At 40.4% G+C, this 288,358-nt stretch overlaps 8 protein-coding genes and 2 long non-coding RNA genes across 24 annotated transcripts in view; 6 read left to right on the top strand and 4 right to left on the bottom strand.

Moving 5' to 3' along the window:
• EIF4EBP1 (eukaryotic translation initiation factor 4E binding protein 1) overlaps window positions 1-12,357 on the top strand; it is a 19,356-nt gene extending 6,999 nt beyond the window's left edge. Inside the window, exons 2-3 of the mRNA XM_082715442.1 lie at window positions 9,600-9,779; window positions 11,883-12,357. Coding sequence (XP_082571568.1) covers window positions 9,600-9,779; window positions 11,883-11,914 — 212 coding nt within the window. The 3' untranslated portion in view covers window positions 11,915-12,357. The remainder of the gene's footprint in view (window positions 1-9,599; window positions 9,780-11,882) is intronic.
• Window positions 12,358-27,974: 15,617 nt separating this feature from the next.
• On the top strand, window positions 27,975-55,699 carry ASH2L (ASH2 like, histone lysine methyltransferase complex subunit). 10 transcript variants are annotated; one of them, XM_082715421.1, is made up of 18 exons: window positions 29,109-29,329; window positions 29,992-30,058; window positions 30,162-30,313; window positions 34,284-34,372; window positions 34,642-34,736; window positions 35,959-36,054; window positions 36,687-36,782; window positions 38,159-38,234; window positions 38,963-38,980; window positions 40,443-40,536; window positions 41,291-41,508; window positions 48,291-48,458; window positions 48,695-48,888; window positions 52,596-52,688; window positions 53,932-54,030; window positions 54,787-54,846; window positions 54,941-55,052; window positions 55,167-55,699. In XM_082715421.1, exons 1-17 carry the CDS (start codon window positions 29,142-29,144, stop codon window positions 55,046-55,048), a joined length of 1,911 nt encoding a protein of 636 aa, XP_082571547.1. In that variant the 5' UTR covers window positions 29,109-29,141; the 3' UTR covers window positions 55,049-55,052; window positions 55,167-55,699. The 10 variants fall into 10 exon arrangements, with proteins under 10 accessions (XP_082571552.1, XP_082571555.1, XP_082571547.1 ...); XM_082715429.1 differs by having other exon boundaries at window positions 29,103-29,329; window positions 54,941-55,699; XM_082715425.1 differs by lacking the exon at window positions 38,963-38,980.
• A 2,065-nt stretch (window positions 55,700-57,764) lies between these two features.
• On the bottom strand, window positions 57,765-64,943 carry STAR (steroidogenic acute regulatory protein). The gene is made up of 7 exons (XM_082715324.1): window positions 64,759-64,943; window positions 63,558-63,671; window positions 63,138-63,265; window positions 61,721-61,879; window positions 61,376-61,560; window positions 60,696-60,789; window positions 57,765-60,212 (listed from the first exon to the last, which is right to left on the bottom strand). The coding sequence occupies exons 1-7, from the start codon at window positions 64,820-64,822 to the stop codon at window positions 60,099-60,101; spliced, it is 858 nt and encodes a 285-aa protein (XP_082571450.1). The 5' UTR covers window positions 64,823-64,943; the 3' UTR covers window positions 57,765-60,098.
• A 5,222-nt stretch (window positions 64,944-70,165) lies between these two features.
• On the top strand, window positions 70,166-76,548 carry LOC309855282. Its single transcript, XR_014306712.1, has 2 exons — window positions 70,166-70,205; window positions 74,679-76,548. It is a non-coding gene; the product is annotated as an uncharacterized lncRNA (long non-coding RNA).
• Window positions 76,039-87,220, bottom strand: LSM1 (LSM1 homolog, mRNA degradation associated). Its single transcript, XM_082715441.1, has 4 exons — window positions 86,752-87,220; window positions 81,741-81,809; window positions 80,298-80,413; window positions 76,039-76,547 (listed from the first exon to the last, which is right to left on the bottom strand). The coding sequence occupies exons 1-4, from the start codon at window positions 86,795-86,797 to the stop codon at window positions 76,377-76,379; spliced, it is 402 nt and encodes a 133-aa protein (XP_082571567.1). The 5' UTR covers window positions 86,798-87,220; the 3' UTR covers window positions 76,039-76,376.
• A 71-nt stretch (window positions 87,221-87,291) lies between these two features.
• Window positions 87,292-114,138, top strand: BAG4 (BAG cochaperone 4). Its single transcript, XM_082715436.1, has 5 exons — window positions 87,292-87,608; window positions 105,208-105,315; window positions 110,886-111,140; window positions 111,690-111,944; window positions 112,679-114,138. Exons 1-5 carry the CDS (start codon window positions 87,342-87,344, stop codon window positions 113,162-113,164), a joined length of 1,371 nt encoding a protein of 456 aa, XP_082571562.1. The 5' UTR covers window positions 87,292-87,341; the 3' UTR covers window positions 113,165-114,138.
• An 11,748-nt stretch (window positions 114,139-125,886) lies between these two features.
• DDHD2 (DDHD domain containing 2) lies at window positions 125,887-151,637 on the top strand. The gene is made up of 18 exons (XM_082715420.1): window positions 125,887-127,362; window positions 128,830-129,057; window positions 129,783-129,973; window positions 130,575-130,664; window positions 131,208-131,328; window positions 132,983-133,072; window positions 134,207-134,342; window positions 137,222-137,430; window positions 137,704-137,771; window positions 138,843-138,965; window positions 140,543-140,638; window positions 141,666-141,794; window positions 141,900-142,055; window positions 142,325-142,427; window positions 142,566-142,736; window positions 143,600-143,762; window positions 148,894-149,001; window positions 149,456-151,637. Exons 2-17 carry the CDS (start codon window positions 128,838-128,840, stop codon window positions 148,973-148,975), a joined length of 2,148 nt encoding a protein of 715 aa, XP_082571546.1. The 5' UTR covers window positions 125,887-127,362; window positions 128,830-128,837; the 3' UTR covers window positions 148,976-149,001; window positions 149,456-151,637.
• Window positions 151,638-151,984: 347 nt separating this feature from the next.
• PLPP5 (phospholipid phosphatase 5) lies at window positions 151,985-158,619 on the bottom strand. 2 transcript variants are annotated; one of them, XM_082715439.1, is made up of 7 exons: window positions 157,959-158,619; window positions 157,640-157,748; window positions 157,057-157,147; window positions 156,166-156,229; window positions 155,554-155,678; window positions 154,734-154,904; window positions 151,985-153,076 (listed from the first exon to the last, which is right to left on the bottom strand). In XM_082715439.1, exons 1-7 carry the CDS (start codon window positions 158,291-158,293, stop codon window positions 152,916-152,918), a joined length of 1,056 nt encoding a protein of 351 aa, XP_082571565.1. In that variant the 5' UTR covers window positions 158,294-158,619; the 3' UTR covers window positions 151,985-152,915. The 2 variants fall into 2 exon arrangements, with proteins under 2 accessions (XP_082571565.1, XP_082571566.1); XM_082715440.1 differs by lacking the exon at window positions 154,734-154,904.
• A 15-nt stretch (window positions 158,620-158,634) lies between these two features.
• NSD3 (nuclear receptor binding SET domain protein 3) lies at window positions 158,635-284,547 on the bottom strand. 4 transcript variants are annotated; one of them, XM_082715404.1, is made up of 24 exons: window positions 283,980-284,521; window positions 233,530-234,248; window positions 225,877-225,948; window positions 224,894-225,056; window positions 216,430-216,584; window positions 214,156-214,671; window positions 211,178-211,304; window positions 207,430-207,530; window positions 205,265-205,310; window positions 202,224-202,354; window positions 201,717-201,845; window positions 200,684-200,810; window positions 192,050-192,247; window positions 191,407-191,580; window positions 187,037-187,183; window positions 183,470-183,653; window positions 177,636-177,838; window positions 176,808-176,920; window positions 175,960-176,229; window positions 168,422-168,538; window positions 166,812-166,953; window positions 165,677-165,783; window positions 165,058-165,262; window positions 158,635-164,629 (listed from the first exon to the last, which is right to left on the bottom strand). In XM_082715404.1, exons 2-24 carry the CDS (start codon window positions 234,202-234,204, stop codon window positions 164,388-164,390), a joined length of 4,344 nt encoding a protein of 1,447 aa, XP_082571530.1. In that variant the 5' UTR covers window positions 234,205-234,248; window positions 283,980-284,521; the 3' UTR covers window positions 158,635-164,387. The 4 variants fall into 4 exon arrangements, with proteins under 4 accessions (XP_082571530.1, XP_082571531.1, XP_082571532.1 ...); XM_082715405.1 differs by having other exon boundaries at window positions 183,470-183,626; XM_082715406.1 differs by lacking the exon at window positions 187,037-187,183 and having other exon boundaries at window positions 183,470-183,626.
• LOC309855281 lies at window positions 187,195-192,294 on the top strand. Of its 2 annotated transcripts, none has more exons than XR_014306710.1 (3): window positions 187,195-188,215; window positions 191,740-191,846; window positions 192,067-192,294. It is a non-coding gene; the product is annotated as an uncharacterized lncRNA (long non-coding RNA). The 2 variants fall into 2 exon arrangements; XR_014306711.1 differs by having other exon boundaries at window positions 191,740-191,858.
• Window positions 284,548-288,358: the final 3,811 nt, after the last annotated feature.

The following is a 288,358-nucleotide window of genomic DNA, read 5'->3' as shown; positions in this document are numbered from 1 at the left end:
GGGAAGCTCAATCCCACAGTCTTGACATCATGACCTGAGCCTACACTAAGAGTTGGGCGCCTAACCGAGCCACCTAGCCACCCCCTCCACACACTTCAGGCATCTGTGTATTGGATCAGGGCCCCACCCTAACAGCCTTGTTTGAACTTAATGACCTCTTTAAAGACCTTATCTCCAAAGACAGTTTGATGGAGGTCCTGGAGGTTGGGACTGAAGCCAACAGGTTTGGATGTGGTGTGGAGGCAGTTCACACAGCAAACGGCCCCTCCCTTTTCCAGCCACAGCTTTTGCTGTGGAACGGGAGGCATTTTAGATGGGCACTCCCTTTTGGTAATGAATTCCAGGGGTAGCTTTCCCTGTTCTGCACTGGTGCATTTTGAAGCGTTTGGGGGCAGGTGAGGGAAGGGGAAGGAGCTTGGCCAGCCCTTAGAATAATTACTCCGGCTGTTTTGTTCTGCAGATTTCTGCAAAAGCTCCGTCCCTGCTGCTTTATTTTCAAATAAAGTGGACTATTCCCTCACACATCAGGGCGTCAAAAGCAAGAAGGCCTTTTGTCACTCACCGATTGCCCTCATTTGGTATTTAAGGAGCTTTGTAACATTTTTGGCCCCCGAGAAACATCCAGATCTTGGTTGCCTTTGCAGAGCTAATAGGGCCAGAAGTGAAGAAAAATCTTGGACCAAGCAAGCTCTGATTCTCTACCCAAGATTTTCTCCCTGACAAGGTGGCTCAGCTTGCTAAACAGACTGCCTGGTGTGTGGTGGGCGAGGAGGGAGACCCCTAGTAGACCCTGTGAGTTTGCCTCCACGATGACACAGAGCTGCTGGCGAGAGCTGAGTGTAGAAGGATCTGGAGTATTTAGTTCACGGGCTGCTGGCATCTGAGCATAGGCATCTGAGCCTCCCCCGAGCATGTTTGAAACACTCTCCCTTTCCCTGGAATGGGAACAGCAGTTCTAGGAATTCTGTGCTTGTACTCTTGCTAGGCCTCATGTCACCCGCTCAGGGGAAGAATGTTTCCACCAGGGGAGGCGCAGGGGGAAAGCAAGGGACAGGCTGGGTTCAATTTACAGAAGTGGTGGCCAGCCCCCTTTGAACCCAGTGTGGGTACTGTGGGAAGGTGGAGAAGAGATCAGGGCAGGCCTCTCTCAGGGAACATCCTGTTCTGGCCAGATCCTGAGAAGAACAGGTAAAAGTCAGAAGATCCCCGAGGCCTGGCCGCCTGGGTCTGCTTGGCTAGTTTTAAACAGATTGGAGGCAGGACAGGCTAGGTCTGCTCCTGGGGACAGACTTTCTGAGCCTCAGTTTCCTGTCTGTGAGGAATTCAACTGCCCTTCAGGGTTGAGGGGCTGGTACTACACACCCAGGTTTGAGCCCAGAACTTGGGCCTCCCAGCACTGTGGCTGTTTGCACCACTACATTGGCCACCTGCCAACAAGAAGATCCCCAAAATAGACGGTAGTGTGTCAGAGCTGGAACAGACCCTAAAGATTACCTATAAGGCCTGGCACATGGTTGGGGCTTTAAAAATCGTTTGAATGAGCCTGGTACACTGCCCTTATTTACAGGTAAGGAAAACAGACCCAAGAGGATGTCTGCATTCTTTTTTTTTTTTTAAGATTTTATTTATTTGAGAACAGAGAGAGAGCACAAGCGGGGAGAGCCAGAGGAAGAGGGACGAGCAGGGAGCCTGACTCAGGGCTCAATCCCAGGACCCCAGAATCATGACTAGAGCTGAATGCAGACACTTAACCAAGTGAGCCACCCAGGCGCCCCAGAACATCTGCATTCTTTGTACATTCAAGCAAACTGTCGTCACCACAAGCATGCCTCGAGAAAAAATACCATTCTTGTATTTGGTGCACATCTGAAATTTTTAAAGTCCTAAATGACACTGGTTTCCCAAACATGCCAAAGCTCATGTTGATTCTTGAAGCACGTTTCTGTGGACTGAAAAAGGGATAGAGGCTGTCCTTACCCACTCTCCTCCACCCCTAGTTTCTTTTCAAGGTTGCTTACCTCCCATCTGATTTGTCCTAGCTCTAACCATATAATTGGTCCCTAAAAATCTGTCACCTGAAGGCATGCTAGTCGTAAAAGCTAGGCTTTGTTCGGAACGGTCTTATCTTGTGTCAGCCGCTGTTCTAATCCACGCCATAACCCTATGAAGTTGGGAGTTAAAGTCTAGCACACAGCAGCCCTGAGAGGTGCTAGAGGGAAAGCTCTGTGCTCCACTTACCCAGTCCAGCAGGGAGCCCCGAGGCTTTCTAGGAAGAGCAGGGAGAGTCTACCTAGCTCCAGCCAGGGCCATTTTAACTTGACTTACTGGAAAAGGAGATTCTTACCCTATCTCCATATTTATTTGTTTGCTTAATGCCCTGTGTATTAGAGTTTTGTATTAAAAAACAAAATCTGCTCAGTGTAAAAGAGGTTCACTTTGCCTGGATTATCTTACTCCCCCAGAGGTCACCAGACACAAAATATGTACAGTCCTGTGACTGTTTCACACAATATGTCATGGACAATGTATGCGTTTTCCAAATAGTAACCGTACAGCACTGAATTGTAGGTCTGATCCATAATTTAACCTGTCATTTAATATAAAAAAAAATCAAAGTTTTCCATACATATATGTGTTTGTATAAATATATTATTCTCTTTTGTATGAGCCTGATTTTTTTCCATAAAAAAAGTCTGTCCAAGTTAGACGTAAGTTGTTTATATACATAAATACTTAAATCTCAAGTTTGCTAAAAGGCTCCTAAGAAAGCAATAACTTCTTGCCTCTCAACCTCCCCTCACTCTTTAGAAGCAACCAGTGTTTTCCAGCTCTTTCTCTGGGGATTTACCCCCATATTTCTAACTTTTTCTGGATTTACCTATTGATAGAGGGGAACTTATTATCACTTATACACCCTCCTCTTTCCATTCCCCAATAGAATTATACCATGATTTTTTTAAAAATATGCATTATTTTTATTACCATGACCCTTGACGAGCCAGGTAGTTAATTATTGTACAGCTTTTTTTAAAAAGATTTTATTTATTTGAGAGAGAGCACACACAAGCTGGGGAGAGGGGCAAAGGGAGAGGGAGAAGCTGGTTCCCCACTAAGCAGGGAGCCTGACCAGGGGCTCAATCCCAGGACCTTGAGCTGAAATCATGACCTGACCCAAAACTAAGAGTTGGATGCTTAACTGACTGAGCCACCCAGGCACCCCATTGTACAACTTTAAAAAAATATATAGTTAATTATTGCTTCGTTGTAAAATATGGTTAGTTTTGGGTTTCCGCTCTTGGTTTCGGCTCAGGTCATGATCTCATGGGTCCTGAGACTGAGCCAACCTCAGGCTCTGCACTCAGCAGGGAATCTGCTTAAAGATTCCCTCCCTCTGCCCCTGCCCCCCCACTTTCGTGAATGTGTGTGTGTGTGTGCGTGCGCACGCACACACACACATCCTCCCTCTCTCTTCCCTTCTCTTTAAGATAAGTAAATCTTTCAAATGTAGTTAGTTTGAGGGTGCCTGACTGACTCAGTCCATAGACCATGCAACTCTTGATCTCGGTTGTGAGTTTGAGCCCCACATTGGGGATAGAGATTACTTTTAAAAATGTGCTTAGTTTTCATTCAAGTAAGTCTTCCACACCCTCCAGCACCTCTAAAATACTCAACAAAATACAGTCTTTTTTTTTTTTTTTTTTTTTTTTTTTATTTGTCATAGAGAGAGAAACGAGAGCAAGCACAGGCAGACAGAGAGGCAGGCAGAGGCAGAGGGAGAAGCAGGCTCCCTGCCAAGCAAGGAGCCCGATGTGGGACTCGATCCCAGGACGCTGGGATCATGACCTGAGCTGAAGGCAGCTGCTTAACCAACTGAGCCACCCAGGCGTCCCCAAAATACAGTCTTACACACAAAATCCGAATTCTGGATTTATCGGTCCGTTCTTTTCCCTCTGTTGGGAACTGACAGGGTTTGGCTGCTCTGGATCTGCTATGTAACCACTGATATGAGATCCCCTAAAGTTCTTACTCTTGGTCTGATTTTGGTAGAATATTCCTCCTGTCGTGTTCTGAAGAAAAGTCTCTGTTCTACTTTTACTTGATTGGTATTTGGCTGGGCATCAAGCCAGGCCGAAATGGATTCCCTCTCAGGACTGTGAAAGCATTGGCCCACCGTCTTCAGGCGTCCAGCATTGCCATTGAAAATGTCTGTGCCATTCTTATTCCCAATCCTTGTGAGCACCTGATGTATTTTTCCCTTTCTGGAAGATTTTAGGATCTTTTTACTCAAACAATTGAGAAATTTCCCAATGAATTTTAAGTTGGTACTTTTAATTCATTACACGAGATACTGAAAGGACATTTTTCAAAGACTGATCTCTTACAATTCAGGAAATTTTTCTTTTTCTTTCTTTTTTTTTTTTTTTTTACTTTTTTAGTAAATTCCTTCTAGCAGTTTCTCTCTTCTCTCTTTCTTCACTTTCTGTTATCTGATACTAGATTTCTAATTTGTTCTTTTTTTGTCTGTTACCTTTTTTGCCCCTTCTGTTTTTTAAAGTCTTCAAAAAGTTTAAAAAACAGAGAAGTCTCTTTGCTGTTTCCCTCTTGGTTTGTTTGGGTCTCTCCATTGATGTAAGCTTTTCTCAGAAATGCGTGGAGGCATCTGGCTGGTTATATTTAAGAGTGAGCACTGCAGAGCTGACTGGAGGCCCTTTGCAAGGTGTGGAGGCAGGTGGGTGCACTCAATCTGGGGGCTAGCTGCTGTTTTTCATCCAGAACCCCCTTCCCAAAATCAACATCAGTCAGTCTTTATCTTTGATCTGTATTCTGAAGCGGGGCAGGGCTGGGCGTTTGAGGCTCACCATTCAGGAAGTCAACTTGAACTTAACTGCCCTGTCTTCCCTCCCTCCTGGAGTGAGGGGCATAGGAGATCTCTGCCTGTTGTTAGCCTCCTTCCCATTTTCCATGATGCCTCTAATTCCTGAACCTTCCTGGGGTTCTGCAGAACCCCACTTCCTATTGCAACATCCACCCCCACGTCCCCACATTTAGATGCCCCCCCATCCTCTCTGTTAGAACTGTTCCTCCATTCGCTTTCTGTATTCACAGATTGTGATTTGGAGTCCCATTTTGAGCCCCCCTTGCTTCCAACTTGAGTATGTGCTTGTGTTTCTTGTCTTATTTCTTGGTGTTTGCATGATTTTTGAGACAAGCAGCAGGGGGGAAAAATGTCTTGGCTTTGCCATCTTGAAGCCTCCTAGAGCCCCGAAGCTCTTCATGCTCTTGTTTGTAGAAGCCTAACGGAGTTGGGTCATTTTCCCTAATATAGAAAGAGAAAGTAGACCCTCAGCTCTACTTTGTGGAGATCACCAGGTGTGATACCCACACATCCCAGAGGCCCACACCTGATCAATAGCCTCCAGCTGTTGCCACTTAGCCTCTTGCAGGGACCTTGGCATTCCCCCCAACCCCTCCACCCTGCCGTGGTTTCCATTTCCTGCTCCTGTATGCAGGCCAAGTCCCCATCTCGGGAGACTGTATTTTAGCCAAGGGTGCCTATTTTTGACAATATGAGAATGTGTGTTTTGTTGTTTGTCTCATCTGTGGGAGACAGAGGGAGTTTCCAGAAGATCACTGTTTGCTGAAGCTGTGTGGTAGTATAGCCCACAAAGGGATGGAAGAAGAAAGGGTTGAAAAGCTAAAGCTGCTTCCATGGGAAACATTTCCACTACCTTGCTCTCCATCTCATATTCCTCACTGACCCCAAATGAGTGGGAGGGGGTTTAGAGTCCCCTGCAAGGCTTGGCGCCTTTGACAGCTGACTCGTGAACATCACCCTCCCACCCTCCTTGCAGGCTCCCTCCCCAGCACCCTCCCTCTGATGGCAGGTGTCCTGGGTGCCTCCTCTGCTGGCATTTAGTTCCTGGGTTTTATTAGCTCAAATGAGGATTCTTATTTTTAAATTGCCCTAGGTGTAGGACAATAGGCACAGAGGCTCTTTTTCTCTTCTAAGAGTAATCAATGATTTAAAAATCACCTGGTGCCACTTCCCAGTATACACCCCCCAAAATTTGAAAGCAGGGTCTTTGCAGAGCTCTTTGCACATGTGTGTTCACAGCAGTAGTATTCACAATAGCCGAAAGGTGGAAGCAACCTAGATGTCTGTGGATAAACAAAATGTGGTATATCCATGCGATGGAGTATTACTCAGCCTTAAAAAGTAAGGAAATTCTGGGGCACCTGCGTGGCTCAGTGGGTTAAAGCCTCTGCCTTCCGCTCAGGTCATGATCCCAGGATCCTGGGATCGAGCCCCACATCGGGCTCTCTGCTCAGCAGGGAGCCTGCTTCCTCCTCTCTCTCTCTCTCTCTCTCTCTCTGCCTGCTGCTCTGCCTATTTGTGATCTCTGTCTGTCAAATAAATAAATAAAATCTTAAAAAAAAAAAGTAAGGAAATTCTGACACCTGGTCCACATGTGGACATTATGCCAAGTGAAATAAACCCGTCACAGAAAGACAAATACCGTACGATTCCACTTGTATGAAGTACCTAGAGCAGTCTGATTCGTAGAGACTGAAAATAGAATGGTGGTTTCCAAGGGCTAGGGGGAAAGGAGATAGGAGTTGCTATTTCCTGGGTATAGAGTTTCAGTTTTACAAGATGAAAGCGTTTTGGAGATTGGCTGCACAACACTGTGAATGTAGTGCACTGTACACTTAGGAATGGCTATGATGGCAAATTTTATGTTATTTGTATTTTACCACAATGTAAAGAAAAAAAAAAAATCTCACGAGGCTCATGACTTTAAAGAGCTTCTCCAGAAACTACTGACCTCCAGTCTTTTGGGTTCGGGGTCTTTTAAATTTTTTTTAAGGGAGGAAAAGAGGTGGGGGAGGGGCAGAAGGAGAGTGAGAGAGAGCCCAATGGGGGGCTTGAGCTTACAGCCCTGAGATCATGACCTGAACTGAAATCAAGAATTGGATGCTTAGCGGTGCCTGGGTAGCTCCATTAGTCGAGCATCTGACTCTTGGTGTTGGCTCAGGTCATGATCTCAGGTCAAGAGAACAAGTCCTAAGTCAGGTTCTGCGCTCAGAGCAAAGTCTGCTTGAGGATTCTTTCCCTCTGCCCCTCCCTCACACGCACCTGTGTGCCTGTGCGCAAACGCTCTCTCAAATGCATAAATAAATAACATCTTTTTTGAAAAAGTCAGACTTTTAATCAACTGAGCCACCCTGGTGCCCCCCGCCCCAGTTCTTTTTGAAGACTATTGAATCTCTAACTCTTAGGTGCCACTTTGATGGGGTCAGTTCCCGATTCTTTGGTGAACAAAGCAACAAAAAAGTGAAGCTGGAGGGAGGCAAGGACAAGGGAGATTCTTGCTGAGTCTTGAGGATTAAGAAACAGAAGAGTGGCCATCTCTGAATCCAGGGCATTTACCCTCAAGGAGAAGCCACTGTACTTCTCCGTTTGTAGCCTCTGGGTTCACAGGCACTTAGGCCTTCATGTTACCAATGAAGAAACTGAGGGCCAGAGAGGGAGGAGCAGAGCCTCCAATGCAGGCTGGGTTTTGTGTGCTTTACTTTACACCTTCCCACTAAGAAATGTGAGCTATGAGCTATGGCCCACGGGGTGATGAGAGCAGGGCTTCATTCAGCATTACTGCCCCTCAGGCAAGGAGAGTGGGACAGGGTAACTGCCTAGGTCAGGCTGCAGTCAGATGAGGACAGGCAGGGAGGCCAAGTGCACCTGTTGGTATCTTACCATTTCTCTGCTGCTCACATTCCAGCCCTCGGTAGAAGGACCCTAACCTCATGCATTCAGACTCAAGAGCTCAAGGGTGCAAATGGGTTCCTCTCCTGGGGCTGCTCCTGGAGAGCCTGGTGCTCAGCATTGAGATGTGGATCCCCACTGTTGGAATGTCACTGTCGCCCTTAAGTGGGGAAAATCCTTCGGGTTTATTGACAAGGACATTCCTGAAGTCTTTAAATCATCACTTCTAAACTCCGGCACCCATATTCTGTCTGCAGTTTGTACTATACCTTGTCTTCTTTTTGTATATATCTTTAATATTCGTCTTTATATCATTTACCTTTTTGACTTAGTTTCTGTTATTTTATTATATATATTATCTATAACATACATGCTATTATCATATCCACTGATATCCTATCCTATATTAAAAGGAAACTTGATATCACTACTATATATGGAAAACCAGATCCACTTACCATAAATAGAAGGTAACTATAAAAAGAAATATAATGACACCAAGACAGTTTTAAATTCTAGCTGGATTCCACTGCCTGCTGAAGGCTTTGAGGCGGAGACCTGCTGTTTGTTGAAAAGGGAGAATCAGGAGTTTGAGGGAGGCATTGAAGAGACGTTACTAGTGCCATCCTGGTGCTTAGAGGTCATGCTGAGTAAACAGGGACCGAACATGAATCACTTCTCACTAGTCACTGTTCTTTGATGAAATCAGCTGGGGCACAAGAATCCTGGGTCTTAGACTATAGAAAATGTTCCTTTTTAAAGTATCAGGAAACCGTCCTCACAGGGTGGGTCCTGGTGTGGTTTAAGGGTAGTGAATAACTCCATGAGACTTGGTCCCCACCCAAGGGTGATGCTCGGGAAAGGAGAGTGAAGAGGGAGTGGACAGAACACAGGCCAGGTGCAAGCCTTGTTTTCAGTGACACATCAGAGCAGATATCACACGGAAGACGGGCTTAGCAGGAGAGCCTTTGGTGAGAAGACCCCATGGGCCACTCCTGTCCACAAACCCCAGGTGGGAGAGTTCTCATTTTTACTAGTTTGGGGGATTCACTCAACTTTCTCTTTGCTCATCTATAAAATAAAGTTACAGATTCTGGAAATCCCATGCGGGTACTCGAAGTACTGAATTGAAAAACGAATTAAAATGTACCCTTTAGGGGAGCTTGGGTGGCTTAGTCAGTCAAGCATCTGCCTTTGGCTTAGGTCATGATCCCTAGGTCCTGGGATGGAGCCCCCCATCACCAGGCTCCCTGCCCACCGGGGAGTCTGCCTCTCCCTCTCCCTCTGGACCTCCTCCTGTGTGTGCTGTCTGTTAAATAAATAAAAAACATGTATCTTCTGTAATATTGGCTGTGATTGTCCTGAGTAATAGCACTGAGCACTGATGAGGTAAGGGAGCTGATGGGTTTTAAGGAGAGAGCCCAGGGGAGAAGGTGCAGTGTGGCGGGCTGCCAGGCCTCTTCTTCCATCGGAGCGTCCACATGATGGGGTTGGTGGTTCTGAGGCAGCAGAGGAGGGCTGCAGCGGGATGCCTGAATTTGCCTTGCTCCTCCCTTTATTTGTGTGTGTGTGTGCGCGCGCGCGTGCGCTTTTTTTTTTTCTTTTTTTTTTTTAAAGTTAACTCTACCCACAAGGTGGGCCTCAGACTCACAACCCTAAGATCAAGAGTCATATGCTCTGCTGACTGAGCCCGCCAGGCACCCCAGCCTCACTCCTCCTTGATCTGGCTTTTGCAGAAAAACATGCCACCTCTGCTAGAGCCATGCCTCAGAACTGGAAAATAAGCAGGTAGGAGGTTGGAGATGGCTTTTTCAATGTCCCTGCCCCGCTGCAGGTACCAGGATCATCTATGACCGGAAGTTCTTGATGGAGTGTCGGAACTCACCTGTGACCAAAACACCTCCGAGGGACCTGCCCACCATTCCTGGGGTCACCAGCCCTGCCAGTGAGGAGCCCCCCACAGAGCCCAGCCAGAACCACCTGCGCAACAGCCCGGAAGATAAGCCAGCCGGCGGTGAGTGTCAGGGCTCGACCAGGCTCTTCCTCAGGAAGGGACGTATGTGGCCGGTGGAGTCCCTTCAGAGAGGATATTTCAGGGAAGGGAATGATGGTCACTTCCCCGCCTTCTGTGGAGCAGCTCAAAGACCAGACAAGGGGTGTTGGGAGGGTGGGTAGAAGTCTCAGTGGCACCAACCTTCCCCATGGAAGGGGTCCAAGAACTCCAGGAGAGGTGGTTTGGCCCCATCAGGTAATCTAATTTGTGGGGAGCTTGTTTGAAATGATGCTCAGGAAAGGAGAGTGAAGAGGGAGTGGCTAGAACACAGACCAGGTGCAAGCCCCGATTTCGGTGACACATCAGAGCAGGTGTCACAGGGGAGACTATTCAAACAACTGACATCAGCGTGACCCTGGGTATAATTGTCCCTGAAGCATTTCCTTGTGTCTGCCACATTTGGGACACACCCATGGTGTGCATGTTGAGGACATGACTTATCAAAGATACAGTAAACTTGCCTTCTGGGAGATTATAGGCCTATAGGATCAGGAAGGCATCCGGGGTGCCTCCTGTCAGGGTAATGATCACTAGTGGGCTCTTGATGAAGACCAATCAAAACAATGCAACCCGTTGTTTCTGCAGGTTTGACATGGGGCGGCTAGGTCCTTCCTGATATCTTACCCCACCTTCCCCCCACCCTGATGAGGGTGACCACCCCAGCGGAGGTGTGTGTGAATGCACTCTGTGTGGCGTCGTGACTAGCTCACCAGAGTGGCTCAGCTCTTCTGCTGTGGGAGGATGAAGTGTAAGCACTTGCAGACAGCCTGAGTCCCATCGGAACCCGCTGACCCTTCACCCGGAAGGCAGTGGACCAAGGCCAGACAGGAAGCAACTGGGACTTCGGGCTGGGCTGGCCCTGCTGACAGCTGCAGAGTCCATCTACCTAGGGCCTGCAGGACGTGATTCATAATTACCCTGGGGACCCCACAGTCCATGCCCGACAGCCCTTGCTTTGCCTTGCCTTGTAGACTTGGAGAGCACTGGGAAGGAGGGAGGAAGGGAGGTGAAGCTGGGCACACACAGAGCAGTGTGAAGGACCGCTCCAGGCAGTGTGGTCACTGCCTTTCGTTGAAGGATGCAGAGAAGGATGGACAGATTCATGGGGTCAGCTCCATGGTACTTCCCACCCACCCCCTTTTGCCTCAAAAGTTGAGGATGGAGATAGTCACACCTGACATTGTGGAACCATCACTACCTGCTGGCGGTGGCAAGTCCCTCTCAGTTTCTGGAGCTTTGCTCACCCACCGCAAATGCAGGGTTGGCCCAGAGGTGCCCCAGGCTGACCAACCCTGAACCACAATAATGGCTTAAGAGTTCCGTTGTGCTGGTGAGGGATGGACATAATTTTTCGTTTTGCTTAACGGGATATTAACCAAAGCCTCTGGCCTTGGACCATATATTTGGATAAATATAACCAGAAGAAGTGGCCAGTTTCCTTCTGGGGGCCGGGGTGGGCATCTCGGTACATAGAACCTCAAAGCAGTCTTACTTGAGGGATCATGAATGAGGCAGCTCCATTTAAGAAAACAACCTCCTGCAGCGTGAGTTGCTTGGAGATCTTTGTGGAAAGAGTTAGGGTGAGGGCAGTGAGTAGCTGAATTACCAAAATAACCCCTTTACTGCAGAGTCAGGCTAGTCCATGGGTATTTGGACATATGCCTCGTGGGTTGTGTTACGAACTTCAAAACCACAGTTGGGACACATGCTTGAAAAAGGTTTTTGTTTAAGGAATATTCTTCTGTGAGGTTATATTTATATCAAAGTCAAGTAGACATTCATTCTTATTAAGAGAAATAAAAACTGTACAAAAATTAGGACAGTCCCTTCTCTTGTGGGGAGACCCAGGCTCTACTCTTCCTTTAGGATTGGGGAAGAGAGTACAGCTGGACCTTCAGGCCTGTTTCCAGGAAATCCTACTGGAGTCCTGCCCTCCCTCTATTCTCCTTCGCCCCCACTCTTAGGAACAACAAAATGAAAAATAACGCCTCTCCCTGGCCTCTAAAATATGGGCCCTACCATTCACCTGTTGCTTACTTGGCTGTCTGCCCCTTCTCTCCCTAGGTGAAGAGTCACAGTTTGAAATGGACATTTAAAGGACCAGCCATGAATCGAGCAATGCCTCAGGGCACCCCTGGCCCTTCTCGGGAGAAAAGTCACACCAGCCAGGCCTTTTGCAAGTCATAATCCTGGGCAGGCATTAAGTATATGGTCGGCCATCCGGGCCCTCGGGCATGGGATGGTCGGCCATCCCATGCCCTTCCTCATTCAGGGCACCTGCTCCCCCTTCCTCTTCGAGAACACCAGCGGATACCTCCATGTGCCTCCCCTCAGGGGGGAGCTGCCACCCTAAGGGAAGTGACTCTCGTGGGCACAGCCTGCAGCCCAGGGCCAGGATTGGATGTGGAGGAGCCCTTCTGAGTGATTATCCAGCTCTTCCGGCCCCAGCCTCTGGGGGCGCACCCACCCCTTCCTTAGGTTGGTGTCCCCTCCTTCCCCAAGAGAGGAAATAAAAGCCACCTTCGCCCTAGGGCCAAGAGTTGGCCCCTGTCTGAGCTCTTTTCAACTCCATCTGGATAACTAACACCAACTACTGTTTGTACTTCTAAGCACTTTCCTATATGTTATCTCGCTTGATTCTCACACTGAACCTAGGAGGTAAGTAGACGAAGTGTTATCCTCATTGTATAGCTCAGGAGACTGGCTCAGAGAAGTAAAACGCACACCAGTACACAACAGATGGGACTGGCTTTGAGCTGCCTGCTGCTCTCCAGCTCCTGGTCAGTGGTAGGTAAAATTTCTTCTCTGGGCTTTGTCCCCTAAACCTGTCCAGTCTTGCTGTCACCTTCGCTCTGTGGCCCATTCCCTGCAAGAGTCCAGGGGAAGAACCTGAGCCTTGCATGATATAGCGTGTCTTTGACCCATGCTCCCCCTTCTGTTTGTCCAGTGATCCCTTTGTGTGCACCGTCTGGGGGACACAAACAGGAGATGAGTGCTCTGTCTTGAGGATTTCACTGAAGCGTAAGATTTGCCCAAAAGGAAAGGGAGTATAAAAGAGATCGTATTAGGATTGGTTACCAGAGAGTGGCCCATGCAAGTAGAGGCTCCGTGGAGGGGATGCTGTAGCTGGGATCCTGAGGAGGAGTGGGCGGAGGAGAGCTGGGGGTTCACTATGGCCCAGGTCGAGTGGTCTTGGGGAACCAGGGTGTACAAGGACAAGACCTCAACCTGCCCACTTTAGCCAGAGCCAGCAATTTGTGTGGTTGGGGTAGCTTTTATAAATGGCCAGAAAAGAGCCAGATTTCTAAGGGCCTTGAATGCTGGGCAGAGGACTTGCTGAAAAGCAGCGGGTGTTTCTCATTACAGGGTATGCTAGGGGTGGATGGCCTTTGGCCAAGAGGCAATGGCTGAGCTGGACCTTACAGTTCTGGACTCCTAGCACTTGTCAGTCTGCCATTTGGGGAGTAGCAGGGCTTAGTGGTCACAGTCTTTGTCTGGTCTTTCCTACAGCTGAGTTGGAGTCCCCTCCCCTCACAAGGACTGAAGGCAGCTGGAATCCATGTGCCTGGTGAGGGCATGCGGAAAGGCCCAGCTCTGGCTGCCTGCTGGCTTCAGGCCGGCAGCATACTCTTTTCCTATAGATAGAAAGGGACATAGTGGAGAGGCCTCCACCAGAGCAAAGACAGCAACTGAAGCTCCACCTAGAATTGGGATAAAGACCAGCCAGCCTTCCCCGTCCTTCAGTTTTCCAGTAAAAGCATCCAACCTGAGGTCTTGCTCACAAGTCTGCACGATACAACCATTCTCCTTGGTCCTATATCTTCTAGTCCAAGAGAGGGTAAAAATAGGCTTCTCTGACAATAAGAAAATCATTTACAAGTTGCACGCCTTTCCCACTGAACACAAGTATCCTCCAGAAAACCCAGGTGTTTTTCTTTTTACAAAGATTTATTTTAGAGCAAGCATAAGTGGTGGTTGGGGGGCAAAGGGAGGGAGAATTCTCAAGCAGACTCCCCACTAAGCATAGAGCCTGATGGGAAGGGGTGGGTGGGGCCCGATTCCAGGACCCTGAGATCAGGACCAGAGCTGAAATCCAGAGCCTGCTGCTTCATGGACTGAGACACCCAGGCACCTCTCTTGAGCATCATTTTAGCTGGGTACTATGAAGTGGCAAAGATCTATGACAGGAGGCTCCCCGTGGTCCATTCTACCATCCCAGTGTACTGAGTCTTACAGCTTTTGTAGGGACACCCTATGAAACCATCCGAGTTTGGCTTGGGAACCCAGGGACAACTCAGGAACAGCCGCCACATGCTGTGAGCCAAGGAATAGAAAGAGAGGTATTACCACTTGGTCTGGAGATGCAAGGTACCGTGGGTAGTCGGACACCTAGAAAGGTCGTAAAGCAATACTTTCGTGGTTGTCCAATGTGTGGCAGCTGTGCAGATGCCATAGGATAAGGGAATCTGAGAAACCTTCAGACAGGAGGAGGGACTATATAGGACCCTATGTAGTATAGGACTTGAATTTAGGAAGGGCCTTCCTGGGTCAGGAATGGCCAAGGGACTGGGGCCAAGAGCAGTTTAGCTGGAGGAATGTCAAAGCTGGTGAGTCTGCATGTGGATGAAGCGGCTGCAATGGAGTGGAGTCTGCCATACTCTCTCCTGGGAAAGGAGGCTTGACGGCACTTGGTGGAAGGAGGAGAGACGTGACCTGGAGGTTTCCGGTCCAGGTGGCCCAGAAGAGAGGTCAGAAGGGAATGCCAGGTTAGCAGTTGGCACCAAGTAAACAAGAAGGCCAAAACCAGAACCTTGGGGAATGTTCCAGGGAGCACGAGTGCAGCAGGGATCTGAACCACCAATCATTTTCCAACTTCCTTGCTGCTGTTGGTACAGCTGTGGGCATCCCTCTGACTCCCAGGAAGCCAGACAAGGTCATCTTTCTACCAGTATCCCTTCATGAGACATTCACCATGGAAATGACTCAAGAAAGGGCCCAAGGACACAGCCAAATCAAGGAATCCCTTGGACTGAAAGCCCGTACCTCAGGAGAGGCAGGGTTCATTCAGAGACCTGCAAGTGGTCCTTTCCCACCTCAGTCTGATTTAACAAGCCTTTGCTAAGCCTCTAATCCATACCCAGCAAGGTGCTAGTTCTTGAGGCAATACAGAGGAATGTCAAGACCACCACCTGAGGATAAAACTGAGGCATGATGAAGTGCTTGTAAGCAGAGTGGGAGCAGGGCAGGAGCAGATGAAGGCTGTGGGCTGGGCGGGCTGCCAGGGAGACTGCAGGAGCAATGGCTGGGTGTCTGGAACGGATACAGTGTGCATAGGAATATCATGTGAATATCATGGGAGGCTCCTATGTGTTCCATAGCACAAGGTAAATTTAGGTAGCATTAAGATTTGGTTATTTTGGGGGGGCGGGAATCATTGGTTGAATGCCTTTTGTATGCCTGTAGCTTTACTACAATCTTATTCATAACCCTGAGAATGTAAGGTAGATTTTCTTCTTTTTTTTAAGGTAGATGTTTTTAATCTCATTTTACTTATGTCCATGGTGGCTATGTGTCAGAATTAGGATTCCAGCTTCTGTCTGTCCAGCTCCAAAGCCCATGCATGCTCTTTAGATCGTACTGGTTGGAACTGAGGTTGGGTTCTGTAGATTCTGAGCCCTAGACAACTAGGATGTTGGTTGGAGGTATTAGAATGAGGCAGTGCCACACCGGTGCTCAGGTGAATCAGGTGAAGGTAACTAAAGCCCAGCAGACCTTCGAGTGTTCAGTGGATTGGATGAGGGTGAAAGCCAAGGAGTGAAATAAGATAGATTTCATGCTTTCATTTATGCAAGGACTATTTATTGAGTGCCGACTGTATGCATTCAAGCACTGGAGACAGAGCAGTGGGCATAACAGAGCTTTCTCCTTTTCTGGTGCTGACCTCACAGACGTAACCTATGTTTAGAGATTGAGGCTACGTGTGATTCTTGTCTTGTATATTCAGCTTTCCTTGCTAAAATCACAAACCTGGCCTTCTCAAAATAAGGTTCAGAACTTAGTCAACCCTCCCTGCCCTCCTAAGCAGAGGACACGTGCCCCTTGCTGTGGGACGATGAATCCTGCAAGGAAGAGTCAGCCCCCCAGTGACAGGCAGTAGATACCTCAGTTTCTGAAAATAACTAGGACAAAGCCTCCCTCCTCAACTGCAGCAGGTTAAATCAACACGAGAAGGGGAGAAAACGGCAGATGAAAGTATAATCCCTGAAGATTAGGTTTTCTTGAATGTAGACATTCCAAAGAATACAACTTGCAGGTATCCTGAGAGAGGAGACCCCATGGCCAGAGTGGAAATGAACCCCTCCCTCCCCCAGCTGTTCAGAAGCCATAACCCAGGGCGCTGGTTTTTAAAGGAAGACCTTTGAGATGATCCTTATTCTCAGGTTCTCTAGGAAATGTTTTTGAGTTTTCCAGCTGCAATATTCCAGTTTGTGCTGCCCCCTGCTGGAAGAGTTCATTAAAACAAGGAAGGAAGCCTACATCTCCATTGCTCTGTTCCATTCAGTTAGGTGAGGGAAAGTGAGGGTGCTACAGGTATTGTAGACCTAAGCACACTTCTTCACGTTATCTCAAGATTATGCGACTGGCCCCTCGTTCTCTGAGAAGAATACTGAGGGGCAAGTATTCCAGATAGTGACCAGAGGTGTATCCCCTGGTAACGGAGAACACTTCTACACTGCTCAGACCTCATTTGGGACAAGCTAGTGACAACCTGTCTCTCCCCCTCCAACCAAATACAGCCATGCATGCCATGGTACTGCCTTCAGTCCTCAACTCACCACTCACCAACAAGTAGCCAGGTGGCTCCATCCACTTAGGAGCCAAATTTACTCCTGCTTGGCTTCTGAACTTGGACCTTCACTATTAGGTTGCATTTAAACCTTTTCTGCATCACTCCACCCTAACATAGGAGAAACAAGACTGCCTTCCAAAAGGACAGGACTCTGAACTGTTAAAAAACACTTTCCTTAGGCTGTATCAGGATAGGTTCAGATTTGCACTGGAATCATGGATATAAATGTAGTTGTCACTCAGGCCATCTCCCAACTCCTGGGACAGTTTCAGCTCCTGAGCCCTTCAAGAACCACCAAGAAGCCCATCCAGAGCTCTGTTTCCTGGCACCCGAGCTGACCCTCTTAGCTCAGGCAAGGGGCATGTACAACCTACTAGAAAGCTCTAATGTCCTGCATAGTGGCATTGAATTCAAACACTGTAAGCCTGGTGAACCTTCTCTCCCTTTTACTCAATTCACTGAGAAATTATGCTAGTGGTACTGATTTGTGGGGAAAGTAGCATGACTTCCTCTCTCCTATCCTTCCTAGACGGCATTTAAACCAGATCAGCTTTTGGCAGTACAAGGGGCCCAGAGGCAAAAGAGAATTTTTATGTAGGTGCCTTGTAGCCTTGTGTGCTTTGGTTCATTACCTCTACCTAGTTAGCCCTGGATTTGGGAGCTCTCAAACCACAAAAGAAGAAGATGGCCCCTCCAGTTTTTGTTTTTGTTTTTGTTTTTTTCTGTAGTCAAGCTACGTTTGGAAATGCCACTCAGTTACCAGTGGATTATCCCTCCATTGACAGGATTTGGCACCTCCAAGCAGAACGAACTTTCAACCAGACTCTTCTTTCCCTTCTGGAGATTCCAATTCTTTCTTCTTTATCTCAGACATGACGGCTCCCTTCATGTTCCTCCAGGGTTGAAGACAAGCCATCACCAACAGGAAGACATGCTCAGCCCAAGGGATAGTTGATCCTGACCCATCAAAACAGCTGGGCTGCTCTGTGTAGCATTTGCACAGATGCAACACAGAGTATATGTGACTGATGGGTATTTGGATCCAGTGAGGGGTGGTTAGCAGAGGGCCCTGGCTCTTGGGTCTGCATCATGAAAGCTTCAGTCCCTGCATGAGTAACTGCATGAAAGTTTACAGTTCAGTCAGAAGCTCTCTTTTGTCAAGGAAGGGAGAGAAAGGAGGTCATAACATTGTCTCTCCCCAGGAGTCTTCATGGACTCCTGAATGAGGCAAACTCTCTCTCTTTGCTCCTACTTCAATTCTTCTTTATAACTGCTGTCCTCTTGAGCTTTCCAGATATTCCAGTTTCTTGTACTAAACAGCTTCCTTTATGTTCTGAGGACCTGACTATGCCTCTTCTCCTGAAATTCCAATAGAACAACCATCTACTACGTCCGGTCAGAACCTACTATATCTAGAACAAGGGAGAATTTTAACTTCACTCTTTCCCTCCCCACCTTTTCGGCCTCAGTATCCCACAGGGACTCTCCCCAGAAAAACTCCTATCCAACCCATGAGCTCTAAACAGCCTTCATCACCAGCTCCCCAAGGAACTGCAGGAGGGCAGGAAGCATCTTTTTGCTTGGATGCACACCCCACCTGCCTAGCACTCAAAATGGGCCCTGAACTTTAAGATTTTTATTTTATTTATTTGACGGACAGAGATCACAAGTAGGCAGAGAGGCAGGCAGAGAGAGGGGGAAGCAGGCTGCCTGCCGAGCAGAGAGCCCAATGCGGGGCTCGATCCCAGGACTCTGAGACCATGACCTGAGCCAAAGGCAGAGGCTTTAACCCACTGAGCCACCCAGGGCCCTGAACTTTAAACACTAGTTCCTCCTCTAGCTCAACCTCTTGCCCGTTATTCTGCTCCATCAGCGATATTCAAACGTTAGAGGGCATTCGAGAATGACCTGGAGACCTTGTTAAGACCCATTGCTAGGCTGGACCCCCAGAGTTTCTGATTCAGTAGGTCTAGAGTGGAGCCCAAGATTCTGATGCTGCTAATCCCGGGACCACACTTTGAGAACCACGGAGCTACATAATCTGAGGATGTCAGCTCTGTTAGTCCAAACCATCACAGCAAGCTTGCATCTGCTACAAGGGCCAGAGGGGAGAAGCAGCCAATAGGTGCCCTTATATCTTTGGGTAGGCAAAGGCAACTTGTTTCTAAACTCCTCAGACTCTTGAGGACCCCCTTGTTGAACTCTTTGGGCCACTTTTGCCCAGTAGGGTTGGTGGCACGTTTGGACTTATAGTGGGACAGTCCTTCACAGGAGATGCATTTTCACTTATTCAACAAATATTTCCCAAGTGCCTTCTGTGTGCAGGGCACTGTTCTAGGTGTGAGGGATACATCAGTGAGCAAAACACAAAAATCCCCACCCATGTGGAGCTTACATTTTTTCCTAATGAAATGAAGAATAAAACCCTTTTTACTGTTTTTAGGACTCAAGTGTCTGGTTACTGGAAGTAATCAGGAGTGTTTAGTTAACTCTGTTTATATACATATGAGATTAAGGACCAAGAGCTCAGGCAGAGACTAAATAAATGCTTCATTGAGATGAACCACCACAGTAATTATCTTCATCTTTTTTTTTTTTAAGATTTTATTTATTTGACGGGGAGATCGAGACAGTGCGAGAGGGAACACAAGCAGGGGGAGTGGGAGAGAAAGAAGCAGGCTTCCCACTGAACAGAGAGTCCAATGCGGGGCTAGATCCCAGGACCCTGGGATCATGACAGAGGCGAAGGCAGAGGCTTAACCCACTAGCCACCCAGGGGCCCCTATCTTCATCTTTTGATAGTTACAACAAATACAACATTTTTTGCTTTGGTTTTGGGTTTTGTTTTTTGGTGGTTTTTTTTTTTTGTTGTTGGATTTTGTTTTTTTTGTTTTGTTTTGTTTTGTTTTGTTTTGCTTTATAGTTGATAAAAAAATAAAATATGGAGGTAGAGGGAGAGTGGGGAGCAGGGAGCAGAGTCCTGGACATCCGGCCCATTGCTCTTTTTTCAGAAAGGGCCCAGAAACCTTTGGCAAAGGCTGGGGATGGGACATGCTTCCCCCACCCCATGAGTTCTCTCCCCGGGGGACAGGAGGCCCTCTGGTAGTCAAGAACCGTCTATATAAAGTACACATACAGTGTTTCTGAAGGCCCAACACTGGAATCCTTGCCAGTGTTACAAATGTGAATCTTGGTCCACAACTCAAGTTAGCAAGGACTGGGACTATATAATCCAAAATAATTTCTCTTTATATTCTCTTTCCATTTCTTTTCGTAATCCAACAATAGAACTTTACGTTCTATTGGGGGTGGTACACGTAAGGCTCCCCCCGAAAGGCATCCACTGAGCCTTCCCTTGCCCCATCTGGTGTTCAGTGATGGACCCTGGCCCCTTCAGCTCCAGCAGCACCCTCTGCAACTTCTAGGCCAAGTCAGAGTGTGTAGGAGTCATCCTGTCCCCCCTGTGCCACACAAGGGCACTGAAATCACCACCAGGCTCAGTCCCATCTATCTAGACTTACCCCACAGTCATGGCGCATCCGTTCTCATCTGGGTAATGTACATGGGGGGTAGAAGTATTATCCTGAGTATCTTAGTTATGAGACCTTTCTGGACCTCTAAGGAATGCAGATGACTGTGTCACCTTGCGCTATTGCTCCTTCAGTCAGTGAAGCATAGGGCAACCCTGGTCGCACGTTAGAACCAGACAGGAAGCTTTTTTTTTTTTTTTAATCTTATTTTATTTATTTATCAGACAGATCGCAAGTAGGCAGAGAGGCAGGCAGAGAGATAGGAGGAAGCAGGCTCCCCGCTGAGCAGAGAGCCCGATGCGGGGCTCGATTCCACGACTCTGGGATCATGATCTGAGCTGAAGGCAGAGGTTTAACCCACTAAGCCACCCAGGTGCCCCCACAGGAAGCTTTTTTAAATCTACCAATGTCTGGATCCCTGCTTTACAAGGTTGAATTGTATTGGCCAAAGGGCATTGCCTGTTCTTCCTAAAGCTCCTCAGGTGATTTTTAACGTATAGCCAGGGTTAAGCACTATGTGGGAAGCAAGAGTGTTGTGGCTAAAAGACTAAAGAGGGAAAAGAAAAGACGGGAAACCCATTACTGTTCCGGGAATCATTCTGCTATGTTAGCTACTAGCTAAGCATGGTCAGTTATTACCCGCTGTACACAACGCCCTGTTGCAAGGGATTGCAGGAGAAAAGCTAATGGGGAGGTGAAATAGGGTTAGAAATACTCTACTCCCTGCCACTCAGAGCGTGATCCTCAGAAGAGCGTCCTTGCCCCCACCAGGGAGATTGATAGAAATGCAAATGAAAGAATTTCAGGCCACACCCCCAGACTTTCAGCCTCTGCAAAGTACTGCCCGATGCCAATGCCCCTATTTTGTTAAAGCAGACTCTTGGGAGGAGGAAGGTCTAGAACTAGGTTTTTAAGCTGCAAGGCTTTCTGGAAGGTTTCATTCTTGGAGACAACAGCAAAAAAAAAAACAGTCATGCAAGAAGTTACTGTGGGGGCGCCTGGGTGGCTCAGTCGTTAAGCCTCTGCCTTCAGCTCAGGTCATGATCTCAGAGTCCTGGGATCCAGCCCTGCATCTGGCTCCTTGCTCAGCGGGAAGCCTGCTTTCACTCTCCCACTCCCCTTGCTTGTGTTCCCTTTCTCGCTGTGTCTCTCTGTCAAATAAATAAATAAAATCTTAAAAAAAAAAAAGTTACTGCAGCTGTTTGATGAAGAGACAAAATGGACACAGCTTGAGTGTGTTTCTGGAGTGAGAAATAATCCAGCAACAGTTAGAAACTGGCTCAGATAGGTCTTGGTTTTGTTTTTATTTTTTTTAAGATTTTATTTATTTATTTGACAGGGAGACACAGCGGGAGAGGGAACAGAAGCAGGGGGAGTGGAAGAGGAGGAAGCAGGCTCCCCGCTGAGCAAGGAGCCAGATGCAGTCCTTTGGGCTTGATCCCAGGACCCTGGGATCGTGACCCGAGCCAAAGCCAGACGCTTAACCACTGTACCACCCAGGTGCACCCCGGTTTTGTTTTTAAATGAGAAAAAAAATCTTCAGTTCCTTAAGGGTCTGGAACATCTTTTTTCAGCTTAAAAAATGATTAGGTTAGTTCACTTCAACACTTACCTTGGGGGAATTATTTAGTTCATATATGTGTAAAGTTCTTAAAAATGTGTTCACATTTTCTTTTTTCAGGATTTTATTTATTTGAGAGAAAGTGCACAGAGGGAGAGTGAAAGGGGGAAGCAGACTTCCTGCTGAGCAGAGCTTGATGTGGGAGGACTCAATCCCAGGACCCTGGGATCATGACCTGAGTGGAAGGCAGACCCTTAACCCACTTAGCCACCCAGGAGCCCCATGAGTTCACCTTTTCTTTCTTTTTTTTTTTTTTTTTAAAGATTTATTTATTTATTTATTTATTTGACAGAGAGAAATCACAAGTAGGCAGAGAGGCAGGCAGAGAGAGAGGAGGAAGCAGGCTCCCTGCTGAGCAGAGAGCCTGATGCGGGACTCGATCCCAGGACCCTGAGATCATGACCTGAGCCGAAGGCAGCGGCTTAACCCACTGAGCCACCCAGGAGCCCCATGAGTTCACCTTTTCTGATAACAAATCCAATTCACAGAAAAATCTAAGATACTATGGGAAGTATATTACTATGGAAGTATATTACAGATACTACGGAAGTATATATTGTAATCACCTCCCCTCCCTCAGAGATAACCACTGAGAAAAGCCATAACCCAGATTTTTTTGTGTATAGTAACAAACATACAAAAGTAGGATCACAGCATAATAGTTCTCTTTTCTTTTTTTAAGTTTATTTAAGTAATCTCTACACCCAGTGTGGTGTGGGAACCCACAACCCCAAGATCAAGAGACTCCTGACTGAGCCAGCCAGGAGCCCCAATACTGTTTTTTCCTGTACATTCTTTTTATTCTTAAATCCAGAAGGTCCATCAGACAAAATAATTGCTTCTTATTTAAACTGATTTAGGATTTTTAAAGTAATCTCTACACCCAGCATGGGACTCAAATTTACAACCCTGAGGGGCATCTGGGTGGCTCAGTGGGTTGAGCCTCTGCCTTCGTCTCAGGTCATTATCTCAGGGTCCTGAGATCAAGCCCCGAATTGGGCTCCCTGCTCAGCGGGGAGCCTGCTTCTCTCTCTCTCTGCCTGCCTCTCTGCCTACTTGTGATCTCTCTCTCTGTGTCAAGTAAATAAATAAAATCTTTAAAAAAAATTTTTTTAGGGCGCCTGGGTGGCTCAGTGGGTTAAGCCGCTGCCTTCAGCTCAGGTCATGATCTCAGGGTCGTGGGATTGAGTCCCACATCGGGCTCTTTGCTCAGCAGGGAGCCTGCTTCCCTCTCTCTCTCTCTCTCTCTCTCTGCCTGCCTCTCTGCCTACTTGTGATCTCTGTCAAATAAATAAATAAATAAATCTAAAAAAAAAATTTTTTTTTACAACCCTGAGATGAAGAAGCATGTTCTATTGACTGAGCCAGCCAGGTGCCCTACTAACTTTATCCAAAATAATTAAATCCCACAGCGTCAAACAATACCAATCTGAAACCTGGTTTTTCACATTTGCTCTTCAAGCCAGAGGGAGCAGCTCAATGTGAACTGCGTGCAGAGTGGGGTGCTGATTGCTTTTGAACATTTTAAAGAAGTCAATTATTCATAAGACATCATGGTTTGTTAGAAATGAACCAACCTGGTGAACCAACCAGGATTATGGACACTGGGTCTGCAATAAAATTTTCTAATTTGCAGCTGAGGACTATTGAGTCACATGTACTCACGTAAAGACCGCATGAAGCAAGGTTTCCAGGAGGAAATAACTTGGATGTGGGTCTTTTTTTTTTTCTCTCGAAGATTTTATTTATTTGAGGGAGTGCGCACCAGGGAGCATGAGTGAGGGGAGGGGCATGGGAGAGGGAGCAGCAGGCTTCCTGCTAAGCCATGGCTAGGGCCCATGGCTTAACTGACTGGGCCACCCAGGCGTCCTAGATGTAATGCACATGGATGTAAGAATGGGGTGTGGGGCAATCCAGATGGCGGGAAACAGGACCCTAGAGATCTGAAACAGGACCCAGAGATCTATCCTGAGAATGGTGGGTTCCAACAAGTCTGGGGCTCAGCTGCTGGGCACTCTTGAACACGGGGCTGAGTCGGCGTTTTCCCTGAAAGGTGGTAGGTAGCTTGCTAAGGAAAGATGCAGTGGTGCAGGGGTGTCGAATGGCTGACTGGGCTGGAGTAGGAAACCCTGAAGCAGGAAGGTTCAGGTGTGATCATCCTAGTGAGGTGAACAATTACAAGAGGCCAGAGGGAGGCACAACTGAGACAGGATCAATCTCCAGACAAATCTGGAGAAAAATGAGGAAGGAGACAGTCTTTTTTTTTTTTTTTTTTTTAAAGCTTTTACTTACTTCTGATTTGAACAACACTTGCACATTGTCAAGCACTTGGAAAACAGAGAGGAGAGAGTAAGAGGCAGTCTTTATCAACCCACTGCTCAAGAATAACAATTGTGAGCATTCTGAATACTGTGTTTGAGGACGAGGGAACAGGCTCCGTATTTTCACCAGGGCTGGGCGAATAATGGACTCTCCAGTGGGCAGAGGGAGACAGCTTTCTGGCAAGCCAGGGGAGTTCCCTGCGGCTGACAGGGAGAGCTTCTAAAAATGTGGAGTTTCTCCCATTTATCCATCTTAAACTTCTAACCCGGTGCTATTAGTGATTTTCGGTAACCTTTATCTTGAACAGCTGCCCAGTGTGGAGGATGCCTTGCTTTCCAGTTCTTGAAATTAGGTCTGGTTCCACCTGAGCCTTACGCATTTTTACCCACAGGTGAGCTGGCTGTGGAATTCTCCTAAAATATTTTTTTAAGATCACTTATTTGCAGGAGAGGGAGAGCGAGCGAGCAAGCAAGAGAGAGAAAGCACAAGCCAGGGGGAGGGCAGACGGAGAGGGAGAAGCACACACCCCACTGAGCAGGGAGCCGGCCTGGAGCTCAGTCCCAGGACCCTGAGATCATGACCTGAGGGAAAGGCAGACACTTAACTGAGCCACCCAGGCGCTCTGAATTCTTCTAAAATCTGGAAACTCAAATATTCTCTGACTTCAAACTCTCCCCATTCCAGTTCCTACCTTCTCATCTGGACTTCTGGACGCTTGGGTTCCCCATTTTCCCTGTCCTTCTGCTTTCTCCCAGGCCATGGTTAATCATCTGAACTGCTTTCTTGCTATCCTCTCTGATCGCCGTTTCTCCTGGCCCTTCCTTTGATGTGCCTGGCAAAACAGAACACTCAAACTGTTTCACCTTCACTGTCCTATAGCCTAGTGTTGCTGCAGGAACTGGAAGATAGAAAGTGGAACCACCAGGGACGCCTGGGTGGCTCAGTTGGTTGGACGACTGCCTTCGGCTCAGGTCATAATCCCAGAGTTCTGGGATCGAATCCCGTATCGGGCTCCCAGCTCTGCGGGGAGTCTGCTTCTCTCTCTGACCTTCTCCTTGCTCATGTTCTGTCTCACTGTCTCTCTCTCTCAAATAAATAAATAAAATCTTTAAAAAAAAAAAAGAAAGAAAGTGGAACCACCATAGCTGTGCAGGCTCAGAGCTCAGGGAGGCCGTCACTATCAGCCACCTGTACTGTCTCGTGGTGTCCTGTTCCTAATTACAAGCCACATCCTTATTCCATCCCCCCAATTTCTTCCTGTCTCAGAGAAATGGATTCTCTCCTTGCCATCAAACCGAACTTCTCCATCAGACAGCTGACTCAGCTCCCTGACCCAGTTTCTTTAGAAAGCTGTTCCATCAACCACTTCTCCTGTATTTTCAACCTTTGGCTCCCTACTGATGAGTAGAAGTGTGTCATTAGCTCTGTCCCCTCACCCTGCATTCCCTTCCAGCTGTCATTCAATTGTTCTGTCACCTTCAGAGTCAAACATTTGTTTAGGGACTATTTCAAACCTGTTACATGATTCCCTGAGGTTATCAAATCAATCTAATGGGTCACTACTGGCATTTAAAAAGAAGCTCTAGGGCGCCTGGGTGGCTCAGTGGGTTAAGCCACTGCCTTCGGCTCAGGTCATGATCTCAGGGTCCTGGGATCGAGTCCCGCATTGGGCTCTCTGCTCAGCGGGGAGCCTGCTTCCCTCTCTCTCTCTGCCTGCCTCTCTGCCTACTTGTGATCTCTGTCTGTCAAATAAATAAATAAAATCTTTAAAAAAAAAAAAAAAAGAAGCTCTAACACAGAGTGCAGATTGTTTCAGGAATCTTTTAGTTGTAAATAATGTAATGTATATACTGGATCACATTGCAAAATGTATCATGGGAGTTGTGGTCAAACACTTGAAAGACCTTGTTCTAAACTGGTGGTCTGCAAAATTTTATTTGCATGAATTTATTATTGTAAGTTTAATTATCTGCAGAGGGTTTCACGTGGATTGCAAACATTAGCATTGTAAAATAAAACTAAAAAGAAATTTCCACTGTAGTGATTTGACATCTTCCATAATCCATTCAAAAAATACACAATCAAAGGGCACCTGGCTGGCTCAGTAGGTTACGAGTCTGCCTTTGGCTCAGGTCATGATCTCAGGGTCCTGGAATTTGGCCCCACTTTGGGCTCCCTGCTCAGCAGGGAGTCTGCTTCTCCCTCTGCCCCTCACCCTGGCTCATGCTCTGTCTCTCGTGCTGTCTCTCAAGGTGAATACATAAAATCTTAAAAAAACAAAACAAAAAAAAAGAATGAAGATGAAAATAAAAATAAACTTCAAACAAATACATGAACAAGTTTTGGGGTGCCAGGAAAAGCCTCTGCCTTTGGCTCAGGTCTTGATCCCAGAGTCCTAGGATGGAGCCCCACAGTGGACTCTGCTCAGCAGGGAGCCTGCTTCCCGCCCTCCCCCCCGCCCCCCGCCGTGCCTACTTGTGATCTGTCAAATAAATAAATAAAATCTTTAAAAAAAAATACGTGAACAAGTTTTAATTGTTGGAAATTTTACATCATCTCATTTTCTCTTTATTTTTTTAAGGTTTATTTATTTGAGTGAGCCCAAGTGATGGAGATATATATATGTATAATAAGATAAATAAATAAATATTTAAAAATCTTTTTAAATATTTATTTATTTATTTTTTAAAGATGCCAAGTGGACTGAGCCACCCAAGAATTTATTTAATTCACATCCATGGATGAATACTACCATTGCTAGAATGAGACAGTATTAGCATCAATATTATTCCTATTTTTCTTTTTTTATACATGTAAGAGCTGACAATCTTTGTTTACACAAATAAGCAGATTCCCATCTAGGATTTATTGAATCTACCGAATTCAATTCTTTGAACTCCTTCAAAGTTCTATGCCAGAGCATACTGTGATCTATCATCAATTCTTTTAATTTAAATTTTCAGTTACTTTTACATTTAGAGAAGAATCAAAGATAGTTCAGAGTTCCCACATACAGTCTTGTTCCAGCTTCCCCTAATGCTGACATCTTAAAGCATAGTATATTGATCAGAAATAAGAAATTAACATTGCTGTAATTCTACTAACTACAGACATTGTTGATTTCACCAGTTTTCCCACTATTATACCTTTTCTGTTCCAGGATCTAATCCAGGACCCCACACTGCTTTTAGTGGTCATCTCCTTGTCTCCCCCAGAGTTTCTCAGTCTTTTCTTCTCTTTCATGATGTTGACAGTTTTGAAGTGTACTGATCAGTTAGAATGTCTCAATTTGGATTTGACTGTTTCCTCTTTATTAGACTAGGATTATAGATTTTGGGGAAAGAATTCCAGAGATGAAGTCCTCACTGCATCATATCAGGGGGCACATGATTTGATTTACTAATGGGATGTTAACTTTGAGCAATTAGCTAAGGTGGTGTCTGCCAGTTTCTCCATTGTAAAAATTACTATCTTCCTTTAAAATATTCTGTTCTTGGGGCGCCTGGGTGGCTCAGTGCGTTAAAACCTCTGCCTTCGGCTCAGGTCAAGCCCCACATCTTGCTCTCTGCTTCCTCCTCTCTCTCTGCCTGCCTCTCTGTCTACTTGTGATCTTTGCCTGTCAAATAAATAAATAAAATCTTTTAAAAAATAATAAAATAAAATATTATATTGTTTAGAAGCAAGTTAGACCAGCCCACACACTCAAGAGTTGGGATTCAAGCTCTACCTCCTGGAGGAAGCAGTACCACAGATTTTTAGCTGTATGTTAAAACCACCACTATAACTATTAAATATTTTGGGGGAAAATACTTCAAGTCTGTGAAAATATTCTGTTTCTTCTTAAAGTTTCACCCACTACTTTTAGCATTTATCACCAACAGTTTTTAAAATAATCTTATCAGCTGGTAATGCAATTAGGTCCTCCTTCAGCTTTGTTGACAGCAAATACTTGGGAACCAATGGCAAAATCCAAATATCTACATATTTCCAAGTGTTCTTGTGTCTGGAGTCCCATAGGTTTGTACACCTTGGGGCAGTGCATCATAGATATGATTCAGGATTGGAGACAGGTATGCCTTCTTCTGCCAAGTGGGAGGAAAGAGTGTCCTTAGGCAACTTTGTAAAAATCAGTATGTACACACTGATTTCCTGAAAACTGTCCTAGCCTGAATACTTCATGAGGTTAGTATTCTCGAGTTGGACGACCACGGCGCTGAATGACTCTTCTCCAGTAATTTCACCCACCAATACTCCCGTGGATTCCTCACGTTCTTACCTTTTGGTCGATACCTGTTCCTTTCTCCAAGGCCAATCTTTCAACCAGTACGTCCTTAAGCACCTGACTGCCTAATTTGGGCTTCATTTCCCTTCTCTTACACTATTAAGCGGCTGGCAGCTTCCAGAACACACACTGCTGCTTACCTCTACCGCCTGGATATTCCAACCACATCCCCTCTCCGCTCCTCGCCTGTACAGCGGGGGCTCTGCATTCACAGTCTAGGCTGGACGGCCACTTGAAAACGTGCTCGAAGTGGCCGATCTCAAGGGCAGTTCAGCGAACTGCGTCTGGGGCGGGGCACTGAGCGCTAGCTAGCGTTTGCAGAAGACGGTTCCCACATTTCATGGTGAGGAATGTTTGCATACCACAACCTTCAGAGTCCGTAGGTACCCAGCGCTCTCAAAGCGCCTAGTCTGCGCGGTGATTTCCAGTGCTGGCTACGAAAACGCAGCGTCCAGTCCTGAAATGAAGTGAGTCCTAGAGGTAACCCACTCCTACGCCTTCCCGCCGACCAGCCCAGAGCCGCCCCAAGCGATCCCAACCCCGAGACCCCGCCCGCCTCCCCCTGCCCGCCCCACCTTAAAGTGGGCCCGCAGTGCCCGTTCTTCAGACAAGCGGTGGACCCATCAAGAGCCGTTACTGTTTGAAGATTAGAAAGCCTGGCAGCAACTCACGCGAGACAGAGATAGTATTCTCGCGAGAACTCTGGGAGGCGGCAGTGATGGCGGCGGCGGGAACTGGACCCGGACCGGGAGTGGATGCAGGACCCGGCCCAGCAGCGGCCGCAAATGCAACAGCGGCGGAAGAAGGGGAGACAAAACCGGTGGTAGCGGTGGCAACTGCCCCGGCTGGAGAGGGGACATCTGTTGCTCCAGTAGCGGAACCCGGTTCTGGAGAGGCAGAAAGCGGGTAGGACATCCTGTGGCCCGAGGCAGACACAGGGCGGGAGGCCCTCCCCTCTTGGAATCCGGCTGCTCCCAGGAGCCCTCCTGCCCGCCCCCTCCGAACCTAGGCCCAGCCGCCAACGGCTCGCCCTGCCCCCTCCAGGACTGTAGTCCCGCCCGCTGCTTGGCTCGTCCCCTTGGCCCTCCCCTCTGAACTGTGTCTGAAACTACGCCCCTTTCAGCACCTTTCGCGGTTTGTGAGAGTCAAGGTTCTTGTTCTCTATCCTGCTTTTGCATCCTAACAGGGGGCTCGTAGCTCTGTCTTCTAGCAGGAACCCCTCAAATATCCTAGGGAAAAAACCACTTTGCATTGCCGAACTGGAAGAAGTAACGGTTCCTCTGAAAACAGTGGGAGACCTGCACCCCTGCGAACTTTCCCCAGGACCAGTTCCATCCCATGTAGTTGTGCCTGTAAGGGCGGACCAGGCTTCCCTGTGCCCCATGGGCCTGCGTCTGTCTAGGCCGTGTTCTTCCTAACCCGGGGCAGCCAGGCTGAGAACAGGCTTAGTTGAAAAAGCTGTAGAAGTGTGAAGTTCAGCTAGACTTGGATCATTACCTTTGGGAATACGCGTTTTGAGGTTTGTTTCTCCTGAAAATTCTTACTTGAATGCTTCCATTATTTCGTAGGGATGCAAATTCAGTCGATGTAGGTGGTGGTTTGGAGACAGAATCTTCTAATGGAAAAGATACACTAGTAAGTATTTTTGGATGTCTGCAAGGCAAAATAGGTTTTACATTTTTAAGTGAGTCAGAAATACAATTGGATCAACTAACTTGATTTTCTGATTGCTCTGTGGACACAGGAAGGTGCTGGGGATACTTCAGAGGTGATGGATACCCAGGCGGGCTCGGTGGATGAAGAGAATGGCCGACAGCTGGGGGAGGTAGAGCTGCAGTGTGGGATATGTACAAAATGGTTCACAGCGGACACCTTTGGCATAGATACTTCGTGAGTATTTTTTGGTAATCTGTAAGAATCGCCCTGTAAAATAAATCTCAGCATGTTCAACACCTGAATCATAGTTTGTGAGCAAATATAAAAGCACATTATTTTCTGTGTCTTCTAACCCCTGTTCAGTGAGTAGTAGGATTTGAATCAGAAATTGTTTTAGTAACCTGAGCGTGTTTTCTACCTGTTGAGGGCCCAGACCTAGTAGATGCAGTGATAGATATTGTCCTTGTTTGGAGCTTACAATCTGCTTAGGAGACAAAGCTGTGCAATTATGAAGCACTATATAAATATGGGACAGTATCATTTAAATGTTGTGTTGGGTGTTATGGATTTTGGGGAAAGGGTTGGTGTCTATGGTAGACAAAGTCTGTTGTCAAAAATTTAAGATGACCAGTGCCTCTTCATGCTTGAGCCATTCTTTTTATCCTTTTGGCTTCTAACTCACTCTCTTTAAGTATCCGATGTTCACTCCTCACCATATTTCCAATTTCCTCTTCTAATGAATCAAAATCATTTTATGATTGATTGGGAATAAAAGGCTTTGTGCTTTATTCTCAACAGCAAGTCAACAGCAAGTGCTCAATATTGACTTTGTCTATGGAAATAATTGTATTGCTGGCTCTCTGTTGTTCCTTATGGTTCAGGTTATGCAAGTAAATTTAGATTGTTTCAAGGCTACATTATTAAGTCTGAAATTCTTCCTCAGTGGGTGGGTTTGCAAAGAAATATCATCCTTTAATAATTTATTTTATGTTTTCTAGTTAAAAACTTATAGTGGGTTTTGGAAATGCTAATGTTTAATTAACATGTGACTGGTGATCTAAAATAGAATGTTTAAAAAAGAGAAAATACTGGGGCGCCTGGGTGGCTCAGTGGGTTAAAGCCTCTGCCTTCGGCTCATGTCATGATCCCAGGGTCCTGGGATCGAGCCCCGCATCGGGCTCTCTGCTCAGCGGGGAGCCTGCTTCCTCCTCTCTCTCTGCCTGCCTCTCAGCCTACTTGTGGTCTCTGTCTGTCAAATAAATAAAAAAAAAATTTTTTTTAAATACTAAAGGATCTGGAGGAAAGAATTGATCTTGGTAGAAGGATCTGTAGGGAAAATATACAACATAAGCTAAGCTTGTCATTTAGACAAGACCTAAAATTGGGCCCCTTTGGCGAAGAAGAGTTTACTTGGATAGACAAAGCCTAGGAAATTTGGGCGCCTGGGTGGCTTAGTGGGTTATGCCTCTGCCTTCAGCTCAGGTCATGATCTCAGGATCCTGGGATCGTGTCCTGTATCTGGCTCTCTGCTCGGCAAGGAGCCTGTCCCCACCACCACCCCACCGCCGCCTGCCTCTCTGCCTACTTGTGATCTCTCTTTGTGTGTCAAATAAATAAATAAATAATCTTTTTTTAAAAAGCCTAGGAAATTTACCAGAGAGAGAACTTGGGGTGCTCTAGGGAAGAATCAAAGCACAGTTTGGAGTTTTGGTAGGAACCAGTTTGTACCTGAAATTGAGAAGTTACACCTGAAGCCCAATTAGGTGGGACAGATTATCTTTCACAGCTGAGATGGAGGAAGTGAGCTAGCAGGATTGGAAAAAGGCAGCTATAAACACCAGATTATATTTGAATTAAATAATGACTGCCTACATATCTCTAGTTTGAGGCTTTGCTCTCTGTAGGTGATTTTATCACAGGGGGCTGTTGAACAGAAAGGTTTCGAGAGCAAGGTAAAGGCAAGGGAACTCAATTTTACATTCACAATAATGTCTCTTAATTTCTTGAATGGTGGCAATGGACACACATTTGGGAAGCTTCTCTTTGAGCATAACTTAAGCAAGTTTCAGCTGAGTCCAAGATAAACCCTTTTTCTTTCTTTTTTTTTTATAAGCCTGCTTTTGATTTCTTCTCTTACAACTTGAACTAGTCTTGTATTTTTATGTTACATTCTCCTTTTTAAGACTAATGTCTCCCTGTACTCTACTTCCAGTCATTGGATACAGTCACCACCACTCCTCCTTCTCCAATGCATTGATTCCTCAGTTATATCCTCAGCATCCACCATTTTTTTTTAAATGTTATTTATTTGACAGACAGATCACCAAGTAGGCAGAGAGGCAGGCAGAGGGCAGGGTGGGGGGTGAGGTGCGGAAGCAGGCTCCCTGGGATCATGACCTGAGCCGAAGGCAAAGGCTTTAACCCACTGAGCCACTCAGGTGCCCCAGCACCACCATTTTTTAACTCTTTCCCTCCACTGGCATCTTTCTCTCTGCCTCTAAACAGACGGTCTTCTCTTGTCCCCAAACTCTCCTTTAAGAAGATTTCATCCTTGTGATAAAAGCACCCTTAGTAATAAGAACTCCTTTCACTCCACAACCCACACCACCCCCGCTCTGTTAGTCACCAAGCTTTACCAGTTTTTTCTCTTACAAGCTTGTCCTTTCTGTTTTTATTTATTTCACCCTAGGTGAGGCCGAGGCCTTCTTTACCTTCTGCTGGAACAGACAAAAAAGCATCTTACATACATTTGCTTTTTCTAATCTCTTCCTTTGGACCCATCCTGTTATGAAACTTGGATTTTTAACCACGTCATTTCCCCCTCAAGGAATTCCCATTACCCACAGAAAAAAATCCAACTCTACCTGACTCCTTGGACTCCTTACCTTTTAAGGCTTACCTTTTTTTTTTTTTTTTTTTTTAATTAAAAAAAAAAACCATATCCCTGACAGATCCCCTCTCTAGGACAAATTTGTTTATAGCAGTTTGCCTCTCTGCCCACTGGTTGGCCCTTTGTCATCTCTATACATAGTTCACGTAGAGAAAAGAAAACTGACTCATCTTCCCAAATCCAGTTCGTAACTTATATCCTCCAAAAATGTTTTCTAACTCTTAAATGTGAAGTTCCTACCTGTATCCTTAAAACTCTTATAAGATTAATTATCATCTGTGGGATTCTTTTGGTGATGAGACAAGTAATGTTTTGTGACCTATGTGTTTTCCTGAATAATGATGTACATTTTAAAAAAGATTTTATGTATTTATTGTAGGGAGAGAGCAGTGGGGAGGGGCTGAGAGAGAGGATGGCGGGGGAAAGAATCTCAAGAAGATTGTGCAGTCGCGTGAAGCCCAATGCAGAGCTCAAGCTCCTGACCCCCATGAGATCAGGACTTGAGCCAAAATTGAGAGTTGGACACCCAACCAGCTGAGCCACCCAGACACCACCATTATTTACATTTTTAATTAATCTTGTCATAATTTCTGTTTGCCTTTTCCAATGGTGTCATTGGCAGTTTAAGTAAATATTTAAGTGTTTAAACATAGTTTGTGTATAGACATTTATAAAGCTGTTTATATTTAAATATAATTTACATACAAATATTTAGATATAAATATATTTAAAGAGACTGCTTTGTCTTCTTCCACAACTGGCCTGACAGACTCTTTTTAGGTACTCAAATTCTATAATAAAACTAGCTTGGACAAGGTCCCAGAGAGAAACTTCCTGGTGCTGAATTATCTGCTATGGTACATAATGTCTTATTAAATTTCTGTAACAGAAAAATCCAGGTAGGGACACCTGGAGTGGCTCAGTTGGTTAAGCATCTGCCTTCAGCTCAGGTCATGATCCCAGGGTCCTGGGTCCAAGCCCATGTTGGGCTCCCTGCTCAGCGGGAAGCCTGCTTCTCCCTGGGCCTTCAGCTCCCCCTGCTGGTGCTTATGCATGTGCACACTCTCCATCATTCTGACAAATAAAACCTTTCTATAGAAAAAGAAAAATCCAGGTATTTGTAAAAATACAAGCCCTCTTTTGGCTTTGATGACCTTTTTAAGTTTTACTAGTTTTACTAAGTTTTAATATATTGTTATTACCTTACTTTCACGGTGGGGAGAGGAGAATCCTTGTTGATTCTGTTGATTTACTCCTCAAAAGGAAATATGTGTTGAGAAGTTCACTAATGTGTTTAATTTGGCTGTTCTGCAGATCCTGTCTACCTTTCATGACCAACTATAGTTTTCACTGCAATGTGTGCCATCATAGTGGGAATACCTATTTCCTCCGGAAACAAGCAAGTAAGAACAAACTATGGAGTGCGGCAAAATTGCCCTCTGATGAGCTGCAAAAGAAAAGGGATTTGGATGTAGCAGAATCAGGAAGCCTCTGCCTGGTAGCTAGTAGAAGTTCGGGTTTAGCTCCAAATAATGGCTATTGTCCATTTCAGATCAATGATGACTCTACTTTTTGCTGCTATAATTGTTAGTTTGTGGACCTCCTAGTTGAATATTCTTTTGGTAATAGGGATATAATACTGTAGATAACTTTTTTTTGTTGTTTTTGCTAGACTTGAAGGAAATGTGCCTTAGTGCTTTGGCCAACCTAACATGGCAGTCCCGAACACAGGATGAGCATCCGAAAACCATGTTCTCCAAAGATAAGGTAGAGAAGAAATTAATGTAATTGCAATTATGCCCAAGAATCCGGTGGAACTTCTAAATATACTTCTCAACAATAAGTACTTTCCCCACAATTATGGTGGACTCTGGGAGAATGATGAGAATAGGGGAAGGTTGATGTCAGAAGAGCAAGCTCTGATATTTTTTCAGTCACACCAGCAAGAACTGGTGAGGATGATAATCAAAGCAGCAGGGATAGAACGGAGGCCAGATTGGTGAGAAATTTCTGAAATCTGAACAGGCATTTGGTGTTGGTTTAGATGTGAAAGGCGTACACAAGAGAAGAATCCAAGATGGCTCCATGGGTTCTAGATTGTGATTCTAGGTGATAGGTGATTCTGAGCATTAAGAGCAAGAACAGAAATCAGCATGGGGCACCTGGGTGGCTCAGTGGGTTAAGCCTCTGCCTTCAGCTCAGGTCATGATCTCAGGGCCCTAGGATTGAGTACGGCATAGGGCTCTCTGCTCGGCAGGGAGCCTGCTTCCCCCTCTCTCTCTCTGCCTGCCTCTCTGCCTACTTGTGATTTCTGTCAAATAAACAAAAAAATCTTTAAAAAAAAAAAAAGAAAGAAAAGGAATAGAAATCAAAGCAGATTTGTGAGGTAGGATACAAAGTTTAGTATTTTTGTTTTGTTTTGTTTTGTTTTAGAGGGTGGGAGTGAAGTGTAGAGGAAGAGAGAGAGAATCTTAAACAGCCTCCACACCCTGGAGCCAGATGCAAGGCTTGATCTCATGACCCTGAGATCATGACCTGAGCTGAAACCATGAGTCAGATGCTTAACCAACTGAGCCACCGAGGCGCGCCCTGCTCCCGCCAAAGTTTAGTTTTCTTTACAAGAAGTTTTAAGTACCTGTGGGGTGGCCACATAGGGATGTCAGAAACAGGTAGGAATAGGAACTCGGGGGAGAGAATGATTTGGGAATCATTGTCCAGATGGCACCCAAGAGAATGGAGTAGATCTTTCCTTCCAACTGGATTGTAAGCCCTATGTAGTTAAGGTTTGTATATACTTACTGGAAATTCCTCACAATCTATGTGTTTGCATGCAATTATGTATTTATTTAATCATGAGAAGACTAAACATTGGATTTTTCTCTCAATTCTGACAAGGTCTTTGAAAAAGCTGCAGTTTTCTTTCCTTTTTTGTGAGTATAACTTTGAAAGCAACTATAGAAATCTTAATATATTCTGTTTTAAAAATTAGGATATCATACCATTTATTGATAAATACTGGGAGTGCATGACGACCAGACAGAGACCTGGGAAAATGACTTGGCCAAATAACATTGTTAAGACAATGGTGAGTAGACTAAAATGATTAGACTCGATATTTTGAAAGTCAGTGTTCTTTGTAAGAATTAAATTTGTTTTAGTCTCACTGAAATGTGATGACTAAGAAAATGAGAACAACTTAGTTTTAAATCTTGGAGAGTAAGGTATCACTAATTGTAAATTTTAACAGGTTTCACACGTCACAAATTGTGTCTAAAGTGAATATCACCCTGGTTGCTTTATACATGACACTGAAACCTTTGTCCATTGTACTTTTGCAAGTATAATTTTATATTGACATTGCAGACTATTTTTTCCTTTGCTTTAAAAACAAAAACAAATAACACTGTTCTAAACATTATTGTCCTTAGAATTAAAGAGAGCACCTGGGGAGAAGCCAACAGCAAGCTGTTAACAGTGCTTATCTCTGTGAGGTGGAGGGATAGGTGAGGATTCTGAAGGACTTTGGCTCTCATTTTTTCAAGTTTCTCTGTTTGAATTTTTGGATGGTCATGTATTAATTTTCTAATCAGAGGGAAAAGCAATACTGTTATTTTGGGAGATTACACTTAGGAATTGGAGTTGCTGGTTGATCATCCATTCAGTACTACTTTGAAGAATAAAATTTTCCAGTAATGCTAAAATACTGCTTCCTTTCAGAGTAAAGAAAGAGATGTATTTTTAGTAAAGGAACATCCTGATCCCGGGAGTAAGGACCCAGAAGAAGATTACCCCAAATTTGGACTTTTGGATCAGGTACTTTGTACTCCCCTTGTGATCTGGAGACAGAGAATTAGGTTCTGTTAACATTTGTCTGTTTGCCACTGCCATTAAAGACTTCTAACATGGTGGGCTCCGAATGAAGGGTCATTGCTGTGTGCAAAAAGAAAGAGCCCTCACCTTAAACCAGGAGTGTGGCGTTTTAGTTCTGGCTCTTCCCCTCCACGTTACAACTTTATGCATATTCTTTTTATCTTTTTTAATGTTAATTTCCTCCCTTATAAATGGGCTGTGCCAAGTTGTTTCTAATTTTCTTTCCATCTCAAAGTTTACTCTTAAAAACATTTGTTATTATAAAGAAAAAATTTGTTGTGAATTAGAATTTGTGTTGTGTATCTAGCATAACATGAGGAAAAAGAAAATTTCCACTCTGTTCAATGGCAAGTAGGTCAGGAGGCCAAATCTTCCAGCTGTCCCTTAAAATGTTTGACCTGCACCATTGAAAATTCAAGGTTTCACATAGAAATGTTACTGTACAAGGGTCCACTGCCCAATGATGCACAGAAAGGCAAACACTGACGCCAGTTTTGTAAAGAAAAAGGGTTTTATTGCAGGGTTCCAAGCAAGGAGACGGGAGAAAATTTCTCAGATCTGCCTTCTCGAAGGATGGGGCTTGGGTATATTTAACCATAAGGAGACAGGATGTCATGAGGTGGCATGTATGCTGCATAGAATATGCTGATTGGATATAGGGACAAAAGGAGATGTCTTCCTTTCTGAGTGTGAGCATTCAGGAATCAAGCCTCTTTATGGGACACATGCTCAAAAAATGGCAGCATAAGGTTGGGGGGCTTGGACGGGTGTCCTTATCGAGGTTACTGTTGTTTACTCTTGGTCCCTTCTGCGAAGTTGCAGCAATTACTTATTTGTTCCATTCTTAGCTAGTCTTGACCTTGGTCAGTCACCTTCTGTAATATCGGTCCATCAATCAATCAGGTTAGCCAGAGTTTTCTTAAGGTAGGTGAGTAAAGCATTTGCTAACTTACTGTGCTGGTTTTAGAAATTCAGATATCTGTCTTTTTTTCTAAAATGAGAAGATCTGATTACAGTGGGCCTGAATTCCCACAGCAGCTGAGAAAATGGGGCTTAGGCACTCCTGTGTGCCTTTGCCTCCTCCACCATTCCACCCCCAATTCGTTCTTAACCACTTTGATCCTTATGCTTGGCCCACCACACACACGTTACTTGTTGATCTCTGAAGCATCCAAGTTTGGGACCGTGTAAATTTCAGACTTCTTACGGTTGTCAGTTTTGATTCACATTCTTTAAGAATTTCTTGGTGTTTTTGAGCATTGCCAGTGTACGTTGATTATCTAGCCTTCCTTTATAATTGAATATATTTTTCCCTCTAGGATCTTAGTAACATTGGTCCTGCTTACGACAACCAAAAACAAAGCAGTGCTGTGTCTACAAGTGGGAATCTAAATGGTAAGTGTTTAAATGTCTTCTTGATGAAATAGTTGTAAGCTGTTGAATCCAAATGTGCCTAGAATTGGGCAACCTTTGGGTTGGTTCTCAATTAGATATTTACAGAAGCTTTAAAGTCCAGTACCCAGTTTTTGGAAGCTAGCCAAAGATTCGACAAATGGTAGTGAAGAACATTTTGTCCCTTTACACCACAGTTTGGTCTTGAGTGAAATAGATTTAGCATAAAACAAGGTACAGGTTTAAGGTCAGATTTACTGTGTTCACCTTAGACTCCATGTCTGTATCCTCATCACTAACACCTACTATAGATTGAGTCGCTCTCTCCCCCTACTCTTAATTCAGCTGCAATTTAACAGACTTCCTATTCTGGTCTTCTAATTTTTCTTGCCCTGAAGTATTAGCTTAGTCCCGTGACAGCAGTCTGTACTTATCACCTGCTATACGTGTTTTTCTATGAGTAACCCACCTAATGACACTAATGGTCTTCAGTACTAATGGTAATCCAATGAAAGTAGGGGTAGCTGGAGGTAGTGAGCTATTCATCTAACATGTGATGTCATTAACTTGTCCTTTGGAGTGATAGTATCTTAAATATGTAATCGTGTCTCCTGTTACTAATATTAGATGGGTTGGAAATAGCTAAGTGTATTGTTTATATTTTACACCATTATTTCCCGTTTTAATTGTTAAACTTTGACAAATACATGGTGCCACTTCTGTTCTTACAGGTGGAGCCTCTTTTGGAGGTGAATTCCTCCTCTGTCTTCTTTCAGCCTCTCAGACTTAAGTATTATGTGGTTTGGAAAATGCTTTTTGCTGAGTTGTGGTAGAAGCTAAAACTAAATTAAAATTTTAAAGCATTGTGAAAATGGTGGCAATAGCACTTGATATGAAACTGTAGTTCCAGTTGAATGTTAGCAATTAAAAGCTTATATGTTGTCATATTCTGCCTAACATGGCCAGCAGTCCCCTTAGTATTGCTTGTTTTATTCCAGGTAGATCTAAAGCTTCTCTCTTAAATTAATTAAAATACAAATAACAATTAAAAATTAATAATTTTTTTAGGTAACTCAAACATGAGATAATGGATGTTGCAAGTTTTAACATTAAACCTTTTTATGGGAAATAAGACTAATACCTGGTATGTTCATAAAAGGTAGTTCTGCATAAATCTGGTCCTGTATGTGCAGAATATGACCTGCTCTCAATGTCTTGATCCCTTTCATTGCAGCAGAACTGCTGATAATTTCCAAGCTTGCCCCAAATTAAGATATGGTACTCTATGTAGTTGTTTCCATAAAGGTGTTTTCCTGCAGTTCAGGGACATATTCTGGTGGACAGAAAAACAAATTGAGAGGAAAGATGGAACTGGACAGAAATTTCCAAGTACCTATTTCAGAGATTACTAGGTAGCATTTCTTTGGCTTAGTATGTAGCTAAATTATTTTTTGTATAACATAAGTAAATTGTCGATTGATATTTGCTCTTAATTCCACAAGCTAGGGCAGTCTAACTGAATGTTATACATTGGCACAATCTTAAGAATTGTAAAAGCTGCCTACTAAATTTAAAGCCTTTCTACTTGTGTCATGCACAACCCAGAGTGGATACCAAGTAGCACTGGAGAGAAACACCTTTTTAATATTTCCATTTCTGTTTTCTATGTTTTCTGTACCTTTGTCTTGTTGGATCTTCAAGTTAAGTGCTTTAGCAGATATTGTGCCTTTATTATGTTTACGGACTGTATCATGCATAGTTCCAGCTAGTGAACATCTACTTAGAGTGAGGATAGTCTTCGTGGATGTTCATATTGATTTAGATGGAAAAAATCTTTATCCTTGCGGTTGTTTTTAGATGTGGGTATTCGGAATCTGAATGAGTGAAAATGCATTTGTGTCACATCCTCAGAAAGTGTAGTTCAGTAAGTCGTTGCCGTTCAATAAGAAAGGAAGGTTGAAAACGGTCCACAGTCGTCATTAGTGCTAGGTTTGTTTAAGCTTACTGCCAGAGCTCAGTGTTCTGAGCCATGAGATGCTCAGCAGACTCCTTCGGAAGCAGGGTGAAATCCATTATGCTCTCAGGAAGGAGGTCCTCCTGGGTGCGGTGTTACACAAATGCACGTCGGGAGTGTTAGTCGCCGTGGAATTTCCATATCCACGTGAAGCTTCTGTCACAGCTCACTGAAAGTGATCTACCTTGTCTTTGAAGGGGGAATTGCAGCAGGAAGCAGTGGCAAAGGAAGAGGAGCCAAGCGCAAGCAGCAGGACGGCGGGACCACAGGGACCACCAAGAAGGCCCGGAGGTGGGCAGAACACCCACTCCCACTCATCACTGCTAGACGGTTCTTTGGGGCTGGCACAGTCCATCAGTGGGCAAAGAGCTGTCCTCTTCACTAGCTCAGGTGTCTGAGATGCAAAAGCCTATCCATTTTTCTCAAATCTTGAGCAGTTTGAGGGGTAAAATAATCCCACGTGAGGGGCCCTGTTTTTCAGATTTGTGAAAACAGCCCCTGGGGCGGCAACCCTGTGGGAGTAAAGTTCTGTCAAGACATCTTGAGAAGAGTTAGGTGGAGGAGAGGGAGAGTGGACCCAGTATTGAACTTACGCACTTTTATGTCATCTTTGTGCCTCTCCCCTCATGCCTCTTCCCTGTGCTTTGTTCAGTAAATCCTGGTTTTTTCTTTTTTGGATTGGCAAGATAGTGCTCCCATCTCTGAATTTTGTTTCATTAGTTTATGGTAATTAATGTACTAAAGGAAATTGCCCTTATTCTGCTTTTCCCTTTTTCTCCCCGGGTAATACTGGCTCTGTTTCAAAGACGGTCCTATAGGCTAGAGAGTAATTTGAAACCACTTTACTAAATTTAAAAACAAACCTGTTTCATTTCCCTATTTTGCCTCCAGAGGGCAGGATCATCTACTTTAGCAATGAAAACCATTTGTGAAGTTGCATGTACTCCTGCTGAAATCTAGTAAATCAGGTGTCTTCTTACAGATTTGAAGGCATTTGAGCTAGAGGGGGTTTTAGTTTCTTGATTTTATTTTTTCCTTTCTGCAGTGACCCTTTGTTTTCTGCTCAGCGCCTTCCCCCTCATGGCTACCCCTTGGAACACCCGTTTAACAAAGATGGCTATCGGTATATTCTAGCTGAGCCCGATCCCCATGCTCCTGACCCTGAGAAGCTTGAACTTGACTGCTGGGCAGGAAAGCCTATTCCTGGAGACCTTTACAGAGCCTGCTTGTATGAACGAGTTTTGTTAGCCCTACATGATCGAGGTATGTAAGGTGTTAATGTTCATGTTGGACCCAGGTGTTACTTTGAATACTGTCTTCAGCTTTGTCCAGTCCAGACAAGATATACTTGTCAACATCATTACCACACCCCCACCATCTGGTTTTAACTAGACACAGTGGGAACACTTTCAAAGAATCTCTTTGTCTCTTCCAATAAGCTCTAGACATTTATATATAAATAGGTGTATGTGTGTGTTTAAAACTTTTTATTTTGAACTTATTTTTTATTTTTTAAGTAAGCTCTAACACCCATCGTGAGACTCAAATTACAACTCCAAGATCAGAAGTTGCGTGCTCCACCAACTAAACCAGGCAGATGCCCCTATTTTGAACTAATTTTAAACTTAGAGTAAAAACAATAGTTTTAGTTTATTCTCTCCCCAGGCTTCTAATGGTAACATCTTACACGATTGATCATATAGTTACCAGACCAGGAAGTTAACATTGGATGATGCTATTAATGAAACAAAAGGCTTGATGTACATTTCTCCAGTTTCCCCAGTAAGGCCTCTTCTCTAAGGTCGCTCGTACGTTGCATTTCATTATTTCTCCTCAGTTTCTTGCAGCCTTTAACAGTTCCTCAGTCCTTGTGTGTCTTTAATGACCAGACACTATTTACATATTAATCCGGGGTTCTGTTGAATATTCCTCAGTGAATGGGTGACTTTTTCTCATGATTAGACTGATGCTATGCATATTTTGTCAGAATACCAGAGAAATGAGTCCTCATTGCATCATCTCATGGCAGTCATGATGTGGATGTCTTATGATTGATCATGTTGACCATGGTCATCTGGTTAAGGTGGTTTCTGTGTCTTTCTCTGTCTTATCCTTTGTAGTTAATAAATAGCTTGAGGAAAGATGCTTTGAGCTTTGGAGATAACCTTGTTTATAAAGTTTTGCTCTAATATCCTTCGATATCCTTCGGTGGATCTTTTCTTCAATTTTTTTTTTTTTTTAAAGATTCTGTTTATTTGAGAGATTGAGAGAGAGAGCACAAACGATGGGGAGGGGGAGCAGAGGGAGAGGGAGAAGCAGACTCTGAGTTGAACAGGGAGCCTGCCACAGGACTCGATCCCAGGACCCCAAGATCGTGACCTGAACCAAAGGCAGATGCCCAGCTGACTGAGCCCCCCAGATACTCCTGCAACAATTATTAGTGTGTTGTGCTTGCCTGACGATTTTATATTTCTTTCTTCCTGTCTCCACTTATTATTTAATCAATTTTTACTTTTATCAGTGTGAACTCAGATATTTATTTTATTCCATCGGGATATACTTTATCTAGTAGCTCAAATTATTCCTGCTTTGGCCATTGGGAGCTTCTTTAGGTTAGTTCCTGTGGTTTTTTTGTTTGTTTTTTGTTTTTTTTTTAAGATTTTATTTATTTATTTGACAGGCAGAGATTACAAGTAGGCAGAGAGGCAGGCAGAGAGAGAGAGGAGGAAGCAGGCTCCCCACTGAGCAGAGAGCCCGATGCGGGGCTCGACCCCAGGACCCTGGGATCATGACCTGAGCCGAAGGCAGAGGCTTTAACCCACTGAGCCACCCAGGTGCCCCAGTTCCTGTGTTTTTTTGATAAGCCTCCTTTTTTTTTTGAATAGTACTTCCTTTACTTTCCAACATCACAAAATGTTCCTGGCTTACCTTGTCTTTTCCCTGCCCTAGGCCAAATATATCAGCCACTTGCTCCAAAGAGCCCTGGTTCCTTTGATTGGAGAATGAGATTTAGAAATGAAGACCTGAGTGTTCAGTATGCTCAGTTTTAGACCCCACCCAGTGGACAGGAGGAGACCGTATGTGTACCAGCTGACACATAAATATACAGGGCTCTACTGTGTTTGCACTGACAGCTTGATTCTAGTCAAACACTCCCAGTTTGTGCCAGCCCTCCGTCTATCCTTATTGGTCACTTCTTTCTCCAACAGTGAGAAACCTGACTCTGACTGTCTACGGTGTACTCCCATATTTGTTCATTTCTAGTGTGCACATAAGTAGATTCAGAATTGGTAACCTCTATGAGAAACATTCACTAGCTAGCTTACAGCAGTTACGTCCGGCTCTTCAGCTTTTAGCGTTGCAGCATCCTTTTGGGTTACTGTTAGATTAGTTCTCTTCTGCCCCACCTCCTTCAGGGTGATTGTGTGTCTCTTTTACAATAGTTAGGTTCATTTGTTAGTATTTTTCTGCTATTTTTAGGGTCTCCCACCTCTCGGAGATAGAGTTTGTGTATGTGTTTCAGGGGAGTGAGTGCATGAAGGGTCTGTGAAACATGACTATGGTTCCAGGAGTTGTACAAAAAGGTTAACCCAGGGCGCCTGGGTGGCTCAGTTGGTTAAGCGTCTGCCTTCAGCTCATGTCATGATCCTGGGGTTCTAGGATCGAGCCCTGTGTTGGACTCCCTGCTCAGTGGGGAGTCTGCTTGTCCCTCTCCTCTGCCACTGCTCGTGTTCTCTGACTCACTCTCTCAGATAAATGAAATTTTTAAAATATGTATATATAACCATTATACCATTATTATTCCTAACTAAGATGAATAATAATTCCTTAATGATCTAATACCCGGTCCATACTCATATTTCCATGGTTTAAAATATTCCTTTCAGTGGTCTCCTTGAATTAGATCTAAACAGGGCATATATTTACTGTATTTGAAATCCCATTATTTCTTGGTTTAATACTAAAAACGTTAACACTTGTAGGGGTACCTGCCTGGCTCAGTCGGTAGAGCTTGTGACTTTTGATCTTGAGGTTGCAATTTCAAGTCCCATGTTGGGTGTAGAGATTACTTTAAAAAAATCAAATCAAATTAGTTTTTTGCTAACACTTATATTGATGGTGGTCATTTCAAAGTGAAGTAATGTAATCCCATGTTGTAATGTCCATTATATGTGGATTGTTTGACTTCTGATAGTGACAAGCATACTTTGAAAATAAGGAAGGCCAGCCAAGTAAGTGACTTCAGGGTTTAAAAAGTGAGGCTTGTCTTGTTTATATAACTATATAAATATAGTTATATATTTATATGTATGTGTGTGTGTATATATATATATATATATATAACTATATCTTGTTTATAACTATTATATGTAATAGTTATAATTCCAGAAGGAGAAAAAAAGTGAGAACACTGACCTGTAATAGTTAATTATTTGTTAGAACTTAATATATAAAATAGCAATGACTGCTTGCTCTTTATGCCTTACAAAAATTAAATCTATAAATAAATAAATCTATAATAAATATAGATTTATAATAAATTATAATAATAATTATATATTTATATATTTATAATTATATATTATAAATCTATATATAAATTTATAAATAAATAAATCTATATTGTATCTATTAAGGTTTTTATTTTGAAATACCTTCAGATGTATAAAAAAATTGTGAGAATAGTACTGAACTTTTTTTTTTTCTCCGAACCGTTTGAGAGTAAGTTGCCATGATGCCCTTTCATTTTGAGAACTTCATGGTGTATTTCTTATAAGCAAGGACATTCCAGTTATGTGTTAGTCATTTAGTGCTGCTTAGCAAATCACCATAAAACTTAGCAGTCTAAAACTTCAAATGTTCATTATCTCCCACAGATTCTGAGGTTTGGGAATCTGGGAGCACCTTAGCTATGTGACTTGGCTCAGGAGAATTCAGGCATCTGCAGTCAAGTTCTTAGCTGGGCCTATTAACAGTGAGGACTTGACAGAGGCTGGAGGACTTACTTCCAAGATGACTTACTTGTGTTACTTTGACAGGATGCCCTCAGATCCTCACCATGTGGGCCTCTCCATAGACTACTTATTTATCCTCATCCGTAGAAGCTAACTTCTCCCAATGCAAGTGATCCAAGAGAGCAGTAGAGTTCGAGTATCTTCTGTGACCCAACTTTCAAGCCGGATAGTTGCTTCAGCTTTGTTCTGTTAGGAATGAGTCACTACGTTCAGCCCACACTCAGGTGGAGGGAAATTAGCCTCCACCTCTTCAAAGGAAGAATATCAAAGAGTTAGTAGATATTTTATAAACTTTCATATTCTTGCAGAACCAGTATATAAACGTCAAAGAGAGGAAATTAACACTAATTGCTACCATCTGATGAATTTAAGATCTTATTCAGGTTTCTCCAGTTGGTGCAATAATGCCGTCGTAGCAAAGAATCCCGTTGAGAATCATTTGCTGCATTTAGCTGTCATATCTCCTAAGTCTTCAATCTGTAACAGTTTTTCTGTCTTTCTTAGACTTTGATGACCTGGAAGCTTTTGCAAATGAGAGGCCACTTGTTTTATAGAATGTCCCGCAATTTGAGTTTGTCTGGTTGAAATCTGAAGATTTGATTCAGTTCTGCATCTTTGACAGAAATATTAAAATTATGCTATGTTCTGCATGTTGCATCCTGTCAGGTGGTGCCTGATTTTAATTTGCCTCATTTCCAATGATGTCGCTTTGATCATTTGGCTAACATGGTATCTGCCAGATTTATCCACTGAAAAGTTGCTTCCCCCCACCCCACATGTACTTAGTAAGTGTTTTAGGAGGGAGGTACATTATTTACTGTCCTATCCTGGACACTTGCCTTGCTCAGTCCCCACCTAATGGCTTTAGGGCTGAATTGCCCAGAAAGGGGTAAGGGAAGAAGTATTTGAGAAGGTAGAATTTGCCGAATACCTAAGAAAGTCCCATTAAACAGGATGTATTTAATTTAAGGAAGTTATCATTGCTTGGGACAGGAGCCATTGTGGTCCATGTAACAGAAAGAGTGTGGGGCCAAGAATTTTCAGTCAGCCGTGCCACACTGCGCTGTGGTGTGGTCACGAACAGTCACAGGATCGGCTGCTCCATCTCAGAGTCTTGTCTACCTACCTACCTACCTGGAAGGTACTTTGTAAATCGTAAAGACCTTTATAAAAGCTATAGCTAATCTAAATTTTGTGCTTCCTCCAATAGAACTCGGGCTTTTAGTGTCATAAACAGTTTCAAATGCTTTTTCCTCATTGAAGTCTTAATTGGATCTGTGATGTTTCTACATTGATAAAATCAAACCTACATCACTTGAAAATACTCTTCTATCTTCTGTCATTTTTTTTTCTTCATTTCCAAGTCACAATATCCCCTCCTATTGATTTAGATTGTCCCCTTATCTTACATAAGCCTCATAGTAAAGTTTCAAACCATACACAAAGGTGGAAAGATGAATATAATGAATCTTTGTATACTTTTCACCCAGATTTAACAGTTATCAAGTTTTTGCCATATTTGTTGTATCTGTTTATTTTTGTGACTCTCTTTTTCTGAATTTTTAAGAAGTAAATCTCACCCTATATACTCTAAAAAAAATACGCATTTCTAAAAGATAGGGGTGTTTTCTTTCTCTCACAACCACAATGTTCTTATCATACTTAACAAAATAGATCATTTCTTGCCATCATCCGAATTCAGTCCATAATCAGATTTCCTTGATTGTGTCAGATACCTTTTTTCCTCTCCCCCACAAAATGCTTATTAATTAAAAGAAAATAGTGACTTCATAGTGGAGAAGCCAGTGAGGCACCCCACTAGTTAGGTGATCAAAGTGTAACATAGGCATTTTGACATCATGTGTTCCCTGATACTGTCCACTGAGAGATACAGCATTATTGACCTCACTGATATTCCTGACGAGAAAGCCAAACCTGTGCTTCAGCAGGAGAAAACATCAGACAGACCTAACCGAGGGGCATTCTACAAAGGAAAGTGACCAGTACTCTTCAAAATGTCATGGTCATAAAAGACTTGAACTGTCCCAGATTGGAGGAAACTAAGGACACACAACAACCAAATGAAATGTGGGATGTTGGATTAGAGCCTGGAACAGAAAAAGGATATTATTTGGATAATTGGCTTAATTTGAAGATGATCTATAGATTACTTAATAGCATTCTATCAAGGCTAATTTTCTGGTTTTGATAATTGTGTTATAGCCATAGATGGTGTTAACATTCGGGGAAGCTGAATGGAGGACATAGGAGGAATGTATACTATTCTTTAAAATCTAAAATTCTTTCAAAATCAAATATCAAGTTTATTAAAGGATGGCTTATTTAGGGGCACCTGGCAGGCTCAGTAGGTAGAGCATGCAACTTGATTCCAGAGTTGTGAGTTCAAGCCCCACATTGGGTGGAAAACTTCATTTAAAAAGAAAAAAAAAAAAAAAAAAGATGGTTTGGGGCGCCTGGGTGGCTCAGTGGGTTAAGTCTCCACCTTCAGCTCAGGTCATGATCCCAGGTCCTGGGATCGAGCCCCACATCCCCCGCATTGGGTTCTCTACTCCGCAGGGAGCCTGTTTCCCACCCCCATGCCTGCTCTCTGCCTATCTTTCTGCCTACTTGTGATCTATTTCTCTCTGTCAAAAAAAAAAATCTTTTTTCAAAAGTTAAAAAAAAAAAAAAAAAAAGATGGTTTCTACAAATCAGGCTCCAGGCACATTATAATTGGTTTGTTATATTTTAGGGAATAGACAGCATTATTAATTTTAACCTGTTAACTTAAATATCATTTGGTAGAAACTAAATTACCTGACCACTTCCTTCCCATTTTTTCCTCTTGCCTTCAGCCATAACTTACATTGAGATTTTGAAATTCCTGAACTAATACTTCAGATTCCTGACCTGTTATTTCCAATTTTTTACTTTGTTCTACTAGAGTGTAGGAGACTCTGGTTTTGGGGGCAGTTGTCTCCAAGTGCCTCCAGTAAGTTACAGACCTTTGTTTTCATCTTCGTACTGCAGCTCCCCAGCTGAAGATCTCCGATGACCGACTCACTGTGATTGGAGAGAAGGGTTACTCCATGGTCCGGGCTTCTCACGGGGTTCGGAAAGGTGCCTGGTACTTTGAAATCACAGTGGATGAGATGCCTCCAGACACTGCTGCCAGACTGGGCTGGTCTCAGCCCTTAGGTAAGTGAGAGCTGCTGTGTGGGCATCGCAGCAGGCAGAGACAGACCATCTGCATGAGCTTTGTGACTTTTCACCTTATTGGATAAGAGGCATAAAATTCGTTTCCTGAACGATTGGGTGGTTTGCAATTTTGTAACAAAACAAAAACTAAAATGAGAAGGAGTACAATTTTTTCTTCCAGCAAACCGGGGTTGATTCGCCATCTTTTGACTTCCCGTTTGTCTTTATTGGGACAGGTAACCTTCAAGCTCCCTTAGGTTATGATAAATTTAGCTATTCATGGCGGAGCAAAAAAGGAACCAAGTTCCACCAGTCAATTGGCAAACACTATTCTTCTGGCTATGGACAGGGAGACGTCCTAGGATTCTATATCAATCTTCCGGAAGACACAGAAACAGCCAAGTCACTTCCTGATACTTATAAAGATAAGGTGAGTTTGTCCTCTTGAGAGATTCCCGGGTTTGAAGACCTGTGGCTGCCAATGAATGCTGCAGCAGTGGCCTGAGTGGTTTTTGTAATACCGACATATCATTCCCATGTTTTTCTCACTTTTTGTTACAAAAATGTTTAGACAGAGTTGAAAGAGTTTTAAAGTCCGTGTCCAAATACCCATCACCTAGATTCTGCCATTGACCTGTTATTTGTTCATTCCTCTACCCACCCATCTGTCCGTCCATCTTGTTTCAATGCACTTCAGAGAATGCCAGCCATCAATATACCGCACCCCTGCCCATGTATTTCAGGATTCGTGTTGTTAGCTAGAGTTCAGCCTTTATTTAGTTTTTACTTTTGATAGAAGACTTACATAAAATGAAATGTACAAAAATAAGTGTATATTCACTGAGTTTTGAGTTTGGCCTAAAGGAGACGTTAGAATCTTACCACCCCAGAAGTTCCCTCATGCTCTTTCCCAATCAGTCCCAACTCCCATCCCTATAGAGCCAACCACTGTCTTGAAATACTTATTCCCTGTCGTAATTTTATTCCATTAGGTTTTTGTTTTGTTTTGTTTTGTTTGTTTTTTAATTTTTTTTTAATTTATTTTCAGCGTAACAGTATTCATTGTTTTTGTACCACACCCAGTGCTCCATGCAATCTGTGCCCTCTATAATACCCACCACCTGGTACCCCGACCTCCCACCCATTAGGTTTTTTTTTTTAAAGATTTTATTTATTTATTTGACAGACAGAGATCACAAATAGGCAGAGAGGCAGGCAGAGAGAGAGGAGGAAGCAGGCTCCCTGCCAAGCAGAGAGCCCGATGCGGGACCCAATCCCAATCTGAGGACCCTGAGATCATGACCTGAGCCGAAGGCAGAGGCTTAACCCACTGAGCCACCCAGGCGCCCATATTCCATTAGTTTTGTTTGTTCTTAAACTTAAGTAAATGGAACCATGCGCTATGTCATCTTTTGAATCTGGCTTTTATTGTTTGGCATAATGCTTTTGAGATTCTTTTATGTTTTTGCATGTATCCATAGCTTGTTTCCTTTAATCGTAGAGTAGTATTCCATTGTATGAATACACCACAGTGTGTTTATCCATTTTCCTGTTTTTTTAAAAAAAATATTTTTAAATTCCAGTATAAATAACATACAGTGTTACATTTGTTTCAAGTGTATGATAGGATTATTCAGCAATTCCATCTATTACTCAGTGCTCATCATGATAAGTGTACTTATAATCCCCTTCACATATTTTACACTCCCCTCACCCACCTCCCCTAAGGTAACTACCAGTTTGTTCTCTACCATTGAGTCTGGTTTTTTGTCTTTTCTTTGTTGTGTTTCTTAAATTCCATATATGAGGAAAATCGTATGATATTTGTCTTTTTCTGACTTATTTCACTTAGAATTATGCTCTCTAGCTCCATCCATGTAAATGGCAATGGCTGAGTAATGTCCCACTGTGTATACACCATATCTTTATCCATTCATTCATCTGTAGATGGAGACTTGGGGTTACTTCCATAATTTGGCTATTGTAAATAATGTTAATAAACATAGGGATGCATATATCTTTTTGAATTGGTGTTTTTTATTCTTTGAGTAAATACCCAGTAATGGAATTACTAGATCAGATTATTCCATTTTCCTATGGATGGAGACTTGGGCTATTTCAAGTTTGGGGCTATTATGAATAAAGGTGATGTGAACTTTCTTGTACAAATGTTTTTTTGTTTTTGTTTTTTTAAAGATTTTATTTATTTATTTGACAGAGACAGAGCGAGAGAGGAACACAAGCAGGGGGAGTGGGAGAGGGAGAAGTAGGCTTCCTACTGAGCAGGGAAGCAATTGCTGGACTCTTTCCACCAATGTATGATAATTGTAGTTGCTTCACATCCTTGTCAGCATTTTTTTTTTTTTAAGATTATTTATTTATTTATTTGACAGAGAGAGATCACAAGTAGGCAGAGAGGCAGGCAGAGAGAGGAGAGGAGGAAGCAGGCTCCCTGCTGAGCAGAGAGCCCGATGCGGGACTCGATCCCAGGACCCTGAGATCATGACCTGAGCCGAAGGCAGCGGCTTAACCCACTGAGCCACCCAGGCGCCCCCCTTGTCAGCATTTTTGTTGTCTGTCAGCTTAATTTTAGCCTTTTTGGTGTCCCCGTGTGGTTTAAATTAGCATTTCTTTGATGACTAATGATATTCTGTAGGTTTTCATGTGCCGATTAGCCATCTATTTTCTTTTGTAACGTTTCTCTTCAAATATTTCACCTTTAAAAAAAAAAAAAATATATATATATATAAGGTTATCGTTTTATTGAGTTATAGAGGGTTTTTTAATATATATATATTGGATTACACTTCTTGGTTAGAAGTGGCTTTTTTTTTTTTTTTAAGGTTTTATTTGAGAAAGAAGATAGAGAGTACGAGCTAGGGAAGAAAGGAAGAAGCAGGCTCCCTGCTCAGGTCTCAATCCCAGGACCCTGACTTGAGCCAGAAGTAGATGTTTAACCAGCTGAGCCACCCAGGCACCCCTAGAAGTGGCTTTTTAAAAAATATTTTTGGGGGCACTTGGGTGGCCCAGTTGCATCGACTCTTGATCTCAGCTCGGGTCTTGATCTCAGGATCGTGAGTTGAAGCCATATGCAGGGCGGGAAGCCTACTTAAAAAGTAACATTTTTTTTTCCTCCTAGTCTGTGACTAATTTATTTCTTAAAGGAGTCTTCTGATGAAATGAAGTTTCTAATTTTTATGAAATCTATCAAATTTTTCTTTTACAGTTATATTTGTTTTGGGGCTCTCTGTTCCATTGATCTCTTTGTTGACTTTTATGCCATACCACACTGTCTTGATTATTGCAGCTTTAGAGTAAATTTTTAAATTGGGTATTATCAGTCCTCTTGCTTCTTTGTGTTTTTTGTCTGGTGTGTGTGTGTGTGTGTGTGTGTGTGTGTGTGTTTAATTTTGAAGATACTAGCATATGCCTAGACTTTCTAGAAGGATATACAAGGACACTGGAACAGAGATTGCTTTTGGCAAAGGGAAACTTGAGTGTTGAGGGACATGGTGAGAGAGAGTGAGAGATACTCTTCATTTTACGTTCTGGTAGATCTCTTGAAATTTTTTTTCTTACTGTGTTTAATGTATGTATGTGCTAAGAGATTCAAATTTTAAAAAAATTAATATCATCTATTTCCCTGGGAGTGAATAGTTGGGCTCTTGGGAACTGCAAAGAATGGATGACCCAGAGACCACTTATGGGAGAAGCAGGTAGGGAACTCGGATGAAAGGAAGTAGCCCTTGAAAAATGTTTTTATAGAATAAGAGATTTTAAGCTCAGTAAACTTACTTCTTTCACTGAGATTATTGAGGGGAAGAAACCTTGAATTAGTTTTAGTTTAATGGGTATTTTTATTGTGGTGAAAGGGTGTATATGTATGTTTCCTCATAAATTTTAGTAAAGACCTTTTTTGAAATGTTTAACAACTATATGCTATCTGGTACTTTTAAGAACCACGTAGTTGTTTAAAATCTAGCAAAGCTAACCCTACATAGATTTTTAATATCTGTTGCAGAACATAAGGACTCCGTGCTATTTGTGTGATTCTGGCTTTTTTTTTTTTTTAATTTCATGATGATGTAGCTGATGCTTCAATGTTCCTTTTTTCCCCTTTCTTTCTTGGTTTTCAAGGCTTTGATAAAGTTCAAGAGTTATTTGTATTTTGAGGAAAAAGACTTTGTGGATAAAGCAGAGAAGAGCTTAAAGCAGACTCCCCATAGTGAGGTGAGTCATGGTCATAAAAATGTCAGAACTAGAAGACTTTGAAGATTGGGACCAACTTCCTAATTATTAAAGTAAGGAAAATGAGGCCCAAAGGGGCAGCAGAGCGAGCTCCCTCTCCTGCCTGCTGTGCTTGTGCTCTTCCTGTGGTACCGTGCTGCTGCTCTCAGGGTTCTTTTAGGGACAGTCTACAGAGAAAGGGGTAGAAACAGCCACCTACTGAGGAAATCTACAAGCGATTGAGGAAGCGAGTCAAAGATATTTATTCTTCTCAGAGGAAGGATCAAGCACAGAGGGAGGAACACCAGAACAGGAGAGGATGTTGCTGTGTGACCCAGAGGCGGAGGAGCTGTCATGGTTCATTCAGGGTCCTCTAGAACTTTCTCTACTTCCTGTTCCAAGGTTGATGGAAACACGTCTGCCCAAAGTCCTAGTGTAAATAAAGGCTGGCATGACTGGACCAGCCACAGGGGACGAAAATAGGAAAAGGGTGGAAGAAATTTTTGAGTGGGAGACATTTCTCCATAAAAATGCTGCAAAACATCCTGGGACAATAATAGAGGCGAATGTAGGAGAAAATAAAGTAGGGCTCCAGTTGTCTTTAGGGAGAAAATGTAAAGGGAAACAGTTAATAGGTCTAAGGATAATACAACCAGATAATCCAGCCTGGGAGAATATCGCTCTTGCTGGGAAGAACAGGCAGAGAAAGTTACTTCAGAAAAAGCCTTTTCTGAAGTCCATAGATAGTGGTTGAGAGAGAATATTTAGAATAATTTCAAAAGCAAAAGGACAAAGAAAATGAGGATTCTGAAACTCAGAAGATCTGAAGAGATTTTCAAAGGAGAAATACAGAAGCGAGAGGGAAGGGGGCAAATGAATAAGCTCACGAGGGTGTGGTTCCAAGGAATTGGTGGAAAACAAAATTCATTTTTATGAATACAGTGTAACGAATAATACAGAGTCGAATAGTTTGGTATAAGTAATAGTTTGGTATAAGTATAGGAATCCAGAAAGCAAATAAACCTGAAGACCAACTAGATTAGTGCATGTGAATATGCTCTGAAAAACCTGGAAGTCCTCTATAAATGTAAGACACTGTTGTTGCTGCGCAAGCTACATGCTATTCATGGAAGACATTATTAGCAGCACGGTGACAGCACTGCTAAAGGGTTCTCCAAGTGAGTTCCTTTTCAGTTTGTTTGTTCCGTTGTTAAATTCTGAAGTAAAACCATGGTTTTTGTTTCAGATAATATTTTATAAAAACGGTGTCAATCAAGGTGTGGCCTACAAAGATATTTTTGAGGGGGTTTATTTTCCGGCCATCTCACTGTATAAGAGTTGCACGGTATGTATCCTCTGTTCATCCTGTGAACACGACTTGAAGGAAATAGGTGAATCATAGTATTGGAAGAGCCATTGATGGGAGTTCCAGAAAGAAGTCTAAGTAGCCTGAATGAGATGGAAATACGTTCCTGCTGTGACAGTTCCAAAAACAGTTGGGTGTCTTAGGAAGTATTTGCTTGGATAGATACAAGATTGTGCAGTTAGTGGGCCCCATACTTTTCTTTTGAATGTACTGTGTGGCGAATGTTATTGTTCAGTGTAAGGCATATGCAGTATATACATACATCAGTCAGCTTGGTGTTATAGGTCATGGTGACCCACCACCATTGACTATTAACTGTTGGTTACTTCATACACTGTGCTGTTTGTGTTTGTTTTGTTTTGTTTTGTTTTGTTTTTAATATGATCCAGTGTGAAGGGGACTCTCATCAGATCCTTTTAGGTTTTTGTGGTTGTTTTAAGTGGTTTGAAAAGGTAATCTGGAAGTTTCCTTGTATTTTTAGTCTCTCAGTAACCACCATTTAAGTAGAATAAGGAAATCTTTAGGTTATAAACAGAACTCAACAAAAGTCTGTTTTAGTTATCTAATTTTCGATGGACATTAGGGTGTTGACCACTTTTAGCGATGGTAATCTGTTTCATTTGTTCCACTGCACCCTGAATGTCATAGCTACATTTAAAAAGTTTCTGTGTCACGTTAAATTTTTTCACTCTTTTCTTCTGTGTTTTCATGTCTGTCTGAATCAAACTGTCACAGGTTTCCATTAACTTTGGACCATGCTTCAAGTATCCTCCAAAGGATCTCACTTACCGCCCTGTGAGTAACAGTCACGACGCAAACTCAGTATCTCTGTTACTTCTCGTTGTTACTGTTCTCATCACCTCATTTCTGTTTCTTGTCCTTCCCACAGATGAGTGACATGGGCTGGGGCGCTGTGGTAGAACATACTCTGGCTGATGTCTTATATCATGTGGAAACAGAGGTGGATGGGAGGCGCAGTCCGCCATGGGAACCCTGACCAGGTCCCTCTTTCTTTGCAGCTGTGGACTTTCTGGGGAATAAATTGGAGAGGGGGATCTGTTGTTTTTTTTTTTTTTTTTTTTTTTTTTTTAACTATTGCAAACATTCTTCCAAAGATACTGCAGCACAGAGCCTCTCCTGTTAGCAAGCGAAAAGTGGGGGTGAGACCGGCAGAGACTGCCTGCCCTACAACATTTCGCCCACTTCTGGTGACTGCTTCTATTTTGTGTGCCATATGCCAGCAGCTGCTGACCCTCGGATCCCATGCGCTCCCTGTGAAACTGGTGCTGTACAATGTATCCCACCAACTGGGACTTGATACCTTGCTGTATTTTCTACCGAATGAATAATCTTGTCCAAGTAGCTAACTTATTTAAAGACATTTCTTTTTGTGATGTTGAGTTCATCCTATCTGATTTGCAAGGAAGTAATTGGCTTGAATCTGAGAACACCTGAAATCTGTGGCTGTACATTCCAGATCTAAAAGGTCTTTCCTTTTGATGTGGGTTTTTATTCATTTTGAAATATTTTTGAACACTGGGGTCTCTGGAACTACTAGGTCTGTAGAACTGTAATTGTGGGGGGAAAAAAAAAACTTGCTTGCAGCTTTTTAGAAGTTCTTCCCAAATAAAACTGGTCTTCAAGTGTGTGTGGCACTTTGCTTCCCTTTCACATTGGATTTCTCTTGGGACTGGGGTAGCAAGGTAGGCAGTCTGAGGAACGGTGGTCAGAACTGGGAAGACAGGCACGTTTCTGACTCGATTCCAAGCCCTATTCTCCTGCTTCCAGTCTTTCCAGCCAACCCAGCTATGGTCTTTATCCTGTGAAATCGGAATATCAAGGAGGTGAACAAGAATTTAAAAGGGTTCATGGGGGAATGCCTGGGTGGCTCAGTGACTTAAGTGGCTGGCTCTTGATTTTAGCTCATGATTTTAGCTCATGATCTCAGGATTGCGCCCCGCATCGGGCTCTGCGCTCAGTGGGGAGTCCGCTTGGGATATTCTCTCTCTCTCTCTCCATCAAATAAATAAATAAAATCTTAAAAGGAAGGAAGGAAAGAAAGAAAAGAAGAAAGAAGTGAAGGGGGAAGAAAGAAATTTCCCAAATCTCAAGTGACTATTGGTGTCTTAACACAGTAGCTTTGAGCAATGTCCACAATAGCCAAACTGTGGCAACGGGATGCCCTTCAGCAGATGAAAGGATAAAAATTTGGTCCATATATACAATGGAATAGTACTCAGCCATCAGAAAGGATAAATACCCAACTTTTCCATTAACATGGTTGGGGCTGGAGGAGATTATACTAAGAGAATGTCAATTATCATATGGTTTCCCTTATTTGTGGAACATAAGGAATAGCAAGGAGGACATTAGAAGAAGGAAGGGGGAAATGAAGGGGGGGGGGATCGGGGTGGGAGGCAAACCATGAGAGACTACGGACTCCAAGAAATAGGATTTTCAAGGGGAGGGGTGGGGGATGGGTTAGCCCGGTGATGGGTATTAAGGAAGGCATGGATTGCATGAGCACTGGGTGTTCAGCACAAACAACAAATCGTAGAACACTACATCAAAAATTAATATATGGTACTGTATGGTGACATAACAATTAGAAACCAAAAAAAGAACACGGTAGCTTTGGCTAATATATTTGTCTCCTAACAAACCATCCAGGCTGTTTTGGCCATTTTGCATCTTTTCACAGAAGACCTAACAGTCAGTATGATTGTAGGCTAAAGACTCAGTCTATCACCGCTGAACACCTACCTATTCATTCCTGGCTGGTCTTAAAGGGCAGACTTGGTTATAAAGCTGGATGATCAGAGATGGAAGAACTCAGAGAATGAGGGTAGTGTTCTTTTTTTTTTCCTTGCTCACTTTTTATTAACATAAAATGTATTAGTTGCCCCTGGAGTACAAGTCTGAATCATTAGGCTTACATATTTCACAGCACTCACCATAGCACATACCCTCCCCAATGGCCATCACCCAGCCACCCTATTCCTACCCCCCCATACCTCCCAGCAGCCCTCAGTTTGTTTTGTGAGATTGAGAGTCTCTTATGGTCTGTCTCCCTCCCAATCCCATCTTGTTTCGTTTTTCCCTCCCTACCCTCCACAGCCCCCAACCCTGCCTCTTAAATTCCTCATATCAGAAAGATCCTATGAAAAATGTCTTTATCTAATTGACTTATTTCACTCAGCATAATACCCTCTAGTTCCATCCATATCGTTGCAAATGGCAAGATTTCATTTCTTTTGATGGCTGCATAGTATTCCATTGTGTATAAACACCACCTCTTCTTTATCCATTCATCTGTTGATGGACATCTAGATTCTTTCCATAGTTTGGCTATTGTGGACATTGTTGCTATAAACATTCAGGTGCATGTGCCCCTTCAGAGCACTACATTTGGATATTTAGGGTAGTTACCCAGTAATGTGATTCCTGGGTTGTATTATAGCTCTAGTTTTCAACTGAGGGTAGTATTCATTAGGGAAGCTGGAGGTAAATTCTTTGTAATATAAATTACCACGTTACTTGTACACCCACTTTCCATTTAAATGATAAAATTTTTGTACATCGGATTTTCATAGATCAGAGGTTGCAGAAGTAATGATTTTGCCCATTTATATTTAAAAGCATGTGTGTTTCGAGGTTCATTTGGAGAGCTCATAGAATCCCCTCTCTTCATGGAGACCTCTAAGCAGATCATCACTGACAACTTAATTTTATTCCAATGTAAAATTAAACAAATGGGAAAATATCTCCCAGTCCCCTCAAAGACACAGTTGCTTGGTTTGAAGAAGGCAAATTACAATCAAGCTCAAAACTTCACTGGTATGTGGTAAAATGCCATTGTTTTGCTTTCAGCCTGTTCTTTTTTGAAACCAGAGTGTATATTGCTTCACACATCTTTAAACATCTTTAAACAATCATTTTCGCTTAGCTGGGAGTGGATGATAATTCTGTTCTAGAAATACTTCTACAACTATGCCCTCTCATTCTGAAGCTCCCAGATAGATAAACAATAATTGTGTGTGTGAGTTTTATTTTTATTTATTTGACAGAGAGAGAGTGAGAACAGGAACACAAGCAGAGGGAGAAGCAGGCTTCCCGCAGAGCAGAGAGCCTGATGTGGGACTCGATCCCAGGACCCTGGGATCACGACCTGAGCCGAAGGCAGACGCTTAACGGACTGAGCCACCCAGGCGCCCCAACAGTAATGTGATCTATGCTAAAAATAGACCACTCTAGGAAATGATCAGAATAAATAATAAAAAATGCTTTTCTGAGCTGTAAAATTTTAATAGCTCAATAAATATCAGCACTCCCACTCCTGCTAAACTCTTTAATAAATAAGCTAGGGCTCTATTTCCAAATGCTTTAAATCAGCAATGCTATTAGAACCAGAATCGAAAAGCTTCAGGTGGTAAGGGTTGGATTTGCACCTTCCCTACACACATTAGCAACGTGATCTCATCCCAGTTTATATCTTTAAAGCAAAAGTTCTCTGAATCTTGGAAGGGGAGTTGGCTATCACCATAGCACCTCTTTTTAGCCATCTCCCCTGGAGATTGTAAAACACTGACCTGTTAATGGCAGAAAGTGGCAGCCCTGAACCAGGCTGGAAGCTGATATAATTAGCTCTGAACTAAAGATTCAGTTCCCTTTTCAGATCTCAACATTCTCTTCAGGGAAAATAATAAGATTTGTTTCTGTTCAACTTTGTCATTCATTCTCTCATATTTGGTCCTGCCCTGTCTGTTTGTTTTTAAGATTTTATTTATTTATGAACAGAGAGATGGAGAGCACAGGTAGGCAGAGCAGCAGGCAGAGGAGCTGAGCAGGGAGCCCAATGCGGGACTCCATCCCAGGACCCTGGGATTATGACCTGAGCCGAAGACAGATGCTTAACCAGGCGTTAAGCATGGTTAACTGAGCCACCCAGGCGTCCCTCTGTTCTATCTTTTAAGTCAGTAAATAAAAATCCTCAGTCAGAATCCTCTTCCAGTACTCATCCATCAGCCACCAGTTCTAGAGTTCTTTCAAGAATTGATTTAGGCTTGTCCTTATCATAGAAATTAAACCCTTATGAAAGATCCTGATAACAGATTTTAAATAATTGAGTGACCTAAGTGCCCAGTAGTTTTTCCTTCTAGTGAGCTATGGGATCTAGTTTCATTAAAATCTTTGTCCAGCTTCTGCTCAGGTCATGAACTGGGGGTCTGCTTATCCTTCTTCCTATGGCCCTCTCCCCCGCTTGTGCTCTCTCTGTCTCTCTTTCAAATAACATCTTTAAAAAAACAAAAAACAAAAAAACCTTTGTCCAGGACTCCTTTATCAAAAATTTGCAGTTTACTAGAATGATTTTTTTTAAAAAGAATTTTTAAACAAAGAGGTAGAGACTGAAGTTTTTGTGTCGGTTTTATGAGTCTTTATTCTGACTGGTGCTCATGGGAAAAATAGGAGAATGGAATTAATTAGTTTTCTGCATTTTTTCAATCAAGAAAACTTAGACTACATTTCTTGAGGGCACCTGCTGTGGGGAGTTGCTGATCTTTGGTGCTGCTTGCTACTTATTTGATAGAGGAGCAGAGGGTTGCTGGAGTCCCTTTTGTCAAACCCCGCTGCATCCACACACATGGCCTATGAGGAATGGAGCTCATGAGCCCATAAAACACAAGGCCCCAGTCGTTGTGTTTAGCACCCTCGCACCCTGTATCAGTACCATTTTAAAGATGTTTTTAATAGAAATGTAAGGGCCCAAAAAGAAGTCTTACATATATTTGGGGTCCCTTATCCTTCATTTCGCAGCTAATCCCCGAATAAAGTTAGAAAGCTCTTTCTCTTAAAAGCCTTGTCCCCATTTTCTTAGTTGTAAAATTTGACCAATCAGAGTCCCAGTATCCTACTGGAAATACACTCCCACCCCATCCCACAGTCCCAGATGAAGATCTTAGACAGACTTGTAGGCTTCTAGCAGAGATCTTCCCGATGAGCGTGCAAGCCAGTGCAGCTAGGGACAGTTGGAAGAAGCAGGCTGGTCCTTAACACCTGGCTTCAGGAGCAGGGCTGGACTCCAGGTGCTTGCGCAGGTGGTTGGCAAAATCCACCTGAGTCTGTGATAAGACCTGGTTGATGATGGTCTTTGGCAGCCATCCCTAGAGAAGAAGAAGAATTAGGCCATCTCATGGGTAATGTTCCACTGTAGAAACCTCTGTATCCTATCACAAACATGAGTTGCTTAGGGCTTGGTCTTCCAGCTCTGTTTATGGGGGTGACCTTGGGGTCGACCAGGAAGACTGCATTACTGCCCTGCTGTCCCGACAGTGTAAGAAGCACAGAACGGCTCTCATCCCAGCTGTGTGACGCTGAGCTAGCGACCATATCTTGTGGGGCCTACGTTTCTTCTTTCCAAATTGATAACTGCAGAGTTGAAATGCGACACAAGAGGTAAAAGGGAGAGAAGCTATTACAGGCTTTTGAGATGATGGAATAACAGGCCATTACTCAAGCCTCTTCCCTCCAACAGCCTGTCTAAAAACGGAAGAGGGTTTTTCCCGTTCCTTTTGGGGTAATGTGGGAGGGTGAGAGCCAGTTTTCCTCCCCACCACCTGCACACTGAGCTGTCTTGTACCCCTCACCTTGAGGTCAATGCTGAGCAGCCAGGTGAGTTTGGTCTTGGAGGGACTTTCAGCCAGGGGATGGAGCACCATGCACGTGGGACCATGCTCACCTCTGGCAAATGAAGAGAGAAGTCAAGCCAGGAGGACCGTGCAGAATTCTTTATGCTGACCGGTTATACTAGCCACACTTCCCTATTACCTTGCCTTTTCCCAATCTCAGAAATATTGTTTGCCAAGGGTGATATGTAAAGGTTGGCATGGTTGCCAGATCATCAGAACACATGTTGGGTGGACCTGGAGCCTGGCAGCCTCCCGTGGTGCCTTTAAGTTGCTGATGCCAGAGAAAGTGTCCAGGGCAGTGGCTGGGGCCCCTGGAAAATGGGGGTAGCAGCTGTGTTCTGAGTAGTATGGATTACATTTTGATCACCAGTAGGGTTGTACCTGAACACACCAGCTAAATCTCAACCCTAAGTGTTCTAGAAAATTATTAAGGTGCTTAAATTTCCTGGGAAGTTCGAGACAAAGTGGCTATGTGGGGCCAAACTTGTCTTCCTCCCCTGCTGTGGAAAAATAATATTTCCATGTAACAGGAAGCTGAAGGTAGAGATCAAGGCCTGGTTTCTTGGAGCTGAGGATTCATCACACACTTGGCGGTGCATCCCACAAGCCTATGTTCCAAGCGGGATTGCAAGTATTACCTGATGACACCTTTCTGCTCGGGCATCTCCCCAAAATGTGTGGCCATGCCAGCCAGCACACAGGTGGACCCGCGGCGCTTGGCACAACGCACGCTCACGAAATCACGGGGCCCCACCAGGTTTCCTGCTGCTTCTGCAGCCAACTCGTGGGTGATGACTGTGTCCTTTCCAATCCTCTGCAGGACCTAGTAGGCCACAGGGAGTCAGAGTTACCACTCACCCAGTGCTGGGGCAAAGGCACCACTCACAGCTTGTAGCTTCTTTGCGTAGCTTTCTGACTGAGCTCCCAGGGTTCCGGCCCTACCCCCCCACCTCCCCCCACCCCCAAATCTGGACTCTCCTCACCTTGATCTCCTTGACATTCGGGTTCCATTCTCCCATTGCCTCCATGTGTTCCACGAGCTCTTCATAGAGCCTCTCCATGGGCTGGTCCACCACCACCTCCAGCCGGAACACCTTGCCCACATCTGGGACCACTTTACTCAGCACTTTGTCCCCGTTCGTCTGTCAGGGACAAAAGAGGAGATTTAAGAAAAAGGTCAGAGAAAAATATCTCTCGCTTAAGGCCCACAGACCGTCAAGGCAGGCAAGGCAGGAAAGAAGTCTGAGCTAAGCATGAAGAAGCCTAACAGCACTTCTGATTAAGACGGTAATCTTTCTTGCTGTGAGCCTCGAACATCTGCTAAAGCCTTGAGAGGTAACCTGCCTGCTCCTGGACCCTCTTTTCTTGGTGGTAAGTTTTGATGGGTGTGGGTAGGTCCAACAGAAAAGGCTCTGCTTGACTCAGAAGCACAAAGCTGCTGAGCGAGACAAACCTGGGAGAGCCTGGTCCACAACCAGCTAATCACATGCACCCAATGTCGGGTGGGAGCTTAAAAGAGGTTTCCAGGGGCACCTGGGTGTCTCCGTGGGTTAAAGCCTCTGCCTTTGTCTCAGGTTATGATCCCGGGATCCTGGGATCGAGCCCCGCATCGGGCTCTCTGCTTGGCGAGGAGCTTGCCTCCCCCTTTCTTTCTCTGCCTGCTTCTCTGCCTGCTTGTGGTATCTGTCAAATAAATAAAAATTAAAAAAAAAAAAAGAGATGTTCAGTCCAATACCTTATTTTACAACGGAAGGCTGTAGGCCCAGAGACTCTTAGCCTTAGGCCATTGCGGGGCCTGCATCTCAGATTTCCTGACTCCCAAACCAGGAGTCTGCTAACTCAGAACTTGAAGAAGGAGTGGGTTTACCTGAACTTAGGGCAACAGGCAGCATAGAAGTTTCTGGAAGACGGCAGAGCCACCAGAGTCTCAGTAGAGGCCCTGGCCTTGAACACATGCCTATTACCGGTTCCCTGTCAGGATGCAGTGCTCAGGAGCCCAGAAACCCAGAAGGCCTCGGGCCATCTGTATTCTCGTGCAGTTCCTTTGTGGCTGAACCCAGATGAGCCCTGCAGGTTGATCAGCCCCAACATCACGCCCTGGCCCCGGCACTTCTGACCCAGGCTGGTGCAGGCCTCTAACGCATGCAGAACTCCCACTGCATGGTCTCTGCCAGATGCAGCGTACGATGTGTTTGGAAGGTAACAAAGGATCCCAGAACAGTGTTTCCCAAACTCGAGTCTCCAGGAGGTCTCTGAGGGGCCGGGGGAGTATCTGAGGATGTATTCTTGGGAAAGGAGAATTTTCAGATTAAAACCACCTGCTGCATGAGAAAGGAATCCTAAGGCCTTCAGGATGGCAGTGGAACGGAGGAGCGTGGGTTCCTCCAGGCCCACACTTACCTGCTGGTTCTCTTTCTTCCAGCCCTCCTGGTTGCTGAGGATGCCCAAGGCCTTCTGCATGGCCTCCTCGCCCTGCCGGATATAGGCCAGCTCCTGGTCGCTGTAGAGGGTGTCTTCCAGCCGTGAACCTGTACACAGCCAAGGAGAGACCTAGCTTGCTCGGCTTCCCTGGCCTCCCCCACCCACCGCTTCCATCCCTTCCATCTGGACCTGCTCATTCCTCTGAAGAGCCAAGGCCAAAGCCAGAGGGTCCCCTCTGCAGGTGAAGTTAAACACAAAGCTGCAGCCAACAGGGGGTCTGGCCTTGAGGAACTCCAGGAACTCTCAAAGTGAGTGAGAAAGGCCAGCTTAGGGTTAGGGGAAGGTGAGGGTGCTGGAGGGAATTTGCCGCTGGCAGGAGCCTGAAGCCTCAGCACTTACCAAGCAGAGAGCTCCGGCGCCGAACCTGGCTGATCCACGCACCCGGGGTCGGGCCCCCCAGTGCCCTCCGGTTCAGCTCCTGGCCAATGGCCAGCACAGCTTGCTGCCTCAGCCCTGCAGAGAGGGGAGCAAATTGTTGCCTAGGATCGAGAAACGCCCTTAGGGAGGGACCACTGGGTTCCTTGCCACAGATGAGGAAACACTGGGAGAGGGAGGTGACTTGCTCAGGAACACAGATCCCTAGTGGGGACCTAAATTAGTGCCAGGTTGACTCCCTGTCCAGGGCCCTTACTCTGGCAGCCAGGCTGCGTCCGGGGGCCAGAGTCAACCTTCCCTCTGGGCTGGGCTGGCCAGGCCTCATCCTGCCTGGACCGGGGGAGGGGGGGGGGTTGGGTTGGTTACCGGAGCCGAAAAGAAGCTTCCTCTAACTAGAAAAAATCTGCTGCAGGAGGAGAATCAAAGACCCCCCCATCCCCTGTAGTCTGTGTCGCTGTGAGCAGCTGGGGTCCTTTGCAGGAGTAACTGCTCAATATGTCCTTGGGGTTGAGCACGGTGAGCTGAGCAGTGAGGCTTGTTGGTCTAGGGCTGGCGCAGGGATTCCAAGCACAGCTTCCATGGAAACAGAAGCCCGCTCCACCCGGTGTAATTGGGAAGCACTTTAAGTTGGTCTGTGCACCCTTCAACAAATGCAGGGGATTGACTCAGATAACCCTAGGTCTTGATTAGCTCTATAAAATCAGACTTGGGTAACCAGTTCTGCCTCCTCTTTGTACAATCTAATCAGACTTCCAGCTTTCCACTTTCTCTCTTCACTTTGCTCTTCTCTGCATGGGCTTCCCAGCACTGCTCGATGGACTCAAGGCTCACTCTCACCCCTGCACTGTGGCTCAGTCCTTCCTGGTATCCTTGGGGCCAATCCAGGCAAAGTCAGAAGAGCTCAGGAAAGATTGGAGCCCTGGAGAGAAGGGCAGAAGTGACAGAATCTGGGAGGGACACAGGCGTCTTAGAATCCAGCCCAGCTGTTCCTGGGAAACAGGGCGGTCCAGAAGGAAAGAGACCTGTGCAGGTTCCCCCAACAGGAGGCCCCAGTGGGATCAGCGCCTGAGCAGCCGGCTCCCTCCCCCACTCCCAGTCGCACACAACCACACTGCCCGAGTGCTCTGGGTCAGCACGGGGCCACCCCAGAGGCCAGGGAGCTCACCCTTCATGTTGTGCAAGTGTCTGTAGGAGCTCCCAGCACATAGCTTGAATGTGGCCAGAAGCATGGTGTCCAGGCAGTGGGGAGAGGCAGGGGCGCGGTGCTGTGGCCCCTGCTGCTGTTGCCTCGGCTTCTCCTGCCTCCACTGAGGCTGTCAAGGTCTGCCTCTAGGTCCTGCAGCTGTGGCTGGGGACCAGCCAAGGGTTCTGCGTCTTAAATGCCCCCCAGCTGAAGGCTGTACTTCATCATCCGGAGATAAAAAAAAAGCCACCGCTCGCTGTGCGAAGGAAGGGGTCAAGGGTAGAGGGATTGCCTCACACTGTGGTTTTGGCCACTTGTGGGGAGCCTGAAGGAGGGTGCAGAGACAGGAGCCCAGAGGCGGTGCCCAAGGAGCAGCGGATGGAGCAGGAGAAAAAGCAGCCGCTGAGGTCAAGGCCCTTTGGAAGAAAGCACACACTCTCCGACTGGTTTTCAAAGAGCATGTGGGTGTACTGTTTAAAATGCAGGTTTCTGGGGGCACCTGGGGGGCTCAGTTAAGCATCTGCCCGCGGCTTAGGTCAGGATTCTGGGGTCCTGTGCTCAGTGTGGAGTCTGCTTCTCCCTCTCCTCCCGCTCTTACTCACGCTTTCTCCATCTTTGTCAAATAAATAAACAAAATATATTTTTTAAAGATCTATTTATTTATGACAAAGAGCACAAACGGGAAGCAGCAGGCAGAGGGAGAGGGAGAAGCGGGCTCCCTGCTGAGCAGGGAGCTTGATGTGGGGCTTGATTCCAGGACCCTGAGAGCCAAAGGCAGATGCTTAACTGACTGAGCCACATAGCTACCCCAATAAACAAAATATTTTTAAAAAATAAAAAAATAAAATGCAGATTTTTGGCCCTCAGCCTCAGAAACTCTTAAGTTTAACAGGTCTAGAATTGAGGCCCTAAAACTTGTATTTAATAAAAATTCCCAGGTGGTTGCTACACAGGTATCCTGTGAACTGCATGGTACTCATTGAGAAGCATTGCCCTGGTCTCTAACAAACTCTTTTCTCTTTAATATTGAACTTAAGGGGGCACCTGGGTGGCTCTGTCGGTTGAATCTTGAGTGTCTGCCTTTGGCTCGGGTCATGGTCTTGGGGTCCTGAAATGGAGCCCCACATCGGGCTCCCTGCTCCGCGGAGAGCCTGCTTCTCCCTCTCCTGTCTGCTCATGCTCTCTGTAGCTATTTCTGTCTCTCTCATTCAAATTAATAAATAAGTAAAATCTTTAAAAAAGAAAAAAAGATTGAACTTGAGGTTGCTTTTTAAGCGAGATTCACCCAGCAAGAATATTGGGGGTCAAGAGAATCACACTATGTGGCCCCTGGCCCAGGGCCTGCCTTCTTTGTGAGAAAGTTCTGGTGGACGGGAGGTGGCAGGGAGGGGAGGCCTCCGAGGTGGGGAGCAGTCGCAGACCCCCACTGGCTCTTGCTGTCTCTTTCTCTACAGGGAGGATGAAAGGGATGGGAGCTCAGAGCCGCCGGTGCCCAGCACCCAGCGCCCAGCAGAACAGAGTGAGTCCCCCCACCGCCCTCCATCAGCCCCTCATGAGCAGTGGAAAGGGTCCAGCAATCCAGGGGTCCTTGTCCCGGGCTCCTCTCTGAGCAGTGGCTGCCCAGAGATCCCTCGGCCCATTTCTCAAGGCCCACTGTGGGCCCTCTTCCTCCGGGAAGCCTTCCTCGACCACCCGAGCCCTCTGGAACGGCTTGTTCCCCTGTCTCCCATTCTTACTATCACTGCCACTGGCGGGGTACATCGTGTGGGGTCCCGATTTGTATAATGGTTTGTGTGTGTTTTCTTGTCTCTTCCATGGGACTGTTCCTCCCTGAGGCAGGCGCCGTGTCCACTCCCCTCTCTCCCCCACATCAGCCACAGGCAGGACCCAGAGCAGACTCATGCTCCTTCTCTATGGGGTGACCAGCTGCGGAAGGTGGGGGGTGTAACTCTTTCTTTGGCTGAGGAAACTAGCCTGCAGGCTTTGTTTCCAGCCTCGGCAGAGTCCCAGAGGAGACAGCACCAAAGGGAGAGGCCCCAGCGGAGGCATGGGAGGCCTGAACCTTTCACAGCTGCAAGAGAAGGTGCAGAGGGCAAGCTGGGAAGGCTGGGTGGCAGCTACCCCTGGCTTCTCCTCACAGGGACACGTGCGCCCTCAAGCACATGTGCCCCTCAGTGGAGGTGGTGGGGAGCGGGAGGGGGTTATTATGGGACAGTCCACGCAGATAATGTTCAAGGCCCCGCTGTTGCCATCCTGGGGAGAGTTCTGGCCACCGTAAGCAGGGAGGAGTTGGGGCGGGAGATGGCGGACTCGAGCATCAGCTGCTGCTGATGTCAGCGCTGCCACTGACTCAGGGAGGGGTGCTGGTGACCTCCCCCAAGGCCAAGGCCTTCGTCGTCCCTTCTTCATCCTTTCCAGGACCAATGAGCAGTTAACTCTCACCGTCCCTCTGAGCAGTAAGGTGGGGAGACACAGGTTTGGAACTTCCTCTGGCTCTGGATGTCATTTGTGTCTGGCTTTGCTTTTTGAGGAGGACAGAGGCCCCAAGGGAGGAGACTGGGTGGCCAAGCCAGGCCAGGGAGAAAGGCGACCAGAGTGGTGGGTGGGGGTGGGCGGGGGCGAGAGGCCAGGTTTGGGAGCCCTCATTCCTTCAACACCCCCTTGTTGAGTGTCCTCTGTGTGGACGCTCTGCCCTCGCGAGGGAAAATGAACCATGTGGCCGTGGAGGAGAGCAGGGGAGCCCAGGAGGGAGTTTGGAAGTACAGAGGGCCTCACCATGCAGGGGCAGCGCAGAGTGGGAAGGAAGACTTCTGGGAGGAAGGGACGTTTGAGCCAGAGCATGGAAAGTGCAGTTAGGAGCTGCTGGGTTTGAGATCGAGGATGGGGTGTGTGTTCCAGGAAGAGCGTCTGGCCAGCAGCCCAGAGAAAGGATCCGAGGGTTGCTCCATAGCAGGGTAAGGACTGGTGGGAGGTGGAGTACGGGGGTGGGGGGCACGGAAAGATTCCCCTGAAGTGCTGGGCTGAGCTGTCTGGGTCCCTGGCTCAGAGGAGGTGTGCGGCAGGGGTGGGGGGTACGTGGCGACCTGAGAGGCTGGGCTGGCCATGTGGGGAGGCTGGGGAGTGGAGGACTCGGGGGTTACACTGCAGTGGGTTCCCAGGTCCCCCATCTGTCTCTTGCTTCGAGATTCCCAGCCACTCGCTGCTTCCATTTGAACTTCCTGATCCATGAAATGGGGTATATTGTCCTTTTCTTTTCCTTTGTGTGACCCTCTCAGGGTGCTGGGAAGGCTGCCATCAGGTGACAATACACCAGGAGCTCAAAAGAGAAAGTCCAGACCTCTTAGCCCAATCTCTGGGTCCTCCAGCGTCTCCCACCCTGGCTGTCTTCCCTGGGGCCTGCGGGCTGTCTGCCCCGTACACACCCTCTTCTAGTCCAGGTAACTCACAGGTAACTCACAGCATCACCTGCCGTCAAGCCCTCCCCTGGGCCCCCACCTTGCTCTGCTCTTTAACTAGAATCCAGTACTTTTTCCCGTGGGCCCCCTTGATAAAAGTGTATCACAGTATCAGTAAGACCACTGTCCCTCCCGCCCCTCACTCCCACACACCCCTTTTTAAGAATACTACTATTTTAGGGCAGCTTTAGGTTCTCAGCAAGATTGGAAGAAAGACACAGAGGTTTTGTGTTTAAGATTTTCTTAAATTTAATGATTTGAGAGAGAGGGCACAAGCAGGGGCAGAAGCAGAGGGAGAGGGAGAAGCAGGCTCCCTGCAGAGTGGGAAGCCTGACTTGGAGCTTGAGCCCAGGACCTTGGGATCACCATCTGAGGTGAAGGCAGATGTCTAACCTACTGAGCCACCCAAGTGCCCTGGGATAGAGGTTTTTTATATACTCCGTGTCCCCACACATGCAGGTCCCCCTTTTTTGCATGTCCATAGCTCCGTAAGGACCTGTAAACTCCATGAGAACTTGGATCCTTTGCAAGTTTTTAAACCCCTCGTGCTCAGCACAGTGCTAGATAATTCATAACCACATCAATGTTTAATAAATGTTCGGAAAGCGTAAGAGGCTGGTACTGCACACATTCTCAATAAATACTGATTTTCTTCCATCTCTGAAAGGTGGTCAGCCTGGAGGGGAGGGCAAATCCTGGAATGCTTTCCATCCATTTAGGATGGAAAGAACGCAGTGTTTTCCTCCCAGGGTGGCATTGTGAGGAGGCAGCAGAAAGTGAAGGCAAGTTTGAGTCATCAGACTTGAGGTGATTATGGATTACCTCGCTTTAGAGTACATTTTTTTTAAGATTTTATTTATTTATTTGACAGAGAGAGAAATCACAAGCAGGCAGAGAGGCAGGCAGAGAGAGAGAGGGGGAAGCAGGCTCCCCGCTGAGCAGAGAACCTGATGCGGGACTCGATCCCAGGACCCTGGGATCATGACCTGAGCCGAAAGCAGCGGCTTAACCCACTGAGCCACCCAGGCACCCCAACTTTAGAGTACATTTTATGTTGTCAGTATCTTCATTCCATAACCCAAGTTGGTCACCATTATCTCACAAGGCATCCTTATTTGTACAGTTCCTTGAGGGTATGGAGTCACTCCCAGGAGTCCGGCGCACACTGGGGATTCAGCAGATGATAGTAGCTGACACTGAGCATGCCGCCTGGGCCAGGCACTATTTATTGTAAGCTCTTCGCGTGTATTAACTCACTTTATCCTTACAACCATCACCCAAGGAGCTGGGACTATTCTTAGGCCAATTTTACAGATGAGGAAATTGAGGCAGTGAGGTAAGCAGCTTGACCAACCTCAGACAGCTAGGAAGAAACCAGGCAATCGGGTCTGTGCTCTTGGTTACACAGCTAAACCTTTAAAAATCTCATGTTTCTGGGGGCACCTGGGTGACTCAGTTGGTCGAGTGTCTGACTCCTGGTTTTGGCTCAGGTCATCATCTCAGGTCACAATCTCAAGGTTGTGAGATCGAGCCCCAATTGGGCTCCACGCTCAGTGGGGGGTCTGCTTGAGAGTCTCTCTCCCTCTGCCCCTCCTGCTCATGCTCCCTCTCTCTCTCAAATGGATGAGCAAATCTTTTTAAGAAGCATTTATTATTATTATTTATTTGTTTTACTTTCACACATACTTTAAAAAAAAAATTCAGTTAGTTGGGGCATCTGGGTGGCTCAGTGGGTTAAGCCTCTGCCTTCGGCTGGGGTTGTGGACTCAGGGTCCTGGAATTGAGCCTCATGTCAGTCTCTCTGCTCAGCGGGAGCCTGCTTCCCTTCCTGCCTCTCTGTCTCTCTGCCTACTTGTGATCCCTGTCTGTCAAATAAATAAATAAAATCTTTAAAAAGATTTTGTTTATTTATTTGACAGAGAGAGATCACAAGCAGGCAGAGAGGCAGGCAGAGAGAGAGAGAGGAGGAAGCAGGCTCCCTGCCAAGCAGAGAGCCTGATGCGGGACTCGATCCCAGGACCCTGAGATCATGACCCGAGCCGAAGGCAGCGGCTTAACCCACTGAGCCACCCAGGCGCCCCATAAATAAACAAAATCTTAAAGAAAAAATATAGACTGCTATACACTTTCTTTAAAAAATTTAAAAAAAATAAAAATTCAATTAGCCAACTTCTAGTACATCATTAGTTTTGATGTAATGTGCAATAATTCATTAATTGTGTATAACTGGATATATAAATCTTAAAAAACAAAACAAAAACAAAAACCAACCCTCGTGTTTCTCTCTGGAAACTGGTACCAAGTGTTGCCTCTCCTAGCCTGTCAATCCTGGCATATAGTGGTCATCAACAAACTTAGGGCGATGAATGACTTTCTCAGATTATATTTTGTTTCGTGTTCCCCTTCACTCTCCATCTCTGCAGGTAAGCCGGGCTTTAGGTCTCCTTGCCTGGAGATCTCCTGTACCTGGGCATGGTACACAAAGTTTTCTGCCTTTTGGAATAGCCTAAACCAGAAGAATAAATGGAACACGGGTGGGCTGAATTTAACCTTCTAGAATTTTTTTTTGACCTGTACAGTATTTTAAGAAAATTTTGTATTAGTTGCCAACATACACTATAGCAACAGGAAACAGGTCAGTGGTTGCCAGGGGCCAGGAAGGAGAGAGAAGTTAAATTCAAAGGGGCAGGTGTGGTGGGCACATAACTGTAGGCAGTTGTGAACTCATAGAGCTGTGCATTGAAAGAGGAGGTTTTACTGTGTATAAATTGTACATCAACAAAATCTGGTCTTACAGATAAATTCCCAGGCCATCTGGATACCTGACCTTGAGATACATTGAGTCCTTGCTCTTCCTTTTTGTCCTTGCTATGGGCTAGTTGGCTGCCCAGAGCAGCAGCATCTGTGGCCATTCCCAGCCAAGTTGTAGCAACTACTGAATGGCTAGAGTTAGGAAAAACACTTTTTAAAAAAAAGATTTTATTTGTTGATTTGAGAGAGAGAAAGAGAGCAAGCACGAGAAGGGGGAGGGTCAGAGGGAAAAGCAGACTCCCTGCTGAGCAGAGATTTTTTTTTCCCCATCCCCAATGTGGGACTCCGTCCTGGGACCATTACGTGAGCTGAAGGCAGACACTTAATGCGGACTGAGCCACCCATGCACCCCGAAAAACATCTTTTTAAAAAAGGAGAATGGGTACAGTATAGGCTGAGTATGGGAAAGAGGCAGAGCAGTGAAATGAGGTAAGAGGAAAGAAAAGAACTTGATTTCATCCTCTGCTTCGAGGGAGCCCAGGCAGAATCCAGGAGGAGGCCGGTAGGGGAGTCCTGCCGAGGTGCACCCAGCCAGATGAACAACGGATACATTCCATTTCCTGGAGCCGGGTTTCTAATTCTTTCAGGCTAGAAGATGTTGGGAAGGGGATAGTAAAAGTTACTTTCGATCTTGGTTCACTTAACTGGATACAAGAGCTGCTTAGTTCTCAGAAGCCGGCTCTTGCTCTCCTTATTGGGGGGTGGTAGTGCCGGAGGGCGATCTGTAAGGTGGGGGGCACTGCAGTTGGGAGAAAACAGGCTAAAGACTATGTTCTTTCCTTCCAGCACCCCTGACAAGTCCTCCCCCACCCCCAACCCCATATTTCCCTGGGATGCTTTTCCAGACGTTTTTATACCAAGTATCTCCACTCTACACACCTGGACATGTCTGCAGCGAAGGACATCTCCACATTCAACCCAATGATCTCTACTAATTAATCCTGTTGGTTGCTTGGCGGGTCCAGTTATTTTCATGTTCAGTCTTACCAGCAAAGACCTGACCTCTCTTGGATTTAAGGTACAGTTGGTCCTTGAACAGCATGTGTTTGAACTGCGCAAGTACACTTACAGGGGCGTATTTTGATAAATACAGTATTGTACTGTAAATGTATTTTCTCTTATGACTTTTTAAAAGATGATTTCAGAGAAGGGCAGAAAGGAGGGGCAGAGGGAGAGGGAGAGAGAATCCTCAAGCTGATTCCTTGCTGAGCATAGAGAGCCCCACGATGCAGGGATCAATCCCAGTGCAGGGCTGGATCGCAGGACCCTGAGATCATGACTGGAGCAGAAACCAAGAGCCGGCTGCCCAACTGACTGAGCCACACAGGTGCCCCCATGTTAATCAGTTATTTATGTTATGGGCAAGACTTTCAGTCAACAGTAGGCTCTTAGTTAAGATTTTGGGGAGTCAGGAGTTACATAGGAATTTCTGACTGTGTAGGGGGGCCGGCATCCCTAAACCCTGTGTTGTCAAGGGTCACCTTTAGGAACCAATTGCTTTGGTAGAGTGTGTGTGCACATGAGCTTTTTTTTTTTTTTTTAAAGATTTATTTATTTATTTGACACACAGAGATCACATAGGCAGAGAGGCAGGTAGAGAGAGAGAGAGAGAGAGAGAGAGAGGAGGGAGCAGGCTCCCTGCTGAGCAGAGATCCCGATGTGGGGCTCGATCCCAGGACTCTGGAATCATGACCCAAGCCAAAGTCAGAGGCTTTAACCTACTGAGCCACCCAGGCACCCCTGCACATGAGCTTTTATCATGGATGACATTCCTGCTCAGCTCACGTTACCTCCAAGGCGACCGCTCAGACTACTCTCTGTTGCTCCTCTTCCCTTGATTACGAGCAGGCTTGGCCTTCCCTTAAAGCTGGAGGACTGTTTAGGCACTGGGGCTCTGGCCTGCAGCATCTGCGGCCAGGATGCCTTCTGTATACCTCAGTGGGAATCCTGGCTCCTAATGGGAAAGGAAGTTGTATGGAGCCGCTCTTGTAGCAGGCCTTTTGAAAGGTGAAAGATGCTCCACAGATACGGAGATATGCCTAACTTGTTTTGGGAGAGAATGGAGGTGTGGAACTGTTCCTTAACTGCCTCTCCTCTAGTTTTTTCTCCCCGCTGCAATTCCCGGGATTGGCTCTTGAGCTGGTCAGTGTCGTCATGAGGTTCATGCATGGCTGAGACTAGAGGTGGCCCGGTGTGTCTACTATCTGTACTGTCTCTGCCTGAGCCCGCCAGCCCCTCCTCACGTGAGCAAAACAAGACCACTTTCAGCCATCTTCCCCTCTGTGTAATACGCCTGGGATTCACGTGGACGTGGCTTCCCTGAAAAGCCCTGCACAATGGACATTGTGAGACTATCTGGCCCTACTGAGTATCCAGGGCCTGTTAGGAGCTTATCACAGCTGGGGAAGGCTGTGATTTGTTTATTTAAAGACACTTTATTTATTTGAGAGTGAGTGAGAGAGGAGGGGGGAAAGGAGAAGCAGACTCCCCACTGAGCAGGGAGCTCAGATGTGGGATCATGACCTGAGCCAAAGGCAGATGCTCAACTGAGCCCACCAGGTGCTGCAAAGCTGTGGTTTAAATTAGCTAAGAGCATGTAATATAAGGTCAAGAGCCAAGGAAAAGGAAAAAGAACAGCTAGAGGAGAAAAAGATACCCTTTTGTATACAATTTTATTAGAATAAAGATGGACAGGAAAAGGGCTTTGGTAGATCATCCTTATTTGTCTCCCTAGAAAGCAGTCGTATGGGAACCACTAGTGGAAGAAACTATTAAAGATAATAGAAAAGTGTGAACTGAGGAGTCTAAAATCTAATAATGGAAGAAGAGTGCCAGCAATGGTCCAGGAGAAGCAGCACCAGATATCAGTACCGGTAAAAAGACTGGGCCGGGCAGAGCTGAGGGCAAGCCATTGTGCCAAGCAGCCTGGAGATGGAAGGAAGCTAGCAGTCCGGTTTCACCGTTTGTGTCTAATTCTTAGCTGCTGCCTGGGTGACAAAGGTGAGAAAGCAAGGATCAAAACTTACTAAGGCTGGGATTCTTTTTTGTTTTTTTTCCTGAAGATCATATATGTCTTTTTTCTTTTACTGTGTTATGTTAGTCACCTTACAGTACATCATTAGTTTTTGATGTAGTGTTCCATGATGCATTGTTTGCATAGAACACCCCGTGCTCCATGCAATCCTTAATCCCCATCACCGGGCTCACCCATCCCCCCACCTCTCTCCCTTCTAACACCCTGTTTGTTTCCCAGAGTCCATAGTCTGTCATGGTTTGTCTCCCACTCTGATATTCTCTGCTTCATTTTCCCCTTCCTTCTCCTAATGTCCTCCACGCTATTCCTTATGTTCCACAAATAAGTGAAACCATATGATAATTGACCTTCTCTGTTTGACTTATTTCACTCAGCATAATCTCCTCCAGTCCCATCCATGTTGATGGAAAAGTTGGGGATTCATCCTTTCCGATGGCTGAGTACTATTCCATTGCATATATGGACCACATCTTCTTTATCTAGTTGTCTGTTGAAGGCCATCTCAGCTCTTTTTATTTATTTATTTATTTATTTATTTATTTATTTGAGACAGAGATCACAAGTAGGCAGAGAGGCAGGCAGAGAGAGAGAGGAGGAAGCAGGCTCCCTGCTGAGCAGAGAGCCCATGCGGAGCTCCATCCCAGGATCCTGGGATCACGACCTGAGCTGAAGGCAGAGGCTTTAACCCACTGAGCCACCCAGGCGCCCCCATCTCAGCTCTTTTCACACTTTGGTTATCGTTGCCATTGGTGCTATCAACATTGGGTTACAGATGACCCTTCTTTTTACTACATCTGTACCTTTGGGGTAAATACCTAGTAGTGCAATTGCTGCGTCATAGGGTAGCTCTATTTTTAATTTTTTGAGGAAACTCCACACTGTTTTCCAAAGTGGCTGCACCAACTTGCATTCCCACCAACAGTGTACGAGGGTCCCCTTTCTCCACAGCTTCTCCAACATGAATTGTTTCTTGCCTTGCCGATTTTTGCCATCCCAATGATGTAAGGTTTCTCAATGTGATTTTGATTTGAATCTCCCTGATAGCTACGGATGATGAACATCTTTTCATGTGTCTGTTAGCCATTAGTATGTCTTCTTTGGAGAAGTGTCTGCTATGTCTCCTGCCCATTTTTTGACTTATGTATTTGGGCGTTGAGTTTGAGTTCTTTATAGATCTTGGATATCAGCCCTTTGTCTGTAGTGTCGTTTGTGAATACCTTCTCCCATTCTGTGGGTTGCCTCTTTGTTTTGTTGACTGTTTGCTTTGCTGTGCAGCTCTTTATCTTGATGAAGTCCCCAAAGTTCATTTTTGCTTTTGTTTCCCGTGTGAGGGTAAGAAATTCTATTGTGAAAATGAGGTCCCTTTTCCTCACAAACCGTAACTCTTGCTAATGCATTTGGAGTTGTTTGAAGGAGGTTGGAAAAAAACAAGATCCTACAGTGAACCAAATTCCTTGGAGGTGTCAGATGTTCTGAAAGAGTGGTGCTCAGGAAAACGAATGTAATTCTGATGGCCTACAGTACCTTCTTGTGATTAAAGTCACACATGCTTTTCAAAGGTAGGTGATGAGTCTTGTCCATCTCTGTGTTAACTTAAGTGCTGGATCTCATGCAGAGTTTGGAGCACCTGCTGCCGAAGCAGGACCAGCCAATATAGCTGTGATGCGATGCGGTTTCTCAAAACAGAGGCTTCTGGTACCACTGGTAACTGCAAAACTTGACTGAAAGCTCCTTCCTCAAGCCTGAAAATGTGTTTTTCTTACCAGACCAAAACATGAAAAGGGGAGAGGGGGAGGGCCTGCAAGATATTTAGGATGAAAATATTCCTTCGTAAGTAACTAGCAACTTGGAATTGTCACAGAAGGGAGAGATCCCGGTGTGTGGACAGCTTATACCTTTGGGAGCAGAAACTTAATTTTATCTATTCACTGGAGGCAACTCAAACTTAGGAAATAACACAAGTTTTGAGACTTTTATTTTATTTACAAGTAAATGAAGAATGTCTTCTGTGAACGCTAATTTGGGGACATGAAGAGCAATATAAAGAAGTAGTTGCCTGCTCCACAGTGGTATGTGAAAGGAGTCCTTGCCACTGATTTTTTTTTTTAACAATGATTTTTGTCATTAAAAAGGAAAAAAAAAGCCACGTGTTTTCTTCATGTTGCACATGTGAAAGAATTCAAAATAAAAAGGACTTTCCAAAACTCTAGTCTCTAGTCAAATGTGTAAGGTGACCAGATGTCACTTTCATTGGGTGACAGCCCCTGCTCCCCAAGAGCAATAGCCTCCGAGCAGGTGACTTAATACTCATCAAGAGTATCTGCCCGAGGAATGGAGAGACCCCGATCCTTCAGAGCTTGAACTTTCAGCTTCTCGGCTTCCAGCTTGGTCTGCTGTTCTACCCTTTGTTCTTCTAGGATTTCTTCAATAGACACTTGCTGGAGGGGTGTGTCACTCTCCTTTTCCAAGTCCTACAAAAGAAGCAGGGTTGAAAAGCCTCAACTGACCATCGAGAATAGAAAACATTACAGACCTTTATGCAAATGGATTCCTGGGTCGGGCTTGGGTTATTTTTTATAATTGTGACAGGGCTGAAATAGCCTTCTCCTGGGGACAGAGTGGCTGCCAGGAGTGGCTGGCAACACCACCCAGAACATATACTTATGTGAATTTGGTAACAGGGAGAAGTATCAGTGTGTCTCATAAACTTTAAGTTACCTGAAGTCCTACATTACTCAAGGATTGTTTTTCTTAAACAATAATTATACATATATATGTATATACATATGAACAGCTCTTTTCCCAACCCCAAAGGAACCAAGAAAGAAGTTACTGAGACCAAGATGGCTTTATATAAGTTTTATATTTTTATATTATCAAAGTCAGCTTAAAAAGGACAGTTGTGGCTGACTAAGGAGGTAGAGAACACTGATTCAAAGAAGCACCCCCCACCCAAAGATAAAAAACTGCCCCTCTGTTCCATTAACTAGGAGTCTTTAAATTGTAATGCAAGATTCTTTGCCCCTCTAATGGTAACAAATTTACTAGAGAAAACCTCAGTAAACCAATTAGGTTACTAAACCAGTTTGGCTCCAATATATATCTCTAGATTTTGGTTTGAAAAAAAATGTTTTTTCTCTTATTTTAAAAATACATGCTCACTGTATGAAATTTAGAAAATGGACAAACAGAAAAAAAAATTTTTAATTACCCATAATTCCAGTATGGAACAATATTTTGGTGAATAGCCTTCTAATTTTTCCATGTATATATTGACTTAAAAAAATCCTACAATGCAAATATTAACTGTAATTTTTTCACTCACTCGGGCATATGCTTTTTAATGTAGGCTCCACACCCAGTGTAGAGCCCAATGTGGGGCTCAAACTCACAATGCTGACATCAACACCTGAGCTGAGATCAAGAGTTGGATGCTCAACCAACTAAGCCACCCAGGTGCCCCCATTCTTAATATTTTTAGATCTGAACACCTGATAAATATCTGATAACTAATCTTATAATGCAGAACCTTGCTATAAAAGTATCTCACTATCCAGATTCAACTTATTCTCCTTAAAATGAACATATAGGTACTATTCTTGTTTCTGTAAAATGGAAAGATTATATATACAGGGTATTCTTATTTATCTTCCTCTATGGTTTTCGATTATAAAATTCTGGGAAGAATGTGTAACATATACACAAACCTTCCAGACGCTGCACCCTCCACTGGGTACTAACATGCCATGTGCTGCCAAGGCCTCAGAACCCACAGACGGGGACATCAGGGAGAAGATTTTCACCAGAGAGGTTGGAATGAAAGCCACACAAATTACATAAGCAAGTCCTGCCTTGGCTGAAATGTTAGCTGAACCAGGCGAAATATATCTAATCAAGAATAATCCACCCTCACAATCCATGGGTAGCAGCTGAAGGGAAGATAATGTTCTTAGCGTGGTGTACTGCCTAGTTTTCAATATGTTACTCATCAGGCTAGTCATGTGGTTCTAATGATGCCGATTCCCAACAATCAGTCTTATTACTTAAGGCTGTGTGCATCACCATCCTTGAGGCGGAATCCAGGGACTTCCTAAACAAAAGATGTTTACAGCCCTGAATTGGTTTCTGGGTATGAGTTTCTCTGGGGCTGATACTTAATTTCATCACACTGACCATTAATCATAGAGCTGTATAAGCACTCCCAAACCACCAGGCTTTAGTGGTACCACTGTAAAAATTCTGCAGTATCCAAACCATTAACAGATACGAGTATTTTCTCCACAAACTTTATCTTTCTCAAGACCAAGTGCAAGTTCCCTCCTCCTCATCTATATGTGTACCACGTAGATGAGGGCCCACGTGTGCCGATGCAATGGCACACACAGCATTTTTGTGGTGTCCACGACTATAAAAGTGAAGCAGAGTATGTGTAAATATTTTAATTTAAATCTTTTCTCCTGAGAGCAAAGTCATGTTTCCTCTTTGAAAATTAAGAAAAGCATAAACAAAGGAAAAAATAATCACTCCTACTTCTACTATCCAGAGATGGGTCAGCCCCTCTTCATATACCGGCAGGGCACTTTAGTCATTTGCTCACGCCACTCCCCACACCTCATGGTACCACAGTGCTGTGTTTCAGCCTCTGTGTATTACAACGAGATTAACTTCTACCGCTGAAACATGCAAAAAACGATCTACTGAACCAAAAATATCCATCGCAAAAACACTTTAAAAATTAGAAAAAAAAGGGTACCTGGGTGGCTCAGTGGGATAAAAATTAGAAAAAAATATTTCCTCCATTTCATAGCAGCACGTAGCAATGCTGTTACTGACAGTATTGATTTGTCATTGCTAGTGTTTCAGCTAGAGGTCTCCAGGCCAACCCGACCCTGGCAGATTATCTCCTTACTTTCTCAAACAACTTCATGTTAAAAGTCACTATAGACCAAACCACTCCACTCCAAAGACTTCTGTAAACCTGATTTAAGATGCAGTTAGCTATTGAGAAACTATACTGAAATCTTTACAAACAAGACAGAAAAGGATAAAAGCAAACACCAAAATTTTTTAGTTTGATACTCCTGGCAAACCCAATAATCAGAAGCAAAGCCAAAGGTTTTAATAAGGTATTTTTCTTTTTAAGTAAATATTTTATGTAAAACATGAAATCAAGTTTTATCTTCTTTTAAAAATGTCTGAGAATCATTATACTGTACACCTGAAACTAACATAACACTGTATGCTGGGGCGCCTGGCTGATTCAGCTGGAGGAGCATGCGATTCTTGATCTTGGGGTTGAGTCCGAGCCCCATGTTGGGTGTAGAAATTACTTGAAAATAAAATCTTAAACAACGACAAAAAAAAACTATTGTATATTAACTAACTGTAACTAAAATAAAAACCTAAAAAGCCCCCCGCCCCCAAAAAGTCAGAGCACTTCTATTAGCTATCTAGTTTTCTAATAGTGTGTGTGTGTGTTTGTGTGTATGCCTAAATAAATGTATATTGTGTATATGCATGGTTATGTATGTACACACACACACACACACACAAACACCCCTAAACACTTTAGAAGACTTAACTTTTCACCTGCCAACTGGTCTCCCTGGCATACTGAGGTATCCTCTTTGGCTGTGAGCTAAGGATCCAAGTGAGGCTGAGCTCTGTTCTCAGGAGGTAACAGAAAGGCTTCTCCTACAGCCCCCTTCGTTCCTTCCCCTTCCCCCTTTAAAAAACAGGACATCACGATGTATATCCAATGTGTTTTTTCCTCCCAGCCTTGCTCATTAGCTCTGTCATGAAAACCTACTTATAACCAATTGTTTAAATGACTGCAAAATATTCAAGTGTGTATAAATCATACTTTATTGAATTATTCATCTCTTGTTATTAAGTTTTTCAACTTTCTACTATTAAAGATAGAAGAAATAATATATTGATGAACATGTTTGTACAGTATGCTACTTCTACATCAGGTAAAATCAATGATGCTTTGCTGCTAATGGGATCAAAATGTTTAAAATGCCAAGAGGCACTGAAACAAAGTTAATTATTCTCTGTAGTTTTCCTTTTATACCTGTAGCTTTCCTAAACTGATGTGGTGGTTTCTGTGAGAAGCTGGGTGCCATGTGGAAAATATATTTTTTCCTCTTGAAAAGGCAAAAAGAAACCTGACTAGTATGATTATCAAGACCCACAGCAGCTTAACGGTTTTCACTTACTATTTCTCCTAGTAGGACAACATTTTCTCCTCTGACCACAAAAATCCCTCGAGGAATATCACCGTATTTTTTGCCCACATGAATACGCTCCACAGTCTGATGTAGCACTAAATTAGCTATAAGTGCACAGGGAAGAAACAAAGATATTTAGTTCAAATTATTGGGTAAAGGTCCATAACTCAAATAATCAGTTATTTTGAGTAGAAAAGATTTCACTGAACATGATTTCCAAACTTTCTAATTCTGGGAAAAGCTAAAATTTTAAACAGTCTTCCCCTGTTTTATTAAGACACACCACTTGTGAGACTTCTAAACAACTGTAAAAAGAGAATATTGGGGATTATGTTGCACTAATGCATGAATGATGGTGGGAATCAGTTACAAAAATTAAATTCCTTTACATCAGTGAGATTGTGAATACTGACATGACTAGAAGAAAATATAAAAGGGCAGGGCACTTGGAAGACTCTAGAACCTTAAAAACTGCAGAGTTGCAAACTTTTTTTTTTTTTAAACAAAAAGCAGTTTTTCTATGTTGCGTGAGTATGTATATATGATGATTTACCAAAGATTTAACTTTGTTTCAGTACTTAAGATTCACATAACCCAGTGCAGGTATCCAGCGATTATGATACACAAAAACCTCTTTTTTTACTTTGTCAGATAACAATACCTGGTAATCTGACAATAAAGTCAGGATTTGCTACTTTTCCCCCAAAGGACAAACCTGACTTAAGATTCAGAACCCCAGTCTTTTAAGAATAATTATTTTTATTTTATAAATTGGTACTATTTGTCTTGGTTTGTATCTATGCTATCTTCTGTAATTCCTCTAGGCATTTCAATTATGTTGAAATCCACTAGCAGATGTCCAACAAATGTTGTTATGAACTGAGAAATTCCTTGAAACAGAAGCAAATATAGATCTCTATATAGAAAAATGCAAGATGCAAAACAAAGACTGAGATTCTCTGAGTCTGATGTATCCCTAAAGTGTAAAATCTTGAACCGAAAGTTGGGACCCCCAAAATGCTTCAGGAAATGCCTTCTACTAACCAACTTTCATTGGACAGGGAGGGATTACCTTCAGTGCAGGAACTGCTTTGAAGAGTAGTCGCACCCAAGCCAATGTATAAATGAGCAGCTTTTTCAGTGGACTGAGTTTATGCCTATCATTTGGCTCCCTCTACTGGGGAAAATAAAAAAAGTCCAAAACACTAATCAAATGTTCTAGGGAAAACCAGTTTTAGAAATACAAGCTTGTAAATATTAGCTTTTGAATCACTTAATCATAAAACAGAAAACAATGATGTAATGACTCCAAACAGTATTCCATTATGCCAGACACTTGAAAAATTTGCAGATAAATAAATTTCAACATGACATAACACAAACATACAACAGCAGCTCTTCACTACAGAGAAGTCTGTAACTAGTACATACCAAATTGATCAATGCTTCTTAAAAAACCTATGAGCGTCCTTCCATCTCGAAGCAGGACCAAATGCTTTTCTGGGGAGAGGAAAAAATATTTAAAAAGTGAGAACTGTTAGCTTCATTGAGTTTACAGGATTAACAATAAAACAAAGTTAACAGCAGGTTAAGCTCTACCACTTCTTCCAAAGTATTTAAGGCACAGTTTACTAGGAAATTAGAGGGAGGACCAAGGCATCCTGTAGTTTAGATGATAAGGTTCCCGTGGTGGCAGAGTGGGCAAAAGACTGGGTGAGCAGCCTGGAAGTCTGACTCCCAGCTCTAGATGTTGATGTTAGCAGTTAAACCCTCCCAGTATCATGTCACTTACTATATACACAAATTGAGAAATTTAGTCTAGATGACCTATATGATCTTAATATTAGAATTATTTTCCTCTCAACTTATAGAAGAGCTTCTATTTCACACTTTGGGAGCAGGGAAGGTTTTAAATAAAAACAATGCCTCCAACAGATGAATGAGGATGCTGATAGTAAGCTAGAGCAAAAATTCAATTAATATTTATTGAGAGCAATGGTCTGGGGCTTAGATATACAGTAGGGAAGAAAGCTCACAAAGTCACCAACCATATCAACTTACATTCCTGGTGGAGAAAGGCAAACAAGTAAACACACACACACAAACACACACACACAAGAACGACCTACTGTGATTAGTACAATGGAATAATAAACAAAATAGCAGGATAACATGATGAAGAGAGAGGGAAGGTAGCTACAGAAGAGAGGGTGACTAGGGGAAAACTCTCCGAAGAGGTGTCTTTGAGCTGACACTGAAGAATGACAATAAGCCAGTTACCAGAATAGCTAGCAAAATTCACTCATTAATTTCTTTAATGCTATGCATAAAGTACATTTTAGAAACATAACAGAGAAATAAGACAGTGATTCTTCCCTGAAGGAATTTATAACCTTCTTTGCACTATAATTAAATACAACAAGAAAGCATATCTTAATTATATGTAAGGGAAATTATCTAGCTGGTGGAGGTATCTGAGCTGAGCCTTAAAAGATAATTTTTGGCCTCTGGGATGAATGACGGGGAAAGGGAAAGGGGAATCTGTAATTTAGGAAGCAGAGGGGGAAAAGGCAGGTATGTATCCATATGTTTGGCTAAAAGGTGGGATGTAAAGGGAAGTCACAGGCTATGAAGCCCCAAAGTACCAGAAGCAGGTTCAATTTGGATTATACTTTACAAGAAAACACTGAAGACTGAACGGGCAGAAAAGGGAGAGCAGAATGTGAGACATGAAGAGGAAACCTACACTAAGGCCAATGAGAAGGGAGAGTTGTGAGAACTAAGACGGTGTTGTTCTACTGTTTTTTAAAAAATATATTTATCTGGGGCACCTGGGTGGCTCAGTGGATTAAAGCCTCTGCCTTCGGCTCAGGTCATGATCCCAATGTCCTGGGATCGAGCCCCACATCGGGCTCTCTGCTCAGCAGGGAGCCTGCTTCCTCCTCTCTCTCTGCCTGCCTCTTCGTCTACTTGTGATCTCTGTCTGCCAAATAAGTAAATAAAATATTAAAATATATATATATATATATATTTATCTTAGAGAGAAAAAGAGAGGACATGCACACTCACAGGGGGAGGGGCAGAGGGAGAGGGAGAGAGAGAATCCTCAAGCAGACCACACCAAATGCAGACAACGGGATTTTTCTTTTTTTTTTTTTTTTTTTAAGATTTTATTTATTTATTTGACAGACAGAGATCACAAGTAGGCAGAGAGGCAGGCAGAGAGAGAGGAGGAAGCAGGCTCCCCGCTGAGCAGAGAGCCCGATGCGGGGCTCGATCCCAGCACCCTGGGATCATGACCTGAGCCGAAGGCAGAGGCTTAACCCACCGAGCCACCCAGGCGTGCCAGACAACGGGATTTCATCCTAGGACCCTGAGATCATGACCTGAGCTGAGACCAAGAGTTGGACTTTAAAAGACTGTCACCCAGATGACCTAAGACCGTGTAGTTCTAAGTGATGGGAATCTGCAAAGGTGGGGTGTGACTGTGTGTGTGTGGGGGGGGTGCTGAAGAAATGAGTAAAGGACATGCAGGAATTTTTTAAAGATTTCTTATTTATTGGAGAGAGAGCAAGACCTTGTGCCAGAGCTCAAATGTGGGGGCGTGTACTGTAGCGGGAGAGAGAAATTCTAAGCAGACTCTGCATTGAGCCCAATGTGGCTCTATCTCGTGACCCTGAGATCATGATCTGAGCTGAAACCAAGAGTCAGATGCTTAACTGCCTGTACGACCTAGGCGCCCCCACATGTAGGAATTTTGACTCATCATGTCAGGGTGGATGATGTACCAGAAGCTGGCAATAAAAGAAGCTTAAGGTGGAAGATTATTAGCTATTTGTGATTCTGAAGTGCTGATCAGGTCACTGCCAACAAGCAGTTGGAAATGTAAGACTGGAATGTCAAAGAGGTCAGAATGAGAGCAATTTTGGATAAGTCCACGAAGAGGTGATATAATCATTAAAGTCCATGAAGCTCTCCTAGAGATTTAAAGAAAGAAGCATGGAGTACCTGGGTGGCTCAGTTGGTTGAGTGGCTGGCTCTTGATTTTATCTCACATCATGATCTCAGGGTCCTGGGATTGAGCTTCATGCTCAGACAGAAGTCTGCTTGGGATTCTCGCTCTCCCTCTACCCCCACCTCCCTACACCCACCTCATACATGCTCTCTTAAATAAATATATCTTAAAAAAAGAGGAAGACCAAAGTTAGGACCCAAGGAGCCACCTATTTTAGGGAACATTGAGCTGGATAGGTGAGAAAATCAGCAAGTCCAGTGCTGCAGAAATCAAGAGAGCAGAATTACGAATCCAGTGTTAATAGTATCGCAATATTGCAGAGGACAGGGAAGAACCCAGAAGAATGCATCAAACTGCTGCGTTTTAAGAATGCAGCTTCAGCAGTGTGATGACAACAAAACTCAGACTGCGGGAGTAACAGAGGAGGTCTACTGTAGATGGCCAGGAAGTAGAGTCAAAATGGAGAGGATGCAAAAGGTTTGGTGGTAAAGATATGAAAACGGGATAGGAGTTCGATGAGGAGACATAACTGAAAAAAGTACGAGATGGATGGACAAGAATGAAGGGAAGGATCCAGGGAGAGAGAGATGATATGAGAGAAAAAGGGCATTAATGGAAGAAATAGTGGGAAGAAAGAGTAATAAAGGACACAGACTGAAAGGGAGGAATACTTCCTACTCAGATGAGAGGATGGGTGAATATGCAGAAAGACTGAGAAGATAAGAGGAAATAGTTTGTGTGGTTGGGGGGACAGCGAAGGGTGCGTAAGAAATGGTTTCAAACTTCTCAGTAAAGGAGGCTTGGAGTCCACAAAGAAGTGGTTAGAAGTTTGAGAATAAAAATTATTTTTAGTAGACTGGCAGAATGTATTAGGGGCCTCACATAGTTCAGATACATAAAATGAGAGGTGGGAGCATCCCACCATAGATGACTAAAAGTGAAGATTTCATAACATACTACAGATGGGGCACCTGGGTGGTTCAGTGGGTTAAAGCCTCTGCCTTTGGCTCAAGTCATGATCTCAGGGTCCTGGAATCGAGCCCCGCACTGGGCTCTCTGCTCAGCGGGGAGCCTGCTTCCTCCTCTTTCTCTGCCTGCCTCTCTGCCTACTTGTGATCTCTCTCTGTCAAATAAATAAATAAATAAAATCTTAAAAAAAAAAACAACAACACCACCATATTACAGATGGGCTTGTGCAATTGTTATTCATATACAAACATAGTCCAGTTCACACTACATTTTCTTTCAATAGCAAAATCATTAATTTGGATTTAAAGAATGATTTCAGACCATGAGAAAAAGAGAATATGATCACAGCCTCACTTTTTATTATTACTATTATTTTTAAAGATTTTATGTATTTGACACAGAGAAAGACTGTACAAGCAGGGGGGAGCAGCAGGGAGAGGGGAAAGCAGACTTCCTGCATAGCAGGGCACCAGATGTGGGACTTGATCCCAAGACCCTGAGATCATAACTGGAGCCAAAGGCAGCCGCTTAACCAATTGGGCCACCCAGGTGCCCACTTTTTATTATTTTTTGGAGGATTTTATTTTTAAGTAATCCCTACACCCAGAGATCCAAGAGTCCTGCATGCTCTACTGTGTGATCCAGCCAGGTGCCCCACCGGACTCACTTTTAAAATTTGTATACTTAGTAACTGTGATTGTTGTAACTTGTTTGGAACTGTATAAACCATTCTGCAGCAATTAGAAATTAATGAGACAGACCACAGGATTAAAAGGATTAGAAAATGTTGCTTGAGGAATAATTCACAGATGAGAGTTTAGAAAAAGGGAGGTCTTCTTAGTACAAGTAAAAGAAAACTGTCGAACAGAAAAATAGGTTTGAAGTGATTCAGGCTTTCCAGAAAAGTCAGTATCATTGTCTGGCAGTGATCTCTATCATCATAACCTAAAAGTGCTAAAGACTGCAATGCAAACGGCTACATGGCATAAAACCTACGTTTACTGACAATTAAGCCCAACAGCTGTTATCTGAAAATTTTCGTTCCTTAATGAACCATTTCTTTAACTATTCTCATTCACCCACGAGTAACAACCAGGTACGTCGATATATTGCAGGTGGGACATAGTGGACGTAGGGAGGGGCAACTCTCAAGTTTGAGTATTAGCAGCCGCGTCCCTCCAAAGCAGGAATGAATTCTACAGCTTGTGGCTTATCGGCCCGGGGACCAGTGGAGGCGGCGAGACGCAGGATAGAGGTAGTCGGACAGAAGGCAGGCAAACCGAGTGTCTTGTGGCTCTTCACTCACGTGGAGGATGTCAAAGCCGAACACCCTGAAGTGTGCTAAAAACAGCCCTCCGCCCGCCCCAGACTCAATTCTACAAGCTCCCCATGAACAGGTACCCGCCCAGGAGGAAGGATCACACCCCAGACTTCATCCAGAGGACATGAGCTACTCACTGTCGATGTCCTCTATGAGGCTGGCGGTGCCAGGCATATAGTTCATTTTGAGCTGAGATAAGGCTGCAGTGTACAGCGGCGGTGGGCCAGCGCGTCCGACACCTCCTTTCTCAAACCTCAGTCGCCGCCTGGGCGGGACCGGGACAAGAACCCGGACCGGGAGCAGCACGTCTGCCCCGGCTTTCAGCAGCCGGGGCCTGCCGGAAACGCCTCCATATTATTCCCACCCACTTCCGGTATCACGTGCCCATCCTCAGGAAGAGGCGGGGCTGCCGTGCGGTCCCGGGACACCCATTCCCCATCCCTGATAAAAGGGGAAGAGGAATCTAGATTGACTAGATGGTAAGGAAAATGTATTCTCCCTTTTAAGAAACACGGTGCTGCCGCGTGTCTTCTTGCTTCCCAGACCTCCGAGTCACGGAACTCCGTCCTTCAACTCTCAGACGCGGCAGCCCAAGGGGCGGGACCGGGCTTGGGATTGGCTGTTGTCGGCCGACCCCTTTCCCTGCTGTCCAGTTCCTTTCCTCGGCTGGCGCCTGCGCTGTGGGCTGGCCGTGGGGGGCGGGAAGCGCTACGGGGCAGTAGAGCCCATGTCGGCCTTGAGGCGCTCGGGCTACGGCCCCAGTGACGGTCCTTCGTATGGCCGCTTCTACGGGCCGGGGGGTGATGTGCCCATGCACCCACCTCCGCCCTTGTATCCTCCTCGTCCCGAGCCTCCCCAGCCTCCCATGTCCTGGCGGGTGCGCGGGGGCGGCCCTGCTGAGACCACCTGGCCGGGAGAAGGCGCAGGAGGCGATGGCTACTATGCCTCTGCGGGCGCCTGGTCAGAAACCGGTCGAGCTGGAGGAAACCACCAGGTAAGCTTTGCGCCATCTATCCCGGGGGGGTTCCGATAAGGGGAGTCTTTGGAGGGTGAGGGCCATGGGGATTGATAAACCTCCAGAGTTCGTAATGGATCGGGTTTCGTATTTGTTTTCCTTATGCGGGGTTGGAGAGACGGGCTGGATTTGTGGCTGGAGGGGATATGTTTGTGTTCTCTTCGCGTCTCCTTTTCTGCTTCGACCCTAATAAATGGGTCTATGACCATTAAAAAAGGAAGAAAGATCCTGCGCTGACTTGCTAAGCTAAGTAGCGAGCTGCGGAATCTCTCGCCTTGGATTGAGGTTGGGCTGGAGTGACCCGGCCAAGCTTTTTGAGCTCTAACAATTTATCCTGCGTGGCTCATATGGCCGGCTCTCCCCGGGAAGGGAGGTGGCTGCAGCCCCCGCTGTCACTCAGCAACCCCTCCCTACGGGAAGGAACCGAGAAGGAAGAGGAGGGATCGGGCATTTAGCCCTTTGCCCCTAATGCTCTGCCCGGGATTGAATCACCAATGCTCACCTTTACTTGGATTGTGAAATTACGTTGCGGCTGCAACGTAATTGTCATTACAGCCTCCCTATTTTATGATTTAATAGTTGGCTCTGAGAGGTTAACTCACTTGGTCAGCAGAGATATCCCTGGCTTTTTGAAGGTCCACCTTTATTGCCGCTTCGTTTTTTAGGAAAGACCTACATTAGTATCTGTTTTTGCTAACTGAAAGAAATCTGAAGAGGAGTTTTTCTTTTAGTAAAAGGGTGAAAAGCGAAAATAGCTTCAGCGTTTGCTTTGCAGCAAGCAGTTGTAGAGGCGGTGCGCAACTGGGCAGTGAGAGTGGCGCCGCCGCGCTCCTTCCCTGGGTACTACACTCAGCATCTCGGCATCACAGTGCTTTGAACTGAGTCTGTGAGCCTCGGCGCTTTATCTCTATTTATTTTGTGCATCCGTTGGCAAGATATGTCCTAAGGTAGCAGAAAAGTCTAAGGAAGATTATTTTGGAGGCCTGGAAATGCTAAAACATTTAGCATGAAAATTAATGGTAATTGCTTTTTTCCTTTTATGCCATTTTGGCTTACAAAAGATTTCATAGGGGAATGTTTTGCTTTCAGATAGCAGGGGAAACCTGTACACTTGGACTTATAATATTTTATTTCTTGTCTTCCTGCCAGAACTGTACTTTTCTTTTGTTAATTCAGTATTCTGAGTAGTGAATTATTATACAATCAAAGTTGGGGGGGGCATACCTCTCTCTCTTTTCGGCAATTTTAATATCCTAATGGGTTGAAAATGTAGTAGGGAGATACCCATATACCTTGCTGGTGGGGATGTAAAATGGTTCAGTGCTTTGGAAGATAGTTTGGCAGTTCCTTAGAACGTTACACACACACAAGCACACACACAAATATAACCCTTTTTCATAATTAATCTCTAACTACATGTAATATATTAGCTCTGTGTTGAGTCAGTATATTACTCAGCAAGTTTGCTTTTAGATATGTACCCAAGAGAACCAAAAAATGTCTACATAAAAACTTGCATGTTTTTATGAACAAGCGTGTTCATGGCAACATTGTTCAAAGTAGCCAAAAAGTGGAAATAACCCAAATGGCCATCAGTTGATGAATAGATAAAATATGGTACATTGATGCAATGAAATTATTTAGCTGTAGGAAGGAAATGAAGTATTGAAACATTCTACAAAATAGATAAACCTTGCAAACATCATGCTACATGAACAAAGATAGGAAGATCCCATACTGTATTAGTCCTCTTATGTGGAATGTCCAGAATAGTGGTTGCCAGGGGCTGGGGGCTGGGGACTTTGAGATGATGGTCAAGTGTATGGGGTTTGTTTTTGGGGTGATGAGAATATTCTGGAATTAGATAGTGATGATGATTGCACAACTTTGAATATACTGAAAACCTTTCAATTGTACACTTATAATGGGGTGGGCACCTGGCTTGCTCAGTCAGTTAGGTGTCTGACTCTTGATTTCAGCTCAGGTTCTGTTCTCAGGATCCTGAGACTCTGCTCACCTGAGACCCACCTCAGACTCTGCTCTCAGTGTGGAGTCTGCATGTCCCTCTCCCTCTGCTCCTCCCCCTGCTCACACTCTCGTCTCTCTCTTTCAAATGAATAAATAAAAATAAAATCTAAAAAAAAAAAGGGGGCATGGGTTTTATGCTATGATAGTCTTTTAAACTATCTATAAACATATCTTTTAAATAATTATATGAGAAACAACATGTATTGAGAGATTAATTGTAAGAAGGGTTATATTTGTATGTGTAAATCTGGAATACTAGGCTGTGGAACTTTTATTCCATGGTAGATTAGAGTGACAAAATGCTTGGCCTATAAGTAGGCAAACTATACCAAAGATCAATGGGAGGGATAGAGGAAAGGAATGATAAACTGATGACTTCTACTTGGACTTGCAGTATTCTTAAAACAAGAGTGTGTTTTCTGGGCAAGATTAGAGAAGTTAAGATTTTAGACTTGTGTAGCGTGTTATAAGATATGTTAGAGTATAGGTGTGCACATTGCGTGGGTGGGTGCTGGTGCTGGAGTAGGAGTGATTGGAGATAAAGCTGGAATGTGTTACGAGCATTTGTAAACCATTTCAAGATTTTATCTTTCAGGTTAGTGTTTCTGAAACTTGAAAAGTATAGGATGGCAATTTCTTATGCAGCAATAGAAAATTAATACAAAAGTTATGCATGTCGCAAATGTGTTTTCCAAATTCGTTGTCTTCTATCTTCATATGGTTTTGACATAAAATAGATTTGACTTTTTTAAATAATCAAATGTGTCAAACTAAAATAAATAAATAAATAAATAAGCATAGGAGATTTTTAGAACCTTACTACTTAAAAAGTGTGGTCCTTGGACCAGAAACTTCAGTGTGCCCTGGAAGTTGTTTGAAATGCAGAATCTCTCCTGCTCAGAATTCATGCTTCAGTTTAGTAAGATCCCAGGTGATTCATATACATGTTCATGTTTGAGAAACATTGCTCTGTAGAACTGAATAGACTAAGGTGAAATTGCTCAGAGCCACTACAAAGACTTAACTCTATGTTAACATATTTAAACATGGCAGGGGAAGAAAATGGAAATCTAACTCTCCCTGTTTTCTTTCTTTTCTTACTCTGTTAGCTGTACTTACAGTGCCGTACTTTGGTCCCTCAATTAGCAGCATCTGCATTACTTAGGAGCTTGTTGGAAATCATGTATAAGGCCCTGCCCCTGCCCTGCAAAATCAGAATGTATATTTTAACAAGATTTAACAGTGTTTGTTTAACAAGATCCCTAAGTGATCTACATGTTACCACAAAGGTGCAAGTAATAGCCAGCAGCGATTATTGGGGGCCATCTTGGCTGATTACAGTGGGAAGGACTGGGGAAAAAGAGAGCTCAGTTATGCTCTCAGAATAGTCCAGAAGAGAGGTAAAGGCAAGCATTTGAACAATGTCTGAATATATACAGGTTTTTTTCAACATTTTACTATAAAATTTTCAAGCATATAGAATAGTTGAAAGAACTACACAGTGAATACCTGTATAGCTACCACCTAAATTGTGTAATTAGCATTTATTATATTTGCTTCATCACATCTATCTTACTTTCTTTTTTTACATCTATCTTTTTTAAGTTTCTTTGTTTTTTTACATTAATCTGTTTACCCAACGTAGGGCTGAAACTCACAACTCCAAGATCAAGAAGTCACATGCTCTTCCAACTGAACCAGCCATACGCCCCTATTTGTCTTACTTTCTGAATGCATTTCAAAACAAGCTGCTTAGATTTGAAAGACATTTTTAAAGGTATATATCTGTTGGAAGTGAGGGAAGCCAGAGAAACATAAGGTGATTCTGAGGTTTTAGTATTTCCTAGGAATAAATGTTTCATAATAATAAAAAGGAAGAATAACAGGTTTTTATGGGAAGAAATAGTTTAGCTTTGTACCAGAAGAACTAGTGATTGGTTAATAGAGGAACTTAAAAAGATAGAAATGCTTGGTAAGGGTTTATATACTACCTTTATTTCATTTCTGTTAGAAGGCAGTGACTCACTGTGGTCACTATGTGCCAAGCTCTGGATGGAATGTTTGTGATTGATTAGAGAGAAGGTTGTGATTTTTTTGTTTTTGTTTTTTGATGCCAAATTTTAGTCTGTGGCATCTGGGAGTTGTTCTCTATAGGAACAAAACAAGAGATTGGGGTCAGATGGGTGATGGGGGATGGAGATAGTGATTTGAGAGTCATCAAATATAAATGTATGTGAATTACCAACCTGGGTAATGTTCCCATAGGAGATCTTTGAGAGTCTATCAGAGGTGACAAAGAAAGAGGATTCAGAAGGAGACAATAAGAATACTTGGAAAGATAGTAGGACAATCAGGAAAGTCATACAATACAAACCAACCAAGGACACAGTTATTTTGAACATAAGTGATACGAGAACTGAAAAGACGCTTTTGGATTTGGCAGTTGCAAGGGTCTTGTTGATTTTCATTTTGGGAGTTTAAAATAGTGGGAGGTTTGGATGCCAAGACAACCAGTATAAACCATACTTCCAGAAGTTAGTAAATGAGAAATTGGTTACTTGACTGTGAACCAGGATTGGGGGAAGAATTTTTTGGATTAGATGATTTGAATATGTTTGTAAGCAGAAGAGAGTAAGAAGAAAGATGGGAACAAAATGATGGAATGTCGCTTGTGGAGAGAGGGACGAAGTGAGGAAGAGCTGGCAAACCTTTTTCACAGAGCAGGGGGAATCATTTTGGAGGTGGAGGGGGAGGGACATTGAAGGAGTTTATAACTCTTGGTGTCCTTGGCAAAGTAGGAGGCTTAGGTCATCTGAGAGGAGAGGAAGTGGAATAGCGTAAACTGGGAACTTGATATGATAAATGTTGGAAACTAGTGCTGGGGGAAGTGGGAAATTGTAGAGAAGCATGGGAAAGACCTAAATGAGACTGAAAATAAAAACTTGGGCTGGGGGCACTTGGGTGACTCAGTGGGTTAAGCGTCTGCCTTCAGATCAGGTCATTATCTCAGGGTCCTGGGATCAATCCCCGAATCGGGTTCTCTGCCCAGCAGGGAGCCTGCTTTCCCCTCTCTCTGTCTGCCTGCCTCTCTGCCTACTTGTGATCTCTGTCTGTCAAATAAATAAGATCTTTAAAAAAACAAAACAAAACAAAAAACTTGGGCTGATGGTCAACCTAGAACATAAAGTGCTTTTGTAGTGATTTGGGCATGTATAGCTAAAAATAATTTTTAATGTATTTTTCTAATAATTTTTGTCTAATTCTTATGAACAAGATAAACAAATTTGTAAATGAAATTTAGCAGCAACACTAGTCAGATTCCTCTGTTAGATTTATTTGGGTTAGGGTTATTCTTTGGAGGTATGTTCGTGAGTTACTTTGTAAATTTAATCACGTATGTGCTTCTACAAAACTAGTTCTAAGGTATATATGAGAGAAGTTGATTCCAGCCTTCATTTGAGATTAGGTATTTCTTCTCAAAAAGGAAGTAAATGAATTTGTTATCTTCTTGCATAATTTTGATCAAATTTCCAGTGCAACAAGAATTTAAATTCACATTAATTACTGCTTCTTGTGAAAATCTTTCTCATCTTTGTCTGCTTTACATCACCTTTTAGCACCTTTGTCTAGTTTCAGACAACAGATAAAAAGTTTGGAAAGAGTTCAGCACGTGATGACATTGGCAACTTGGTTTATAAAACAGAGTCGACTTCAGCTAGCTTCCTGTGAAACCAAATGCTGTTTCATAGAATTTTTGATTCATGTTAGGTGAGCCTTGAGCTGCAGACTTTCATTGTACTGGCGATATTTTTAGATTTGTTCCATTTTGTCCAAAGGAGAGGAAAAAAAGAAGCAAAGACAATCTTATTAAGACTTAATAAAATTAATAATTACTGCCACTTCATTGAAGACATTCTCCCACCCAAGTACCAAGCAGTCTCCAGCCCTGCTTACCTTCTGAGATCAGATGAGATCTGGCATGTTCAGGGTGGTGTGGCTGTTGACAACAATCTGTTTTTATTTTGAAAAATTATGGTATGTTTATATTCTGTAAATTGTATCTTTTTAAAGGTATAGTTCTCTGAGTTTTGACAAATGCATATAGTCATTAACCACTACCATAATCAAGGTATAGATAATGACCCATCTTTTTAAAAAAAGATTCCTAGGTTAAGATGGAAGATATCATTTTCATTCATTTCTAAACCCTATTAAAATTACAGAAAAGTAACTGTCATTTGTTGTTTAAAGTATCTCATTTGCATAATGTGTATATATACATGTATACACATATAAATTGTACTCTGTATTTTGAGTGAGTTTCAATCAGTAACAGTCATTTTTATTGCTTAAATGATTTCATATAATGTGAATGGGCGTTCCTTCTTCTTGGCTTCTGAGTCCTTTTGACATAACCCATTGATTTTTGACAGCTTCCTGGATTTCTGGTACAAGATGTGCCTGGCTTATTTTGTGTATATTCTGTCCCAGACATATAATCACCCATTCCTTTAAGAAAACCTTTTTTTCTTTAAATGGAAGATTATATTTAGAAGCATATGTCAGGATCCAGACAGGAAAACAGAGCCTATTCTAGTTCTTTTAAAAGAGAGATTTGGGGTTACCTGGGAGGCTCAGTCAGTTAAGCATCTGACACTTGATTTCAGCTCAGGGTCCTGGGATCGAACTGCACATCAAGCTCTGTGCTCAATGGGGAGCCTGCTTCTCCCCCCCACCCCCAAAATAAAGAAATAAATCCTTTTAAAAATAAATAAAAGAGAATTTGTATTAGGAAATTAGTGACATGAACACTGGAGATCTCAAAAGGCAAAAAGAGAAAATGGAAGTACCACAGAAGATGATACCCAGGAAACATCTGTAGTTCCTTGGGCTGGGAAGTAAAGAATAGAGGTTGGGCTATTAAAGCCTGCATACTTGGGAGCATGGCCTGGAGGAGCTTGAGCCAAGGAGAAAGTGCTTCCTAGCTGGCACTGGTCTCTCTGAGGGAATTCCAGAAAACCAAAAGAATCTGGTGATTGCCACTAACTGCCACCCACAGGTTGAAGGGTGTTGTTAGGCTGACAATGACAGAAACAGCAAATAAGCAAACTGGCAGGAGTCTGGAAGTCCCTTCTCTCCTCTAACCTAGTGCCTCCAATTGGCAGAACCGAAGAGTAAGCAGGCCTCAGAGGAGAAATGTTTAGACTGCCAATCCTGCATGACAGAGCCAGTTATGAAATGCTGTGTTTAGAGTTGAGAGAGAGTAGTTTCATAACTCAGAGAAGTTAAATTTGAGTGCTAGATATACTGATTGAGGTTGTGTTACCACTGCTTCTAGACCTTTCAATGGACAGTTAATGAAATAGTTTTTTTTTAATTAAAAATATTTTCTTAAGATTTTATTTTTTTTAAAAGATTTTATTTTTTTATTTGACAGATCACAAGTAGGCAGAGAAGCAGGCAGAGAGAGAGGGAGAAGCAGGCGCCCCGCTGAGCAGAGAGCCCGATGTGGGGCTTGATCCCAGGCCCCTGTGATCATGACCCGAGCCGAAGGCAGAGGCTCTAACCCACTGAGCCACCCAGGCGCCCCACGATTTTATTTTTAAGTAATTTCTACTCAGCTTGGGGCTTGAGCTTACAACCCCGAGATCAAGAGTTGCATGCTCGGGGCACTTGGGTGGCTCAGTCATTAGACATCTGCCTTTGGCTCAGTTCATGATCCCAGGGTCCTGGGATGGAGCCCCACATCGGTCTCCCTGCTCTGCAGGAAGCCTGCTTCTCCCTTTCCCCCACCCCCTGCTTGTGTTCCATTTCTCACTGTCTCTCTCTCTGTCAAATAAATAAATAAATAAAATCTTTAAAAAAAAAAAAAAAAGAGTTGCATGCTCTGTTGACTGAGCCAGTCAGGTGCCCTGAAATAGGTTTTTGTTTGTTTGATTGTTTTCAGATAGAAAAATTAATGAGTTCATATTTATATTAATTCAAATTTAACATTACAGATTATTTTTACTTCTTTGATGGTATTTATTACTTTTCTCTTGTATGGAATATCTTGGTTACTAACAGTGTTAGGATAATTACAAATACTTGCACAATCTTACAATAATAAATATAACAAGGCCAAAATACTTTTTTTTTTAAGATTTTATTTATTTATTTGACAGACAGAGATCACAAGTAGTCAGAGAGGCAGGCAGAGAGAAAGGAGGAAGCAGACTCCCTGCTGAGCAGAGAGCCTGATGCGGGGCTCCATCCCAGGACCCTGGGATAATGACCTGAGCCAAAGGCAGAGGCTTTAACCCACTGAGCCACCCAGGTGCCCCAACAAGGCCAAAATAATGCCAGGTTCTAGTTCTGGCATGACAGCATAAGGAGCTCTGTGGACCCAGTCCCCAGTGAAACTGGTAAAAATTATTTTTAAAAAACAACCAGTTGAAGTCCCTGTAAATGGTTTTAGGATATATAGCAAATTAATAAACATGTATTCTATAAAGTTACTCAAACTCAGTGAGAACAGTGAGAGTCTGTGCCAAGACCTGCTCCATTTCTCCCCTCTCTCAGAGCAGTGAGACAAACTCCATTCCAGACTGGTGTAGCCAAGAAAACAGGGCTCCCTCTTCTCCCAGCTCCCAGTTAGAGGGTTATCATCCTGGGAGAGGCAGCACATCAATATTTCTCATCTTGCCCCCAGCTATTGTTGATGAGATCAAATTCCAGGCAAGAGTGGTTAAGTAATGCTGGTTCCCTCCTCTGCCCAGTACCTACTTGGGAATGGAGGCTTTACTTTGGGCAGGGCACTGTGAAGAATACTAGAGTTCTGATCATCCTTACTCTGGCTTATAAAGCAAGCTGAGAAGCCCTGAGGCTACTGCCCTTTCCTCCACAGGTGCTCAGCTCTTAGAGCAGGCTGTATCTTAGAGAAGCATACTATTGTCCCCAACCCAGCTGCAAAGGGTGGCTCAGACATTTTATCTGGAGGCAGAAGCAGGTGGTAAAACATGTAGCTCCTGATCTTTTCCCAAAGGAGCTGTCTTTATTTGCAACAGAGTGTGGTGTGGAGAAGTTGAAGCCTAAGGATGTTCTCAAACTGTGGCGATTGTTGTGAAAGGCAACTGGGAGGAGATTAGTAGATTCATTAGACATCTGGTCTAAACTGTAGACCACCTAGTTTGCTAGAGAGAACAAGGGAAAGAGATAGCTGGGAGAAACCCTTTGGGGCTAGAACAATTCTTAAACACTGCCTTTGAGACCTGTCTCTTTCCAAATTTTGGTTGGATCAGTTTGTGGAACAATTTTTATCCCAGGGTGTGGAGCTTTAACAGCTAGGTGTGGTGAAGGAAAGAAATACACACACGTACATACACTCATTAAAGAAATTAAAATGTTACAGTAGAAAATGTCCACTTAAGGCAAAAGAAAGCGGTAAAAGAAGAATAGAGGAACAAAAACAGATAAGAGATAAAGAAAACAAAAAGGATCCAAATATATGCTGTTGTGAAATAATAGAAAAAAATATACGTATTGGTCTCTGTCCTGGGCTCCAGGCACAGAGCTCCTGAAACCCTTGTAAATTCTAAATGAAGAGAGCACTAGGAGTATTTTTGTTCTAATATTTGCTCTGTGACCCCAGTTCCTGACATGGGGCTTCTAAATCCATTGGAATTTCCTGGGTGATACAACTATTTTTTGTTCTAATGAGGTATCTCTGGGTGTTCTCTTGGATGGCTCCTGGATGGGGCTGGTCACCAGAAAGGCCAGTCCATGTTTAGATGTTTGGAGTTTTCAGTCTTTGTCCTCATTTTCCAGAGAGGGATTTTCCATAAAAATCCAAACACAATGTGGTGCAGAGAGCTTCCAGTTTGGTGAACCTATCCACGTTCTGGAAGGGTGGTGCACCGTGACTCAATGGGAACAGAAGCTTCTGCACTTGGGGTTCTCCCAGACTTTGCCTGCCCTATGTATCTCTTTCATCTGGCTGTTCATCTGTATCTTTTATCATATCCTTTAATAAACTGGTAATTGTAAATATTTCCCTGAGCTGTGTGAGATGTACTATTAAATAATCAAGGGGAAAGAGGCATGGAACCCTACGCTTTGTAGCCTAGTGAGACGTAAATTGTGGGTAACCTGGAGATCACGGGAACTGTTCCTTGCAGTTGGCGTCTGAAGTGGTGGGGGGCACTCTCATGGGACTGAGCCACTAACTTGTTGGATCTGATGCTATTTACAGGTAGATAGTTTAATTGTAGGACAGCCAGCTGGTGTTGCTGAATTGCTTGGCATGGGGAAAAAAATCTCACATCTGGTATCAGAAGTGTTGTGAATGTGGTAATAGCAGGGGAGCAAAGGAAAAACATGGGAGCAGTAGGTTTTTCTTTCTCAGCTGTCTGTGGGAGATACACTTCAGATTTAAAGATACAAATGGCTTAAAAGTAAAAAGAGGAAAAAGAAATAGGCAAACAGTAACTAGAAAAAAACTGTAGTGGCTATACAGTATCCAACAAGTAAACTTTTTTTTTTTTTTTTAAGATTTTATTTATTTATTTGGCAGAGAGAGAAAGCACAAGCAGACAGACAGGCAGGCAGAGAGAGGGAGAAGCAGGCTCCCCACTGAGCAGAGAGCCCGATGCGGGGCTCGATCCCAGGACCCTGAGATCATGACCTGAGCTGAAGGCAGAGGCTTAACCCACTGAGCCACCCAGGTGTCCCTCCAACAAGTAAACTTTAAAACAAAAGGTGTTACTTGGGATAAAGTGGGACATGATAAAAAGGGTGATCTAGGGACACCTGGGTGGCTCAGTGGGTTAAGCCACTGCCTTCGACTCAGGTCATGATCTCAGGGTCCTGGGATCGAGCCCCGCATCGGGCTCTCTGCTCAATGGGGAGCCTGCTTCTCTCTCTGCCTTTGCCTGCCGCTCTGCCAGCTTGTGTTCTTGTTCTCTCTCTCTCTCTCTCTGACAAATAAATAAAATCTTTAAAAAAAAAAAAAAGGGTGATCTATTAGGAAGATGTAATAACTATAAAAATATCTACCTAATAACAAAATACCAAAATAAATTAAGGAAAAGCTTAAAGAAATAAAAGGAGAAAATAGACAATTCAATAATAATAAAGACTTCAATACTTCATTTTCAATAGTGGGTAGAACAACTAGGTATAAGATCAACAAGGAAAGAGAATATGTGAATAACCCTGTGAACCAATTAGACCTAACAGACATCTACAGAACATTCTACCTAACAATAGACTCTACGTTTTTCTCAAGTACCCATGGAACAATCTCAAGATAAACCATATGCTAGCTATAAAACAAATATTAGTATACAAAGACAAATAATACAAAGTATGTTCTCCAACCATAATGTAAAGACATTGGATTTTAAAGATCTTGGGAAACTCACGTCTATTTGGAATTAAATAAAACACTGTTTAATATTTTATAAAGATTTTATTTTTAAGTAATCTCTGTATGCAACATGGGGCTCAAACTTACAACCCCAAGATCAAGAGTTGCACGCTCTGCCAACTAAGCCAGTCAGGTGTGCCTTTAATAAAACACTCCTAAATAACCAGCAGGTCAAAGAAGAAATCAAGGGGTGCCTGGTTGGCTCGTGGGTTAAAACCTCTGCCTTTGGCTCGGGTCATGATCCCAGTGTCCTGGGATTGAGTCCCACATCAGGCTTTCTGCTCAGCAGGGAGCCTGCTTCCTCCTCTCTGCCTGTCTCTCTGCCTACTTGTGATCTCTGTCTGTCAAATAAATAAATAAAATATTTTTTTAAAAAAGAAGAAATCAAAAGGGAAACTAAAAAATACTTTGAGATAAAGGAAAATGAAGATACAGTATGCCCGAACTCTTAAGATATAGCTAGTACTGCTTGGAAGGAAACTTATAGCTATAAATGCCTATATTACGAAAGAATAATGATTTCAGGGCCCCCGGGTAGCTCAGTTGGTTAAGTATCTGACTCTTAGTTTTGACTCATGATCTCAAGGTGGTGAGATTGAACCCCACTCATGTGGGGTCTGCTAGTCCTTCTACCTCTGCTCCCCCCACCCTAATAAAGAAATAAAATCTTAAAAAAAAAAAAAAGAAAGAAAAAGAATAATGATTTCAAATCCATAGCCTAAGCTTCCATCTTGACACTGAAAAAAGAAGAGCAAAGGAAACCTCAAGCAAGCAGAAAGGAGGAAATAGTAAAAATAAGAGTGGTGGGGCACCTGGCTGGCATCTGGAAGGGTAGAAATTAATGTAGGAGAGAACAGAGAAACAGTAGAGGAAATCAATGCAAGGAAAGGCTGGTTCTTTGAAAAGATCAACACAATTGAAGACTCTAGCTAGATGGACCTTGGAGAAAAGAGGGAGTGATTACTAGAATCAGAAATGAAAGAGGGAACATTACTATGGATCTTACATAATGGAATACTGTGGATGATTATATGCTAATAAATTAGATAACTTAGGAGAAGTTGGACAGATTTCTAGAAAGATACAAAATACCAAAACTAACTCAAGAAAGAAATAGGAGATCTGAATAGACCTATAACAAATAAAGAAATTGAAATTGGTAATAAACAAAACAAAACAAAAACTACCCACAAAAAAAAGTCTAAGCGCAGGTGGGCTACTGAATTCTACCAAACATTTAAAGAACTGATACACCAATTCTTCACAAATACTTCTTTAAAAAAAAAAAAGGTTTTATTTATTCATTTGACAGCACAAAGAAGGGGAGCAGTGGAGGGAGAAGGAGAGACAGGTGCTCTGCTCAGAGCCTAATGTGGGGCTTGATCCCAGGACTCTGGGATCATTACCTGAGCAGAAGGCAGACACCCAACTGACTGAGCCACCCAGGCATCGCTTTTTTTCTTTTCTTTTTCTTTCTTTCTTTCTTTTTTTTTTTTTTTTAGATTTTTGTTTATTTATTTGTCAGAGAGAGGCCAGAAGCATAGAGAGCTGCAGGCAGAACAGGCAGGGCAGGCGGAGGGAGAAGCAGGCTCCCTGCTGATCAAGGAGCCTGATATGGGATTCAATCCCAGGACCCTGGGATCATGACCTGGGCCAAAGGCAGATGCTTAACCAACTGAGCCAGCCACCCAGGTCCTCCCCCCCCCCCCACCATGTTTTTTTTTTAAATAGGATTTTATTTTTATTTGTTTGAGAGAGATAGAAAGAAAGTGAGAGACCATGAGCAGGGAGGAGAGGGAGAAGCAGACTCTCTGCTGAGCAGGAAACTGATGCCAGACTTGATCCCAGAAATCTGGGATCATGATCTGAGCTATAGGCAGATGCTTAACTGACTGAGCCACCCAGGTGCCCCTAGAGTGGCCTTTTTTTTTTTTTTTAAAGATTTTATTTATTTATTTGAGAGAGAGCACAGAGGGAGCATGAGAGGGAGAGGCATACTCCACGCTGAGCGGAGAGACTGATGTGGGGCTTGATCTCAGGGCTTTGACACCAATACCTGGGCTGAAAGCAGACACTTAACCTACTGAGCCATCCAGGTGCCCCACAAGTACTTCCAAGAAATAGAGAACAGTTCTAAACTCATTCTGTGAAGTCATTTATTACCCTGATACCAAAACCAGACAAAGACCTCACAAAGAAAATGGGCCAATATCTCTCATGAATATGGATGCACATGTCCTCAAAACAAAAACAAAAACAAAAAAAAGTAAACTAAATCCGGCAACATATAAAAAGAATTGTATACCATGACCAAGTGGGATTGATCCCAAGAATGCAAAGTTGGTTTAACATCTAAAAATCAATGTAATATACCATATAAGTCAAAAAATAAAGCCTCTACGATTATTTCAGTAGATGTAGAAAAAGATTTGACAAAATCCAACACTCTTTCTTGATAAAAATCACTCTAGGAATGCAAGGAAATTTCTCCAATCTGATAAAGGGCATCTATAAAACACCACAGCCAGTCACATATTTATGTGATGTAAGACCGGATGCTTTTCCCTAAGATCAGGAAAAAGACGAGGATATCTTCCCTTGCCACTACTAGTCAACATTGTCTGGAAGTTCTTGCTACGGCAATTGGGCAAGAAAAAGACATATGTAACCTATGTCTGTATGGAATAGAATTGAGAGTCCAGAAATAAATTCATGTGTCTGTGGTCAAGTGATTTTTGGCAAAGATGGCAAGACCATATAATAAAGGGACAGAATAGTCTACAGCACAAAATACAATACCATGACAACTAGATAGCTGTATACGATTGATAAAGTTGAACTCTCACACCATATGGAAGAGTTAGCTCAAAACAGCTCATAGACATAAATTGAAGAACTAAAACTATGAAACTCTTAGAAGAAACAAGGAGTATATCTTCATTACTTTGGATTTGGCAGTGGTTATGTTACATTTTTAGGGATTTAAAAATATGTCATTATTTTCTCTAATTATGCAGAATATTTACAAGGCATATTTAAGGGAAGTCTACCTTGAATCCCTGTCCCCCAGTGTTGTTTTTAACTTTTTTAAAAAAGATTTTATTTATTTATTTGAGAGAGAGTGAGAGAGCACAAGCAGGGGAAGCTGCAGGCAAAGGGAGAGGGACAAGCAGGCTTCCTGCTGAGCAAGGAGAATGATGTGGGGCTTGATCCCAGGACCATAGGATCATGACCTGAGTCGAAGGCAGACGCTTAACCAACTGAGCCACCCAAGCACCCCATATTTTAACTTTTTAAAAAAAATCTTTTTATATTATAAACTTTTAATTATATGTAAAAGTAGGGAGACTAGTATAATAAAACTCCCAGATAACTATCCCTCACCTTCAGCAATTACTGGGTAGGTTATTGTTAATCTTATTGATTTATATGGTAGTATTTAAATATTTGTTTAGGAGAGTCTTAAGGGCAGGTTTGTGTTGTGATGGGGATTATCTACTGGAGAAGGAGAGAAAAGACTATAAGTACAGGAATGAAATTCTTTAGAAGGTAAGAGATCATGTTGTCCACAGCTATGTGGAGGGATTGGTCATTATTTAATAGGGCCAAAGGCACTTCATGCTTCTGGGAAGATAATGGCAGATAGGGTGCATTTGATTTAGTAAGTTGGAAGACAGAGTTTCTGTCTGATCGCTTCTCCTTTTTTTCCCCCCTAAGTGAAATATGTGATAAAGTTGTCAGTTGAAAAATGAGGAGTAGACTAAAAGAATATTGGAGATTTGGGGGTGGGGGTAAGAGTGAAATAGTTGTTCTGGAGAGTGAGATGAACATCCATCCTAAGGAAGTGTTACAGTTGCTAGGCAGTGCTGTGTCTACTTGAGATTTGTGGTCTCTAATTGAGAAAGAAACCAGAGGGCTCTAGTGTTTCTCTCCACCAGTATTTAGAGGAAGTGCAGATAGGAAGTCAGTGGGCAGATGGGTTTAAATTCGGTTGGGTTTTTGCAGGGTGAGTGAATCGGAGGGAAGCAGTGGCAAGGGATTAGGTGTTGGAAAGCTGAGTTGAGGAAGGAAGTGAGGACATGGGTGGGGTGAGGGATAGTAGGGTGAAGAAGTAGTGAAAATGTGGAGTACCAAGGAGAGTCAGTCAGTAGCAGAGAACAGAAACCAGGGTAGTAGGAGAGAACAGAAACCAGGGTAGTTCTAGGAGATTTAGGCATTCGTTCACCACTGCTGGGGTGAGTCAGCTCTTCATTTTTCATGTCTTCAACTCTTGTCTTTTCATTTCTCCTACTCAAGATTCAGATTCTTGGTAGGGAGAAATCGGTTAGTCAAATGTTTACCCTTTAACCAGGGAAAGGAAGGGAGGTCATTAACTGGGGGCATCTGCCTGCTTGAGAAATTTAGTGAAGATCTGAATTTCGCCTGTAAAATTTTTTAAAACTTACTATTCTTTAGTTTCTATATTATGTAAAGGAGATGTTACTTGCCCAACTTGTATAATATTATATGGAATAATTACGTGCTTTGAAAACAAAGCAGTATGAAACTGATAAGTAGTCCAATTAAGCTAAGATGGTGATAATTAAACTCTCAGTGATTACAACTGCCAATGAATTTCTTTATGAAACAGTTTGAAGGTTTTGTTTAAGCTTAAAACTAAAACTAAAAGTTCAAAGCATAATAACTTACAGGATAACAAGTGCATACATTAAACTAGACTCTAAAAAGTTTTGAGTAGGGGCACCTGGGTGGCTCAGTCATTAAGCGTCTGCCTTCTGCTCAGGTCATGATCCCACAGTCCTGGGTTCAAGTCCCGCATCTGCTCCCTGCTCAGCAGGAAGCCTGCTTCTCCCTCTTCCACTCTCCCTGCTTGTATTCCCGCTCTCACTCTCTCTCTCTCTGTGAAATAAATAAAAAATCTTGAAAAAAAAAGTTTTGAGTTGATCTAGTCTCTTAGAGTTTATTGGCTTATTGCAAATCATTGCATTAACTCTTGAGTTGGAGTGCAAAGCTGTAGAGATGAGCGTTATAGCTAGATTTGCTTCTTGGAGTGGTAATTGTTCTTTATCAATTCCTGATACTTGGGTTAGTTGTAGGCTGCCAGCAGAAACATAGCCATAAACAGAAAGTAAAGGAATATGAAAAAACTAGTGTGACATGGGGCGCTTGAATGGCTTTTAGTCGCTTGAGCAGCTGACTGCCTTTGGCTCAGGTCATGATCCCAGGGTCCTGGGATTGAGCCCAGTGTTGGGCTCCCTGCTCAGTGGGGAGCCTGCCTTTCCCCTCCCTTTGTCTCCTGGCTCTTGCTCTCACTCTCTATCTCAAATAAATAAATAAAATCTTAAAAAAAAACAAAGAAACAAATCCAAAACTAGTGTGACAGTCAAAAGCATATTGAAGATTTATGTGTTTGAAGTTTAGTAGTGATATTTTCAAGCTCCCAAGTTGTTGAGATAGGCAAGTATTGCTCTTAACAGTGGCAAAGAACTATAATCTTGTTGCACAAATTAAATTGGTAGTGATGGGGTTGGTGATTGGAGAGAGATAAAGAAATCCAGGTATCGGGGTGCCTGGGTGGTGCACTGGGTTAAGCCTCTGCCTTTGGCTCAGATCATGATCTCAGGGTCCTGGGATCACGCCCCACATTGGGCTCTCTGCTCGGCAGGGAGCCTGCTTCCCCCTCTCTCCCTGCCTGCCTCTCTGCCTATTTGTGATCTCTCTCTCTCTGTCAAATAAATAAATAAAATTAAAAAAAAAAAAAAAGAAAGAAAAGTACGTTGTTTGTGTTTTCTAAGTATATTCTACTGTATCTCCTTTAAAAAAAGAAAAGAAAGAAAGAAATCCAGGTATCTGGTTTTGCTAATCATGTTGGCATAGTAGAATTTTATATATCATTTGGTATCATAATGCATAAGGACAGGCTTTTAGTACATAGTCAATAATTGCTTTGTTCTAGGGCATGTGATTTACCATATAGTATTTCTGGGCCAATTTGTTAATGAGAATTTAATAATGAGTGATTTTTATAGTAGGGTTCTATTGCTTTTTGTCTCTTGCTTTTTTTTTTTTAATAATTATAACTGCCTCTATCAACTTTTCTTTATGATACAAGAAATTATTAAAAGTGATTTTTTTCCCCCTTAGGACCAGCCGCCGTATTCTAGCTATAATTCTAACTATTGGAATTCTCCTGCACGACCTAGGGCTCCATACCCAAGTACATATCCTGTAAGACCGGAAATGCAAGGCCAGGTATGATCTAAAATTGACAGACTTCCTGAATTTTTTCTTTAAAGATCTAATTTATTTGTTTTAGAGAGAGAGTGAGCACAAGCAGGGGGAGGAGTAGAAAGGAAGGGAGAGGGAGGGAGAAAGATCCTCAAGTAGACTCAGGGTTGAGCTCAGAGCCTGACCTGGGGCTCGATCTCAGGACCCTGAGATCATGACCTGAGCTGAAACCAAGAGTTGGGCATTCAATCTACTGAGCCACCCAGGTGCCCCCTGAATTTTTTCTTAATGTATTGATTTATTTTCAATAATCTGTGAAAGATTATTTCAATAATCTGAGAATCTCTGAGGAGATTTCATAGTAGCAGTGTGTGGAGTTTTGTTATTAGACTCTCTTAATGCTTTTGGCTCAGAAGTAAGGAAATACCTAGGCAAATATATCTGTAGCAAAGGTAGCTTGAGGAGTAATAGATTATTGCTTAGGACCTGGAAACAATAAGCATATAATGTACTTGTGTTTTTAAGTTTGACTTTTTTTTTAGAAATATAATTGACATGTAACATTATATTAGTTTCAGGTATATAATGTAATGATTCGATATTTGTATATATTGTGAGATCATAATTAAGTCTATTTAATATCTGTTACCACATATAATTACGATTTTTTTCTTCTGATGAGAACTTTTATGATTTATCTTATTAGGAACTTTTAAATATGCAATACAGTATTAAATATAGTCACTATGCTGTATATTACATCCTCTTGACTTACTTATTTTATAGCTAGAAGTTTGTACCTTTTGACCTCCTTCACCCATTTATACCCCTAGCCCTGCCTCTAGCAACCATTAGTCTATTCTCTGAATGTAGGATTTTTTTTTGATTCCGCATGTAAGTAAGATTATGAGATTTGTCTTTCTCTGTCTGACTTATTTCCATCTGTGTTGTTGCAATTGCAAGAATTGTTTTTTTTTTTTTTATGGCTGAATAATAGTAAATTGTTTATGTGTACACAACATTTTCTTTCTTTTTTTTTTTCAAAGCCTGTTTTTTTGTTTTTTAAAGATTTTTTCTTTATTTATCTGACAGAGATCACAAGTAGGCAGAGAGGCAGGCAGAGAGAGAGGAGGAAGCAGGCTCCCTGCAGAGCAGAGAGCCCGATGTGGGGCTCGATCCCAGGACCCTGGGATCATGACCTGAGCTGAAGGCAGAGGCCCAACCCACTGAGCCACCCAGGTGCCCCCACAACATTTTCTTTACTCATCTATCGATAGGCACTTAGGTTGCTTCCATGTGTTGGCTATTGTAAATAATGCTGCAGTGAACATCGGGATGCAGATGGATACCTTTTCGAGCTAGCGTTTTTGTTTTCTTTGGACGTATTTTAAGTAGTCGCATTGCTGGATCATTCTGTTTTTAATTTTTGGAGGAACCTCCAAACTGTTTTCTTTTCATAGTGGCTGTACCAATTTACATTACTACCAACAGTGCAGAAGGGCTTTTCTTCATATCCTCACCAACACTTGTTATTGTCTTTTTGATACGAGCCATCTTTACAAGTATGCAGTGATATCTTGATGTGGTTTGACTTACATTTCCCTGATGATAAGTGTTGTTGAGCACCTTCATGTATCTGTTGGCCATCTGTATGTTTTTGGAAAAGTGTCTATTCAGGTTGTCTGCCTATGTTCTAATAAGATTGTTTCTTTTTCTTCTTTTTTTTTGTTTTTTGCTATTGAGTTTTTTGAGTTCTTTATATATTTTAGGTACTAGCTCCTTATCAAATATATGATTTGAAAATATTTTCTTCCATTTAGTAGGTTGCCTTTTCATTCTGTTGGTGGTTTACTTTGCTGTGCAGAAGTTTTTAGTTTGATGTAGTTTTCCTTGTTATTTTTATTTTTGTTCCTTTCCTTTTAGTGTCAAATAACTTGTACTCTTAGGACAAATACTTAATTTTAAATATTACAAGTATACTGAAACAGTATAGAAAATTTGTCTTTTTATCCACTACTTGCTTTGTCAGTTTCTCAGTTTGCTACATTTGTTTCAGATTTTTTTTTTTTTTAAGATTTTATTTATTTGACAGAGAGAGATCACAAGTAGGCAGAGAGGCAGGCAGAGGGAGAGAGGAGGAAGCAGGTTCCCTGCTAAGCAGAGAGCCCGATGTGGGACTCGATGCCAGGACCCTGAGATCATGACCTGAGCCGAAGGCAGCGGCTTAACCCACTGAGCCACCCAGACGCCCCCAGATTTTTTTTTTAAACATTTTATTTATTTCTTTGACAGAGAGATACAGTGATAGAGTGAACACAAGCAGGGGGAGAGGGAGATGCAGGCTTACCCCTGAGCTGGGAGCCTGACGAGGAGCTCGATCCTAGGACCCTGGGATCATGACCTGAGCTAAAGGCAGGTGCTTAAGTGACTGGGCCACCAAAGGACCCTGATTTCAGATTTTTAAAAATAAGCAAAAAAAAAAAAAAAAAAAAAAAAACCCAGTTGAAGCCACATATAAGACTTCTTTTATATTAATTTTCTCCTATGTGTTTTTATGCTGGTACTCCTTGTATGTGCATTTACATAATATTATTTACCATGTTTTTAAAACTTGGTATGAGTGGTTTCATACTAGCATTCTCCTGCAGCTTGCTTTTTTACTCAACATTGTTTTTCACTTTTTTGTTGTACACATTTGAAGCAAGAACTTCCCTGGGGTATGGAATTTTGGGGTTTTTGTATGTATGCTTATTAAATATAGCCAAATTATTTTTCCACAATACCATTGTGGAAGTGAGGAATGTTTACAAAGTGACCCATAATCTGGCAACCTTAGTAAGGCAATAATTGTCAGATTTGCGTATTTCTTTCCATTTTTTTTCTGTCTAGAGTCTGTATTTCTATATGCAAATAGTTTTTTTTAATTGTTCTTTTTTTTAAAGATTTTATTTTTAAGTGATCTCTCCACCCCGTTTGGGGCTCCAACTCAGAACCCCAAGATCAAGAGTTGCACACTTTTCTGACTAAGCCAGCCAGGTGCCCCTGAAAATAATTTTTAAGAACATGATTGTAATATATTCAAATTTTTAAAAAAGTAAACTTTTGGAGCGCCTGGGTGGCTCAGTGGGTTAAAGCCTCTGCCCTAGGCTCGGGTCATGGTCTCAGGGTCCTGGGATCGAGCCCCGCATCCGGCTCTTTGCTCAGCAGGGAGCCTGCTTCCCCCTACTCTCTCTCTCTCTGCCTGCCTCTCTGCCTACATGTGATCTCTGTCTGTCAAATAAATCAAACAAAATCTTTAAAAAATTTAAAAAAAAAAATAAACTTTTTACCCAATGTGGGGCTTGAATTTACAACCCTATGATCAACAGTCACATGCTCCGCTGACTAAGCCAGCCAGCCAGGCTACCTGTATGTAGTATATACAATTTTAAAGCAGCTACATTTAAAGCAGCTTTCAAAGATCTTGAATTTTATATATAGGTCAGAATTCTCTGCAAACTGATGTTCTCTGCAGAATTAAATTTTCAGATCACCGTAAAGTATACTAATGTAATTCTCCTCATAGTTTTCAGGTAGTCAAATACTATATTCAAATTCTGTTCTAATTTTCTGGTGGTATGGAGCCTGAAATGATGAAAATAAGTTTTTCGATGGGGCTGAATAATTAATTCATTAAAAAAATCATTTTCCCAGGGCGCCTGGGTGGTTCAATGGGTTAAAGCCTCTGCTTTTGGCTCAAGTCATGATCCCAGGGTCCTGGGATCGAGCCACACATCAGGCTCTCTGCTCCGCGAAGAGCCTGCTTCTTCCTCCTCTCTCCCTGCCTGCCTCTCTTGCCTACTTGTAACCTCTGTCAAATAAATAAATAAAATCTTAAAAAAAAAAAAATCATGTTTCCTTTTTTCGCATTAATTTGGTGATACATTCCTTTAAGACTGATTTTGAACTAGAGGGGTTTATTAAAGTTAGAGCACGCTTTACTTATGTGCTTAAAGAAAACATAAAAACAGTTGATTTTTCATAATGACTCTGGGTACTTGAACTTTAGGATAAGGTTGATAGGAGACTGTGGAATGCAAAATAAAGAAAAAAACATGTCACCATGTAACACAGACTTCCATTTTACTTGTGTCATCTGCATTCCTGTGACTGAAATTGAAATTGAAATTGTTATTAATGTGATATGCTTGTGGTTTGGCCATATTTCATAAAATTCATCCTTTAAATATACAGTTCCATTGTTTTTAGTCTATTCACAAGGTTGTGCAGCTGTCATCGCTGTCTATTCCAGAACATTTTCATCACCCCAATTAGAAACTATATACCTATCACGCCATTTTTCTTTGCCCCTAGCCCCTGGCAACTTTAATATACTTGTTATCCCTACAGATTTGCCTATTCTGGTCATGCCACATAGAATCATATAATATTTGAAATCTATGACTGGCTTCTTTCTTGAAGCATAATGTTTATCCATATTGTGGCAATGTATTGCTATTTCATTCCTTTCTGTGGCCAGAGACTATCCATTCTGTGGATCTACCACATTTATTTTATCCATTCATCATTTGATTGAAATTTGAGGGGTTTTTTCCCACTTATTTGCTGTTATGAATAATGCTGTTATAAACATTTGTGTGCTCATTTTTATGCAGACATAAGTTTTTTCAGATCTCTTCATTATATATGTAGGAATAGAGATGCTGGGTCATAAACATAGCTCTGCTGTGTTTAACAATTTGAGGAACTGGCAAAGTTCTCACAGAGAACTGAAGTTTTTTTTTTTTTTTTTAAAGATTTTTATTTATTCGAAAGAGAGCAAGGGAGAGACAGAGCACAAGCATGGGGAGGGGCGGAGGGTGAGAGAGAAGCAGACTCCTCGCCAAGCAGGGAGCCTGATGTGGGGCTTGACCTTGATCCTAGGACCTTGGGATCATGACCTGAGCTGAAGGCAGAGGCTTAGCCAACTGAGCCACCCAGGTGCCCTGAAAACTGAAGATACCGTTCTGAATTGAGAAACCATGACACAAAAAGCCATTGGTCAGAAACTTTAACACTTTTTTCATTTAATTTGAAGGGGAACTGAGTTGTAAAGTACAGCCTCTTAAGAACTGTGGTCAGGAATTTCGGTGAGACAAAAATTGGAATAGTTCTCTAAGTAGAGATACGGCACGAGGAAGCAACCTATGGATGATCATAGATTTAGCAATTTCAAAAATGAGTATTAGAGAAATTCGAGTTGATATCAACTGCTTAAAATTTTGAACTCTTGGAGTACTTACTTGGTGAGACTTTCCATGTTTTTCATGAGAAGCATAATAGCAGGGGGAGTGGCAGGCCAAGGGAGAGGGAGAAACAGACTCCCTGCTGAGCAGGGAGCCCGATGGGGGCTCCATCCCAGGAGCCTGGGATCATAACCTGAGCCAAAGGCGGATGCTCAACTGGCTGAGCCACCCAGATATCCCAGGAGTTCACATTTTCATTAGTTAATGATCTTTTTCCTTCCCAGAGTTTTCAAAATTGCGTATTAAGTCAGGGCATTTCAGTTCTTCTATTCAGTCATCTTTTTTCCTTTCAATTTTGCTTTTTAACAGAGTTTGAATTCTTATACAAATGGAGTATATGGCTCACCATACCCCCCTGGTCCTGCACCAAATACTGCCTCATACTCTGGGGCTTATTATACACCGGGATATACTCAGACCAGTTACTCCCCGGAGGTTCCAAGCACTTACCGTTCACCTGGCAACAGCCCGGCACCAGTCTCTCGTTGGCTGTATCCTCAGCAGGACTGCCAAACAGAAGCAGCCCCTCTCCGGGGGCAGGTTCCAGGATATCCTGCTTCGCAGGTGAGCAGTTTTCTGTTGGGTTTTTAATATTCTGTGAGTGAGGGGTGCCTGGGTGGCTCAGTCAGTTAAGTGTCCCGATTCTTGGTCATGAGTTCAAGCCCTGCATTGGGCTCCACACCAAGTGTGGTGGGAAAAAAAATTTTTTTTTTTTTTTAAATTCTGTGAGTGATACCCATATTTATTTCTCTCTCTGCTTTAAGGGGAGTTCTAATACATCTTTATTTGTGCTTCCTAATAGCATATGGGTCCACTTAGTTATAATGTCATGGGATAGACTTTATGCTGTGCTTTAACCTTTGAATTTTAAGCTTTCTCCTTCTGAGTTTGATGGGTCACCAAATCTGCCCCATGTATCTTTGGAACCAAGTTTTTTTGGGGAGTTGGAGAAGTGACTACAACTGATTAGAGATGCTACAACTTAGGTTAGTAGCAGCTGAAGTATACTCGGTTAAGCAGAGAGGAAGCATCGAAGTCTGTTTATACTAGAATATTTTCATTACTTTAAGTTTTTTTGGCAGTGACCAGCATATTTCCTTCCTCTCAATCTAGAACCCTGGAATGACCCTGCCTCATTATCCTTATGGGGATGGTAATCGTAGTGTTCCGCAACCAGGACCAACTGTACGACCACAGGAGGACTCATGGGCTTCTCCTGGTGCTTATGGAATGGGAACCCGTTACCCCTGGCCTTCAGCTGCTCCCTCAGCACCGCCTGGGAATCTCTATATGAGTGAGAGTCCTTCACCCTGGCCTAGCAACAGCTCTCCTCAGTCACCTCCTTCACCATCACCCCATCAGCCCAAGGTAGGAGACCTTCTAAACATTCTTTTGACGTTTGGGTAATTGAGAGAACACAACATGGAAATTTTCCACACTGGTGTGTGTTAAATGGAGACTAATTGCAAAAAGTTGGTGATTAATACCAACTTTACATAGCCCAGTTTCTTCTTTCCTTTTAATAAACTTTGGTTTTTAGAGCAGTTTTAGGTTCACTTCTTTTTTGTAAAAGCCAGAAAAATGTTCATTTATTGTTTGTTGTTGTACTGTCAGCTGAATATTAAACAAAATAAAAAATGTATTTTATTACCTTAGTCTGTAGACAGAAGACGATACCAATGGAAATTGTATAAACCATAGACTTGAACATCATTTGCCTGTGGCTAGGTTCCATTTTTAAATCTGTCTTAAGGTTTTAACTCTTTAGGGGAAAAACGATCTAACTCCTCCTCATTAAAAAGTCACTGTGGATTGTGAGGTGGGAAGGATAGATTATGAGGTGTTCATAATGGTGGGTGCTTCAGGGTAGATTCTAGCCATTGCACTCAGGAATTCTCTGCCTTTTACTGGACAGAGCACTCCTTTTATCTTTACAGAGTGTGTTTTTTTCTCAAATGATTTAAGAGGGGGGTCCAGTTTCATTAGTGGGGAATCTTTTCATGTACCTTCATGGTCAGGTGAAAGATGTGGGCTAACAAATCTGATGTTGATGGATTCCCATTAAAACAGCTCTTTTCCCCTCTTTGCTCTCCCACTCCAAGGATTCCTCATACCCCTATAGCCAGTCAGATCAAGGCATGAACCGGCACAACATTCCTTGCAATGTCCATCAGTATGAGTCCTCGGGAACAATGAACAATGATAATTCAGATCTTTTGGATTCCCAAGTCCAGTATAGTGCTGAGCCTCAGCGGTATGGTAATGCTGTCAGTGAACACCCCGGCAATCAAGATGAAAGTGATAATCTTCCTGAAGAGTGTTTATCTTCAGATGAAGGTACTCTGCCAAGTATTAAAAAAATTATACATGTGCTGGAGAAGGTCCAATACCTTGAGCAAGAAGTAGAAGAGTTCGTAGGGAAAAAGACAGACAAAGCATACTGGCTTCTGGAAGAAATGCTAACCAAGGAACTTTTGGAACTGGATTCAGTTGAAACTGGTGGCCAGGACTCTGTCCGGCAGGCCAGGAAAGAGGCTGTTTGTAAAATCCAGGCCATACTGGAAAAACTGGAAAAAAAAGGATTATGAAGGATTTAGAACAAAGGGGAAGCCTGTTACTAACTTGACCAAAGAACTCTTGATTTTGGTTAAAACCCTCTTTTTGAAAAGATTGTTGGTGACAAGAAGCAATACATTCCAACTTTCCTTTGATTAAAACTTGAAAAACTGGTAAAGGACTTGAAAGAACATTTTAGTTATGAGTTGTTTTCAGTTTTCAGACCAATGAATGTAATAGGAAACTGTGGAGTTACCGTTATTGCCAAGTAGACTCACTCCTTAAGAAATTTGTGGATATCTACAAGCTGCTTCTTATCAGCAGGAGGGAAACATGTTTTATGTAACAGGCTTATCAAAAATCTACCAGATGAGACTGGATATAATCTGAGGCCAACAGGCTCTGTTTTTTTTTAACCACCTGGATTACTTGTCACATTTTTGTACATTGTGACTGCTTTCAGCATATACTTCATGTGTAAATTACAGCTTGGGACTTTAGCCTTCTTGGACTTCTGTTTTGTTTTGTTATTTGCAGTTCACAAATATAGTATTATTCTCTACTTCTTGGTACGTTTTGTAGTAATATGTTTAATTATTCAAGAGACTATATTGATAGCCAGATAGTATGGCAGTTCTGAATGAATTTTTATCTTTTCACCACTTGAACATATTGCTGTCTTTAGTGAGTTCTTGAGGTAAATTGTCTCCTTTTTTGTATAGATCGTTAAGGTGGAGTTTTACCACTTCTACTTTTCATGTTAATAGTGGAAAGCGAATTGGGAGATGGCAAGGGCAAAGAAATGAAATGCTTATGGCCATTTTCTTTTTTGCTTTTTTATTGTTTTTGGATAAAGATCCACCTTTATCTCGAAATTTCCTTCCCCCACCCCTTAATTATATTTTCACTGCTGCTGCTTCCATGTAAAGCATTACGATAGATACAGATGAAAAAGCCACAGTGCGAAGAAATAACTGCAAAAGTAATAAATGTGACCATTTGGAAATGTGCTTCTCTATCTAAAATAATTAGCTTCACCATCAAGACCCCTACAAGCAGACTTCAGCTCAGTTTATATTCAGAAACAATGAGGGTAATAAAGGATTCATGCTCAGGGAATGAAAATCAGCTATAGAGTGGGAAATTTTCTTCTTTTAAAGGTAGATTTGATGTTTACCTTAATTTCCGTAGGATAAATTGTTTTATAAAAAATATATGTATTACCATTAATAATGGTCATTTCAGAGCCAGATTTAAGAAACGGATATTGAAAGGGTCTTCGGTGGGCTGGCTTGGGTTGCTCTTTGCTGTGGTGTGGAAGAGATGAGGTAAATGACTTACTTTTGCTATCTAAGTGAGTTCTAGTATACAGTATCTGTTATTGGGAAAACAACTGTTTCTTTTTTTTTTGTAAAGATTTTATTTATTTATTTGACAGGCAGAGATCACAAGTAGGCAGAGAGGCAGGCAGAGAGAGAGGAAGGGAAGCAGGCTCCATGCTGAGCAGAGAGCCCAATGTGGAGCTTGATCCCAGGACCCTGAGATCATGACCTGAGCCAAAGGCAGAGGCTTCAACCCACTGAGCCACCCAGGTGCCCCAAAACAGCTGTTTCTTAATAAGATGTCCAAGTGATAACTGTTTTTTCTAGACTATCAGGCCTATTAGTGATAATAAATCTATCAGCCATCTCCTTTTTTTTTTTTTTTTTGGTTCAGTAGGCGCCATGTCCAGCATGGAAGCCCAAGGTGGAGCTTGAGCTTCCAACCCTGAGATCAAGACCTAAGCTGAATCCAGGAGTCGGCCGCCCAACCAGCCAAGCCACCCAAGGCTCCCCCATCCCCTCTCCTTTTAAACAAAATCAGACAAACACATGATGAGAAAAAATGGAGTAAAAATATTGACTGGGTCTTACGGGTAGGATGAGTGACTTTATGAGATAATATGATGACAGTTTTATTCTAAGATTTTTATTTTTGGCCTAATACAGGAATGTTAAAAAAAGGCTTTCCATGAAAATTAGAAAATTGTACTTGAAACTAAAAATTTAGAAGGGGGAAAACCTTAAACCCAGCTTAAAGGAAACCCATGAGACAGTGACTCAGTGACTAATTCAGGAGAGAACACTATTATTTAACTGAGGGCCCAAGCTACCAATTTCCACAAAGTCTTGATTTTCACACACACACACACACACACACACACACACACACACACACTGCAAATAAATGTGTGTGTATGTTTGCTAGCAGCTTTTCTTCTTGAATTTTGAGATAATTTTAGACTTCCCGAAGAGTTACAATACTAGTAGTTTCTGTATGCTCTTCGCTGAACTTCCCCTTATATTAACATCTTCTAGAACCATAGAACAATTGTCAAATTAAGAAATTAGCCTTGATACAATACTGTTAACTAGAGAGTTTATAAAAAGTACAGATTTTCTTGTTTTGTTTTTTTTTTTCACTGATGTCCTTTTACTGTTCCAAGATCCCATGCAGAATTCTACTTTGCATTTAGTTGTCATGTCTCCATAGTGTCCTCCTAGTCTGTGACAGTGTATCATGACGCCTGATGTCATAATGTGTTTCTGGTGTTGTTAACCTTAATTGCTATCTAAGGTGGTATCTGCTAGGATTCTCTACTGTAAAATTCCTACATTTTTCTTCGTGATGACAAAATATTCGCTGGAGATTCTTTGAGACTATGCAAATGTTTCTGCTTAAACTACTGCCCACTTATTTTCATGTCCACTGCCAGATCTTGCTTGTGTCAGTTACTGCTGTGGTGTTTTAATGGTGATTTTCTATTTCATTTCTTCTACATTTACTAGTTGGAATTCTTCTGTAAGGAAGAGTTATCACATTTGGATTTATATTTTTAATAAGATATTCAGGTTAAATACAAACTTAGAACTTAAAGATGTAAACCATGTTAAAATGATTCCATATACCAATATCAAAGAAAGGAAAGCTTTGGTAACCTGTTTCAGAAAATATAATGAGCTTAAGAAGGAAAATAGTATTTATCATTTGGGAGTTTGGTTCAATATTTGACCTGGTATTGACTCCAGACTGAATTCAAAATTTTCTTGGAGTTTCACATCTGGACTTTCTAAAAGTATCTAAATTTGTATTACTTTGAGGATAGTTTTTGTCAAAGTCTTGAATAAAGTTACCCAGACCCAGCATGTTAAATACAGCTATGTCTTCTTTATAATAAACCATTATTGTTTCACATATAAATGCCAGTATAAATGTTTAGACAAATATGCCCTAATGAAGTATATGGATGGTGGGTTATGCTTGTCTCTACATTGTTGGTATGGAATTCTTCTAAATGCTTTCAAAAATAGGGTTTTGAAAGCAGTTCTTTAGTGGTTAATGTAATACCGTTAAAGGTAGTTAGATTTAAAATGAAGTTGAAGACTGTAGATTAAATTGTCATTTACAAAAAAGATTTTGGGGAGATGGATAGTTGATGACTGGGATTTTTCTTTTTCATCCTTTTTTTTTTTTTTTTCTACTTTAGTTATAAGCTTAAAGACTGAAATAATTCTATGGAAGTTATAAGGGTAAAGAGTCAATTCTGTGACGAAGGCCATGCTCCTGCTCCCAGTCCCTTGTTTTCTTCTAAAAAAGCAAGTGCTTTCAATGGAGTTTTTAACAAATTCTCTCCATATTTTTGTGTTGTCCTATTGTTTTTTTAGTTGCTATATCACTTACTACTGCTCTAATCTTTATTATTTCCTTCCTTGTGCTGCTTTTAGGTTTTGTTTGTTGTTTTATTTCCCTAGCTTCTTTAGGTGTCATCTCCATATTTAAAATTTTTATTTTTGTTTTAAACTTTTTTTTTTTTTTTTAAAGTAATCTCTACACCCAGTGTGCGGCTTGAATTTACAACCCCAAGATCGAGAGTTGCACACTCTACCAACTGAGCCAGCCAGGCACCTTTCCATATTTTTTAATGACACAATTGTATTGCTTCTTTTATTTATCCATTTTTAAGTCATTTCTACTAATTTTCTATTATAGAGGCTAAAGGTTTAGGTTTATCTCTCTGCTCTTACCATATAAACATCTCAGTCCTCATCCCCCAAAACTCAAAATCCCCACCCCCAAATGTAGTTATATGATGATTTTGTTTTATGTTTGTTTTATATGATGATGTTTTATGGCCACGTAAATGCTAACCAGAGCTGTCATGTTGTAAACTGTGATTACTTTTCCTTTCCTTAACAACTCCTTTTTTTCCCTGCAGTTAATCATTTGTGTTATTTATTGAGTTTGCTCATGAGTACTTATAGCTAATTTGACCTCAAACCCTCCATCATTTGTGTAAATCATACAAGATGTTCAGACAGACATTTTACCAATTTCATACTCCTGGAGAAGTCTACCCTGGAGCGTTCTGACCGGATAACTGGTATGTTTTGATTGCTAATTATCATTCTGGGATCTTCTACTTATCTTGGGGATTCTTTTTGCTTCTCCTTTTGGTTTCCTGTTTTCTGTACTTTATGTCCTTCTCTTAATTTATTCCCTCAGTTTGGTGGAATGTTCTCCAGTAGCTTCCTGCAAAAGGGTGCAGGAGAAATAGTTGTTTTTATATCTTACATATTTGAAAATGTGTTTTCATGATTCTTTGTATAAAACCCTTCCCTGTGGAAGCTTGTATGATATTTTTGTCCCCGGTGTTCTGAAATTTCCTAACATTGTAGCTTTGGTGTGGGTCTGTTTTTGTGCATTTTACTGGGAACATTTCATTTTGGAAACTCGTACCCCAAGTCCTATGACATTGTCTTGATTTTGTTAATTTTTCACCTCCATCACCCTCATCTGTTAACTCTTTCTAGAATTTCTGCTGTTTGTTATAGACCTCTTAGACTGGTTCCTTTTTTATTTGTTTATTTTTTAAAGGGAGAGAGGGAGAGAGCACAGGGTGGGACAGAGGGAGAGAGAGAAGCTTAAGCAGGCTCCATGCTCAGTGCAGAGACGGGCACAGGGCTCAGTCTCAAGATTATGAAATCATGACCTGAGCCAAAATCAAGAGTCAGATGCTTAATCCAGTAAGCCACCCAGGCACCCCTAGACTGGTTCTTTGATTCACTTTTCTTTTTTACTTTTTGCCTTTCTAGTGTACTTTATGGGAGGTTTATTCACCTTTATCTTCTAAATCTTCATTAAATTTTATATTTCTACTATATATTTTTAAATTTTAAGAATTTTTTGTTCTCTGTTTTACTTTTGTGGTTGTAGCATCTTCTATCTGTGAGGACTATTAATGGTAATTTCTCAGTGTTTCCTTTTTACGGAATAATGGATTCCCTCCATAATTGGTTTTCCCTTTCTTTTTTGATCTCCGTCTTTATCAGGTTAGAGATATTTTCTCAGATGTCTGTTAGTTCTTGGTTGCGTTTTCCAGTATTTTACTAGAGACCCAAAATTGTTCCTAGAAAATGCTTCCTCACTCTATCATTTTTATTTTTTCATAATCTTTGTCAGAAGGGAATAGCTCTTTTAAATCTGAAATTAGGAAGGGAAGGATTATCTGAATAATTTTCATTCCTGTGTGTAAACAGGAGGTTTTATACTCTATGTAGCTTTTCTCACCAGGAATAGTGGGCACATTTGTTGTCATGAAATGTGAGGCAGAGGAGGTACCAGCTCTGAGAGGGAGGGTTTAGGGGTTTCTGGGATCAGCGCACATTTTCTGTCCGCCAACTCTTAAATATCCTTTTATTTTCCAATATATACTTTGTCTTCATTGGCTAATGTTAAGAGTAGTATTGGCTGATAGGTTATAGGACTCCTAGTTATATTTGGATTTCACATAAATAACAAATCATTTTTTAAATGATTATGTTCCAAATATTGTATGGGCCATACCAGTGTTAAAAATAACTGTTTTCCTGAAATTCAGATTTACTGGAGGTACTGTATTTTTTGAAGTTCTGAGATACTGGTAGGTTCCCATGTAGTTTTAAGAAAATGCACAGCTTTCATGTACTCTTCACCTGGTTTCCGGCAATGGTAATATTTTGCAAAACTTAACTGCATTGTCACAGCCAGCATACTGACCCTGTTACAGTCAAGAGACAGAACAGTTCCACCACCACATTTTTTCTTACTGTTGACATTCCACAGGCACACATACTTCTCCTTTCCCGCCACATTAACCCTGTGGCAATCACTAATCTGTTTTCCATTTCCAAATTTTGCCATTTTGAGGATGTTATATAAGTAGAATTGTACAGTATTGTAACCATCAGAGATTGGCCTTTTTTCCCTCAGGATACTTCTCTTGAGATTCATTCAAGTGGTTTCATTCAGTAGTTCTTTTTCATTGCTGAGTAGTAGTCTGTGATATAGATGTATCACAATTTAACCTCACCCACTGAAGACATCTGAGTTGTTTCCTGTTTGGGGCTATTATGAATAAAGCTGCTATGTACAATCATGTACAGGTTTTTGTGTGGACGTGGTTTTCATTTTTTTGGGGAAACATACTCAGGAATGCAGCTCTGGGCCATAGTGTAGTTGCATGTTTAATTTTGTAGGAAATTACCAAACTTTTCCAGAGTGGCTGTACTATTTTACATTCGCACCAGCATGGATGAATTTCTCTGCACCCTTGCCAGTATTTGATGGTGTCACTACTTTTTATTTTAGGCATTCTGATAGATGTGTAATAATACCTCATTGTGGTTTAATTTACATTTCCTTAATAGTTAATTTATGTTGAACATCTTTGCATGTGCTTATTTGCCACCTGTGTATTCTCTCCCATGAAATGTCTGTGTGTCTCTTTGCTCATTTTAGGGGGATTTATTTTAATAAGCTGCTTATTTTAGAATAGATTTACAGAAAACTTAGGATGCTAGCGTTCCTTGATACTCTACGTTCTGTTAATACTTTAAATTAGTATTGTACATTTGATACAATTAATGGACCGATAAACATAGATTCTCATTAACTAAAATGCATACTTTTTTCAGATTTACTTAGTTTTTACCTAACATCCTTTTCCTTTTCCAGGATCCCATTCAGAATACCACATTACATTTAGTCATCATATCTTCTTAGGAGCCTCTTGGCTGTGACAGTTTCTCAGACTTTCCTTGTTTTCGATGACCATGACCATCTTGAGGAGCACTGTCAGATATTTTGTAGACTGCCCCTCAACTGGGATTTGTCTCATGTTTTTCTCATATACATTGGGGCTCTTGGTCTTTGGGAGGAAGACTGCAGAGGTTAAGTGTCCATCTCATCATATATCAAATAACTTATACTGTTGATGTTAACCTTAATCACCTGGCTGAGGTAGGGTTTGTTAGGTTTCTCCACCATAAAATTAACATTCTTTTCCCCTTTTTCATACTGTTCTCTTTTGGAAGGAAGTCATTATACATAGCACCATGCTTAAGGACTAGGGGGTTACCCTCCACCTCTTCTCAATTTATCTACATAAATTATTTGGAATTTCCTTGCAAGGGGTATTTTGTCTGTTCTCCCATTTGTTTGTTTAATCAATTTATATCAGTATGAATTTATAGATATTTATTTTATACTTTGTGTTATGATCTAATACTGCCTTAATTATTTTGTTGCTCATATTGTCTTGCTTTGGCCATTTGGGAGTTCTCTCCGTTGTGTCCTTTTGACATTCCCTCCATCATTGTGTGTGACTTTTTTTTTTTTAATTTTTATTTATTTATTTGACAGAGAGAGATCACAAGTAGGCAGAGAGGCAAGCAGAGAGAGAGAGGAGGAAGCAGGCTCCCTACTGAGCAGAGAGCCCGATGTGAGGCTTGATCCCAGGACCCTGAGATCATGACCTGAGCCGAAGGCAGAGGCTTAACCCACTGAGCCACCCAGGCGCCCCACTTTTTTTTTTTTAACCCCCTTCCCTTTCTGGCACTAGAAGAATCTCCAGGCTCATCTTGTATATTTCCTGTTCTAATCTTAGAATCAGTTATTTCTCCAAAAAACCCTGGTTCCTATTACTGAAAAATGGTATTGAAACCAAACTTGGGCTCCATCATCTTCACTGCTGAGTTTTCAGAATTCTTTTTTTTGGCTAGAGACAAGTCCCTTGTCGGATGTGTGGTTTGCAGATATCTTATCCTGGTCTGCAACGTGGTGTTCATCCTCTTAACCAGAGTCTTTTCCAGAACAAAACTTTTTAATTTTGAAACAATCCTGTTTATCATTTTTTTTCCTTTTAAGGAGTGAACTTTTGGTGTCGGGTCTCTTAAGAACTCCTGGTTTATTTAACCATAGTTCCTGAAGATGTTCTGTTTTTTTCTAAAAGTGGTAAATCTTACATTTACATTTGCTACATTTACATTGGCTCTAAAGGGTAGGAAAAAGTCTTCCTCAACTCTCAAGGTCTTCCAGCTGGACTAAGAATTAAATTTACATGGGACAGATTAATAGGAGAAAAACACCAAAGTATTATTACAAGTGTGCATGGAGGCCCCATAATGAAATTGAGACCTCAAGAAGTGACCAAGGCAGGCAGTATTTTTACTTTTTAGACAGACACAAATTTGTGAGGACCTGACAGGACAAAGAAAATTTAACTTTAGGAGGTTCAGTTAGTCAGGAATTCTGAACAGAATTTGGGCTGTGGTAGTCAATTAGTAAAAAGTAACAAGGGTTGTTTACACAGCCTTCTTGGCTGTAAATTTCCCATGATTTGGGATATCTTGTACCTCCTGGTGCCAGGGGGTCCCTTTCACCTGGAAGACTTATTTCCTGCTTTCAGAGGGCAGAGGAAGGTCTGAACGTCCTTGCACAGCCTGTCTTTTAAGTAACTTTTATTTTAAAGATTTTATTTGAGAGCACAAGCAGGCAGAGGGGCAGAGAGAGAGGCAGAAAGAAAGGGAGTCCAATGCAGGGCTTGATCCCAAGGGATGAAGACCTGAGCGGAAGGCAGCCACTTAACCAACTGAGCCACCCAGGCCCCCTTAAGTAACTTTTATTTTTAAATAATCAGTATGCCAACATGGCCTATGGTAGGGCTGCCTGCTTTTGGCCTCTGCAGCTCAGTCTGACAATCCTAGCCAACAGGAAGCTTTTTGGCTTGATAGAAACCTCCAAGAGCTAGAGGAGAGCCAGCCTGGCATACAGCTTAAAGTGAAGTTCTCAGGTTATCAGCCCCCAAACAGCCCTCCTTGCAAGAAGACAGAAAAACCATAAGGGATGCATAAATCACTTTCCTCAAAGTAAAAACATTATAAGATTATTAAAACTGAGGGCAGGAACTATTCAGTTATGGCTATAAAGTAATACAATGCATTTTCATGAGTGATATGTGGACTTAACAAAAATCACCAACTTTGGGTTGGAGGAGAACATCACACTATTAATCACTAAGGTTTCTTCTACTTCTAACATTCTTATTTTTTTTTCAAAGATTTTATTTATTTATTTGACAGAGAGAGATCACAAGTAGGCAGAGAGGCAGAGAGAGGGAGGAGGAAGCAGGCTCCCTGCTGAGCAGAGAGCCTGATGCAGGACTCGATCCCAGGACCCTGAGATCATGACCTGAGCGGAAGGCAGCGGCTTAACCCACTGAGCCACCCAGGCGCCCTAACATTCTTATTTTATAAACAAAGTGGTATAGCCAAAATTATAGCTCGGGTCTTGTGTTTCTTGATTTAAACACCTTGCCTCATAGCCTGTATATTCTCCATTAAAATGTAGATTCATGACCCCTCTGATTAAACTCTTCTAGTCAATCAGAATCTTTGGCTGTTGGATCTAAAAATCTACATTTTTAAAAGAATCTACTTAGCGAGGCACCTGGGTGGCTCAGTTGGTTAAGCATCTGATCCCGGGGTCCTGGGATGGAGTGCCTCATTGGGCTCCTTGCTCTGCTGGGGAACCTGCTTCTCCCTCTGCCTACCGCTCCCCCGGCTTGTGCTCTTTCTCTCTGGTAAATAAATAAATAAAATAAAAATAATCTACTTATCATATTCTTCCATTCATTGAAGTTTGAGAATCACTGTCACAGCCTGAAGTCCTGTTGTTCTTTTATAGTCAGAGTATCCAAGACAACTGTGGCGTGTTCTCAAACTCAGGATGCCTAGCTGTCCACCAGGGATTGAGGACTTCTGCCTCTAAAAACTACCTTATCCTTATACTTAATGCCTTGATAGGCACTCAACACATATAATTTGAATACTGAAATATGGTTTATTTCGGAAAGAAATGGGAGTTCAAAATCGAGGCCTCACAATATCTCCTACTTTGGATATGAAATCCGGTTGTTTTATGACCTCATCAGACTCCTGCTTTTGTTCTTTAGGCAATTAGCATTATCTTTTGTATTAGAGCATGGAGTCAGCAAACTGCCTAGCACGAGAGACCAAATGTAACCTATTGCCTGCTTCTGTAAACAAAGACACAGCCACACTCATCGCTTTACCTATTGTCTCTGGCTGCTTTGTGCTACAGTGGGAGACCTGTTCAGTTTGACAGAAACCTTATGCCCCACAGAGCTGAAACCGTTATCCGGCCCTTTACAAAAAAAAGTTCGCTGCCTCCCTCCACTAGAGGGAAAAAAAGAAAAAAGGAATTTGTTTCAGATTTTGCCTTTTTAAGGTTTTTTTTTTTTTTTCCCTCCCCTGGTAAAAGATCTGATGTACAACTGCCAACAACAGCCAGTGAAAATTAACTGGGATTTTTTTGAGCACTTTACCATAAAATATTCTCTTTTTCTGAACCTATCTATCTACTGAGCCTTCTTGGGAACCTAAAGTTTGTACTAGGTAAGGGAGTGTTTCTCGAAGATCTCAAGTAGATCCCATACTCTCTGCCTCTAAATCATCTGGAGTGCTTATTTAAAATGCAGATTCCTGAATCCCACCAAAGACCTAGTATGTGAGAATTGCTGGGGGGTATACCTGGACTTTTGATAACTCCTTCTTTTGTAGCTATCAATGTATCTGGCTCCTGTCTCTGTCATGACACTCAAGATATATTTATTTGTTTACCTGCTTGTCTCAGGACTGTGAACTCCTTCAGGGTAGGTATTGTGTTATTACTTTTATATTCGGGGCTGCAGGCTGGGCACATTTAATTGCTATAGTTCTCAAAAGGTAGTCCACGCATGCTGGGGCTCCTTTCAGGGATCACGAGATCAAAACTATTAAGACATGATTTGCTTTTTTTGCTGTGTTTCTGACATTTGCACTGTTGATGCAAAAGCAATCGTGGGTAAAACTGCTGGCAGCTTAGCAAGAATTAAGGCAGTGGAAATAAATTGTACTGTCAGTCATTGTATTGTGCGCTGCCATGCGTTCATAATAAAAATAGTGCCCATTTCACTTAAGAATACTGTTCATGAAATAAAAATTACTAATTTTATTAAATATTAACCCTTGGGGCACCTGGGTGGCTCAGTTGGTTAAGTGTCTGCTTTTGGCTCTGGTCATGATCCCAGGGTCCTGGGATTGAGCCCCACATCAGGCTCCCTGCGGGAAGTCTGTTTCTCCCTCTCCCTTCCCCGGTTCATGCTCTCTCTTGCTTGTTCTCTCTCTCAAATAAATAAATAAAATCTTAAAAAAAAATTAACCCTTGCATTCACACCTTTATCATATTCTGTGTGACAAAATAGTATGCATAAAACAGTTCTGCATATTGAAGTATGCTGGTCTGTTGAGGAAAAAGCACTTAACAGGTGATTTGAATTGGTAAACAAACTAGCTACTCTGTTTTTCATGGATCTTCATTTTTACTTAAAAGTACAAAAGAGGGGGCGCCTTCGTGGCTCAGTTGGTTAAGCATCTGCCTTCAGCTCAGGTCGTGATCCTGGGATCCTGGGATCAAGCCCACATCAGGCTCCCTGCTCAGTGAGGAAACGGTTTCTCCTTCTCCCTCTGCTTGCTCTTCTACTACTTGTGCTCTCTTTCTCTGTCAAATTAATAATATCTTTAAAAAAAAAATACAATGGAGAATTAGGGCTAGTCAGATTTAGCTATTTGACAGAGCATCTCTTGAAAATAAAGTGAGCTTGTTACTTCAAGGAAAACAACTGATAATATTTGTTGCCAATGATAAAATATGACCTTTCAAGACAAAGCAGACTTTAGAGAACTTTCATTTGCTTAGAGCTTGACAGCTTCCCAATACTTAAAGGCTCTTCTAATGAGACTGGTGAAAATTTAAAAAAAAAAAAAAAAAAAAAAATATATATATATATATATATATATATATATATATATATATAAAATATAATCAAATGTGTTAACATTTGGGGGACTGAATAGAATAGTGAACTGATATTTTCCAAATAACCAATGCTTGATGTCCGAAATCATGTATAGGTAAAAGATCCATTCAAAGTGCAAGATAGACCAATAGATTTTAATGTTTTGGAGTACAAAATATTCACTGATAGGTTTTCAGATTCCATATTGCAACTAACCTTTAAGAAGCCACCATTTGTGGGACGCCTGGGTGGCTCAGTTGGTTAGGCAGCTGCCTTCGGCTCAGGTCATGATCCCAGCGTCCTGGGATCGAGTCCCACATCGGGCTCCTTGCTCAGCAGGGAGCCTGCTTCTCCCTCTGCCTCTGCCTGCCATTCTGTCTGCCTGTGCTCGCTCTCTCCCCCTCTCTCTCTCTAAAAAAAAAAAAAAAGAAGCCACCATTTGTTGAACTTTAGTGTAGCATTAAAAAGAACAGTCATAATTGTCTGAAGAAGCTATTAAAATACTTCTTCCTTCTCCAACTACATAGTTGAAGGAGGCTGGGTTTTCTTCATATACTTCAACCAAAACTAAAGTTGTAATTTGAATGCAAAAGAAAATATGAGAATCTAACAATTTTCTATTAAACCAGACGTTAAGGAAATTTATAAAAATGTAAATCAATGTCCTGCTTTCCCCTGATTTTTTTCATTTTGGAAAATTACTTTTCCATTAAAAAATTCATTTATAAGAAATGGGTTTTTAATGTTATTTTAAATGAATTAGTAAACATTTAAATTTGTTTTAATTTCTACTAAACAGTGATAGATACAACCTAAATAACAGTACACTTTAGGGTCCTCAACAAAGGAAAAACCACTGATATCGAGGATACAGAGATTTGGAGACAGAGGACCTAAATTCAAGGTCTGATTATGTCACTTAAACGAGTTTAGGTAATTACTTAGGTCCAGCCTCTGAAGACAAACACTATGTTTGCTATTTTGGCTCCATCATGTACCGATAGTATGATTTTGGTAAGTCATTATACCTCTGTAAATAGAACTATAGTCTGTACTTAAAGTTAAGGTGAGGACTAAATGGAATTACACTATGTCATCGTGTTTGGACATAAATAGCTCGTTTCCAGCCTCTCGTGCAGCTTTTAAATCTGGTGAAGCTCACCTCTACATTTTTTTTAGACGTATGTTTTGGCAGCCTCGAAATCCTAAGAAACGTAAGCGGGAGGGGGCAAAGCCCCATAGATAAAGTTTTTTATTGTTTTTTGTTGTTGTTGTTGTTGTTGTTTTGTTTTTTCTTCAAATGCCAACGGTATCCATTCTCTACACCCAGAAATGGAAACTGCGGCTTGCGCCCTATTGTCCAATCGCTCGCTATGGGCGTGGCATCTGCGTCTCTTTCGGGTTCTCGGCATCTCTCCTGGCCCCTTAGTACAGTTAGCCAGAGTAGTACCAGCGTCAGCGCGTCTCTTCCCATCTAGTTTTCTAGTCTACCAAGTGAGGGGGCTGGGCTGGTTAATTCTGAAGAAGCTTTCTTTCACTGAAACTCAAAATGCTCCCATACACCTACAACGTCTTATCCCCCATCCCCGCCTTTCAAAGACCTCCGACCTCAGACGGAGATCCCGCGCGCCATCCGGGAGCGGAGGGCACGCCCCACGCAACGCCCGCGCGCCCAGCGCTTCGGCTCCCTGCCCGCAGGAAGGAGCCACATCTCGCGCGATTCCTTCTACCTCTCGCGACACTTCCGGCCAGTCTCCTGCGGCCCTCCTTGCCCCACCCATCGTTTCACGCCGCGGCCCGCACCACCTCACCTCTGCTCTCTGTAGCCCGACCTGCTGCTCGCCCGCTGGGAGCGCAGTGGAGCCCAGTGTTGAGTCCGAGCCTGGCGGGGCCGCAGGCTCCGCCCTGCTGCGCTCCGCCCCGCCCCGCCTGGGCTCGGGGGAAAGGCCGCCGCGGGGACATGTCGTGCCCCCCTCAGCGAGGGCAGGAGTGTGTGAAAGGCAGCGGGGCTGTCAGGTGAGCCCGCGACGGCGTGTTGGGGTGGGCGGCTGGGCGGAGGGAGGCCACTGAGCTGCGGGTTGGAGGCATTGCGGGATGGGGATGCCGGTGGCGGAGGAGGACGCGATGCCTGAGGCAGAGAAGAGAGGTGCTGTGTGGACCACCGCGGTGGCGGGGAGCGGGGAAGTGACCTCGGTCCGGGTGAAGGGGCCAGGCTTGCCTTAGTACGGACTGCGCTTGTTCCATCGGTGGCTCCGCTCCTCTCTGCAGGGCTGCAAGCGGGAGGAGGCAAGTCCCCGAGCTCTGAGGTCCCATATCTGGGCTGCAGGAGGCCCAGGGTTGTGGGGGGAGAGGGACGCGCCAAGGTGGCGGAGGTAAATTGGTGTCAGGAAGAAAGGTGAAGCGGCCGAAAGGCTGGAGAGCGTTCGGCCAGAGGAGGCCAGGAGTTTGCCATCCCGCTGCTCTCGGTGCTGAGATACCAATAATGCTCATTCCCCTCAAACTGAGTACACTCGCGTGTGTGAAGTGTTCCTTGCCTGGTGGTCTGAGTGTTGAAGGGGTAGGACCACACAGGTCAGAGTCGTGTTTGAGAGAAGGAGGCATTTGAGGTCACTTGTTACTTTTCTCCTGAGACTTGGACGGTGGGAGTGGGTACGCGCGTGCGCACAGTGGCTCAAACTAGGGTTCGTGTTTTCAGAATTTGTGCCCTAGTCACTAATTAAGTACACTTCAAGGTGTACTTAATAGGTGACAGGGTCTTAAGTGAATAGTTTTACTTTCAGTATTTTAAGATTCCGATAAGCATGTAAGTGTGTAATGATAGGGGCCTGGAGCCTAACATCTAGATGTTATTAAGACAGGTGGAGTAAATTTTTTGCCTTTAGTAATAGATTTAGATTGAAATTGGGATAAGATGTTTTGTTGCAATCAAGTTTTTGACCATGTGTTTCTTCTGATTCTGGGTTTGTCTTTTTTTTTTTTTTTAAGTCATTTTAATTTTATTTTTAAAAATTTGTATTTATTCGAAAGACAGAGAGAGAGTGAGCAAGAGCAGGAGCAGGGGAAGGAGCAGAGGGAGAAGGATACTCCCCGCTGAGCAGGGAGCCCAGTGTCATGCAGGGCTCCAGAGCCAAGGGCCTTGAGATCATGACCTGAGCCAAACGCAGGTGCTTAATTGGCAGAATCATCCAGGGCCCCCTCTGGTTTGTCTATATTAAAGCCACGCAGTTTTCTGAGAGAATTGGGAAATCAGTGTAAGGTGGTTGGACTGACTATAAAAAGCATTTTGTTTAAACCTCCCCCTCAAATTCAGCTGTTAATTTGCATGTTATTTCTGTATTGAGTTATGTGGCCCCTTGAGATTTTCTTTTCCAGAAATGACACCGTAAAATGTTGTCAGTTGTGTGTGTGTGTGAGAGAGAAATTTCACTTTTAATAGAAGAAGAATGATTTTTCCCAATAGTTTTCTTGTATCTTGTCTTTTAGAGAGCGAAATGTCATCAGTGGAATCACACCAGGAACAATTGTCCCAGTCAGATCCATCCCCGTCACCAAACTCATGTAGTTCCTTTGAGCTGCTAGACATGGACACTGGCAGTTTGTATGAGCCAGTTTCTCCTCATTGGTTTTATTGTAAAATAATAGATTCTAAGGAGACATGGATTCCTTTCAACTCTGAGGATTCACAGCAGCTGGAAGAGGCATATGGATCTGGTAAGATGGAAATGACTTCTGATAGATTAAGACTTTTCTCTCAGTCTACTATAATAGTTCTTATATTGAGTGCTATTAAAAATATTAGATTTTTTTCTAGTTTTCTCTGTAGCATTTTTTTGGGCCATTCTCCTGTAGCATATTTATATAGAAATAGAAGTTTTATATTACTAACCAGTCACATTATAATATTTAAGAATTTGGTTTATATTTGAAAACAGTACTTAATATAATTTCCGCATAGTTATCTAATTCTATTTCTTATATTCTAACATGTTTCAGTTTTTCTTTATGAAGAATGGAGGCATGTCACATTGCAAAAGAATGAATTCTAACTTGTTACTTGTTTTTTCTTCCTTTATGAAACAAGAATGATGCTGGTAACTTTTATCATTATGATGGTCATGGTTGTTAATTTACTTTTTGGCCTCAAGAAAAAATTCAGAAAGCCTTATATACTTTGTTTAATGGGACACTACTGTCTCAGAAAAAGAACAAAACAGTATTTGGGTATTATTTTTTTCATGTTTCATTAAAGCCAAGAATGGTTTTGATGGTTTGTGAATTAGTTTAAAAATATCAATTCCATTTTGTTTAATGTTTAGGCAAGTAGAATATGTTCATTCTTAAGTCTCATTACATTATTTAGAGTATAACTCAGAATTGTATTTTGGGAGGTTTATTTTGATATATGTACTTCTTTCCCCCTTTGCAATCCTTGATAGGAAAAGATTGTAATGGGAGAGTTGTCCCCACTGATGGGGGCAGATATGATGTGCATTTGGGGGAGAGGATGCGGTATGCTGTATACTGGGATGAGCTAGCGTCAGAAGTAAGACGATGTACCTGGTTTTACAAAGGAGACAAGGATAATAAGTATGTTCCCTACTCAGAGAGCTTCAGCCAAGTATTAGAGGTATTCCTTTGAGCCCTTTTGACTTATTTTCATTTTTTTTCTTCTTCTATTTAGTAGTCTTTTCTTGTGACTTGTTTTTGTGAAATTTCTAGGAAGAGTTTGTTGTATCTGGATCCATTTATAGCATATCTTTTGCTAGTTTCAAGATAAAGTAGTTTTTATTTTCAGATTTTAAGATACTATGTAGAGTGTTATGCCTTTAAGTTAAAATTTTTTCCCTAATGGTGATCATTGTTAATAATATTTAAATTATGACCACAGGATTGGTCTTTTAGCCTTTTATTTTTCTGGCTGGAAACAGTCTGAAATTTGCTTTCTTTAAATTGGAGTAGACATTAATATTATTGAAAGAAGTATATCAGAATATGAGTAGTGATTTTCTGTAGTCTAGATGATGAAAATAAGAGGGAGTTTTTTTGCTGTATACTATTATCTGTTGTAATTTTAAAAGAATTTTCAAATATTTGATACATTGGAGTTGGATATTGTTTATCTAGCAGTATTGTTTAATTGTTTATCTAGCAGTATTCTTGTAAAAAAAAAGTTCAGTTTTAATAGAAAAGCTATTAGAGAAATCTAATGAAATGTATTTTCTGTTAAGGAGACATACATGCTTGCTGTAACTCTGGATGAGTGGAAAAAGAAACTGGAGTCTCCTAACAGAGAAATTATTATATTACACAATCCAAAGGTAAAGCAAATTAAGCTTTCTTTCATGTGGGATTAAAGGTTAATTGCATTACTACGGAGAACTTAATTGGTTTCTTTTTCATAGCGATTCTATTTAGGATACCCTTTGGAAATTTTTACATTGCATTCACAATTATGAAACTTGTAGCCAGTGCCACCATTTTTTTACCTTCTTCACCTTATACAAAACAGTTTTCTTAGGGAAAATTACAACACTATAAATTAAGAATATCACTGACACATTATGTGGGCATATTTTACATGTGTAGGGTATTATTGAAAGATCTGTTAGCCTGATTTTTTTTTCTTTTTTGGCTTTATTGAGGTATAATTGACAAAGGCATAAGGTATTTAATATGTACAACATTGGCCTACTGTATTTTCAGGGTTCTCATTTCAGGCCATCAGAGTTGGGTATCAAAACTCTAGTTGAGATTTGACTATGTATTCTGTCTTGAAAAACCTGTTCCTATCCCTGAGAATGTATAAATAGAGATGTCTATAATGCAGAATATATTTATTGCTTTGATCTTTTTTATTTAAGCTTATGGTGCATTACCAGCCAGTTGCAGGGTCCGATGAATGGGGTTCAACACCCACTGAACAGGGTCGACCAAGGACAGTGAAGAGAGGGGTTGAGAACATTTCTGTTGACATTCATTGTGGTAATGTTAATTGTTTATTTTTTCTTCTGATGGACTTGTTTATGACTTAGGTGGGGCAGAGGGAGAAGGAGAGAGAATCTCATGGAGATTCTGCACTGAGTGTGGAGCTGGAGGTGGGGCTCCAGCTCATGACCCTGAGATCACAACCTTAGTCACTGAGAATCTTAATAGATGTAAAAATCTATTTTAAAGTTGCTAAGTATATATATTGTGGGATGGGTAAAATTTGGCAGTACTAATCAAGAAGTCACTTGGTACAAATAAACTGATTTAGTCCTAATTTTAAGAAGTGTGATTCTGCCTATTTGATTAAAATTAATCAATTATTAATTCTGGTAAAATTAATTAGTCAAAAATTAATTCTGGTAACTCCTATTCTTGAAGATTGTGAACTAAGGAAAATTTTTTCAGTGAACTTTAGTGGTTATCCATTGCTATCTAGCTAGGGCCATTTATGGTTGGTTCCACAATATATTTAACTAGATTACAAAATTCCTTTTTATCTCTGAGAGGAGATGGCTTGTTTTAGTCTTACTATAATTTAAAAAGATGAGTTTAGGGGCACCTGTCTGACTCAGTCAGGGGACTGTATGAATCCTGATCTCAGGGTTGTAAGTTCAAGCCCCATATTGGGTATAGAGATCACTTAAATAAAAACTTTAAAAAAATTAAAAGATGAGTTTAAAATTTTAAGGTTTATATATACACCAGACATTATTGGTATAATTGATAAAAATGGACTATTAGATAAAAGCATTCTACCAGCGTAATGTTGCCTGAATTTGATTACTGTGGTTATTTAAAAAAATATTCTTAGGAAATACGTATTAAAGTATTTAAAGGGTTAAGTATTTAAAGAGGTATGATGTATGTAGTCTAATAATAGATGCAACCTGCTTCCAGGTGGTTCAAGAAAATGAATGTGTGTGTAAACACACATAGAAAATAATAAAGCAAATGTAAATGTTGAAGTGTCAAATTTATAAAAAGTATATGAGAGTGTCGATACAATTCTTTTTTTTTTTTTTTTTTATTTGTTTGACAGACAGATTACAAGTAGGCAGAGAGGCAGGCAGATAGAGAGAGAGGAGGAAGCAGGCTCCCCGCCAAGCAGGAAACCTGATGTGGGGCTCGATCCCAGGACCCTGGGACCATGACCTGAGCTGAAGGCAGCGGCTTTAACCCACTGAGCCACCCAGGTGCCCCGAGTGTCGATACAATTCTTTCATGTTTTCTGTAAGCTTGCAGTTATTTCAAAATGAGAAGTTTAAAGTCTGAAAAATTTTTTTATAGATTTATGTCAAGATAAATTAGAAACATGGTAAAATCATTATTTTACTAAGTAAATTATAGGACTGTTTGTGTCCTTTAAATGATCTGCTTGGGATGCCTGAGTGGCTCAGTCGGTTAAGGGACTGACTTGATTTTGGCTCAGGTAATGATCTCAGGGTTACAGGATTGAGCCTCTGCTGAGCTTATCTGTCTCTCTCTGTTCCTCTCTCCACTTCTCAAATGAATAAATAAATTCTTTTAAAAAAATGATTTTGTATTTTAATTTGCCCATTTTGTAACTTATTCTTTGTGAATGTTTGACTATAAACAGAGTTTAAGACTATTTATATGAAATGTTTTTTCTTTTTACTATCATTTACAGGAGAACCTTTACAAATAGATCACTTGGTTTTTGTAGTCCATGGGATTGGACCAGCTTGTGATCTCCGCTTTCGAAGCATTGTACAGTGTGGTAGGTTTGCAAAGCATGTAAGATTAAATCATTTAAGGGGGAATATTAGTCAGTGCTCCTGTGAGCTGAGATAAAGTGTTGCTTTTAGTCTTTTATCTGCATAATAAGATTTGGAGAGCTAAAGACAGGTGGCAAGGTAGTAAAGCTTCTTAACTTAGACCTAAAGTACTAGTGAATTCCTTAGGCTAATAGTTTATAATCTTAACTAATAAATCTTGAATGAACAAGCCCTTAATCCTTATAAAATTGTTTTATGAATGTGATGGTCCTCTTTCTAACCACTCCAAATTTAAAGGGAACCAAAAATATGATATAGTTTTTTTTTTAAATTTTTTAAAATATTTATTTATTTGACAGACCGTGAGCAGGAGAGGGAAAACAGGTGGGGATGGAAGAGGGAGAAGCAGGCTTCCCGCTGAGCAGGGAGCCTGATGTGGGGCCTGATCCCAGGACCCTGGGATCTTGACCTGAGCTGAAGGCAAACACTTAATGACTGTGCTGCCTAGGTGCCTCGAAGATACAGTTTAAATGAATAACAGAAACTTAAGTGATCCATTGTATGATAAAGCTCTTGATATTCTACTTGGAATATTTAGGTCATTAGTATAAGTTGATTTTAAAAGGTAGTGTCTTCTAAAACTTAATAGTACATATTCAGAGTCTCCCAACTTGGGAATCTTCTACTGGTTAATGCTTCTAAGCAGAAACCTTCTGGAAGGTTAAGACTGTTGTAGTATGAATTTCAAATAGCAGTTTTTTGGTTTTTTTTAAAATCTAAAATATTGGTTAGAGGTTGTTTATAAGAATCAGAAAGTTAGTTAGGAATCTAACTGTAAGGCCATTGACAGAGTCATGTGATTTTTTTGTTTTTTAAAAAATTGAAATAGTTCCCATGACACAGAAGTTTTGAAGTTAACTTTTCTTTAGATAAAGTGTTTTGTATAGTAAAATAATGTTCTGTGTTAAGGGAATAGCTTTTGTGCACTGATATTTCCTGAATACCACTTTGCTGTTTTTCACTCAAGTAAATACGTGTTCTAAGCAAACAGAGAGAGCATAATTATGTGATCTATTACATCCTTATTCTCTGAATTCATTGCTTCCCTGGTATGCATATGTTAATGTCTTTTCCAGTTAACGATTTTCGCAGTGTTTCCTTGAACCTGCTGCAGACACATTTTAAGAAAGCCCAAGAAAATCAGCAGATTGGAAGGGTAGAATTTCTTCCAGTCAACTGGCATAGTCCTTTGCATTCTACTGGTGTGGATGTGTGAGTAACATCTTATGTCTTTGAGTTGTTAACTAAGATTGTAATGCATTTTCTGATCATTGATATGGTTGGGATATTTCTGCTATAGCTAATTATATAAAAATTTGTTCAATGAGAAGTTTTTTGTACTTCTATGTCTTTTCTTAGAGATACATTATTAAATGCTGACCTGGTTAGGAGTAAAGAACTGTGTGTATTTTACAGTATGTCTTACTAGCTTATTAGTATTTCTATTATAGCTATTATTATTTCTTTAGCATTAAAACCAAACATTGCTTTATTCCTATAGTGTATAAGCATTTCCATCTTTAGATGTCAAAGCCAGCCTACCTCAAGATGTACAGAGTATTTTGTCATTCCTTTTGTGATCATATTTAGATAATATTTCCATGTTGGGGGAAAAAAGGAAATTCCTGAACATTAAGTTATTAGCATTTATAATCCGAGTTATAATTCATACAACTTTTAAGTGATGGCTTTCTTAAATCACAAACCCTGTTTTGTTTGTTCATTTTAAGGTAATGTCAGAGAAGTTTGCCTTATATTAAGGATATTTCAGAGAGCTGTAGGCTCTCCAGAAAGAAGTGTGTTCATAATATAGTTCTAGGATAGAATGGCAAATGCTTTTCTGGAAGATAAAGGAAGTAGTCAGTATTATTTCCATGTTGGTCTTGGAAATGGCTTTTCTGATTCTGTGTCTCTCAGTTCTTAATACCGTATGATTTGAGCATATTCCATATGCTAGATGTTGTAGTATGGTGTTGCTTTTACTAGATAGAGTTCACATTCTTCAGGTTTGAGCTGATGCTAAGAGGTTCCTAAGGGCAAATTGCTCCCTAAACTACAGAAGCTGTTGAATCTTTGAGGACTCTTTCTGGGTATTTTGAGAAAGCTTTAACTGGAAGTTGATTTGGATAATATCAGCATGGTTTTTCTTTTTGAGATATTCTGTTTGCCTTTGGCATCTGGTAGTCTCTCTTTCAGCTTTCAGAAATTCCGCATTGAGAAAGGGAGCTGATCCATTTATCATTTGACTTGTGATCAAAAACCTTAATGCTGAGAATTCTAGAAAAATCATCTTGTATTTTCTGTCTTTAAAAATTCTTTATTACAGAGAATTTTGTATACAAAAATAGCTTATATAATGAATCTTCATATACAGATTATGATTACCCCGGGCAAACAAACCTCAACACGTGGCCAGTTCTGCTCTATCCATTATTTTTCAACCTCTGTCTACTGCCCATCCCTCCACCATATCATTTTTGAACCAAATTTTATTATATCATTTCATCTGTAAATGTATGTTTGTATATTAGAAAGGACTTTTATTTATTTTTTAATTAACATATAATGTATTTTTTTAAAGATTTTTTATTTTATTTATTTGACAGAGAGAGATCACAAGTAGGCAGAGAGGCAGGCAGAGAGAGAGAGAGGAGGAAGCAGGCTCCCTGCCGAGCAGAGAGCCCAATGCGGGACTCGATCCCAGGACCCTGAGATCATGACCTGAGCCGAAGACAGCGGCTTAACCCACTGAGCCACCCAGGCGCCCTAATGTATTGTTTTTATTCAGGGGTACAGGTCTGTGAATCATCAGTCTTACACAACTCACAGCACTCATCATAGCACATACCCTCCCCAGTGACCATCACCCAGCCACTCTATCCCTCCCACCTCCCTCCGCCCCAGCAACCCTCAATTTGTTTCCTGAGATTAAGAGTCTCTTATGGTTTGTCTCCCTGCCGGGTCCCATCTTGTTTTTTCCTGAGATTAAGAGTCTCTTATGGTTTGTCTCCCTGCCGGGTCCCATCTTGTTTCGTTTTTCCCTCCCTTCCTCCCATGACCCCCGCCCTGCCTCTCAAATTAATTATATCAAAGAGATCATATGATAATTGTTTTTCTCTGATTGACTTATTTCACTTAGCATAATATCCTCTAGTTCCATCCACATCATTGCAAATGGCAAGATTTGGGGGGGGGGTTGATGGCTGCATAGTATTCCTATATCTATACCACATGTATATCTATACCACGTGTATATCTATACCACATCTTCTTTATCCATTCATCTGTTGATGGCGGAAAGGACCTTTAAAAATATATTAACCATAACACCATTACAGACCTAAAAAAATTATTTTTTTTAAAGATTTATTTATTTATTTGAGAGAGCATGCATGAGCAGGGGGAGGGACAGAAGGTTGGGGAGACAAGCAGACTGCCTGCTGAGCACCCAGGTACCCCTAAAAAAGTTCTTAATATCAGCACATATACAGTGTTTAAGTTTCCAGTTGTCTAGTAAATGTAATTTTATACATACACAATTTATTTATTTTGGCTAAAGATTTTATTTATTTATTTGACAGAGAGAGAGAGAGAGAGATCAAACACAAGCAGGGAGACAGGGAGGTAGAGGAAGAAGCAGACTCCCTACTGAGCAAGGAGCCCGACTTGGGCCTTGATCCTAGGGCCCTGGGATCATGACCTGAGCCAAAGGCGAAGCTGAACTGACTGAGCCACCTGGGAGCCCCTTGTTGATTTGTCTTTTTAAAGTCTCTTAATCTCTTGATTACCTTTCCATCTCTTATCTCCTTGTAATTTGTGTATTAAAGAAGTTGTCTTGTAGAGATTCTTACTGACTTTTGCTGATCACATCGTTTTGACTTAATTAAACATGTCTCTGAGTCCTTTGTGTTTCCTATTAATAGATATTATCTCTTGTATCTTTAAATATCTAAGTCTAAGCTTAAAGGCTAAGCTGGATAATAACTTAGAGGACGTTATAGAATGTATTAGGTTTTTCTGCTTAAAATATATATGTGTGTGTGTGTGTGTATACATATATATATATTTTTTTTTCTTCCCCCCACCCCCAGAGATCTGCAGCGAATAACTCTGCCCAGCATTAACCGCCTAAGGCACTTCACCAATGACACAATTCTGGATGTCTTCTTCTATAATAGCCCCACCTACTGTCAGACTATCGTGGACACAGTTGCTTCTGAAATGAACCGAATATATACACTTTTTCTTCAGAGGAACCCTGATTTCAAAGGGGGTGTATCCATTGCTGGTCATAGTTTAGGTAACAAATGAATTCTCTGTGATCAGAGAGGACTATCACATATTAAGGACACCTGTTTTTGAAGTACAATATCTTACCTATATCACATTTAGAGGTCTAGAACTGGTCTGTGATGAAGAATTTGGAAGGGGTTGGAAGGGGGTGGTGGTGGATTGGAAAGAAAAACTTTCTGCTTCATAGATTTTGCTACATGGGTAATTGGCTTAATACTTCTTGTATAAAAGCTGTGTAGTGCCAATACTTAGAAATTGTCCCTTCTTTCTTCTGTTTTAGGTTCACTTATTCTGTTTGATATACTAACAAATCAGAAAGATTCTTTGGGGGATATGGACAGTGAAAAGGTAATTTAGATATACAGATATACTTCTCTTATACCATTATACCATTTCTTTGGGTGGATTTTTAGATTTTAGACGTACTTTTTTGTCTTTTTGCTTAGTTTAGTCCCATACCATAACACATTAATTTTATATTTATTTTAATTTTAATAGACTTATCTCTTGGTATCTTCTTGGATGACAGAAGCAAGATAGTCATAAGCTTCCACAAATATTTTCCACATTCTAAAATAACTATAGATATCTTATTTTCCATTATAAATATGTACTTCTCTTCTGTTATTAGAATTATAGAATCATCTATAATCAGTTCAATTATAGAATCATTGAACTGAAAGGGAGTTTACATATAAGGAAATGAAGAATGAATTGGACACAAAATGATATAATGTGTAGAAATTCCATTTGAAAGCAGTGGGGGGACTTGGTGTTTAAACATCTTTTGTAGGGTGCCTGGGTGGCTCAGTCAGTTAAATGCCTGCCTTTGGCTCCTGTCATGATCCCAGGGTCTTGGGATCGAGCCCTGAGTCTGGGTCTCTGCTCAGCGGGGAGTCTGCTTTTGTCTCCCTCCTCCGCTCGCCCTGCTTGTGCTCTTTCACTCTCTCACATAAATAAATAAATAAAATCTTTAAAACAAAGCATCTGTAAAACAAAGTCCTGTGACACATTATAGTTTTGAATTAGTATTTAGCATATACTATCTTGTATGTTTTCTCTTTTTATATAAGTGTCTTATTTCTGTTGTTGGACTGTGAGTTCTTCCAAGACGGGCTTTATTTTAGATTGTTTTATGTCTTAAATGCTCTTTCTGTAATAAGAACTCAATGAATGTTTTGTTAATGAAGATGAAGAACACTTTGATAATCATTCATGCATTCATTTAAAAACATTGTTTCAACTAAAGTTGCATACTTAGAGATTACTTTATATTTTGTACAAATTACAATTTATTTAAAGTTATGTATATCTTTATATAGAACTCTTATATAGTACATTATTTTTATTGCTAGTAGTACTAATAAAGGACCGTCTAAATGAATTTAGAGAGTATGAGCTTTACAATTTAATTTTTAGGATGCACCAAATATTGTCATGGATGAAGGAGACACACTGACGCTAGAGGAAGATTTGAAGAAACTTCAACTCTCTGAATTCTATAATCTCTTTGAGAAGGAGAAAGTAGATAAGGAAGCGCTGGTAAAATAATCTTTTAAAACTTCATGCTAGGGGCGCCTGGGTGGCTCAGTGGGTTAAGCCGCTGCCTTTGGCTCAGGGCATGATCTCAGGGTCCTGGGATCGAGTTCCGCATCGGGCTCTCTACTCAGCGGGGAGTCTGCTTTCTCCTCTCTCTCTGCCTGCCTCTCTGCCTACTTGTGTTCTCTCTCTGTCAAATAAATAAGTAAAATCTTTAAAAAAACAAACAAAAAAACTTCATGCTTATACCATTTTTAATATTTTTAGGTTTATCTTCATCTTAGTGCTGACTAAGAGCCTGCCCTTCAGAAGCATTTTAGTCATAAAAACTCTGTTATCATTAGTAATGTCCTTTAGCATTATTTATGTGTTTTTTATCTTATAAAGTGATCTTTGCTTTGTTGGAGACCAAAGTTCAGAGGAGCCATATTGACAAACATACAGTGATAGAGCAAAGACTAAAAAATAACATAGCTCAGAAAACAGAGTAAGAATGAATGACCACTTATCATTCCAGCTTATTTTCTCTAATACTTCAAGAGCCGTACTGTTGATATTTGCTTATTTGTTTTTGGTTTTCTGCCACTTTTTTTTTTCTTTTTTTTCAGGCTTGCAATACATTCATTCATTTAATAGGTATTTAGTGAATGCTTAATACGAGCAGGCATGCTCTACCATATACTTGACTAGAGATAGAGTGGTCAGTAAGGTATTAGGTAAACCATAAACATCTTATATAAACATAAACATTGGGGCACCTGGGTGGCTCAGTGGGTTAGGCCGCTGCCTTCGGTTCAGGTCATGATCTCAGGGTCCTGGGATCAAGCCCCACATCGGGCTTTCTGCTCAGCAGGTAGCCTGCTTCCCTTCCTCTCTCTCTGCCCGCCTCTCTGCCTACTTGTGATCTCTCACTGTCAAATAAATAAATAAAATATTTTATTTAAAAAAATAAATAAATAAAATAAACATAAACATTGTGTTTATGGCTTAGTGGGGAAGACACATATCAAATAAACATAATTAATTACAATAGTGGTAAGTTCTAAGTTGGAAAAGTACATAGTAGTATTAAGAATGTATAATAAGACTAGTAATCTGGAAGGGTGAAGGAAGACTTAACCTAATCAGGTGAGTAGCACCTAAGCTGAGATCTTGATTGTTAGTTTGTTTCATGCTCAGTGTTTGCTGTATGTTCTTACTGCTTATGTCCATGAGTAGGGATAGAATCTTTCTCAGGACTATGACATCTAAGTGTGGAAATCAAGGAATGTTCTTTTGTCATGTAGGTAGATACCCACTTCTGTAGGGTGTTTTAAATACGTGTATATGTATAATAATACAATGTAATCTGTACTACTGTAGTATTGATACTATAGTACTGATACCTTTTATTCTTCTTTAGGCTTTTATGAATAAAGTACTTTTTTCCCCTCAAAATTATTAATGATGTTGTACCAATAGGGACCCCTATTAATATAAAAAAGAATAGTAGTGCTTGGGTCTCATTCCTCTCAGAGAACAGGACATTTAATTCTTTTTATTTTGCCTAGAAATAAGGATATTTGATTTTCTGTACCTAGGCTTTATGTACTGACAAAGATCTTCAAGAAATGGGAATTCCCTTAGGACCAAGAAAGAAGATATTACACTACTTTAGGACCAGAAAAAATTTAATGGTATGTGTTTAATATAGCTTGTAGGATTAAATGGTTTTTGACATCCTTATATCCTCGTGCTTTGTGATGTGGTTAGGCAGCTAAGCAACTTTGTTAACTGATCTTTGGCTCTCCTTAGAAATTAAACACATTTTCTTAATTGATATCCTTAAAAAATGTTACTAGCTTCAGAAGTCTTGTCTCCCTTGGAGTCTTCCCCCCATTCCATTTTTTAAAATTCCATAATCACTTTATTGAAATATAATTCATATCACATACCATAAAATTGACCCTTTTAAAGTATACAATTCAGTCATTTTTAGTGTATTTGCAGAGGTGTGTCATGATTACCACTATCTAATTTGAGAACTTTTACATCACCCTAAAAAGAAACCCCATACTCATTAGCAGTCACTCCCCATTCCCCTCTCCTGTGAACCACTGGTCTACTTTCTGTCATGGTGGATTTTGTTGTTCTGGATATTTCATCTAAATGGAATTATATAGTGTGTGGCTTTTTGTGACTGGCTTCTTTTGCTTAGAATAATGAATTTGAGGTTTATCCATGTTGTAATAGTACTTTTACATTTAGTTTTTTCACCCACTAAATTCCTTTCCATATCTTAGCAGTTATTTTTCAACTTTGTAGCAGATTGCTTAGTTCTTATTTAAGGCAGACTTCGTGGCCCAGTATCTCTATCATTTTGTATACCCATAGAGACGTTCTACTTAAAAGGGAGTTGTGCTTCATTGAAACCCTTAGCGGCCCTCGGTGTTCCTCTTTATCATGCTCTGCTGTTGTTTCTCTCATAATGGATGCCTAAAGTTTCAGCTGCTGCCCAGATAGCTGTGTACAGCTTTCACTGATTTAGAGCATGTAAGGATGTCCGTTCATCACTTAGGACAACTTTTGTTTTCATCAGCTTTATCTGTTTTCTGAGACTCTTCCTAGAATTATTCAAAACTTTCCTAAGTATCCTTTCAGACTGTGTATTTCTTTGGATATTTTTACAACATAACAGCTCCATAGAATTATTTTATTCTTTAGGGTATTAATAGACCAACCCTGCAGCCAGCTTCAGGGGTGACCATATCTGACATCCTCAAAGAACCAGGCTTCTGCAGTAAAACCAACGCTACTGGAAATGGTGACTATCTGGATGTTGGCATTGGGCAGGTAACAATACTAATTATCTTGAGTCATTTCATTGCGTGCCATTGGTATGGTAGGAACAGAGGTCACTTGTTATCAGTGAGAGATACTTTTTTATCTTTTTTCCAGGTGTCTGTAAAATACCCCCGGCTCATCTATAAACCAGAAATATTCTTTGCCTTTGGATCTCCCATTGGAATGTTCCTTACTGTCCGAGGACTAAAAAGAATTGATCCCAACTATAAATTTCCAACATGCAAAGGTTTTTTCAATATCTATCACCCTGTAAGCATTGGACAGCTCTTGTCTTTTCACCTGAATATTAGAGCTTATTGATAAAGAACATATACTTTCCTGTTGTGTTGATTTGCTTTTTTCTATACTATTTTATGGTAATGAGACAATTTACAATAGTGTGAATCTGAAAGTGATGGGGCAAAACTACTGAAGTTTTTGTTTTTTTATGAGTTTATGATTATTCTTGCCTGATACATAGTTCCTAAGGCGGTCTTTCTTCAGCAGAGGTATCTGTAGCTATTATTTTTCCTATGTAGTTTGATCCTGTGGCCTATAGGATTGAACCGATGGTGGTTCCAGGAGTGGAATTTGAGCCAATGCTAATCCCACATCATAAGGGCAGGAAGCGAATGCACTTGGGTAAGTCTGAGTACAGAACTTTTAATTCTAGATGTCTGGTCAGTGCAGACTGACTGGACCTCATTCACTTTGTTTAACTGTGTTGGACACTGAACTGTTTGTAAACCATTTAATGTTCTTTATTCAAATACGTTTCAGAATTGAGAGAGGGCTTGACCAGGATGAGTATGGACCTTAAGAACAACTTGCTAGGTTCACTGCGGATGGCCTGGAAGTCTTTCACCAGAGCTCCATACCCTGCCTTACAGGCTTCAGAAACTACAGAAGAAACTGAAGCAGAATCTGAATCAAGTTCAGAAAAGCTGAGTGGTCAGTGATACTATACACTTTGATTTCCTTCATTAGGTCTGATAAGAGTCCATAGTGTGTATTTCTTACTCATGGTATAGAACCAATACTATGAGCCCTAGTGAGCCTTCCCCTCGGCTAGTCTTTTCTATGATCTAAGAGCCACAAATTATGGAAAAACATTATTTGTGAGGAAAAATGTCAAGAGTAGCTGAATATCTGGTACAGAGGCTTTAAAAGACATCCCTTACGGGGCGCCTGGGTGGCTCAGTGGGTTAAGCCACTGCCTTCGGCTCAGGTCATGATCTCAGGGTCCTGGGATCGAGTCCCGCATCAGGCTCTCTGCTCCACAGGGAGCCTGCTTCCTCCTCTCTCTCTCTGCCTGCCTCTCTGCCTACTTGTGATCTCTCTCTGTCAAATAAAAAAATAAAATCTTTAAAAAAAAAAGACATCCCTTACTTGGGAACTCTGGAAGTGAGGTTAGGAGCCTCCTCTGTGAAGCACCTTGCTTTCATAGGGCAATGTCATGTATTCATTGGTCGGTTTTATTTTCCTGGCTCGGCACTAGCTAGTATGCTCTCCTCTTAATTTCACAGTTAATGTTGCATTCTTTCTGCTTTAATTTTCAAATACTAAAGATTTCTATCCTATTTAGTTTATAAACCAGAGGCAAATGAATTAGCTGTCAGAGGTACGGGAAAGCAATGGGATTGAACAAGTCAGTATGCCTTGAGGAGAAGCTTTAAGGGGCTTGAGAGGAGGAAGGTGCTTTCTGAGCAGAGAATACCTCACCCTGCTATAACCTTGGTAGTCTGAAGGGAAGTAAGGACAACCTTGGATGGCCAGAAGCTTTTAGATTGTTATTATGGGTCTTCTATGTCCAGATGTTAACACAGAAGAGACCCCTGTGACAGTTAAAGAAGAAGTCCCACCCATCAATGTGGGAATGCTGAATGGAGGCCAGCGCATTGACTATGTGCTACAAGAGAAGCCCATTGAAAGTTTTAATGAATATTTATTTGCTTTACAAAGCCATCTATGCTATTGGTAAGTGAAGTTTGTTTTTGTTTCTGGGTGTTGTTTCTTTTCTTTCTTTTTTTGGGGAGGGGTCTAATTGTTTCAAAGCTAGTTGATAGATATAGGAAAGGAAGGGTAGGCTTAGTGTACATTTGGGATTAGAGTGATTTCTCTTTTAGACAGTTATAAAATAACACAATTATATCATTTAAATAAATCTGATTTAAACACATTGTTTTTTTACTTTGCAGTTGGGTAGAGCATGGCTGATGATGCCAGCAACCATGAGTTCAGCTAGTTTAGTTTTAAAAGTGGTGTCTTTTGGTCATTGGTGGGGGAAAGGAAGGGTACATATTATTGAACTGGAACAAATACATTACTGTTGCTAAAAGTATTGTAAACTCATTTGAAAGTATTTACAATAGCTAGATCAGAATTTATTATTTTCGTTTTAAGTTTATACTTTTAATATTTAAATGTTTCTTCCAGATTTATTGATATAATTTACACATTGTATAAGATGTTCAACCTGATTTGATACATGTATATATTGTGAAATGATTAACACCTCCATCACTTTACATAATTACTCTGTGTACACACACACTGTGTGTGATGAGAACATTTAAGAATTACTCTCTTAGCAACTTCCAAGTATATGATACGGTATTATTAATTCTAGTACCATGTTGTACATTAAATCCCCACAACTGGGCACCTGGGTGGCTCAGTGGGTTAAGCCGCTGCCTTCGGCTCAGGTCATGATCTCAGGGTCCTGGGATCGAGTCCCACATTGGGCTCTCTGCTCAGCAGGGAGCCTGCTTCCTTCTCTCTCTCTCTGCCTGCCTTTCCATCTACTTGTGATTTCTCTCTGTCAAATAAATAAATAAAATCTTAAAAAAAAAAAAATCCCCACAACTTATTCAACAGAATTAATCATTATTAAATATAATTATTTGATGTGTTATAGAATGGATTACTAATGCTTATTGAAATTCATACATTATAACAGAAAAGAACATAATCAGCAAATAAATTGAAACTAAAGAAAAAGATAGCTAGGAAAATAAGATGGATGGGTAATAAGGCTTCAGAAATGCATGCTTTTAGGTTTTCTTTTAAGATTTTATTTATTTATTTGTTAGAGAACAAGCAGAGGGAGCAGGAGGCAGAGGAAGAAGACGACTCCTTGCTGAGCAAGGAGCCCGATGTGGGACTTGATCCCAGGATCCTGGGATCATGATCTGAGCTGAACGCAGATGCTTAACTGACTGAGCCACTTAAATTGTGATTATTTAATTTTTAAAAAGTTTTTATTATATTTTACTTTCTAAAGGTTTTTAAAATTCATTCATTTGAGAAAGAGACCATGAGAGCATGAGCAGGGGAGAGGGGAGGAGAGAAAAAGAGGGAGGGAGGGAGAAGGAGAAGCAGACTCCTTACTAAGCAGGAAACCCTACATGGGGCTGGATCCCAGGACAATTCCAGGACTGGGCTCAATCCTAGGACCCTGAGATCATGACCTCAGCCAAAGGCAGATGCCTAACCAACTGAACCACCCAGGTGCCTTGTTTTTTTAAGTTTTTATTTAAATTTCAGTTAGTTAATATATAGTGTAATATTAGTTTCATATGTACAATTTAGTGCTTCAGTACTTCCAGATAGCTGGTGCTCATCACAAGTACACTCCGTAATCCGCATCACCTATTTAACTCTTCCCCTCATGTACCAACCCTCTGGTAACCATCAGTTTGTTCTCTATAGTTAAGAGTCGATTTCTTGGTTTATGTCTTTTTTTTTTTTCTTTGCTCATTTATTTGATTTCTTAAATTCCACATAGGAGTGAAATCATATAGTATTTGTCTTTCTCTGACTTATTTCACTTGGCATAATACTCTCTAGCTCCATCCTTGTCATTGCAAGTGGCAAGACTTCATTCTTATTTGTGGCTGACTGGTATGCTGTGTGTATATACCACCTATCTCTATCCATTCATCTATCGATGGACACTTGGGCTGTTTCCATAATTTGGCTGCTGTTGATAATGCTGCTATAAACATTGGGGTCCTCAGTGGCACAGTTAGTTGAGTGCCCAGTTCTTGGTTTTGGCTTGGGTTGTGATCTCGGGGTGGTGGGATTAAGCCCCATGTTGGGTTCTGTGCACAGTGCAAAGTCTTCTTGAGACTCACCCTCTCTCTCCCTAAGCCCCTCCTCCCTATACTTCCTTGCTCTCTCAAGTAAATAAATCTTTTTTTTTTTAATTTTATTTATTTATTTGACAGAGAGATCACAAGTAGGCAGAGAGGCAGGCAGAGAGAGAGAGAGAGTGCGAGAGAGAGGGAGAAGGAAAAACAGGCTCCCTGCTGAGCAGAGAGCCTAATTCGGGCTTGATCCCAGGACCCTGCGATCATGACCTGAGCCGAAGGCAAAGGCTTAAACCGACTGAGCCACCCAGGCAACCTTCAAATAAATTAATCTTTAAAAAAATTGGGGGGCACCTTCGTGGCTTTGTTGGTTGAGCCTCTCCCTCTAGGTCAGGTCATGATCTCTGGGTCCTGGGATTGAGCCTAGCATTGGGCTTGGTCAGCAGGGAGTCCTTGGTCCCTTGCTCAGCAGGGAGTCTGCTTTCCCCTTTCTTTCTCTCTGCCCCCCCCCCCGTTTTGGTCTCTGTCAAATAAGTAAATAAAATCTTAAAAAAAAAATCGGGATACATGAATCCCTTTGAACTAGTGGGTTTCTGAGATTCTGGTTGTGATTGCAGATATTTTGTCTACAGATGAATTTGGGGAGAATTGACATCTGAATAATGCTGAGTCTTCTGATCCACAAACACAGTATCTCTCTGTATTTTGGTCTTTAATTTCCCTTAGCAATGTTTTGTAGTTTTCAGTGTATGTATTTTGCGTACTATAGGGTTTTTTTGAATTCTGCTTATTTATTCATGAGAGACCACATGAGCATGTGAGCAAGGGGAAGGAGAAGGAAGAGAGGAAGAAGCAGGCTCCCCACCAAGCAGGGAACCCGATGTGGGGCTCAATCCGAGGACCCTGAATCATGACCTAAGCTGAAGGCAGATGGCCAACCTACTAAGCCATCTAGGCACCCCACACTATAGTTTTTAAGTTGCACGCCTTGTATGCTCCTTTCTCTTTTCAGATCAGATCAATCTTTTGCCTTTTACTTAAAAAAAAAGAAACTGCATTCCTCCAGTTATGAATAAGATTGAGCATCTTGACATATATTTCAGGACCATTTTTGTTTCCTTTTCTGGGAGTTTTCTATATTCTTTATTCTCTTTTATATTGAAATGTTTTTTTATTGTTGATCAGTCTGTGACGAGTTGCAAATGCCTTTTCCCCAGTTTGTCTTTGACAATTGAAAAGATTGATTTTTATGTGGTCATATTGATTTTTCCTTTCTGGCTTCTAGAATGTGTCATACTTAGATCTTCCTTATCCTCTGAAGAATGCCTTACCACAGTTTATTCTGATATTTTATGGTTTCATTTTTACATGTGAATGTTTGATTCACTTTGGATTTATTCCAGTGACAGGTATAGATCAGCTCAGGTCATTTTCCAGATGCCTCTCCATTTGTCACAACACCGTTAGTGGATTTGAGAGTCTCACTTTATTAAATTCCTATATAGATTTAGGACTATTTCTGAACTTCTTTTCTCTTGATCCATTTATTTATGCACCAGGATCACACCATTTGAATATCTTGTTTAGCTAATACCCCTTGACTGGCATAGGAATTTAACCTTAAATCTGTGTATCCCCCTTAAGTCTGGGGGATAGAAAAAGCATATGAATCCAATGAAACTTTACTTATATTTTGGAAAAATATATCCAAAAATATATATATACAAATATATATATATATGCATACATATATTTTTTTTAACATTTTTTGAATCATGTATCTACTTGAGAATCTAATGAAACCAATGGATTTCTCCCTCTAGATTCTCAAGTAGATACATGATTCAAAAAATGTTAAACCACAGATCTAGAGAAATGTTTGCTATATATCCTTAAGGCAGTCCTTCATGATGTTAATCAAATTTCTTTATGAACTAGATATAAGTAATTGCTTGGGCACACACAGAATGGTATCTGGAAGATACATAAGGAACTGGTAACTTGATTGTCAGAAGATGGGAACTAGTGGTTAACAGAGGTGGAAGTGAAACTTCATTATAACACTCTTTTAGATCTTGATTATGAACTATACGTTGTACTTTTTTTTTTTAAGATTTTATTTATTTATTTGACAGAGAGAGATCACAAGTAGGCAGAGAGGCAGGCAGAGAGTGGGGGTGAAGCAGGCTTCCCGTTGAGCAGAGAACCAGATGCAGGGCTCGATCCCAGGACCCTGAGATCATGACCTGAGCTGAAGGCAGAGGCTTAACCCACTGAGCCACCCAGGTGCCCCTATATATTGTTAAAAAGGTAAATTGGTCCAGTTGGTCACCTTAAAAAATTAAGGTGACCAGCTGGATGGCTCTTCCATATTATTCCAAGAAGACGTTCTGTGGAAAGGGAACAGTTCTTGGCTGGTTATTTACTACTAGCTTTTTTGTATTACCAGACATGATGCTAGACTTTTTAAAAAAAATTGTGGTTGATATACAATTTTATATTAGTTTCAGGTGAATTACTGCTAGTGAATTGGACAATTCAGTGCTCACCATAAGGGTAGCCGCCATACATTATTACAATATTATCAACTATATTCCCTGTGGTATACTTTTCATCTCCATGACTTACTCATTTTATAACTTGAAATTCGTACCTCTTAATCCCCTTCATCTATTTCATCCATCCCCCCACCCCTCTCCCTTCTGGCAACCACGGTGTTCTTTGTATGTATATGAGTCTGGTTTTTGTTCATTTGTTTTGTTTTTTAACTTCCACATATACGTGAAATCTTACGGCTTTTGTCTCTTACTTCACTTAGCATCCTCTAGGTCGATCCACACTGTGGCAAATGGCAAGATTTCATTCTTCTTTATGGCTAAGTAATACTCCACTGTAAAATGAACTTTTGAGAAAAATGAACTTGTAAGGTGGTTGTGTAGATTACATGAGATAATATATGTAAAGCATCTAGTATAAACGTTAGTTTCTTCTTACAACTTAAGTTTTTCTCTTTACAGGGAGTCTGAAGATACGGTATTGCTGGTCCTCAAAGAAATCTACCAAACCCAGGGCATCTTCCTTGATCAGCCTTTACAGTAAAAATGAACCATATATGACTGCTTAATGTAAGTTTTTAAATGTCATGTATGCAGCATAGTTCCTACATATTGACATGTTATGAGGAACAGTGTAGCCTTGAGCTCTTTATAAACGTACTTTTCTGTTGCCTGTCACCAAGATCTAGGTTATTGTTCATTTTTAGAGGGACTCTGGTTAAAATTGCTGAGGAATAAGTGCAATAGCCCGTTTAGACGAAGAGTGTGTGTGTGTGTTTGCTGGTGACTTAGTCCAGTAACACCTGTCACTTTTTTAGGATCTAAACTCAGAATCTAAATAGTTCTTATCACTTAAGTTACCATGGCAACAGTTACAATTTTAATGACGAAGAGCCCATCCTGAGATTTAAGTTCCTCAGCTTCTTAGATGTATAATAGAAAGTTCATGCATTAGACTCCCGAATTCTGCCTGGTCGCCTTCCAGTTGTGACTGCATCGTGACCTCTGTTCCACTCTTCCCTAGACGGACACTGAAGGATCCTCCCCCAGAAAATCCGCCTGCTTGTTGCTGCAGTTTCCCTCTCCTCAGCCGTGTCATTCCTGCATGTTGTCTGTCACTTACTTACCACTGAGGTCTTTGGAAGATAATCTTGTTATCTCAGAAGTGAGAGAAAAAGCAAAGGGAAGACCCTATTACTTTTTACCACTGGCTTCATAGAAGCACTTGCCACTCTTCATAGTGGGGTTTGTTTGCATCTTTAATTCTGGATGATAAGGGCCATCCTCTATTGCTTATTATTTGAGATAGTATGAAGTCTTTTTTGAGTTTTATTTATTTTGGCTTGGTAGAAATTTTTCTAGGAAATTATTATTTATCTTTAGAAAATGTTTCAGTTTGTAAGCAGGCTCTGGAGATTCAGAAGGCATTTTGGGGTGCGCTCATCTCTCATTGCTGTTCTCTGCATTTGGAGGCTAAGTGGGGGTGGAGTTGGGCAGCTTCCTTCGAGCAGCATTTGTTTCCTACAAGTACTGTGTGAAGGCCTGAAGTGTAGCTCACACACAGTATTGTTTACTCTCTGCAGCGGACAGCTGACCGCAAGGATTCACTGATGCTATTCATTGTTTTCCCAGCTGTTCGAGCTGCTCTCAGAGTCTTCAGTGGATAGTTTAGTTCCTATTAGGTGCATCTTTATAAAGCAAAGATGTTATATATTCTAGACCTGTCCTTTTATATTATGCTTCAAATGGGGAGACTCTAGATGACATCTTAGTTATTTGATAGTAACTTCTGTTCTTAAGTTGAGGGCAAAGTCATAAGGGCTGACAAAACCTGAAATCCCATAGCCTTGACAGTAGTACATTTAAGGTGAAATAGAATTTGTGCAAGTCAACCACGATATTCACTTGAGTGAAGGCAGTATTGTGTGTCCTCTTTGAAGACATTTTGTAAACACCATTGCCTGCTTAGGTACCCATAATCCAGAGAGCTTATTTAATAACCTCATGGCACAGGTAGTGTTGGCTGGGCAGGTAGCTTCGGCTGGGAGAAATATTTCTTATTCTGAAAGAAAAATCTGTGCAGCCAGTGCAGAGTCCGTGTCAGAATATGCGAAGTGAGATGTATGTACCTTGCAGATGACGGGTGCATATAGACTGATATTTTCCAGGGCATCTGCTCACCACTGTGCTGTATATTCTTTTTCATTGGTCAGAGTTTGTCATTGACTTTGCAGTTCTCTTTGTGATAGTTCTTTACCCTCTCCTCCAACTTCTATAGGCCTCTCTGTTTATAAAGTGGAATAGGCAGGCAAACTGTGTTTTGTTTTTTATAAAAAAGGGTTTTTTTGTAAATGTATCATGGTTATCCAGTGCATTGGCATTTAACATTTACTTAAGCCATCCGTGTGACAGCCGTGATCTCTATCCCTTTCCAGAGAAACGGAAAGGGAAGGTTAATCACTGTCACCTTAGAGATGGCAGAGGTAGGGCTGGGTACAGGATCCATTCCTGGCCTTTACTTGTCCATCTGCTTATAGACTAATGCTGAGCCACTAAGAAGTGTCAGATATATGGAATACTTTTATTTTCTTTACTATATAAGCTGAGTTTGAAGTAAGGGTTACTGAGAATTAAGTAGCATTCAATTATATTTTAAAGGAGAAGCTTTTGTCAAGTTGTTGTCTTCAAATTTAAATTTATTCTTCATATTAGCAGAATAGCTTAAGAGTAAACCAAAGGATAAGCAAGAAAGAATGAGTCCCTATAACCAAAGATGAACAGCATAACCCTGGATAGCTAGATAAACCACTGTTGGTACTAAGAAAAGTTTTCTGATGGTGAGGGGCAGGCAACTATAAAGGAGTTCCTATCTCGTCTCTCCACCTACGGTATCATTGTGGTTGTGTAGTACACAGGTTAATAAGCTTGATTTAAATTCTTTATTTAGCTGTGTTATTTGCACTATTTCAGTTGTATCATGTGCAATCTCTTGACCAAGCCTACTTTTAAACTCTGTAGGGTATCATTTTATACATAGTCCCCGCTACAGAATTTGTATTGCTTATCTCAGCAAGAGATTGTGTGCACGGAAAGATTAAAAGCACTGATTAGCTTTCTAATATTTTGCACTTTTTGAAATGTTTGTTTTTTACATGATTCTATTTAAAAGTTTATGAAATACTGAAATAAAACCATATTGGCCAGTTGCCTACTTTTACCTGGTTCGATCCATTATACAGAAAATGAATACAGTAATCATTTTCTTCCCCTTTATGTTATTAAAGCTCATTAAAAAAGAAGTTTGGGGTGAAGAACTAATATTTAAGTTCTTTTCCCTTGACTGGTGTTTTCATGATCATAGGCAGATGTAGTTCAGAATTTAAAGCATAGCAATTACAAAGTCAGCACTGAGACTATTCAATATTTACAGATATCAGCCTCTACTATGGCTTAGTTGTATCACTTATGTCAGATGGGGAATCCAGTGTTTTACTTCGGAAATTTTCCAGCGCTTGAATGATACTTTACGTACCAAAAACATCCACGTTCACCATTTTCTTTGTCACATTTATTGAAGGAAAAAGATACACTGAAAATATAGAAAGAAACACATCAGACAAGGTCATATTTAAAGTATAATCACCAAGAGAAGGGCAGTTGTTGGTCCAATAGCATCAGTTCTGGTGATGTCCTGTAATTGTTCCTTATATCCCATTATGAAGAAGGGACAGAAAAAGTTCATTTGTTCTCCAGACAAGAACATTCTTTCCTGCCTTAGCCAGTTGCAGAATTGATGCATTTGGGCAGATCTTCAGTCATACATGGATGGAAAGTGGCTCATGAACACAGTTCAGGAGTGTGGTTTCAATACTAGCAACTAATGATTTCCACCTCATTTGTCTTTACCATTTTAAAAAATTATTCACAGGTTCAGTAAATAATTTATGCCCACAGGATTCAAAATGGACAGCAGTGTGTTGGTTAGACTTAGATAAGACACATGTGTAAGGCGGTAAAGAAGCCAGAACTGGACATTTTCCTATTTAAAGCTTGACGGAATTGTCACTAGAGAAAGTAAACAGAACCAAAATAATTTAGTTGGTCGTGCCCTGGGTTTGAAGAGTTTGAGCTATGGAAAGTAGAAATTTAACTGTGGGTTCTAGGGTATGTAAAGGCTTCTTTGTGAAAGATCCTTCAAGAATGGCATTTAAGTTAAATGTGAAACACTGTAGATCCTGGGATACCAATCTACCGGACTACTGGAAGATCTTTTTATCAGAATGTGTGGCACAGAGTCGTGAAAATGAACCTTGAACCTGGACTCATGACAAATCCATGTGAGCAAAACTGCATAACCATATGGAGACAGAATGAAGTGCTGTGTCCTCACCTGTATCTCTTAAGAGTTAACAGGTCAGACATTCTTGTCTTGGGCAGTTTAGAGGGGCTGCCGCACCTAATCTCCATTGAGGTAGTTCTAATTTCTAAATACTAAAATGATAAGGGTCACCAGGCTTCTGTGCCGTGGGCAGTCCAAGTCTGTCCTGAAATGGTTTATGACATTCTGCGTCCGTCAGAGGAGGATAATACTGCCTGTAGCAGACATAGGCCAATGTCAGGCCAATCATGGATCCAACTAGTACATCTAAAAGAGAGGAGATAAGGTACTTTCTTAATCATACTGGATCTCAAATCATGTTAAAACACCACGCAGTACTGGCACACCGATATTGAGGGTTTGATTCCAAATCACTGCAATAAACGAGTACCTCAGTAAAGCAAGTAGGATGAATTTTTGGTTTCCCAGTGCATATAAAAGTTATGTTAACACTATCCTGTAGTTTACTAAAGCGTACAATAGCGCTAGATCTAAACAAAAGTATATACCTAATTAAAAAATATTTAATTGCTAAAAAATGCTAACCATCATCTGAGCTTTCAGCCAGTCATAATCACTGATCACAGATCACCATAATAAACATAATAAAAATATTTAAAACACTATAAGAATTAGCAAAATACGATGTAAACATGAGGTGAGCAAATGCTGTTGGAAAAATGGCACTGACAGACCTGCTCAGTGTAGGGTGCTAGAACCTTCCATTAGTAAAACACAATTCTCTGTGAAGTGCGGTACAGTGGGGGACACCGATATAGAGAAGTTGGCCCTCAAGGTTAACTCTACTTGTTTGGGTGCAAAAAAACCTCAATTTCAGGTTTATGGTTTCTTTAGGCTTTCTCAATTTTATCATATAGTTAACAGGATTATCTTCAGGTTCTTTCCTAAACACCAAGTCAAAACACATACTTGCGGGCGCTAGGGTGGCTCAGGTCATGACCCTGGGATCCACCCCCCACCCCCCCAAATTGGGCTCCTTGCTCAGCAGGGAGCCTGCTTCTCCCTCTGCCCTTTGTGCCTCTCCCCACTGTCTCTTAAAATAAATAAAATTTTAAAAATCCACATCTTTAATAAGTCTCAATCTTTTTCCAAGGATAGACTAAAATTTTTTAATTCAACTAGCCAACATATAGAACATCATTAGTTTCTGGGGTAGAATTCAGTGACTCATCAGTTGCATATAATTCCCGGAGCTCATCACATCATGTGCCCTCCTTAATCCCCATCACCCAGTTACCCCATCCCCCCCCACCTCCCACTAGATTGAATTTTTAAAATATTCAAAATAACAAAAGTTTCACTTACTGCTATTAACCCCTTTTTCACCATTTAAAGAGTTCTAGAGGAAGTAATAAACTGTACAGGAGCTGCCCTTTAAAGAAAATCAGCTTATTCTTTAAAACAGGGCTCCTAAGAACTTCTGGGCAATATTATCAGCTTTTGTTTTTAATTATGGGTTTTATGTGAAGATACTCTGTAATCTGGATGTTTTATTATATCATTGAACAAATTTCTTTGGTTTAACTACAGTTTTATATTTTCTTGAATTTTAGTTTCTGAACAAAAATCTCATGATGATGAACTTTTTTTTTTTTTTTTTTTACAAACTTGATTTTTATTTTAAGATAGTAAATAAATTGACCTTTGAGGTTTGTTGTAAAAAATTTCTTAGAGGGGAAAAAAATTCTTAGTTTATTCTGAACCTATGATGCTAGAAAATAACGGAAAAATTGGGACATTTCTCCTTGGTAATCTCTTTAAAAGGAAACTTGGTTCACAAACCCAGACTATCCCATACTCAACTGTTGATTCATTTAACAGAGTCAGCGTCTCCGTGCCAAATGCTAGGGCTACAGCGGCAGGTGAAACATGCAGACTTACATGGCAGGAATACCCTGCTTACCTTGCCAGTGATGCTTATAGTCACATGTGCGGGACAGCGCAATCACAGATGCAAGGAGGAGAGGTGACAGAAAGGCACAGAACCTCCAAGACTTCCCACGGCCTTGTGGTGTGAAGCAATGTAACTTCCCTGCCAGGTAGAAGGAAGCGAAGGCCAGACCAGCAAATGCAACTAGAAGAGGGAAGACCAGTAAGCAGATGTCTTTTAAAGGAAGCTCCCTTGCTCATTTGCAGACAGGTGGCTGGGGGCATAGACGTGCTTTATCCTTTTTGGGTACACTTGTGGTACAGATCATCGATGAGGAGGAAACAGAAGGAAAAATGAAGAACTTTATTGTGTGTCCCAAAGTTAATAATATTTACCCTTGGGAATAGTGTTTGGAATACTAGCAGTAGGACTTTGAGTAGGGTTACTTCTTGATGCCTTAGTTTCCTGATGTATAAATAGGAATCATAAAAATAATAGTATCCATTTCTTTGGGCTACTATGATACCAAAAGAGAGAATAAAAAATGCTTTCCAAAGCACCTTCAATAAAGGTTAGTTAATATTTTTCTAACAAGTACCAGATTGTGGGATCTAGATAAATAATACAAGACTCATAAAATGTTCATATCTCATGAAGGTAAACGACTTCCTCTATCCTTGAACGTCTGTCCTAATATTTGAGGATCAGGCTATGGAATCTTGGGGTTACTAAAGGAGGGGATTCTCTAGTTTTCAGATACGAGAACAAGAGTAGTGAGGTGGCCCCATCCTCATAAGCTTCCTAAGCTAAACTCAGTGACCCCAAGAAAGCTGAGCCCACGCGGTATTCATACAGGAAGAATGTCCACTAGGGAAGCTCTTGCGGCCCTCATTCACCACGTCCTTCTCCCCTGTGCACGTCAAGTCGGAATGGGCTTGCCCGTCGGGGAAGCAGCGGTAGAAGAAGTCTGGGCGCGGCCTGAAAAAATAAACACGGTCTCAACACAGATCCCTTAACTTCAGAAATTATTTTTTGGTTGTATCAGATACTGTAATCCTGTTCACAGTTGGTCAAATAGTGTCCCAGGTAAAATGATGAAACTGGATTAGGGTAGAAAGAAAAGCTTTATTTCCAGGGTCTACATTTGGGCGGGGGGGGGGGCAGTCCAGCACACGATGATTTTTTAGGGCAAAGAGCAAGTCACACTGCAGTTTCGGGGTATTCTAGTGGACAATGACCCTGCTGTGCTGGTCAGCGGGAAACACTGTTCAGGCCAGGAAAGAGTCCACAAGTGTCACCCACAGGACAGCTATAGGGGAGGGAGGCCATGTTAGGTGAAGAGAACAAGGTCAGACTGAGGCTGCCGAGAGGGGGAGGAAGACGGTGGGTGGTGCCACGCCAGTAACTACCTCCTGCAGATGGGAGGCCTGAGGCAGGCACCGGGGCGCAGACTCTGGTCACTCACCTGCCCACGATCAGTTTTATTGTGTTCGTAAAGACACCGTTCAGAGCCAGGGCAAGGCTGGCAGCTGGAAAATAAAGAAACTTACTGTTAGTGGGTTTTGCCTAGGAGGGCTTGCATGATCATGGTCTCATCAAGAGAGCAGCTGTGGTCTTTTTTTTTTTCTTTAAAGATTTTATTTATTGGGCACCTGGGTGGCTCAGTCATTAAGTGGCTGCCTTCTGCTCAGGTCATGATCCCAATGTCCTGGGATCGAGTCCCACATCGGGCTCCCTGTTCAGCAGGGAGCCTGCTTCCCCCCTCTCTCTCCCACTCCCACTGCTCGTGTTCCTGCTCTTGTCTGTCAAATAAAATTTTTTTAAAATAAAATTTATTTTTATTTATTTGACAGAGAGAGACACAGTGAGAGAGGGAACAGAGGCAGGGGAGTAGGAGACGGAGAAGCAGGCTTCCCGTAGAGCAGGGAGCACGATGCAGGGATGAATCCCAGGACACTGGGATCATGACCTGAGCCAAAGGCAGCCGCTTAACGACTGAGCCACGCCAGCGCACCAGCCATGGTCTTTTTGAGATAGGAACGGTCAGGCTCTAGCCAGAGCTGAGCAGAAAAATCATTCTAGGCCTGAACGTGGTGGAGTACAGAGAGCGCTTCTGGACTAGGCCGAATCCATTTCTGGGGTACCAGTCATTCAGCACATTGTTCACCTCGGAGGTCAACTGTGTTCTCAGAGTGCCAGCTTTCTCACGGGTGACAACGCGGGTACAGGGGAGACAGGATAGCTGTAGGAACATAGAACTCCGTGGCCTCCACAGGCAGAGGTCACACCTCCAGTGGCTGAGATGCCAGCACTGAGGAGACAGAGACCAGCCCAGTCAGAGAGGGCTCATTCTTACCCAGGCAGGCTTGTTTGCTGTCGGTCGCACCAGCCTTCTTGAGACATCGGGCCAAGAGGATCAGGGACAGTGGGGAAAGAAATGCAATGACCTGAAACAGAAGATAGTAGAGATTAAAAAAAAAACCCAAACCAAACCCCCAGTGAAACCACATGGCTAGTGGTTCAAGCAGTGCCAACAAGGAGGAGGAATGGAGGGAACAGAAGTCGTCACAGGTCAGACCTAGCGGGGCCCTGTCAGTGTACGCAGTGGCAGCGTCTGTGGGTTGACGGGGCAGCACCTGCTCCACCAGGAACGCCACGGCCATCAGCCATTGCTCTTAAGTGACCAGTACCTCAATCCATCCTAAGGAGCAGAGCTCACAGTACCTGTCTTTTGGGCCAAAACTGGCATCTTGCGCTCTCAATTTGGGTCGTTATCATAAGGAAACAAGAAGTTGAGCCCCTCATCTAAGGGAGCAAGACGCTCCCCACGAAAGACGCTCTCCAGATCACCCTGGAGCCAGACGGACCACGCCCTGCTCCCTAGCATCGAGCTCGTCCTAAACATTAAGGGTCAGAAGGAAGGCTAGTTCTCTACGCACAAACATGGGCTTGGTGGGGAAATACTCGGCTTCCACATACGGATTCCGGTAAAGCCACATCTCCTCCGGCTGGATCAGCCTCTGGAAGGGAGGGAGGAGCTCCGTTACCCTAGAGGGGAAACAAAAATGTGCAGAGCACGTTGGTTTGCTTCCGGCCTCCAGCCGCTCGTCGGGACTTCCCACCGCTGCCCCCACCCCCGCCCCCGCACTGGGAGCCCCGGGCCGAGGCAGGCAGGAGCTGCCGGCCTCCTGCCGCCTTGGGGCGGGGGGGGGGGGCCCAAGGGTGCGGGCCGCGGGGTTCGAGCGGCAGGACGCTTACAGGAAGGCCGTGAACAGGGCGAGCCGCACGCCCAGCTCGGCACCGAGGGCCGCCACCTTCCCCATCCTGCCGTCAGCCAAACGCCGCGCTGACGTGGCAGCTCTGGCGGCGGCGGCGGCGGCGGGAGGCGAGGCCGCCCCGGGGAGGGCCGTCCCGGCGGCAGTGGGGGGCCGGGCCTCGGCGGCGCGGGGGCGCGGGCTGGCGGACGCTGGGCGAACTGCACCCGAGGAAGGCGTTGCAGCCACTTCCCTGCCCTGGCGGGTCATCCCTCGGCGCCGCTCTGAGAGCCCCAGCTGGCGGCAGGAAGGAGGCGCCCGCAGAGCCATTCCCGCCATTCCAGGGGACACCGACCACGAGCCGGCGCCCGGCGTCTGGCCGACCCGCAGGCCCCGGCGGAGTCGGCCAAGTCGCCGGGATGAGAGTGACGCACATCTCCCCTTCCCGCCGTTCGCTCCATAGTCTCCCACCACACTGAGCAAGAAGCAACATTCTCCAAGGACTTTCCCTCCGTGAAAACACGACCAAACCCCACGTTATCGGCTCCAAGCTCATTTGCGACAGCATTTTGAAGGACCTCGGGTCACTGGCCGGCCCCGGGTGCCTGCTCTCCCCACTATGACCTCTCGCCCAGCAGTTGTGGCAAGAAACTACAGGCAATGAACAAGTAAGTCCACAGTTTGATTTGGAACATACAGGACAATTTATTGAAGTCAATCTCAAGCAAAATCTGAAATCAGTGGAATGTCATTAAGAACCTTTCCAAATTAATCCTCATGGAAGCAAAAAACACATCTGAATTCCAAAGTATTTGTAAAATAAAAAAAGGCAACATCTCAGTAAATATAATGTACAAAAATTTATGTTCCTACCAGCACACACAGTAGTAAGAAGCTTAAAATTCCAGGCAATCCTAAATATACTATAACTAGTCAACAATAAGCTATCTATATACAGGTTAACCAAGCTTTACACGTTTCACACTATGCAGTAAAACATAGGCCATTCAACAAAACCCCCAAAATATCATATATCTTGAAGTCTATGTGGCAACATCAAGTCATTATACAGTAATGCCCTAGTGGAACGCCCCCCAGGGAAAATGAACACTAATCCCTTAGTGTCAAGAGCTTCTAGCCAAGTCACAGAAACTCAAAAGAGATTGACTTTAGTGAATATTGATGCTTTGTTATTAAAGACTCAAGTCTCAAGTGATTTAGGCAAAATAACATTTCACAGGATCTACAAATTTATTACAGATAAACAAAGTACAGAAATAACCAATCTACAAAGGTCATTATCATAGATAAAGATCACAAGAAAAAGAAAACAATCTGTAGGTATCTGTGTTTGCTGTGCAATATCACAAGTGGTTACAAATGAATTTCTCCTATCAATTCCAATTATGCACACACCCTTGTATAGAAAAAGGATCTTATTTAGCCAGTTGTAATCATCATTTAGTATCAATCATCACTTAGCATCTTGGTCATCAGAGGCAATGTGATTTTCTTTTTTAACAGAGGGTATGTGACAGCACAAATGAGATAAAGAGCAGTATTAATAACAACAGAGTAAAAAGTAAATTGTATCCAGTCCACTCCTAACCTGACAAGAACACCTCATACATACCTCGTCTCGGTGATCTGATGGACATTGCGCACCCCGCGTGCATACATCGAAGGTCTGTGGCAGGTGGGGGGGGCGGCACCTGAGGGGGCTTGCCTGCCAACTCGCAGATCCGGAGGGTCACATAAGAAAACTAAGGACTGAATAAATGACTTTGGCAACTGTTCATCTTTTTCACTTTTTCTTACATGTAACTGACTTTCACAGGCTACAGAAGGGCAGGCTGCTCTCCTCCTCCCCACCATACACACATCTGTGCCACAAGCACCTGAACTTGTCACTTAAGCAATGGACTGACGGAGAAAAGAACGGAAATGGTTTCTGAAACACACACAGACGCCACCCTGCGTTTCAGGAGTATAACGTAAGTGCAAATTTTTGTTTTTTCCCCTACACAGGCATATATATTAAAAGAAAAGAAGAGCTGCACAGGGATGGGGTTGACAAAAATACAAGAGAAAGAACACACATGGCAAATACTCATAAAAATGCTGGTATTTCATGCAAGAGTCTCTCCCTCGAATGTATACACGAAATCTGAGCTATCTGCTGTGGACACTCCATCCCACTCGCAGAACTTTGCCTTTAATCCAAGTTGAAGAGGACAAGAGACTAGGCTATTTGTTTTCAAAACAGTATACAAAAGAATGCTTTCTACTTCATAAATTTAAAAATAACTGTAAAATAAGGGGAATCTGAAGAGTTTCAAGTACTTAAAAAACCTGAATTCAATGAGGCCGAGGTCTCACTGTTAAAGTGACTACTTGGTACCTGTGGTAAACATTGTCATCCCCCTCCCTCACCCTGTTCTAACCCCCTTTTCTTCCTGTACCCCGCCCCGGGGAAAAGTTGGTAGATTTCAGTATGTACACATTTCCAACTTTTCAATATTCGTTAATACATGGCAAAGCCGTCTAGTCAGATCTCTCCCTAGCTTAGCTGAAAATGGAGGCGAGCTCTCCTCTCGGTTTACAGACAACCAGGGAGCAACTGCAAGTGGTCTAGGCCAACGGAAATCGTTCCAAATGATCACTTTGTGTGTGCAGCAACCTGGCCAACTCCGGAAGTCGAATCTGCTCCACCTGGCAGTAAAGCCACTTGCCAGCGGCATCGCACCTCCTCCCAGGTGAGCTTCCCAAGCCCAAAGGGCTCTACCACAACCTGTGTCCTTATCCTCTCTCGGGACATGGCATTTGGCAGCTCCCTGATTTCAAGGTGAATGCTAAAGGAAGCTTTGTACTTAACAATGAAATGAAGGACCAGCCATAAACCTGGGGCGCCCAGTGATGACGCTCTGTAGGGCTGCCCTCTGCCGTCCAGGCTGGCTCTGACCCTGATTAGAACACAGACTGCGCAGCAAGGCCAAAAGGAAACTACTTCATGAGCCAGGAGAGAAACTTGTCCAACAGCCTGCCTGCTCTGAAAGTCTTTTACATGGTTATCTCAGAATTTCAAAACATTATTTACAAGCATGTTTCCAAGTATTATGTGGAAATAGCAGAAGGGAGCTCAGAGCCACACCCCCATTATTATTATTATTATTTTAGTTTTTACATTTGTTCCCGACTTGAACACACAGAGAGCTCCAAGTTTCAGTGATTCAAAAAGTCGGCCTATTCTATAGCTCAGGCCAGATCATTTCAGAGAATTAAGGTAGAGTGGGAATTTGTTAAGATAAAAATGAAAATAAAACCCACCTCCCTCCTGACTCTAACCCTGATTAGATATTAAAGAAGAGAATCACTTCCTCCAGCCGTACTGGCCTTCCAGGAATGAGGGGCAGGTGACCGCAACCCTCCTGACCCTGCTACTGGCCACGGGCCAGCCCCTGTCTGCACCGTGCATGCCGGGAGGGCCCATTTCCTCTACAGTTGTAACCCAACAGATTTCTGAAGCTTTATGCTGATTATCAAAAACTTTACATTCACTTTTTCCAAAGAAGTAATATGAGGCTAAAAAACAAACAAAGAAAACCCACCATTATCCCATGATGCTTTATCTCATTTTTGGACAAGAATAAAACCCAAACCATTTCTGCTCTGACCACGGATTTGAAAGTTAACAAAACCAACTACAGACCACAAGAGAGCAACATGTCCTCTGGCCCACCGGGTTGGTGAGGCGCAGGCAAGCACGGTGCGTGCACACGCTGCGCACGGGAAGCACAGCTTTCTCCCCGGCTTTCCGCTTCCACAGCCTGCAACGTGAAGATACAAAGATACGTACAACAAGTTGGTCGTGACGCCACGGAGGTGTGAGGAGAGCTCTGGGCCACTGGCGGGACGAAAGCCTCTTTCTGGACCACTAAAGAGCACTCCTGGATGAAGCCTCCAGAGCTGTAGTTAGTAGCTATTTTGTTTTTTACCCTAATTTCTGAAATGGCAGAATGATCCTGTTAGGTACCCTCCCACCCCCCCCCCCCAAAAAAAAGATTTAAAAATCTCAGCAGAGCCATTATGACAAAATGTGACATGATGAGGAAGCTGCATGAAAATATTGAAACCTAAGGTATTTGTAAGTATATGGATGGACCCTGGCTTACCATATAAAAGTCATCAGATATTAAATAGCACTAAGTCCAAAACAAAGCAAGAAGAGAAGAGTTCATGTGGGATACGGTTTCAACAAGAGTTATATTTTGAATGTTAAAAGAAATCCTTCATATTAGTAAGTTTAAAAAAGCAAACATTTATCTCATATATATATATATACACACACACATATATATATATAAAATAAAGTTTTAGTATGATAAAACCTAGATTTTCTTAAATTATTTTTTAAAAGGATATCAAACTATATAGTTGCTCAAGAGCAAAGTTTAGTGTTTTGGTGCGCTGTGCTGCACGTTACTGGTAGCGATTCGATCTGGTAACATGCACAGCATTTTCCATTTTGCTCTTTCTCCTGGGACCATATCTAATCAAGAGAATTCCTGGAGGCTCTATAAGTTACCTCAGAATTAATTGCTGGAATCAGGCAAATGGCAGTTTAGGAGCTTAAGTAAAGGAATTGTAGTGTGATATATTTTTTTTTTGTTTTATGTTTTTTTTAACAAGAGAAAATCCAGTTCAATTGCACATTTACATTTAAAAAAAAAAAAAAGAGAGAGAGAGAGAGGCACAAAACAGCTATTTTTTTTCTTTTTTCCAGAGAAGAACTCTAAACTGATAAGAAAAAAGGAACGCACAGAACTGAAGGAACATGGCTGAGCATCTCCCCTCCCTCCCTTCCGAAGGTTCCTCGGTGCTTCTTGAGGGAAAATAAATGCCACCAGGTACCAGCAATTGGAAGCAGTCAAAATTCACAGAGAAGGTTAACGTTCATTCAAGCTAGCCCTAGAATTCTACTTAGTACAGTGTGACAACGTCTGACATTACTAATTAGTTCATACAAGGACTACTGGAATATACATATTCCAAAGCATTAAATGCAAGTGAACTTTGTGGTTAGACATCTTGGTACATTGGCATCTAGGAGATCCAAGCGTCACAGCCAACCATTTTTGCTAACACTGCTTTCTTGGGAGCTTCCCTAAGTGCTTCCTAAGACAGAGTGTGTTTGTGTGGCTCTTATACACCCTGTAGAAGCACTTCCCCTTCCTCAGTGGGGCAATTTTAATTAGTAGATAATACTAAACAGGAACTGTTTACATATAACTGGGAGCTGTCCCTACCCCTTCCACCCCCCCAAATGAGGAACTAAACCAAAAAGACCTACTCAGATACAACTGTGACTTGCTTGTGTTGTTTTCACAAGGAAATACGGCCAGCCGGTGGCCAGCAGACAGGGAATGTTTGATTGGGGAGGGAAGCAGAGACAGGAAAGGAAATGCCCATAATACTCTCCAGGTCAGACTAGCAGCTCCGTTACACTGCACAGAATGAGCCAACTCTGGGTCTGGGCCTTCCATCTCCCTTCAGCTGCCTCTGTCCACATGTTGGAGCAACAGGCACGACCACTCCAATGCTGCATTCACCTCCACATAAACACACTTCATCAAAAATGTCCACAGTGGAAAACATTTCAAACTCAGTGAGGGCACCTGTTTCTGTCTTCCCCCAGAACCAAAAACCACATTATCTACCTTTCTAGGTAAAGGTATCCCATCACAAAGCTGGCCTAGGTGCAAACCACTGAGGGTAAAATCCACTGAGGCATTTTGTTTTCAAGAGGCCAGATTCAGGACTCGCACAGCGCCCTTCTCTGAGCCAAGAAAAGACATCTGGGAGGAAAGAGAAGTGAGCCTGCCTACTGCTCAGCGGAGAGGTATATAAAGGCCATCAGAGCCTTTTCTAGAGGGCCTGCTCCAAATGCTACTTCAAACACACACGCACACGCACACTGAATAGACTACCTGAACTACACTTCTCCAGAGTTTTAAAAAATGAAAATAAATAAAGGAATGAGGGCTACTTTTTTGCTTTTTACACCCAAGGAACACATCCTAGACTTAAAATTTATCTCATTAACAAAATTTCTTTTTCTCTTCGCTGTTTTCAGAGTGAAGACATCTCTTTTTTCCCCGCTGCAAAGGCATGAAGCATAATAGAAGGCAAGAGAAGACCAAGGGAATTTGACCGGCCACGAAAGAATCCCCAACCCACAAAACAGAAAAACAGCCCCGCCACCTGCTTCTACCCGCGTGTGTCTGGCCCCAGCGCACACGGCCACAAGGCGGCGCCCGGGGAAGGGGCTATGCGCAGGGCAGCAGCTTTCTCCTGCTGACGTGCCACCGAGTCACTTGTTTCTTTTCCTTTTTTTTTCCATCTCAAGAAAAAGAAAAAGAAAATCACCACCCATTTATTCTTTCAGTTCTTCTCCATGATCTTGTGACTCCAATTTGCATTTGATCTTGCTCCAGTATTCTGCGGACACAGGAGACTCGGGGTCATGCTCGGAGCAGCAGAGCCGGCCTTCCAGAGCAGAGGGGACCAGAGCGCCCTCTTCATGATCTTTACAAAATGAGTGTGGGCAGAACTCGCAGAAGGAGACGGCAGCACGGCTGCACTCCTCGCACTGATGCCACGGGCATTCCCACTTTCCTACGGAGGGGTGCGAACAGGGAAAAGAGCCCCATTAGTGCCCCTCTTGATTACCCACGAAAAACCCAAGTTTGCACCATCTGCTGAGACTGGAGACTGAATTCAATTAGAACACAACTCCAAATTCTGGCCAAACTTACGTCTGAGTGTACTATTGAGAATGGACGCAGTGCGCATCCCAAACTCACCGCCAGAGAGAGGAGCCAACTGCTCGCCCATGGTAACAAGGTCCGAGAAACCAATCCTCCTGGCCGGCACCTATCCCACATTTGCAGACAGACTTTTCACTAGCATACTTTGTTTCTAGTGTTGTTTGTTCTGTTCATTATCCATCCCATGGCTCCACTAAGGGGAGCAAAGTACATTCTAGGTGACACATCACTGGCCAAGACGCAAGACAGGGAAAGGGTCCCAAAAGGCTCGCTTACCATATGGTGGCTGAGTCAGGTTAAGGCATAAGAGGTGGTATGCTTTGGGACAGTCTTTTTTGTCACACATGACCAGCTCTCCACCATCTCCACATTGAAAACAGTAGTCTTCATGCATCTGCTTTGGTTCTGCTTTGATTTTTCGCCTCTTCTGCTTTAACTTAGCATTTTTGGCTTTTTCTTCGGCTGTTGACGCACATGTCGACTGGCAGGGAGAAGGAGAACACAGCGCGTGAAGCTCTACATGGAAAGGGAGCTCCCGCAGCCTCACACTCATCTGAGTTCTCTTAAGCTCTGTAGTTCAGTTACCTAAAAACCAGCAGGAGGACTTCGCCCATAACAGTATTGTAATAAAAATAAGGCTTCATTTTCACTGATTTTTGAATACGGCGCTTTATTTTTTTAATTGCAAGGATTCACATACCACAGAACTCACCACTTCAAAGTGGCTCATCCAGTGGTTTTGGGTATAGTGTGAATTTTTAAGAAGTTTTTGAAAAGGATGTTGGTAACTCCAGATTCAATGAGAAATACAAACATCTCTTCAGAACCTGATGGATGCGAACTAAACTGGGGACCTATTCGCTGGCCTGGGGCACTCGCTCCCTGCACCACTGACCTTGGGCCGCACTCCCAGGAAGCCGCTGCAGTTTTCTGACCCACAGTGGCATTCCGTTCTGCCGTTGCCCAGGCAATCCAGGTTATAATTAAATGTTAACTCCATCCCTAAAGTAAGAGAAATAATTACTCATACTCGAGTCACAGGGAAGAGACATGCTGTCACACACGCACTCTCATAATGAAAAGACAGACATAATTCTGACCCGAAGGCTTTTCTCTCCCCCGTGCTCCACACTGAAGAGCGATGGGGGAGAAACAATAGAGAAAAACACCCCCATGCACCAAATATTGCAGAAAAAACAGTCTATAAAAGCTGTCATATCCTTCTCATTGAAGTGGTCAGAAACTATGTAACTGAGACCAAGAATTGGAAATCTGCTCAGGAGAAAAGGGCTCTGGTTTAGCTTGCTTTTCTAAAGTAATTTACATGGCTTTCTGAATGAACAGTAGGGCCGTGGAGTAGCAGCGACCACACGGTCTCTGGTGATTAATGCTTTAGAGTGTGCTTGGAGAAGAGCTCACAGTGCGGATTTACTAGTCACACCAAAGACCCAGGGACTCGAACCGGGTTGTCCAAGCTTGCTGCTGGGCTGGTCCTGAACAGAGTCCCCGGGATCAGCTACAGCTCTTCCCTGTTCACCCATTTCTCTAAACCCTGGCAGAGAAGCAGCTAAGTGTTGCTGGTAAGATGCTGGGCGGCTGAGGGAAGAGGGAAGCAGTAACTGCCTTCAGAAGCTTTTTGAGTCTAATTTGAAACAGACTGATCTTTCAACTAAAAAACAAACAAACAACCCCCCCCCCCGACACAAACCAAGAAAGCAGCTGATGTTAACCCAGTATGTTAATGCTTTAAATAAGAGAACAAAAGCTTAAACATGTGGTTGTATTGTGCAGACAGCAATAATTGGGAGAAGTCATTCAGGAGGGTCGTGGATGCACAGGATTCTGTAACATCCTCTTGGGCAGAAAGGCTCTTGCTCGACTCCCTTTTGCAGGACACGGATTTTCACTTCTTCGTGGCAGATAACAATTCCAAATGTAACCCCATCGTACTTGAATAAATACTTGAGCATCAAACCTGGAAGGATATTCTGCCCAGAGAGGGGCACATGGGGAGCAAATAGCTTTGTTACCTGCAGGAATATCACGAAGGGCGAACAGCCCCACTCGAACATCTCCATTCACTGTCCACTTCTGTGTTTCACAGTTTGGGTTACAACTGTGGTTCATAAAGCGAGAATAATTTCCTTTGGGGCCAGCATCAATTATACGGTCCTTCAGAAAGAAAAGCAATGGAGGTAGCTTTGACATAAAATCAAGTAGGAGCCTATCTCAGAAACATGCAACCCCAGCCCGAGTCTATGGCAGCTGCCAACTCCCCGAACACATGCTCTCAGGGCCGGTGACCAAGTTGTCTACTTTATTTGATGAGCTTCAAGCCAAGACAATGAAGATAAAGTGGAATTCAGTTTCTATTTTTTTAAACTGTTTCTAGACACAGATCATAGAAAAATGCTACTTAGAAAATGCACTGGCCGCGGGGATGCCGGAGCGCAGAGTTCAGCCCGCCGCCTGGGGTGGGAACCACGCTGCTGGCTGTCAGCCCTCCTTTCCTGCAAAACCAGTGCGGGGCTAAATGGACAGGACAGCACACCATAAAGAGGGACAGAGGAAGTATGGGAGACTTTCCTCTGAATGAAGATCCGGACGTTTGATCAACGGAAGGGCTATCACGTGAGACATACTCTGCAGTGGTTACCTGCTCCTCCTATTTTCACTTACACTGACGTTCAGAACACAGTGAAAAGCTCAACATTCTGGCCCTGAATTCAAACTCTGATCATCTGGATGAGTTCTGGAGGACGGAGCCTCCCAAGTGTCATCGTGATGGCTGGAAGGCCTCCGACAGTGAGCTTAGAGGGCTTAGAGGGCCACTCAGCCATCAGAAATAAATGGCATTTTATATTTATGAAATTTATGTTCCTGAAAGTGGTAAAACTGTCAAACAATGACATATCAGTTAAAATAGAGTTCTTGTGATTTCTAGTTCTTACTTTTAATGATATTCTAACTCAGTTTCAGGGAGAGCCTGGAACATACAAAACATGGGTACTGGTCTTAGCCCTTCACTCAACTGTGACAAGATATCCAACAGATCGCTTGTCAGGGCTGGACCTCAGTTTCCCTCCTCCGCAAATCAGAGGGCTGCTGAAGACATGACACAAGAGAACGGCTGTCCCGAATGTGTGGCAAATGGGACTTAGGAGCACATGGATTAATCTAGCAGCTTTACTGTCATTTCATTTATGATGGCACCCATTTGTCCTAACTCAGACACAAAATTTCAGTACACTGAACGATTCAGAGTTAGAATTTTTTGCTCAATCAGAACTTGAATGGGGCTTTAAAACTAAGCATGAGAAAGCCGACTGTCTCTGTCAGTGACAGAGAAACTGAGGGCCAGGTCCTTCAGTGACTAAGAAGGGCTGAGACAAAAAGCCTCATATGTCCACGCTGGTCCTGGTCATCTGTCCACTCACATGCCAAGTGCAAGGCTTCAACAATCAGCCTTTGTATAGCCTGCTATAATTAGCACAATATGGTGGCTAGCATACTGGCTACGACAAAGCACCCTCATTCTCCAGAAAAAAACAATCAAATTAGAGGAAACGGAGTTCAACCTAAGCCCATGAAACAAATACCAAAAATCCTTTATTTCTTACGAAAAAAAAAGCAATTTTACCTTGGTAACAGTTAACATATAAAAATTAGTTACACTGTTCTCGTGGGCTCTCTTGATTCGCAATCTGCATTCTTCTTCATCAATTAATTCGCCAACGTATTCATTTACAAATTCACCCTGCAGAGAAGCACGCACTCTGTAAATGTAAGACCAATGTGTTCCCTTTGAGAGCATTCCTTAACACCCATGTGTAATCCAAGAGCATTAACCAAAAAGAATCCTGGAAACCGAACGCTACAAACAAATAGTAGTTGTCATTCCCTGGCAGGCAGGTGGCACTATTTTTCTTGTAGCAGTGTCTCAAAAGGTGATGACCTGTCTTTTCTTGCGACAGTATGATTTATGACAACATGTCTGAGTGACATAATGGTGGGAGCCGGCGATAAGGCTAACTCGAGCCTTTGAGGGTATATTACGCCGACGTTTACTAAGTGTACAGCATTAGGGTTAATGCCTGTTAAATGAATTCTTTTTTTAAAAAACTTTTTTATTTTGGAGTAAATCTAGATATTCACAGGCAGTTGCAAAAATAGCACGGAGAGGATCTGTGTACCCCTCACTTAGTATTTCCTTAAGGCAACATCTTATGGATCTATAGGACTGTATTAAAACTAAAGAGCTGACATTGGTACAAATTATAAATCTTATTCAGACTGCACTAATTTTACATGCACTATGTGCGTGTGTTTGTGTGTGTGTGTGTGTGTGTGTGTGTGGTGTAGAATCGTGTTGCCACCACAATCAGATACAGAACTGTTCCATCTCCACGAAGACCCCTTGTACAGTCCATAATGACACCAGCCTCCTTCCCTCCTTCACCCCATCCCATGCCTAATCTGTTCTCCATCGCCATCGTTTGGAGAATGTTCTGTAAATGAAATCACACAGTATGTCATTTTTTGAGGTTGGCAAAAAGCCCCTCACTCTTAATTCTCTTGGGACCTGACCCATTTGTTGTGCGTGTCCACAGTCCAGTCTGTTTTCTCCTGCTGAGCACACTTTCGCACTGTGGACGTACTGCGGTTTGTTTACTGGGTCAGTCTCCCGAGGCATGTCTGAATTGTTTTCATATTTGGGCTATTACAAACAAAGCTGTTGTGAACATTCTGGTAAAAAGCTTTTGTGTACAGATAGGTTTTTACTTCTCTGGGATAAATGGCCAGGAGTACAACTGGTTGGATCAAATGGTGAGTTTACATTTAGTTTTATAAGAAACTATTTTCTGGAGTGTTTGCACCATTTTACATCCCCATCATACTTTCCCACTGCAGGAGAGACCCAAGTTCTCCACATCCTTGCCAGCACTGCCAACTAGTTTTCATTTTGCTGTTCTCACAGGTGTGCAGTGATTAGATTCTTTTATTATTTTTTAAAGATTTTACTTACGTGAGAGGGAGAATGAGAGAGAGCACAAGCAGGGGGAGGAGCAGAGGGAGAGGGAGAAGCTCTCAGCAGGGAGCCCAACACAGGGCTCAATCCGAGGATCCTGGGATCAGGACCCAAGCAGAAACCAGGAGTCAGACACTTAACTGATTGTGCCATCCAGGCGCCCCATGACTAGCTTCTTTTAACATAAGGTAAATATATAATTCAACGTCTTGTGTTTATAAATTCATAGTCATTAACCTTTTCACCCCCAAGGCATGGCTGATTCAATCCAGGACAAGAGCATTACCTACAGAACTTTTTGTCATATAGAAAAAGAAATGTCGTAGGAAACAATGTATTTGCTTATTGTTTCACCAGACTTCTCATTCTTCCCACCCTGACTTCCTCCCCTCTACAAATTTTCACTAGTTCTTAGAACTCATGGTTTAATCACTTAGATTCACGGTATTTGAGAGTAAATTGAGAGTTTTTCAGTATTCTGAATTGAGAGTAAATTTCAGTAATCTAAAGAGAAGTACCATATCCTCTGATTTTGGCAAATCATTAAGAACATAAGCTAACATTCTTACAAATATTTAATCCTTCTCTACTGATAAAAACAAAAGATTGTCACTTCTGTAATAAGAGAAAAAGTTAATGGGTCAGACTGGAAGAAACCAACCTAATGTCCTGTGCATGTCCCTTCCCTTGGCGGTCTGCTGTTAGTGGGGTCAGTGAGGCTCTGAGTCAGCCTCAAGGAGCTACATACTTGCTTCCAGTGGGGAATGGTGGCCCCAAAAGTTGACCTCTGGGCTATGACAAAGAATTAGGTTAGAAAAAGAAATGTAGGGACGCCTGGGTGGCTCAGTTGGTTAAGCAGCTGCCTTCGGCTCAGGTCATGATCCCAGCGTCCTGGGATCGAGTCCCACATCGGGCTCCTTGCTCGGCAGGGAACCTGCTTCTCCCTCTGCCTCTGCCTGCCATTCTGTCTGCCTGTGCTTGCTCTCTCCCCCTCTCTCTCTCTGATAAATAAATAAAATCTTAAAAAAAAAAAAAAAGAAAAAGAAAAAGAAATGTACAAATACAAAAAAAAAAAAAAAAAGAAAAAGAAATATATTTAATTGATAACTGCAACTACGTTTTCCTTCCAGTCCTTTCTCACGAAGGACGGAGGAGGGTATGCACATTTGAGCCCCATGCTCTGTCACCTTACCAGGCTTTCCCTCCATCTAGCTCGGGCTGTGACACAGCTGATGAGCAATTCACACCATGACGTGGGACCACCGCCCTCACAGGTAGATTTCCTCACCACACTATACTTATTTAATGGCATGGTCGGTTTGTTTGTTTGTCTGTTTTTTAGAATAACTGACTGGCTAAAAAGTCAGTCTAGTCTTTATTTACTTAAGACAAGGGAGGACTCCTCTTTATATTGGAATTGGCCCAGTGCCGGTGCCATACATGCAAGACTGGGTTAATGGCAGGGTTTTTATTTTTAACTGAAACCCACAGAGCAGAACTGCAACCAAATTGGCTATACATCATCTTTTCCACATATTAGGATTCAAGGTAAGGTTTCATTTAAAGAAATGGTTCTGTGGCTATGAAAGCCTGAGTATCATGTATTATGGTTTATATTTACTGTTTTATGAAAATGAATACAGGAAAGTTAAAATGCTGATATCAATTTGCTAACACTGTAAATAAATATTCCTAGCTATTTTGTAAAAGAAATATTTCAGATGTCCTAAAGAGACAAACCTTAGCCTCAAAGAGTTGCTTACCGGGGTGCCTGGGTGGCTCAGTCGGTTAAGCATCTGCCTTTGGCTCAGGTCATGATCTCAGGTCCTGGGATCGAGTCCTCGTAGGGAGTCTGCTTCTCCCTATCCCTTTGCCCCTCCACCCTTTGTGCACACACACACACTCTCTCTCTCTCAAATAAATAAATAAAATCTGAAAGAAAAACACAAAAAACTAAAGAGTTGCTTACTGGACTTAAAACCATTAACTGTGGGGCACCTGGCTGGCTCAGTTGACAGAGCATGGAACTTTTTTTTTTTTTTTAAGATTTTATTTATTTGACAGACAAAGATCACAAGCAGGCAGAGAGGCAGGCAGAGAGAGGAGGAAGCAGGCTTCCCGAGGAGCAGAAAGCCCGATGTGGGGCTTGATCCCAGGACCCTGGGATCATGACCTGAGCCGAAGGCAGAGGCTTTAACCCACTGAGCCACCCAGGCACCCCGAGCATGGAACTTTTGAGTTCCGTTGAGGTTGTGAGTTCAAGCCCCACATTAAAAAAAATAATTAAAAAATCTTATAAAAAGACAAACTCAAAAGACACCCATTAACTGTGAATTCAACCGTGAACAAAAATGACCAAATAGGGAACTTTAAAAATGCTAGAAATCTGTCCTTAAAGACTATGGCAAAAAGATAGGGTATAATTCATTATTTAATATATATATTTTTTAATTTTTGAGAAAGAAATCACTCTGTAACAGGAAGTCTCTTACTGGCTCTGGCACACATTTTCAGGAATCTGTTACATATAAAAAGGAGAGAACTGGCTGTGTACAATCAATTTCATATTTGGCTTCTGTACCCTCAATTTACCAAAAATCTTTTCTATGTTGCTACTCAGTCTTCATGATTTTGCTTTTCAGGAATGTATACTTCCAGCTATTTTGTAGAAGACCAACTGTCTTACATTAGGAATTCCTCAAGAGCTAACTGGCAGAATAATCCTAGCTGTATTTTTCTTTTCTCTTGATTATATCAATTTAATAAATTAGAATACATTTTAAAATAAATGCAATTACTCTTAAAAGATGTTAACATGATATTAAACTGGATAAATTTTAGGATAACCCCTAAAACTCCCCAAGTCACAGGCAAAAATTTGTATATGTGATATGCATGGCATTAAAGTAACATCAAAAATTTTGCATTCTCGGGGCACCTGGCTGGCTCAGTTGGAAGAGTGTGCTCCTCTTGATAGTACGGTTGTGAGTTCGAGCCCCATGTTGAGTGCAGACATTATTTTAAAAAATAATAAACTTAAAGAATTTTTTTTGCATTCTATAATGACTTTGGTTTAATTAAGTACGCTCCATGCTGTGTCCGGGGCTTGAACTCATGACCCTGGGATCAAGACCTGAGCTAAGCCAAGAGTTGGACACAACCAACTGAGCCACCCAGGCACCCTACCTACAATGACATTTTAAATGCTAATGGCCTTTGGCCAAGGGATGTAATCCATATATCTAATGCATCGGCGAATCCTGTTGGCTCGGCCTTCAAAAATGTCAGCAATCCACCCACTTCTCTTCTGCTACAACCCTAGCAGTCCACACCACCATCATCTCTCTCTGATAATAATGATCTCCTTTTTGCTACTCCTTCCCCATGACCATAAATTCCCCAGACTACACCCAGTTATTCTTCTGAACCCCAAGGGTGGCACACAGGTACTTAAGATGGCTCTCAAAATGCCTGTCTCCTGGGGCTCACGCTGTGGTCCTTAAGTGAACCGGACCTGTGATGTGCTTCTAACCAATAGACCATGGCAAAGGTGACAGGATGTATGTGATTAAGTGAGTTTGTTACATCAAGATGTTAGCATCCAATTGGAGTGGCGTGTCTCTCCCCCTCGCTGGCTATGAGGAAGCAAAAATCCATGTTGGGGAACCCTATCTGGCAAGGAATCATGTGCAGTCTCTAGAAGCTAATAGCAGCAAATCAATGAAAACAACAACAAACTGAGACCAAGAAAACACCCAAAGCTCTCAGACCCACAGGAGCAAAAAGCAGAATTCTACCAATAGCCATGCAAGCAGGAAAGTGGACCTTTCTCCAGTTGAGGCAGAAGAATGAGAATCTAGTCCTTGACAGCAGCCTGACTAAAACCCTGTGAGACCCTAAGTAGAGAATCTAGCCAAGCACTGTCTTACTCCTGAGCCCTAGAAACTGTGAGAAAATAAAATGTGTTACATTTTAAGTTCTCAAGTTTGCAGTATTATTGTTATGCAGCAATAGAGAATGAACACATCAGGTCAGATCAAGTCACTTCCCACTAAAATCTTCCAAAAGCCTCCCACCTCTGGCCTCTAAGGCTGCACAGGATCTAGCCCCAGGCCACCCTCTCTCGTATCTCCTACCTACCAACTACCCCTCTCCTCTTCCTTCGCCAGATGCACTGGCTCTCCTGCTGTTTCTGGAGCATGCTAAGGCCTCTGTCCTTGCTTTTTCTTCAGTCTGGAATGCTCTCTTCCCTTATGTGCTTGTACGGCTTTCTCCCTCATGTTCACGTCAAACGGCACCTCCTCAGCCCTCCTTACCCAAGCAGTCTGAAAAAACAATCCCCGTCACCAGCCCTCCCCTTTGACTGCACTGTATTTCTCTGCAGCATTTTAGCGGTACTCAACATCATATATCTGTTTATTACTTGTCTCCAGCAGACCCACAAAGGTGTCTTGTGCACTACTGTTTTTCCAAATACCCAGAGGAATCACTGGCACACTGAAGCAGCTTCACAAACACGTGCTTACTGCGTGAGTCTCACCTCAAGCAATCTAATCTAGAGAAACGGGTGCCTGAAGGGGTGCCTATGTGGCTCAGTCAGTTAAGCATCTACCTTTGGCTCAAGTCACGATCTCAGGGTCCTGGGATCGGGCTCCCTGCTCCTCAGGGAGTCTGCTTCTCCCTCTCCCTCTGCTTTTCCCTCCTCCCATGCCCCTCTCCCTGCTTGTGCTTGCTCTTTCTAATAAATAAATAAAATCTTCAAAAAAAACCCTGGGTGCATAGAGATAGATGATCAAGAATGGTCATTACAGAATGAAATGTATATATATAAATTAATTAGAAAATAGGTGAAATAAGTTATGGTACATTTTACTATAGAATACAATGGGACTGTTACAAAGAATGAGGAGCAATCTGTATGTACTGTCATTAAGGTGTATTTATGATATATGAAGTGGAATAAAATAATATGTATCATATTTATGTTTTTAAAAACCCTTTAAGTATAGAATATCAGAATATGTATTTGTATATACATTTACATTTATAACTGTGTAGAAAAGGTTATAAAAGGCTACATGATAGCCTCTTAACAATGGTCATGTCTGGTGAGGAGGTGGAAGGGATGAAGGAATTTCACTCTTTATTATCTTTTTTGTATTGTTTCTCTTTCCTATATTATATGGTACTTCTTAATTACAGAGGTGATTTTTTTTTTTTTTTTTTTTACAGGTACAAAAATGTCCAGAGTAGCTTTAAATGCCTACCAGACCTGCTTTCTCTCAGTGGAAGCCTCTCTGCATTCTCTCTCTGTGGGCACTAGGCAAGTAGGGGGAGGGGGAGCATGATGGAGGTGTGAAGGTGGAGGTGGGCTGGGGGCCTGGTTTTAAAATGCACACTGTTCAGGCCTGTCCCAGATATTTCAGTAAGACATTATTCTTGGTAAGATCCCAGGAGATTCCCAGGATTTCTGAAGTTTGACAGTCACTGTTCAAACAATAGGATTTGCTGCAGATTTTCATTTTTCTTTGAGTTATTTGCATTTAAAAATTTTTCTACAAAGACACTGCTCTGAAGAACCACCTCCAAGTATAAGAATAAAGATAATTTATAAGGGTCAAAGATCTCAACTTTTGCCAGTTGCTTTTACATACATAATCTAATCTGAGACTGGTAGCAACCCTTTCAAATATGCGGGCAGGGATTACCATGTCCATTGGAGAGGGGAGGAAATTGAGGCTCAGGGAGTTGTGACTTGGCCCTGCCTGGCCTCAGGGCCAAGGAATGGTGACAAAGGCATGGAGTCCTGGGTTTGCTAGCTTCCATCCCAGTATGTTCTAACCATTGCACTTTTTGACTCTGCGGAGCCTTTTATAGCTCTTTTGCTTAACAAACAATATTTCACAGTGAAAATGACCACTGTCCCTTCTCCTTTTTATGCTTAATCATAGGACACCCAAAGTTTATGTGTATTTTATTACTGCCTCTTCCTACTGCTTCTGCTTTGCTCAAGAAGTGCCCAACCCTCACCCTGGAAAGTTTCAAAATTTTGCCCTAAATTCTTATGTATTCCATCCCCAGGAGAGGATGAAGCATCTTCTGAAAGGCACAGGCCCTCGTCTGTCCGCCCAGCCCCTGTCGCACGCTACCTTCTTAATGCTCCTCTTGGTCCTGAGGCCCCAGCCCCTTCGCTCTGTTTTGATGACCTCGGCATCAGGGTAGAGCCTCTTGGTGAAGCACTGGTTCTGGCAGCGCTCACCGGCCGGGCACACCTGCGGGTGGCACTCGTACTGCAGCATGCGGTTCAGGCACTCTGACTCCAGGCCGCACGGGTTCTCATCGGCTGGCTTGCAGTTGCAGCGGGGAATCTCGGACAGGTCTGCAACGTGGATCTGTACCTTTCCGATCACTTTGTTAGCCTAGAAGAAAAAGGCACAAAGAAGATCAAGAATTTCAGTGGAAACATCAGACACATCCAGGCGATTTCTGGCTTGGCAAATGCCTCACGGCATGACTCTGAGAAAGGCTCTTTCTATCTTAACCTTAATTTCCCCTGAAGAAGCTAAGAACAAAATGGCCTCTCCCAAGTGGAAAGAAATACCAAAGTCTGACGTAAACTCTCCCGAATTTATCCTGTGTATTTCTTCTACCAGTTGACGGAAATTTCCTAACTGAAGACAACCATGGGCTTTTCTGGAGGAGCTAAACACCTACATTCTCATTTGGTTGCACGACAACCTGGTTGGGCAAGGACAGGATTCCACATGGAACACATTGCTCCCAGTCATAAGAGGGCTTATCAACGGCCTCCTCACACCCCAGCAGCCCCAGCTCCCATTTTATGCTTCCAACCAAAGCTCCCGGTCTGTTCAACTGAAGACTGGGGTGGTAAGTGGCAAACGTTTTCATAAGTCAGAAAGTGCCTTCTAATGACTAAGACAGTAATGCGTTTCCTGTTGCCTGTCAAATACTAATGTTTTCATGGGCAGAGACTCACTTTGATGTGTTTGTAAGGAGGAGGTTTTCTTGAGTTTTTTTCAGTCTCTAGCGCTTCTCTGCTTTCTCTTTGTGCTTTCAATTCCTGGAAACGTTTTGCAGCTTCTTCTAGTGCTGCCAATAAAGACCAAACAAAGTATATAAACACCAAAAAGAAAACCCAAAAAACTTCTAGGAGAGCAGCTTTACGTTGCCTTCTCAATGCCCTGGATCTGGCCTGAGGCTTTCTTTTTAAAATTATTCAGGAAATAACCATTTTCCACCAAGACACTGAAATAGGATATAACTCATTTAGGGTTAAAGCTGGGCTCTGTGCAAGCTGCTGCGTCAAGGAAGAGGTCCTACTTCAATAATCAGACCCTTCCAAGTAAAGCAAAAAGAAAAATACAAAAAACAAAATACCCCCAACCAACCGAAAAACTCCACAGCTTTTTAAATTGTACCAGATTTAAATTTATTTTACTCTTACCCAGAAAGCCAACCTTCCTGGAAACTTGTTGCAAAAACAGGCTCTTTGTGAGAAGATTTTACTGCTCTTCTGTGGCAAGGGAGCTTCACTTGATTAAGAAGATTATTTCCAAAATAATCTCTTATGTTTGTAGAAAAATCGCAGAAGAAACTCCTTTCACACAGATGGCAGAGTCTACTATAATGAAATGTATTTCTCTAACTGACTGGATAAGATGTGGCTCTAATGTGACTGGATACATAGGGGCGCTGGATCCTAACACCTGGTGAAAGTTCTCTACGCAAGTCAGGACATGGCGAGAAATCAACCGTGGAGTTGAGCCCCTTAGTTTTGAGCCCCTATAAACATCATTCAACTTACCTTTCTTGAAGGTCTTGTTAATACTAGTCTGTCCCTCAGCAAAGCTTTTATCTCCTTCAACATAAGGGAACACTCTGCCCTGGTGTACCCAATAGTAGTCATGAGAACCAAAGAAGAACACAGGGAAGTCCCCCAAGTCATGCTTAAGGCCCTGGATGTTCAGTGGCACAGACCTGGGATTGCAGATCTCTGCTGGCCACCATCTGAAAACAAAAGCAATTTCAGATCAAGAGAATGAACAAACCATACCATTCTTTTACATGGCTGGCCCGGGGCAAGGGGGAGGTTTTGTACCTGCAATTTTTATTCAGTTTCTAAGGACAAAAAATTCCTCGTTTATCTTTAACCCTACCAAACCACACATCATTTAAAAACATATTGAGGGGCTTCTGGGTGGTTCAGTTGGTTAAGCATCTGCCTTCGGCTCAGGAATTGAGCCCCACATCAGGCTCCCTGCTAAGTGGGGAGTCTACTTCTCTCTCTCCTTCCCTCCGTCTGCCCCTCCCCACTGCTGTTCTCTCTCTCAAATAAATAAATAAATAAATAAAATCTTTTTAAAAAACCCATACGTATTAGTGAATTAGTGAACACAGACGAAATAAACTATACCCTAAACACCCAATCTAGTTTTTTCTTTAAAAATTAATACTTGATGTTGGGTGCCTGGGTGGTTCAAATGGGTAAGTGTCTGCCTTTGGTTCAGGTTGTGATCCCAGGATCCTGGGATCAAGCCCCATGTCAGGTTCCCTGCTAAGTGGGAAGCCTGCTTCTTCCTCTTCTTCTGCTCCCCTGCTCCTGCTCTTTCTTGATCTCAAGTAAATAAAAAAAATCTTTAAAAAAATAAAAAAATACTTGATATAAAGAAATATGTATCATGAACATACAAGTTATAAAGCATAAAAACAGAATAACAATGAACTCACTACCCAGTTTAAGAATCAGAATTTACCATTTTTACTATTTACTATTTTTTACTATTCCAAACCCAACTTCAATCCTAAAAACGTCATGTGTTCCTCCAAATTTGGCATTCTTATTTCCAAGATTATCTTTCAAGGTATAAATGTTTATTTCTAGTAGTCAAGGGAATCATCTGAGAATAAACAGATGTTATAGTAAAGAATGACCACTTCCATTCAAACAAGCATTTTCTTCTCTCTAATCAACCAGGGTAAATAATTTTTGGTCATATGTATGAGGTTTATGTAAGTATGTATTTCAGAATCTAATTCATCTCACATCATAATGTGAGATTTGGGGCAGGATGAAAACAATGGTTTCATGCAATGACTGCCTACACAACAATCACTAAATGAAATCTTTGTGAGGTACAGTTGACAATTTCCAACAATTGGGCCAGTGAAGGGTTAAGTTTTGGTAGTACGTTAAAATAATCAGTATGAACAGTAAATACACAAAAACTTAAATTTTTTCCATCTTTTACTTTACAGATGTCTGATAAAACCATTCACTTAATGAGTAATTATATTACTTAGAAGATAAAACATAATTACACTCCCAGATTTATAGTGCAGAACTTGAACATGTTTCATCTAAAAAGTACCCTATAGTCACCTAAGAATGAATTTTTTAAAAGATTTTATTTATTTATTTGACAAAGAGAGAGAGTCCATGTGCAGGCAGAGCTCTGTAGGCAGAGGGAGAGGGAGAAGCAGGCTCCCTGCTGAGCAAGGAGCCCAGGAGGGCTTGATCCCAGAACTCAGGGATCATGACCTGAGCTGACAGCAGATACTTAACTGACTGAGCCACCCAGGCAGCCCTAAGAATTAATTTAAAATGTAGGCAAGAGAGGTTTAGTTGGGTGGCTTCGTCAGTTAAGCAACTGATTCTTGATTTCAGCTCAGGTCATGATCACAGGCTCACAAGATCAAGTCCCAAGTCAGGCTTTGAGCTTTGCCCCTGCTGCCCCCACCTCCAGGTCACGTGCTCACTTTTTCTCTCTTAAAAAAAAAAAAAGTGAGAGAGGAAAAAAAAAGTAGGCAAGAGTCTGTGCTCAAATTATTAAAACACTATTTTGTGTAATCAGTATTTCAGGAAATGGTTCTTTCTTTCTTTCTTAAGATTTTATTTATTTGAGAGAGAGGGAATGGGGGGAACAGCAGAGGGAGAGGGAAAAGCAGACTCCCCACTAAACAGAGAGCCCCATGCAGCCTGGGATCGTGACCTGAGCCAAAGGCAGACACTTAACTGACTGAGCCACCCAGGTGCCCCAGGAAATGGTTATTTCTAACTCATTTTAAGGTATTAAGTGTGTACACAATAACTACATTCACTAGGACAATTAGGAAGGGGCACACTTTCTGCCAGGGGTTGTTCTGGGTCCTCCTCACTTCCCCCAGGAGGCTTTGCATTGGGGTAACCAGATATTGAAAAGAAACAGCTTCATGTGACCCAGCTGGGCCTGACTAGAAAAAAAAATACATTAAGAATTAGTTCATGGGGAGGTGAACCATGAGAGATTATGGACTCTGAAAAACAACCTGAGGGTTTTGAAGGGGTGGGGGGAGGGAGGTTGGGGAACCAGGTGGTGGGTATTAAAAAGGGCACGTATTGCATGGAGCACTGGATATGGTGCAAAAACAATGAATACTGTTACTCTGAAAAGAAATTAAAAAAAAAAAAAAAAAAGAATTAGTTCATGGATGGGAGTCTTTGCAAAGCATGTGAAAATGACCTGACCTGATATAAAATCTCATTGAGCTATGAACCCCAATGAGAGCACTACTTGGGCTTTTTAAAAATGTAATGTGATTAAAATGTAAGTAAGAAAATTAATTGCAGATACTTTCATATTCATAACTTTTTATAAAGGAAATTTGTAATGTACACCATGGTGACATTACAGTTCATAATACTTGATTGTATACATGAAAGTTGCTAAGCGAGTAGACCTTAAAAGTTCTTATCCTATCTCTGCAGAGACTGTTGCCATGGAGGTATCATTTCAAAGGCATCTTGAAGTTATTAGAGCCACCTGGGTTTTTTGTTTTGTTTTGTTTTACTTTTACTTTTTTTGAGGCAAAATTCACCATTTTAAGCATTTTAAGTTGTATATACTATAGTTGTTAGTACATTTGCAATACTGTGCAACCCATGAGCATTCCCTCCCTACTCCCACCTACCTTGGCCCTTGGCAACCACTAATCTGCTTTCTGTCCCTAATGATTTGCCTAATTTGGTCATTTCATATAAATGGAATTGTTCAATAACAACAAAAAGTTCTTATTACAAGCAAAAAAAATTCTGTAACTATATGTGTTGCTTAACTAGACTTGTTGTGGTGATGATTTTTTCACAACATATGCAAATACTGAATCAACCTGAAACTAATATAATGTTATGTCAGTTATATCTCAAAAAAACAAAACAAAACAAAAAAAAACCCCAAACCGAAAAAAGGAATTTAAAAAAGTGGACATTCTGAAATTTATGTGAGGATCTGAAGGCTTCTTACACTGTTTTACATATTTCTTATATAGAAATGTTTTATCAATTGTCAAACACCCATTCCCACCCTGGAAAGATATATTTTTAATTATGAAAAGCAGTTGTGATTAAAAATTAAAACAATGCAGAAATGTATAATAGAAAATTTGAAAATGCCTCCCCTTTAATCTTATGCCTCATACTTTAACATTAGATGTATTTCTTTCTGGGTCGAAAAAAAAACCATATCTACATCTACAATTTTTAAAAAACATGTAAACACATGGAAAGATAATGTATACGCTGTTTAACATCCTCTCTAAATTCAACTATATATTGTGGATATCATCTATGTTACTACAGAGACCAGCATTATCCTCTTATGGTTATGGATATGTTGTAATTTATTTGACAAATCCCAGGTCATGATCTCAGGGTCCTGGAATCGAGTCTCACATCAGACTCTCTGCTCAGCAGGGAGCCTGTTTCCTTCTCTCTCTCTCTGCCTGCCTCTCTGCCTACTTGTGATCTCTCTCTGTCAAATAAATAAATAAAATTTTTAAAAAAGAATACTGCAATGAACACTCCTATAAATACATTTTTGCCTCCTAGTCCAATTTTTTCCCCTTAAATTCCTTGAAGGGGAAGTGCTAAGTCAAAGCACAGACAGTTACAGTTTTAATGTGATGCCTGAGCAGGGAGACCAATGTGGGGGTCAATGCGGGACTCCTGTGGGACTTGAGACAAGGCGCTTAACTGAGTGAACCACCCACGTGCCCTGAGGGTCAGCAATTTTCACGTTTATTTTCTCTTTGCTATTCTTTGGCAAACTGACTCTTTCCCTTCTTTGTCTCTGTTCTTGTTAAGGTATTTGTCTTTTCTTATTAAAGTATAAGTGCAAACTTTTTACTTTGGCTTAACATTTGCTTTTCAAAACTTCCTATCTTTTGCCAGAAGTATAAAATTGTTTATGTATTTAACTGCCAATTTTTTTGGGGTGGGGGGAACTTTGAGGTTTTCTGTCATATGTTAAAAAAAAATAGTGTGTATGAGGGATTGCTTCTCAACCTCAAGGCCCCTTATCTCAGCTCAAAACAAAATTTTTGAAGTTAAATAGGTAAGCAAGCAGCAGTATTTAAAACAGAGAAAATGACATAGCCATTGCTAAAATAGTACAGTATGTTTGTTATATATATAATATACATATATAGAAATATCTAAAATCTATTTCTACAGAAATATATTTTACTTAGTATTCTAATTGAATAGCAGATTCTCATTTGTGCTCTCTTGAATAGTATCTATTAGTAAAATGGTAAATGTGCCTCAAAATGTAAAATGTGGAGTTTTTAAAAAAATAAATCGCGGGACGCCTGGGTGGCTCAGTTGGTTAAGCAGCTGCCTTCGGCTCAGGTCGTGATCCCAGCGTCCTGGAATCGAGTCCCACATCGGGCTCCTTGCTCGGCGGGGAGCCCGCTTCTCTCTCTGCCTCTGCCTGCCATTCTGTCTGTCTGTGCTCACTCTCTCCCCCTCTCTCTGATAAATAAATAAAATCTTTAAAAAATAAAATAAAATAAATCGCTATTCCTGCTCAGTGGAGGCTTGCTAAGGAGAGCGTTCTTAAAAGGAGAACGTTTTTTTAAAATAATGACAATCACACATTCTTAGTCTTAAGAACTAAAAGCTCTTAATGAAATAATTTCTCTTTATTTTTTTTTTTAAGATTTTATTTATTTATTTGTCAGAGAGAGAGAGAGCGAGCGAGAGCAAGCACAGGCAGACAAGAGGCAGAGGGAGAAGCAGGCTCCCTGCGGAGCAAGGAGCCCGATGTGGGACTCGATCCCAGGACGCTGGGATCATGAACTGAGCGGAAGGCAGCTGCTTAACCAACTGAGCCACCCAGGCGTCCCGAAATAATTTCTCTTTAAATTCTAAAAAACTCTCTCCTTGCATGCAGTTTAAAGCTTCTAGCAGGAACTAAAATGGGAAAAGAGAGCTACTTTGGCCAGGATATAGTCTTCATTTTATGAGAAACCAATATGAATGTATTAGGACACAAAGAAAACATCTTCCCTACTACCTACATAAGACATTTTATTCCAAAATCTAGTAGTACACAGTTCATTAGTATAAAATAACTTTCAGAACATAAAAACAAGCCAACCAACCAATTAAAAAAAAAAAAATCCAACAACTAACCTCCCAGTCCTCTAAAAACTAACTCAAAACAGGTTTCTCTTCTGTTTCTTTCTTTCTTTTTTTTTTTTTTTTCAAGGAAATGGCTCTGTGCTGTTCTACCTATCTCCTTGCCAGTTTGTATACAGATTATGAACACCTGTGTCTGAACAATGATTGAATACTTCCTCTTTGTCCTTGGAAAAACTTGCCTGTAATTTCCCAATTTGACCCAAACAATCTGCTTGTAATGGAGCTTCTTGCCAGCTTTACAGTCATTACAGTTCCAGCAGCCTTCTGGCATGTCTATGCTCAGGCATTCCGGGTGGAAGGAAGCTGGACACGATTCACAGCAGAGCAATCTTCCACCTTGAAACAAATAAACAGTCTTAATAACTGAGAAAAGAGGAAAGAAAACAAGAAAGAGGAAAGAGAAAGTTATCTTTTAAGTGCATTAACTTTGATTCAAATTGGGGGAAAATAAAGGGACTGAGTCAGGTCTATAGTGATGGATTAAAATAGAAAGCGAATGAACAGATTTAGCTATTTCCAGTCCTTTTCAGGGCTGCATGTCCAGAGACTCAAAGCTTTTGAGGAGGATGAAAAACATTACTGAGGTCTTTACCCCTCAGAAAGGTGGGCAGTTGAGGTATCAGTTTAGCAGGCAGCTAAAACTCTTTAACAGATGACATAACAGATGCTTACAATCTTTAGACTGAATAGATTTGAGAGCAGATTTTCAAAGAAATATGTAGCAACTTACTTTCTTTTCTCCTTGGGAGCTAAGAAAGCAAGCAGTGGTCATCTTCATATTTTAATCCAGTACCACAGTTAACTGAATCCCTTTATAATAAAATTAGCAAGAATGAAGATAGCCAATAGGTTGACCGGTACTTTTTTCTTCCCCCATAAAAGAATGCAAAAAAGCAAAGGATTGTACTTTCTCAAATTTGTGATAAAACATTATCATTTCCCTTTCCAGTAAAAATAAAGTCAAACAAGCTATACAGCAGTGGTTTGCAACTTTTCATCACCAAGAATCCCCTTTCCCTTCCTCAGGGACTCATTTTTTTTTTTTTAATATTTTATCAAAAAAACAAACAAAAAACAACAGCAGCAAAAAGTAAAAAAACCACAAAACCCAAAAAACAAAAAGCCAGCCCAAACAAACAAACAAACAAACAAAAAAGAAATCAAAACCCCTATTAAAGGTAACAATTTCTCCTGTTTTTATTAACCAAAGAAATATACAACTGCCAATCAGAGGTTCTGATCCCAATAGTAAAATTAGTCTTATCACATTAAGTTGTTCAAATCATAGCCAAATATAAAGAATCTTATGCAGCCTTATTTTGCACAAATGTGTGATTCTGTTAGATTTTCTGAAATATTAAACATAGTTCAAAAATTGTTTACATAACTTTTTCTGACTTCATATTGAGAACCACTGCTTTATAGCATAAAACTAAGTAAATGTCACTGTAAAATGAAGTATCACACTCAAGGAGATCCCTCTCCTAGCAAAATCCTCTCCTTTGAAATACACAAAATGATCTGTGGATTAAGACTAAAACAAGTGCAGCAAACAAAACAAAAGAATATTTTTAAGTGCAAAGAAATAAAAGAGATTTGGGGGGAGGTTAGCTATTTTTAACAGGTATTTCAACAAGTGACAGAGAAGGATGAAGATAAAATATAACACAGACATTTACGGAAAAAGAAAAAAATTAATTCTATTGGAAAATCAGGTCCGTAACCCATGAATATACGGAGATTTAAAATCTCATAAGCAAAAGGTTAAGAGCCCTCTACACAACTTTATGAAATCACAGCTCCAACCTTTTGAGGGTTTGCTATCAATTTTCCAGAAAATCTTTTCTTCCTGTAGACTTTCAAACGTCTAACTGATTAACAAAAAACAAAAAGAAAATCTATATTACAATCAGGGATGAAATAAATTACTATATTTCCTCTGCTTAAAAGATTTTGCTTTAATCATTGAGATTTTTTCCCTTCGCAGTTTCAATATGGATTCATTGTTCCAATTCTCCAAGCTACAGATTAGCTACCTGAATGCTCTTAGCCTAGGTAGGGAATTCGGTTAAATTTCAAGTAAAAATGAGATAACTGACTTCTCCATCAGAAAGGAATGACCAGTAGGGAAAGGAGTCTTAGCAAACCGCTTTAGAGTACATGTGATTATTAGAGCTGATGTGGAAAAGTCAGCCTGGCCATTTTTTAACATAATGGAATAGTCCTTAATTAAAATTAAAACTTAAAAGACTTACTTTCTCAGAGGAAATACAGACCCAGAATCGTCAATGAAAATCACCGTGATTTTTTGACAAAAAATACACAAGAAAAATGAAAATATGAACAATCCACCTTGGTGCTATGCAATAAAACTGCTTTAGGATGCAAGAAGTAAGACATGGCTCAAGCTAAGCAAAGAGAGGGCTCAAAATAATTTCAATTCATGTCAAGGTCAATACTGAGTACTGAAAACAACATAAGAAACAATTGAATTAATCTAATTTTATAAAGGCGCCAGTAGGAAACAAGGCATTTCCCAAAATGAATGCCTCGGGTAGTCTAATTTTATTGCATTATGGAGTTAGTCAGACTGCTCTGTCCATCTTTGTTTTAGAAGTAGGTGGTATCACCAGTCAGGTGACATCCTCTGACTTCAACGGAAAAGAAACAAACAAGCAAGCAAGCAAGCCAATACTCTCTCCAAGCTACTTCTCCACAGGTTCTAGTCACCCTGTTTAGTTAGTTGTATTTTCTTTAGTCATGGGTTGCCATTTCAGAAGTCTGACAAAGAAAAAAGATACATCAAGCAGGCAACACAATGAATGAAAAAAAAAAAAAACTTATTTCAAATATACCCAGTCTATTAGGTATGTATTAGTTTTTCTTTAAAGATTCTGAACCTGGACCCCAGATCATAAAGGGAATGTATACAGGAAAAGGCTTTCACCTTCTGGATAATTCATTTTACCCTCTGAGAATAATAACTCCCTAAGTAATACAGTACTGTTAAATTACTTTTCCCCTGTGTTACAAGTAGGCTATGTAAGGCTAAATACAAGGAATGGGTTTCTTCTACAGGTGAAATTAACTGGGAGAATAGAAATATACATTTAGCTCTTGGTTCTCTGTAGATAAATTACCCATAAGCAATTATTCAGTTGAGCTGGGTCGCCTGTCAATACCCATTTGGGTCAATCTCCCCAGTCTCCTAAGAGAAGGGCAACTAGTTTTCATAGCATCTTAATAAAAACATTTAAGAAACAAAAGGACAGCATAGACCCTAAAATCAAAATTTTAAGTATCAATCTCTTGGTCTCCCTCTTTTAATAACCTACCCTCATTTTTTAGCTGAAAGTTCAGAACAATTTACGTCACATCTATTCTTTTCTAACATGAATGGTAGTTCTACATCAGGCAGAAGAGAAAGAGCCTTTGGAATATCTTTCTATATATAAAGCAAAATGCTAGCCTTTCAATTTTAATAACCCACAGATACATGGAATGTGTGAGAATTTATTCAAGGAGAAGAGTATAAGTAGGTAAGAATTTGTAATAATGGAATTATTTTAAGCCCTTTTTAATAATGTTGCAGCCATATGAAGACACAGTCACAACCACCAAGGTAGAATTTACCAAAAGCAACAGATGGTGCTTGACAGGCATACATTTCCCCCCTTCATTTAAAGAGAAAAAAAAAAAAAAAAGGAAATGCAAAAATAAAAGAGATAAACTATTTTGATTATTACCTTTCTCACATTTCTTTTTGGAAGCTGACGAAGAAGGAATCATAGGTAATTTCATCAACTCTGCACGATTTGATTCATTCAGTAGGTAGTGGGACTTATAGGCATATGAACTGAACATGGGGTCTGAATGATCCTGAACTATCAGCCCTATACGAAACAAACAGAAAGAGATGAGCTGCAATGAAACTACCCATGATTCCATGAGGGAAAAAAAAATAAACCAACACCTATTATGTAGCTGTGCTAAAAGTTGGGGGTGGGGGAAAGAGAATATGAAGAAAAAGAAAGATCTGACGGAAGAGTGTTGCCAGAATTGTTTAAGGGAGTTTGAGCTACTCAGTACCTTATCCCTTAAAAACCTACACACCCAGAAGAAAACTGCAAGTTAATTTGGAGATATAAACTGCATTTGACGTCATAATTAAAACCCCCTATGGAAGACAAAGCTACATTCCTTAATATTTACAAGTACTATGATGACAATCCAAAGAAATAAAATGACATGTCACCTAATAGCAAATAAGAGTGATTTACATAACATGGTAGAGACACTGATCCACCTTCAACGTATCAAGTAATACCGAAAGGCAGAGTTGAGTCTCTCCTGTTCTCTAATCATATCTTGAGATAATCTCAAATTAATTCTAGCTTTTTCCGCCAGATAATGAAGCTGTTCTCTATCAGCATGATACGTGATTCTAAAGGAGCCATAATTTGTTGAACTTCACTAAGGTAACGCAAACCATTTACACTTTTCCCTGCCATGATATAAAGTGATAACCAACCCAAGGGTTTATTAAGACAGTTCTTCTGACCTACCAATCCAGCTATCCTATTTGGAGGGAAACAGAAGATCTGCTCTAACCCACTTGTGACACCCACTTCTCCTCTCCCTCCCATCCACTTACCCTTTGCTGAGTTCATTACAGGCCACTCCTAAACCTAGGGAAGTGAGACCAGGGAACATTTCTGTTTCGTGATTAGACAGTTTACAGTGATCTGGACTTCACAATACAGATCATGACAGAAGTTTTATAGAGATCATTTTAAGAAGAGGTAAGAGTTTTGTTTTTCAAGGGGTTACCATTTACTTTTTGCCATGGATGCTACCCTACACTGAGAAGATTTAAGAAACATCTCCGAATCAGAGGACAGAATGGAACTTAAAATTGCTAACTGGTAATAGCATAAAAGTCTTCTTAAAAAGGTTATATAATGTCAAATGAATTTTATACATTTAATAGAGAGACGCAGTGTAGTGTAAAAAACAGTGGGACTGAAATGAGAAAGACAGGGTGCAAATGTTAGTCCCTCTATTTAAACTTCTGCGACCTTTAGGTAAATGATGTAATCTGTGCTTCAGTGTTCTCATCCACATAAAATGGGGAAATAACTCCTTAAGGCAACTGTGACAGTTCATTCATATTGCATATCCAGTAGAGTTTGATTTACAGATACCAAAAAATTGTTAGTATTTATTAAAATGAAAAGAAAGCCTTAATCTACCTTCTCCATTATAAATTACCATTACAAAGAAAGGGAGAGAATGTTAGTAACTTGATTTTACAACACCCACCACCGCCACCATCCCTGTCCAGATTGGAAGGAATCCCTAAAGGATGTATGTACACTACACTGAAATATGACTGAACATAGAATGTTCTATGGCACCATGAGGGTCAGGGGAGGAGTAATGTTCCTCTGAACCTTGAAACATTTCTAAAAACATTTCTGGATATTTATTCAGTCCTTAAGAATTAGGTGAATGGGGGCGCCTGGGTGGCTCAGTGGGTTAAGCCACTGCCATCAGCTGGGGTCATGATCTCAGGGTCCTGGGATCCGCTCTCTGCTCAATGGGGAGCCTGCTTCCTTCTCTCTCTCTCTGCCTGCCTCTCTGCCTGCTTGTGATCTCTCTCTGTCAAATAAATAAATAAAATAAATAAAATCTTTAAAAAAAAAAAAGAATTAGGTGAATGATTTTAAACAACCAATAACCATGAACTAAGAAAAATCCTTTGTAAGGAGGGCAAAACTCCATATAAGGCAAGAAACAAAAGCAAAACAAAGTTTTCTAATACCAAAACATACACAATTAAAGCCTCCTTTTTTTATGTGTGGATTAGTACAATCAGGTCTCTCTCTCTTTTTTTTTTAAGTAGACCTCTGTAAAAACTGACGAGAGAACGCATATTATTTACTTGTAAAAACTGTTGACTTAGCCTTCTCAAATCCCAATATCTGATCTATTTAGAATAAATTTCTATAAACTGCTGGAAAGGAAAATGAAAGTTTCTCTTTACAAAGTTTCATAGTTAAAATATTTGAGAATTAACTAATCTTGATTACATAGGCATTTAAATATAGTATATCTTTCAGATATCTGTCAAATTGATAAGATACAGATCCTATAAAACATGAGTTTTCCCCTAATTTGCATTACTTCAAGCTTTTACTCATGGCATTTAAGTTAAACTTATAATGGTTAGTCTCTATAAAACTAGGCTCCTTAACAAAGGGCCATTTTTCTGCCTATCTTTAATTGAAAATACCGGTTTGAAATGTTTCTCAATTGTTGAATGAAAAGAAAGAAGTGGTTAATATACTGATCGTACTTGATTCAGAATGTACTCCAAGTAAGCCAACATGATAATTATAAAGTTGACACTTAAAATGTTGGCTCAGGGGTGCCTAGGTAGCCCAGTCAGTTAAGTGGTTGCCCTGGGATTGAGCCCCGCATCTGGCTCCCTGCTTGGAGAGCCTGCTTCTCCCTCTGCCTCCCCACCCCTCGGCTCATGCGCACTCCCCCTCACTCTCTTGCTGTTGCTCTCTCAAATATATAAATTTAATAAAATAAAATGTTGGCTCAGTTACACACTCTCTAGCATGAGTCCTAGTAAAAGCAAGTAATATTAAGTGCCCAGCAACACAGAATAAAACGTTTACAAGGTGATAACAGACTTCATGTTATCACTGACACTCATCTGTGTGCAGTCTCTAAAGCTAGCCAGTCAGTTGATAACTCACTATTTCTAAACTACCATTACTTTCTTGGGCATGGGGAGACCGTAAAGACATCAGGGGTGACTTTTTATTTCTTTGGATGATTTTGAATCCTTTCTGCCACCTATTATAATGAGGCACAAAACATTTCAGACCTACTCCTCCAGGTAACAGCCAGGTTTCAGAGCAGAATACAGCTGTTCTTACTCTGCTAGAGAAAGACACAATGTTTCCTCTCTTAATGGGAGACAGCCCCAAGTGCTCACCACAAACTCTGGCAAACTGAAGGCTGTACATACAATGGACTCAGCTGGCTGCCAGAAGGGCTGCCACTTACTTGATCTTTTACTACCAACCTCCTCTGGCTTTTTTTTTTTTTAAACAAAAGACACAAAACCAAAACAACTCAAGATCTGTCACACTACCTAAATTCTATTTTAAAATACTTTATAGTACTTTCACCAAATTAAAAGAACTATCTCCTAAAGCAAAAAACAAATAAAACCAAAATCAAACCAAACACCTCATCTTCAGTTTAGTCTAAATATAATTTAATAAGCTTGATACACCTTGGAGTCCTTTCAATTATTTCACCACTAGGGTAAGTTCAGAAAACTTGGCACTTGTACATAAAAAAATAAACAACCAAAACCAAAAACAAACCAAATTGCATTAGGGGATATTCATTAATTTCTAAAATGTTTAATAAATACTAGAGGTTGTTTTATTATAATATAGCTGAGATACTCTGTAAAACTGAATATTCTGTAATATATTCAACTAAAGAAATTCTATTTTATATTTATTACAAACTTAAGTTCACTGACCTCCTCAGGGACACAATATTGCTCTTACTTGATCAATCTCTTGGCATACTTAAATATCAACAGGTGGCAAGCAAGAAAGCTTGTATCGCTGGCTCTTAGCTACCACCACCACACATGCTGTCTTGGCTGTATCCCGTCAGGCCTTCCTCAATGCCAGACCAAAATATGATAAAATACCACATAAACAATTAAAAAATAAATGTGCTCCTCTTGCCTTCCAAGTGAAATCTCAATCAGGCAAAAACTCTGGATTAAAGAATATGACATGGGAAGAGTCTACTTTGAATAGAATTGTTTACAGAAGGGAATAGATTAATCTTTTGATGCTCCATACAGAAACACTAAGAACTTATCCGTAATTCTAAATTATTCAAAAAATGCAGACATTAGAGAAGAATTAATGTTCTAACAATTTGAATGTTTAATGTTACAAAAGGGACTACTGAAAAGTGTTACTCTCTCAGGGATATTACTGAAACTCTAGTTTGATGGAGAAATATGCCAATGAACTCAAAGAAAGAAAGGAAAAGGACTGACACTCACCTCTCGCACAAACGAAACAAAAGCCTACATTTATGGCAGAGGAAGAACTGCTGCTCCGTTTGGAATGATTACTACAGATGAGCATGTAGGAGGATACAAATATGCTGCCGGCAGCAATGCAAGCATCTCCAGAGTGATAGGCTACTGGACATCTCAAACATCGCATCATGCGACCTGTTTAAAGACAAACCAGAAAAAACAAAATCTACATAATTAGGAATCAGCTGGCTATAAATGAGCTTTTTGGATTTGGGCTCTTTTGGGTTCCATGTGATGCTGTTATGGTAAGATAATATTTTCCTCCATACATGTGGCTCTATTATTCCTATGCAGAACCCTAAACGCAGGACTCATTGAGAGATCACTCAAAGAAAAACTTGTTTGCTCCAGTGCTGGAGAGATGACAGTCTCAATACCACCTGTGAAAGAAATTTTCAAGGGTAACTTTGAATGTATGGAATTTTCTTCTCATGATCTGAATTAGAACCTAATCTCTACTTACCGTTGCTATTGTGGCTGAGCGGTTATATCTACAGATGCAGAGATGGATAATTACCTAATACTCTTCAAAATGATGTGCTTATTATTAGCTACTGCACTTAAAAAGAAAAAACCTTAGTCCCCCTTTTTAACTCTGTTTTACCTTTACTTGCTTTGTAGATATCTTTCTCCATGGAACAGGCAGAGCAACAGTGCTGAGGACAGCGGAATCCTTTTGATTCAAAGATGGCAGTGGGGAATTTGCGGACACAGGCTTCATGATAAAATTTCCCACAAGCGCCAACAGAACAACGCTTCACATCTGTACCAGACACTTTACATGAAAAACAAGGGTGCTGTCCTGAAAAATTGGTTGAGAAAACACAGATTAAATAAAGCATATTCTTTTTAAATAGAAGCAGGAAATGACATTAAAGAGCTACTCCCCAAAAAGACAGTAGTATTATGTGTAAGAATTTCACATACAAAAAAGGTATTGAAAAATAAGTCATTAAATTAAAAGGTTATTTATTTTAATTCATTTTTAATTTTAATTTTAGTTAATTTACAGTGCAATGCTGGTTTCTGGAGAATTCAGTGACTCATCACTTACAGGCAACACCCAGGGCTCATTAAAAAAAGTGCCCTCTTTAATACCCATCACCCATCTAGCCTATTCCCCACCCCCTCTCTCCATCACCCAGCAGTTTATTCTCTATAGTTAAGAGTCATTTATGGCTTGTTTCCCTCTCTCTTTTTAGTTTTCCCCCTTCCCATGTTTATCTGTTTTCTTACTTAAATTCCTCACGAGTGACAGCATATGGTATTTGTCTTTCTCTGACTTACTTCACGTACCATAATGCACTCTACCTCCATCCACATCATTGCAAATGGCCAGATTTCATTCTTTTTGATGGCTGAATAATATTCCAACACACACACACACACACACACACACACACACACACACACACACACACACACGTTCTTTATCCATTCATCAGTTGATGGACATTTGGGCTCTCTCCATAGTTGGGCTATTGTTGAAAATGCTGCTATACACATCGGGTACACGTATCCCTTCCAATCTGTATTTTTGTATCCTTTGGTAAATACCTAGTAGTACAATTGCTGGATCATAGGGTGGTTCTAGTTTTAACTTTGTTAGGAACCTCCAAACTGATCTCCAGAGTGGCTGCACCAGTTTGCATCCTAACAAGAGGGTTACCCTTTCTCTGCATCCTTGCCAACGTCTGTTGTGTCTTGTGTTATTAATTTCAGCCAGGTGGTACCTCATAGTGGTTTTGATTTGTATTTCCCTGATGATGAGTGATGTTGAACATCTTTTCATGTGTCTGTTCGCCATCTGGATGTATTCGTTGGAAAAGTGTCTATTCATGTCTTCTACCCATTTATTAAACGGATTATTTGTTTTGGGTGTGAGTTTGATAAGTTCTTTATAGATTTTGGATACTAACATTCTATCAGCTATATCATTTGCAAATATCTTCTCCTATTTAATAGGCTGCTTTTTAGTTTTGTTCATTGTTTCCTTCACTGTGCAAAAGATCTTTATCTTGATAAAGTCCCAATAGCTCATTTTTGCTTTTGTTTCCCTTGCCTATGGCAACATGTCCAGTAAGAAGTCTCTAAGGCTGTGTTCAAAGAGGTTTCTACCTGTGTTTTCCTTTAGGATTTTTATGGTTTCCTGTCTCACACTTAAGTCTTTCATCTATTTTGAATGTATTGTTGTGTATGATGTATGAAGCGGTCCAGTTTCATTCTTTTGCATGTGGCTGTCCGGTCTGTCCAACACCATTTGTTGAAGAGACTGTCTTTCTTCTATTGGATACTCTTAACTGCTTTGTTGAAGATTAGTTGACCATACAGTTTGTGGCTCCATGTCTGGGCTCTCTGTTCTGTTCCACTGATCTATGTGTCTGTTTTTTGTGCCAGTACCATACTGTTCTGATGACCACAGCTTTGTAATATAGCTTGAAGTCCAGAATTGTGAGGCTTTCAGGATTGCTTTGGCTATTTGGGTCTTTTGTGGTTCCATACAAATTTTAGGACTGCTTGTTCCAGCACTGTGAAAAATTCTGGTGGTATTTTGACAGGGATTGCATTAAATGTGTAGATTGTTTTCGGTGGTACAGAAATTTTAACAATGTTTTTTCTTCCAATCCATGAGCATGGAATGCTTCAAGGGTTATTTAATAAATTTGGCTAGAATAATTGATTTGCTAGAATAATTGATCAATCTGGAGATAAGGCACTAAAAAAAAATTTAGATCTTCACTTCTCACTCGATAATAAAATTAATCCATAGAAAACCCAGAACAGAATTTTTCAACATATGGGAGGTGAGAGTGGGAAGGTCTTCCCAACCAAGAATAAGTAAAAGAAATTACCAAAGACCAGACAAATTCCATTAGTCACTTACAATTTCCTAAAACAGACATAAAACGAAAACTCATAATCCTAATGTAAAACAAAATCACAACTGTACATCTTATTCAAACTGTAGTAAATCAAGAACAAAGAGAACAAAGAAAAATAAAATTTATTTATTAAAACAAATATTAATAATACCCACAGAAAAGACAATGAATGACCTTCTAAGAAGCAACAGTAAGACTGAGAGCTGACAGCAAGGGAAAAATGGAAGTCAGAAAACAATGAGACATTATCTCTAAAGGGCTGAAAGAAGACTGTTACTAAGCCACCATTTTATATCCAGTAAAGGCACTCTTCATGAATGAAGTGAAATTAATATACACTGGGAAGGATTAAAAAACCCAACAGTTGTTTTTTTTGAAAAAGATTAATAAAACTGATATCTCTGGCAAGAGTGACTAATAAAGGGAGAAAAGGCACCAATATTAACAATATGAGAAATGGTACATCACTACAAATCCTACAACTATTAAAAAAACAAAAGGATATCACTACATTTTTATCAATAAATTTGAAAATTTACATGAACGGACAAATTTTTAAAAATGCATAATTACCAACACCCATGAATAGTTCCATAAATTATTTAAAAATTGAACCTATAATTAAAAGCCTTCCTACAAAGAAAACTTTAAGCTCAGAAGGTTCTACAATCTGCCAAACATTTAAAGCTAGAAATAATGTCAATTAGAATAGAACAGGTAAAAAAGAAGGAACAGGGCAGATGTGGAAAAATACATCACATACGGAGAAAATATATGCAACAAATAAGCAAAGGTAACTGAACAAGATTTATACAGAACTATGACTTAATAAAGAAACAGAACAGCCTAATAAAAAAGTGGGCAGGAGTGCCTCGCTGGCTCAGACAGTACAGCATGTGACTCTTGATCGTGGGTGGTGAGTTCAAGCCCCACATTGAGTCAGAGGGCTTACTTAAAAATGACTGACTGAATGAATGAATGAATAAATATATAAATAAATAAAGTGGGCAGAATATGAAGAGGCAGTTTACAGAAAGCAGAAAGACAAACAACCAATAAACATGTGGAAAAAAACCCCTCAACTTCACTAGTAATCAGATAAGTGCTAATTAAACCCAAGTAACATTTTAAAAATTCATCAAACAAGAAAAAAGTGTTTGATGATACAAACTGTAGATGAAGTAAGAGGAAACAGGTGCTCTGATATATTGCTAGTAGGAATTCAGGTTGGAAGGAACTACTTTAGAAGGCTACAGGGCAGTATCCATCAATTGTACATTCACTTTCTGTGACCTAGAAGTTCTGTTTTTGCTGTCTATGTCGGGGAAGACTTGTACATGTAAAAGCATGTTGACTGAAGCACTGTTTGTAAGTGCAAAGAACTAAAAGCAACTCGAATGTCCTTCAATAGGAGAACAGTAATATATGCATAGAACTGTAATATATGCATACTATGGAACACTATGTAGTAAATTAAATAGAACATATTTGTATTGAATAAAAAGAGCTCCAAGATAGTGAAAAAAGCAAGCTGCAGAACAATTAATACATTTTTGTTACCATACACACAAAAATGTTACATTAAGTGTGTGTAGGTGTATGTGGGTGTACATACACCTGCTTGAACTATAACATTTTCTTAAGATGGTATTTATATACTATTTGTCTAATTAGAAATAAATTTAAAATACTAACAAATGCAAGGAACATCTTTACTACCACAATACACAAATAGACAAACCATGAACTGATCATTCACTAGAGACTCAATAAAGACAGAAAAAAATGTTTAGTTGTAAACAAAGAACTTCAAATTATAACATTTTTGTTATTTCTTTTGTTATTCTTTGAAGGTAATTGTCTTTTCTGTGGCTAATTTCCTGCCTCTTTTATTAGGATAGGCGTTTTCACTGTGTGTCCATTTTACGTACAGAATTTTAAGTAATTAAAATTTATTATTTACTGGCTTTGGATATCATCTTTTGGAAAGAGTTCAAGTCTTTTGCCCATTTTTCTTATAATGCTATAAAAAATCTGAAAAAAATGGAATAGTTTCTGTTAATGAAATAGTTTTTGTTTTGATTTTTTACAGAAAGATTTTATTTTGGAAGTACCTGACCTTTACAAATTGGCTGAATTATAAAAATTCTTTAAAGGGGCACCTGGGTGGCGCAGACAGTTAAGAATCTGCCTTTGGCTCCAGTAATGATCCTGGAGTCTCTGGATAGAGCTCCTTATCGGGAGTCTGCTTCTCCCTCTGCTCCTCACCCTGCTCTTGTGCTCTAACAAATAAATAAATAAAATCTTAAAAAAAAAAAATTCTTTAAAGTTAGTACTTACAATTTTGATGTTCAAATATGTATCTTTTAAACTGGCTTGGTTGTAAATAAAGTATGATAAGGTTTTTTTGGTTGTTGTCTTGTTACAAATCTATAATTTCAAATTATACATCAACATGTATGTATATATGAAAGTAATATTATTATTTTTAAAATAACTTTGAGAAATTTAAAAAATTTTAAAGGTTAAACTTTGCCAAAATGATTAAATTGCCCTATGTAAAAAAAAGGGGAGGGGGCTTTTATTTGCATAATGATCAAAATAGGTCTAATATAAACAAAAAATGTTATAACCAGTGACACTGTTATACTAATAGCTGAACTATCAAACCCCTTTAAGACTTAAGTTTAGAGCCCTAGGATATGAGTGCTTCTAATATCCTCCCTTCTTGGTAGGACAGGGTCTTCATTTATAATAATTAATAAGTAAATTTGATAATTATACATTTATTCACAAGGTCAAATGAAAGTGCTCTCTTTCCAGAAATCACATTTGTCTTATAAGTATGAAAATAACATACTTATTACTTATAAGTAATATATAAGGGGCACCTGGGTGGTTCAGTGGGTTAAAGCCTCTGCCTAGGGCTCAGGTCAAAATCTCAGGAACCTGGGACAGAGCCCCACATCAGGCTCTCTGCTCAGCAGGGAGCCTGCTTCCCCCTCCCCTGCCTGCCTCTCTGCCTACTTGTGATCTCTGTCTGTCAAATAAATAAATAAATAATTTTGTTTTTTAAAAAGAGTGATAGTATAAGAACTTACTAGGCATGTATCTTATAATATTTTCTACACGCAAAGTATCTGTCTTTTGATAAACAAAAGAAAACTTTCTAAATGATCGTAAATGATAGTTTGAAACTTTTACTCCTAATCTGTTAGAAAGATAACAAATTAGTATCAAAGTAATTTTCATTTTCATGTAATAATAAATAAATCGAAAGCAATCTTTAAAAGATTATTTATTTATTTATTTATTTATTTATTTATTTATTTATTTCAGAGAAAGTGTGTGTGTGTGCGCGTGTGCGCGTGTGTGTGTGTGTATGAGAAAGAGAGTGTGTAGGGGGAAGGGCAGGAAGGAAGGAAAGTGAAAGAATCTCAAGCAGACTTTGAGCTGAGTATGAAGCCCTACGTGGGGCTCAATCCCACAACACTGAGATCATGACCTGAGCCAAAATCAAGAGTGGGATGCTCAACTGACTGAGCCACCCAAGCATCCCCAAAAGCAATTTTTTAAAAATTAAAAAATTGTCTTTTAAATTGTTGTTTAAAATGTACAATATAAAATTTAACATTTTAACCATTTCTGAATGTACAGTTCCTTGAATTAAATACTCACTATTTTGTAACCATCACCACTATCTATCTCCAGGATTTTTTCTTCATTCCATCCTGAATTTCTATACCCATTTAAACAATAACTCCCCATTACTCTCTGGTAAAAACTAAACAAACAAACAAACAAACAAAAAAGCCACTCCAAACAAACAAAACAAAACAATAACAAAAACAGCACCTTGGTAAAAACTGCTCTACTTTCTGTCTCTATAAATTTTACTACTCTAGGTAACTCATAGAAGTGCAATCAAATAATATTTGTCCTTTGTGACTACCTTATTTTATGTACAGTCATCTCCTCGAGGCTCATGCATGTTATAGCATGTATTAGAATTTCATTTTAAAAAAAATCCTACGGCATGTACATACCACATTTTATCTATCCATTCATTCATCAGTGGACACTTGGATCATTTCCATCATTTGGCTATTATGAATAATGCTGCAGTGAATATGGGTGTACAAATATCTGTTTGAGTCTCTACTTTCTGTTCTTTTGGGTATACACCCAGAAGGGGAATTGTTGAATCATACCGTAAATCTATGTTTTAATTTTTTGAGGAACTGCCAAACTCTTTTCCACAGAGGCCGTACCATGTTACTTTCCTGCTGACAGCATACAAAAATTCCAATTTCTCCATATCCTGACCAACACTACTACTACTTCTTCTTCTTCTTTTTTAAATAATAGCCATTGCAGTGGCATCTCAGGTGATTTTAATTTTTATCTCCCTGATTACTAATGGTGTTGAACATTTTTTCATGTGTTTATTGACCAATTTGTAGATCTTCCTTGAAGGAATGCCTATCCAATTCCTTTGTCCAATTGGGTTGTTTGGGTTTTTGTTGCTGAATTGTTAGTTCCTTACACATTCCGGACATTAATCCCTTTTCAGACATGGAATTTGCCAATACTTTCTCCCATTTTGTGGGTTGCTTTTTCAGTTTGTTCATGGTGTTCAAAGTTTTTAATTTTGATAAAGCTCAATTTGTTTATTTTTTCTTTTGTCGCCCATGCCTTTGGTGTTGTATCTAGAAAATCAGTGTCAAAACCAATGTTATGAAGTTTTCCCCCTATGTTTTCTTCTAAGATTTTTATAGTTTTAGCTCATATGTTTTGGTCTTTGATCCATTTGAATTAGTTTTTATACACTGTTGTTAGGTAAAGTTTCAACTTCATTCTTTTGCATGTAGATATCCAGTTTTCCCAGCACCGTTTGTTGAAAAGACTGTCCTTTCCCATTGAATAGTCTTTGCATCCTTGTCAAAAAATCATTTGACCAAATGTGTGAATGTTTATTTCTGGGCTCCTTATTCTATTCCACTGGTTTATAATTCCGCCTTCATGCCAATACCACATTGTTTTAATTACTGTAGCATTGTAGTAAATTTTTATTTTTCAAGCTAAAAAAAATTATTATTATCATTATTTTTGCTTTGTAGCAAATTTTTAAATCAGGAAGTAAGTCTTCCAACTTTGCTCTATGTATCGTTTTTAAAGAAAATTTCTCTTTTAAATTTTCTAATAGATGTGGGCCAAAGTAGATTATATCTCGAGTTTGTTGGCACAATTCTGCTCTGCTGAGTTCTAGAGTTAGGAGAGAAGCCCTCAGAGTATTCTAATACCACAAAATATGGTCCTTCCTATCAGTAGTTTATAACAGAGATTGCAACTTAAGTGCTTAAAGGGGCCAGGCAGATTACCTAAGTGACTGGAGTGATAGGATTTTAGAAAAAGATGATAGAGAATGTGGGGAACCAGGAATATGTGCCTGATTCTTGTTCACACACTGAAAACACATTTTGAAAGACGAATAAAAGAATGTGCAGCTAATCTGACCCTGAGGCTGCCAGTGGCAAACTGTTCAAAAATTTTACTGCAGAGTCTAAATGTAATAAATAATATTTTATATAGGGGAAAATACAAGTTACAGGTTCAAAACAGCTTTTATAGCTTAATTTTTCCATGTGTATGTATGTATGTATCTGTGTTAGGATATATGACATAGGAAATACAACCTTCACCCTACTTAGTCAAGTCAGTAGAAGGCAATAATAAAGTGTAAAGAATCTGGGGTTAAGCTACTTCCTGGGCTTAAATCTCAGTTTCATTATATGTTGCCTTTTGACTTTGGGTAAAGTGTTAAACTTTCTCCACAAATTATTTTGATCAGCAGTAGTCTGTATGAGGTAGGAGTAAGAAAAAATGGTGAATCCAAAACCCCCAGTATCCAAAAAACAACTTCCAATAGTTCCACCTTTCCAATAAAAATATAGGAACCCTGGTTATAGATTGTGATTGATGCTTATTCCAGTCTTTAATATTAAAGTCAAGGGACTTTAACCCAATCTATTTAACACAAAACTCACAAACCCATCTAAAAAATAATTCAATCTACATATTTTGCATAGTTGTTTTGATAGAAATCCATCTCAATGATTTGATAGATTTCACGATAAAAGCACGGGTAAGAGGGAATTTGAAAGTAATACTGCTAACCACTCTTTGGATTTTAGGAATCCCAATCTCTGAATGGTCTTAATTTGTTGAAATATCTATGGGAGTGGGGGATGAGAGCTACGTAACAGTGGTAAGAGAACTAGATGTCATGGGGGATGCTGGCATGGCGCATTCCTTCCTACCTGTCTTTTCGTATTGATCAAACTAAGTAAACTTACCGGTTTTACATTCCACACAGATAAACTTTCCATCAGGGAGTGATGCCAATCCCAGGCACTCCAGGTGAAAGTGTTTGCAGCACTCTCCCTCACAGGGGATCAGAGAGTCACCAGAGCTTTCACAGATCTGCAATATGGCAAAAAGCAGTAGTTCTCAAACTTTAGCAGCCATCAGAATCACTTGTAGGGTCTGTTAAGACCCAGACTACTGGGTCCCTCTCCCAGTTTCTGATTCAGCAGATCTAGGGTGGGGCCCAAGAATTTGCATTTCTATCAAGTATTCTGACAATGCTGATGCTGCTCGTCCTTGGTCCTCACTTTAAGAACCCCTAAAGTTAATTTTTTATTTTTTTTTTAAGTTTTAATTTTAATTTCACTTAGTTAACACAGTCCTACATTGGTTTCAGGTGTATAATAGAGTGATTCAACAATCCCATACACCATCCACTGCTCATCATGACAAAATAATAAAAATATAGGGAGACTCCTATATTTAATACATTTAAAAAAAAAAAAAAGAACCATTGAATTAGATAACTATTTCCAGACCCAATATGGTATAAAGTTTAAAAGGCATACTTCTTTCATGATTCCTTCTTTGGAATCTGCACTACTTGAACCTTTCTTCACAGTGCAAAGCAGTGTTTTTCAAAAAGGGTAAATATACATCACAAGAGGTAATACCAACTTAAATTTAGGAAAATGTTTTTTAAAATAAATCATCTGCCATTTACTTTTTTGGTAAGTAAGCTCTAGGCCCAACATGGGGCTCGAACTCACAAACCCAAGGATCAAGAGTTCCATGTGCTACCGACTGAGTCAGCCAGATATCCCCCATGTACCTCTAATTGATAACTGAGTATCACAATGAAGACCGGAACTTGTGTGGGCAGAAAAGAGCCAGACATGGCTTTTACCTATAGCTTTAAAGTAATATAATGTAGAAAGATATTACTTTCTCCAGCTGAAGGATAAGTATATTACTGGCAGACTGTTAACAGCAATTATTTCAAGCTATCCGTCGCTGGCCTACCTGACACACAGTGTCCTTCCTACTGACTCCAACGCCTCTTCTTGACAAACTTGAATCCACGGACTGCACATCAGAAACATCTGCATCTGCAGTAGCGGAAGGACTATCTACTTGCTTTCCAAAGCCTACCTACATGGAAAACATAACACTTTGTAAGAAAAATGAAAGAAAAATTTCCTTCAAGTGAGGTGCTATGAAAATCCTACCAAGATTTGCTCAAATAAACCTTGACACCTCTTTATTTTCCCTTTCTTTCTAAAACCCCTGGATACCATTTGCCTAATGTTTTGAGAGAAACAGTAGTTGAAATTTAAAAACACAGAAACTATGTTTGTTACATAAGAGATCAGCAAAATTAAGACACTTGTAAATTACAAGATAACCAAACTGATTCATTCACTGAGTATTTAAAAATTCCACAGTCTCCCCAAATAAGTCAGGCAAAGCATTTTGTACATCTTGCAAAGCAAAAGAGAGCAAGGTGCCCCAAGCCTTGAAAATACTTACCTGCAGGTCACTCAGTCCTCTGGAATCGGAGTCAGAGGTGTCTCTGTACGCTGAGCTAGTCATTTCTACATCAGTTGAGGCGCGACTCCTTTTCTTTAGAGGTTTACAGGAATCTGAAATCTCGCTGGCACCTTAATACAACATACCGAAATTAATCCTAAAATAGTGCTTAAGGTTTGTTGTTTTCATTTTTGTTTGTGGGAGATTATTTCTTTCCCCAAACTCATCTGTAGTGTGGAAAAAGCACAGCTCTCTTTGTAACGCTGAAGTCACGAGTCAAAACTTCAGAAGCTTCTGACCTTCCTGATAGTGAGTGATTTAATTTACAACCGCTCTATTAAAACATTTAATTCAGTGCTCCTGCTCTAAAGCTATTTTCAGTCAACAGAGCCTAAGTTCCAAGCTAAAAACCAATTCTTTCAAAGCTACAGGACAGCCGATTGATTTGGAGCAATCCAAGGAACCATTCAATTTGGAGGGGGAAGACATAAAACCCAACACACTGTGTAGCTTACAAATATGGTCGCAGAGACATCTCCATCTTGTTTTTATTAGGGATGTGACAAATCTTTGATTTGTATTCGATTCGTACACGGATAGTGCCATTTTCCCCCGAATTTTGCAATTCAGTTGATTATTGCCCCCCGAATAAATTTTGGATGTTCATAATTGTTCATCTGAGACTTCCTTGGTGAAGTGGCATTTATTGTGACCATTAACAAGTGCTGCAGCACATCTACATATGTCATGCCATCTAGGAGGCACATTGCTGAGGGTTGTAATGGACAATCAATGTTCAAGTGCAGCCAAATCACGAAGAGCTGGATGAGAGGCCTCTATGTGGAATTTGTGCGGGAAGGAATAAATATGAAGAAAAAAAAAAAAAGGCAGAGAATAGTGTGGAATTTTTTTAAAACTGTGTGTAATACAAATCCAGCCAAAACAATAGTGCAAAAAGTTACAAAGCAACAATCTCTTGGGCTAATGCAGTATAGGCTATACAGAAACAGCCACGATGAAATGTGCAGATCAGGCACGGTGAATACCAGGGAACCAAGGAGACGGTTAATATTTTAACCCACAGTTTGTGTTTTGGATTTTTTTTTCCCCCAAAATTTCCATACAACAAACAGACATCTAGATCAGCCCAGCAAGCTATGGTGGAAGTGTGCAGTCCAGAAGAGACCATGGAGAAACAAGTCTCCTGAGGCCATGAAGATCCGCAACAGGCTGAGTGAGAGTAGCACTTGGAATATAGCCATGTTCTGTGGTGGAGGATGTGGGCCTCTTTAGACTGCTCAGATTACTGGAACCTTGTTATCACATCCCATTCTACAAGTTTGTTCACTGAATGTTTCCTTACATCTATAAATGAGGGTGCCTGCCCATGTTAACGCTGATTAAAAAACACAAGTACACAAATCTATCTCCTTCATTGCTGGTGTGTGGACCCAGAACACCACCACAAAGTATTTCCTTGGCCTAAAAGATCACTGGATTAACAAGGAGTTTTAACAGAGGAACAGGAGTGCTGTACTGAGAGGCTTTCGAAGGGAAAACACAGGTACCGCCATTTCCGATGAGTTTCTGAAAATGCTAGAAAAATGACAGACTGCCAAAGACAGCTGCCATGCTGTTCTCCATGATAACGGCACTAATATTAAAAAAAATAAGAGCCTTTAATGATTGTAATGTATACAGTTTGGGCTGTTTGGCAAAACCCTGCAGATGTGCATTAATGATGCTTTATTTAAAAACAAAAAACAAAAAAACAAAAACAGTCCATGTTGAAATTGATCAGTGTAAGTTAAACGGTGGTTTTTAGGCTGGACCCATGATTTAAGCTGTACCCATCCAGCTCAGACCAAAAAAAAAAAAAAAAAAATCATCTGAATGTTAAAGCAATTGTTCAGAGTCTTGAAGAAGAAACCAGGCAGGAAAATGCCAATAATGATGATTGGCGAAATCAAAATTGAAAACAAAGAAACTGTTTATCGAGCCGCCGACAAAGAAATCTTGCATGGAGACTCCAAGTCTGGAGTTTCTGGGATGAAATTGTACAGGAATCTCAGTCCACAGTTTCCTCAATCGCTGCGGAGACGGAGCTGTCACTGAATCTGACAGAGCCCTGCACTCCCCGGTCCGCCGACCCTGTGGAATGGTGGAAACACAACGCAATCAGGCCTCCTAATCTCGCAGCGATCGCGATGTCTTTTCTTGGAGCTCCGCCAAGCAGTGTTCCCTCCGAGAGGCTGTTCAGTTCTGCTGAGGATCTCCACGGAGACCATCGCTGCAGACTTCTCCCCGAGAATGCAGAGAGGCTGGTGTTTTTTTTTTTTTTTTAAATAATGCAATTTGCCCAGAGTAAACTACAGGTATCAAATACAGTTTGAATGATCTCACCAAAAACGCACGAATCATGCTATGGAGTTTGTACTGTAGTCAAATTGCACACAGAAAATACGGATATAAGTTTAAGGTTTCTTAAACTTTGTGCATATCTCAAATAAGATTTGCATAAGGTCATCTAATAATGGCCATAAATATGCTACAAATCATTTTAATTAAAAAAAAAAAAGATTTTACAGCACTGTCAAAATAAACGTGGCAAGATTTTTTTCAATCGGGTTGTCTTGTCTGATTTGTCATAGTCCATGTTTGACAAACATTAATAGCTACTATTCGGTATTCAGTCGAATACCAAAAAAAATGGATTCGTCACATCCCTAGTTTATAAACCAGTGAAACCCCAGAATCTTATGGAGAAAAGTTAGAAACAGTATCAAGTCTACATGGTGTTCTCCAATTTACCAAAACAAGTAAGACTTTACACATGGAGGTACAGAGTAAGATCAACTCTAAAACACACACACACACACATACACACACACCAGGAAATACTTCAATTTCACACAAATTTTTGACTGAAGAGCAACAACAGTGATTTACAGAGACAAACAAAAATACATGAAGTACAAATAAGTAATTCTTAAAAATTGGTTTTAATCAAGGAAATGCAAGGCAACATTATAATAACTCACCTTTCTGTAATCCAGTCTTCACTGTAGCCTGAGGAACCGTTTCAACCTGTTTGGATAGAAAAATATACCATTAACGAGGAATTTTTTCACTTTTAATTAACAGAGGGAAAAAAACAATACTTCCATCAATCTAAGTAATGATGAATGATTAATGTATCTGAAATCTGTACTCCGTCCCATCTTCTGGGTAAAGTTTCTCTGTTTCAAGGTCAGGGAGGGTTTAAATCCTAGTTGCCTATGCTGAATTCCAAGTGACAACATACAGCCACATGCTCTCTAGCAAAGACTTTTCCCACCATTCCCTTGGTATATGAAGAAAACAGGAATCCTTTCCTCAGTGTCTGTGAGGCAGGAGAGGTGTTGTTTCTGCAACCAGCCCCGATGTTGCTATAAACCCCTCCCACCCCAAAGACGTTAGGATAAATTTTTACTTACTATGATACTCAGGTTAATGTAACTCACGCCACTTTAAGACCCTTCCGCGCCTGCACTCACAGCTAAGTTGCTGGGAATCAGGACCCTCTCTGTAGAGAGTGCTACAGGGCTCCATACAGCTGGAAGCTCAATACTTTTGCTGCTAGTACAAACTTAAGAAAATAAGTTTGTGATATTGCAAAAGCACTTTCTTGAGTGTCTTATGAACAGTGTCTTGATCCTACATTAGGAGAGCGAGATCAGAAGTTATTCTGCCAATGTATATGTAAAACACGTGGTAATTTGAGGCTTGAACCATTGGAATTAAAGAAAGGATGCTGTTTGGAGGAATTCCTGTTTTAGCTATGAATTGAATTTTAGGTTTCTTTAAGATGTGGTGAGATATGCATGTTGAAACACATTTTGTAAATATTTAAGGATTGTTCTAAGCTTTTTAAAAAATTTTTTATTTTTTTTACAACAGGTAAAAAAAACATACAACAGAAGCGCTTTTATAAGATACAATTAGTAATACAAATATAAAATCTTCTAAACAGTCACTGATATTGTTCTACTACTAACTATAACATAGTGGCATTAACAATTTGTCCCACTTTTTATATTCATTCTGCTAATTAATTTTAAACTGACTGGTCACAGACTGAATTTGGGAACCAGCTGGAAAAATCACAACCTCATTTTGGTAATGAATGCTATAGATTTGCAAGAGCTTAGAAAGATTTTTTGGAATATAATTTCCTAAGTATGAAAGCTAATTATGGTAAATGAATGACAAATTAGTATATTATTTAAATTTTAGTTAAATGATCCTGGGAAATTTGTTTTACATGCTTGGAGATACAATCGAGCACCCACAAAATCACCTTTTAAGTTTGGAAGTTTAAATTGTGAAGGGAATAATTTGAATAGAAAAGTCCACACTTCCATATTAAGTGGTTTTAAAAATATAAAGCTTACTGGAACTAATACTATTCAGAATTCTTTTTGTTTAATAGCAGCTGTCTGGTCTATAAAAAATGGATATTCTTCCACTTTATAAAGTTAGGAAAAATTCTTATTATGAGTTTAATTTCAAGGAATAATGGTTTCTAAAACTTTCTTTGAAAAGGTAATTTAATATGCATATTACTACTTTGATTACACTGGTTTAATACCCTTGAGTCAAATGTCCCTCCTTTTTTGGTTTTTACTTATTAAATGGTGTTTCTGATAACTCAATCACAGGTGAGTGCCATTCCACTGGGAAAATAACATTCCAAAAAATCTGTGATACCAACAGAAAAACCAGATCATCTATGATTATCTGTGTCTTAAATATAACTCTCATAGTTAAATTAATCTGATTTGTTTAAAAAATAAAAACAATACATACCAGCAGCTTAAACAAAAAATCAAAATTTAAAGGATGGGGGGATTAAAAATCATGAAAACATGAAATCATTTTGTTCATAACAGAAATTTCAAAATAAATGTGAGGAATTCTTTAAGAATCTTAAATCACTGGCTTCCCATCCCCTGAAGCCTGACTACTTTCTGTGAAAATGCTTGAAGCAGATTCACAGGGATGGCTGTATTAGAAATGGGCACTGGAACTCACTAGGACAGAAGCACAAGATAGTTCAGAAAAAGGAAACCCAGTTTGGGGAAAGTTTCTCTTTCTTTTAAGATACCATATAAGCCACAACATTTACAAATACAATGTTTTAACTCTCTACATGTAGGAAGCCAACCTGCTCCTTTTTGATCTTCTTCTTTGGCACAACCTCGGTAGATTTCTCTGATTCAGAACGAGTTCTAATCGATCTTCTCTGTTGCTTCTTCTCTACTGAGCCTAAGAGGTGATTTAAAGGAACAAACAAAAACTCATTTAAGGATGACTTGACATTCATTTAGTTAAGATTTGATCCAATTCCCTGCTTTTCTTATCCATTACTTTGTTTTGTAATTGTTTTGTTTTACTTTTGGTCTTTCAACTGTAAGTCACTAAAAATTCAATCTGTACTACATATTTTTCATTTTAACAAATGAATTAAATTAACCCTCTATGTAAAATGTTTAATGGTGTTTGGTGTACCTATATGAATTTTTGCTACTGTATATTATTAACAACAACAGGGGAAAAGGGCACAAAGATGTGGCCAAAACCAAATCATTAATTTGGATGCCAAGGGACTTGTTAAGCTTTAGAAATAATGAGTCATGAAAAAATTTCCGGAACAAGTTAGCAAGGTTTTTCATGTTAAATAGTAAAACAGAAACTAATAGTATTTTTTAAACAGTAAAATTTTTTGGAAGTAAACAGAAAAAAGGAAAATAACCTCACATGGACCCCACTCTGGACAGGATAAAACTTAGAATGAAGACCACAACTGGAAAGAATGCTAAGTCAGGAATGATTCATTCTGGAATCCTGAGAAGGAGTGATGCCTGCGGTGCAGCTGTTCTCCATCTTTTCAGTGCTCGGACCACCTGCATGGTCCTTCCTACATAATAATCACCCTTCTACACCTTGCCAGGGGAGAAAGCTCTTATCAAAGCAGGCAGAAGCTACTTCAATAAAACCTTCCCCATTATCTTTATATTTTGTGGTTTCATTGTTCTTGTCTATGTGTAAATGGTTTCATTCACCTTAGTTCAAAGCCAAAACAAAGAAGGATCCAACTATGTCTGTTTTGGGGAAGAAGGAGGTAGTCTGATACTAATGTATTGTTCCTGAGCTGTGTTAATTTCTAGCAGAAAAGTCACAAATGAAGGTCTTGGCTCCTTCCTTCATCCTCACTCTGCTGCTTACACTGATGGAAACATTCACTAAGACAACAGATATCCTACCCTCACAGACACCTGAGTATCCCAGAAATCCAGACTTTAGTATAATCATCAATATTCAAGTACCTATCAGGAAAGAGGAAAATGAAAATAGAAATGCTTAAAACAAAATAGCTTCACTTGTTTTGAGGATGACAACATAACTGTTCCATTAAGTAGAGATGGTTATTTGATCTACTATCTTATAGAAAATAAAGCAACACGACTTCTTTTAATTGTTCTGAAAGCTACCGGAAGAACACAAAATCTACCATATTAAAACCACTAAAAAGTACTGCATTTGTGTCCTGAGAGAGAGGAGGGGACCATATCTGGATAATAGTTTAGAAATCTATTATAAAGGCAAATACAATTCTTCAAATCACAGAAATTAGCAGTGACACACACTCTATGCGCCCCCTAAATTTATTAGAAAAGGCTCAAGAATTCTGCCTAGTAGTTGACACCAACTGAGATGATGATACAACTGGTTTCTGAAGGGAGATCAAGTCTTTTCTCTCACTTTTCAACTACTGAAGTTATTTCTACAAGAAGCAAAATGGACCTTTAAAAAGGCAAAATATGCTCATCAACCACAGCTGGCAACCAAATTTAAACCAATGTCAAAGCTTTAGAGCACTCATTAATTTACAACCTAAATACAGCACCTACCTAAAGAAGGAACTGCGCTTATTCCAGATATAAAGAATTAGAACTTCCCACTTAACTTTCACTTAAAAAAATAAATTTATAGCAAAACTTTAATCTTACAGCGAAAAGACTACACGAAAAGAAAATGTTCTGGGGCGCCTGGGTGGCTCAGTGGGTTAAAGTCTCTGCCTTCGGCTCGGGTCATGATCCTCAGGGTCCTGGGATCAAGCCCCACATCGGGCTCTCTGCTCGGCAGGGAGCCTGCTTCCCTTTCTGTCTCTGTCTGCCTCTCTGCCTGCTTGTGATCTCTCTCTCGCTTTAAAAAGTGTAACTACACTTTTTAAAAAAAGATTTTATTTATTCATTTGACAGAGAGAGACCACAAGTAGGCAGAGCAACAGACAAAGAGAGGGGGAAGCAGGCTCCCTGCTGAGCAGAGAGCCCGATGTGGGGCTCGATCCCAGGATCCCAGGATCACGACCTGAGCCGAAGGCAGAGGCTTAACCCACTGAGCCACCCAGGTGCCCCCAAAAGTGTAATATTTAAGATCAATCTAATATGAAGAGTTTACTTTCTCCCTAAATAGGAGAATGTAGATATTTAAATAGAGATCCCCCTAGGCTAAGTATAACACTTAAACCAGACAAATTACAACAGTTTAGTGTAAAGAAAGATAACAAAATTGATGTACCTGACTATGGAGAGATGAGAACAAAAAATTCTTTAAATCTTCAAAGAAGGAACAGATGTTTTCAATTATGGTTAATTAATGCAAAATCTTTTAAGTCCACTTACTCATTTCTTTAACATCATAATTTCATTTTTTTATACAGTATTGTGAAATGATACAAGTTGCAAATCTGGTTCTGGACTTTGCTACTCTCTCCTTACTTTAACGCAGCTTCCCTTCCCAGTTCAAATCTGGATAAAGGCATAATGTTTTGCATGTCCCATCCAATATATGCCCCCATCTCCCCTGCTATCACCTCTCCCTATCTTGTAGCACCTCTTCACCTTTTTGTTTTTCTAAAGAAAAGCTAGCCCAAATTCTTTCCTGAACAATGCCTGCTTTTATTTTAGCTCTTAAAATGGTAAGAATCTTACTCAAAGTTTCCCTTACGAAACTATTTGCCCCTTTGTGCCACTCAGTCATGATTGTGCCTGAGTTAGTACTGATTCAAGGCTACTACCTGAATTCTCAAGATTTTATTCCTTCTAGAAAATTATTTGGTCCTTTTGATTTGATTCCAGATTTTTTTTAAAAGAATAAGGTGAAACAAAGTCCTTTCTCCTAAACCAAGATTCTAAATGACCAAACCAGTTGACAATCTAACTCTTTTCTTGATGGCTGTAGGAAGCAGTAATACTGTTCTATAAAACAAACCAACCAGAAACTCAGTTAAAAATAAGATACTTAGTATGTCAGTCCCTTAAAAAAAATTACTTTGACCATTCCAAAGGTACAACCTTACTAAATATAGGCATTTCTCTTTTAAACAAGAATAATACGGTTTGATTTTCTATTTGTGGTATCTGTTAATCAGAGAACAGAATTATAATAGGAGAGTTAGGCCCTAGTCCCCTACTTACTAACATCTACTACACCTAAAAATAATTTAAAAAAGCATGGGCATCTGTCAATTAGTTTCTAATAAAAGATTAAGAATGAAATGGTAAGAAGGTGTTAATAGTGCTAGAAAAGTAAAGCTGTCATTTTCATGCAAAGAGAGATAACCAGATGGTGCATTTACTCAGCTGTGTACAGATTTCATAACTATAGTCTTTTAATTACAGAACCTTCTTATTAACTTAAACTCCTGTAGGAAAAATAACTTACTATGAATAAAGCTCCCTAGCCCCTATTCTTCCCTATTGAAATAATTGCTTTCATAACTTAATTTTTTTTAAATATAATCTGATTTTGATAACTAAAAGTTTCTTAGGAACGCAGCTACCATGTTATAGCAAAAGAGAACTATGACCTCTTAAAATGGATCTATATACTCTTCATTCCTTACCCACCTGTAGGACCAGATGTTGCTTCAGGAGATGATATATTCTGAGTCGCCTTTTCATTTCTCTGGTTTGGTGTAGAAATTATAAGTCTTTCCTGTCCCCTGACACTTATTTCCGTTTTGTTACCAATTCCCTTTAAAATAAGGCAAATTAAAAATAGGTGATCACCAGGCAAACGGCATTAATTGGCTTACAAAGACAGCCCAAGATGGTCATGACTTGCTTGAATTTTACACACTCTTTGACTGTAGTTAATTTATCATCTTTGCCATTACCAGAGCAATTTTATTAAATCATCAGGATGTATTCTAAAATGTATAATGAGATTATGTGAGGGAAAAAAAATGATTCCACATGAGGCATATCACTAAAAACTGAACCTGTATCACCTAGTTTTCTGTCAAAACCAAAATGTTTTCTTGTCTGAATAGTCTTTCCCTTTACCTCATCACAGGAAAATAACTTGAGTCATTTTCATTTGGTTAAGTACCTTACTACACAGATCAAAATGTCAGCATGTCTTTTATTTTTTTTTAAGATTTTTTAAAATAATTTTTTATAAACATATAATGTATTATTAGCCCCAGGGGTACAAGTCTGTGAATTGCCAGGTTTACACACTTCACAGCACTCACCATAGCACATACCCTCCTCAGTGTTCATAACCCCACCATCCTCTCCCTACACCCCCGCCCCCCTTGCAACCCTCAGTTTCTTTTGTGAGATTAAGAGTCTCTTATGGTTTGTCTCCCTCCCGATCCCATGTTGTTTCATTTATTCTTTTCCTACCCCCCCAAATTCCCCACGTTGCATCTCCACTTCCTCATATCAGGGAGATCATATGATAGTTGTCTTTCTCCAACTGAAAATGTCAACATGTCTCAAAAGACAAGAATATAGGGGTGCCTGGGCGGCTCAGTCAATTAAAGCAGCTGCCTTTGGCTCAAGTCATGATCCTGGGGTCCTAGGACTGAGCCCCGCATCAGACTCCCTGCTCAGCGGAGAGCCTGCTTCTCTGTCTACTTGTGCTCTGGCTTTTACTCTGCCTACTTGTGCTCTCTCTATAGCTCTCTGTCAAATAAAGAAATAAAATCTCAAAAAAAAAAAAAAAAAAGACAAGAATATCCTTAGATACAGAAATCTGACATTCATGATGACCAAAATGTGTACCCAATAAGCAATTTGGAGCAGATAGAAGGCAGCTATAATTACAGCTCTGTCTCATTTTAGGTATTTTAACACAATGAAATAAAGGAGTGGTTTGCAAATATATGCATTTTTAAGGTCTTCATTTTAAAAAGATCAGTTTGGGGATGCATGGGTGGCTCTGGCAGTTAAGCCTCCAACTCTTGATTTTGGCTCAGGTCATGATCTCAGGGTCATGAGACTGAGTCCCCCACCGTCCCCCCACACTAGGTGGAGAGTCGGCCTGAGATTCTCCCTCTCCTCTGCCCCTGCCTGGAGACCCCTCATGTGTGGGGAGTGCTCTCTCTCTAATAAATAACTCTTTTTTAGAAACTTAAATAAATGAATGAATGAATAAATAAACAAATAAAAAGACAACTTTATCCCCAATTTCATTTAAATAGCACTCTTTGGAGCACGGTGACAAAGTTTGATTTGTATATCCAAATGCAGATAAAAACTAGCTTGGAGAATGAAGCCAATTTGCATTAAAAATAAGTAGCAAGGGGGCAACTGGGTGGCTCAGTGGGTTAAGCCGCTGCCTTCTGCTCGGGTCATGATCTCAGGGTCCTGGGATGGAGCCCCCGCATCGGGCTTTCTGCTCAGCAGGGAGCATGCTTCCTCCTCCCTCTCTGTCTGCCTCTCTGCCTACTTGTGATCTCTGTCTGTCAAATAAATAAGTAAAATCTTTTAAAAATAAATAAATAAATAAGTAGCAAAGTATTCCTTTGCTATTCCAAGCTGTCAACAGAACCAAGTGGAGACTGTAACTTAAGTCTTTCCAAGTAGTTTAGTCTTACTGAAATTAGTTGAACCTACAGTCAGAAACAAATTAACAGAGAATCCTTATACTTCTCTCTAGTAAAATATTATCACTTGAGCACCGGGTGTCATATGTCAGTGTTCAATCACTAAATTCTACATCTGAAACTAATATTACACTGTATGTTACATACCTGGAATTTAGATAAAAACTTGGAAAAATATAGCACTGATGAGGCATACTTATATTTAATTATTTTCAGGTGCATATGACAATGTTAGGAAATAAGCAGAGGAAAAAAGGACACACCCATGAGGTGCCACTAAATTGAATTCACAAGCCTACAACTGTGGTAAGGGTTTGGAGGATAGTGAAGAGGTATACGGAATAAACATTACAAATGTTATCACACAATTTTAAAGTCTAAAAGCTAAAATACAAGTGTCCTAAATGGAGGTTCTGAGATGGCTAATGGAGGTATTCAATTTGAAGAGGTATTTTTACCCATTACCTACGCTATCACCACAGTTAATTGTTACAGAACAAACACAGTTCTGGAATTTCTCTAAAACGCATTAGCTCTCCCAAGCCAACATGAGCCTAACAAAATTGCTGGTGCAACCAAACAGATTAACAGGTATAATTATTACAGTGGTAAATTCAGATAACTGAGAAAAATAATGTAATAAGCAGCACACTTTGTGGCTAAGAAAAACTAACTATACAAACAAGAAACAGGCAAAGTGCCAAGTTTTTTTTGCACAACTTTAGGGAGCTAAGCTCAATTTTGGCTGCACAGCTCAAGATTAATCTAGTACAGATGGGATCTTACAAAAGAGGGGGGAAAACAAAGGAAAACACAGTCTTTCTACCTTTTTTACCCTCTTAGACACAGTAAACTAACCGTACATTTCAAATGCAGCAGTAAAAGGGCATTTAAATTATGACCTTGTGTTGTTTATGAGGTTTCTTTTTAAATACCAAGGTTGAAGACTTATTAATATTCCCCCAAAACACCCATGAAGAAAGGAGGTACCTTTGTCGAATAAACAAACTGATCGATAAATTTCCCATCTCCTGTAGCATTCTGAAGAGCAAACACTTGTTCAATCTTCACAACTGGAGACATGTTACACTTCTGCAAATCCAGGCTCCCTTTGTGCATTGTAATGGAAGCTGGTAAAGATTTCCTCGCGGCAGCCGTTTTCCAGGCTATTTTAACAGGAGGTGGTTCTTCCTCTTCCACGCTAGTGTGCCGCCTCTGGCTCTGTCTCCGAATTTCAGTACTTGAGAGTGAGGAGGCCACTTCACCCGCATTGGTCTGTTCCGGCTGAGTATTCAGCACTGACCTTGGTCTTCGGGTTTTCTTAACTTCAGCTTTGGAGGCAACATTCTTCTTTGCTTGGGACAAAGCCTCCTCAGGCTGTTTATCAATATAGATAAAAGTATACTGTTCTATTCTTTCCTCTCGAGTCATTTTTAGTGCCTTCTCTGCATGGGCAATACCAATGTCCCACTGAGCACGTTCTCTCTGAGGTCGGGGTTTCCGAATCTAAAAAAAGACCCAGGCAGATAAAAGACAGGTATTATGGGATACATTTCAATCTAATTGGTACATTTATACCAATATGTATTTCCCACGTGATCCTGACATCTTTCCAGGTAACATAAATCAATATATTCAGGTTCTTCAGTCAAATACATGAAATGTTCTAACTCCCTAACTTTGATAAGTCAGTATTACTATCAGATGACATGCAGGTCTACTCTCTTTCATATTTCCTTTTCTGTTGACCACTCTTCTGGACAAGTTCCTCAAAGAGGGAGCCGTTCCTTCTCACATTACATTCATAAAAAGCTAGCAATGAGGGAAAGGGAAGAGAGATTGCAAAACGATTACTTTCAGTGGTCAATGAAACACTAACATTAAAAATGACACCCTAAGACTCTGGGGTACTACAGAGATCACAACAAAGCAAATGGAGGAGTCAGTATTTGAAGCTGTGCTGGTAGTTTGTACCATAATGCAAAGAGGAACAGAATGCAGAGAAAGAAGAGAGCCCAGAGGAACAAATGAAAGTTGTTAAGACACTGGAAAGAAAGAATGTATGAGAGAAAAAATAAACCTGAACCAGTTTCCATACGTCTCCTTCACTGTTGCTCAGAAGACTTTGAGTTGCCAAGACAGGTAAGAAAACTTCGAATGAAAGAATGCAAGATGACCAAAGCCATCAGGAATTATCTAGGGCGTTAGACTGAGGTAGCCCAAAATTAGCTAATGAAACTATGAGAAGACATGGTATATGTGAAATGCTGATTTATAAATCTGTAAAATGTTGTCTGATAAAATTAATCAAAATCCTGTGTGATCAAATTTAGCTTTTAAAGAGTAAAAATATGACAAATTTCTGAATCACAAGAGACCACCCTAAAATTAGTTAAGTTTAAAAATGTCAACCAGATAGGTAATCAGGAGTTGCTGTCATAATTCTAAAATATCCCCCACCACAAACATATTTCTTGGTTCCATCACTAAGTGTATCCTTGGTTGAACAAGTTACTTAAGCTGTCTGTGCCTTGTTTCATCTGCAGAAATAGGAATAATGGCATCTATCCCACTTAAGTTGTTATAAAGATTAAATGAATTAATATATACAAAATGCTTAAAACAGTGCCTGTCTCATATTAGATGCTCATTAAATATTTTAGAAACTTCACTTTCACAAAACAAATTTTACTAGATAAGAATAAAGGGAATCATATAAAGATAATGAAATAGGAGAAAGAATAGAACTCCTTAGCAAAATCCGCGTTTCACTAGCAGCTACTAGTCTTATGTACACTAATTCAATTCAAAAATAGAATCCAATACTGTATTAAGCAGAGTTCAAGTTTTTAATAGTATTTTAATGTTGTTTATATGAAATACAAAACCTACTGGCATACAATACATTATTAAAACTTAACTTAGGGGGGCGTCTGGGTGGCTCAGTGGCTTAAAGACTCTGCCTTCAGCTCAGGTCATGATCCCAGGGTCCTGGGATGGAGCCCCGCATCGGGCTTTCTGCTCAGCAGAGACCCTGCTTCCCCCTCTCTCTGTCTGCCTCTCTGCCTACTTGTGATCTCTCTTTCTGTCAAATAAATAAATAAAATCTTTTAAATACATACATACATACATACATACAGCTGAACTTAGGTTAAAATAACATCATTCTAGCAACTCTCTAAATTCAAATATGGAAACTTGTACTAAATTAAGTCCTCTAACATTACCATATTCAATTGGTAATGTTAGTATGCTGTCAGATACCTTTTGTTTCTCAGAGTGATTGCTGGCTTGTTTGGTTGCTTCAGCCAATAATTCTTCATACTGTTTATGACCTTTGTACTCTCGTACTCGCTTTTCATGAACCCATGCCCTCTCCGGCTGGTTGCTAAAAAACTGGACGTGATATTCCCGGGCACCTGAAAGCAAAAATTCTTATTAACCATTTCAGAACATAAGCATCCATATATACTCTGCCAAAAAGATGAACCTATGCCAGCTTCCCTGGCATCACTCCTATTAAAACTCGTACGCTTTGGATTGTCCAAAGACATAATCCAACACCTGCCAATTACACAACTAATAGTTACTGTAAAAAAAAATCACTCCCAAATGATTAAAATTTGTCCAGCAAGTTTTAAGAGAAAGAAAATCAGAAATTCTGCTAATTATCAGATTTGTTACCTTGGTTACACAACTTATTTTTCCTTGTCTCAAACCTTTTTATAAACAAATCTGGGAATAAATAATTTTTTCTTCAAAAAGTGTGTAACAGGGGAGTCTGGGTGGCTTAATCGGTTAAGTGTCTACCTTTGGCCTCAGAGTCCTGGGATCAAGCCCTTGTTCAGCAAGGAGTCTGCTTCTCTCTCTCTGCCCACCCACCCCTCACCCAAGTCCTAGCTCGTGGGTGCTCGTGTCTGTGCTCCCTCTCTCTCAAATATAATCTTTAAAAAATATTTATAACATATTTTCTTGGACTTTAAAAGTGCTAGTCAAATTGCTTTTCTGACTGTATAAAAGTGGGCTACACAGCCTCAAGGGTGGAGAAGAGGCCACTGACTCTTTCAGGAATCCTGTGAGGTCAAAACTGTCTTCACAATAATACCAAGATGCTACTGTCTTTTCAGTGTGGTAGCATTTGCACTTAATACTGCAAGAACAATGGTAAGACTGCTGGGATGTTAGCACAAATAAAGACAGTGAGTGACACCAAACTATACTAGTCTCACATTCTAGTTACAGAGAAGAGTAAGCATTTAGAAACTATGATAATTTGACATTATCATGACATTAGGCACATGATCAGGGATCTTATACAACCACACACTGGCAGTTAAAACAAAAAGCTGCTTTTATTTAATGTCCTTGATGAAGTGGTAAAATGATTAATTTCACTAAATTTCAACCTCTGGACACTATCTTTTTAATATTCTGCATGTTGAAATGGGAGGTATGCATAAAGCACTTTTGTTTACTGAAGGGTGACAGTTATCTTGAGGAAAAGTACTTGTATGACTGATTGAGCTGCAAGATCACTGGTCACTTTTTCATCATTTTTACTGGAAAGAACAACTGACAGAAAAACTATGGTTACTTGAACTTGAGCATTTGGCAGGTATTTCCTTTAAAACGAACAAAGCAAGTTTGCTATTTCAATGAAATCAACTGACAGTATTTGTTGCCAATGACAAAATTTGATCTTTCAAGCAAATATTAGAATTTTGGAAAACCTGGGTCTTCCAACTTCCCAATAATCAAAGAATTTTCTGATGAAATAAGTGGTCATACAAACTAATGTAATTTTTAAAATATCTATAAAAGGGGCGCCTGGGTGGCTTAGTCGTCAAGCATCTGCCTTTGGTTCAGGTCATGATCCCAGGGTTCTGGGATTGAGCCCCGCATCAAGCTCACTGCTTGGCAGGAAGCCTGCTTCTCTCTCTCCCACTCCCCCTGCTTATGTTCTCTCTCTCACTGTATCTCTGTCAAATAAATAAATAAAATCTAAAAAAAAATATATATATATGTATATATACACACACACATATATATATAAATATAAACGGGGGGGATAGGCCCCCCCAGGTGGCCAGTCGATTAAGTACCCAACTCTTGATTTCAGCTAAGGTCATGTCATGATCTCAGGATGGTGAGATCAGAGCCTTGATTAAGATTATCTCTTCCTCTCCTCCTCCCCCTGGCTCCTATGCACTCTCAATCTAAAGAAAAAAGATCTATAGAAGAATGTGTCAACATTTGGAAGATACATCTCACTTATTAAAGCCAGTATTTTTTATTTTTAAAAAAATTTTTAGGGCGCCTGGGTGGCTCAGTGGGTTAAGCCGCTGCCTTCGGCTCAGGTCATGATCTCAGGGTCCTGGGATGGAGTCCCGCATCGGGCTCTCTGCTTAGCAGGGAGCCTGCTTCCCTCTCTCTCTCTTCTCTCTCTGCCTGCCTTTCCATCTACTTGTGATTTCTCTCTGTCAAATAAATAAATAAAATCTTTAAAAAAATTTTTTTAAAAGTTTTATTTATTTATTTATTTATTTGAGAGAGGGAAAGAGAAAAGGGAGTGGGACTGCATGGGGAGAGGGAGTAGAGGGGGAGGGGAGACAAGCATACTCTGTGCTTAGTGCAGAAGCCCATGGGAAGGCAGGGGTCAATCCCAGGACCCTAAGATTATGACCTGAGCGAAAGTCAGACAATTAACCAACTGAGCCACCCAGGTACCCCAAACCACTATTTTTTAAATGGCCAATATGTAAAGTTATCAAATCATGAAAGGGAAAAGATTCATTCAAAGTGCAAGACAGAACCAAAGGAGTCCAATGTAACAAAGTACAAAAAGGTTATGGATATGATTTCAGATTCCATATTCCAACTAACCCACCACTTGTTGAGTTTTGGTGTAGTATCAAAGAAATATATACACATTACCTAAAAAGTCTATTAAAATACAGTATCCCTTTTCAACTACTCATCTGTCTGAGGTCAGATTATCTTCATATAGTTAAACCAAAAAAAGAAATTTTAACAGATTGAATGTAGAAGCAGATACAAGAATCTAGTATCTAGCCAGTCATTAAAGAGATTTGCAATGATGTAAAATGATATTACTCTTCTCAATATTTTTGAGAAAGTATTTTTCATAAAAATACAATGACAACATATAATAATTTTTAAATGAATTAGTAAATTTTTAATTTACTAATTTATTTTTAAATTTTCTTAGCTTTAATTTCCAAATTAAAATAAATAGTAATAGATACAACCCATGTAAACAAAAGATTTTTAGAGTCATCAAACTGTAAGAGTGTAAGGGGTGATGGGACCAAAAAATCTGAGAACTGCTGTTCTAGAACAGTGCTACTCTCCAAGTGTGGTTCCCAGAACAAGCCAGTCTGTGACAAAATAAACACAGAAGAGTAAGCATTTAGAAACTATGATAATTTGACGTTGTCATGACATTTAGGCACATGACCAGGGATCTTATACTATATTTTTTTGCTGGGGGGTAGGGGCCTTTCCTTTTTTGTAATAGTTATTTTTAATGTATTTTACGTAAGCATTGGTCCATTTGTTTTAAGAAACAAACAAAAACTGGTTTTTTCCATACAAAGTTTGAAAAACATAACTCTACAGAAAATGTATCAGGTTAATAGAGTACTGTATAACTGGTCTTAGTGAATCCAATTCAGGTAGGCAGAGAAAAATAATAAGCAGATCTTGACTAGAAAAATACAGGTATAAGCTTAAGTTGAACTCAGTTATCTGAAATCGACTGTACCTTGCATTTGAAATTTTTAAAATTTTGTTAGACATTAATGGGAGATTACCTAAGAAGTATTTTGAAACCAGATTAAAATAGCCTATAAGAGAGAAATACACTCACAATTCAATTTCCATATAATCTGAGAAGGAAGAGCTAAGCACAAATTTAAATATAATTAATCAAAGAAGGTTTATCAAAAGTCCAAGGGTTTTTAGAGACAAAAAAAGAAGGGGCACCTAGGTGGCTCAGTCTTGAAGTGTCTGCCTTCAGCTCAGGTCATGATCCCAGGGTCCCAGGATTGAGCCCCCCATTGGGCTCTCTGCTCGGTGGGAAGCCTGCTTCTCCCTCTCCCACTTCCCCTGCTTGTGTTTCCTCTCTCACTGTGTCTCTTTCCGTCAAGTAAATAAATAAAATCTCTTTCTCTCTATATATATAGCATACATATGATATATATATATATATATATATATATATATATATATATATATCCTAAACTAATACGTGAGTTTGGAAAATAGGGTAGTGGGTACAGGTAACAAGGTTAAAAGAACATAGGGCATAATCTGTTTTCAAAATCAGTTAGTTATTCAGAATCAGAGTTTAAATTATAGTTAAAAACATGAAAACAAAAACACAGATGATGCAATCTCATTTTAATCTTTATTTTCAACTTCTTCCTCTATTACATCATTAGTACAGATGAAACAAATCAAACAATCTGCCTCCTTTATTTCCTGCTGGCCAAAGAATATGAATCAAATAAAAACCTAAAGACCTGAAAAAATGAGAAGTAGGCAAATCTGTCTTTGAATAATAGGCTGAATTCCAAAAGAAAAATGCAGAGGAAATATTTTCTTTAAAAATTTATTTATTTATTAAAAAAAATTTATTTATTTATTTTAGAAAGAGAGCGGGAGAGAGAGCCCGTACATGTATGTACATAAGTGGGGGAGGGACAGAGGTAGAAAATCTCAAGCAGATGCCTAGCTGAGTGTGGAGCCCTCCAGGGGGCTTAATCCCATGACCCTGAGGATTATGACCTGAGCTGAAATCTCCAGTCAGATGCTCAAATGACTGAGCCACCTGGGTGCCCCAGAAATGTTTTTATTTAAGAAAAATAATATGAAGGTAAAACCATCTAGTTTCAAACTTTAAAAAAAAAAAAAGTTAGGAATAGAAGTTCCAAGAGGGGGCGCCTGAGTGGCTCAGTGGATTAAGCCTCTGCCTTCGGCTCGGGTCGTGATCCCAGGGTCCTGGGATTGAGGTCCACGCCTCGCTCTCTGCTCAGCAGGAGCCTGCTTCCCCCCTCTCTCTCTGAGTGCCTCTCTGCCTACTTGTGATCGCTCTCTGTCAAATAAATAAATAAAATCTTAAAAAAAAAAAAAAAGAAGTGACAATAGGTAAAGAAGATGTGGTATACACATGCACACACACATACACACATAGTGGAATATTACTCAGTCATCAAAAAATGAAGTCTTGCCATTTGTAATGATGTGGATGGAACTAGAGAGTATTAAACTAAGCAAAGTAAGTCAATCAGAGAAAGACAATTGTATGATTTAACTCATATGTGAATCTAAGAAACAAAACAGGGAGCATAAGGAAAGGGAGGGAAAAATAAAACAAGATGAAATCAGAGAGGGAGCCAAACTGTAAGAAAACCATAAGAAACAGACTGAGGGTTGCAAGAGGAGAGGGAGGAGGGAGATGGGGTAACTGGGTGATAGACATTAAGGAGAGCAAGGGGTATAATGAGCACTGGGTGTTATATGCAACTGACGAGTCACTGAACTCAACCTCTGAAACTAGTAATACACTATCTTAATCAATTGAGCTTAAATAAAATAAATAAAAAATAAAAATTTCATTAGGTATAATGATATCATTTAAAACTTTCAGTAAAAATCTTTACTATCCTATTAATTACAATATACATGAAGAAAAATAATGACTCTCAAATATTTCTTTTTTAGAGGAAGAGAGAGCAAGTGTGAGCACAAAGCAGAGAGAGAATCTTAACCAGACTGCATCCCCAGCACAGAGCCCGACACAGGGCTCAATCTCACAACCCTAAGATCATGACTTGATTTGATTAGATTAATTCCTAAATTTAAATACTTTCTTTGAAATACAGATGCAGCACAAATTGTGCTCTCACTTCCACCCAAAAAAGCTGTAATTAGGTTTTCATGTAGTAATTAAATGTGAAATTATATAATCTAAAAATCACGCTTTTCTAAGGAGAGAGAATTGAAGAGCCACAACTCTCACATGATAGAATACCTCAGATTGCTGTAGAGACCCAGATAGGTACATGGATTATTTTATTAAAGAAGGCTTTGCCCTAACAGACACCTGAAAAGATGCTCATCATCAATGATCACCAGGAAAATGCAAATCAAAACTATAACACCTATCAGAATGTCTAAAATTAACAATATAGGAACAATAGGTGTTGACGAGGATGTGGGATTACACTGCTGGTAGGCATGCAAACGGGTGCAGCCACTATGGAAAACAGTATGGAGTATCCTCAAAAAGTTAAAAACAGAACTACCTTACAATCCAGCAATTGCACTACTGGGTATTTACCCAAAGAATACAAAAATACTAATGTAAAAGGATACATGTACCCTTATGTTTATAGCAGCATTGTTTACGATAGCCAAGATACGGAAGCAGCCCAAGTGTCCTATCAAACTAGTAAATAAAGAAGATGTGATACACACACACACACACGCACACACACGCACACACACAGGGAATATTACTCAGCCATAAAAAGAATGAAATCTTGCCATTTGCAACAACACGGACGGAGCTAGAGAGTATAATGCTAAGTCAGTTAGATATCATATGATTTCACTCATACATGGAATTTAATAAACAAAACAAGCAAAGGGAAGAAATAAGAGAGAGACAAACTCTTAATTATAGAAAACAGACTGATGGTTACCAGAGGGGAGGTAGGTGGGGGAATGGGTTAAATAGGTGATGCGGATTAAGGAGTGCCCTTGTGATGAGCACAGGGTGATGTAGGGAAGTGCTGAATTACTACATTATACAGCTGAAACTGAAAGAACACTGTATGTTACCTGGAATTAAAATTAAATAAGGCTTGATCCTTTGGAAAATCTCTCACTCATAGAATCATAGATTATTAAACCTGCAAGATACTTCAGAGGTTACTGAATCCAACACCCTTAATAATAAGTAATAAATCAAACAACTAGGACTGCCTTCCCCCAACCTTGGTAAATTATAACTAGGCGAATTGTTTTCTTTTTAATATATAGTATATTTAAGAGTGGGGGTTATGGAATAAGGTCTCTCTGAAACTATTTACTTATTCAAAACATAAAGATAATAATACTACCTACTTTGTAGTGTTGCTGCTATGTGGACTGCATATATAAGATATATAAGATAAAATATATAAGAGAATTGCTTAATTCAGATATATAAGATAAAATGTATAAGAGAATTGCTTAATACAGTGCCTTGCACAAAAGTTGATATTCAACAATGCTGGGTTGTTGTTGTTGTTGTTTTCACTTCTGCCCCACTGATGTTTCCAGTTACCCAATCTTGAATCAGCAGGGTATAATGACAGATAATTGCTTTCTATACCAGGGCATATTACTGGCTATGAAGCACAAAAGTTACAGATATGGCTGATTCTGTCACAAATCTGACTTGCAAGACTTATGTAGACACTTTTTTTCTTCCTAACAGTGAACAGGGAGCAAGACAGAAAGTTTAAAGTAAAAGAAAAAAGAAATAGGCACAAAGTTGTCACAAACAAGAAGAAATTAAACACATAACAGGTAAGTTCATGAAGCAAATATCCAGAAATAAATTCCAAGCTCAAACCTTCCCCTAACTAAGCAAGTCCTTTCCAAATGCTAGAATATCAGAAATCTAATACACATGTTTTAGATAACCCATGGAAAAGAATAGAGAATAGTTAGAAAACATCCTTCCTCAACATTTATTAATATTCCTAAGGTAGGATTCTATAGATTCAAGTCGTACGTCTATGTCGTATTGAATGTATAAAGATGTCTCAGCAAATTTGCAGATTCAAAAACGGAGTGGAGGGAAAAAGCATCTTGAAAATTTTATCAGGATGAAAAGCACTTGTGTAGGTAAAAAATTACTACTCAAAGGAGTCAATGATGAAATAACATGTAAAACAAAAGCATGGCCCAAATGCCTACTAAGCTCTATAAGACATCTTATTATTTACCCAACTGCTTTCTCTCTTTTGGAATTCACATGCGATGTCAGTCAGATAAAGGTTTTTAAAGAAGTATAGAAGAAACTATAAAACAAATGTAGGCTATTGTTTTTTTTAAGATTTTATTTATTTATTTGACAGACAGAGATCACAAGTAGGCAGAGAGGCAGGCAGAGAGCGGAGGAAGCAGGCTCCCTGCTGAGCAGAGAGTCCGCTGTGGGGCTCGATCCCAAGACCTTGAGATCATGACCTGAGCCGAAGGCAGAGGCTTTACCTCACTGAGCCACCCAGGCGCCCCACAGATGTAGGGTGTTATAAGGGAAAACAAGGACCATTATCAGTTGTAGAGACTTTCTGCCCATTAAGATGACCATGACTAAAGCACTGGTTATTAAAAACTGATATCTTCTGGTGTCAGATTATATGCATATTCTTTTTTTTTTTTTTTAAGATTTATTTATTTACCTTAGAGAGAGAGAGAGAGGGAGCATGAGTGGGGGGGAAGGGCAGAGGGAGCGAACCCTCAAGCAGACTCCCCATTAAACACACACCTAAGGCAGCCTCAGTTCCATGACCCATGAGACCCTGAGCTGAAACGAAGAGTTACTAGTTGAGCTAACAGTGTGCCCCTTATGTGCATATCCTTACAGTCATATACAACATTTAATATTCAATTTTTCCCCTAACCTTTAATATCTATTTGTGCCTTTACTTACCTCTTGTGTTAATTTTGGTATGAACCTCGAGCTGGGGATCACTTGAAACCATGCAAGGCCACCAAGGATAGGTTCCCACCTTAGACCAAACAAGATCGCCAACCTGGAACTTAACACCAGCCGACGCTTCTGTTGTTGGAACAGAAGATAATATTGGCTGAACCTATAGGAAAAGGTCATAAAACTTCATCAGCAGAGAAGATTTTAAAAAAAGAAAAGAAAGAAACTATGAACAAAGTAAATTAAACATGCTCACCATGTAAAATTTATCTTCAATTATACTTGCCCTAATACTTAACCATAACTAGCAAAAAGGAAGAGGAAGAAAATAATAAGCCCCACTCCAAATACTGAAAATAGGACTGATATTTCTGATGTCTTATTACTGATAAGGCATCTTGAGAATTCACATAATCCATTAAAAAATGGTCGGGCGCCTGGGTGGCTCAGTGGGTTAAGCTGCTGCCTTCGGCTCGGGTCATAATCCCAGAGTCCTGGGATCGAGCCCGGCATCGGGCTCTCTGCTCAGCGGGGAGCCTGCTTCCTCTTCTCTCTCTGCCTGCCTCTCTGCCTGCTTGTCATCTCTCTCTGTCAAATAAATAAATAAAAAATCTTTTAAAAAAAAAAGGTCATAAAAATATTTTTGTAATTTTGTATGGTGACAGAGAGTAACTACACTTATTTCAGCGGACATTTTGCAATGCATATACATATCAAATCGATATTTTGTACACCCGAAACTAATATAATGATATATGTCAATTATATTTCAATAAGAAAAAGTGGTCATAGTTTTGAAAAGAAAAATAATTCACTGAAAGTATCTACCTCTTAAACCAGCTCCAAGATTTATTTCAGTATAGTTTCTGAAATCCAGAAGTATGGAACTGTAATAATACGTATGGTATGTATTACAATATAACCCCTCTGCTTTACCTCCTTACCCCATCCCTGGTTAGACAGTATTCAATATGACAACTCACCGGGGGGTCCTCTTTTAGTACTGGCTCTTCTCTTGGTTTTTCGGACACAGTGTCAACCCTCTCATTTGGTCTCTAGGTGAAAAGGTATAGATAAAAAGAAGAAAATGGCAGCCAACCAAAGAACAGTGACATACACAAAAAGAATCAAAACTAAATAGGAAAGAGAATAAAGGACATTTATTAATTGAATAACGTAGGTAATAAGAACACAACTGCTGCAGTACATGAGGCTATGTCTTAAATTCATGTTCCATTCCACACCATAGCTATATCTCTCATTTCTTATTACTTTTTAAAACTTATGTGTTGATTGTTGTTGCTATTGTTTTTTAACCTAACAGGGTGCAGAAAAATGAGCACTCTCAGATGGCTAGTAAGATGTAACTTGGAATTTTTCAGGAGAGCAATATGGCATGTATGAAAAACCTTAAATTTACAGACTCTGATCCAGCAAATCCACTTCTAAATGTATATGTATACTGAAAAGCATTGAGAGGTATAAATACACAAAAAGATATGCACACTAGTCCTATTTATAAGAGCAAATACTAGAAAACAATCTAGATGTCCAGTAATTTGAATTAGCCTAATAAGTTATAGTATAACAAGACAGTGAAATAACACACATTTTAAAATGACATGGGAGGGGTGCCTGGCTGGCTTAAATGGTAGAGCGTGCAACTCTTGATCTCAGGTTTGTGAGTTCAAGTGCCACACTGGGTGCAGAGATAACTGAAAAATAAAATCTTTTGAAAAAAAAAATAAATAAAATGACATAGGAAAATAACAATATAATGTTATTTGAAAAGAAAAAACTGCAAAGCAGTTTGTATAATATGATTCCAATCTTGGAAAAATAATTTTTTAAATTTATTTTTTAAATTTTATTTATTTATTTGACAGAGAGAGGAGAAAGAGGCTCCCTGCTCAAAGAGGCTCCCTGTTGAGCAGGGAGCCCAATGTAGGGCTCAATCCCAAGACCCTGGGATCATGACCTGAGTTGAAGGCAGATGCTTAACCCACTGAGCCATCTAGGCACCCCAAAATAATTTTTTTTTAATGTGTACAGAAAGAAAAATTAGAATACTACCAGGTGATGGAAAAGTGATTGTTTTGATGTGCCTTTCTGTTATTTGTCAAATTGTCTATGATAAACATTACTTTTCCAATCATAAAACCCACATATATATTACTTAAAAATTAAGTTCTACAACCCTTTGGGAAGGGTACTTAGAAGTATCTATCAAAATTCAAAATATATCATTCTTCAATTAGGCAATTATATTTTAAGAAATTACAGAAAACAAAAGGAGAACATCTAAGCAGAAGATGGTTAAGTATAGCATTATTTCATGCCAGTAATCTACATGTCTATCAACATCTTCCAACTTTTTATTTTAAAATAGCCCATACATGCCTTAAGAGGTATTTGATACATTTTATACCAGAATGATAAAAGTAGTTATCTTTGGGGAATGAGGTTAGGGAAATGGTGAAGGAAGATCTATATTTTTGTATTACATGTATTTCCTGTAAAAAGCAGATCACTTTTGTAATTTAAAAGATTTTTTTTAAGACTTTTCACTTGTCAAAGAACAGAACTTAATTTAGATGGCATAAAGAGAGATATACCCATCAAATTAAGTCTTAATTCCAATTTTAAAATATGGGTAATTCTAGAAGCTACTTAAAATTTTCAATTAATTGAAGACACTGTTACAAAAACAGCAAAAACAAAGTTTTATTAAATAAAAAATTGTAGAAAGGTTTGTAACTATTAGGAAATGAGAAGCCAGACTAACAACCTAAACACCAATTAGCAATCACTTATTCAGCAGTGCCTATGACTTTCCAGGCCCTATTCTAGTAGGTGGGTATGCAATGATGAAACTAATAAATTTGATCATTCACCTCAGAAAGTTTACAGTTGGGTAGGACAGACAGACAATAAACAATTAAAAACGTACACTTATACACCCAGGCGCTCCAGAGTGTGTATCTTTAAATATGAAGGTCAGAAAAGGCCTGAGAAAGTCCATTATAATCTGAGAGTCAGAGGAAGAGTAGTTAGTCTACTAAAAAATGGGCAGAACATTCCAGAAAGAAGGCATGGCATGTGTGAAGTTTCTGGGGCTTAAAAAGGAGAAATTTCAGGAAGGCCTTTACAACTGACTTAATTACCCAAAGAGAGAGGTTATAAGATGAGAGAGGGGAGGCAGGCTATATTACAAGTATAGTCAAGCATTTTATATTAAGGGCAATAAAAAGCCACCAAAGAGGATGAGGTAAAGAAGTAGCATACACCAATTTATGTTTTATAAAAATCATGTTAGCTATTACATGGAGAGTATTTTGGGAAAAAAAGTAGTGACAAGTTGCTGATGGGCACAAAATTCACTGTCAGATGTGTCTGTAGTGGTATCATGACTATGTAATCTAATAGGACACACTCGTTGAGCAAGGAAAGAAAAATCTAAGTTCAAATGAAAACTGTTTTCCAAAATGCTGGTATAAGAATAAAGCAGTCTGGAAATACTGTCCCCATTTGCACAGGCCCTTTGGGTAGCTTCACTTCAATCTACAGAAGTAGTTTAAGCCTTCACCTCCACTTCTCATTCTCAAACTACCAACAAGAAGACAAGGCCATTTGAGGAAGTACATACGTCGCTAAGAAAGGGAGTCATCCTCCTCTGCACAGTCAATCTTCATGATGTCTGAGAGTAAGGGATCTCCGTAACTCCATTTGAGGGCAGATAGATAAGGAGTGACTCATCTTTGCCAAACAACAGAATCCTACTATTATTTTAAGAACTGGTCTGAAGTCCATTAACATTTTTCCCTTTCTGGATTAAAGATGGAATTTCCCTCAAAACTTTTTATTATTCAAATGTCTTATTTTGTTGGGGGGTTATAAATTGTTTCCTTTTCCTCCTGGTTTGCATTCGGTACATGCAGTAATGCAATACTGCATTCCATTTGCACCCTTCCTTGGAGAAAAACTTACTGGTTTTCTACCTTCCAAGAGGAATGTTACAGAAGATAGTAAGAAATCTTGAAATAGACCTATAATTTTATTAATAATGCTGTTCTTAGAATATAATATACCTCAAGATTAAAAAAATGATGTAAATTGGGCGTGTGGGTGGCTCAGTGGGTTAGGCCTCTGCCTTCAGCTCAGGTTATGATCTCAGGGTCCTGGGATCAAGCCCTACATTGGCTATCTGCTCAGCAGAGAGCCTGCTTCTCTTCTCCCTCTCTCCCTGCCTCTCTCTCTGCCTACTTGTGATCTCTCTCTCTGTCAAATAAATAAATAAAATCTTTAAAAAAGAAAAAAAAAAGATGTAAAAAAAAACCAAATACCTTATCTTTTTTTTTTTAATTTTTTTTTTTTTTTTATTTGACAGAGAGAAATCACAAGTAGATGGAGAGGCAGGCAGAGAGAGAGAGAGGGAAGCAGGCTCCCCGCTGGGCAGAAAGCCCGATGCGGGACTCGATCCCAGGACCCTGAGATCATGACCCGAGCCGAAGGCAGCGGCTTAACCCACTGAGCCACCCAGGCGCCCCCCTTATCTTTTTTTAATGTATTATTATTATTTTAATGGTTTGTTTCAGAATGCTAGCTTTTGCTTCAGGCTAGCTTAAAACACTGTTAAAATTGTTTACAGATTCATCTTAAAAGGGAAACAATGGCAAGGGAGAGAAATAAGCCTAAGATTTATTCTAAGCTTTCAAGACTATATAAATAAAAGAAAGAAAAACAAGTCAAATAAGGATGATGCAGTGATAGAAAGGAAATACACCTTGTAAAGTGTGCTAATGCATGAACAAAACAGAAATATCTAGGAGGCATTTAGTCTATAGCCATACCACCCTGAATGTGCCTGATTTCATCTGATCTCAGAAGCTAAGCAGGGTTGGGGCTGGGGTGGGAAAAATATCTAGTGGACACTGACTTGAGCTCAAAAGAAAGCAGAAAAGTAAGGAGATTAAACCAACAGATAACATAGTATCATAAACACCAATTAAGGGGTGAAGTTTTTAAGACAACATGGTCAATGGAAGTCAAATACTGAGGAGTCAAGAAAAATGAGTCAGAAAATGCCAACAGATAAAATACTTCTGGGTATAACATCCATTTTCCTTTAGTTGCTGGAAGGATAGATAAGCTTAAAGAGATTAAAATCAAGTAAGGACAAAAGATACCTTTTCTGGTATTAACAGCGTTGCTTTAGCAAGAGAGCTGTCAGAGAAAAAGATGACAATGAGTTAGCTCTCCTCAGTTTTAAATATTTGATTTTATGGGTATATAGCTCTTTTTTTACTTTTTTAGCTGATTCCATACAGGAAGACCTATATCCCAAGAAAGAATAACAAGAAGTTTCTTAATAGGAAAAAATACTTTAAGACAGCAACTAAAATGAAATAACATTATCCAAAATATTCCTTTTAAAAAATTTGCCCTAATGCTTTTATTAAAACGCAAGAGATCTGGGGCGCCTGGGTTCCTCAGTGGATTAAGCCTCTGCCTTCGGCTCAGGTCATGATCCCAGGGTCCTGGAATCGAGCCCTGCTCAGCAAGGAGCCTGCTTCCTCGCCTCTCTCTTACCTGTCTCTCTGCCTGCTTGTGATCTCTCTCTCTCTCTCTCTGTCAAATAAATAAAATCTTTTTTTTTTTTTAAATAAAATCTTAAAAAAAAAAAGCAAGAGATTTATTAGAATTACATGCATCAAACCTGGCAGAATTCCAAATCCCTAAAAATTTTCAAAACATTAAGCAAACTTGTACATTTAAAAAAATCTTAAATCAAAAAAAAAATCTTAAATCAACATTTAAGGTGGAAAAAAAATTCAAAGGCAATAAATTATTCATGCATTTTTCTTTTACTTTTTGAATGACTTTAAGTACATAACCTTTCTTTCAATTAACATATAATATATAATTTGTTTCAGTGGTACAGGTCTATGAATCATCAGTCTTATACAATTCACAGCACTCTCCATAGCTTAAGTGCATAATCTCAAACACTAAAACGTTTATCTGTACAAAAAGAACATTTTGCATGTCAAAAGTTTCTAAGAATTTTAAGACCTAATACTCTGAAACAAACATAAGCTCTAACTTAGTGCTGATGGAACAGAAGCCACTATTCGGCTTTTTATAAGTGAAAATGGCAAGCTAAGAGTTAATGAGACTAGTCTTAGTGAATAAGCCCACTGAGGTGCTGGTGGAAGACCAATGTCTGAATAGGGCCTACACTCACATGCCATAGGCATGATACCTGCCAAGGAGGAAGACATGCAGAAACACTTCCACATGTTTCTAATTTGATAGGAGGAAAAACAGCTAAATGAGCATTACAAAATGTACAATTTCAGTAGTGATCTCAGATCTCTTGCTGCCGAGATGTCTGGACACATTTTATTGTTGAGAGATATACTTAGGTTGTTCCAAATAACAGTCACTCTCTAGAAGGCCAAACAGCTCAGAATTGGAAATACTTGTAAGATCAAACACCAAGGAAAAGGAAAGAAAGAAGTAGTGAGAAATCACGAACTATTACCTTGAACGAGATTGTTTGTTCAAAAAAGAACCTATGAGTGGGCTTTGAAGGAACAAAATTATATATAAAAGCAAATCCAGCTTAAGGACAAATGTTTCAAACTTTTTCTCCAAGCACTCAGTTCTCATTATGCTTCTTTAAGCATCTGGGGAGGGGAGCTGTCCAGTGGCATCAGCAGACTCTCACTTGAGCTCCTCTTTCATTTCTAAGCCCTCTACAATGCTTAACACCAAGTAAGGGCTTGAACCCTTAGTAACAAAAGCAGGAGGCACAAGGGTATCAAAAATTGAACACTTACAAGAAACTGTCCTAAGGGAAACAAAATAAATGTTGTTCAAGTTGAAGAAACCTAATTAAAACAACAACAAAAAACATAAGGTTACAAAACCAATTAGTTTGTGAACATCACTGGTCCTCTGTACAGTACGGTACAGTACTGAAGGATGGTACTAACAACCAGCTGGAGGCCCTAGCTTTAAAGTTCCAGGATCAGAATGGAGTACAACTGTTACAGCATTCATTGCTTAAATTTGTAACGATCCCCCATGTGTGATAGATTTTAATTAATCAGAATTCAATTAACAAGAACTCTTTTTTCCTCTTTGGAAAAAAAGAGAGGAGGGAAGGGAGAAAGTAACAAAGAGAAAAAGGGAAAGAAGGATGGGAGAGGGAGAAAGGGGGCAAGGTGAAAAAGTTACGGAGGGAGGGAGAGAAACAAAGGGGAGAGAGACAAAACAATACAAAAAACCCTGGATTTTTCCCCAAAACTCAACTTTGTTCATACATTGGTACATAATGTGTATTATCTTGTTCCTCTTACTAGAATATAAGCAAACTGAAAGTAGACACTTTTAATTTCATTTATTCCTATTCTTAGCAAAGAGTCTAGCACAGAGTACGTATTTAATCAATAATTGATAAATGAATGAATAAATGAATAAATAAAACTATAGAAAAATGAGAAAATATTTTGAAATATGTTTGAAATATTACACTGAGACTTGGGAGAGTCTAGAATCAGTGTAGCCTTTTACTCCAGAAAATGATTACATTTGAGCTGTATGAAGTACCTGAACCCAGCTACCAAGGAAAAGGTGAGTTGGTATGAAATAAGCACTTCTTTAAACAGAAGATACCAAATTAACTTATTCAGGCATACCAGATATAAAAGCAAACTAATGTTGCCAAAATACTTATTTCTTCCTCATTAATGTCTGGGAAATGTCTTCAATTCACACCATGTATTAGAATACTAACTAAAAACTTCACTCAAGCTAGACCTGCTTTATTACATACCTGTTAATAAGGAAATTCATACTAAACCGCAGATACACTAAAAAAAATTTGGCAGCATGCATCATACCTATGAAGGATGACTCATAAGAATTCCACCTGAAGTTTTAATATATAGAACACTAACTGGTTTTAATAAAAAAAGAGTCCCTCTATTACTTCAGTTTATTTATTTATTTTTTAAAAGATTTTAATTTATTTGACAGACAGCGATCACAAGTAGGCAGAGAGGCAGGCAGAGAAAGGAGGGAGCAGGCTCCTGCTGAGCAGAGAGCCTGATATGGGGCTCGATCCCAGGATCCTGGGATCATGATCTGAGCTGAAGGCAGAGGCTTTAACCCACTGAACCACCCAGGCGCCCCACTTCAGTTTATTTTGTAGCAAACACACTAGTAATGAGTATTAAGTCATTAACACTGGGAAAAGTTGGCCTAAATAAAAAAAAACAAACAAACAATATAATTAACCATCTTCTCTTTGCCTTTCCTCTTCATCTTTAGAAACCAGGAGTTCATTATAAACAAATAAAAATAAGTGAAACTATTAGACAAAGAAACATAAGCAGCCTTATTAGTATCCCATGTTTTAAAAATATTTCTTCACTCTAATGATGTACATTCATTTAGTCAAAAAATTTTACTCAGCACCCATTAGATTATCTCAAGCTCCTTGCTTCGGATTAGGAGAAAGAAGTTATCAGAAATATTTAAATTTGAAGGGATAAAAATGGGAAAGTATCTCTTGGACCTCCAGTAAATCTGAATTATTACAAAATTTTTAAAAATATGTTTCAACTTACATTTTGTTCCTCTGGTTCTAATTTGGGGATTTTGTGTGACTTGCGCTCTTCAGATCTGGATGAGTCATGCTTGTTGCTTTTTTTCCTCTTTTCTTTTCTGCTTTCATGCTTTGATTTTGTGTGCTCACTTGCCTGTACTTCATTTAAAAGGTCTCCACAAAGGGAAGACTCAAACAATTCCCTGCCATTCTGGATAGTTTTGGTTATTTTTAGTTTAATTTCAGGTGAGCCAGTCTTCTTTGGAATCACAGTTTGTGGTACCGAAGGAGGAGGTGGTGGCTGTGGAGGAGAAGGTTTTTCCAGAATTTCATGTGGTCTTGTGTTTGGAATTTCTGAATGGTAATAGTCAGTGGGGCTAAAGTTTCTAACTGCACCAAAGCCATTGGCTGACCCATTGGGATACTGATTATATGACTGGTATTTGGTTTGAGTTTCATACATGCTGATTGATGGGGGATAGCCATTTGTGAGTGGAGGAAGATCCTCTGTTGTAGGTGGATACTGAAAGCCTTGCTGCAAGGTAGCTTCATATGGTGTCTGGCCACCATCTTCAACAATGTCACTGTTGTTATCAAAGGCATCCTCCTGACGGATGTTGGCGGAGTCAATGAGTTGAGGTGGTTGCTGAATTGTGTTTCCCATGATCCCTTGCATGAAAGAGAAAGAGAAATCCATTGTTCTGCTCCAGCATCCTTAACTTTCCCTTTCTCTCATCGGGCCTAAAGTTTTAAAAGAGGAGATTAAAAAATGTTAATATTCTCACAGGTTAGAGGCTTTTCAACTGAAAAAGAATTCACTAAAATATCCTGTACCTAGTTTTCATATCCAGATATACACAAACACTAAATATTTTTAAAACAGGTAGCCAATATAATTCTGATACAAGTCAAATGCTTTTTACCTTAAATACTTATCTATTTGAAACCCTCAATTACTTCTAAAATTTTAGTAACAAAATATTATCCTCTTAGCAAATGTTCAAAATAGTTTTGCATTCCTTTCTGTTTCCAAAGTTAGAAACGACAAGTCTCAGGGTAAAACTGGTATTTGCAAAGTAAGCAGTGTTCTGACACATATAAATTAGGTTCCATACAAGCTTCCTTTAAATCACTCGTGTTTTGTCCAGTGGTTCTCTCTGTTATTACAAAAAATAACAAAATCTTATTGCAAATATTTTAAATACAAACATAAAAAGGCCTATTCCTCCCTCTTGATCATCCCCATTCTTCTGTCATGGATAATCACTGTAAATACTTTGATGAGTATTCTTCCAAATCTTTATATAGTTACACATAAAATTTTAAAAATTAACTTGATTCTGTGATTTTCTTGTTCAACTTAACAATATATCTTAGATATATTTCTACGTCAGCATGTATAATTTTCATATATACTTTATTAAATAGTAACACAATAAACAACTGTGCTATCTATACCACGATGTACTTAACCATTTGTGTACTGACGATCATTTAGCTGCTCACAATTGTTTGAAATTATGAACTGGTCTACAGGAAACTTTCTTAAAACTACATCTTTGGGCAGGTATGTATTCTTATCAGACAAATTTGAAATTTTAATAGATACAGCACAGCCTATAGAATGGTTCTGCAGTATCAGTATACCATCATACCATTAGTGAGGGTGCCTGATTTGCTATACTCTTAACAGTATTAGTTGTTTTTAACCAGTGGCATAACTCTGATCATCTGGGGTAGTGTTACAAAATGTACATGTCAATCAACATCTAACTACTGATGAATCTGATACATCTGGGGTGAGGCCTAGAGTATGAATATTTTAAGATCACATTTCAGCTGATTCTGATGCACCCTCTTAGTTGGGTCACTGCATTACAATCTTTGCATTGTAGTTATTGCATTATACTCTTATAATTATTGCACCTCCTCTAGAAGGTGCCTAAAGATGTTAACGTTATGTAACAATGTTGTAATACAGATAAGCATCTATTAGGAAATGTTTTAAAACCACTCTGTGTAGTCATAAAGTGACAAGTCCACATCTTAAGACAGGATTAATGGACAGTTCAGGTATTATTTTGATTATCTCATGAACATTTCTTCTAGAAAGCCCTAAAGGCCGAGAGGATTCTCTACTGTATTGAGTCTGATGAACTGATTTTAGCTGCATGGAATACTGTGAAGGACAGTGAGGTTACAGTCCAGTTTGATTCTATGACCAATTAATAATGTCTACTATCTTGATTGTTGTAGAATTTACCAGAATGATAAAGCGTGTAACCCAAAACAGCAAAGAAAAGCTGACAATACACTTTTCAAGGCAGATCCAATTAAACAGCTGCTGTTTACACTGCTAAAATGGAAAGAATTTTAGAAGCTCTAAAATTGCAAACAAATGAATACAAGAGCATACAGGAAATCAAACTGCCCTTATCACTCTACAGTGGAATGGGGTGCAGGGGGGTATTAGACAGCACTCTCATTTTTTAGCATCTACTCTGGGCCAAGCAGTTTGTACATTTTCTAATTTAATCCTCATAACAAATCTGTAGGATAGGTATGGTGACTCTTGGTTCATATGGAAAAGAAACTGAGCTTCAGAGAGGTTAGGTGCCTTGCTTTAAACTATAAAGCAAAAAGGACAGAATTACTATTTGTATCTAAGTGTGTCTGACATTAAGCCCTATGATTTTTACCATGCTACCACTTCTACTTCACTCAGCCATAACTTCTGAGAGGATCTGATTCTTCTATTCATGTTCTTTATTCCCAATCACTGCCAAAATGAAAACTAACTATTCTACAGTAACTGCCACTAACTCTTAATGGCGCTCAGTATGTACCAGGAACCAATCTCCGTGCTTTATATATAGTACATGCAATCCTCCCAACAACCTTCAGGTAGATGTTAACCTTAGTTCTCATTACAGACTGGGAAATAGAGGCATACTGAGGTTAAATGACTTATTCAAGTGCACAAAGCTAGTCTTTCATTGACAGGGCTGGTATTACATCTAGGCAGTTTGGTTTCAGAATCAGTAATGCTAACCAGTGGTAACATACTGGTAACGCTGATAAATGTTAGGAATCACTTCTTTATGCATAGCTGAAGAATTGAAACATTACTCTAATCTGACCCTTGGCAAAAATGTGTAGTTCAGAGACAAAGAATGGTATGTTCTAAAATTTTATAACCACAGGGGGCAACTGTACAGGTGGAATTCAGAAGTTCTTTGAACTTCCAACTTGAAGGCAAATTAAATACTGACATTTGACAAGATGCAACCTGTGTTTTTGGTTCTCATAACTGTCATAACAAGATCAGCTTCCAGATTAGTCTCCCAAATTATAATCTACAGAGGTTTTCAGGCATATGTATTCAGAGAACTAAGGTTTCTAATGTTTCTGATTTAGTTCCAAACACAAACTTTTTTTTTTTTTTTTAATATTTTTTTTAAGATTTTATTTATTTATTTGACAGAGAGAAATCACAAGTAGATGGAGAGGCAGGCAGAGAGAGAGAGGGAAGCAGGCTCCCTGCCGAGCAGAGAGCCCGATGCGGGACTCGATCCCAAGACCCTGAGATCATGACCTGAGCCGAAGGCAGCGGCTTAATCCACTGAGCCACCCAGGCGCCCCCAAACACAAACTTTTAAGAAGTTTGGTATTTTCCCCCTTTTCTTCTCTAGCCATAGAACCAAATATTTCATTTTAATTTGAACTAAGAAAGGAAATAACATTACCATCTTAAAATTATATAGGAGTTTACCATTACACAGTATTTTCACATGCATTCTTATTTGATCCTCAAAACAATCCTGTAAAGCTGACAGGACAGGTGTTAGCTTCATTTTTTAGATGACTACATTTAATATTTGAGATGCTAAGTTTTCCAAGACCACAAAGCTCATTAGTGATTAAACCCGAAAAAGAATCAATCTCTTGCCCTCTTTACCACAATATCTAACTGCCAGAGAATATCCAGCTACCCAAAGACAACCACACTATAGGAGTCAGATGTTCAAAACTGAATGAACTGTCCTTTCCCTAATTCATTTTTCCTTTCAGGCTACCCCAGATTTGTCATTGCTTCCACTATTTCTCTAGCTTCCCAGGCCTGAAGCCTTAGTCATGTGGGTAGCTGATTCTCCCCTCTTAGTGAAGCCACAAAATGAGGCACTGAACAGATCTTGTAGTTTCTTCCACTGAAATCTCTGATTTGTTCTTTGATCCATGTCAGGCCAAGCCCTCAGCACCTTAATCCTGAACTATGACAACTGATTTTCTAGATATTTCTCATCTTTAATTCCTCTCTGCACAACAGTTAGAAGATGTGTCCTTAAACTAAACTTTAAGTCTATTCCCTTTCTAAGAAACTCTAAAGCCCCATATTATACCAAGTCCCTTCCACACCTCTCAAGGTCTTCCATAATCTGACTTTCCTACCAACTCAAATTGTATAGGCATGAATAAACTTTTCTGAGCATTCTCAGGCCCAAATAACTACAAAATGTGGCCTTCCTCACATATTACACTTTATTTAATCTTATGAAGCAAAATATTATTCCCATTTTATAGATGTGAAGAAAGGGCACTCAAAAAGACCAAGTGATTTGTCCTTAATAACACATCCAATAGAAGCTGAAAGAAAATGGTGAAATTCAGATCTTCTAATTCAATATCGTACTCTCTAGGGCAGCTGCCACCTCATCTACAAATTATTCATACTTTGCACTTCTTTCCAATAAGTTCCATAGCCGCCATCCAAATGTATGTCTGACAGCTTCCCTTGTATCTCACAAGTATCTTAAAATTCCCAATAACCAACTTAGTTTTTATTCTACTTCCATGTGTCTTCCTATGAGAAAAAAAGAAACCTCCATATCAGTTGCCCAAGCCAGATATCTGGGACTGCAATACATCCCATACCCTCACTTCTACTCTTCCCCAATGTATCAGTAAATTCCTGGAGTTTCATCTTCAAAGTATACATCTCATAACTGCCTATTTCATTCCATATATTTTCTTCTTCACGCTAGTCCAATCTCCTTACTTAGTCTATTCCATAGCTATTTTTTCAGTCTTCATGCTTCTTCTCCTGCCTATGATCTATTCTTCCATATAACAGCCAGTCTCCTTTCAAAAACGAACCCAATCATTTGACTACCTCTCAAAATACAGTAAGAAAAAGGAACTACTGCTATACTCAACAACATGGATGACTCTCACAATGTCATTTTGAGTGAAAGAAGCCAGACACAGTGATTCCATTTACATAGTATACAATGTGATTTCATTTATATAAGGTTCAAAACAGGATAAAGTTAAGACTAACTCTATGGAGGGCACCTGGGTGGCTCAGTCAGATAAGCATCTGACTTCGGCTCAGGTCATGATCTCGGGGTCCTGGGATCAAGCCATGCATCAGGCTCTCTGCTAGGTGGGGAGTTTGCCTGAGGATTTGCTCTCTCCTTCTGCCCCTCACCCAACTCGTGCGAGTTCACTCTTTCTCTCTCATAAACAAACAAACAAGTAAATAAATAAATAGACTAACTCTATGGAGATATCTGTCAAAATAGTACTTGCTTACTGGGAGGTAGAGAGAGTGGGCTATAAACACTGGATAAGACCAAAAGGGAGGTTTCTGAGCTGCTAGTTATACTTAACGTATTGATCTAGATAGTAGCTACATAGTCTTAAGCAAAAACAAAAGAACAAACCTTTAGGGGCTTCCCAATGCACTCAAATAAAATCGAAGCTATTTATCATAGCCAGCAAGCCCCTGCATGGTCAGACCACAGTTCACATTTCCAAAGTCATTCACCAATACTCTGTGCTGTAAGGACTGCACTCCAGCCACATGGGCTTCTGTTCAGTTTCTCAAATACACAAACTTCACCTTTGCAATCAGGATCTTCACATAATCTACTCCAGCTACCTGAACACACATAATCCCTGAGAGGCCTTCTGAGATCCCCCGCTCATTCTACTGACTAAGCCTATTTTTCTCCTTTATAGCATTTACCATGATCTATGTTATACAAACCTGTGTTTACCTTCTTATTGTCTGTCTCCCTTACTCAACTGCATGCTCTAAAAAGGCAGACATGGGAAGAGACCATGTATGTCTCGTTCATTGTTGCTCAATTAATAAATGACAGAAACAGTCCCTATCTTCCTAGGACTTATAATTAGTATATTCCCATTTACCTGCCAGATTTCTGGAGATATCACCCTACAGTATAACTTTACTCACCCACTAATTCCTTGCTTGGTAAAATATGTTATGCTCATTATAAAAAATAATAAATAAATACATATTTAAAATATTGATACCCATAGTTACACAGTCAACTAATCTACCACGAAGTTGTCAAGATTATTCAAAGGGAGAGGAGAGTACTTTCAACAAATGGAGCTAGAACAACTGACTGGATATCAGTATGGGAAAACTGAGCGTTAACCCTTACTTTACATTATACCTGGAAAGAACTAAAATTAGCTCGTAAACCTAAAAGTAAAGTCAGAATGATAAAACTTCTAGAATAAAAACATGGGACAAAATATACCACTGGGTTAGGCAAAGATTTTCTTAAAAAAATACCATTAATGAAAAAGACTGACAAAGTGGACTTTAAAAATTTAAAACTTTTGTTTTCCAAAGGACACAGTTAAAAAAAGAAAAAGGTGATTTAAAAATGGTAGCCATGAGGGACGCCTCAGTGGCTCAGTCGGTTGAGTGTCTGCCTTCAGCTCGGGTCATGATCCCAGGGTCCTGGGATGGAGTCCCACATCGGGCTCCCTGCTCAGCAGGGACCCTGCTTCTCCCTCTGCCTGCTCTGACTGCTGCTCCCCCTGCTTGTGCTCTCTGACAAATAAATAAATAAAGTCTTTTAAATAAATAAATAAATAAATAAATAAAAATGGTAGCCATGAGAACAGGGGAAGATGGGGGAGTAGGAGGATCATAAGTTCCCCTTCTCCCACAGACATACCAGGATGACAACTACATGTCATGCAACTCACTCTGAAAACAAGCTGATTACCAGAACAGATCATTCACAGCTAAAGACATAAAGAGAAGACCCAATATGAAGGGTAGGAGGGGCAGACAACTGGTCAGAAACCAAAAATACCCCTGGTGCAGTAACCTTCAAGTGGCAGAGATATCACAGGCACAGAGATGCTCCTTGAGGAGGCGACCAAGTCCCTGCACCAGGAAGACAAACCCCCATAATGTCTGGCTAGAAGATCCTGAGCTTAACTCTGGGAGATCCAGAGGGCTACAGAAAGTCAAGACTTTGCTCTTAAAGGGACAGCACTATGTCACCTGGTCTGAGACCCAGCAGAAGCAACAGTTTGAAAAGTGCCTAGGTTATAGTGAAGGAGATTTATTGACATTTAGGACAAATGCCAGAGGGGCAGGGATCTGTAACAGCTTTCTCTGGGAATGGAACTGCTGGTGAGTCATTTTTCTTGCCCTCGTTCAGCCTAGCCGGCTAGACACTTGCAGGAGCCAGGCCTGAAACTCTCCATCTACCCCGCTGACTCCACTTGCCGGCTCTGCAGTTTCCCTTGTGAACCTGCCCCATCCAATCCACCCATCCTAGCAAGGGTCCCTCCAAAGCAGCTCTTACCCCACCACACCCAGCAGACAACCTCCATCAGGAGTAATACTTCCCAAAATGACTACCACCCACCACACCCTACAGACCAGCACCCCTTCAAAGTGACTTCTGCCTGAGGGAAGGGGGAGAGCCAGCTTTGCCCACCAGCAGGCCCACTGCAGTTGTGGTCAGGTCTCTCAGCCAGCTTTGCAGGGGACTAGCTCAACCTCTCACATGCCCTGAGCAGCTACAGTCAAACTTCTCAGTCAGCTGTGCTGGGACTGAATACACTGCAGCCAAGAAGACTTGGGGGACAGCCCTGCCCACCAGTGCACCTGCAATAGTTGTGGCTGGTTACTGCTGAGAGCTGGGCTAAGGGACAGCCCCACCCACCAGCAGCACACTCACAGCAATCAGGGCCCAGTCACAATAGGAGGACAAATGCAGCCCACACAGGGGACAACTCTGAGCACCAGGTTCTGGTGACAAGGGGAACTGCACTACAGAATGTCTTCCAGGTAAGGCAACTACTTTTAAGACCAGGAGATATAGCTGACCTACTTAATACACAGAAACAAATAGAGAGAGCCAGAGAAAACAAAAAGACAGGAATATATTCTAAAAGGAAGAATAAAACAAAATCTCCAAAAATGAACTAAACAAAATACAGATAAGCAGTCTATCTGATAAAGAGTTCAAAGTAATGGTCATAAAGATGCAAACCAGACTTGAGAGAAAAGTGGATGAATTCTAGGAGAACTTCAACAGAGATAGAAAATATTAAAAAAGAGCCAAGAGAATATGAAGACTAACTGAAATGAAAACTTCTAGAGGGAATCAACAACAGATTAGAAGAAGCAGAAGAATGGATCAGAGATCTGGAAGACAGGGTACTGGACAGCACCCAAACTGAACGGCAAAAAGAAAAAAGCATTTTTTTAAAAAGAGGATAGGCAGGGCACCTGGCTAGCTCAGTTGGAAGTGTGCGACTCTTGATTTTGGGGTTGTAAGATCAAGCCCCATGTTGGGTGTAGAGATTACTTAAATAAAGTTTAAAAAAAAAAAACAAGACAGTTATGGGACCAATATATCAACATCAAGCATACTAACATCTGCATTAGAGGGATCCCTTAAGAAGAAAGGAGAGAAAAAGGGGCAGAAAATTTATCTGAGAAATAATAGCTGAAAACTCGCCTAACCTGTAGAATGAAACAGACATCCAGGTCCAGGAAGCAGAGAGAGCCCCAAAGAAGCTGGACCCAAAGAGATCCACACCAACACACATTATTATTAAAATACCAAAAGTTAAAAATAGAGAACCTTAAAAGCAAGAGAAGAGGATATAGTTATGGACAAGGAAACACCACAATGCTATCAGCTGATTTTTCAGCAGAAACCTTAGAGGCCAGAAGAGAGTGGCATGATGTATTTAAAGTGCTAAAAGGAAAAAACCTACATCTAAGAATACTCTCCCTAGAAAGGTTATCATTCAGAATTGAAGAAGAGACAGAGTTTCACAGAGAAACAAAAGTTAAAGGAGTTCATCACCACTAAACTGGCCTTACATGAAATGTTAAAGGGGGTTAGGAGTGGGGAAGAGATTTTAAAGGGATGTCCTTCAGCAGAAAATAAAGGTATAATGAGAAGAAAATTATGAAAGGAAAAAAAACTTCACTGATAAAAGTAATACATAAGTAAAGGTAGTAAATCAATCATTTATAAAGCTAGTATGCAGATTAAAAGACAAAAGTAGTAAAGTCAACTATATCTACAAAAATTAGTTAAGGGATACACAAAATAAAAAGATGCAAAATATCATGTCATATACATTCAACATGGAAGAGAGAGTAAAAATGGAGTGCTCTCAGAATATGTTTGAACTTAAGCAACCATACACATAGGATGTTATTTATGAAACTCATGGTAGCCACATACCAAAAACCTGTAATACACAAAAAATAAAGAAAAAGAAATCCAAGCAAAACACAAAGAAGGTCATCAAATCACATGGGGAAAAAAAGCAAGAGGAGAAAGGAAAGGAACAGAGAACTACAAAAACAAGTGGAAAATGATTAACTAAATGGCATTAAGTTCATACCTGTCAATAATTACTTTAAATGCAAACGGACCAAATGCTCCAAATGACACAGGGTGACTGAATGGATAAAAAAGAAGACCTAGCTATATGCTGTCTACAAGAGGCTCACTTAAGACCCAAAGACACATACAGAGTGAAAGTGAAGAAGTGGAAAAAGATATTCCATGCAAATGGAAAAAAAGAAAAAGCTGGAGTAGTAATACTTCCATCAGACAAAAGGAACCTTAAAACAAATACTATAATAAGAGACAAAGAATGGCATTACATAGGGACGCCTGGGTGGCTCAGTTGGTTAAGCAGCTGCCTTCGGCTCAGGTCATGATCCCAGCATCCTGGGATCGAGTCCCACATCGGGCTCCTTGCTCGGCAGGGAGCCTGCTTCTCCCTCTGCCACTGCCTGCCATTCTGTCTGCCTGTGCTCGCTCTCTCTCCCTCTCTCTGACAAATAAATAAAATCTTTAAAAAAAAAAAAAAAAAAAAAGAATGGCATTACATAATGATAAAGGTGTCGATCCAAGAAGAGGATATAACAATTGTAAAAACTCAATGTATTAAACATAAAAGCACCTAAATATATAAAGCAAATATTAACAGACATAAAAGGAGAAATTTGACAGTAACACAATAGTAGGGGACCTTAACATCCCCACTTACATCAATGATATATCATCCAGACAGAAAATCAATAAGGAAACAGTGTCTTTGAGTGACACAACAAACCAGATGGACTTAACAGATACACACCGAACATCACACCCAAAAATGTCAGAATACACATCTTTTCAAGGGTACACAGAACAGTCTCCAGGAGAGATAACATGTTAGGTCACAAAACAGTCTCAATAAATTTAAGAAGACCAAAATTATATCAAACATCTTTTCTGACCACAACAGTATAGAACTATAAATCAATTACAAGAAAACAACTGCAAAAAACACAAACACACAGGGGCTAAACAACATACTACTAAACAACCAATGGGTCAAAAAGAAATCAAAGAGGAAATAAAAAAATGTCTGGAGACAAATTAAAATGGAAATACAAAAGGTTGCAGAGTGCGTGGGTGCCTCAGTCAGTTAAGTGTCTGACTTCAGCTCAGGTCATGATCCAAGGGTCCCAGGATGGAGTACTGCATCAGGTTCCCTGTTCAGCAGGAGCCTGCTTCTCACTCTCCCTCTGCCTGCCACTCCCTCTGTTTGTGCTCTGTCAAAGAAATAAATAAAATCTTTAAAAAAAAAAAAAAAAAAGAACTACACTGGTTCAAAAAGAGGGAAATTTACAGCAAGATAGGCTTACCAGAAGAATCAAAAATCTCAAATAAATAATCTAAACTTACACCTAATAGAACTAGAAAAAGAGGTGGGGTGGGGGGGCCAAACTCAGTAGAAAAAAAGAAACAATAAAGACCAGAGCAGAAATAAATGAAATTAAAAAAAAAAAATAGAAAAGATCAATGAAACTAAAATCTGGTTCTTTGAAAAGATAAACAGATTCATAAGCCTTCACCCAGAAAAGAGAGAACTCAAATAAATAAAATAAAAAATGAGAGAGGAAAAGATAACCAACACCAAAGAAACACAAAGGATCATAAAAGACTACTAGAAAAATATGGCAACAGATCGGGTAACCTAGAAGAAATGGATAAATTTCTAGGAACACACAATCTTCTAAAACTGAATCAGAAAGAAAAGAATTTCTGAACAGACCAATTACAAGTAATGAAATTGAGCTGGTAATCTAAAATCTTCCAACAAAAGTCCATGACGAGATGGCTTCACAGTTGAATTCCACCAAACATTTAAAAAAAGAGTTAATACCTATCGTTCTCAAATTTTCCAAAAAAAAAAAAAAAAAGAGGGGCACCTGGGTGGCTCAGTGGGTTAAAGCCTCTGCCTTCGGCTCAGGTCATGATTCCAGGGTCCTAGGATCGAGTCCCGCATCGGGATCTCTGCTCAGCAGGGAGCCTGCTTCCCCCTCTCTCTCTGCCTGCTTCTCTGCCTACTTGTGATTTCTCTGTCAAATAAATAAATAAAATCTTTAAAAGAAGAAGAAGGAATGCTTACAAATTCATTCTATGAGGCCAGTATTATCCTGAGATCAAAACTAGACAAAGACACTATAAAAGAAAAAGAAGAAAATGACAGAACAATATCCCTGATGATCACAAATGCAAAATCCTCAACAAAACATTAGCAAATCAAATTCAACAATTCATTAAAAGGATCATTCATGGGATACCTGGGTGGCTCAGTTGGTTAAGCATTTGCCTTTGGCTCAGGCCATGATCCCAGGGTCCTGGGATCGAGTTTCACATTAGGCTCCTTGCTCAACAAGGAGCCTGCTTCTCCCTTTGCCTACTGCTCCCCCTGCTTGTGCTTTCTGATGAATAAATGAATAAAACCTTAAAAGGGGGGGGGGGCATCAAGCACCACAATGAAGTGGGATTTGTTCCATGGTTGCAAGGATGGTTCAATATCAGCAAATCAATCAAAAGGATACACCATATTAACAAAATGAAGGATAACAATCATATGAACTTCTCAATAGGTACAGAAAAGAATTTGACATTCATTCATGATAAAAACTCTCAAAGTGGGTATCAAGAGCACATACTTCAAAGTAAAGACAATCTTGAGAAAGAACACAATCATCATATCATAATCCTTGTTATCACAATCCCCGATTTCAAACTATATTACAAAGCTACAGTAATTAAAACAGTATAGTACTGGCACAAAAAGAGATACATAGGTCAATGGAACAAAATAAAGAACCCAGAAATAAACCCACACGTGTATGGTCAATTAATCTATGACAAAGGAGGCAAGAATATACAAGAGAGAAAAGACGGTCTTTCCAGCAAATGATGTTGGGGAAACTGGACTGCTTAACACAAAATAATGAAGCTGGGTCACTTTCTTATGCCATATAAAAAAATAAACTCAAAATGAATTAGACTTAAATATAAGACCTAAAGCCAAAGAACTCCTAAAAGACAACATAGGCACTAAACTCTTATACATCTGTCTTAGGAATATTTTTCCAGATCTGTCTCCTAGGCAAAGGACCAAAGCAAAAAATAAATAATTGGAATTATATATTTTTTAAAATTTTTTTAAAGATTTTATTTATTTATTTGACAGAGATCACAAGTAGGCAGAGAGGCAGGCAGAGAGAAAGAGAGAGGAGGAAGTGGGCTCCCTGCTGAGCAGAGAGCCCGATGTGGGGCTCAATCCCAGGACCCTGAGATCATGGCCCCAGCTGAAGGCAGAGGCTCAATCCACTGAGCCACCCAGGTGCCCCCATAATTGGAATTATATTAAACCAAAAAGCTTTTGCACTGCAAAGGAAACGATCAACACAACAAAAAGGCAACCTACTAAGTGGGAGAAGATATGTGCAAATGATATATCTGATAATGGGTTAATATCCAAAATATATAAAGAATTCATACAATCAATGCCAAAAAACCCCATAAAATCTGATTAAAATGGGTGGGGGGATCTAAATAGACATTTTTCCAAAGCAGACATACAAATGGGCAATAGACATATGAAAAGATGCTCAACATCACTCTAATCATCAGGAAAATGCAAATCAAAACTACAATGAGATATCATCTCACACCAGTCAGAATGGAAAGATAAGAAACAGTAAGTGTGCCTGAGTGTCTGGGTGCCTTAGTCTGTTAGGCATCTGACTTCGGCTCAGGTCATGACCCCAATGTCCTGCGACTGAGCTCGAGTTGGGCTCCCTGCTCCACACAGAATCTGCTTCTTAGGGCACCTGGGTGGCTCAGTGGGTTACACCTCTGCCTGAAACTTCAGCTCAGGTCATGACCCCAGGGTCCTGGGATCAAGCCCCACATCGGGCTCTCTGCTCAGCAGGGAGCCTGCTTCTCTGTCTCTCTCAGCCTGCCTCTCTGCCTACTTGTGATCTCTGTCAAATAAATAAATAAAATCTTAAAAAAAAGTAAAGAAAGAAAGAATTATCCATGATGTAGAGAAAAGGAAACACATGTGCACTGGTTGGTGAGAATATAAATTCGCGCAATCACTATGGAAAACAGTATGGAGGTTCAAAAAATTAAAAACAGAAAGACAATACAATCCAGTAACACCACTCTAGACCAAAAAAAATAAAAATACTACCTTGAAAAGATATAAGCACTACGTATACTGCAGCATACTATTTACAATATATATATAGTATATATATGTGTATATACAACATATATATTAATATATACATATATACATAAATTATATGTATATACAATACATAAATTTACATAGTATTTACAACAGCCAGGATATGAAAGCAACCTAACTATCTACTGATAACATGAAGAAAGATGTGACATATACACACAGTAGAATATTAGCCCTAAAAAATAACGAAATCTTGCCATTTGGATAGGGTATTACGCTAAGGTTGAAATAAGTCAAAGACAAATACTATATGATTCCACTATGTTGTATTTAAAAAAACAAAGAACCAAAAAAAAAAAAGAGCAAACAAAACCAAGCAAACAAACACACAGAAACTGCCCATAAATACACAAACTGCTGGTTACCAGAGAGGAAGAGGGTGGGATTATAGGCAAAATAGGTGAAGAAGATTAAGAGGTACAAAATCCCAGTTGTAAAATAAGTCATAGGGACAAAAAGTACAACATAGGAAATATAGTCAATAATATTGTAATAAATTTGTGTGGTGACAAATGGTAACTATACTTACTGTGAAGAGCATTTTGTAATGTAAATAACTGTTGAATCACTATGTTGTACAGCTGAAACTAATATTTTATGTCAACTATATTTCAATTAAAAAAAAATTACAGGAGTGCCTGGGTAGCTCAGTTGGTTAAGCATCTGCCTTCGGCTCAGGTCATGCTCTCAGGGGTCCTGTGATCCAACCCCGCAATGGGCTCTCTGCTCAGCAGGGAGTCTGCTTCTCCCTCTCCCACTGCCTCCTCTCCCCTGCTCATGCTCTGTCTCTCTCTCTCTCAAATAAATAAATGAAATCTTAAAAATAGAAAAACCAAAAAATATTACAGAGACAAAACAAAAAGGTACACTATAGGCAGGGAGAAAATATTTACAAGGCACATATCTTACAAACAACATCCTTTATTCTGACATTCTGGAAAATGCAAAGACCCACTAAAGGTTTCCCAGGGTAAAAATGGGGAAAGGGTTTCCCAGGCAAAAATGGGGAAAGTGAATGATAGTTTAAATATTTGTTACTCCATAGATTACATATTAATTCCAAACATAAATAGATACAATAGACCTGGCAGGCATCATTTTAACCAAGTGATTAAACATGGCTTTACCAAAAGCTGAACAACCTGGCATTATGGGCCTCATTAACACATCATCATCTCCTAAGTATTCTTCCCAATGCTTAAATTGAATCTCACAATGAGGAAACAATGAAACAAATACAAAATGTGGAACATTCTCTCAGACAACTGGCCTAGGCTCTTCAAAAAAGCTAATGTTTTAAACAAACAAAAAATGGAAAGATTCTAGATTTTTTATTTTTATTTTATTTATTTATTTGACAGACAGAGACCACAAGTAGGCAGGGAGGCAGAGAGAGAGGGAAAGCAGGCTCCCTGCTGAGCAGAGAGCCCGATGTGGGGCTCGATACCAGGACCCTGAGATCATGACCTGAGCTGAAGGCAGAGGCTTAATCCACTGAGCCACCCAGGTACCCCTCTTCTAGATTTTTTAAAAAGATTTTATTTATTGGGGGGGCACAGAGGGAGGGTGAGAGGGATAAGCAGACTCCCCACTAAGCAGACTCCCCACTGAGCAGAGAGCCTGATGTAGGGCTCAATCCTAGGACCCTAGGTCATGAACTGAGCCAAAGGCAGACCCTTAATCAACTGAGACACCCAGGTGCCCAGATTCTTCTAGATTTTAAAAGATTTAACCACCAACGTAATGCATGAACTTTGACGAAATCACAAACTTAAATACACACGCATAGGTTTTAAAAAATATTTTTGGACTGGCCTTTAATAAATGGAGCTATTAACTTTCCAGGGTATGATAAAAGTGTTTGGTTTATATAAAAGAATGTCATGTTCTTAGAAAAACCATTGCTGAAATATTTAAATTGCCACGGGATCACAACTTTCAAATGTCCTGGGATTAAAAAATGACATATAAAAGGAGGCAAAATGTTAACCACTGGCTAATCTAGGTGTTGACTAATATTCTTTTAACTTCCCTAAACCTTAAAAGTGAAAAGCTGGGAAAAAAACAAAATAACTTGGCTAAGGTTTGGAAGAAATTTTGAAAAGAAAAAGCTACCACTACTTAAGGTAGTAAAAGTCTCAATTAAAACTTGGCACTGGGGCACCTGGCTGGCTCAGTTGGTAGAGCATGTAACTCTTGATCTCTAGGTTGTGAGTTCAAGCCCCGCACTGCACACAGAGTTTACTTAAAAACAAGACAAAACAAAACAAACAAACTTGACACAAAACTCTGACCAACTACGCCAAATATTCCACATTATTATCTTTTCTAGAAAGTCAAAGTGTGAGAATAGAGCCATGCTTTTTGATATTATCCAAGTGATACCACAATGCAGTCAGGAAAGCAGTTTTGATAATTTTTAAAAGAAAGACATTTTAGGACTATAACTAAATTCCTCTACATAGTGATTTTTGCATGTACTGGAGTCTGACAGCTAGGGAGTAAACAGCAGACACATGGATCTAAATATTTAAGACCTTAAAGAATTAGATGGCTCTCCAGTGGGCACTGTGGTTGAAAATACAGGCTCAGAATCAAACTACTAGGTTCAAAACCCAAATTTAAGGCTGTTAGCTTCATGACTTTGGCAACCTAATCTCCCTAAATCTCAGTATCCTTATCCAGAAACCGGATATTTATAATAGTCTACTTTGTACAGAATTGTAAGAATTAATAGTTAATCTGTGAGCAGTACTTTGGACACTGCCTGGACTATAGTTAGAACTCAATACTTGGCTATTATCAGTGAGTGTGATGCTGGGTACACAGAAATTGTGAAACACTTGATCTTCAACCTAAAGGCATTTACAATGTCTTTAGCATACTAGATGAGATTTAACGGGTAAGAGTCATAAAACAGTAGTAAATAATGGAAGCAATGCGAATCAGAAGGTGACTAAGAATTAAACTGTGTTACCATCATAATATGATCGACATCTGAGATCATGTTAACTGGGAAACAAGGCATTTAGGCGAAAGGCAGGGGGGATTTGGAAGTTAGGTGTTTCACACCCTCTAATTTCAAAACCCCTCAGTAGAGGCCATCAAAAATTCTCACACCTTTGTCCCTAATAAATCCCTGATAAAGATGGTATGTTTTAATTTTTTTATTACTAAAATAATAATAATAACGGCTAGCATTTGAGAGCTTACTATATGTCAAACCATTCTAACTGCTTCATGTTTATTTTTTTATTCCTCAAAACAAACCTCTGAGGAAATACAATGCTTAATTTACAAATGAAATATGAAGACCAGCATGATTAAGTAACTTGCTCATAATCAGACATCCTATAAATCCACGCTCTGTTTCATAGCAACAACTCTTTAAAAAAATTTTTTTTACACAGGATTTTATTTATTTATTTATTTGACAGAGAGAGACAGTGAGAGAGGAAACACAAGCAGGGGGAGTGGGAGAGGGAGAAGCAAGCTTCCCAAGGAGCAGAAAGCCCGATGCGGCACTTGATCCCAGAACCCTGGGATCACAACCTGAGCCAAAGGCAGATGCTCAACGACTGGGCCGCCCAGGCACCTCCATAGCAATGACTCTTAATATGTAAACTAATTTCTCAAACTCCCTAAGTATATAAAGTAAGTAGCAACAACAACAGAAATGCTTACATCTTACACTTCACACTGCCCCAATTCCACTCCCCAGAGTTAACAGTTTGGTGAGAGACTAAATAATGGTACTTTACTAGTCTTCTACCCACATTAATATGTACTTCCAAGTAAATGAAACCACCACAGGCAAACAATTTATGATAAATTCTTCCTCTGACCCATTTTTTTAAGATGACATAAGTCAGTCAATGAATACCTTTTTCTTAATTTGGTTGAAGCTGTTGACAGTTTTAAAAGGAAAAGTGTTGAAAATTGTCAACTAAAGCTTTAGAGCTCTTATGTATTTATTTACCAACATATTCGGGACAGGAATAATAGAAAGTTTATAGACTCCTTAAGTCAAATCTTAGATAAAAGCTTAAAAAAAGAAGTGTGCCATGTGTTTCAGATGAACAGGATGAAGCTAGGAACATCAACTAAATATTCATGATGTGTTAAATGTAAAAAGTCAAAGATTTATATGATCTGTCTTGATGCGTTTAATGTACAGTTTAAGTTACTTTCTACCATAAACTAAATAAAAGATAATGTTAAGAAAATCAGAAGATTGGGGCGCCTGGGTGGCTCAGTGGGTTAAGGCCTCTGCCTTTGGCTCAGGTCATGATCTCGGGGTCCTGGGATCGAGTCCCGCATCGGGCTCTCTGCTCAGCAGGGAGCCTGCTTCCTTCTCTCTCTCTCTGCCTGTCTCTCAGTGTACTTGTAATTTCTCTCTGTCAAATAAATAAATAAAATCTTTAAAAAAAAAAAAAAGAAAATCAGAAGATATACAGTACCACACTGTACTTATCAAGAAAAATCTACATGTAAGTGAAGCCTGCAGACACGAGTATTTTTGCTGTTGTTGTTGCTGCTTACCTTATATACTTGGGTATTAGAAATTAGTTTGCTAAAACCCATGTAGTATAAAGACATATTACTCAAAAATCAACTATATTTTATTGTATATCAAAACTCCTTATGGCGATATTATTATTCAAGCTTTTTGGAAGCAAAAGTGGTTCTAAGGGGCACCTGGGTACCTTAGTTGGTTAAGCGTTTGCCTTCGGCTCAGGTCATGATCCCGGGGTCCTTGGACTGAACCCCAACATCAGCTTCCAGCTCAGTGGGGAGCCTGCTCCTCCCATTCCCTCTACTGCTCCCGGTCCTTGTAACTCTTTGTCAAATAAATAAAATCTATTAAAAAAAAGAAGTGGTTCTAAGATGTTATCACATCGCCTGTATCTGTTTTCAGATTCAACTACCCCTTAAATACATTTCTGGGTCAGTTAATTTGTAAATCTAAGCATATCATTTATCTGATTAAAATTCTTCAATGATTCCTAGAAAAAGTCCAACCACTCTGGCCAATGAAGCACTCGAAGCCCTCAAAGCAAGGTCTCTACCTAGGTCTCCAACTTCTAGTCATTTTGGTATGCTAATAATGTTAAACTACTGGGAATTAGGGGCGCCTGAATGGCTCAGTTGGTTGGAGGGTCTGCCTTCCTTTCAGGTTGTGGTCCCAGGGACCTGGGATTGAACCCTGATGGGCTCCCTGCTTCTCCCTCTCCCACTCCCCCTGCTGTGTTCCCTCTCTCACTATCTCTCTCTGTCAAATAAGTAAAATCTTAAAAAAAAAAAAATACTAGGAATTACTGTATACACTATTTCATACCACTGTGCCTTTAACAATGATCTTTAATACCTAATATGCCCTTTTATATACCCTTTTTTGCTTGACTTTTAACCATCTTCTGAGCTCAGAAAGTAATTTTCAAGAAGTAGTCACTTAAGCTCTAGGCTAGTCTGTGTAACTCTCCTCTATGTTCCTTAGATAGTACTATGCATACCTCTTAGTAATCAGGAAACAATCAGTTTATGTGATTTTCTCAAAGTAGGAAGTAATTTTATTCATCCATATGCTCCTAGAGCCCAAAGTGAAGGCTAAGAGGTGGGGCTTAATGAGTCTTTTAAACTGAAATCTGTAAATTTAAAAGAGGGTTATTACATATAAATGAAATGTTTTAAACAGTTGTTGAGGATCTTTCCATGCAGAATACAAGAGAACATAAATGCAGTTATAGCCTTTTCAGGTAACATCCTTGGCAAAATCTGACTGATAATTGCTTACCTAGCCACTATAGAGATTTCACTTCTGGGCTAACCTTCCCTGCAAGGCTTAAAGCCCCAAGGGACTGGCATGAAATGAAATGAATTTCTGGAGTCTATTAACTGAAAAAAGACCAAAAGATATCAAAAACTTCAAATAAGCATATCTACTTAAAACCCTAGAGTTATCAAAACTGAAATTCAGAATGTAGAAGCTCTCAAAAAACAATTTTCACAGTTATAGTTAACTGAATTGACATGAACATCAATCTTAATTTTCCAAACCTATTCCAGTAATTATCCATCATAGTAGAATACAAAGTCTACTTGATATATCAACATTAGAAATTTTAGGGCTAAAGAAAAACAGTGGAATATAATAAATGTGGTTTCCAGAACACTGAGGAAGAGAATGGTCTTCCTTTACCCCAGGTAAATAAGGGATCCAGATTTTTTTTTTTTATGTGAAGTGCTGCAAGGAACATTTCTCAAGGTTTACGATAAATCCACAGTTTATGAGTGTTTTCTATAGTAACAGGAATGGAGTGCACGCAGTCTCTACAGTAATGAACCAGCTATGCTGGTTCTTGAAAACCCAGCATCTTTATTGCTTGGTGATTTCTGCAGTAAAACATTATTAAGAAAAAAAAATTTTAAACACATGTTAAAAAATTGGAGGGTAATTTTGTCTTAGGGCAAAAACTTGAAATGCAGTACATAAAGGCAAGTTTAAATAGACACTCTTTGAGGTGTAATAAGAGAAAGCTACCAATTACACTCATATATTGATTTCTAACTGAATAATCACTCGTGTTTGACAGTCAGACCGTGTATCTGAAATCAATTTAATACATATACATACACCGATTTCTGCCCCCCAAAAAACTTTCAACTATGATTCATACTTAATGACAGAATAGCAAGATTTCCAGATGACAGCATCAAGGGAGATTTTCATTACACTCTTTTTTTTTTTTTTAAAGATTTTATTTATTTATTTGACAGAGAGAGACCACAAGTAGGCAGAGAGGCAGGCAGAGAGAGAGGAGGAAGCAGGCTCCCCGCAGAGCAGAGAGCCCGATGTGGGGCTCGATCCCAATACCCTGAGATCATGACCTGAGCCGAAGGCAGAGGCCTTAACCCACTGAGCCACCCAGGTGCCCCTCATTACACTCTTTTTAATCCCAAATTCACACCAAAAGAAAAAAAAATGGGAAAGGGTAGTTCATTTTTTAAAAATATGGTACATTATTTTCTGTAGATAGGTTTGCATGGGTGAAACCTGATACTTTTTTAAAAACTTGAAAAACATGCTTATTAATCTTTAAGAAAAGAGCCCAAATCCATTAATGCAAGGTTTTAAAAGAGATGCCATTCTTTTTAGTTCTGTGTTCTAGTCAGAATTTAATTTAATGATATAATCAGAGTGATCCTTTGACTAGAAGTTAAATCCTGCATTGCCCGTTTTGGTTTTCATAATTTAAAAATTATTTGTTAGTAATGTAATAATGAAGGTGTACTGTTAAAAACAACAGAGGTGGGGCTCCTGGGTGGCTCAATGGGTTAAAGCCTCTGACTTTGTCTCAGGTCAGGATCCCAGAGCCCTGGGATCCAGCCCTGCAGCATCAGGCTCTCTGCTCAGCAGGGAGCCTGCTTCCTCCTCTCTCTGCCTAGTTGTGCTCTCTGTCTGTCAAATAAATAAATAAAATAATTAAAAAAAACAACAACAACAAAGGTATGTTATTTTGCTTTATTATGTCTATTTTAAGATGATAAGCTATTCCGGGGCGCCTGGGTGGCTCAGTGGTTTGGGCTGCTGCCTTCGGCTTGGGTCATGATCTCAGGGTCCTGGGATCGAGCCCCGCATCGGGCTCTCTGCTCCGCAGGAAGCCTGCTTCCCTCTCTCTCTCTCTCTCTGCCTGCCTCTCTGCCTACTTGTGATCTCTGTCTGTCAAATAAATAAATAAAATCTTTAAAAAAAAAAAAAAGATGATAAGCTATTCAGAGGTACCTGGGTGGCCCAGTTGGTTATAAGACTCTGCCTTCGGCTCTGGTCACGATCCCAGAGTCCTGGGAATGAGCCTGAGTGAGCCCTGCAGAAGCATGAGTCTGTCTCTCCCTCTACTCCCTCCCACACGCACACCTGCACGTGCTCTCTCTAGAAATCTCCATCTCTCGGGCTCTCTCAAATAAATTAAAGAAAAATAAACCAACCACACCAAAAAAACTATAAGCCATATGACCTTTTTGGAAGTAAGTAGGAGATAAATATTTTTAGGAGGCCAAACACACACCTTTAAAAATCAGCAAACACAAACTCCTACTATTAAGTAAGAATAGAATACAAATTACACTAAAAATCAGTATTCTTCCTTCACAAGCCTTCCTACATTTCAACTTAAAAAAAAAAAAAAAAAAAAAATCAGGAGCACCTGGGTGGCTCAGTTAAGTGTCTGCGTTTGGCTCAGATCATGATCCCAGGACTCTAGGATCAAGCCAGGTCTGGCTCCCTGCTCAGTGGGAAGCCAGCTTGTCTCTGTCTTCTCCCCTCTTGTGCTCTCTCTCTTGCTGTCTCTGTCTCAAATAAATAAAATCCTAAAAAAAAAAAAAAAGGTCAAGGGTGAGGGTGGAAGTTATGGCAAAAAAACAAAAACAAAAACAAAAACAAAATCACCCTTTTGGTTCTAAGAACTTGACCACGCCTCTGTAGCACCAAAAAGGAAGTGAACAACAATGTTTACCTTTTATTCACTAAAAGCAGCCAGACTTGATAACATCTAATCTAGCTCTGTTATAGACAAAAAAACAATAACCAAATCTGGTACAGTAACTACAGAAGTCAATGTCAATCTTTCAAACAAAATGGATCCTGCTTGAAAATTCCTAGCAAGGAAATACAAATAAAATTACAAATGGAAGTGGTTTTTCTATTTGTCTTTAGACGATCTTATCCTTTAAGGGTACAAAAACTGTATCAGATTGTAAGATTTACTCTTTTATCTACAAACAATATAAAGCACTTTTATTAGTACCTAAGTGTTAAACAGTTGTTGGGCACAGCCAACCACAGCTGTAACCACAGTGGTATAGCAGCACACTATTTTCTATGGGAATTTGGGCATTTTCTCTCAAACAATTTGTTAAATTCCCACAGTAATGCAAATGGTTGGACTTCAGAGACTTTGAGGCCATATATAATGATACTAACTCTTCAGATACTTCACAAATTTTTAGTTTCCCTATGACTTTTTTTTTTTTAAGATTTTTTTATTTATTTATTTGAGAGATCACAAGTAGGCAGAGAGGCAGGCAGAGAGAGAGAGGAGGAAGCAGGCTCCCAGCTGAGTAGAGAGCCTGATGCAGGGCCTGATACATGACCTGAGCCAAAGGCAGAGGCTTTAACACACTGAGCCACCCAGGCGCCCCTATGACATTTTTAATGAAAATTTGAGGATATCAAAATTATGAGGTTTGGAAAGACTGCTGGTCAAACTTCGGAAGCATTTAAAGACATTTACTACCATTCTGGTTGAGGCTAACTCTGAAAGTTTAATGCTATGACTCAGGGGAAAACATCTTCTTTTCTGAACTATTCTTCAGTCATTATACTAATAAAGCATCAATTCTCCAAATGACACAAAAGGCTTACAACATTTTAGGATGTTAAATAAATGTTCTATATTAGTAAACCTTATCTGGGTATCTTGATTTAAAAGGTACTTTCCACAGTAGCCTTTTAAAAAGAACTCTCAGCTGCTGACTAATTTCTGGGTTAAAGTGGAAAATCTGCTTGTGTTAGAAAATAAACAATTCACGGGGCGCCTGGGTGGCTCAGTGGGTTAAGCCACTGCCTTCGGCTCAGGTCATGATCTCAGGGTCCTGGGATCGAGTCCCGCATCGGGCTCTCTGCTCAGCAGGGAGCCTGCTTCCCTCTCTCTCTCTCTCTCTCTGCCTGCCTCTCCATCTACTTGTGATTTCTCTCTGTCAAATAAATAATTAAAATCTTAAAAAAAAAAAAAAAAGAAAAGAAACAATTCAGGAGAGAATGTATTCCCTTTATACGTTCATGGGATTTTACTCACTTATCCACAAAGATATAAAGCAAATTGTGTCATTTGTATACAATTACAGACAATAGCCAAATCAAAATAGTCTCACTCCATCTAATTGAATAAACTCAAGATATATCAAAGACCAAAATCCTTGTAGAATTTGCTACATGACATTTATTCATTACCAACTAAGCAAAAGCATAAGATAAGCCACATTCTTCAATAATGGAGAAATAAAATATGAATGTAATGCTTAAACAATAAAAACAAAACAAATACTGGTAAAATTTCTTCTTTCTCTCCACTACGGTACAGTATTTTTGTCCTACTTTCTTAGACAATATTATTCCTAGAGAATGCCCCGCTAATCTATCAATTGTACTCAATTTAAATAGAAAGCTGTCATGAAAGGCTACATATTGCATGATTCCATTTGTATGAAATGTCCAAAATAGGCAAATTCATAGTGACAGATGAGGGACTGGAAGAAGGGAGAAAACAGAGGCTGACTGCTGATGGGTATGGGATCTCTTTCTGAGGTGATAATAATGTTCTGGAATTAGTGATGATGGTTGCACAACCTTGCGGATATACTAAAAACCACAGAAATGTATACTTTAAAAGGGAGAATTATATGGTATGTAAATAATATCTTGAAAAAAATGCTGTGAAAGCAATCAAGAAAGCATCTGTGTATGTTTCTGAACAATAAAGTCTATAATATCCATTCAAAGAATAACTGATTTGTACACATGTTAAATGTGCTTAAAATAAAAAGCTTTACACTTATTAAGCTACAGTAATTAAAAGGTGAAGTACTGGCAAAGGAACAGACAATGAAACAGTAAGATCCTAGACACAGACCCAAGCCTATATGGGAATCTGGCATATAAGAGAAGCAGCACTACAGATTAGTGAGGAAAGGAAAGAAGATTCAAAGAATGGTATGGATAACTGCTCATCCATGTAGGAAAAAAATTAGATCCTCACCATATAGTATACCAACTCCAGGTAGGATAAAGATCAAATATAAAAAGTAAAACTTAAAAACTTTTATGAAAAAACAAAAGTACAGAAGATCTTTATGAATGTAAGGTGGAAAGACTTCTTAAATGATAGAGTATAAATGTGATTAATAAAATCAGCAATCTTAATTAAAAAAAAAAAAAATGCCAAAGTTACAACACAAGTGAAAAAACAAGCCCCCAGACTGGAAGAAGATCATCTCAATGCATAAAGCGAAGCTGGATTCTACCCTCAAACTTTCTTCCAATTCTAAGTCTTGCTACGTTCACTGCCTCTGCTTATCATTTATCGTCTGGATTACAGCATCAACTTCCAAATTGTTCTTCCTGCTTCCCTAGCTGTCCACCCCCAATTCTGCTCCTATAGCACTGACAGTATTGCAAAACAAAGGCAAAAAAGCCCTTTAATAATCTCTTATGGCTCTCCAGGCTTTAGGATAAAATCCAAAAAGCAGAAGACCTTCCTTGATTTGCCTACTGTCCAGCCTCATCTTCTGGGGCTACAGCTTTCCCACCTTGCCCTCCACCTTTCTGGCATCTCCTCCTCTCTCATCAATGGCTTTAAGATTCTATTTAGATGTACTGAAATACTCCAAGAAGCTTTTCCAGACCACCTCTCACACATTGTACACACTCTGAAGCCAGGTCGAGTACCCTCTTCTGCTGGCACAACATCCTACCTATGCTTTACCACAGCACTTAATACACTGTAAGGAACTAGCTTAACCTACAGGAAGTGTGTGTGCATGCATGCCTGCATCTGTGAAACTCTGGATACCAGCTGCTGTTACTTGTCCTCTGTGGGCTGAAACAATGTTGGGCCAAGGTTCCTGCCAGCTCCTCCTTCTTTCCATTCTGGTGCTACTGCAGTGGGAAGGAGAACAAAAGTTACGGCCAGGTTGTCCCCACCCCAACCTATACAGACTTTTCTAATAAAAACCAACAACCACCAAAAAAACCCACAATTATTTACTGACCATCTACTATTTACTAGACACTAGGCTAAGCACTAAAATTAAAGGGAAGAAAATTCAGACATGGCTCCTGAAATTATACAGTTACATTATTACTGAAGAGAAAAGCAGTAAAAGGCAATTGCTAGAGCTGAGGCTCAGAAATTGCTCCTGGTTAAGATTCATTTATTCATTTCATATTGAGTATTGTATTATGTTTAGTCTTGAGTACTAGAGATAAAAGATGAGCAAAACAGAGTCCCTGGTGACAGAAAGGGACAAACGCCTGCATGGCAAGAGAAAACATCCTGGGTTAAGAAGCTGTGGGATGTGGTGAGAGAGGATACTGGGGACCTCAGACATTTCCAGACTTCGGAAAACAAAAGTTTTAACCTATGGAAAGGGAGGAAGGTGCCTTTCCAAAAACCTACATTAACAATTACCTAAAAGGGTTTCAGCTAAGAACTTTCTTGGTTTCTTGGGGCACCTGGCTGGCTCAGCTGGTAGAGCATGGGACTCTTGATCTTGGGGTTGTGAGTTCAAACCTAACACTGGGCATACAGCTTACTTAAAACAACAACAACATACAGGGCACCTGGGTGGCTCAGTCAGTTAAGCATCTGCCTTTGGCTTAGGTCACAATTCCAGGGTCCTGGAATGGAGCCCCACAGCGGAAATCCCTGTTCAGCAAGGAATCTGTTTCTCCCTCTTCCTCTGCCCCCTATGCCTGTGTGTGTTCTCTCTCTCTCCCTCTCTCAAATAAATAAAATCTTCAAGAAAAAAAAGAAAGAAAGAAAGAGAAAAGATCTTTGGCTTGTTAATATCACAATTTCTAAATATCTAGATTATTAGAAGGGTCTTTCTTGATATGCTGCAAAACTAAATCATAAGCATTTAATGAAAGCACACTACATAATTCATGTAAATAAAAATGACCCAGACACCAGACAATATGAAAAGACTGGAACTCTATGTTAAGGATGTGGGACTACTTCATCTTTGAATCCCCAGACCAACTACTGTGCCTGACACATTATCAATAAACAAATCAATTATAAACCAAAGGGGGCATCACAATAAGGGCCCATAGGATTGGCTTAACAATACAAATATTTCAATATGAATTATAACCATTAACTAGTTTTACTGAAATGCCACTTTATGAGCAGCAGGCATTTAGAACTGACTGTACAGATTTGCTTCTTCCATTCTTAAGAAAGGTCATGAATAAAGCTAGTAAGTATCTACACTATGATAATATGTCCAACGCAAAACCAAACCAGCAGTAGGTAATTCAGGTCGCTAAGAGGAAAACCACAACAAAAAAATTTTGCCCCAATTATTTTTAAATTTTTTCAAAAGTTATTATGTAAACTTATTATTATCAAGTAGTCCTTCCATTAGAAATTGGAGAAGATAGTTTGTTTTTTTTTTTTTTTTTTTAGATTTTTATCTATTTATTTGAGGGAGAGAAGGGGAAGGAACAGAGGGAGAGAGACAAGCAGACTCCATGCTGAGCATGGAGCCTGATGCGGGGCTCAATCCCAGAACTCCAAGATCACAACCTGAGCCGAAACCAAGTGCTGCATGTTTGACTAAGCCATCTAGGCTCCCCTAGAGTAGAAGATACTTTATTACGTGCTGGAAGCACAGAGTATAAACACATCACACAAGATAGTCATTGACAGACAAGAAATTTTTCTCTCAGGAAACTAAACATTTACATAACCACATTTAATACAAAGCTCACTACCATGAATCAAATAATTCTATGGGCATATATAAAATATTAACATATTAGGGTCCATGTTTATTAAAACAATGGATATAAAATAAAATGAATCTTTTCTGTCTTTTGTTTTAGTGTATAAAAATTGTAGTCACAGGACACCTGGGTGGCTCATTCCATTGAGAGCCCGACTGACTTCTGGTTTTGGCTCAGGTCATGATCTCGGAGTGGTCAGGTCAAGCTCTGTGTGGTGCTCCACGCTCACTCTGTAGTTGGCTTGAGATTTTCTGTCTCTCTCTCTTTCTCCCTCTGCCCCTCCCCTGGCTTGCTCTCTCTCTAAAATAAATAACTAAATCTTAAAAACAAAAACAAAACCCCTGCAATCACTACTAATGATATCAAGAGAAACTGTCACCACCAAGCATAACACATCACCACTGAGCATAACACATGATAAGAATCTGGACCTCTAATAAAATGACTTTCCTTTTTTTTTCAAATTATTTATAGACAAATACAAAACCTGTACTAAACACAAGATCAATTTATATGAGAATGACAAGCTATATTTGAGGTGTCTTTGAGTAACTTTAGCATCCAGAGAACTGCCAAATGTGTTCAGGTATCTGAAATTCATGTTTATCTTTAATTTTCAAGGCAAAGGGTAGCAGTTCCATCTTTAATCATGGAAAAATCAACCATTAAAACCAATCTAAGTTGACCCCTGAACAACACGGAGGTTAGGGGCTAACGCCAAGTGCAGTCAAAAACCTGCAGATAACTTCTGACTCCCCCCAAATTTAATTACTAATAGCCTACTGTTGACCTTACTGATAACATAAACAGTCATTTAGTACATGTTCCATGTTACACACATTACATACTGATTCTTACAATAAAGTAAGCTAGAGAAAATATTAAGAAAACCACAAGGAAGAGAAAAATACACTTACAGTACTGTATTTATTTTAAAAAAATCTGTATGTAAGTGAACCTGTACAGTTCAAATCATAGCAGTCAACGGTCAACCGTACTTCAATTCTAGGAAACGTACAAGGAACTTACGATGTTTTGTTCATTGCTGTGCCCTATCCCCTGGTACAGTAAGGGAATGAGGAAGGCTGCTAAATGAATACAGAGATGGCGTGAAACAACAAAGGAAATTACAACTGCTGTTTTACTAAATACTCATTTCCAACCAAGTAATGAAGGCAGAAGAAAATACATTTGGCTATCAAATAGAGCCAAAAGCATAGCCCAAAATCATAGCACTAGTGGTTTGCTCTAACAGGACTTCAACTTCATAATCTAAAATTATGCAGATAATTCCAGTATGTAACCTTCCTTGGAAACCTCATCGAACTGCTGTGTTATGCTAACCTCTAAAATTACTAACATTTCTCAAGAGTCAAATATGACTTACCAAATCAAATTTGGTCTTTTGTATCTAGACTTTACGTAACTCACTGATCAAGAAGTGATCCAAAATTTAAATACATGACTAAGAAGGCAATACATTTACCAGCAAGTTTACACTCTAAAAGGGGGTTTTTCCAATCTGAGCAGTACTAACATTTTGGGCCAGATAACTTATTGTGGAGGGGCTGTCATGTGAATTGTAAGATGTATAGTAACAACCTGACCTCAACCCACTAGATGACAGTAGTACCACCTGCCAGTATTAAGAACCAAAAATGTCTCCAGACCTAGGGGCGCCTGGGTGGCTCAGTGGGTTAAAGCCTCTGCCTTCGGGGGCACCTGGGTGGCTCAGCGGGTTAAAGCCTCTGCCTTTGGCTCAGGTCATGATCCCAGAGTTCTGGGATCGAGCCCCGCATCGGGCTCTCTGCTCAGCAGAGAGCCTGCTTCCTGCTCTCTCTCTCTCTGCCTCTCTGCCTGCTTGTGATTTCTGTCAAATAGATAGGTGAAATCTTTAAAAAAAAAAAAAAAAAAAAGCCTCTGCCTTCGGCTCAGGTCATGATCGCAGAGTCCTGGGATAGAGCCCCACATCGGGCTCCCTGCTCAGCAGGGAGCCTGCTTCCTCCTCCCTCTCTTTGCCTGCCTCTCTGCCTGCTTGTGATCTCTGTCAAATAAATAAGTAAAACCTTAAAAAAAAAAAAAAAAAAAAGAACCAAAAATGTCTCCAGACCTTGCCAAATGTTCCCTTGGGAGGCAAAATCCCCCCAGGATTGAGAATCACTTTCCTAAAATGTAAATGCTTACTATCCCCCCAGGATTGAGAACCACTTTCCTAAAATGTAAATGCTTACTTACTATCTCTGAAAGGAATTATGGATGAGGTTTTTTTCTTTTTTTGCTTTACCTTTTGCTTCTCTCTAGATTCTATAATGAGCATATAAAAATTTTAATATATTTTTCAAAAGAAAAAATACCATCCACTAATTATAAACCAAGAAAATATTCATATTTATTCAGCTTGTACCCAATTTTTAAAGACTAATGGGCACAGATGTTTTTCCAAATATGAAGTATTTGGAGTATCTGGATATAAGTATCAAAATGTTAAACAAAAAACTGCAATTCAATAGACCCAGATTTTTATCTATATAAGAATCTCTTGAGGGGCGCCTGGGTGGCTCAGTGGGTTAAGCCTCTGCTTTCGGCTTAGGTCAAGATCTCAGGGTCCGGGATCAAGCCCCACATTGGGCTCTCCGCTTAGCAGGGAGCCTGCTTCTCCCTCTCTCTCTGCCTGCCTCTCTGACTACTTGTGATCGATCTCTCTCTGTGTCAAATAAATACACAGAATCTTTATTAAAAAAAAAAAAAAGGAAGAATCTCTTGAAGCTTCAAATGAAGAATACTTTAAAGATGCTTTAAGTAGAACGGTGTCATTTACTGAGCACTTATGTCTTGTTCCAAGTGCTTTATAAGAATTACAACATTAAGCCCTCAGAAAAACTCTGTAAAGTGAATATTAGCATCTCCATTTTACAGAAGAGGAAATTGAAAAACAGGTTAGGTGGCTTGTCCAAGGTCACACAGATATTAAGTGATAAAGCCAGGAGTCAAACTAAGACAGTCTTACTTCATGACCTGCACTCTTTATCACATGCTGTACTGTAACTGACCATTAAGCCACTTTTCTCTCATGTCTATATTAGTTCAGAAAGGCAATGCTTATTGCTTCAGAAAACATCCCTTATTACTATAATTAACAAAGACAAGATCTTCAACTTGGATAGAGGCTGTGATAGAATAATGTCGCCCTACCACATGCCCACACACTAACCCCTGGAACCTGTGAATATGTTACCTTATGTGCAAATGTAATTAAGGATCTTACAATGGAGAGAATATCCTAGGTAATCTAGGTGGGACCAATGTAATCACAAAGATCCTCATAAGTGAAAAGGGGAGAGAGAAGATTCAGACATCTGAAGACACTATACTTCTGGCTTTGAAAACAGAGGAGGGGGATCATAACCCAAGGAATGTAGGCAGCCTCTAGAAGCTGGAAAAGGCATGAAAACAGATTCTTCCCTAGAGCCTCCAGAAGCAATGCAACCCTACCCTATCTTGATTTTAGCCCCGTGAGACTTCTGACATCCAGAACTCCGAGACAGTAAATCTGTTGTTTTAAATTTTTTTGTGTTTAAGCCACTAAGTTTGACATCATTTGTTACAGAGGCAACATATTAGAGTTTTTACAGAAAGCATTTCCAAACACTCACTTTGTTGTCCTTACTTCCACTAACATCCCTAAAAAGCATATAAAAGGGAGAAGGGAAATTACCATAGATTCATTAGCCTAAGATTTGGGGAACCTGAAACAAATATCAGTTTAAAAAGTCTTACCTATCACAACATAAATACTCCTACCTATGGATATAAATATACTAATGTCACCTAAAATTTGTCCCTGCACAGCCAGAAAAAGCCATTAGTTGCTACCTTTTACATATGCAGAAGAAAGGGAAATTATTTCTTCCCATTCTGAAGGCACAGTAACTGCTGCTTTCTATGCTCTTGAGTTAACTTTCATTCTAGTCATAGATGCGATGCAAATAATGAAAGGGCAATAAAGCCATTTCCATACATGACACAATGTTATGAGTCCTTTTATTACTAAACTATATTTTATAAAAGATTTTATTTATTTCAGAGAGCTCTTGAGTGAGTGCATACAAGTGGGGGAAAGAGGGTGGCAGAGGGAGAAGGAGAAGCAGACTCCCCACTGAGCAGGGAACCCGCTCACATGGGGCTCTATCCCAAGACCCGGAGATTATGATCTGGACCAAAGGCAGACACTTAACTGAGCCACTCAGATACCCCTAAAATGCTGTGTTTAAGATTTGCAATTTCTGATAACTAAAATCACTGGACCATACTGGATATTGTGAACAATTTTCACAAAACTATTGGGGGGGGGGGACGTGGAGAAAATTTGCAGTAGTAAAGACAGCACTATGGTAAGAGCTATTTTTTAAAAATCTTTCAATTTAAACACAGGATAGCCAATTAAAAAAGAAAAGCCTCACATAGCTGTTCAAAAAAACTGTATTACACCAGTATTTTTCTAATGAATAACCTCTAGGTGGAAATGTATCTTGTAAAGACAAGTAACAATAAGTTCCCTAAATAAAAAGGCTTTCATTTACATCTTAAAATGCTGTTTAACTATTTAAGAAAATGTACAGATATAAGTAAAAATAAAATCCTTCCCACACTTCCCATGTTGGCATTTAAAAATCAGAAATTAAATCACCTAAGTTACTGTAAAAGAATATTTGATTTCCAACTACTTTTTTTTTTTAAGATTTTATTTATTTGAGAGAGAGAGTAAGCAAGAGAGAGAACACAAGCAGGGGGAATGGCAGGGGCAGAGGGAGAAGCATACCCCGCAGTGAACAGGGAGCCTAATGAGGGGCTCCATCTCAGGACCCCGGGATCATGACACTTAACCAACTGAGCCACCCAGGTGCTCCAACTACTTGCAGATAAATCGTAATCAGCCAAATACTGTTTACATCAGTTAAAGTGCCTATGTCTGCTACACAGCAATGTTTGTTCATAGACCCTAAGTCAAAACAACACATAGGAAAATCAGAAATAGGCGGTTCTGCTGGAATGGTTTTCCTACCATTCCAAACCAATGGTATACAAATGACTTTCAGTAAACCCCTTAATCTCTAAAAGGTTAGGAAATGATTCTCAACATTCAAAAACTGACTATGGAAATTTTTCTCTTTTCCCCTCTACTTTGTCAACCCTCTGATGCTTTATGTGGATGGGATTTATTTAGTACATATATGTATGTCTGGACTAAAGTTTGGCTTTAAAATAAGAGTCCCCAGAGGAACATTTCTATACAAAATCATTCTAAACTAATCACTTTAATTATCCACACCAATGTCGCTAAGATAATCAAAAGCTAAGGCTCACCTTGCTGATTTCCACATTTCACGTGGCATGTTATTCCAGATATATATCTCATTCTGCACAGAATCCTTTTTGTGACATGGTTCATTACTGAACACCAACTATATGCCAGACCCTGTTCCAGGTCCTGGGAAATCAAAGGAAGTAAGATTCTGGTCTCATGGAGCTTAAATAAGCAAGAAAATTTCACATAGTGATAAGCTATATAAGTAATAAAGCAGGGTAATAGGATGCAATGACTGGGGGGCTAGATAGTATAAATAGGATTCACAGATTCAAATCCGGGAATTAGTCATATATAAAGATTTGAAGAGGGTAAGTAAAGAGGTGATCATTAGTTATATCTTTTATTTCCTTTCAATTTCTGTTTGTTTCAGAGGCTTCTGAACTATGGCTATAGTAAAAAGATTTAAATCATAGTTTAGTCAAGTATTCCATGTAACATGAAAAGTTTAAGCTTTAAATATTATTAAATTTTAATATTCCAAAATGCTACTGAAATGAAATTATTCGGTTCTGAATTTTTCGAAATAGCTTTCAAATAGCTATTACTAAGTTGTTTTCTCTGACTGGATTTCTTCACTAAGACCGTATTTTGGAAAAATGAGATTTTAAAACCCAACCCCACAAAAACACAGAAATACAGTAATCATAAGAGCAAAGAATGTGAAAAATCTACTTAATTCTTTCCTTTATTAGGACTGTCTAGGAATGGGGCACCTAGGTGGCTTAGCTGATTAAGTGTCTGACTTCATTCAGCTCAGGTCATGTTCTCAGGGTCCTGGATCAAGCCCTACATTGGGCTCCCCTCAGCAGGGAGTTTGTTTGTCCCTCTCCCTCTGCACACCGTCCCCACTCCCAGCTCATGCCCGCTCAAAAAAAAAAAAAAAAAAGAAAAGAAAAGAAAGTCAAATCTCGGGATGGTTGGGTGGCTCACTCAGTCAAGCATCGACTCTTGATTTCAGCTCAGGTCATGATCTCAGGGTCATGAGATCTGGCTCCGTGTTGGGCTCTGAGCTCAGCTGGGAGTCTACTTGAGATTCTCTCCTCTACCCTCACTCTCTCTCTGTCTCTAAAACAAAAAAATAAATCTTAAAAATATATATCTAAATCTGTGCTGGCCAAATGTGACTACTTAATTTTAAATAAGTAAAAATTAAATAAAATTAAAAATTTTATGCTCAGATTCACTAGCCACATTCCAAGTATCCAATTCAATATGTGCTAGTGGCTGCCATATTAAACACACAGATACAGCATTTTTATCACTGCAAAAAATTCTATTGGGCAGTGCTGACGTAAATTATTTTTCAAATTTGAACTAAACAGTACCATTCCAAAAGAGCTTATAAAAAATAAGGTTCACCATAAACTTTTTAAAGGAATGGGTGTATAGTACTGTGAAGCCAGAAAGAAGTCACAGGAGGTTTAGTAATCAGATTTATATACCAGAATAAGACTCAGATAAATCTGGGGATGAACAAAAATGTATTCTTCCATTGGTCTTTCAGTAATGAGACTTGAATTTTAGTTCTGATTCTACCTTTAACTTAGCTGCTGAACTCTGAAAGGATATACAACATCTTTAGACTTCTGTGTATAGCTCATTAATAGAGGTTAAATCAGGTGATTTGGATAACTGACATGATCCTTAACAATGGGAAACTGGGCTGTGATTCCTCCTACTTATCAATAAATAGATGTATGTTTAGGATTTTCATTCTGACAAGAATATATATGGTTTAAAAAACTTAACTTTAAGGTCTTATATACCATATTAATATTACATAAAGATGTTATTTGTTTTGTTTTATTTTTGTAAGTAGGCTCCACATCTAGCACAGAACGCAACACAGGGCTTGAACTCACAACCCGGAGACTAAGACCTGAGCTGAGACCAAGAGTCAGATGGTTAACTGACTGATCCACCCTGCATTCTCCCATCTTCTTTTTTAAAGTAGATTTTATTTTTAAATAATCTCTACACCCAATGTGGGGCTCAAACTCACAACCCTGAGATCAAGAGTCACATGCTCTTCCAACTGAGCCAGCAGGCACCCCTAGATGTTATCTGAAAGAGCAAACAATTATATGAAATTCACAACCAATATTTATTTACATAAACAAATAAAATTGTAGAGGGTAAGACCAGCACCACTCTATTTCCTTCTACAAAATCCTCTAAGTAATCAAGGTGTGTTAGACAAGTGGCACATTTTTATTTTTTAATTTTTCTGAGTCTGGGGCGCCTGGGTGGCTCAGTGGGTTAAAGCCTCTGCCTTTGGCTCAGATCATGATCCCAAGGTCCTGGGATCAAGCCCCGCATCGGGCTCTCTGCTCAGCAGGGAACCTGCTTCCCTCTCTCTCTCTACCTGTCTCTCTGCCTACTTGTGATCTCTGTCTGTCAAATAAAAAAATAATAAAAAAAATAAAATTTCTGAGTCTATACTACTAATAAAAGAGCAACACTGTTTTTAAAAGCATAACTGTACTACCTCACAATCTGTTTAACTCTAGTGTTGCCCCAAATATTTTTGAAATTTTCACTTAAAAATTTTCCATGAAAGGGACACCTGAGTGGCTCAGTTGGTTAAGCTGCTGCCTTCGGCTCGGGTCTGATCCCAGAGTCCTGGGATTGAGGCCCATATTGCGCTCCTTGCTCAGCGGGGAGCCTGCTTGTGCGCTCGTTCTCTCTCTCTCTCTCTCTCTCTCTCTGACAAATAAATAATAAAATCTTTTAAAAAAATTTTTTTCCATGAAAACTGTGTGGATGACAGTTAAGGATATTAAAATATCCTGTATTAGGAAGTGACCTGCATGAAATGAACACAATGAATGAAATACAAACAAATCACACAACCCTATATTATATTTCAGTGAACTAGACAGTGTATCACTAAATACAACTATACAAATTTCATTTGACTATGATTTATTATAAGATGTTTTAGGTTGCTTTGTAGTTCTTATTTTTTCCTGACTAAACCACAGTACTACTGAACTGCCTTGTATCAATACAAAACTTACTAGTAATATACCCTGTTTCCCTTATCTACTTGGTTTAACCTCAACTGTCTTCACTTTGTTCTTGACCACACCCGGCAAAAACAGACACAGTAATTACCACTTGAAGAAAATTTAAATTATTTTTCTATACCTTACATCAAGGGTACTGGCTCACAGTGAAAAGTACTCAAACTAATTAACTCCTATCAATCATTTTGTTCCATTCACCATGAAATCTAGTAAACTAACAAGCTGATCCATGTATCTTCCTACCTCTTTCACCAACAAACTTCTAAGTTATGGTACAGTAGTTTCTTGAGGTTAGTTCTTAAAATTGTCCAAATGTTCAAACTTTACTTTCTTTTACCTTGTATTCTCCATTTCTTTTTTTTTTTTTTAAAGAATTTATTTATTTATTTGACAGAGAGAGAGATCACAAGTAGGCAGAGAGTCAGGCAGAGAGAGAGAGGAGGAAGCAGGCTCCCCGCTGAGCAAAGAGCCTGATGTGGGACTCGATCCCAGGACCCTGGGATCATGACCCGAGCCGAAGGCAGTGGCTTAACCCACTGAGCCAACCAAGCACCCCTGTATTCTCCATTTCCCACAGCAAGGCAAAAAAAGAATGTATCACAGAAATGATACATAGTTTTTTAAATTCTAAGTGATTTATTTTAATGTCTAAAATCAGAATTTACTAAGTTTATCTTTCCTCTAAAGACAAGTTTTTGGCATCAGGTTTATCACTTTAATACCTAATGACCAACTGTATTCAACATTTCATCTTGAAAATAAGCAATAAAAGAACATAAGTCACTTCATAGAATACACTCAAATTTTATACTATCACCTATTTGCTTAATCAGAACACTAAGCGTTGGTGAAGCTATAGCCATTATGCTGTTGTAATAACAATAGTGGAAGTAAATTTGGACTGGAAAGTTAACTTCATGTTCATACTTGCACCAGCACAAATTCCTACAACTGGGAAACACTCATATAACCCATGAAAAGATTCTGTTCAAATATTAGTCACCATTCAACTGTTAACTTCTATGAAAGAAAAACGTAGGCCAACTAAGTTAATGTCTTCATCCATTAAACATGTGACTAACAGCTAGTTCATTTTGCAAATATTTTTCTTATATTAAAAAAAGTCATTAGTTATCACCTATATGCTAGTACAGTTCCAGGTACATTCTAACAATTCTGCTTTGCATCCCTGTAATTCCAAAAAGCAGTCATTTTCATCTCCAGAGATGATAACACTGAGCCTTTGTTGTTAGGATGAAAATAGGTCTCCTTGATTCTTGCCCTACACTCCACTGCCCACTGAGCTGGGAGGAAAAAAAAAAAAAAAAAGATGTTTTGTTAAATGGCTTAAAGCAAACAGAATGACAGAACAACTTTCAGGGTGAAGGTCAGTGCAAAGCAAACCTCTCAATAAGAAAAAAATAGTTCCTATAAGATAACAAGTTTGTTACCATTAAATACATAGGTATAGAACACACTTTCTATAGACATTTTCAAAGATAAAATGCTTCTAAATAAAATATAAATGAAAAGAAACATTTTAAAGTACATAAAACCTCTTTCAATAAAGCCATCTTGACTGGACAGGAGAATGATTTTATAATTTAAAAAAATCTGGGGCGCCTGGGTGGCTCAGTGGGTTAAGCCACTGCCTTCGGCTCAGGTCATGATCTCAGGGTCCTGGGATCGAGTGCCGCATCAGGCTCTCTGCTCCACAGGGAGCCTGCTTCCTCCTCTCTCTCTCTGCCTGCCTCTCTGCCTACTTGTGATCTCTCTCTGTCAAATAAAAAAATAAAATCTTTAAAAAAAAAAAAATAAATAAATAAATCTGCCACATACTTAGTTTCTTAAACATGAAGAAACTTTGCGTGTCAGGTTTTTTTTCTTTTTAAGATTTTATTTATTTGACAAACAGAGATCACAAGTAGGCAGAGAGGCAGGCAAAGAGAGAGGGAGAAGCAGGCTCCCCACCGAGCAGAGAGCCCGATGTGGAACTTGATCCCAGGACCCTGAGACGATGACCTGAGCCGAAGGCAGAGGCTTAACCCACTGAGCCACCCAGGCGCCCCAATGTCAGGTTTTCTTAACAAAGGAAATATGAGCATCTTCTTTTCATCAGTGACTTTCTAAACTCACTCATAAATGGATGTGGAGCATATTTCAATTATATCTCAATAAAGCTGGAAATAAAATTTAAAAAATAAATGCTAATGATTACAAAGAAAAACTGTATCACACAAGCAACTGAGTTATTGTATATTTGTACTACACTTTAAAAATCAAATATTTAACAAAGTTTTCTGACACTGCTGGGTGTTTAAGTTGACTCAAAATTTTCTGGAAATATTCTAAAATTAATTGTGGTAAGGGGCGTCTGGGTAGCTCAGTCCACTGAGTGTCTGAACTCTAGGTTTTGGCTAAGGTCATGATAATCACAGTCATGAGATCAAGCCCTGTGTGGGGCTCTGCGCTCAGCAGGGAGTCAGCTTGGAGATTCTCTCCCTCTGCTCCTCCCCTGATTCTCTCCCTCTCAAATAAATCTTTAAAAAATTTTTTTTTAATTTTAACTGTGGTGATGGTTGTACAATTCTACCAATATACTAAAAAACAGTGCACTGTATACTTTAAATGGGTGAATTACATGGTATGTGAATTATTTCTAAACAAAACTTATTTTAGTAATATGTTGAATAACAGTGGTGATAGTGAACAGCCCTGCTGTGTTCCTGACCTTAGGGGAAAAGCTCTCAGTTTTTCCCTACTAAAAATGATATTTGCTGTGGATTTTTCATATATGGCTTTTATGATACTGAAGTATATATCCTCTATCCCTACACTGTGAAGAGTTTTTTTTTTTTTAAAGATTTTATTTATTTATTTGACAGAGAGAGAAATCACAAGTAGGCAGAGAGTCAGGCAGAGAGAGAGAGAGAGAAACAGGGTCCCCACTGAGCAAAGAGCCCGATGCGGGGCTCGATCCCAGGACACTGAGATCATGACCTGAGCTGAAGGCAGCGGCTTAATCCACTGAGCCACCCAGGCGCCCCACTGTGAAGAGTTTTGATCAAGAAATGTTGTACTGGTCAAATGCTTTTTTTTTAGTATCTGTTGAAAGTATCCTATGGTTCTTGTTCTTTCTTTTATTAATATATTGTATCACACTGATTGATTTGTGGATGTTGAACCAACCTTGCAGCCCAGGAACAAATGCCACTTGGTCTTCGCCTCAGCAATCAGATACCAAAAAGAAACAAAAGCATCTGAATCAGCACAGAAGTCAAACTCTCACTCTTTGCAGATGATATGATACTTTTGTGGAAAACCCGAAAGACTCCACTCCAAAACTGCTAGAACTTGTACAGGAATTCAGTAAAGTATCAGGATATAAAATCAATGCACACAAATCAGTTGCATTTCTATATACCAACAACAAGACAAAAGAAAGAGAAATTAAGGAGTCAATCCCATTTATAATTGCACCCAAAACCATACAATACCTAGGAATAAACCTAACCAAAGAGGCAAAGAATCTGTACTCAGAAAACTATAAAGTACTCATGAAAGAAATTGAGGAAGACACAAAGAAATGGAAAAATATTCCATGCTCATGGATTGGAAGAATATGAAAATGTCTATGCTACCTAAAGCAATCTACACTTTTAACACAATCCCTATCAAAATACCATCAATATTTTTTAAAGAAGTGGAACAAATAATCCTAAAATTTATATGGAACCAGAAAAGACCCTGAATAGCCAGAGGAATGTTGAAAAAGAAAACCACAGTTGGCAGCATCACAATTCCAGACTTCAAGCTCTATTACAAAGCTGTAATAAAAAAGATAGTACGGTACTGGCAGAAAAACAGATACACAGGTCAATGACACAGAATAGGGAACTGAGAAATGGACCCTCCACTCTATGGTTAACTAATCTTTGACAAAGCAGGAAAGAATGTCCAATGGAAAAAAGACAGTCTCTTCAACAAATGGTGTTGGGAAAATTGGACAGCCACGTGCAGAAGAATGGAACTGGACTATCTCCTTACACCACACACAAAAATAGACTCTAATTGGATGAAAGACCTCAATGTGAGACAGGAATCCATCAAAATCCTCGAGGAAAACACAGACAGCAACCTCTTCGACCTCAGCCACAGCAACTTCTTCCTAGAAACATTGCCAAAGACAAGGGAAGTAAGGGCAAAAGTGAACTATTGGGACTTGATCAAGATCAAAAGCTTTTGCACAGTCAACAAAACCAAAAGACAACCAACAGAATGGGAGAAGATATTTGCAAATGACATATGAGATAAAGGGCTAATATCCAAAATCTATAAAGAACTTATCAAACTCAACACCCAAAGAACAAATAATCCAATCAAGAAATGGGCAGAAGACATGAACAGACACTTCTGCAAAGACATCCAAATGGCCAACAGACACAGAAAAAGTGCTCAACATCACTCGGCATCAGGGAAATACAAATCAAAACCACAGTGAGATACCACCTCACAACAGTCAGAATGCCTAAAATTAACAAGTCAGGAAATGACAAATGATGGTGAGGATGCAGAGAAAGGGGAACCCTCCTACACTGTTGGTAGGAATGCAAGCTGGTGCAGCCACTCTGTAAAACAGTATGGAAACTCCTCAAAAAGTTGAAAATAGACCTACCCTATGACCCAGCAATCACACTACTGGGTATTTACCCTAAAGATACAAATGTAGTAATCCGAAGAAGAACATGCACCCAAATGTTTATAGCAGCAATGTCCACAATAGCCCAACTATGGAAAGACCCTAGATGTCCATGGACAGATGAATGGATAAAGAAGATGTGATATAGATATACAATGGAATATACAATGCAACCATTAAAAAAAAAAACTTGCCATTTGCAATGTCGTGGATGGAACTAGAGGTTGTTATGCTAAGCAAAATAAGTCAATCAGAGAAACACAATTATCATATGTGGGTGATCGTGGTGGGGTAGGGAGGAAAAAAATGAAATAAGATTGGACTGGGGAGGGAGACAAACCATAAGAGATTCTTAATCTCAGGAAACAAACTGAAGGTTGCTGGGGAGTGCAGGGGTAGGGATGGGGGGCTGGGTTACGGACATTGGGGAGGGTGTGTGCTATGGTGAGTGCTATGAATTGTGTAAGACTGATGATGAATCACAGACCCGTACCCCTGAAACAAATGATACATTATATGTTAATAAAAATAAATAGATATAAATTAAATAAATAAATGCTAAAAATATATATATATATATAAAAAAGTATTTTAAAAAAACCTGGGTGGCTCAGTCAGTTAAGCGTCAAAGACTCTTGGTTTTGGTTCAGATCATAATCTCAGGATTGTCAGAGCAAGCTCACATGGGCTCTGTGCTCACAGTCTGGTTGAAACTCTCTCCCTCTGCCCCTCCCCCCGTTCTCACCCACAGGTGTGTGTTCACAAACATGCGTGCTTTCTCTCTCAAAATAAATTTTTTTAAGAACCTCTAAAACGTTTGTATCTGCTATGTAATTCTACTTCTAGGAATTTATTGTAATGAAATAATGATAGTCATACAGTTTTTTATTTTTTTAATGTATAAGGATGTTCATCAAATCATAATATCCAAAACTTGCTAAGTGCCTAAAATACCATCAACAGAAAAATGGTAAACAGATATGGCACACCCATACAACAAAATTATATGTGAATTTTTTAAAAATCACATTCTTAGTTAGAGGGTGCCTGGGTGGCTCATTCATTAAGTGTCTGCTTTTAGCCAGGTCATGATCCCAGGGTCCTGGGATCAAGCCTCACACCCGGCTCCCTGCTCAGTAGGAAGCGTGCTTCTCCCTTGCCCACTCCCCCTGCTGTGTTACCTTTCTGTGTCTCTATCAAATAAATAAATCTTTTTAAAAAGTCACATTCTCAAAAAAATTACTTTCACAATAAAGAATGTTACAAAATAATATTAATGTATAATTCCAGTTTGTTAAAAAATACATAGATGTGTAAGAAAAAAAACACTGGAAACATATAGAAATCTTAATACCTACTTCCAGTTGGCAGGCTTTCAAGTGATCTTAATCTTTTCTCTATCTTACTGGTTTTCAATTTCTCTATAATAAACAATCCTTTCATAAATTAAGCACAATAAATGTTATTTTTAAACTAGTAGCCACTTTGAAAAGTACAAATTTTCCATTAAAAAGTAAAAACTAAAAGGGCCATCAGCATTTCTTAGGAATATTATGTGTGTGCATGTATGTATATGTGCGCAATGCTTTAATTAATACATTAACCTCAATACCTTAAAACTGTATCTACTTCTATCCCCAATAAACAAATTCTAATGCTCCATTTTTTTTTTTAAAGAGCTTATTTATTTGACAGAGAGAGACACAGCGACAGAGAGAACACAAGCAGGCTTCCCGAGGAGCAGAGAGCCCAATGCGGGGCTCGATCCCAGGACCCCGGGATCATGACCTGAGCCAAAGGCAGATGCTTAACGACTGAGCCACCCAGGCACCCCTAATGATCCATGTTTAATTTTACAGATGATAACACAAAAACCATGAGTTGGCCAAAAGCATATCAATTCTACTTCATACACAAAGCCAAATTACCTAAGTTAGGTTTAAAAAGTATTTTAAGGGGCACCTGGGTGGCTCAGTGGGTTAAAGCCTCTGCCTTCGGAAGCTCAGGTCATGATCCCAGGGTCCTGGGATGGAGCCCCACATCGGGTTCTCTGCTCCGCAGGGAGCCTGCTTCTTCCTCCCTCTCTCTCTCTCTCTCTCTCTGCCTGTCTCTCTGCCTATTTGTGATCTCTGTCTGTCAAATAAATAAATAAAATCTTTTTTAAAAAAAAAAGTATTTTAAATCATGTTTGCTTCCACCTCTAGGAAAATGCAACATGTATGTTCATTTCAAAATCTAAAATAAATATTTTTCATCTTTGCTAGGGGAAAAATGAGCTAGAATAAAAAAGAACAACATTCTACTGCATTATAGAAAGGAATTCAAGGGCATGGTAAAGCAAAGCGAGAAGTTTCCCATCAGGGCGCCTGGGTGGCTCAGTGGGTTAAAGCCTTTGCCTTTGGCTCAGGTCATGATCCCAGGATCCTGGGATCAAAATTGAGCTCTCTGCTCAGCAGGGAGCCTGCTTCCTCCTCTCTCTCTGCCTAGTTGTGATCTCTGTCTCTCAAATAAATAAATAAAATCTTTTATTTAAAAAAAAAAAGGAGTTTCTCATTACAATCAATATGAAATACTATGTTCCAATGTATTTGGATCCTGCAGAAATCATAAAAGAAACAAAGAGCTTAAAGTGACAAGATTACAATAACCAAATAAAGGCTTTAATTTATGTACCTAAATGAGTTGTAAAAATGTCTTTTTCAAAACCACACTGCAGGGGCGCCTGGGTGGCTCAGTGGGTTAAGCCGCTGCCTTCGGCTCAGGTCATGATCTCAGGATCCTGGGATCGAGTCCCACATCGGGCTCTCTGCTCGGCAGGGAGCCTGCTTCCTTCTCTCTCTCTCTCTCTCTGCCTGCCTCTCAGTGTACTTGTAATTTCTCTCTGTCAAATAAATAAATAAAATCTTAAAAAAAAAAAAAAAAAAAAAACCACACTGCAGAATGTTATGCAAATAGACTGTATTTGTCAGGTAGAAAGAAAAGAAATTCAAATTTTTCTGCTATCAAAATCCTCAAAAACGAACATTTAACCCTACTGAACATATAAGAAAACAGTCTAGTAAGATGGAAGCAAAATAAAGTTAAGTTTCTCCAGTTAAAAAAAAAAAAAAAACTTGATTCACCTAGACAAAATACAGAAAGGGTAAGAAGCAAGAGGCATCAAGGATGAAGTGTCAAAATAGATTGTCACTACTGATTACTTCTCAGGTTAATACTTCTTGAATGGTTACATTAATGTGAAAGCAAGAGAGTCAAAGTAGTTTTTATAAAATAAGATAACTTAAGTTTGAATATTAATATATAGGCAAATTGGATATTTTCTAGGCAAAAGTCATTGCTAGAATCTGCGTGTCAATCTAAAACTAGTCATTAAATTCTACCAAAAACTGCAACAGAGATGAACTCTGAAAAAACAACACTTTGTATAAAATGGAATGATTCTTACAGAATTTAGTGTTATTTTTTGTTTCACATTCATTAATATAGCACTAAGATTTCAAATCACTAAATGACTACACTGCTAGGAAACAGTTTTTTAAATTATCTAGATAACACTTTTGATAATAACAAAAACTGATGATTCAGTTTTTACATTTCCTGACCCCTCATGGGTTAATTTTTCAGGTTACTTTCAGCATATTGTTACCCTGAAACCCTGACTACCACCAAGGTAATACCAGCTAAAGCAATGAGGTGGTTTCTGTAGCTTTCCTTAAAGGATTTATTACCTAGGCGGTGACTATATGATGTTTACTTCCTAATTTTTTTTTAAAGATTTTATTTATTTGAAAGAGAGAGAGAGATCACAAGTAGGCAGAGAGGCAGGCAGAGAGAGAGAGGGGAGGAAGCAGGCTCCCTGTGGAGCAGAGAGCCCGAGACTCAGGGCTTGATCCTAGGACCCTGGGATCATGACCTGAGCTGAAGGCAGAGGATTTAACCCACTGAGTGACCCAGGCGCCCCTGTTTACTTTCTAATTATTTGCTTATACTGTACACTTAGTTTTATGCTTTTTTTTCTTTATATGGAATATTTCACAACTAAAAAGTTTCAAAATGTTTCTTTTTTAAGGTGTTTTGTGTGTGTTTTTAAATGCAGTTATTCTTAAGACTCTACAGTTAAGAGGTACTAGTAATAATACAAGACTCAACAGATACAATACTATCTTTACCACAGCTAAAATGCCATTAAGTAAAAGCAAGCCTCCATATAAGACTTCTTAACTTCAAATTAATTTAATAAACTAAGTTTAGTTTTACTTACAAAATCAGAAGGATACATACATTTCTTAAATTTAAAATATCTACTTCTATATTTTAAGATGTTCACACATTATACCAAAATTTAAAAAGTATGCTCTATGGTAGAAAAATACTTTATTGTTATTTAATGTTTATTAAAAGAAGGATAATGCAGGCTATGGAAAAAAAGGTAAAAAAACACACATATTTCTTAAAAAAAAAAAGTTTTTAAATAAGCTCCAACCTTAATGTGGGGTTTGAACTCACAACCCCAAGATTAAGAGTAATGTGCTCTACTGACCACCTGCCAGGCACCCCTGAAAAAGTGTTTTTTAAGTAATCAGACAAAAATCTGAAAACCTTATTCTACTTAACATGTCAATCTATTTGGCCTGAGGATTTCCTGAAATCTCAATTTCTCCATCTTTAAATTTGGGTTAAATAATTCTTGTGCTTTCCAACTTCACATTTTAAAACAAAGTCAAGTTACTGTGTAAGAATGCAATCAAACATCTCAGAAAATGTAGTAAGTGCAAGGTATTATTAGATAAATGTATCTATTTATTTATATTTATATATCATCTATACAGAATTCATATTCTTATATAAAAAGTTTTCATTGTCCTATTCACTTTCTCAATATAGCTCTAAATCTACATGGAAAAAAGGGAACCTGGTAAGAAATAAGAGCTATCATTGTAGATCAGTCAATGATGACACAGATCCACATCTTAAAAAATTTAACAGCCAAGAATCATTTTTCAAAGAGCTTTTCAAATTCAAATCTCATCGATAGGCTGATGTACTTTAGGAGTAACAACACATATCCATCTAGTAAAAACTGAACATTCTCTAAATTCACAAAATTTTAAATATGCCTTTTACTTTTTATGCCACACTGTGCAGGTACAACATAATACAGAAGTGTTTGAAAGTACTTATTAAGTACTCAGTAAAGTCAACAATAAAAACCAAAATGAAAACCCTGTAAGCTTTTTAAAAATGTGTTAGGTAGTTGTAGTATAGGTAGTTGTAGTATAATCAATTTCCTAAATTTACCTTTATTAACATTTATAAAAACATTAGCCTTCAGAAATAAGGTCACCATTCATTTAAAAACTCAAAAGCTGGACATGTTTATTAACAAAGCAATAAATCATTTCAGTTGTTCTTTCAAAAAATAACAGACTCTTATTTTTTTTTAAGTAAAACTAAAAACACCACTGCACCAGGAAACAGATTTTATAGATACCAAATTCTAAATCTTCTTAAGGCTTTTATGACTTTAATTTTTTAAGTGTCTAAAACAGACTTTGTTTCAAAAGAACCCAATGAATTAGTATCCATGGTAACTTGTTTTCTTCCTGATAGACAAAAATAATTAAAAATAATCGGTGGTGCCTGCTAAGATCTTTTAAAACTTGTTTTCAATGAGCTATTTTTTAGCTCATTTTAAAAAACTTAACAGTGCCTCAATTTTCTTTCCAAGTTTCTTTCCACGACCATGATGGACCTATTTTTTTCATTTCATTGTTACCTTATTTCATTGATAATTTTATTAAAACAGAAAAAAATTCTGCCAAAACCATTTCATTATCCAAAGCACAAACTTTATACTTGTATAAATACTTGTATAAGATACTTGTATAAGGTTCATTTACGTATGCAAAAATATTCTGTGCATATACTATATGTACAATATGGTGAACAAGTATGAAAAACGCCAAACAAGATCCTGTGCCTCACTGAAACTTAATCCCCTTGCACTCATTATGCTAAATGTGCCTAACCTTGAATATTCTCCCTCACCTTGAGCTTCTACAGAAAGCTCAAATACCTTCATAATGATGAAATAATGTAGTGTGGTATAAAGACCCAGGTAACAGGTCTGTTACCAAAGCCTTAAACAACTTAACTTCCTTAGGCCTCTGTTTTCTCTCTTATAAAATCAAGTAGTTGGACGGTATCTCCTCCATTTAAATGGGCTGTTAGGGACTTAATTCAAGACCTGCTATATTAATCAAAACAGCAAAAAATCTGTTAACATCCTGATGTTAATCAATATTCCAAACAAAGGAACACTATATGACTCTTTAAAAAAAAATGTTGTAGATCAATATGTGCTCATTTAAAAGGCTGTCCCAGGTAGCCTTTATTTTTTTTTTTTTTTAAATATTTTATTTATTTGACAGAGTTAGAGAGCACAAGTAAGCAGAGCGTCGGAGGGGGGGAGAGAGAGAAGCAGGCTCTCCGCCGAGCAGGGAGCCCGATGTGGGGCTCGATCCCAGGACCCTGGAATCAGGACCTGAGCCGAAGGCAGCTGCCTAACCAACTGAGCCACCTGGGCGCCCCCCAGGTAGCCTTTAAATCACAAAAGCAATATGCAGACTGTATGACCCAATTTGTATGCATTTGAAGACAGATCTGCATATGTATGTATAGATATTTTTTAGGAAAACTCAGAAGAAACTTCAAAATGGTTATCAGGGGGAAACAGGATATTAACTATTTTCCCCTCTACCTCTTAGCCTTTTATAATATTTAAAAAAAAATTAAATAATGAACATATATTATCTTCACACATTTTTTTTAAAGAAATGAAAAGTTCTGCAGAGCCAGGTTCTATAAATAGAAAGACCTGGATTCAAATACTGACTTGGCTAGTTACCATCTGTGTGGTGTTGAGTTACTCAACCTCAATTTCTCCACCTATAAAGGGAGTTAATAGTAGTAACCTCATACAACTACAATGGAAGGATAAAAAGGAAATCATACATGTGAAACACTCAGCATAGCACACTGTAAGAAGATGACTATTAGCAGCTTTGCTATGATTATTATAAATACTATCAACTCCAGAAACAGAATAGACTTGACATTCCACTCAATGATGACCAATCTCAAAGGCAACCAATTTCCTTTACCCAAAATTCAATCAATCTGATTACAATAAGAGAGAGCGTATTTATTAAAGTGGTTTTTTTTTTTAAAGCTATCGCAGGTAGCAGGTGTGCTGATGGACACAGTAATAGGAGCAAAGTCTGGGTTTTAATAATTATCATCTAACTAGAATAGCTTTCTTCATTATATAGATACCCATTCAAGGAGCCAGAATAGTTATAGCGAGGCAGGAGACCCTGATCTTGACTACTGATTACACAGGAATACACTTTTTTTCTTAAGTAATTGAAGCTTCCAACATGAGCTTTTTCTTATTTTAATATACCATAATTTCTTATTTTCCTAAAAATTTATGGCACTGATAGTTCATGCACACAATTTGCCAATTAATTATAAATAACATGTCAATTGAGTGGAAGACATAAACATGAAAAATCTCTATAAATGCCAAAAAGCATATTGAAAGGCATTTTTGAGTGAAACTTCTCCTCACCAAATTCTTAAAGATGCAGACTGAGTATCATCAAACCAAAATACTCCAAGTTGTAAACCTGGCCTTCAAATTAGCAAATACCCTCACAAAGTATTACTCTAACAATATTCAATTTCATTTTTCTAACACACCAAGAACACATCCTAAACTTCTTTATAACAACTGAAAGGATGTTGCAGTAAGACAGGTTAAATCAATATGTAGTACAACTGGTTTGAGTCCATCATAGCACAATTTTAACAGGACTTTCTGGTATTAGACAACAGTTTCAAAATCAACATGACGGGTTAAAGTTTGGATCACCCCAATTACAAGTATAAAACAAAAACAAAAGGTCACACACACACACACACACACACACATTTAATCTCTTTCAATATGAAAAGAAAATAGGCTACACTTAATTTATCTACTGTTAAGTTTGTCAGGATTTAAGCCTTTAGAACAGTAACCATTTCAAATTACCTAAGAGTTACATTTTGATACATTAGAGTTACTGTAGCTTTCCTCAGAGTAACCTGAAGTTCCCACCAAAAACAAAGAAACCAAAAAACCAAAAACTGGCACATCACTGAGGCTCTAAGAACTGCATGCCTACTTCATAGATCACTCCACTGTGCTGAACTAGCATTTGGAGACTGTACTGAGAGCTAGACACATGAAAGCAAAAGAAGGGATGGAGGACAGAGAGTGCATAAAAAAAGAAAACACTTCTTAACACACCCATCACCTATAAGCGTGAACTACCAAAAACAGTATTTTAAAATACATATATTTCTGATTTTCCAACATTCAAAATACAGCAAGCACATAATCTACCACGAGCAGATCTTTCTACCCCTTCTCACCCCCACACGATGCTTTGCCAAGAGCACAAGCCCAAGAAAAATAACCAATGCAATTTCCTTGTTTATGTAAAGAATTTCAGAAAACATGTTGACTACTTCTGAAGCTTCTAAAACAAATGAATTTTCAATAGTTAAGACTTTTCATTATCACATTTGAAATATGATAGTAATGATTCCTTCAGCTAGTAAAAATATAGTTTCCACTTTATAAAAAGGGTTAATATTACACTGCAGCTCATTAGCATGCCTTGTTTGCAACCAGAGGAAGAGGGAAAGGGGGTGGGGGGAGCAGCAAAACACACAAGATGGAAAACATCACTACCTCCTTTGGTGGTTATGAATAATATTAAATTACCACAAGATGTATGGGTAGGGTTCACGGATAGAAAGAAAGGGGGTTAACAATATGAACTGGCCCCTTCCAGATTCACACTGATGTCGGAAAGAAGGAATTTATTTACACTGCAGTGCCTGGCAGCAAACATGGCTGCCCCTACCCCCTTTAAATCTGAACAGTCTTCACTCCCTTAGCAAAACCAGCAAATTATGGCCATGTCTCTACTGTCTTGCTACCATAACACTAACACATCTCCTCCTCCCTCAAAGCAGTAAAACCCACACCTCCCCATTTCACAACAATCACAACACCATAACCACTAGCTTCTATATTCACTAGCCTTGAAAGAAAAGGCCCAGAATACACAGAAATACTGGAACAAAAGGCTTTCTCTTCCTTTAACAACCCCCTTCCCCTTCTTTTCCACCCACTCTGTGATGCCTGGTGGATAGTTCTCATCCTTCTCAACATTCAGCTAATTTCCTTCCCTATACCAATCCTAGGTCTTCCAGTTTCCTGAGTCCATTTCCGATCTTCCTATGCATCCTGTCTCAACAATTTCTTATCCCTTTTCCAAATCCACCTTTTCCTCCACTTCCATTCCCTCGTTTATCTCTTGATGCCCCATTTCTCCATCAAATTCTACCCCCTTCCCCCAGACTCTTCTAATTGCCACAGTGCACCCCCAAACCTATTTCTCAGTCCACCCAGGTCTCTAATCTTCTCCAAACCTAACTCTTTTTCTCTTCCCCTGCCCCTCCCCCGTTCCATCTCTATCCCCGCCCCCATCCCACCTCTACTCCCAATTCCCAGCTCAGCGCCACTCCATCTCTTACCCCAATCCTACCTTCCCTGCCCCACCTCCCTATCTCCTCCACAACCCCTACCTGGCCCTCTGCTTTGCCTCCTAGGCTCCCCCTGAAGCCTTTCCGACCACCCGCTGGTCCTCCCATCCCTGTTGGGGTCTCTCTACCCGGGACCCATCCCTAGGTCGCCCCCTCCTCGTCGTTCCCTCCTCAGCTCTTCCTTCCAATACACACACATACACACACACACACTCACTCACTTTACCTTCAGTTTGTTCCATTCTAACCCCCCGGCCGTGTCAGTACGATCACAGGAGAGACACGGAGGCCCGGAGTGGGGCTGAGGTGCGGGCAGCCGCCGGGGCCGCGGGGGGAGGACACGGAACCGAGCTAGGCCGCATGAAATCCCCGGGCTAGATTTCCCTCGCGCCGGACGCCTCTGCCATGGCTGCCGGCACCGAGAAGGGCCGCGGCCGGGCCGGGCCGGGCGTGAAGCTGAGAGGAGGAAGGCTGCGGGAGGTGGGGTGGGCAGGGGCGGTGGAAGGATGGGGGGTCGCCGCGCAGCTTCTGTCGCTAGAGAGAAGGCTGTGGCTGGCGGCCGGGCTGGAGCAGCAAGGTCCTCGGGGCTCGACTTGGCCTTCGCACGCCTCTCCGCAGCGACCAGCGTACAGTCCCCTTCGGCCTCCGCCTCCGTCCTGACCGCCGCTGCTGCCGCCGCCGCCCGCTCCCGCCGCCGTCGCCGCCGCCGCGCACAAAGCCCCCCCACCCGGCTCTCGGAGCGCCGCCGCCACCGCCGTCGCCGCCGCCGCCAAATCCTCAGTCCCTCATTGGCCGCTAGCCGCGGCGCCTGCTGGGAAATGCAGTCCTGGGTTTGCGGCGCGGGCGGGGTTGGGGGAGCGAAAGGAGGAAGAGGGTAGTCAGCCGGGCGGAGAGGAGGGGCCCGAGAGAGTCTAGACAAGAAGTGAGACCGCAGGCAATAAAGGCAGAGGCAGGAAGAAATGATACGAAGGAAAGTTAAAACACACACACACACACACACACACACACACACAACCGAAAGACAGGTTAAAGGTTGGGCCTGTGAGGCAAAACTGCGTCCGTGCGTGTTGAGACTTATTCAGTTAACACATATTAAACACCATATGGTCCTCCTCACAGTAACCCTGCTGCACACTCCCTAGACGTCAGAAAAAGCCTACAAACGAGGGCCGGGCTAAGATGACCGGGAAAGAGAAGAACACTTTGTATGTCTCCTCGGCTGCCTTCTGTCCGACAGCTGTCAAGAGTCAGAGCTTCCTATCTCACATGGGTCTGCGTCTGAAACCGTGGCAGCAATTTCAGACCCAAGCCGTGGGAGACAGCGTCCCTCTCAGCCTCGGGTGTGTGTCCCGGATACGCCCCCACCCCCGTCCCGCCCCACAATCGCAAGCCGTGGCGGCATCTCAGTCGCTGTGAGGAAGCGCTGACCTCCCTGGCGGGCACCCGGCCCCACACGCCTTCTTCCTGCTCGCGCTGCGGGCCCGGAGGCTTGTGGGTAAGGAGGAGGACGTCAGCGCCGACTGCAGCCCGGACCCCTAGGGACGGAGAGGGCTCCGTGCCCGTCACGTGCCGGGGCCGTCTGCTGCTCACTGCCAGGCCTTCCCTTCGAGGGATGGGAAGGCATTTGCCCTCGAGAGAGCTCACGCAAGAATGAGCGGAGGAAACAAGAGTCAAAATTCTCTGTAACCCTCTGAGATCTCCCCATCCTAGGAAATTTATGTTAAACAATAGAAGGTGTGTGACACAGTAAAGTATACTGCCTTGTCGGGAGTGTGCAAAATTTTGTGATATTTCCTGGGGCCTGGTGGTGATGACTTAGAACGTTACGGCACAGAGGGCCGCCTGGGTGGCTCAGGTCATGATCTCAGAGTCCTGGGATGAAGTCCCCAGGGTTCCGGCTCTCTGCTCAGCAGGGAGTCTGCTTCCCCCCCCCCCTCCCTCTGCCTGCCTCTCCATCTACTTGTGATCTCTGTCAAAGGAATAAAAACCAACCAACCAAACAAACAAAAAACTTAAAAAAAGAAAAACGTTGTGGCACAGAGACTTAAACGTAAGAAGGAAATACAGGCAACAGCAATCAGATGAGGAAACCTATCCTCTGTGCTCTGTTCTGAGAATAATAAAGCTATGTCACTACTAGATGTCATACTCTGCACTGACATTGTAGTTCTGGATCTGTTTGGCACGACCACAAGAAATTTCTGGTATCTTTGTCTTTAAATATCATTTAAACAACAAATTTAAAGATTCCTACAGATCAATTATTTTAATGACTACTACTTATGTTTCAGGTTTTTAAAAACATAAACCTTTTAATTATACTATAGATGATATTGAGAATTAAGCATTCCCATTACTGTTAATCATTAAATATTTCCTTTTTTCCCCTAAAGATTTATGTATTTATTTGACAGAGAGAGAAAGGGTGCAGAAGCAAGAGGAGAGGCAGAGGGAGCAAGAGAAGCAGGCCTCTTGCTGATCCTGGGATCATGTCCTGAGGATCATTGGATCCTGGGATCATGGGATCATGACCTGAGCTGAAGGCAGATGCTTAACCAACTAAGCCACCCAGGTGCCCTATTCATTAACTATTTTTAAATGTATGCTTATGTAGTACCTGTTTTGTGCAGTACCGGGAGTTAAAGGAATCAGTAAAAAGCACATTTTTGTTTGTTTTAAATGTCTTTTTAGAAAGACCTCTTTAAAAATTGTATTGGTTTATTTGATGAGACACAGGAAGAGAGGGAACACAAGCAGGAGGAGTGGGAGAGGGAGAAGCAGGCTTCCCATCCAGCAGGAAGCCTGATGCAGGGCTCCATCCCAGGAGCCCAGGATCAAGACCTAAGCGAAAAGCAAATGCTTAAGGACTGAACCATCCAAGTGCCCCTGGAACACATATCTCTTAAAGGGGGCCCCTGAGCTTATTTCAGTTTGATTGTGTCTCCTGGAAAGACAGGTTAAATTGATCTTTTTTTTTTTTTAATGATCTTTTCCACCTTCATCCTGCCTCTCCATCTTCCTGTATATTCCTTGTTTTGTTGATAAATTGTTGCCTTGACCAGATATCTGGACTTTTTCTTGAGGAGAATTTGGTAAGTTGTCCCCAGGCATTTTATTTTAATCTGTTTCTATACTGACAAGAGTTTAAAATTAAAGTTCTGGGAGGTAGATATATAATCTCTTCCTGTGAAACATAAGAAAATATACTGTTAATAACATTTGATCTTGAACTATATTTAGGGAAATGACCATTAAAATTAATAATGTACATTTTTAGCATCTAACATCTTCTGAGGTTCAGATCACACTTTGTCTTCATACAAAATGAGCAAACAATTAAGACAGCAATCTAACACAATTCCCAGAGCCAGAGTTAAAGAGAAAGGAATTTTTTGTTTCTCTTCCAAAGATTATATCTAAAAACTCCTTACATGATAAATCACTTAATCTTAAAAGTCAAAAAATTGCCAGACCTGATAGCAGAAAGCAAACATTGCTTTGAACGAATGGATTTCAACAGGAAGGTTCTTAACCCTTTCCTTTTTATAATAGGATTGCTGCTGACACATGACCGTAGTAGAAAATCTAGCTCATCTTTCCAATACTGAACTTGGAATCATTCATCTGGTTTATGAATACTTAATGATTTTACTGTGCCTGTTTGTAAATGAATACAATGCATGAATAAGAATATTTCCTGGTATAAAATGTCTCCCAGGGTACTGAAAGGCATATTTTTGCATCTTTATGCTCTTTTCCAGAAAAGTACATGTTCATGTTTGTGTGGTGATTAATCTGTGGAATTAATGTGAAAATTATAACCATCTAGACTCTTAAAGCTCAAAATTTGCCTTCGGAAATTTTCAGGAAAGGAAAGGGAGAGAGACCAAGGCTTTGTAGATTTTGTTAATTCTAGTAAACATAGATCGTGAAGTGAAACCTTTATGTGGAAACTCGGGCATCCAACATGCACAAAGAGCCCTCTAGTGGCCAAACTGAAAAATTCTGCCTATTTAACACGGTTGATCCATTTGGTTTTAAGCCGAAAAATGCTTTGTAGATTAAAAGCTGTCTACATAAACAACAACAACAACACAAAACCTGAAATTGAATACCCGCCATCTTTCATTCTTACAAATGTGCAGCCCAGATGAGTGAGTTCTGTGGTCAGCTCACGTGTTAAGTACTCTCCCTGTGAAAACGATTCCTTGTTGTCTGGTAGTCCAAGCGGATCCACTAAACATTTTGTTTTCCTTCTAGAGCCAGATGAAACGGACGGGTAGAGATAACAGGAGAGCGAGAACATTTCTATATCTATCACTTTTCCAAGACGGCTCAGTTACCCAACCTAGGAACTGAAGTGCCCCAACCTGCAGTACCTATGTCACTGCACAGTTACTAGAATATATACCTTAAATGTTATTTGAGATTTCTCCACAAACTACTGATCACAAATCATACCTGTTAAGCGAGCATTTTTTTTTTAAAGATTTTATTTATTTAACAGAGAGAGATCACAAGTAGGCAGAGAGGCAGGCAGAGAGAGAGGAAGGGAAGCAGGCTCCCTGCTGAGCAGAGAGCCCGATGTGGGACTCGATTCCAGAA

Source organism: Mustela nivalis (assembly GCF_964662115.1).
Source record: "Mustela nivalis genome assembly, chromosome: 20".
In the NCBI taxonomy this organism is placed as follows: Eukaryota; Metazoa; Chordata; class Mammalia; order Carnivora; family Mustelidae; genus Mustela; species Mustela nivalis.
The sequence above is the reverse complement of the archived record's forward strand: the minus strand, read 5'-3'. Positions and strand labels throughout refer to the sequence as shown.

Excerpts from the sequence above, each read along its gene's own strand:
- ASH2L (XM_082715429.1), top strand. The coding sequence starts at position 29,142 with ATGGCGGCGGCGGGAACTGGACCCGGACCGGGAGTGGATGCAGGACCC. Across the intron at positions 30,059-30,161 it reads CTAATGGAAAAGATACACTA|ACACAGGAAGGTGCTGGGGA; the intron begins GTAAGTATTTTT and ends ATTGCTCTGTGG. Across the intron at positions 36,783-38,158 it reads AATTTGGACTTTTGGATCAG|GATCTTAGTAACATTGGTCC; the intron begins GTACTTTGTACT and ends TTTTCCCTCTAG.
- STAR (XM_082715324.1), bottom strand. The coding sequence starts at position 64,822 with ATGCTTCTGGCCACATTCAAGCTATGTGCTGGGAGCTCCTACAGACAC. Across the intron at positions 63,672-64,758 it reads ACACTTGCACAACATGAAGG|GGCTGAGGCAGCAAGCTGTG; the intron begins GTGAGCTCCCTG and ends CCCTCTCTGCAG. Across the intron at positions 61,561-61,720 it reads CGAATGTCAAGGAGATCAAG|GTCCTGCAGAGGATTGGAAA; the intron begins GTGAGGAGAGTC and ends GTGGCCTACTAG.
- LSM1 (XM_082715441.1), bottom strand. The coding sequence starts at position 86,797 with ATGAACTATATGCCTGGCACCGCCAGCCTCATAGAGGACATCGACA. Across the intron at positions 81,810-86,751 it reads CCTCATAGAGGACATCGACA|AAAAGCATTTGGTCCTGCTT; the intron begins GTGAGTAGCTCA and ends TCCTCTCCCCAG. Across the intron at positions 80,414-81,740 it reads AAGAAGCATTGATCAATTTG|CTAATTTAGTGCTACATCAG; the intron begins GTATGTACTAGT and ends GTGCACTTATAG.
- BAG4 (XM_082715436.1), top strand. The coding sequence starts at position 87,342 with ATGTCGGCCTTGAGGCGCTCGGGCTACGGCCCCAGTGACGGTCCTTCG. Across the intron at positions 87,609-105,207 it reads GAGCTGGAGGAAACCACCAG|GACCAGCCGCCGTATTCTAG; the intron begins GTAAGCTTTGCG and ends TTTCCCCCTTAG. Across the intron at positions 111,945-112,678 it reads CATCACCCCATCAGCCCAAG|GATTCCTCATACCCCTATAG; the intron begins GTAGGAGACCTT and ends TCCCACTCCAAG.
- DDHD2 (XM_082715420.1), top strand. The coding sequence starts at position 128,838 with ATGTCATCAGTGGAATCACACCAGGAACAATTGTCCCAGTCAGATCCA. Across the intron at positions 129,058-129,782 it reads GGAAGAGGCATATGGATCTG|GAAAAGATTGTAATGGGAGA; the intron begins GTAAGATGGAAA and ends AATCCTTGATAG. Across the intron at positions 142,737-143,599 it reads AAGTTCAGAAAAGCTGAGTG|ATGTTAACACAGAAGAGACC; the intron begins GTCAGTGATACT and ends TTCTATGTCCAG.
- PLPP5 (XM_082715439.1), bottom strand. The coding sequence starts at position 158,293 with ATGGCGGGAATGGCTCTGCGGGCGCCTCCTTCCTGCCGCCAGCTGGGG. Across the intron at positions 154,905-155,553 it reads CCCTAGTGGACATTCTTCCT|TTGCATTTGCTGGTCTGGCC; the intron begins GTATGAATACCG and ends TCCCTCTTCTAG. Across the intron at positions 153,077-154,733 it reads CTATAAGCATCACTGGCAAG|ATGTACTAGTTGGATCCATG; the intron begins GTAAGCAGGGTA and ends CCTCTCTTTTAG.
- NSD3 (XM_082715404.1), bottom strand. The coding sequence starts at position 234,204 with ATGGATTTCTCTTTCTCTTTCATGCAAGGGATCATGGGAAACACAATT. Across the intron at positions 168,539-175,959 it reads CCAAGAGGAGCATTAAGAAG|GGTGAATTTGTAAATGAATA; the intron begins GTAGCGTGCGAC and ends GCTTCTCTGCAG. Across the intron at positions 166,954-168,421 it reads ATATGTTAACTGTTACCAAG|GACCGTATAATTGATGCTGG; the intron begins GTAAAATTGCTT and ends TTCTTTCTGAAG.